The sequence below is a fragment of the Jaculus jaculus genome, chromosome 14 (genome assembly GCF_020740685.1).
Source record: "Jaculus jaculus isolate mJacJac1 chromosome 14, mJacJac1.mat.Y.cur, whole genome shotgun sequence".
Lineage (NCBI taxonomy): Eukaryota > Metazoa > Chordata > Mammalia > Rodentia > Dipodidae > Jaculus > Jaculus jaculus.
In genome coordinates, this window is record NC_059115.1 from 20,872,954 (window position 1) to 21,100,099 (window position 227,146).

The 227,146-nt window shown below is 48.8% G+C and overlaps 10 protein-coding genes and 2 pseudogenes across 26 annotated transcripts; 4 read left to right on the forward strand and 8 right to left on the reverse strand.

Annotated features, from left to right (window-relative positions):
• Positions 1-8,951: 8,951 nt before the first annotated feature.
• Positions 8,952-26,196, reverse strand: Cpt1c (carnitine palmitoyltransferase 1C). Of its 5 annotated transcripts, none has more exons than XM_004672229.2 (19): positions 25,947-26,196; positions 25,069-25,223; positions 24,439-24,578; positions 22,120-22,291; positions 21,807-21,908; positions 21,583-21,720; positions 17,709-17,786; positions 17,444-17,551; positions 17,272-17,356; positions 16,819-17,014; positions 16,541-16,723; positions 13,881-13,986; positions 12,087-12,203; positions 11,459-11,623; positions 11,073-11,207; positions 10,512-10,664; positions 9,780-9,893; positions 9,569-9,661; positions 8,952-9,211 (listed from the first exon to the last, which is right to left on the reverse strand). In XM_004672229.2, the coding sequence occupies exons 2-19, from the start codon at positions 25,207-25,209 to the stop codon at positions 9,026-9,028; spliced, it is 2,412 nt and encodes an 803-aa protein (XP_004672286.2). In that variant the 5' UTR covers positions 25,210-25,223; positions 25,947-26,196; the 3' UTR covers positions 8,952-9,025. The 5 variants fall into 5 exon arrangements, with proteins under 5 accessions (XP_004672286.2, XP_044990482.1, XP_044990484.1 ...); XM_045134547.1 differs by having other exon boundaries at positions 25,069-25,313; XM_045134549.1 differs by lacking the exon at positions 25,947-26,196 and adding an exon at positions 25,474-25,757.
• A 372-nt stretch (positions 26,197-26,568) lies between these two features.
• Prmt1 (protein arginine methyltransferase 1) lies at positions 26,569-41,367 on the reverse strand. 3 transcript variants are annotated; one of them, XM_004672231.2, is made up of 11 exons: positions 41,258-41,337; positions 37,833-37,886; positions 37,218-37,319; positions 33,951-34,106; positions 33,805-33,868; positions 31,637-31,779; positions 31,100-31,187; positions 30,909-31,024; positions 29,812-29,962; positions 28,645-28,766; positions 26,569-28,155 (listed from the first exon to the last, which is right to left on the reverse strand). In XM_004672231.2, exons 1-11 carry the CDS (start codon positions 41,291-41,293, stop codon positions 28,072-28,074), a joined length of 1,116 nt encoding a protein of 371 aa, XP_004672288.1. In that variant the 5' UTR covers positions 41,294-41,337; the 3' UTR covers positions 26,569-28,071. The 3 variants fall into 3 exon arrangements, with proteins under 3 accessions (XP_004672288.1, XP_004672289.1, XP_044990168.1); XM_004672232.3 differs by lacking the exon at positions 37,833-37,886 and having other exon boundaries at positions 41,258-41,367; XM_045134233.1 differs by lacking the exons at positions 37,833-37,886; positions 41,258-41,337 and adding an exon at positions 37,540-37,635.
• A 3,165-nt stretch (positions 41,368-44,532) lies between these two features.
• Bcl2l12 (BCL2 like 12) lies at positions 44,533-57,561 on the reverse strand. The gene is made up of 7 exons (XM_004672235.2): positions 57,465-57,561; positions 55,369-55,483; positions 55,048-55,190; positions 51,663-51,749; positions 51,484-51,575; positions 48,475-48,762; positions 44,533-44,732 (listed from the first exon to the last, which is right to left on the reverse strand). The coding sequence occupies exons 2-7, from the start codon at positions 55,473-55,475 to the stop codon at positions 44,682-44,684; spliced, it is 768 nt and encodes a 255-aa protein (XP_004672292.1). The 5' UTR covers positions 55,476-55,483; positions 57,465-57,561; the 3' UTR covers positions 44,533-44,681.
• Positions 57,562-57,637: 76 nt separating this feature from the next.
• On the forward strand, positions 57,638-64,150 carry Irf3 (interferon regulatory factor 3). The gene is made up of 8 exons (XM_045133217.1): positions 57,638-57,869; positions 59,108-59,280; positions 60,002-60,173; positions 60,267-60,337; positions 60,498-60,678; positions 60,774-61,154; positions 63,415-63,530; positions 63,925-64,150. Exons 1-8 carry the CDS (start codon positions 57,830-57,832, stop codon positions 64,108-64,110), a joined length of 1,320 nt encoding a protein of 439 aa, XP_044989152.1. The 5' UTR covers positions 57,638-57,829; the 3' UTR covers positions 64,111-64,150.
• A 597-nt stretch (positions 64,151-64,747) lies between these two features.
• Positions 64,748-82,680, reverse strand: Scaf1 (SR-related CTD associated factor 1). Of its 3 annotated transcripts, none has more exons than XM_004672236.2 (11): positions 82,437-82,680; positions 79,305-79,418; positions 79,026-79,083; positions 78,467-78,561; positions 78,096-78,196; positions 77,885-78,000; positions 67,389-70,115; positions 66,992-67,074; positions 66,562-66,780; positions 65,325-65,453; positions 64,748-65,166 (listed from the first exon to the last, which is right to left on the reverse strand). In XM_004672236.2, the coding sequence occupies exons 2-11, from the start codon at positions 79,410-79,412 to the stop codon at positions 64,975-64,977; spliced, it is 3,828 nt and encodes a 1,275-aa protein (XP_004672293.1). In that variant the 5' UTR covers positions 79,413-79,418; positions 82,437-82,680; the 3' UTR covers positions 64,748-64,974. The 3 variants fall into 3 exon arrangements, with proteins under 3 accessions (XP_004672293.1, XP_044989150.1, XP_044989151.1); XM_045133215.1 differs by lacking the exon at positions 82,437-82,680 and adding an exon at positions 81,919-82,130; XM_045133216.1 differs by lacking the exon at positions 82,437-82,680 and adding an exon at positions 79,757-79,967 and having other exon boundaries at positions 79,305-79,422.
• A 2,151-nt stretch (positions 82,681-84,831) lies between these two features.
• Positions 84,832-88,198, forward strand: Rras (RAS related). The gene is made up of 6 exons (XM_004672237.2): positions 84,832-84,984; positions 86,653-86,740; positions 86,848-86,950; positions 87,036-87,144; positions 87,655-87,773; positions 87,847-88,198. The coding sequence occupies exons 1-6, from the start codon at positions 84,832-84,834 to the stop codon at positions 87,929-87,931; spliced, it is 657 nt and encodes a 218-aa protein (XP_004672294.1). The 3' UTR covers positions 87,932-88,198.
• A 3,597-nt stretch (positions 88,199-91,795) lies between these two features.
• LOC101602284 lies at positions 91,796-93,946 on the reverse strand (annotated as a pseudogene).
• A 4,716-nt stretch (positions 93,947-98,662) lies between these two features.
• LOC101612935 (proline-rich protein 12) lies at positions 98,663-154,804 on the reverse strand. 4 transcript variants are annotated; one of them, XM_045134426.1, is made up of 19 exons: positions 154,575-154,774; positions 153,056-153,152; positions 152,351-152,532; positions 152,125-152,164; positions 148,109-148,250; positions 140,074-140,202; positions 136,859-136,971; positions 135,798-135,959; positions 132,411-135,715; positions 131,213-131,879; positions 127,400-127,830; positions 111,927-112,043; positions 111,588-111,721; positions 110,417-110,892; positions 104,818-104,943; positions 104,288-104,385; positions 100,471-100,617; positions 100,291-100,386; positions 98,663-100,071 (listed from the first exon to the last, which is right to left on the reverse strand). In XM_045134426.1, the coding sequence occupies exons 1-19, from the start codon at positions 154,740-154,742 to the stop codon at positions 99,925-99,927; spliced, it is 6,777 nt and encodes a 2,258-aa protein (XP_044990361.1). In that variant the 5' UTR covers positions 154,743-154,774; the 3' UTR covers positions 98,663-99,924. The 4 variants fall into 4 exon arrangements, with proteins under 4 accessions (XP_044990361.1, XP_044990362.1, XP_004672295.2 ...); XM_045134427.1 differs by lacking the exon at positions 154,575-154,774 and adding an exon at positions 153,773-153,927; XM_004672238.2 differs by lacking the exons at positions 140,074-140,202; positions 148,109-148,250; positions 152,125-152,164; ... (1 more) ...; positions 153,056-153,152; positions 154,575-154,774 and adding an exon at positions 138,397-138,516.
• LOC101602580 (nitric oxide synthase interacting protein) lies at positions 154,602-174,875 on the forward strand. Of its 2 annotated transcripts, none has more exons than XM_045134430.1 (9): positions 154,602-154,729; positions 167,535-167,605; positions 168,848-168,953; positions 169,499-169,580; positions 172,858-173,017; positions 173,115-173,230; positions 173,315-173,502; positions 173,576-173,684; positions 174,769-174,875. In XM_045134430.1, the coding sequence occupies exons 2-9, from the start codon at positions 167,536-167,538 to the stop codon at positions 174,838-174,840; spliced, it is 903 nt and encodes a 300-aa protein (XP_044990365.1). In that variant the 5' UTR covers positions 154,602-154,729; position 167,535; the 3' UTR covers positions 174,841-174,875. The 2 variants fall into 2 exon arrangements, with proteins under 2 accessions (XP_044990365.1, XP_044990364.1); XM_045134429.1 differs by having other exon boundaries at positions 154,605-154,729; positions 173,112-173,230.
• Positions 174,876-178,115: 3,240 nt separating this feature from the next.
• Positions 178,116-187,958, reverse strand: Rcn3 (reticulocalbin 3). Its single transcript, XM_004672240.2, has 7 exons — positions 187,904-187,958; positions 187,265-187,512; positions 184,788-184,990; positions 182,584-182,756; positions 180,816-180,876; positions 179,019-179,218; positions 178,116-178,583 (listed from the first exon to the last, which is right to left on the reverse strand). The coding sequence occupies exons 2-7, from the start codon at positions 187,504-187,506 to the stop codon at positions 178,476-178,478; spliced, it is 987 nt and encodes a 328-aa protein (XP_004672297.1). The 5' UTR covers positions 187,507-187,512; positions 187,904-187,958; the 3' UTR covers positions 178,116-178,475.
• A 4,118-nt stretch (positions 187,959-192,076) lies between these two features.
• Positions 192,077-193,354, forward strand: LOC105945035 (annotated as a pseudogene).
• Positions 193,355-197,366: 4,012 nt separating this feature from the next.
• Positions 197,367-212,133, reverse strand: Fcgrt (Fc fragment of IgG receptor and transporter). Of its 5 annotated transcripts, none has more exons than XM_004672241.2 (7): positions 211,985-212,095; positions 211,111-211,277; positions 209,913-210,161; positions 209,462-209,737; positions 199,125-199,397; positions 198,509-198,625; positions 197,367-197,668 (listed from the first exon to the last, which is right to left on the reverse strand). In XM_004672241.2, the coding sequence occupies exons 2-7, from the start codon at positions 211,181-211,183 to the stop codon at positions 197,559-197,561; spliced, it is 1,098 nt and encodes a 365-aa protein (XP_004672298.1). In that variant the 5' UTR covers positions 211,184-211,277; positions 211,985-212,095; the 3' UTR covers positions 197,367-197,558. The 5 variants fall into 5 exon arrangements, with proteins under 5 accessions (XP_004672298.1, XP_044990355.1, XP_044990354.1 ...); XM_045134420.1 differs by having other exon boundaries at positions 198,509-198,631; XM_045134419.1 differs by lacking the exon at positions 211,111-211,277 and having other exon boundaries at positions 211,985-212,133.
• Positions 212,134-227,146: the final 15,013 nt, after the last annotated feature.

The window sequence follows — 227,146 nt, forward strand, 5'->3', positions numbered from 1 at the left end:
TGTGTCAACTTTATGTAGGAAGGGCTTTGGCTCCTTTAAGAGAAAAATTTAAAGCTGCCAAAGAAGAACTTTATTTAAAAGAAGACTATAGTAATCTAGTAAATGAATTAAAAGGTTGGGGTCTTTATATAGCCCCCGAAAAGGTACAACATGAATCAATCGTTTCTTATTTAGGGGCAAAGGTTTCACCTAACATGGTTTGGCCACAGAAAGTTAGTTTACGGTTAGATAATTTACATACCCTCAATGATTTTCAGAAACTGTTGGGAGATATAAATTGGATTCGTCCATATTTAAAAATCCCTAATTATGTCTTAAAGCCATTATTCAAAATATTAGAGGGAGATACAGCTTTAAATTCACCTAGAATCCTGACAGAAGATGCCTGAAAAGCTATTAATGTTGTTAATGAAGAGATTTCTACTGCCCAATTACATAGAGTAATAGAAGGAACACCTGTAGATCTTTGCATCTTGCAAACAGTAGAACCGCCCACAGGTGTATTAATGGCAGCAAGGTCCTCTGTTGTGGATACATCCTAAAAGCTCTCCTGGAAAAACAGTGGAGCATTTCCCCACGGCTGTGGCTGTTCTTGCTATTGAAGGACTCCGCCAGTGTCTACAACATTTTGGGTTCATGCCACAGACTCTTACTGTGCCTTATGACAGTTATCAAGTCAGAGTCTTAACTGCAACTATAGATGCTTGGGCCATTTTAAGTTGTTGCTTTGATGGAAAAATAGATAATCATTATCCTAAACATCCTCTTATGACCTTTTTTAAATTGCATCCAGTTGTGTTCTATAAAGTGACAAACACCCAGCCTATAGTTGGGGCCAAAAATATTTTTACAGATGGATCTAAAACAGGCTGTGGTGCTTATATGGTTGATTCTCAAGACCCTGTTATCAGGCAGTTTCTCCCTAACACCCCACAATTAGTGGCACTTCAGATAGTGCTAGAAGTCTTTAAGGATTGCCCTTTTCCCTTTAACTTAATCTCTGACTCTAATTATGTAGTCAGTTTGGTTAAAGATGTAGAAATAGCTGGAAAGATTAAACCCTCCACTGTTATATTTAAATATATTAGTGAATTACAACTTTTAATCTGGAATAGAAAAAATCTCTTTTTTATACATCACATCCGAGCACATAGCCGCCTGCCTGGACCTCTGTGTGAAGGAAATGACGTGGTTGATAAATGTTCTAGAATGCAGTTTATATTTTTGGCCTCACCTTTAGAACTAGCCAGAGAATTCCATTCTCAGTTCCATGTAAATGCCCGAGTGTTACAATTAAAATTTAATATCACACATACAGAAGCCAGAGAAATTGTCTTAGCATGCCCACAATGTATAGTTTATCAAAATCTCCCCTCATTTGGTATCAATCCCAGAGGGTTACTTCCATTACAATTATAGCAGATGGATGTTACACATCAGCTAATCTGTCCAGGCTCTTATCCTCCCAATTGCAGGGAAGCTGGTCTCAAGGTTTTTCTACTCGAGTGGATCTTTCTCTGGCAACTGGGCTGACGACATGGATCTCCGCTGCAGTGAATCACCTAAAGGAGTGGGCGGGCATAGGAGCCCTGGGGGGAATGCTGATATTAGTTTGCGTGGTGTGCATGTGGTGTGTTTGTCGCCTCAAAAGGGCACAGGCCCGCACCTCTGCCATGATAGCTCAGGCCTTTGCTGCGATAGAAGGACAGTCTCCCCAGATTTGGCTTGCTGCCCTTAAATAGTGGCTTCCTAAGTATTCATCGCACTTGGGGTGCGAGGCAAAGCACTGCAAGGCGGTTGCCTACGAGCAGTTGGGCGACTCTCTGGGAGGCATGTTTGATTGCATGAAGGTTGTACTCATATTCCTTCCCCTGGGAAAAGGGTACTTGCACACCAGGGATCAGACCTCTACCTCCACCTGTTGTGTCCTGCTATTGCGCCTTTTAAAATAATAAACAAGGGGGAGCTGTGGAGAGCCCCTCGGGCCAAGCCCTAAAGATGGCGCCTGACAGAAAGTTCTATGCTTGGGACAAACAAGTCCATATTTGGGGGAGCTCGCCCTCACCGCTGCTCATTGGCTTCTGATGCTTGTTTACTGGAGAGGTTGCGTTGCCTGGGGTGATTGGGCGGAGTGAGAGCGCTTATAAGGAAGCCCCGCCCGAGGCTCGGGGAGATGAAGTTTGAAGTTGCCTGAATAAACTGCTGTAAGAAGAACTGGTGGTTGTGTCTTCCTTGCTGGTCGAGGGCGGACGCGACATAAGGGTTAATTTCATCGGTCAACTTGATGGGATGGCAACAAATCTCTGGGCATGCCTGTGAGGGAGTGTCTAGACTAGATTAACTGAGTTAGGAAGACGGAATGTACGTGCTGGGTGGCACTATCCTGTAAGCTGAGGTCCTGGACTGAATAAAAAGGAGAGAGCCAGCTGAGTGCTAGCAGTCATTTCTCTCTGCTTCCTGACTACAGATGCAATGTGATCAGCTTCTTCCTGCTCATCAACCCAGACATGATCACCTCAAACTACAAGTTGAAATAAGTGTTAGTTCTCTTAATTTGCTTCTTTTATTTGTATTTTTTAAAGAACTTTTTTATTTACTTACTAGTTTATTAGAGAGAGAAAGAGGCAGATATATAGAGAGAGCATGGGTGTGCCAGGGCCACCAGCCCCTCCAAACGAACTCCAGATGCATGCTCCACCTTGTGCATCTGGCTTATGTGGGTCCTGGGGAATCAAACCTGGGTCCTTTGGCTTTCCAGGCAACAGGCAAGCACCTTAAGAGCTAAGCCATCTCTCCAACCCTTGTTTTTTGTTTGTTTTTTCATGCAAGAGCCTTTAACCTTTGAGCCATCTCTCCAGCCTCATTTTATTTTCCCCCAAGGCAAGTTTTCACTCTAGCCCAGACTGACTTGAAGCTCACTCTGTAGGCCCAGGTAGGCCTTGAATTTAGAGCAATCCTCCTACCTCAGCTTCCCGAGTGCTGGACTAAAGGTGTGTGCCACCATGTCCAGTGTTTTTGTTTTAACTTGTTCCTTGTGAAGTATTTTGTTCAGCAACAGGAGGTAGCTAATACAGAGAACTGGTGCCAGGAGTGGAATCACTACTGGAATAAACCTGACCACGTGGCTTGTAGTCCTTCAGAAATGGTTTGCAGGATGAATGTGGAAGAGTGTGAAACATTGGGTCAGAAAAGGCCTTGAGTAGTGTAAGAAGAGCTTAATTTAGTGTAGAACGGGATCATACTTGTGAGCTTCCTTCCTCGGCCTCCCAAGTGCTGGAATTATTATGGCTTCTCCTCTTCTTACAAGGAAATCAGCCATCTTGACTTGAGAGCCTGCCTGCTTCTGTATGGACACATTCTAACTAATGACAGCTGCCGTCACCCTATTCCAAAAGTCTCATTCTGAGTTATTGGGGGTTAGGTTATCAACTCATCTTGGAAGGGACATAATCCCACCCAAAGCATTCCTCAGAAGTGTCCCTGTCCCCATCACTGGATCCTGTGACAGGGTTATGCCAATGTAGCCAAAAGGACTTTGCAGGTTAGGACCTTGAATCCTGAATGACCCCAGATAAGTAACATGAGCACACTCCAGCTCTGGATCCACACATTTGGAGAGGTGAGAAGGGCATAGCAACAGGGAAGTTCTCTTCTCTGGGACAGGATCAGGACGTGCCTTCCACTGAGTATTTGAGGAGAGCAGCAGAGGATGCCCAGAGGTTCTGGAAGCCAAGGACAGTCCTAGCCAGCAGCCTATGTGGAGCCAAGTCTTGCCAACTCCCGGCTGAGCCTGGGAACAGATTCTCCTCAGAGCTTTCAGAAAGGACATGTCCTTGTCACATGGCAAGGTTCAAAGCAAAGGAACTAGTTGAGTTGCACTGTTGCTGGATGCCTGTGAGGGGATCAATTTTTGTATTGTCAGCATTTCTAATGAAAGTAAGAGATTAGTGTGGATCTACTATGTTAAAGAATCAACTGGACTGGGGAGATTGGTCAGTGGTTAAAGACACTTGTTTGCAAAGACTGTCAGTCCAGGTTTGATTCCCCAGAACGCATGTAAAACCAGATGCACAAAGTGTTCTGGAGTTCATTTGCAGTGGCAGGTAGGCCCAGGTGTGCTGATATTCTCAACTTCTCTCTCCCCCAAATGATTAAATTTTTTTGGCTTGTTTTTTTGAGGTATGGTCTTGCTCTAGCCCAGGCTAACCTGAAATTCACTATGTAGTATCAGGGTGGCCTTGTACTCATGATGATCCTCCTACCTCTACCTCCCAAGTGCTGAGATTAAAGGTGTGCACCACCACACTGGCTATAAATTAAATTCTTTTAGTTGTTGTTTAAATTTATTTTTATTGACGACTTCCATAATTATAGACAATAACCCATGGTAATTCCCTCCCTCCCCCCACCTTCCCCTTTGCAACCCCTCTCTCCATAATATCCCTTATCCCTCTCAATCAGCCTTTTATTTTGATGTCATCTTCTCCTCCTCTTATGATGGTCTTGTGTAGGTAGTGTCAGGCACTGCAAGGTCATGGATATCCAGGCCATTTTGTGTCTGGAGGAGCACATTGTAAGGAGTCCTACCCTTCCTTTGGCTCTTACATTCTTTCCACCACCTCTTCTGCAATGGACCCTGAGCCTTGGAAGGTGTGATAGAGATATTGCAGTGCTGAACACTTGTCTGTCACTTCTCAGCACTATGGTGCCTTCTGAGTCATCCCAAGGTCACTGCCATCTGAAAAGAGAAACTTCTCCAACCAAAACTGAGAGTAGCATTAATATATGAGTATTAATATTAAGAGAAATGTTTACTGGGCAGCTAGGTGAGCATAATATATACATTTAGCAAAACTCCAGCAGATGTTACACTCCTTACAAATTAAATTCTTAGGACTGGAGCCTAAGTATCAAAAAGCCAACAGATCCCAGTTCGATTCTCCAGGACCCATGTAAGCCAGATGCACAAGGGGTGCGTGTATCTGGAGTTCGTTTGCAGTGGCTGGATGCCCTAGCATACCTGTGATAGTTAAGGTGTTGTCAACTTGATCTGTTTAGTAATCCACAGGCTGCTTCTAGGAAGGATCAACTAAAGGAGGAGGTCTTTCCCCCAGGTTGAGCCCTTCCCCCAGAGTGGGCGGCCCCGCTCAGAGAGGGACTTGATATAAGGAAGCTCTGGGTAGAAGAGTTCCCTTTTCCTTCCTTCCTTCCACTTGGCTGCGGGAGCTGCTCCCTACCTTCTAGCGTGGATTGAAGACCAGTGCGGACTAAAGACCAACATCAACTGAAGACCCACGTGGATCGAAACCCAGCGGCTCCTCAGGAAGCCTCCAGGCTTTCCGGCTCCTCAGGAGGCCTCCAGGTTTTCCAGCACCATCTGCAGTGCCGGTCGGGACTGCTGAGGCATCTGGCCACGTGGACTGAGCAGCTACCAGGTTCGGTGATTCTCAGGCCTGCAACTGCTATTGGACTACTGTAAGCTAATCCAATAAATTCCCTTTATAAAATAATTCATTCTAGTAATTCTGTTCCTCTAGAGAACCCTGACTAATACAATACCCATTCTCTCTCTCTCCCTGTTTATCTCTCTCAAATAAAAATAAAATAAATAAAAAACATAATAAATTATTTAAAAAGAACCAAGGGCTAGAGAGGTGACATAGCAGTTAAGGTACCTGCCTGCAAAGCCAAAGGACCCAGGTTTAATTCTCCAGGACCCACACAAGCCAGATGCACAAGGTGGCACATGAGTCTGGAGTTCATTTGCAGTGGCTAGAGGCCCTGGTGTGCCCATTCTCTCTCTCTTTCTCCCTCTTGAATAATTAAATAATTTTTAAAAAGAAAAAATAAGAGGGCTTGAAGGATGGCTTAGTTATTAAGGTGCTTGCTTGTGAAACCTTTAGGACCCAGGTTCAATTACCCAGTACCCACATAAGCCAGATACACAAGGTGATGTATGTGTCTGGAGTTTGTTTGCAGTGTCTGTCTCTCTATCTGATTCTTTCTCTCTGTCTCTCAAGTAAATAAATAAAATAAAAACTAAATAAAAGAGAAGGCTGGACATAGTGGCTCATGCCTTAATCCCAGCAGTTGGGAGGCTGAAGTAGGAGAATCACTGTGAGTTCGAGGCCACCCTGAGACTACATAGTGAATTCCAGGTCAGCCTGAGCAGAGTGAAACCCTACCTAAAAAAAAAAAAAAAAAAAAGTAGAAGGAGTGGGAAAAAAGATGAAAAGTAAAAATCAGAGGTAGAAGAAGAGAAATAGGAAAAAAAGGAGGAGAAAGGTGGCAAAAGGAGGAAGAAGAGGTAGAAAAGGAGGGGAAAGGAACAGGAAAAAAAAGAAGAGAAGGAGGAAAAGAAGGAGGCAGAAGAGGAGAAGGATGAGGACTAGGGCAGGAGAGATGGCTTAGTGGTCAAAGTGCTTGCCAACAAAGCTAAAGGACCCAAGTTCAATTCCCTAGGACCTGTGTAAAGCCAGATACACAAGGTGGCACATGCATATGGAGTTCATTTTCAGTGGCTAGAGGCCCTGGAGTGTCCAATCTCTGCTTCTCTCTCTCTCAAATAAATAAAATATTTTTAAGAGGAATAGAAGCTGGTTATGGCGGTGCACATCTTTAATCCCAGCACTTAGGTAGCAGAGGTAGAAGGATTGCCATGAGTTCGAAGCCACCCTGAGACTAGTAAATTTCAGGTCAGCCTGGGCTAGAGACCCTACCTTGAAAAACCAACCAAACAAACAAAAAAGTAAGAGCTCAGTCCAAGGTTTTGTTTTTTTTAAATATACATATTTTTTGAGACAAGCCCAACAGACTGGGCTTTTTTGTTTGTTTTAATGTGAAGGCATGAGAATGAAAAGAGAGAAATGGCATGCCAGGGCCTCCAGTACAGCAACCAAATTCTAGATGTGTGTGCCCCCTTGTGTGCATGTGTGATATTCCACACTTGCATCTCTGTGCATCTGGCTTACGTGGGACCTGGAGAGTTAACATGAGTCCATAAGTTTTGCAGGCCAGTGCTTTAGCCACTAAGTCATCTCTCCAGCCCTAAGGTAGGTTTTTGTTTTTTTTCTTTTGTTTTTACGAGGTAGGGTCTCACTCTAGCCCAGACTGACCTGGAATTCACTCTGTATTCCAGGGTGGACTTAAACTCATGGCAATCCTCTTATCTCTGCCTCCCAAGTGCTGGGCTTAAAGGTGTGCACCACCATGCCTGGCAGATACTCATTTTTTGGGGGGGAGGGACAGGGTCTCTCATTGACCTGGAGCTTGCCAAGTAGCCTAGACTGGGTGGCCAGAGAGCTTCAGGGACCCTCCTATCTCTGTCTCCCCAGGGCTGGGATTACAGGCACATGCCACCACACCTGGCACTTATGTGAGTGCCGAGGATCAACTTCAGACCCTTAGCTGTGGAGATGGCTCGGTGGTTAAAGGTATGGGCTTACAAAGCCTGGGGGCCCAGATTCAATTCCCCAGTGCCCATGTAAAGCCAGACACACAAAGTGGTCCATGTTTCTGGAGTCTGCTTACAGAGGCACAAGGCCTTAGTGTGCCCATTTTCTCCCCCTCCTAGGTCTTCCAAATAAATTAGTAAAAGTAAAAATAAATCTGTTCAACTGAAAGTCTTATATTTAGCCAGCCAGGCCAAATGAGCCAACAGGTGCAATAGTGGCATGTCTGTTATAGGGGAAACCAGCTGCCCTCTAATTTGACTGGAGGACTGCTCCATGGGAGGGAATACATCCCTGATACTGAAAATGTACAACAGGGGCAGTCATGAGCCCTAAGGGTGTAACATCTGCTGCTGTCTGGCTAAATGTATATACTATGCTCACCAAACTGCCCAATAAGTACTTCCTTTAATGTTCATACCCAAATATTAATGCTACTCTCACTTCTGGCTAGAGAACCTTCTCTTTCCAGACGGCAGTGACCTTGGGATGACTCAGAAGGCACCATGCTGCTGAGAAGAAGTGACAGAGGAGTGCTCAGCACTGAAATATCTCTACCACACCTTCCATTGTGAGTACATTGCAGAAGAGGGGGTAGAAAGAATATAAGAGCCAAAGGAAGGGTAGGACTCCTTACAACGTGCTCCTCCAGACACAAAATGGTCTGGATATCCATGACCTCACAGTGCCTGACACTACCTACACAAAACCATAATAATAGGAGGAAAAGATGATGACATCAAAATAAAAGAGAGACTGATTGAGAAGGGGAGTGAATATGATGGAGAATGAATGGAGTTTCCAAGGGGAAAGTAGGGCAAGGGAGGGAATTACCATGGGATATTGTTTACAATCATGGAAGATATCAATAAAAAAATTAAATAAATAAAAAATAAATCTGTTCAAATTCAGATCGTTATGCTTTCAAGACAGCCACTTTACCCACTGAACCATCTATTCAACCCTTCAGGCATTTGAGACAGGGCCTTGCTAAGTCACCCAGGCTGGCTTGGAACTTAGCATCCTCTTGCCTTCATCTTGCTGTTCAAGAGCTCTGTGTGGTGACACTTCTCTGTCAGCCCAGCCCCTGGGTAGCCATGGCAGGAGGACAAGGAGTTGAAGGCCAGCCATGGTTACAGAGCAAGTACAAGGTAGTTTGGACTACATGAGACCCTCTCTCAACCCCTCGTCATCCCCAAATGATTTGCTGTCCAAACATTAGGTTTTGAGGTGGGTTGGGATGGCTGATTGGGGTTGGAGTGGCAGGAATTGGATCAGGAGAATGTCAGGGATTAATTGATCTGGCTGGTCAAGTACAGTGTGATTTGGTGTGAGGAGAGTTCTAGGTGGAGCATGCTCACCAGGTGACATGGGTTGTGGTTAGATTGTGATGACACCTGGGAATCCATTCTGGGGCTAGGGTGGACAGAACTCTACCCCAGCCCTGACCTTTTCCCCTCTTCCCTCTGCTTTGCACAAGCACACAGTAGACACTACATGCCCCGCTCACACATCTTTATTGGCCCCGTGTGGGGATCAGCTTCCTGAAGGAGACCAGCTCCCTGTTGAAGGGATCAGAAGTCAGTGGAGGTTGTGGGGGCCTTGGAGCCCACAATTTTACTGGAGGGAAATCCATGTCTGTGTCCTGAGTCCTCCTCTGCAACTGCCCGGAACTGGCGCTTAAGATGCTGCCCGGCCTGGAACAAGGAGGCCACATCCAGGAGGGCATCAGCGATGTGCTGCCCCAGCCTGTGAGAGTCCTGAGGAGACACAGGTGGGAGCTGGAGAGGTCACGGGGGCAGAGCGTAGGGGCTGAGCCACAGTGTCTGAGGGATGAGATAGGGGTCTGGACACCTGGGTCTGAGGGAGGAGGGTGAGGTCTGAATTCCCCAGTGTGAGGGAGGAAGCTGAGGTCTGGAGCCCTGGGTATGAGAGATGAAGACTAGGGTCTGACCTTTTGGTCTGAGAGAGAAAGGCTGGGTCCTTGACTCTGGGTCTGAAGGAGGAGTGCTGGGATCTGAACTCTGGCTCTTAGGAAAGAGGGCGGAGGGAGGAAGGATGAGGTTGGTCCTGGCATTTAGGGAGGAGGGCATGGGAGGTTTTCAAGTCTGACTCACTGTTTTTGTGCTTGATTTCTTGCTAGAGATATGGAAAGTGATCATGTCGTCCCCCAAGAAGATGTAGGAAACGCCATACCCATGGTCGTCAGCCTGGAGTGGGAAGAGTGAGGCAAACACAGTCTCCACCCCACCTCCACATGCCAGGACAGGAGGTTCCCAGCCCTTCTCCCCTTGGCGCTCAGGACGTCAGGACACCAGCTCCACTCACAGGCCCAAATCCACCACCAGAGGAAACATAATCCGGGTAATTGTGGACATCAAACAGGTGCATTTGCTGAACAGGAATCTGGCTGGTGGACAGTTGCCACCGCTCCGAGTGAACCTGAGGACCAGAGACAGTCACATGTATAATAAAGATAGGCCCTTATGCAGTCTGCCGCCCTCCATTCCACTCCACACCAAGCATCCTTGGCCTTTTCTTACCTCTGGCCACCCCTGTCCATTAAGTCAGCTTCCTGTGCCTCTCCTCTTGACACACCCCCTCTGACTTCACCCTTTTCTGGCTCACCAAACCTTGCTCCTTTTTTTGTTTGTTTGTTTTTGTTTTGTTTTGTTTTTCCAGGTAGGGTCTCACTCTATGCCAGGCTGTCCTGGAATTCACTATGTAGTCTAGGCTGACCTTGAACTCACAATGATCCTCCTACCTCTGCCTCCTGAATGCTGGGATTAAAGGCGTGTGCCACCATGCCTAGCACCTTGCTCTCCTTTTATTCTCTGCTTTTTCTCTTCCCTTCATTTCTTCCTCAATCCCTCTTTTGTGCTGCTGGAGATGGAACCCACAGCCTCCGCTGCTGAGCCACAGCTCCAGCTCCCCGTGCTGTGCCTCTTGCCAAGGTTCCTTCAGCTCATACTTCTTCCTCCATTCCTCTCCTTGTCCTGAAGACCTTCCCCTCTCCCACTGTTTCCAGCTCCCTATCTAACCCTTCCCCTGAACCCCAACCTGGGTCAGGAAGGGCGACTGCATGTGGAGGAATCGGGACACGATGTAGAGCGCAAAGAGGTGGCGGTCGACGCCCTGTCCACTCATGGCGGCCTTCAGCAGACCCTGGTGCTTGTCCACAGCCTCCCGGAACAGGGCAAGGCACTGCAGGTCCTGAGCCCCCAGGGTCAGAGAAAGATAAGAAGCGGGTTTACTGGAGGGGCCTGGAATACACCTGGCTTCAAGGCTGCTTGAAGGTGCCTGTAAATCCAGTATATATCCATTCTACTTTTCAAAGGGAAAACAGGCAGAGAGAAGTCACTTGCCCAGAGTCACACAGTAAAGCAGAACTAGGTGTGTCTGGGTCCTGAACCCAAATGCCTTCCCTCAGTGTCTCACAGATAAGGGGGATGGGATTGGGAACAAGTGTGTGTTTGGAGCAGAGGTTATATGGAGGTTGGTGTACATGGTCGCAAGGTCTCGTTCATCCCTTGTCGCAGTTGCCCATCTCAAATCCTGGCCACAAACATTTGCAACCGTGTGAGTACAAAGGACAGAAGCCTCCATGAGGCCCACACCCACTGTCTTCTCTTTGTCCTCCATGGCTTTCACAAAGTTGCAGGCCTCTCTCGTGCAAGACCGAACAGTTTCCGTCCTGCCTTCCAGGAACAGTCGAGTCATGGACGACTCATAAGTCAGGCAGAATTTACCCCTGTCCTGAGGGAAAGGAGGAGAGGAGCTGTCACCTAGGCTCAGGATGTCTTCACAGTCCTGACCCCAACTTCCTCCTGCCCGGGAGTATATAGAGTAATCAACATGGCTGACCTGCAACAAATTGGGTGACACACAAGATGGCCAACCCACAAAGGCCACCACAAGGGGCATTAAAGAGGCAGCCGGAAAGGCAGGTATAGAAAACCTAAGGGACCGAAGTCCTGGGGGAGCTGGCATCGGGGGCCCCAACTGACCCGGAAGTGTGCCAGCTGCAGGACCATCTGGATGAAGCTGTCTGAAGAGACATGGCAGCGTTTGATTAAGCTCTTGCCAAAATGGGAGAAGGGGAAGACGTGGCAGTCGATGGTGCCAGCCAATGTCTTGGCTCCCCTCAGGGCCAGGGAGATGGATGAATGGATCTGCCAAAGGAGTAGGGAGAGATGGATGGTGTTATAGATGGGGCAGGCTGGAAGTGAGACCTTGATGAGTGATGAAGCACAGGACGGGATGGAAGGAGAGGGCTCAAGATGGGGCAGGGAGGGCAATGGAGATGGAAGGGGGTGAGGTTGCTGATGAGAACAGGGGAGGGAAGGATCAGGCATGGTGTTAGGTTTAGAGGATGAAGTTCGGGACAGGTCAGGAGAGAGATAGGATGGACTTTAGGTTTGGGGACGATGGTGTGCGGAGGGGAGATGAGTGGGAACTAGCACAGAGCTGGGGCTGGGTTTAAGGATAGGTTGAGCAATGGTGCCAGGGTTTGGAGTGGGGTTAGGACATGGTGGGGCTCAGCGGAAAGGAAAGGTTTGGTGTGATCTTGGGGTGGGAATGAGTTCAGGGTCAAGGCTAGAGACTTGCAAGGGAGGCCCTGAAACCCAGCCCCACCTTCTCCGGCAGGTCCCACTGCAGACGCTGTGGATGAGGCAGAGAGGGATCAGGGTGGCCCTTGCAGTGGCCATCCACCGTGTACCCCAGCTGGAAGCATTCTGTGGCCAGAGTGAACTGTGAACAAAGGAGCCATGAGAGTCTCTCGTCACCTTGGAGTGCGGCCACCCCATGACCCTTCCTCAGGTCTTGAGTCTTGAGTCAGGCAGCCTCAGAAAAGCAAGACTTCTGACGTTCACAGTGGGTTCTTAGGGTCAAGCTCACAGAGGACAGGACTAATCATGTAATCAGTAAAGAGCAGCCCCTGTGATGACACAGGCCTGTCATCTTAGGTATGTGGGAGGCTGAGGAAGGAGGATCAATCATAAGTTCAAGGCAATACACAACTACACAGTGAGTTCAATGTCAGCCTGGGCAACTTAGTAAGAGCCTGTCTTAAAATAAAAAGTGAAAAAGAATTGCTGGGCGTGGTGACGCACACCTTTAATCCCAGTACTCAGGAGGCAGTAGTAGAAGGATCACTGTGGGTTTGAGGCCACCCTGAGACTACATAGTGAATTCCAGGTCAGCCTGGGCTAGAGTAAACCCTACCTCAAAAAAAGAAAAAAAAGTGAAATAGGTGGGCTGGAGAGACAGCTTAGTGGTTAAGGCACTTGACTGTGAAGCCTAAGGACCCAGGTTTGATTCCCCAGTACCCACATAAGCCAGATGCACATGGTGGCGCATGCATCTGTAGTTTGTTTGCAGTGGCTGGAGGCCCTGGCACACCCATTCTCAATCTCTCCTCTCTCTGTCTCTCAAATAAATAAATAAAAATAAAATAAAATTTATTTTAAAAATATACTTATTTTAAAAATGTACTTAATATAAACAATATAATGAAGGCTGGAGAGATATAAACAATATAATGAAGGCTGGAGAGATAGCTCACTCTCCAGTTTAGGTGCTTGCCTGCAAAGCCTAACAACCCCTGTTCGATCCCCAGTACCCAAATAAAACCAGATGCACAAAGTGGCACTTGTGTCTGGAGTTCATCTGCAGTGGCTAGAGGCCCTGGCACACTCATTATTTCTCTGTCTCTTCTCTTTGTCTCTCTCTGCTTGTAAACAAATAAAATACTTTTGGTTTTTCGAGGTGGGGTCTCGCTTTAGCCCAGGCTTGACCTGGAATTCACTCTGTATTCTCAGGGTGGCTTTGAACTCATGGCGATCCTCCTGCCCCTCCCTCCCAGCTTCTGGGACTAAAGGCATGCTCAACTACACCTGGCTTTGGTCAGAAGTTTAGGATAAGAAAATTTGAGTTGGGCATGGTAGCACACACCTTTAGTCCCAGCACTTGGGAGGCACAGGTAGGAGGATCGCTATGAGTTCAAGGCCACCCTGAGACTACATAGTGAATTCCAGGTCAGCCAGGGTTAGAGCAAGACCCTACCTCCAAAAACAAAAACAACAACAACAAAAAAAAAAAAATGAGCTGTTTCATTGGGGAAGGGAAACTGATGCTCAGAAGAGGTGAGCAAGTTGTCAAAAGTCACATAGCAAATCAGAGCTGGAAGATAGTTCTTCAACCACTCACTCGGTGCTCTGGGTTCACAATGGAATGGCCTCCCTACTGTGTGACCCTGGGAAAGATACTTGCATTCTCGGAATCTCAATGACTCACTCATTACAGGAAATTATGACAGACCTGCTTCTGTGCTGGACCCTTCTTGACCAGTCCCTGAGCCTGTCTATCTGTAATCTAAGGCCATAGAGGAGATGCCTTAGGACTGAGTACATGGGCTGGGGGACATACCTCCCACATATGTCCTGAGACGGGACAGTCAGCCCACGAGTGCTCCACACTGAGGCCCAGCTTCCCATTGGAGAACACGATGAGGGTGAAGGATTTGTCAAACCAGCTACAAAAAGAGTTTGGCCAGATCACCAAAGAGCCAGGATGGGGAGGAAAACTCAAAGTATATTCTGTGAGACTTGTGGGGGCTTCAGGTTAGGGTTGGGAACCAGCCGAGGTCGCAGTGTGGGGACCAGTGGGAGAGCTGGCAGTCACTAACGGTGACTCTGGGTGGGGGGTTCTCTAGGAGAGTGTTAGATTTAGGGAATTGGGGGAGTTTGTGGGAGCAAACCAGCTGAGGAATGTTCCAGGTATTGGAGGTGCTGGGATATTGGTGGACATCTTGGGGCTAGGCAATTACACTGGTGCCAGTGAACATCAAGAAGTTGTCTAGGCCGGGCGTGGTGGCGCACGCCTTTAATCCCAGCACTCGGGAGGCAGAGGTAGGAGGATCGCCGTGAGTTCAAGGCCAGCCTGAGACTACAGAGTTAATTCCAGGTCAGCCTGGACCAGAGTGAGACACTACCTCGAAAAACCAAAAAAAAAAAAAAAAAAAAGAAGTTGTCTAGGAGCTAGATGCACAAGGTGATGCATGCATCTGGAGTTCATTTGCAGCTGCTGGAGGCCTTGGTGTACTCATTCTCTCTGTCTGACTCCCTTCTCTCTCTCTCTCTCTCTGCTTGCAAATAAATAAATATTAAAAAAAAAGTTGTCTAGGGGCTGGAAAGATAACCCAGCTATTATAGTGCTTGCCTTAAAGCCTAACTACCTAGGTTTGATTCCCCAGTACCCACATAAAGCCAGATGCACAAAGTGGTGCATGTATCTGGAATTCATTTGCAGTGCCTGGAGACCCTAGTGAACCCACTCTCTCTCTCTCTCTCTTCTTTCTTTCTCTCTCTGCTTATAAATAAATAAATAGAAAAAAATTAATTTTTAGAAAAAGAAGTTGTCTAGGTCAATGGGCGTAGTGACACACACCTTTAATCCCAGCATTTGGGAGGCAGAAGTAGGAGGATCACAGTGAATTCAAGGCCAGTCTGGGACTATAAAGTGAGACTCTACCTAGAAAAAAAAAAAGTTGTCTAGGAAGGAGGGGACTATGATCATGACATCTGTATGTACAGAATTTGTCAATAAAACGTTTAAAAAGGGCTGGAGGGATGGCTTGGCATTTAAGGCACTTGCCTGTGAAGCCTAAGAACCCAGGTTCAATTTCCCAGTACTCATGTAAGCCAGATGCACAAGGTGGTACATGTGTCTGGAGTTCATTTATAGTGGCTAAAGACCCTGGTGTGCCCATTCTCTATCTGCACCATTTTCTATCTCATATAAATAAATAAAATATTTTTTAAGTTAAAGAAACTGGGCATGGTGGTACATGCCTTTAATCCCAACACTCAGAAGACAGAAGTAGGAAGCTGGAATTACAGGTCTGAGCCACCATGCCTGGATAAGTTCTCTTTTTTATTATTTTGCATTTTTGACACATAGTCTTGCTATGTAGCTCAGGTTAGCCTTGAATTCTCTATCTCCCTGCCTTTGCCTCCTGAGTGTTGGGACTTCAGGTGCTTGCCATCACACCCAGCCACATGCTCCAAGTTTGAGCCTGAGATTCCAGATTTGGGATTGTGGTGTTCAGTGACCCTGATGTCTCAAGTCCCTCTTTTTTTTGTTTGTTTCCTTGTTTTTCAAGGTAGGGTCTTGCTCTAGCCTAGGCTGACCTGGAATTCACTATGTAGTCTCAAGATGGCTCAAACTCATGGCAATCCTCCTACCTCAGCCTCCCAAGTGCTGGGATTAAAGGCGTGCGCCACTACACCCGGCTTTCAGGTCCCTTTTCATGGCTGAATAGCAGTTCATTATATGACCACAACTCAGTGGAGAAGTTGATCATGACTGGTGACTGGAAGTCCAAGGATGGGGGATCAGTTAACTAAATTAAGTACACTCAGGCTATGGAATATTAAATAGCTAGTAGACAGAAAGTGAACATCAAAGCTGGGAAGATGGCTCAGTAGTTAAAGGTGCTTTCTTGCCAAGCCTAATGGACTGGGTTCAATTCCCCCATGACCACATAAAGCCAGATGCACAACATGACACATGCATCTGGAGTTCATTTTACAGTGGCAAGAGGTCCTGGTGTGCCCATTCTTGTTCTCTCTCTCCCTCAAATAAGTAAATATATATATATATATTTTTTTAAAATGGCCAGGTGTTGTGGTGCATGCCTTTAATTCCAGCATTCAGGAGGCTAAAGTAGGAGGATCGCTGTGAGTTCAAGGCCCAGCTCAAGACTACAGACTGAATTCCAGGTCAGCATGGGCTAGAGCAAGACCCTACCTTGAAAAAACAAAAAAAAAAAAAAAAAAGGAAAAGAAAGAGAGAAGAAAGGTCTATGACAAAAAAAAAGGAAAAGAAAGAGAGAAGAAAGATCTATGACTGCTCACGCTTGTTCTGGGGTCTCATGTTGGTGGTGCTAGGACAGCGAGTTTGGGGTTGTCTGATATAAGTGGACCTCGAATCTTGAAGCTGCCAAGGACCAGGGTCTAGGGTCTTGTCTGGTGGGGAGGGTCCCTAGGTCTCCATAAGGGGACTGGATGGGATCCAGACTGACTCACCGGTCGTGGCCACGGCCAGCCAGCAAGGCATGGGCATAAGCATCCAGTGAAGTGGCCGGATCCTCCCTGGTCATTCCCGCGGGCTCTGGGTCAAGGGACACAAAGAAGGCGGCCCCTTCCACGGCCTCCAGAGCATCTGCAGCCTGCGTCTTCACTGACTCTCGCACCTGGGCCCACAGACCCCTGTCCCGGGATGGGCCTGAGCCCAGCTGGCCCTCCACCCTGCCCAGCCCACGTCCTCCCTGGCCTGTCCTTCTGCAACCTGCCCTGGGCCTCACCTGGGAGCCGCGGTCAAGGCTGCCAGGTGCTCCTCATGGGGACAGGCTGGAGAGGGGTCATCCAAGATCCGCTGAAACTGCTGCTCCAGGGACCGTGGGGTCAGCAAGCCATTCAGGGCATGGGTCGCCACGCGGAAGAAGCGACCCTGGTGGAAGACAGCCACATGCCGGCTGTCTTGGAGGTGACGGAGGTAGTCTAGGGCAGTGTGGGCAGAAGAGACAACAACCTCTTAGTAAGCATGTCCGAGAATCCTTGAATTTCCACCAGCCCGCATACCAGAATTATCTATTTTCTAGATAAAGAAACTGAGGCTCAGAGAGGGCGCTAACTTCCCCAAGGCCACACAGGAAGCAATGGAATCAGGACCTGACTGCAAGCAAGCCAAGCGCCCCCGGCCCCGCTCAGCCTCTGTCAAGAGGACAGACAAGGACAGGAAGGGAGGGTGGTCTCACCTTTTTCCACCCCGGGCACCCGCGTCGTGTTGAATATCTTCTCATATTGAGCAGAACACAAAGGCCTCATCCCCATCAGTAAAGTCTGCAGGAGGCCGTGGGCTCATGAGCTGCATTCTAGGTCCCAAGTGACCCCCACACCTCTGTCCCCAGACCAGGGGAGATGGCTCACCGGAGGGATCTCCTGATGGTTCAGTCGCTGGCGGAACAGGAGGAGGGCATGGACCGCGTTCCCAGCACGAGCTGCCTGCAGCGGTGTGGGTGTGACATACAGGAAGTCCTGGGAGGTGGCAAAGGGGACAGCAAAACACCGTGGGGCCATGTTTGTCCCCGATGATAAATTCCACACTGTGGTCCTGGATTTAGGCCACATACCGTGTCACATTTTTACCCAGGCAGCACAAACCTAGACTTGGGGCGCCCCCTCCCCCTCTCACCATCATGTAGTAGTTGCTGTTCACCATCAGAGAGTTGCGGGAGCGCAGATAGACAAACTCTTCCCACCAGTCAGTGACCTGGGAGTAAAGCAGGAGACAATGGCAGGGACATTGAGGGATAGGGACAAAGGAGATGGGGGAGCCCCTGAACTTGCCTGTGTCCCTCAGATATATAGGGGCTTGGTGGAGAAGTTGGTTACGATCAGCAACTAACAAAATGGATCAGTTAATTAAACTCGGATACCTTCAGACCATTCTAAAAATCTGTTTATGAGCTGGAGAGATGGCTTAGTGGTTAAGACGCATCCCTGTGAAGCCTAAGGATCCAGGTTGAATTCTCCAGGTCCCACTAAGCCAGATGCACGTGGTGGCTCCTGAATCTGGTGTTTGTCTGCAGTGGCTGGAAGCCCATTCCCTCTCTCTCTGTGTCTCTGTTTCTAATAAATAAGTTTTTTTTTGTTTTGTTTTGTTTTTTTGGTTTTTTGAGGTAGGATCTCACTCTAGTCTAGGCTAACCTGGAACTCACTATGTAGTCTCAGGGTGGCTTCGAACTCATGGCGATCCTCCTACCTCTGCCTCCCAAGTGCTGGGATTAAAGGCGTGTGCCACCACACCTGGCTAATAAAAATAAATCTTTTTTAAAAATCTGTTTATGCCCATCTGACATCTTCAAGCATGCATCTGGAGTTTGACTGCAGTGGCTGGAGGCCCTGGCATGCTAATTTTCTCATATATATATATTTTTTAAAGGGCTGAGCTGGGCATGGTGGTCCATGCCTTTAATCTCAGCACTTGGAAGGCAGAGGTAGGTGGATCGCCATGAGTTCAAGGCCACCCTGAGACTACATAGTGAATTCCAGGTCAGTCTGGACTAGAGTGAGACCCTACCTCGAAATAAAAGCAAAAATAAAAGCAAACAAACAAACCAAAAAGGCTGGAGATATGGCTTAATGGTTAAGGCTCTTGCCTGCAAAGCCAAAGGATCCTGTTTCAATTCCCCAAGACCCACATAAGCCAGATGCACAAAGTGGTGCATGCACTAGTTCATTTGCAGTGGCTGGAGGCCCTGGTATATCCATTCATTCTCTCTCTCAAACTTTTTTTTAAAGCTTTAAGAAAAAAAAAAAACAAGCAATGGGCTGAAGAAGATGGCTTAGCAGTTAAGGCATTTGCCTGCAAAGCCAAAGGACACCAATTCAATTCCACAGGACCCACGTAAGCCCAATGAACAAGGAGGCACATGCATCTGGAGTTGGTTTGCAGTGGCTAGAAGCCCTGGTGCACCCATTCTCCCTCCCTCCCTCTCTTTCCCTCTTTCTCTCAAATAAATAAATAAAATATGTATATTAAAAAAAAAAAAACAAGCCGGGCGTGGTGGCTCACGCCTTTAATCCCAGCACTTGGGAGGCAGAGGTAGGAGGATTGCCATGAGTTCGAGGCCACCCTGAGACTCCATAGTGAATTCCAGGTCAGCCTGGGCTACAGTGAGACCCTACCTCAAAAAACCAAAAAAAAAAATAATAATAATAAAATTTAAAAATTTAAAAAAAAACAAGTAGTGCTGGGCATGTATGTGCACAGTTATAGTCCCAGCACTTGGGAGGCAGAGGTAGGAGGATCGCCGTGAGTTTGAGGCCACCCTGAGACTACCTAGTGAATTCCAGGTCTGCATGAGCTAGAGTGAGACCCTACCTCAAAAAACTTAAAAATAAAATAAAAATTAAAAAAAAAAAAAACCTTAAGCCAAGATGATGCTCTTTGACCTTGAGGGGAGTGATCTGAGCATCAAGATGGGGGGCTGGTAAGAGCCCTCTCAAAACAAAGGGAAGGGAATCACGTGTCTACTTGCAACCCTATTGCATGGAACGTGCAGCTAACAGCCCTATAGTACAGAACAACCAATCAGAACATGTGTTACCATGTAGGGGGGACAAAGGGGCTAACATGTAAAGACAAAAGCAAGAGAAGGTATATAAGACCACACCCCATTGTGTTTGGGGCTCAGTCTTTGGATATGAATCCACTGAGCCTGTGCCAGCACAAGTGAATAAAAGTTGCCTCCTCTTGCAAGCCTCGGTGTCCCATGTGCCTGTTCAAGAATCCTGATACCTGGGGGCTGGAAGGATGGCTCAGTGGTCAAGGTTTTTGCCTACAAAGCAAAAGACCCAGGTCTAATTCCCCAGGACCTACGTTAGCCAGATGCACAAAGGGGCACACACGTCTGGAGTTCATTTGCAGTGGCTGGAGGTCCTGGTGTGCCCATTCTGTCTCTCTCTCTCCCTCTTTCTCTGTCAAATAAATAAATATATAAAAAGTTTTTTTTTAAAAATCCTGCTACCTCCCCAGACATTTCTCAGAGTCCATCTACTGAAACCTTCCACATGACTAGGCATCAGGCCCTCTTGCTGCCTCCCTCATTCCTGTCTGGGGGAGTCTCATCCATGTCAATGGTTTTTTTTTTTGTTTTGTTTTGTTTTTCTTTTTCTCTTCTTTCTTTTTTTCTTTTTCGAGTAGGGTCTCACTCCAGCTCAGGCTGACCTGGAATTCACTATGTAGTTTCAGGGTGGCCTCGAACTCACAAGGATCCTCCAACCTCTTGCCCAAGTGTTGGGATTAAAGGAGTGCGCCACCACACCAGCTCATGTCCATATTTTTGTTTGTTTGTTTATTTTTATTTATTTATTTGAGAGCAACAGACAGGAGGCAGAGAGAGAGAGAATGGGTGCGCCAGGGCCACCAGCCACTACAAACAAACTCCAGATGCATGTGCCCCCTGTGCATCTGGCTAACGTGGGTCCTGGGGAATCGAGCCTCAAAACGGGGTCTTTAGGCTTCACAGGCAAGAGCTTAACCGCTAAGCCACCTCTCCAGCCCTCACGTCCATATTTTGACCACCTGTTCTAGTTTAAGCCATTCCTTTGCTTTTCCCAGCCTAGACCGCCAGTCTCTCCCTCACACCAGAACTGCCTCTGCCCCTCCCACCTCCTAATCCTTCCATGACACCCTAGAGAATGTCCTTAGGCTGGAGTTAGGCCTCTCTCCTCACTGACCCGCAACCTTCTACCCTCTGTTCCAGGTCTTACTATTCCCCTGGTATGGCTCAAATTCTTGCTAGCCAGCGAGGCTCTGCCCTGCTCCCAGCCTCCTCCGCAGGCAAGCATGCTGCCCGAGGGCCCTGAAGACTTCCTCCAGAATGCGAAGCTGGCACGTCTTGATTCAGGCGACTCATTCTGTACTCAGTTTCCTAAAATGCTTAATTCAGCATGTAATCAAGGACCTAGATATCTACCCCAGCTATAAACCCATCTGGGGAGCTGTCCATGAGCCGAAAGTGCTAGAAAAGTTGGACGTGGGAATTCTGCTTCCAATGTTGTTAAATCAGGGATGGCGCTCAGAATACAGAGGCTCCCACTATTTAGCTTGAAGGTGGGGCTATTTTTTTTGTTGTTGTTGTTGTTTTTGAGATAGGGTCTCACTGTAGCCCAGACTGACCTGGAATTCACTAAGGAGTCTCAGGGTGGCCTCGACTCAGGGCGATCCTCCTACCTCTGCCTCCCGAGTGCTGGGATTAAAGGCGCGCGCCACCACGCCCGGCTTAAAGTGGGGCTATAGAACGGGGGACAGGTTATGGGGGATATTTCCTGGAGCTCAAAGCTGGAATATTGAAGGAGGGAGGGACTGCTTCCTGGAGTACTGGGCGGGGCTACTGAAGGGGAGGGACCATTCCTGGAGCATGGACGGAGCTATGGGGTACAGAGTGGGGCTAATGGAGCCTCCCGCAGGTGTCAGGTTCTGGCCTAGGGCTGGACTCCACTGTCTGCTCTCTAGGTTGGCAGTCCTGGGCTGCGGGCGTGTGCGGGCCGGCTGGACTCACGTAGTTGGCGGCGCACCAGGACTTGAGCCGCAGGTAGCGCTGCAGCGGCGAGGCCTGCACCTTCAGGAACTGCAGCGCCAGCGCCGCCGTCCCGCGGAAGTCCTCGTCCGAGAGGACCGGGCGCACGGACTCCAAGTACTGCAGAGGGGATACGGTCAGACCCGGCCGCCGCCGACCCCTACCCACCCACCCACCCACCCACCCCCTGCCTCGGGCGTGCCCACCTTGCGCACGGTGTCCTGAATCGACGGCAGCGGCTGGCGTGGCAGCGAGCGCTGGAAGCTGAAAAGCATCGGGCGCCTGCCGGAGAAGATGCGTACCAGGGCCTGTGGGGAGGGGCAAGACATGGCACCGCACAGCCAAGGACAGGGGTCTGGAATAGCGCCGAGATCTAGAGAGGTACGCAGACCCAGAGGGGCAGGCAGGAGCCCCGAAAGAGAGGAGGGGAGGGGTACGGAGATCCAGAGAGAGAGGGAGAAGAGGCAGAAGGGGATAGGTAGCAACACGTGTCCTGGGAGGCAGTGACCTCTTACGTACCAGCCAGGTCTTGGTGGGTGAAGACATGGTGCCATGGGGCTCAAGAAGCCATCCGTGGTAGGACAGTAGCAGCCTCAGTGCCACGTGAAGCGTGAAGATCAGGGCTCCCCACAAGCACAAGGCAAATAACGCTGCTGCCAGGACTCCCCGGAGCCGGTGGTGCTGTCCGCCCCTGGGGGATAGAGAGGGGTTGGGATTGAGCCTGGGCCTATTGGAGCCCCTGACACCTTGCATTTGGCTATGGCTGCTAGACAGGTGCCTAAGATAATTGCACTCTGACAGACAAGTTCATCTTCCTCTTCTATAAAGTGGATGTGACCTGCTGCTGCCCCTGTCCACCTTTATGGAGACACCAAATTTCTAAAATCCTTTCCACAGGTGTTGAGGGGCATGGTGGCGCACTCCTTTAATCCCAGCACTCAGGAAACAGAGGTAGGAGGATTGCTGTGAGTTCAAGGCCAGCCTGAGACTACTTAGTGAATTCCAGGTCATCCTAGGCTAGAGGGAGATCCTACCTCCAAATAAATAAATAAATAGGCAGGTGCTAGCCAGGTATGGGATTACTTCAGGACACTGAAGCAGAAGGATTTCTAGGAGTGCCAGGCTAGCCTGAGCTATAGAATGAAATATTGTCTTGAAGGAAGGAAGAGGGAAGAACAAAAGAAAGAAAACTGACAGGCAGAATCTTTGGGTGAGGCCTAGAACTCAGCATTGTAACAAACCCCCTCCAGGTCACTTCATGACAAGGTTATGCTTAGGAAAATTGAGTCTACAGCCTCAGTAGGTGTGTTTGGGCGATTATAATAACATGTATGAGCAAATGTCTTGCTTAGAGGATTCAGGCCCAGTCACTCTGTAGACTGCATAAATAAATACATGCTTCCTACAAATTTTTGTGTCTAATCTGGCCTCTGCCTATAGAGGTTGTGTGCACAAAATATGTACTTTTTCCCTTAGTAAGGCTGATCTATGGATTAGAACTGGCCAGCCCGCCTGCATCTGGTCTCCAAAGCTTTCCAGAAAGGGTGGTGACAGTGAAAACTTATGTGTGTGTTTGTTTTGAGAAATTTTCTCAGTTTGTAGCCCAGGCAGGCCTCAAACTCAGTAATCTCTTGCCTCAGTCTCCCAAATGTTCAGATTACAAGTGTGCCTAGTTGATGAAGTTTCTCCACCAAGACTCTATGATGACATACTGGTAGAGGACATCCTTTTGTTAGTATAGGTAACCATTTCTGGACACTTTCCAGTTCCCACCATTACTTTTTTTGTTTGTTTGTTTGTTTTTTGTGTTTCGAGGTAGGGTCTCACTCTGGTCCAGACTGACCTGGAATTAACTATGTAGTTTCAGGGTGGCCTCGAACTCATGGAGCTCCTCCTACCTTTGCCTCCCAAGTGCTGGGATTAAAGGCATGCGACACCACGCCCGGCCCACCATTACTCTTAAGAAGTAGCCAGGGATTTAGGGAGATGGCTCAGTAGTTAAAGGTGCTTGCTTGCAAAGCCTGATGGCCCTGGATTAGATTCCCCAGTACCCATGTAAAGTCAGATGCAAAATAATTCAAATACCTGTTGTTTGTTTGCAGTGGCAAGAGACCCTGGTGTACAAGTGCATGCATACACACACACAAATGAATAAATGAATAATTAAAAAAGAAGTAGCTGGGGCTGGGTGTGATGGTGTGATAGCCTCCTTTTGGGAGGCTGACGTAGGAAGATCACCATGAGTTCGAGGCCACCCTGAGAATACAGAGTGAATTCCAGGTCAGGCTGGAATTAGAGTGAGTAGCCAGAATGGGGGGAGGTACTATAGAAAAAAAGAAGTTATCTGTTTTTTACTGTTATTGTACCTCTATTAGTGACCCAATTTTTCTTTTTTTTTAAATTTGTGCATTTATTTGAGAGAGATAATGGGTGCACCAGAACCTCTAGCCACTGCAAACAAACTTCAGATGCATGTGCCACCATGTGCATCTGGCTTATGTGGGTACTGGGGAATTGAACCTAGGTCCTGTGGCTTTGCAGGCAAGTGCCTTAGCCACTAAGCCCCATTTTTGTTTTTGTTTTGTTTTTCGAGGTAGGGCCTCACTCTAGCTCAGGCTGACCTGGAACTCACTATATAGTGTCAGGGTAGCCCCGAACTCATGGCAGTCCCCCTACCTCTGCCTCCCAAGTGCTAGGATTAAAGGCATGCACCACCGCACCTGGCTCTGACCCAATTTTTCAGAGGTTATGTTTCTTTGACAGGCAGAGCACACAGATAAAGTTTCTGGTGAAGTGAGGATTAGGGAGGGTTACTGGGGATGGAGAGGAGGACCTCACCAGTCTGGCAGCAACTCTTTAATCTTCTCCACCAGTCCTAGGGAAGGGTCCAGCTGCAGGAAACAGGCAAGCTGAATTGCACTGAAGAGGAAGAGCCAGCTGAGAGGGCTGGCAGGGAACATGCCAGCGAGAAAGTCGTTCTGTGAGAAAAGGGCATCTGCTCAGTCATATGTCCCCTCTTGGCACGTGTTTTGGGCCATTCACAGATATTTACAGTCTCTCAAACATGGACAGAGCTCTGGATCCCCTGGGGAGCGCCTGCCTAGAATCTACCAATGAAGGGCCAGGGGTGTGGCTCACCGGTAGAGTTATGGTTTAGTATGTTCAAGGCCCTCCATCAGAACCCAGCACCACAAAATTAATAAACAAAACAAAGAGAAGAGGATTTGGTTCTAGAAATTGGAGGAGTAGGAATTATGCTGGGAACGGCATGGCAATGATGGGACACGGGAAGAGAAAGAGATGGGCAGGGTTTCTCAGTAGATGGGCTGAGGATCCTAGAACGGAGCCATAAAGAAACAGCAAACGGGGTTCTGGAACTGTACATCCAGATGTCCGGAAGTGGACGTCATGCATCGGGGTGCAGATACTTGAATCTCTAGAAGGTAGCCAACCAACAGCCCTCCTCACCCAGAAACGCCAGAGATGCCTTTTCCAAGAACGCAGGCCGGAAAGGTAGATCTCCTGCAACACTGGAGAACTGAGCTCCACTTCTGCCCCATCGGAGCTCAGCGAGGACAGGAAATTTACCGCCTGGTGCGCCTCAGCCATGTCCCTCAGGAGCCCTGGGGGGTGGGGTGGGGCAGAGGACCATTCTCCAGATCCTCAACACCTACTCCTGCCTCAGACTCCGGGTTCCAGGACCCCGCTCTCCTCTGTAAGCCAAGGCCCCAGATTCCATTCGTCCTCCCTCAATCCCAGGGGTCCAGACCCCGGGCCTCCTCCCTCAGACACGGGGGTCCAAACACCAGCCCTCTTCCCTCAGACACTGGCTCCTCCCCCTCATACAAGCCCACGGAGCTGAGCGCACCTCGCCTAAGCACCCTAAGGGTCTTGCAGGGCCCCGTTGGAGACTCAAGAGGTGCTAGAGGAGGGACCTCAGTGAAAGCATTCTGGGAGGCTCGTTAGTGGTCACGCAGAACTCAGCTGTCCCCTTAGATGCTCAAAATTTAGGGACAGGAAGGGAAACTGGTCCAGGATATATTGCGGGGGTTCGGAGAAAACCCACTAGCGTTGAACGCATAGGCTAGGAACACCCTCGGGCACTGGCACGGTCCACCCCATTTCCGCTTGGCTCTGAAGGCAGAGCCTATCATCGTATAAATTGACCAGATCTGGGAGGCCCAGCGCCCGCTCCCTTCCCTCCCACCCTGGGTCTGGACCGGGATGAGGGAGGAAGCACCTCACAGCGCATGCCCGACAGCCCGGGATGCTGATGCTGAGCGGTGTGCAGGACTGGAGATGGCGAAACGCGCCCCCGGCCCCCAGCTTCTGTGGCCTGTACTTACCTGGACCTCGAGTCAGCCACGCAGATACTGGGAACCAGGCTCAAGCACACCACTGACCCTAATTCTGAGCTCAGGAGTTACGTTTTCCGCTGACGTACGTCCAGTCCCCGTGCGATGAGGCCACGACCTGGTCAACCGGCCTCCTAGTCCTGCCCACCCGTAGGGGTCGCTTGCTCCCTATAAGAGCCTCACCGCATATTCAAGTCCCTAGTTCTATGACCGCCCCCCTCCAATTCCAAGGCGTTCTATCCCCACCTCTCTGCCTGCTCTATCCCCGCCCCCTTTTCCCGCGTCCAATCCCCTTCCTCTACTGATCTCAATCCTGGTCTGCTTTGTTTGGCCTCCTCTGGCGCGGCTGACCGAACCCGGGTTGTCCAACTTGGGCTTGGAGCTCTCAGTTCACCCATCATGTCCTGTGTGTAAGCTGCTGCACTGAACCTCAGCCCTTCTACCCAGGAGAGAGATGGAATGTCTGGGGTCAGGAAGACCCATCAAAACCACCCACAGCCAAGTGCACGGATTGAGTGGCACCAAGGAGGTCCTTCGATCGGACTGGAGTCTACATAGACAGCCAGACAAGCCAAGAGCATAAATAAAAATGAGCATATTAAGAGACCCAGCAGACATGGAACTTGTGTTTTATTCAACTCTGGGCGTTGGGACTTTGCTCAGGCTGGGTCCGAAGACAGTGAGGATGTGGACCCAGTGTTAAAGGACGGTTGTAAAAGGGAGATATTTGGATAGCAGTCCCAGCAAGCAGATGAGCATACTGAGGCCAGGGTAGGGAGATCCCAGGGTCACTCAGCCAGCTGTGCATTGTCCATAGCCATGAGGTTGTTAGTCCTAAGGGACAGCACGGAGTAGAACAGGCACACAACCAGGGAGCGGAAATAGCCAGTGACTTGGCCCTTGGGCTGTCTGTGGTCTTAGACATCTAGCCCAGAAACTACACATCTCCACTCATCCCATCCCACACCTGCAGAACAGGGGCAGGTGTGGGATACAGCGTGCCCTCCTTCACTTGCCCTGGGAATCTGGAGCCCCCACAGCTGAGGCAGGGGGTAAGAGGTACATAGATAGCCATTCTGTTGGCCAGGTCTGTTCATAGTACTCTATGACTAGTGGAAATCAAACCAGGCCACACCTACTGAAATCCCTACTTTCTGCAGGTTACAAGGATACAGAGGCCTCATGAGAGGAAACCGCTTTAAAGTGGGAATGTGGGGCAAGGCCAGACACAGCAGATAGCTCCAGGAACACTGGATGGAGATTAGGCAGCGGCCTTTATCCCTCCAGGGCCCTGTAGAGAGTAAGTGGTGCTGGGAGCATGGGATCTATGGAGGGCCAGGACCTGGCAGAATGGCTCACTGGGGCTGGGAGGCAGAAACTAGAACCACACAAGGTAAGTAAACTGTGGACCAAGTACATACAGCAGGTACCAAAGAACTGGCTCTGGGGTACAGGCAGGATAGGAAATGAAAGGTCTGTAGAACAGGAGGAAGGGCACTATCTTATGCAGACCCCCTCCCGTTGTTACCCACAGAGGCTACCCCTCAAAACCCAGCTCCAAATCAGCTCATAGGTAGAACAGGGGTTCTACACTGCTGGCCAACCCTGGCCTGGCTTTGGAGGAACCAGGACAGGAAAAATCAGCCGGGCAGGAACTATTCAATGGTGGTGATGGGAAGGGAGTGTTTTGGGAAACCCGAGGCAGGGGTGCTGGGAGCCCCCTACCCTAAGGCAGTACACAGGCCCCAAGAGTCCCATAACGCAACAGTTGAGACAAAGTTCCTGAGATCCCTGGAAGGCAGACACTCAAGAGTCTAGGGAAGTCCTAGGGCACAGGGCACTGGCTACAGACACCAAGCCCTGCCCCCAGGGTAGCTGTGGATGGCAGTTCAGCACCTATAGAGGGAACCCCAGGAAGCCGACCAGTCCCAGCTGAGATTTATTGGCGTAAACAGAACCATATAAAAACATAAGTTATGAAAAACACAGTCACGACGTGCCCTCCCATCCCTCAAGCCCAGCCCCTGAGCCCCTACTATGGAAGGCCAGGAGAGGGGACCCCGAAATCGCCTAAGAACGCCCCAGCCATGGTAGGGCTGGGTGCCTGGGCGCCGGCTCAGCGCATCCGGTAGTCAGTGGAGCAGGACAGCTCACACAGCTGGCCCTTGAAATCCAGGTCAATGGTGAAGTCCAGGTCACGCTGCAGGGAGAAGTGTCAGAAGGGGGTTCAAACCATGCACCTACCCCATACCCTGAACCCACTCCCAAGTAACAGTTCCACAGGGACACCTTCACTGAGCCCCTCGCTACCACCGTGAGCTGACTCCTGTCTCTTGTATCATATTTCCCTATCTCCTTAAGGCAAGCAGCTCTAGGTTCACCCTCCACACTGACAGGGTCCCAAACAATGTTCCCACACCCTCCCTCCAAGACTGTCATTTGGGGCCAGGTGCACTCTTCAGCATCCTCAGGGAGGACAGTGAGGCCCTTGGCACTGAGCAGTTTTAAGTGACTACCCTGGGGGGCCTTCTGAGGACATCCTCCTCTCCTCTGCCCACTCCCCAGCTGATGAATGTTCAAGAACTAAGAGCCCTCTTGTGCACTCATCTGCTCCCAGCCTGCACTACCTACTGTGCTCTGAGCACCCGGGGACCCCACCCAACTGCCAGCCCAGCACCCCATGCCTCACATTGTTCTTGGCATTGGGCCGCATGCCAATGGTGCCAAAGATCTCCTCGCCTGTCTTCACTGTCAGGTAGTCTTCCATGTAGAACACAGTCTGCTTCCAGTGCGTGTACGGAGACTCAGGGCCTAGAGGGCCAAGTTGGTCAGCCCTGAGATGGAGCCTCTGCCTGGAAACTGACCCATGCTATACCCAGAACTCTCCACACTTCACTATCCTCAACAAGTCTGAGAGAATGGCTGCTGGGTATGTATGTAGGGTGTGAGATCCCAGCAGCTGGGTTGAAATGGGTTCTCAGTACTGGGTTCACAGGACCCAGTACAGTACTTGAGCAGGGGAGGCAAGCAGGAGGCCTTAGCATTGAGCCAAGACCCCAGGCTCCCCACTGAAGATTCTAGGCAGGTGCTCTACCACTAAGACATATCCCCAGCCCTTTATCCTCAGCTTTTTAAAAACATTTTTACTTATTTGCAAGCAGAGAGACACAGAGAAAGAGAGATTATGATTGTGCCAGGACCTCTAGCCACTGCAGACTCCAGATGCATACATCACCTTGTACATCTGGCTTTACATGTGCACTGGGTAACTGAATTCAGGTCATTAGGGGTTTTTTGTTGTTTGTTTTTGTTTTTCCAGGTAGGATCTCACTCTAGCCCCGGCTGACCTGGAATTCACTATGTAGTCTTAGGCTGACCTCAAACCCATGGCAATCCTCTCCTACCTCAGCCTCCCAAGTGCTGAGATTAAAGGTGTGCACCATCATGTCTAGCAGGGTTGTTAGGTTTTGCAGGCAATTGCCTTCCTTAACTGCTGAGCCATCACTCCAGCTTTTTAACTTTTTTTGTTGTTCATTTGTTTGTTTTTTTCAAGGTAGGGTCTCACTCTAGGCCAGGCTGACCTGGAATTCACTATGTAGTCTCAGGGTGGCCTTGATCTCACAGTGATCCTCCTACCTCTGCCTCCCAAATGCTGGGATTAAAGGTGTGTGCCACCACGCCCGGCTTTTTTACATTTTGAGACAGGGTCTTGATAGCTTGCATAGGTTGGCCTTGAATTTGCCATCTTCCTGTCTGAGCCTCCCAAGTAGCTGGGGTGATAGGCATGAGCCACCAGCTTGACGTGCTACAATATCATACATAACCCTCCACTGTGGCCTGGGACCCATCTACTCACTGGTGGAGAAGCCAGTCCTCTTGTGGCAACGGGTGAACTCAATGTTGAAGTAGGCCACCAGTGCATGCACATAGTCATTCCGCTTCACTTGCAGGCAGAAAGGCGAGGTGAAGGTCAGGTCTTCCACCTTGACAGTGTATATGTCTACCTCCTGTAGAACAGGAAGAGACCACTGCTCAGAGTCTGTTCTCCCTGTTCTGCTCAGGACACTGCTGCGACATCCCAGGCCACCCTGGGTCTTGGCATTTGTTTCTCTGCCTCCTAATTACACCCACTCTCCTAACACCCAGCTTGCTGACCCAACATCTTATGGTTGCTTGTTGGGCTATAGCACTCTTTGCTTGTTTACTTCTGTTAGACAAGGTCTAGTTCTGCTGCCAACATGGCTTTGAACAAATCTCCTCCTCCACGCTTCTGCTTCAGCCTCCCAAGAACATACAAGCTGTGAAATTAAAAGGAGGAAAAATGGGGGGGGGGGAGCTGAAGAATCTAGAATGCCTGCAAAGCCTAATAACCTGATTTCCCAGTACCAACATAGAGCCATATGCACGGGCGGGGGGGGGGGGGAGGAATGCATGTGGAGTTTATTTGCAGTGGCTACAGGTCCATTCTCTCTCTACTTGTCTCTTTCTCTCAATCTCTCTCAAATAAATAAAACAGAGTTAATAATAAAGGAGGGAAAATGGGAACATGCCACCACATTCAGTCACAGCCTGGTTTTAAGACAGTAATAATCAGACCAATCTGTTCAAGCCTCTGGTGGCCTTGTGTTCTCAGAGGACAGCCCACAGACTCCCTGCCTTTGTTGCTCCTTTCTCATACACCTCCTGTAGCTCTCCGGGGGCCAATAACAACTGCCTCACATCTGCTGGGATTTGCCTGGGGAAGAGGGACAGTGGCTTGGAGTCCTAGCTCTCTGCTGACAGAGCTTCCTAGTGTGGGGTTCTAGCTGCCCTGTACCCACAGGACTCAGATGTGTATGGGTCAAAACATCTTCCATGGGACTCTCACAGACAGGAGTCTTGTAGCCCCACCCTTACCCATTAACTAATTTTTTTGGTTTCATCCATAGAGACTCAACCACAGTCACACATTACCTTTATAAGACAGGCATTGGTGACCAGCTGCTTCGGATCCACCACATCCACCAAAGGTTCCTTGATGGCCACATCTTTGATGCAGGACATGTCAAAGCCATACACGTTCTCCCACCCTAGGCAGACAGGGTGAGTGAGCTGCAGCCCTAGCCCCACCTTCACCCTCACATCCCTGCAGGCCCCTTGCTCACAGTGGATCTTGTAGTCTTTGTACTGCCGGTCTTCAATTGCTGTAACATACAGGGTAGCCCGGTCTGGGAAGATGAGGCCATCAGGTGCCTATCAAAGAGTTGGGTGAGACCATGGAGGATGAGGACCTTGCAGCACCACCCCCAAAACCAGCCATTCTGACCCCTGTGTACTGCTGTGCTCACATGGCTCTGAGCCAGCATCACCTTCACCAATCACTCTTCAACCAATCCTCTCCTCTCTGGCCCCTCTGAAGAAGGTAATCCTCACAGGGACCCTTCCTGGTGCTCCTCCGAACAGCTCACTCCTGCCCTTGGACCTCTGCACTGGCTTTCCCAATAGCTCCTGTCCATCCTTCCCTCAATCCACTTTCACCCAGGCTTGATCCACCTGAGCACATAGCCTCAGCTCACCCCTCTGCCCCAGCCTATGTCCTGCTCAGTGCTCACTGCCTGCTGGCACTTCACCCATCACTGCCAGACTTGCAGTGCCTGTATCCCCATCCTATATGCAACCCCATAGGGATAACAGCGCCTCACCAGCCACTTGTCTCGGGCATGCAGCACAGTGTTGAGCATGGACTCGTAGAAGAGACAGTAGCCCATCCACTCGCTAATGATGATGTCCACCTTCTCCACTGGCAGCTCCACCTCCTCCACCTTGCCCTTGATGATGGTCACCACTGCAGCCACAGGGGTGACATATTAGCCCAGGAGCCTGCCACCCACCCGGAGACCCTCCACTCTGAGCTAGGACTGGCTTCAGACACCTTCACAGAACCCTATGATCAACCACGTTCCCTTAACAGCATTCCAATCCACATCCCACTGGACGTAACAGAGGCAGTGGCTACAGTCTGAGGGTGGGTGAGGAGACCCTGTTTTGGGGCTGAGTGTGGCTCAGCAGTCAGACCCCGAGTTAACATTCATGAAATCCTAGATTCTATCTCAGACTAAAAATAAGCCTGCCATTCACCAATTTGATGCCATAAAAGCACGGTCACATTTTCAAACTGGCCACATCAGCTGGACCTAGTGAAGGTGGTCATCCTAGCTACTCAGGAGGCTGAAGCAGAATGATCCTAAGTTCAAGGCCAGCCAAGACAAAACAGAAGACAAAGGAGCCGGGCGTGGTGGCACACGCCTTTAATCCCAGCACTCAGGAAGCAGAGGTAGGAGGATTGCCTTGAGTTCAAGACCACTCTGAGACTACATAGTGAATTCCAGGTTAGCCTGGGCTACAGAGAGACCCTACCTTGAAAACCACCCTCCAAAAAACAATAAAAAAATAGAAGGCAAAGGGATGAATGACCTCCCCTCTATCTACAGTGAGGAAGTGGGAGCATGGCTTGTTAGGAGAATACCTGCTAAGCATGAGCAAGGCCTTGGGGGTCTACCCCCAGTATTGGAGATTAAAAATAAAGCCATACAGTGTGCTTTTGTTTTGTTTGTTGGGAACCAACCTTATCTTTTAAAAGAATTTACAGAGATAGGATGTCCCTGGGGATTTTGTTTCAAATGCAGAGCCCTTGAAACTAAGTGTCAGGTGCCTGTAGGTTCAGTACAAAAGTTTCATTTACAATAACCACAACCACTCCAGATCCCAAAGGCTACACATGTGAAAAGCCTGTCTCCCATGTTCCCAGAATCTTTGACCTTGCTGGTGGGAACCTTGGCAATAACTACCCAATCTACTAACTGACATTTGGGGAATTTTTTGGGGGGTTGGGGAGGGGTGCTAGCAAGAAAGAGAACTGGCACACCAGGGCTTCAGCCACTGCAATCGAGCTCCAGACATGTGTGCCACCTAGTGTGCATGTGCAACCTTGTGCCATCTGGAGAGATGGAACATAGGTCCTTAGGCTTGGCAGGCAAGCACCTTAACCGCTAAGCCATATCTCCAGCCTTATTTTTCCTTCTGTTTTTAAAAAAAAAAAAACAAGGTACAGTCTCACTCTAGCCCAGGCTGACCTGGAACTCACTGTAGCCCTAGGCAGGCCTCAAAATGATGGTGGTCCTACTACCTTAGCCTCCAAGTGCTGGGATTAAAGGCAACACTCACATGCCCAGCAGCTGTTTTTTCTTTTAAAGCAGGATAAATAAAGCCCTAAGTAGACCAGGTTGGCATGATGTGCCCTCCCATCTCTGACCCAAACCTTTTTTTTTTGCAAGCTGAGCTCACAAAACACTGGTTCGGGTATGAAAGACAGACACACTGGAAAAGGGGCATCCCCAAGGCCTTAATGCTCACACAGGAGACTGGTTTATAGACCAGGTCTGCACATGAGGCAGCCATGGAAACAGCTAGATGCCTCCACACCTGGAACGTACTGATCTACTCAACGAGCAGCTGCACAGGGCCACAGGCTCGTGCTAACTGGAGGTGGCGGCAGCAGCTGTGAAGGAATGTGTTGCCACACCAGCTCAGGTGTCAGTTTCTCCAGTGTTAGTTAAAATCAAAAGCCTCTTAGAGGTATGGAGAGACCTCTCACAAGGCCCAGCCATGAGACCAGGCAGGGCCCTTCCTGTCTTGACTATAGAATGAAGGCCCCCAAGCCTAGAAGTCTGACACTCACACCCTCAACATTCATAAAACTGTAGGGGAAGAGATGCCAGCTGCACAGCACCAGGCTGTTCCTTCACTGAAGACCTAAGGGAAATGGGAACTGCCCATTCCACCCCAAAGACCCATCCTCCTCCCAGCTCACCGTGGTCTAACTTGTTGGCTTTGACGATCTTCACAGCATAATCAGAGATACTGGAACACTCGATCTGAGGGCCCAGGAAGAAGGCGGGTGAGACCCGTCCAGTCCCACCCGCACCCCCACCTAGCCCCCTTTGCCCAGAAACTCACCCCAATGACCTTCCGGGCCCCAGCCTTGGCAGCAAACATGCACAGGATGCCTGTGCCTGAGCCCACGTCCAGCACCACCTTGTCCTTGAAGAGATGCCGATTGTGAAACATGGAGTTGCGGTATGTGAGGGTGCGCACCTCATCCTTCAGCATCTCCTGGGGAAGGGGACCAGGATAGAATGAGGGAAACGGGGTGACTTGGCCTTCACCACTCTGATGGCCATCAGGGACAACACTGAGACCCCGCAGAAAGACTCCTTCCCCTCTGCAACCTATCTATATTACATCAGAATCAATTGAGCCAACACCCATGCTAGCCAGATTCCACCACTGCCACCTAAAACCAAGGAATTTCAAGAAGCTGAAGCAGGATTGTGAGTTCAAGGCCTGCTTGAGTATTAAACTTAATACCTCAACATCAAAATTAAAGAAAGCCAGGCTGCAGGGATGGCTTAGTGGTTAAAGCATTTGCCTACAAAGCCAAAGGACCCAGGTTCTATTCCCCAGGACCCATGTTAGCCAGATACACAAGAGGGTGCACATGTCTGGAATTCATTTGCAGTGGCTAAAAGCCTTGGCACGCCCATTCTCTCTCTCCCTCCCTCTTTCTGTCAAATAAATAAATAAAATATTTTTAAAAAGTAAAGCCAGGCATGGTGGAACACATGCCTTTAATCCCACACTCAAGAGGTAAAGGTAGGAGGATCACCATGAGTTCAAGGCCACCCTGAGACTACAGAGTTAATTCCTGGTCAGCCTGAGCTAGAATGAGATCCTACTTCAAAAAACTAAAATTAAAGGAAAGCCAGGCATAGTGGTGCCCTTAATTGCAGCACTGGGGCGTAGAAATAGGATTGCTGTGAGTTCTGAGGACAGCCTGGGCTAAAGTGAGCCCTACCTCAAAAAAAAAAAAAAATCAGAGCAAAAGGATTGGGGGCAGAGAGGCAGGCTGACAAGATGGTTCAGTAAAGGTGTTTGTCTGCAAAGGTTTAATTCTCAATCTATCCATATAAGCCAAAAGCCAAAATGGTGCATCTGGTGTTTGTCTGCAGCAGCAAGAGAACCTGGTGCACCAACAACCCCCACTCCACACAAATGTAGAAATAAATAAAGATCAAAACAAAACAAATACGGCTGGAGAAATGGCTCAGTGGTTAAGGAACTTGCTGGCAAAGCCTAGCAACCTGGGTTCAGTTCCCCAGTACTCACGTAAAGCCAGATGCACAAAGTGGCACTGCATTCTGGGGTTCTTTTGCAGTGGCTAGAGGCCCTGGCATGCTCATTCTTTCTTTCTCTGCTTGCAAATAAATAAATAAATATTTAAACAAATCAAAACAAACAAACCACACTAAGTAGACCTGGTGATATGGCTCAGTGATTCCTGGGTTCATTCTTACTAAAAAAAAAAGGGAGGGTGTACTGGGCAGATGGCTTAGTGGTTAAGCACTTGCCTGTCAAGCCTAAGGACTCCAATTTGAAGCTTGATTCCCCAGGAGCCAAATCAGCCAAATGCACAAGAGGGCGCATGCATCTGGAGTTTGTTTGCAGTGGCTAGAGGCCCGGCGCACCCAATCTCTCTCTCTCTCCCCCTCCCTCCCTCTTTATCTCTTTGTCGCTCTCAAATAAATAAATAAAAACAAATAAATATATTTTTAAAAAGCCAGGCATGGTGGTGCATGCCTCTAATCCCAGCACTCAGGAGGCAGAGATAGGAGGATCACTGTGAGTTCAAGACCACCCTGAGACTACACAGTGAATTCCAAATCAGCCTGAACTACAGTGATACCCTATCTTGGAAAAAAAAAAAAAAATCAGTGTATGTGTTGGGGGGGAGGAAGAACTGGAGAGATGGCTTAGTGGTTAAGGCACCTGTCTGCAAAGTCGAAGGACCCAGATTCGATTCCTCAGGATCCATGTAAGCCAGATGCACAAAGTGGCACATCCATGTCTGGAGTTCCTTTGCAGTGGCTAGAAGACCTGGAGCACCTATTCTCTCACTCTCAGAAAAATAAATAAAAATAAAATTTTTTTGAGCCGGTGTGGTGGTGCACAACTTTAATCCCAGCACTTGGGAGGCAGAGGTAAGAGGATCACCGTGAGTTCGAGGCCACCATGAGACCATATAGTGAATTCCAGGTCAGCCTAGGTTAGAGAGAGACCCTACTTCAAAAAAAAAAAGAAAGAAAGAAATTGAAAGTCCTGGGGCTGGATAGGTTGCTCAGTGGTTAAAGGCTCTGACTTGCAAACCCTGATAGTTCAGGTTCAATTCCTCAGTACCCATGTAAGCCAGATGCACAAAGTGGTACATGTGTTGTTTGTAGTGGTAAGAGGCCCTGATATACTCACACTTTCTCCATGTAAAGAGGAAAATTTAAAAAAAAATTCCTCAGTACATTGATGACACTCAGCTGTGCACTTACATAGTAGTATTTTAGCTTGGCATGTGATATATACCTGTAAATCCCAGCACTCTAAAGGTAGAAGCAAGAGGATCTCAAATTCAAAGCCAGCCTGGACTGCACAGTGAATTCCAGGGAGGCCATGGTTATACCAAGAGGCCCTGTCTCAAAAACCCAAAAAACCCAAAGGAGGGTCCCAGGACATGCTGGCCCAGGTCTGTCATCCCAGCTACTCAGGAGGCTAAGGTGGGAGGATCATATGTTCAAGGCCAGCCTGGGCAACTTAGCGATTGCCTCTCACAAAATAAAGAGAAATGTGGATATCACTAAGTGAGAGCATTTGCCTAGCATGTATAAGGTGCTGGTTTTCATCCCTACTATCCCTCCCCCAAAAGTTAATTTTGTTATGTATATTTTTTCCTGCTGTGTTTTTTCTTTGTTTCTACAATTGTAGTACTGAGAATGGAAACTGCATGGAAGGCACTCACCTAACCACATTCCTAGAGCCCTATGGAGGGGTGAAGATTCCTCAGAATGCCACCCTAGCCACATTAGAGAGACCTCAGACTCGAAAGGTTCAAGCCATAAAGGCACTGAGCAGTGGAGGCGTTCCTCATACCGGTCGCTAGAGGGCGCCCAAACTGGCTGTCCCTGACCTCAGGCTAAGGTCTCAGGCACATATGCGCATGCGGACACTCACACCAGCTAGAAGACTGGCCTGCAGAGCGCCAGACTAACCTCAGTCTCCAAGGCAACGGCTGTGAGAGCCTCAAGGCTCAGTAGAGGGGCAGAAGTGGCAGTGAGCATGCGTGTCAGTCACCTCTACTCCTGCCCAACATCAGGGCTCTTCTGGATTCACCCCACTTACCTCGTGGATACCGAAGTGGGCATAGGAATCAAAGTAGTAGTCTTTGGATGTCATGTCCTCAGCGTTGGGCTTCTCGCTGCTTTCTGCCTGGCCACAAGAAACCTGAGAGGAGGTAGAGGAGTGCAAGGTCAAAGGTGGGTTCCCTAGAGCTTCTTGAACCTCCAGAACATCCACCCCACCCACCCACCCCCCAACCCACACACAAATCACACCAGGACAACTCTACAGCCTCTTCCCTAGGAAGCCCCCAGACCTAACAGCCCCATCTTTCCACTTTCAAAACCCACCCAGATCACCATTCAGGGAGCACCCGCCTGCCTACCATCTCTCCAGTCTCTCTGCCCGTCTCTAGCTCAGCCCACAGCTGGGGAGGGAGTGGTGGGAGGGCAGAGCCAGGGCAGACACAGGGAAGGGCAAGGGGGGGCTGGAGATGGAGTTAAGGAAGCAGCCACAGTCCCGGGTGAGCCAGCTGAGGCTGGGAGGGGTCTGCACTATGTGTTTAGGGAACGTTGAGAAACGTTTGAAAGGAGAGGGAGGGTGGTTAGACCTCTGGAGGAGCCCCATGTGTGGATAACTTTATATGGAGGTGTGGGGGGCTCACAAAAGGATATTTACTTCTTCAAGAGGCGGCTGGAGGCTCATCCCATTAGCCAAGGTGGCTACAAAACTCTAGGAGAGAGTAACAGGGAGAAAGGATTAGCTACTGGGGTGGCTGGGGCTAGGTAGGGCCAGGACACCAGGTTCTGGGTGGGGGCAGCGGGTGTCCTGGAGGCTTGCTTTTCCTTGTCAGGGAGTAGTGGCAACAGGACAAGCAATGAGATGAGGCAGGGCTGTTCAAGGAAGGGATGGGAGAGTGGGATGGAAAGTAAGGGGTCTCCTGTCCCAGCTGTGGCTGGAGAGATGGTGGCCTGTCCCTGTTGACCCGCTGGTCAGTGAGCTGACCACATACACCTCCCCCATCCAGGCCAGGGGAACTGGCATCCACCAGACACATGGATACTGCCAGCTGTCGCTCCCCCTCACCACCTAATCCCCCCAGATTAGGTGACACTTCCTGACACCCACCCCCAGAGGCTGGGGTGCTGTGAATAGCTGGAGGGAGGAGGCTGGCAGGAACATGCACTGGGCACCTGACCCCACTGCAAGCCATTCTCCTGGCCTGAGAGGATTCCAGAAGAGAGATGTGGAGTGCCATCACACCATAGCAGGCACCCCTGAAAACATAAGTGCAAGCAGAACCAGCCTCCTCACTCATCTGCCGCTCCTAGGAAGGGGGCCACCAAGAGAGGCCAGCCTGGTGGGATGGAACACAAGCCTCCATCCCTCCAGAAACCAGGACCACTTCACCCATTCACACCCCACCATGAGGCCCCAGGTGTGGGGCCAAACTGAAGTAGGTTCTGGGGAAAGACATTTCCTCCAACACCAAGGTCAGCAAAACCAAGGGATCACAGCAGTGACCCCAGAGGCAGATGACCCCCCCCCATGGCAGGTTTCCAGCACTTCTCAGAGACTAGGACAAAGTAAGAGCAGAAAGGACAAAGTCCCATCAGATTACATTTCTTCAGTTGTGACCACCTTCCAGGGTCTCCAGAAAGACCAAGTCTTGGGCCGTGACCCAAGCATCCCCAGTTCCCCCAAGCCAGTGAGGTGGCCTAAAAGGATGGTGGCTGCCAAGGGAACTTCTCACTGGGCCTTTCTCAATACCAGATCCCAGCAAGACAACCCAGCCCAAGAATGCCTGAGCCAGAGACTGAGACCTGCCCCCATGGGCCCAAGCCCATCACCTCAATTACTCCAGAGGCAGCAAGATGGCAAATTCAAGGTTTAACTGAGCAATTTAGGGAAACATCTCAAAAAAGTACAGGGCTGGAGAGCTGACTTAGCAGTTAAGGTGCTTGCCTGGAAAGCCCAAGCACCCAGGTTCAATTCTTCAGTAACCATATAAAGCCACATGCACAAGGTGGCACATGTGTCTGGAGTTCGTTTGCAATTGCTGGAGGCCCTGGTGCACCCATTCTATCTGCCTTTCTCTCTCTCTCTCTCTCTCTCTCTCTCAAATAAATAAATAATAAAAATATTTAAAGTTTAAAAAACGTACAGAGCCGGGAGCACACACACCCACACATACACACACACACACCCACACCCACACACACACACAAAAAAAAAATAAGAGTGGTGATGCACACCTTTAAGCCCAGCACTCGAGGGGTAGAGGTAGGAGGATCAACGAGAGTTCAAGGCCACCCTGAGACTGCACAGTTTAATTCCAGGTCAGCCTGAGCCTAAGTGAGACCCTACCTCGGAAAAAAAAAAAGCACAAAGTGGACTGGGGGTATGACTTAATGGTAGAGCATAGGACTATAGCTAGCAAGCAACTGAGGCTGTTTCATCTCCGCTATTGAGAGTAGGATGAAGAGAAAGAACAGAACCAGGCCAGACATAATGCGACATGCTTTTCAATCTAGCGGTTGGGAGGCAGAGGTAGGAGGGTCACCATAAGTTCCAAGCCAGCCTGGGACTACAGAGTGAGTGCCAGGTCAGCCTGGGCTAGAGTGAGACCTTACCTCAAAAAAAGAAAAAGAAGGACTGGAGAGATGACTTAGTGGTTAAGGTGCTTGCCTGCAAAGCTCAAGGACCCAGATTAGATTCTCCACGTCCCATGTAAGTCAGATGCACAAGGTAGCACATGTGTCTGGAGGAAGTCTGCAGTGGCTAGAGGCCCTAGTGTGCCCATTCTCTCTCCCCTTCTCTATCTCTAATTTAAAAAAGGCTGGAGAGATGGTTTAGCAGTTAAGGCACTTGCCTGCGAAGCCAGAGGACTTTGGTTTGGTTCCCCTGGACCCACATAAGCCAGATGCACAAGGAGTTTGTTTGCAGTGGCTGGAAGCCCTGGCACGCCCATTCTCTCCCTGTCTCTTTCCCTCTCTCAAATAAATTTTAAAAATAATAATATTAATTATAATAAAAAAGAAATGAACAGAGCCAGGCCTGGCTGCAAACCTTCAGAAAGGGGAGATCTCTCACGCTCAAGATCAGTGTGTACCCGGGAGTGATTTCCCATGCCTTTAATCCCAGCACTTGGGAGGCTGAGGTAGTAAGATTGCTGTGATGGCTAGCCTGGGACTAATGAGTGAATTCCAGGTCAGCCTGGGCTAGAATGAGACCCTATGTCAAAAAACAAAACAGATGCAGGGTATGCAGAGCAAAGAGGTCCAGGGTTGGCTAAGACCCGCAGCCTGTGTGCTTACTTAACCATCAAAATGGCCCCACCGGAGATGGGCCTCTAATTAGGAGGTGGTGAGCTTTGGACCAGGCCCCATGATAAAAGATGTCCCTCCCACATGTGCAAAATGACCACGAGGGGGTGCACAGCGGCTGATCAGGTCTCCTCTATCGAGGTGCCCCACTATCCTCCAAAGGGAGGTCACAGGGCCATACTCATCCTCCCAGATCCTAAAGGTCTGCGTGGACAAATCCATGGCCAGGAAAGGTTACACCGTAGGGGATCGATTCTCATACTTTGCATACCAAACCTTGATCGCACAGACCCAACATGGACTGCAGAAGCATCATCTCTCCCGAGCCCCCCACGGGAAATTCCCTTCCCAACTGAGAGTGTCCATATCCCCAATGTGCACGTCCAGAGGCGCCCCGCAGGGTCCGAGGGAGCGGGCACAGCGCCTCCAGGGCGGGGGCGGAGCCTTTGTCCCGCACGTGGAGCCCGCCGGGCCGTGGCATCGGCACACCCCCTCCCCACCCACCGCGCCGCCGCCACGTGGGGCCCGGCCGGAAGCGCCCCCAGCCCGCGTCCACGTGGGAGAGAGTGCGAGGCCTCCAGCTCGGCTGGACGTCGCCGACCTCCGAAAGCCAGAGATCCCCCCACTCAAGTACACTTCAAGCACATCCCTGGATGCGGAGCTCATCCAGGCCTGCAGCCCCCGCGCGCGCTCCGAGCGCGCCTCACGACCGAGGGAGGCCACGCGACGCCGACCTCGAGCCTCCTCCTTATCCCCTGCGGCGCGCCGGGCACTCACCTCCATGATGCAGTTCGCGGCCTCAGCTGCCGCCATCTTCACCCGCACCTACTCCTCCTCCGGCCGCCAAGACCCCCCCTTTCTCCTCACTGCTTTCCCCCCCCCCCACCACTGCCTTATACCGGCGGGCCCACAGCCCGCCCACCGCGACCCCGCCACAAGTGTTTATTGGTCTTAAGGGCGGCCTGTCTGAAAGCTTCATCTCACCATTGGGCGAGATAGAGGCCCATCAAATATCAAGGGCCTGGCGTTCGGAGCCCCGCCCCATCAAGTCGACTAGGACGGGGACAACTGTCTGTCTGTCTCAACAAATCAGCATGGTGATTGGGTAAAATCTAACGGAGGGTCCCGCCCTACAGCTGGCACCGCCTCAGTGATTCCCGGCGGGCTCCGCGCTCAGCGGACGTCTTGAAACGGAACTGTCAATCACTGCAAGGACCAGCCCTTTCCCTAGCTACTATTGGTTAACCAAAAGGTGACGTTACGAACCCTTTGGCCCGCCCTCCCCAGACTGCAGGCCTCTAAGAAGAACGCCAGCAATTGGCCCACAAGGAGAGAAGATAGTACTTTAGGCAATAGAGATTGGTTCACAGGAACTGCCACTCACCTTGCAGTCGGTGGATTCTCCCAGAGCTAGGGGCGTCCAGGACAAAAAAAAAAAAAAAAAAAAAAGGCGCGTGTGCCTACAGACTCAATGATAAACAGGCCGCTTAGGGAGGAAGAGGGAGAGGGCGGACTTTTGGGGGGGGTCCCGAAACAAATCAGGAATAGACTCAAGCGTCAATGCATTGAGTGCCAGCCCTCCACTTAACGGTTCTGCGTACTGCATACCCATTGCCCTCTTCTTGGCCTCTTCCAAATCCTCGCGGGGAACACCCAGCTCTCTTTGTCTGGTCAACGCACACACGTCCATCATGGGCAATCTGGACATCACCTCCTCATGGAAGAGTCGAGAAAATATTTGGTTTCTTGAACCTTCTCTTCGTCTTTCCTATCCCACTGCTGTCCTCAATGCAAGTTCCCCAAACCCTGCGTCGATCTGGGCCTACATCCTTCCTGGGAGACTCCAAACACGATATGATGTCCAGTATGACTTCTTTATTCACTTCTGCCTCCAAATCAGAACAGCCCCACCTCCCACCCAGCCGCCAATCTGACCATCCGACCCCTCTTTCCACCGCTGTTCTATCCTCAGTCCTGCTCCGGTCCTCCAGAGCCACTCAGCCTTACCCTCCCACCTGCCTATCCCCCTCCGCTCTCCACCCCTCCTCCCGCTCGCCACTTCCTGCTGTCTACCAAAACTAGAACAAAGTCTCGGACCCTCGGCCACCCCAGTCATTGGTACTTTAAGGATCCCAGCCTAGGTGCCTGGGGCCACTTCACCGTGACGCTTCGGAGCCCTCGCTTTGGGGAGCTCCCTCCTTTCCTGAAGTCAATGATTATAGCTCATGCTGAGAGCCGGCCTCTCTTTACAAGTTAAATGAACACATTGAATGTCTCCCGCAGCTCACTGCGAAAGGTACCAGCAATTACCTCTATTTGACAGATGAGAAAACTGAGGCACTGAGAGGGAAAGGGATTTGGTCAGGGTTACACACTTTAAACGTGACTGAGCTGCTTGGTCCCAAGGAAGGTAAACAGAACATCGTTTTTATTTTGGTTGAGACAGGTTTCACGTAGGAGGCTGGACTTAACTCTTCACCTTGCCGAGGCTGGCCTTGAATTCAACTTCTTGAATCCACTTCCAGGGTGCTGAGATTACAAAGCCAGCCTCAGGCAGACCACTGATTTTATTTATTTTTGTTGGTATGTTTGAGGAAGGGTCTCACTAGACCCTCCTATCTCTGCCTCCTGAGTGCAGGAATTAAAGGTGTTTGCCACCATCCTGACTTAAAGGCATAAACGACATAGGATTCATCTAATGACACACACTTGGGTAGCTTCTATCCCATTCCACTTATGACTATACCTCCATGAACCTCAGAAAGTTTTTCCATTAGTCTCTTTCAGCCAAGTCAACAGGCATCACTTTATAGATAGGAGTGTGCATCAGCAGTACAGCACCTGCTTAGAGTCCCCAAATAGAGGCTGGGGAATGGCTCAGTGGTACATTTGCTAACATGCAGGAGGCTCTGGGTGCCATCCTGAGTACCATAGGGGGAAAAAAATTATATGAAAGAAAAAAAGAAAAATATGTATTGAAACCACACATACCTGTTGGGTAGGCATTTCCTCCAAATCAAAACATTCACTCCTGAAGGGAGAAGGGAGGCTCTTAAGACTCAGGAAGCTAATAAAACTTTAAAGGCTCAGAAAGTTGCAAGATTTTGTTTTGTTTTGCAGGCAGGGTCTAACCCTAACCCAGGCTAGCCTAGAACTCAAAATGATCCTTCTACCTCAACCTCCCAAGAGCTGGGATTAAAGGCCACCACGGCCTGCTTGAAAGCTACAAAATTAGCAAGGCCCTGCTCAAGGTCAGACAGCAGCCCAGGAGCGGAGACTGATAGGTGGGGCTGCGTGTAAACCGCACACAGAGCTCCAAGTCCTCAGGGATGCAGCTGTCCTGAGTCCTCACCCCTCACCCATGCTGGGTGAGCTTTTTGGCAATACAGCTGCCATAGTCACCCATGTTCCTGTAAGTAACCTCAATAAACTCACTGGTTCATCAAGATGGACTGGAGTGGCATCATTTCTTTAATCTGTCATTGGTACCCTATCTGGGGTAAACAGATATTTCTTCATGTCTTCTGTAGGAAAAGTCATGCAGCAATTCCTGTGATCCCAGGACAGAGAAAACAAGAGGCAGAAGTACCAGGCCAGTTTGGCTCTGTATTGAGACCACCAAAAATTTAAAAAAAAAGAAGGAGGAAAAAAAAGCAAAGAAAAACTACAGCTAAGTGTGATTACACACACACCTGTAATCCCAGCACCTGAGAGGTGGAGACAGGAGGATTAAAAGTTCAACAGGGAGTTCCAGACCAGCTTGGGCTACATAAGATCCTGTCATTAAAAAAAGGGGAGGGCTGGAGAGATGGCTCAGTGGTTAAAGGCATTTGTTTGCAAAGCCTAGTGGCCTAGGTTCAATTCCTTCAGCCACCCACATAAAGCCAGATGGGCAGTAAAGCAAGAGACTATGGTGCTCAAGCACGGGCACACACACACACATACACACCCACAAGCAAATGACTACAAAGAGCTTCGATTCTTCAGTGACAGATCAAACAAACCTTTAAAAATTTTTGTTTTGTTTTTTTGAGGTACAGTCTCACTCTAGCTCAGTTAAAAAGCTTTTAATATGAAACACTTTCAAAAGTTCTTTTTGGCAAAAACAGGTAGGGCAGCCACCACCCCACAGCCCTGAGGGGAATTCAGCACGATGGCTAGAGCCTGAAGTCCAGTCCTGTAGCAGCTTTGCAGGAAGAGCTCAGTCCAAGGGTAAATTCAAGTCCACAGGTGAAGTAGCCAGGATGCCGGCCTGCAGAGGGACATAGGAGCTCGTGACTATGAGAGGGTGCTTCACACACAGCAAACACAACAGATGGGGGAAGGGGCAAGGAACAGACAGGAGCAGACATCAAGAGACAGAAACCTAGAAAGAGAGGAGATGGAGACAGCAACAAAGACTCAGATACAAGGACACAGAGTCCTAGGATTTTAATGACTATGTGGTGGCTTTGTACTGACATCAATCCCTGCCCTAAGAACTTTTGCCCCTGTAAGTCACAGTTAAGATCAGAAGCACACAACTGGGGTTTGAGGGAGCCCTTCCATGATGTCCTTGCTCACTGCCCAGCCTCCCCTCAGGCTCACCCTTTGTTTTCAAATGAGAGAAATTTGCCAGGCATGGTGGTCCAGCACTTGGGAGGCAGAGGTAGGAGGATCACTGGGAGTTCAAGGCCACCTTTTATTTTTTTTGGTTTTTCAAGGTAGGGTCCCATGCTAGTCCAGGCTGACCTGGAACTCGCTATATAGTCTCGGGGTGGTCTTGAAGAGGGAGATTTTTTTTAAACTCTTTTATTTATTTATTTACTTGAGAGAGAGAAAGATACAGGGCATGCCAGGTCCTCCAGCTACTGCAAAAGAACTCCAGATGCATGTGCCACCTGTGCATCTGGCTTACATGGGTCCTGGGAGAATGTAACCTGAATGTAAGCACCTTAACTGCTAAGCCATCTCTCCAGCCCAAAGAGGGAAATTTTAAAAAGTATTTTTATTTTTATTTATTTGAGAGAGAGACAGAATAGGTGCACCAGGGTCTCCAGTCTCTGTACACAGACTCCAGATGCATGCACAACCTTGTGCATCTGGCTTACATGAGTCCTGGGGAGCTGAACCTGGGTCCTTTGAAACACCTTAACTGTTAAGCTATCTCTCCAGCACAGGCTCACCTTTTTTAAAAGGGAAAAAAAAAAAAAATAACAGGGATGGAGAGATAGCTAAGTGGTTAAGGTGCTTGCCAGCAAAGCCTAACAACCCAGGTTTGATTCCCCAGTACCTACATAAAGTCAGATACACAAAGTGGTACATGCATCTGGAGTTTGTTTGCAGTGGCAGGAGGCTCTGGTTCATTCATTTTTTTTTTTGTTGCTCGGTCTGTCTCGCCAATAAATCAAAAATATTTAAAAATAGGGCTGGAGAGATGGCTTAGCGGTTGAGTGCTTGCCTACAAAGCCTAAGGACCCCGGTTTGAGGCTCGATTCCCCAGTACCCACGTTAGCCAGATGCACAAGGGGGCACACGCGTCTGGAGTTCGTTTGCAGCGGCTAGAGGCCCTGGCATGCACATTCTCTCTCTCTCTCTGCCTCTTTCTCTCTGACTGTCACTCTCAAATAAATAAATGAAAATAAACAAAAAAAATTAAAAAAAAAATTTAAATTAAACAGGGCATCTGGAGTTTATTTGCAGTGGCTAGAGGCCCTGGCATGCCCATTGTCTGTCTGTCTTTCTCTCTCTCTCTCTCTGTCTCTATGCTTGCAAGTAAATAAATCAATAAAGTAAAAAAAAAAAATTAAAGAGCTGGAAAGATGGTTTGTTTTTGCTGGCCTCGAACTCATAGCGATCCTCCTACCTCTGCCTCAGGAGTGCTGGGATTAAAGACCTGTGCCATCATGGCTGGCTTGATTTTTTTTTCCCCCTGAGCTTCATTTCATTTTTAAAAATATTTTACTATTTATTTATTTGAGAGAGAAAAAGGCAGAGAGAGGGAAGGGATCGAGAGGGAGAGAATCTAAGCAATCTCTAAGCCGTCTAAGCCATCGCTCCAGCTCTCATTAGATTTTTTTTAAACATTTTATTTTTATTTATTTATTTGAGAGCCACAGAGAGAGAAAGGCAGAGAGAGACAGAGAGAGAATGGGTCCGCCAGGGCTTCCAGCCACTACAAACGAACTCCAGATGCTTGTGTCCCCTTGAGCATCTGGCTAACGTGGGTCCTGGGGAATTGAGCCTGGAACCAGTGTCCTTAGGCTTCACAGGCAAGCGCTTAACCACTAAGCCATCTCTCCAGCCCTCTCATTAGATTTTTATTTATTGATTTATTTATTTTTTTTTTGGTTTTCAAGGTAGGGTCTCATTCTAGCCCAGACTGACCTGGAATTCACTATAGAGTCTCAGGGTGGCCTTGAACTCATGGCAATCCTCCTACCTCTGCCTCCCGAGTGCTGGGATTAAAGGCATGTGCCACCACGCCCGGCTCTCTCATTAGATTTTTAAAAAATATTTTTTAAATATCTTATTTCTTTATTTAAGAGAGAGAGAGGAAGAGGCAGAGAAAAAGACAGAATGGGCATGCCAGGGCCTCCAGCCACTGCAAATGAACTCCAGATGCATGTGGGTCCCTGGGAATCGAACCGGGGTCCTTAGGCTTCACAAACAAATGCCTTAACCACTAAGCCATTTCCCCAGCCCCCAAAACATTTTTATTTTAGAGAGAGAAAGAGTCAGAGATGGGCTGGAGAGATGGGTTTAGCAGTTAAGTGCTTGCCTATGAAGCCTAAGGACCCCAGTTCAAGGCTCGATTCCCCAGAACCCACGTTAGCCAGATGCACAAGGGGGCACACGTGTCTGGAGTTCGTTTGCAGTGGCTGGAAGCCCTGGCGCACCCATTCTCTCTGTGTCTCTCCCTCTGCCTCTTCGTCTGTCTGTCACTCTCAAATAAATAAAGAAAAAAAAATTTTTAAGAGTCAGAGATATACAGACAGAATGGGCACACCCAAGCCTTTAACCACTGCAAATGAACTCCAAACACATGTCATCTACACCTGGCTATTTTATTATTTTTTTGGACTCATGCGACCCACAGTGGTCTCAAACTCCTGCCTCTACTTGCCATATGCTACAATTAAAAGCACGTGCTACCACACCTAGCTTACAGCTTTAGCTCCTGTATTTATTATTTGTAGTGTATGTATGTGTATGGAACTCAGAGCTTTACCTGTACCAGCCAAGCACTCTGTTAGGAAACCACACCTCTACCCAGATGGCTGACTTTAAGTGGGGACTATGGGCTGAGGCTAGCTCCCTGGGAGAGCGCTTGCCTGGTACGTGCAAGACCCTCAGTTATCTCCATGCAGCACTGGAAAATAAATAAATAAATAAATATGAGGATGCCTCCCTGGGTGATACAAAATACACCAGAACTAGAGCTGGAGAGATGGCTTAGCAGTTAAGGCACTTGCCTGCAAAGCCAAAGGACCCAGGTTTGATTCCCCAGGACCCACGTAAGCCAGATGTACAAGGTGACACATGTGATCTGGAGTTCATTTGCAGTGGCTGGAGGCCCTGATGCACCAATTTGTTCTCTCTCCCTCTCTCTCTCTCTCTCATAAATAAATAAAAATAAAATATTTGAAAAAAAATACACCAGAAGGAGCAGAGTTGACAAAGCAGGAGTCCCCATAAAAGGGAGCTGGGGCCTGGTACTACTGGAGTCACAGTACTAGATATGCAGTAGAACCAGGCCACAGACTTGAGTACCAGGATGATCCCATTTTCCTCCACACAACCACCCTATACAGGTGAAAAAACGGAGGCCCAGGGAGGGCCACCCACCATTTTGCCCTCACAGACCTTGTTAGAGTGCGGTTCAAGCCCCAGACACGCCTCATATACAGGTGGTGCTCATTAAACACAGAAAGAAGGAATGGATGCAAGACCAGGGAGGTACACACACTTTACACAGACACCTAAGCTGCCCCTTAAGTTGAGTGGGGTCTCACCCAGCCCCCCTGGGCCTGGATCCAGGGTGCGAAGCTGTGCACGTGCTCCACACTGAGTCCGGCCAGTGTTCCCCCAAACCGCAGCACCCGCCGGCTCAGCTCCATGGCTAGAGCCAGGCGGGCCAGAGGCTCCGGGGAGGGTGGCGGGGGCCCGGGACACTGCAGGGAGGGTCCAGGGCGGCTGGCAGGAACGCTGCCTTCCCGGCGGGAGAATAGCTCCACCAGGCGGTCAAAGGAGCTGATGGACATGCGGGCCAGCTGGCGGTGCAACATTGGGTCCGAGGCCAGCTGGGGGAGGAAAATAGGAGTCAGTCTCGCCCTTATGGCCAGCCAATAGGGGTCGGGGGCGTAGCTCCTAATTCACGCTAAGTCCCGCCCACCCTCATCTACCGCCTTTGCCAAAACAGGCTCCTGGGGAGAAGGCCTAGGATGCTCAGCCACACTTCTAATTCCTGACAGCCAGTTAAACCATGCAGCATTTCAGGTGCGGTGTCGGCTGGATTTCCTGGCCAAACTGCCTGTTGTCTTCTCTAGAAAGAGCCTGAGGCTGACCTGGGGTCGACAGAACCTTGCCCTCTAACATAGATGCAGACAGTTAGATCCCTCCAGCAGGCTGTTTTCCTCCCCATTTTAAGCCACGCCCCTACCATCATCATTCAGAGGGTATGATTTTGTTTTTGAGGTAGGGGTCTCTTTCTAGGTCAGGCTGACCTGAAATTCGCTATATATCTCCTACCTCCGCCTCCCGAGTGCTGGGATTAAAGGCATGCACCACTACTCCTGGCTCTTTATTTTGAGCCCAGCAGACTGGTTTTTGTTTCTTTTTTTCAAGGTAAAGTTTTGCTCTAGTCCAACCTGACCTGGAATTTACTATGCAGTCTCAGGTTGGCCTCAAACTCTGGTGATCCTCCTACCTCTGCCTGGAAAGTGCTGGGATTAAAGGTGTGTACCACCATGCCTGGTGCTTTTTTTTTTTTTTTCCTAATGCGAGAGAGAGAGAGAGAGAGAGAGAGAGAGAGAGAGAGAGAGAGAGAGAAAGAAGGGGGGGAGGGAGGGGGACAGAAAGAGGGACAGAGAGGGAGGAGGGGGAGGGAGGGAGGGAGGGAGAGAGAATTAGTACACCAGGGTCTCCAGCCACTGCAATTGAACTCCAGATGCCTGTGCCCCCTTGAATGAATATGCATCACTGTGTATCTGGCTTAAGGAGGACCTGGAGAGTGGAACATGAGTCCTTAGGCTTTGCAGGCAAGTGCCTTAATCCCTAAGTCTTTTTTATTTATTTATTTATTTATTTTGAAGCAAAGGGTCACTCCTGTCCAGGCTGACCTAGAACTCATTCTTTGTAATTCTGTAGCCCAGACTGAACTCAAACCCAGAGCAATCCTCCTACCTACCAGTGCTGAGATTAAAGAAGGGAGTCACCAGGCCCGGCCCAATTAGAAGTTTTTGAGACAAGGTCTTATTATGTAGCCTGGAACACTCTCCATATCCTGAATTTATAGCACTCCTCCTTCCTCTGCCTTCTGAGTGGGAGTACAGGCATGCACCACAATGCTGACTATCAGATTTTAGACATCACCCCACACTCACTGTTTTTCTTAGCCAATTAAGCCCAATCTCACATTGATCATGCTTCTGGTCTCCTTGTTTGAGTTGTCATTTTTGTATGTGTGTGTACATGTGTATGGTATGCATGCATGTGTGTATGAATGTTCTCTTATGCATGTACACATGTGTACATGGCTGTGAAGGCCAGAAGTCAACATAGGGGTCTTCCTTGATCACTTTCCACCTTACTCCTTGAGACATAGTCTCTCACTTGAACCCAGAGCTCACTGATTAGGCTAGTCTAGCTAGCCAGGTTGGCCCAAACATCCTGTCTCTGCTTCCCAAGTACTGTGTAGTGGCTTGGTTCAGGTGTCCCCCATACACTTATGGGTCCTGAGTGCTAGGTTCCCAGCTCGTGGCAATTTAGGAATTGGATTCTCCTGGAGGCAGTGTATTGTTGGGAGCAGGCTTATGGGTGTTGCAGCCAGCTTCCCTTTGCCAGTGTTTGGCACACTCTCCTATTGCTGTTATTCACCTGATGTTGGCCAGGAGGTGATGTCCACCCTCTGCTCATGCCATCATCATTTTCTCCTGCCATCATGGAGCTTCCCTCAAGTCTGTAAGCTAAAATAAACCTTTTTTTTTTTTATTCCCACAAGCTGCTCTTGGTCAGGTGCTTTGAATATTTTATTTATTTACGAGAGGGAGAGGGAGAGGGAGAGGGAGAGGGAGAGGGAGAGGGAGAGGGAGAGGGGACTGGCATAATGAACACAAGACACATGTACATCTGGCTTTACACGGGTCCTAGGAAATTGAACCTGGGTCCTTTGGCTTTGCCAGCAAACGCCTTAACCGCTACACCATCTCTCCAGCCCTGTTAGGTGCCTTATACCAGCAATGAGAAGCTGAATGCAACATACTGGGATTACAGGCATATGCCACTATCTCCCCAGTTCTTTTTTTCTTTTTCTTTTCCTTTTATTTTGGGGGGGGTAGGGTGGTAGGGTTTCACTCTAACCCAGGCTGACCTACCTGAAACTCGCTCTGTATCTATAGTCCCAGGCTAGCCTCCAGCTCACAGCAATCTTCCTACTTCTGCCACCCAAGTACTGGAAGTATGTGCCACCACACTTATCTAGCTCCCCAGTTCTCATTGGGAAACCTTTTACTGGACAGGGGAGACCAGAGGCCTTGAGTTTGCTAAATAAGGGCTTTGCCACTGAGCCAATCCCCAACCCCTCTTCTGCATGTTTCTAGTGAACCCAGTCCCTGAATATGCATTTAGGCAATATCCTTCTAACAACCATTCAAAGCCCATACTCTGATCAGTCATCTGAATTGTTCCTGGAACAAGGAGCCTTGCCTTTCTGGCCCCATCCAACCAGTCAGATCTAGCTTCTGACCTAAGTGCCCACCATCCTACAACTGTCCTCCCTAAAGCACGGTGTAGAGGCCTGTCACCTTCTGGTTGATGACTTCTGCCTCTTCCTCCAGCAGGGCCACCAGCCTCCTCAGCAGGGCTTCTTTCTCCGTGAGTGGGGGACCCTGGCACTCTGGGGGGCAGAAGAGAATTTGCCTTGGGACAGAGCCCTGCCTGCCCTTCAATCCTCATCTCTCCCCAGAGTTTGTCTGTAGCTCACCTGGGCTAGGTGGAGATTGCAATTGCTCTTGGACCAGTTGTTCCAGCCGCTGGGCCACCAGGGCGTAGAAGTCTGGAGTAGCTGGGCCTAGGGGAAAAGGAGCCAATGACTCTTGGTCTTCAGGACATTGTGGATTTATTTTATTTTATTTTTTATTGACAACTTCCATAATTGTAAACAATATCCCAAGGTAATTCCCTCCCTGCCCCCACTTTCCCCTTGAAACTCCACTGTCTATCATATCCCCTCCTCCTCTCCATCAGTTTTTTTGTTTTATTTTGTTTTTCAAGATAGTGTTTCACTCTAGCCCAGGCTGACCTGGAATTCACTATGTAGTCTCAGGGTGGCCTCGAACTCATGACAATCCTCCTATCTCTGCCTCCCGAGTGCTGGGATTAAAGGTGTGTGCCACCATGCCCAGCTTTTTAGGTCATTGTGAATTCTTTCCGCCCAACCACCTTGCCAGCTAGCGTTTGATTTCCACTTTACAATGGGATAAACTGAGGCCCCATAAGCAAACTTGGTAAAAGATGCTAAATCCCAGTCTTCCTACTTTACTGTGTCTCTAAACTGAACTTAATATAAGAGATGAACTAGACTCTGAAAATTATTCCATCCCATGTTGGCAATCAGATAATAGTCCTGCTATTACCATTCTATGCTTTGCCCAGTTCAGACATCACCAATTAATAACAGCACTCATCTCCACAGCTATAAGTTCCTTTACATGCAAGCCATTACTAGTCTATCCAAGCACACCTTCAAGAAGAAAACTGTTGATCTATGTAGTCTCAGGGTGGCCTTGAACTCATGGTGATTCTCCTACCTCTGTCTCTGAGTGCTGGGATTAAAGGCATGCACCACCACAACTAGCTTTGTTTTACTTTTCTGAGACAGGGTCTTGGCCTGTAGCCCAGGCTGGCTTATTTAAACTTATAGTGAGGGCTGGAGAGATGGCTTAGAGGTTAAGCGCTTGCCTGTGAAGCTTAAGGACCCCGGTTCGAGGTTCGGTTCCCCAGGACCCATGTTAGCCAGATGTGCAAGGGGGCGCATGCGTCTGGAGTTCGTTTGCAGTGGGTGGAGGCCCTGGTGCGCCCATTCTCTCTCTATATATATCTGCCTCTTTCTCTCTCTGTCTGTCGCTCTCAAATAAATAAGTAAAAATAAACAAAAAAAATTAAAAAGAAAAAACTTATAGTGGAAAAAAAAAAAAAAAGGAAAAGCCAGGTGTGGTGGTGTATGCCTTTAATCCCAGCACTCAGGAGGCAGAGGTAGGAGGATCACCGTGAGTTCAAGGCCACCCTGAGACTCCATAGTGAATTCCAGGTCAGTCTGGATTAAAGTGAGACCCTACCTCGGAAAAAAAAAAAAAAAACTTATAGTAATCCTCCTGCTTCAGCCTCCCAAGTGCTGCAATTATAGCTGAGTCACCATGCCCAGTTCTGTTGATCATTCTTTTTTTTTTTAATTTTTTTTGTTTATTTTTATTTATTTGAGAGTGACCGAGAGAAAGAGGGAAGGGGGGAGGGGGGGGATGGGCCCGCCAGGGCTTCCAGCCAGTGCAAACGAACTCTAGACGCATGCGCCCCCTTGTGCATCTGGCTAATGTGGATCATGGGGAATTCAGCCTTGAGCCAGAGTCCTTAGGCTTCACAGGCAAGGTTTAGCTTAATCGCTAAACCATCTCTCCAGCCCTCATTCTTTTTGTTTGTTTGTTTGTTTGCTTGCTTGCTTGTTTTTCAAGGTAAGGTCTCACTAGCTCAGGCTGACCTGGATTTCACTATGTAGTCTCAGGGTGGCTTCAAACTCATGGTGATCCTCCTACCTCTACCTCCTGAGTGCTGGGATTAAAGGTATGTGCACCACGCCCTGCTCATTCTTCTTAAAAATATTTATTTATTTATTTATTTGCAAGTACAGAGAGATAGAAGAGGTAAAAACAGAGATAATAGGTACGCCAGGGCCTCTAACCGCTGCAAACAAGCTCCAGATGTATGTTCCACTATGCATCTGGCTTTATGTGGGCACTGTGGAATCAAACCAAGGTCATTAGGCTTTGCAAGCAAGTGCCTTAACCACTGAGATATCTCTCCCAGCCCCCCCCCTTTTTTTTTTGTTTTTTTTTTGTTTTGTTTTTTCGAGGTAGGGTCTCACTGTAGCCAAAGCTGACCTGGAATTCACCATGGAGTCTCGGGGTGGCCTCGAACTCAAGGCAATCCTCCTACCTCTGCCTCCCCATTTTTTTTTAAAGAAAGAGTATGTGTGCCAGGGCCTCCAGCCACTGCAAACGAACCCCAGCTGCTTGTGCCACCTTGTGCATCTGGCTTACATGGGTACTAGGGAATTGAACCTGGGTCCCTAGGCTTCACAGGCAAGTGCTTTAACTGCTAAACCACCTCTCCAGCCCTCTGTTGACCATGTCCAGTGATCCTTTACTCCATTCCTACTCTGCTACTGAAAAAAGAGAAGAGCAAAGAAAATGAATGATATTTCACCAGGCATGGTGGCACATGGCTTTAATCTCAGCACTCAGGAGGCAGAGGTAGGAGGATCTCTGAGAGTTTGAGACTACCCTGAGACAGATCAGCCTAGACTAAAATGAGAATCTGCCTTTAAGACAAAAAAAAAAAAAAAAAAAAAAAAAAACAGGGCTGGAGAGATGGCTTAGTGATTAAGGTACTTGTCTGTGAAGCCTAAGGACCCAGGTTTCATTCTCCAGGTCCCATGTAAGCCAGATGCACATGGTGGTCTGGAGTTCATCTACAGTGGCTGGAGGCCCTGGTGCACCCATTCTCTGTCTCTCTCTCTCATAAATAAAAATAACTTTAAAAAAAAAAAGAAAGAAAGAAACAACAACCCAAGCTCCTTCTTTTCTATTTGGCCTACTGGGGCTCAAAGTGGTTTTCCCTAAGTACCAAGGATGTACAAAAGCAGAGAGATAACTTGCCCAAAACGGTCTAAAAGCCTCTGCAGGTCACCCCACAGAATCAACTACAGCCTCTGCAGGTCACCCCACAGAATCAACTACATCCTCTCCAGGTCACCCCACACAATCAACTACAGCCTCTCCAGGTCAACCCACTGGTAGAAATCTTGAATAGAAATTGTGCATGCTGGCACATGCCTATAATCCCAGTACTTGGGAGATTGAAGCAAGAGAATGCCAATGAATTCCAAGTTAGCTTGGGTTACATAGTAAAACCCTACCTCAACACTCAGCCCCCTCAAAACATAAAGCACTCTAACTGGGCAAGAGACGGTGAAGACTGGTGCTGGAGACCCCCCAGTTTAATAATCTTGACCTGGTACCTCTTCCTGCCTGGACTTTAGGAAGCAAGGCTTCAGTCCCGTCTGGTTTCACTGGTGATTTGGGTAAATTTCTTACCAGGCTCTGATCTATAGCAGGGGCGGAGGGGCAGGAAGGAAGGCCGAGAGGACTCTGGAGGAGCAGCTCCTCTCCCCAGGGGACAAGGGAGACATCTGCGAAGGCGGCTCAGGAAATTTCTTGGCTCCTCTTGAACAGGGCTCCTGGGGATGAGGACCTCAGAGTGACCCCAGAGAGCCCTGGGCAAGTAGTCCCTCTTTCGTCCATGCAATCCAAGACAGGGTACAGGGCCAGATTGAAGAGAAGAGACAGGCTGAGAAGAAGAGCAAGAGTCAGGAGGCTCTTGACTCAAATGCTGCCCCTGGAGATGGGGTCTCTTACCTGGGTGGAGTTGGAATGAGGGACCCAGCAGCTTCACCTTGCTTCAGGAAAGCAGCTAGGACCCTCAGAGTGTCCTCTCGAAGCTCCAGGTCTTCAGAGCCTGCCATGAAGGCACCTGGGGGAGAAGGCAGGGGATGCATCCAACCATAGGAGGATGCTCACCAAGAGTTCAAGGCCACCCTGAGACTACAGACTGAATTCCAGGTCAGCCTGGGCTAGAGTGAGACTCTACCTCAAAAAACAATCAAAAAAAAAAACATAGAAGGGGGCTGGAGAGATGGCTCAGCGGTTAAGGTACTTGCTTGCAAAGCCAAAGGACCCAGGTTCGACTCCCTAGGACCCACGTAAGCCAGATGCACAAGGGGGTGCACGCATCTTGAGTTCATTTGCAGTGGCTGGAGACCCTGGCACACCCATCCTCTCTCTCTCAAATAAATAAAAATAAAATATTTTTAAAAACATAGAAGTCTGCTCAAACTTCTAGTCCTTGAATGACAATGCCAAGGCTTATGATTCCCTCAGGAACCGTGTGCTAAGGGCTTGGACTCCTAGGCTATTTGGAACATTTGGAGTCTTGATGCTCAGATGCTTGATATCTGTGGGCCCAATAATCCTAGCATAGCTATGAATGCAGCCCAACACATTTATAAATGACAAGGCCATGTTGCAATGTCAAAAAGTTGTACAGCCAGGCATGGTGGTATACACCTTTAATCCCAGCATTTGGGAAGTAGGCAGATGTAGGAGGATCGCCATGAATATGAGGCCAGCCTGAAACTACATACTGAGTTCCAGGTCAGCCTAGGATAGAGTAAGAGCTTACCTCAAAAAAAAAAAAAAAAGTTGTACACAGGGTTGGAAAGATGGCAAGGTGAATCCCTGCAAAATCTGATAGCTTGATGGTCTGGGTTTGATTCCCAAGTACTCAACACAGGGCCAGAAGCATAAAGTGGTACATGTGTCTGGAGTTCATTCGCAGTGGCAGAAGGCCCTAAAGCACCATTCTCTCTCAAATAAATAATTTTTTTTAAGTTAGACAGGAGCTGGAATGATGAATCATTAATCAAAGGCACTTGCTTGCAAAGCCTGCTGTCCTAGATTCAATTCCCCAGTACCTACATGAAGCCAAATGCAAGAGTAGCTCATGTGTCTGGAGTTTGTTTGCAGAGGCAAAAGCACACACACGTGCCATATATATTTTTTAAAGAAGGGACACCACCTCTCGAAGAACAGGAATGATTCATCCTGGGAAAGGAAGAGGCTAAGGTCTACATTTTACTTAATTTATTGTTTTGTTTTTCAGATGGGTTCTCCCTAATAGCCCATGCTGGCCTTTAAATCCTGGTAAACTCTCTGCCTCAGCCTCGGAGTGCAGGGATTACACACCTGAACTACCACACCAGGCTTGGATTTTTGGATATAAGAAAGGAGGTAACTGGAGTTTCAGACTCCTGAAAGAATATCTCATCCCTTAAATGCAGACAACCCTTAGAAGATTGGGAACTACCAATCCCAATAGACCTCCTCACAAACAGTCCATTCAGTCTGCACTTTTTTTTTTTTTCAGGTAGGGTCTCACTTTGGCTCAGGTTGACATGAAATTCATTCTGTAGTCTCAGGGTGGCCTCGAACTACGGGTGATCCTCCCCCCCGAGTGCTGGGATTAAAGGCGTGTAGCACCATGCCCGGCTTGAGTCTGCATATTTTAAAAATACTTTCATTTATTTATTTGCAAGCAGACAGAGGAAGGAGATCTACAGAGGATGGGCGCGCCTGGACCTTCAGCCGCTGCAAACGGACTCCAGATGCACGCGTCACTTTGTGCATCAGACTTTACATGGGTACTGGGGAATCGAACTCATACCTTTAGGTTCTGCATACAAGTACCTTAACCGCTGAACCACCTCTCCAGCTCAATCTGCATATTTTCATTGCGCAGCCTGCTGGGAAATGTAGTTCCAACACTCTCACGCTGGCATCTCGGGGTCTCCAGCCACTTTGAATGTCGGAGAAGCGGGACTGGAGGTGGCCACCCTGCAGCTGGGACCCTATTTCTCCCCTCCTCATTCCAAACTCTCCCCCGACACCCTGCTCACCAGGTCGAGGGTCCAGTGGCCGGCGCCACGGCGTCCACTCAAACTTTCTTTTGGGAGTTTAACTTTCCCGCGCCTGCGCACTAGGACAGGCTGCAACTGCCCCCGGGAAGGGGCGGGGCGCCGAGTGCCTTTTGATTTGCATACGACGTTCCCAGCATGCCTGGGACAGGAAGCCCATAAAAGGGCATGAAGGGATAGACTGGGCCCCCTGCCAGGGTCCTTTGGCTTTTGGTTTGAGTTTCTTACCGAAATAATGAAAAAGTTGCTCGTGTTTCTAGAACTCGAAAAGGAAAAAAGCCTCTGCACTCGAAGGCTCAGCTGACAGCAGGAGGGGTTGAGCTGCGAGTTGGCGACGCTTCGGAGCCATGGCCACCAGCACCCCGCGCGCTGGCGCTCACACCGAAGGTAACGCGGAAGGCCGAGGAGAGCTGGCGTGTGGGGGGAATTCTGGAACGAGACCTAGGGCCCGGTGCTGGGCGTCGGCTGCGGAAAGGCTAAAAGAGTCGAGCGTGGAGGTGCAGGCCTATAAAAGGCCGAAAAGGGAAGGCACGAGGATTGCTGCAGGTTCGAAGCTAGCCTGGGCTGCATAGTGAGTCGAGGTCAGCCTAGGTTCCAGAGTGAGTTCGAGTTCAAAGCTAGTCTGGGCTACAGAGTGAGTTCTAGATCTGCTTGGACTACATAGTGAATTCAAGTTCACTAAGTTTAAGGCCAGACAGGGCTGCAGAATGAGTTCCAGGCCAATCTGGACTGGATAGTGACTTGGGAGGACTGCCTGGATTGCATAGTTGAAGGCAAGCTGAGGATATAGAGTGAGGTCCAGGTTAGTCTGGGCTACATAGCGAGTTTAATGCCAGCCAAAGCTACAGGCTGAGTTCGAAGCTAGCCTTAGCTGTCTAGTGAGTTTGAAGCCAGTCTGGGCTACTGAGTGAATTCCAGACCAGCCCGGACTTCACAGTGAGTTCAAGTCTAGCCTAGTCAATTTAATGAGACCTTAAAAACCAATAAAGAAAGAGAAAAGAAAAGAAGAGTGGGGCATAATGGCACACGCCTGTAATCCCAGCACTTGGGAAGCTGAGACAGCAGGATTGCAAGTTCAAGTCCAGCATAGGCTGCATAGCCAGTTTGAAGCTGACTTGTCTCAAAATACCAGAAATAAAACAAACCAATAGAAAAAAAAGAAGATGGGGAGTGAGGTGGCATTAGTATTACAACACCTAGGGAAGGAAAGAGTGGGTGCTGCACATCAGAGGCCATCATCTAGAATGTGGGGGTGTGCCCTGGAGGAGAGGCACAACTGTTATGAACAGTTGGGGATGAAGGATGTACTCTGAAAGTGAGTAGGAGTTTTCCGTGGGAGAGCTGTGATTGGAGGTCTACACTAGGGTTAGGAAGTAGTATTCCTTTGAAGTAGGGTTATCTGCTCTGGATGAGTGTTGGAGAGTTTACATTGTGGAAGGGGTTCCCTGTTGGATATGGGAGAGTGTCCTTGCTGCAGGATGGGAGTGCAGGAAGAGAGGGTTCTCCTGTTTGTACCCCAAGAACACATGGGTGAAGACTTGTACCATGGCCTGTGAGAGGGAGGTATGGTATTGGGTACAGATGCCCCTACCCAAGTGGGCTAACAAACTGCCCTTTGTGTGCAGGCCGAAACATGGGAAACCAAAAGCCACGGATCTTGCCCTGGCTGGTGTGGCAGCTGGACCAGGGACAGCTGGAAGGCGTGTCCTGGCTGGATCCAAGTCGCAAGCGCTTTCGCATCCCTTGGAAACATGGCCTGCGGCAGGACACTCAGATGGAAGACTTCGGCATCTTCCGGGTGGGTGCTCCATGGGCCTGGTAAACCTAATAGAGCTCCAGCCCTAGGGAAGGAATTGGAAGGGGTGGGGGTGGGGCAGGGCTAGCCCCACAGGGAAGGTTGATGGATGGAGGGGCAAGGTCTACAGGTTCAGGTCTGTAGACTGTTGGTGAGCAGCTGGTTGGGATCCATCTCCTAGTTCCCCAAGTAGGACCCAAGAGCAGTTGGGTGTCCCAGAAGAGCATTTGGAGATGGAGATCTTGGTCATGGAATCCTTAGACATGAAAGGCCAACTCCAAACTTTAAAGGTGGCGCTGCCAACCACCAAGTTAGCACACATTAATGATGGTAAGCCAGTAAGATGTGAGAAGCAGAGGTGAAGTTAGATACCACGTAGGACCTAGACAGATAGTTTAGGAAGCAAAGCTTGAAACCAAATATGGTTGGCATGCCTCTGTGATCTTCAGCACTTGGGAAGTGGAGCCAGGTCAGCCTCAGCTATACAGTGAGATTGAGACCAGCTAGGACTAGGTGAGACCCTGTCACTCATTCATTCCTACATACACGCACTCACGCACAGCAAAGACCTTTGGTGCAGAATGAGGGGAGGGGGTGAGGATGGCTAAGGCTCACTGAATGGGAAATATGGAGCTGCAATCCTGTGCATGGAATTTGGTGGGAAGTGTGAGGATCCATGATGGTTCAAGTCATCTTAACTATCTGGTAAACACTGGTGCCACAGGCCTGGGCCGAGGCCAGTGGTGCCTACATTCCAGGAAGGGATAAGCCTGATCTGTCAACCTGGAAGAGGAATTTCCGATCTGCCTTGAACCGGAAGGAAGGGTTACGTTTAGTCGATGACCGGAGCAAGGACCCTTATGACCCTCATAAGGTGTATGAGTTTGTGTCCTCAGGTGTGTCAAGGTGGGATTTTTGGATCTTGGAAGGCTTGGGTTTGGGAGGGTCTTTGTCCCCTCCCCACCGCTGCTCACTCTCTCTCTGGACAGGAGCAGGGGACTTTGTGCAGCTGGATTCCTCTCCTGAAACCAATGGTGGAAGTAGTATCTCTGATGCCCAGGTGAGAATGCACTCAGGCCCTTTTGCCCTCAGCCTTGCCCTGCCCCCACTGGCCTACAGGGACATCCTGTCCTATCCCCCTCGACCCCCCCCCCCCCCGGCCTTCTCTTCTAGTCTGCCACTCATTCACCTGTCCCAGACAAGACTCTGTTTTGCTCCAGGGAGACCTCTTGGAGTTACTGGATGACATGTCCTTAGCCCCCCTCCCTGGCAAAGGGCCCTCGGGCCTGGCTGTCACTCCTGAATGCTCTCAGCCCTTGTTGAGCCCCAACTTGGACAGCCTCCCAAACATGGTACCTCAAGACAACCCTCTGAGGCAGCTGCTGGTGGCTGAGGAACAGCGTGAGTACCAGCTGAGGGGTGGGAGTGCTATGGCAGGTACAGTGGTCCTCACACCGACCCTCTCTAACTATTCCTCCTTCACACTGCTACTCAAGAGTGGGAGTTCGAGGTGACAGCCTTCTACCGAGGACGCCATGTCTTCCAGCAGACCATCTTCTGCCCAGGGGGCCTGCGACTAGTGGGCTGTGAGGCTAGCGACAGGACACTGCGCTGGCAGCCAGTAATACTGCCGGACCCCGGACTATCCTTGACAGATGGCCCTGTGAGGAACTGCGTGAGGCGTGTGCTGGACTGCCTAGGCAAGGGTCTGGCCCTGTGGCGGGTAGGACAGCATCTCTGGGCCCGGAGGCTAGGGCACTCCCATTCCTATTGGGCCATAGGTGAGGAGCTCCTCCCAGACAGCGGCCGTGGACCTGATGGAGAGGTCCCCAAGGACAAGGATGGAGAAGTATTTGACCTGGGGCCCTTTGTAGCAGGTGAGTGCCCTGCCTGGCAATCAGCAAGATACCATGGGTGATTGAGCTCAGACATTGCTGCCTTGTGTACCATGGCAAAGGACCACCTCCCCTATCAAGAAGCAGGGACTGACTCCTCTACCTGCTGTTTGATGGGTGGGGCACAGGTCCCCTGCACATAAGGTAAAAGGAACTATGTTACAGGGCATACATAGATTGATGGTTGGGGCATGGCTCAGCAGTAGAGCTCCTGCCTACAATCCACAGTGGGGGGAGGGGGCGGGGGGTGTGGCTCACAGGTAGACCTCCTGCCTAGAATCCAGTGAGGGCTGGGGCCCTGGCTCAGCAGTAGGGCATTTAGCACATCTAGGCCTTGAGAAAGGAGATAATCCCTCAGGCTCCACTATCCAAAAGAAGTTTCTGCAGTGATAGGAGTGAGCAGCTTCCTCATGTACCATCCATTGTAGTCTACAAGCCATGACTGTTGAGAACCCAAATGAGCCAAGTGCAATTTAGCAGTTTGTTTGTTTTTGCTTTTTCAAGGTAGAGTTTCACTCTAGCTGAGGCTGACCTGAAATTCACTCTGTATTCTCAGGGTGGCCTCTAACTCAAGGTGATCCTCCTACCTCAGCCTGGGATTAAAGGCATACACGGCCACACATGGCTCAATTTAGCAGTTCTAGTTTCTTGTTTTCATTTTTGAGGGTGGAGGAGAAATAGAATGGGCATGCCAGGACCTTCAGCCAGCTGCAAATGAACTCCAGAGGCATGTGCCCCTTGTGTGCATATGTGACATCGTGTGCTTGCATCGCTGCTATGTGGAACCTGGAGATTTGAACATGAGTTCTTAGGCTTCACAGACAAGTGCTTTAACTGCTAAGCCTTCTTTCCAGTCCTTTTGTTAATTTTAATTTTTTTTATTTATTTACTTGGGGGAGAGAGAGAGGAAGAGAATGGGCATGCCAGGGCTTTCAGCCACTGCAAATTAATTCCAGATGCATGTGCCACTTTGTGCATCTGGTCTACATGGGTCCTGGGGAGTCGAACCTGGGTCCTTTGCAGGCAAGCACCTTGCTAAGCCTTAACCTCCAGCCCTTATTTATTTACTTATTAGCCCTTATTTTTTTTAATATTTTTTGTTAATTTTTTATTTATTTATTTGAGAGTGACAGACACAGAAAGACAGAGGGAGAGAGAGAATGGGCGCGCCAGGGCTTCCAGCCTCTGCAAACGAACTCCAGACACATGCGCCCCCTTGTGCATCTGGCTAACGTGGGACCTGGGGAACCGAGCCTCGAACTGGGGTCCTTAGGCTTCACAGGCAAGCGCTTAACCACTAAGCCATCTCTCCAGCCCTAGCCCTTATTTTTTGTTTTTTTTTTTCAAGGTAGGGTGTCACTCTAGCCCAGGCTGATCTGGAATTCACCATGCAGTCTCAGGGTGGCCTTGAACTCACAGTGATTCTCTTACCTCTGCCTCCTGAGTGCTGGGATTGAAAGTTCGCACCACCATGCCTGGCCCTTGTATTTTTTGAGACAGGGTCTCATTTTGTAGCCCAGGCTGGCCTTGAACTTGCATCAGTCCTCCTGCCTCTGCTCCTGAGTGCTGGAATAACAGGTCTATTGTACAGGACAATGCACTGTAAATTTTTTCTTTTTTTTTTTTTGAGGAAGGGTCTCATTCTGGTCCAGGCTGACCTGGAATTAACTTTTCAGTCTCAGGGTGGCCTCTAATTCAACAACTATCCTCCTACCTCTGCCTCCCAAATGCTAGGATTAAAGGCGTGGACCACGACACCCGGCTACACTGTAAATTTAAAGAGCTATGGCAGTGTGGTGGTTTACACCTATAATCCCAGCACCCTGGAGGACTGCCATGAGTTTAAGAGCTTGAAGCCTACCTGGGCTACAGAGGGACTTCCAGGCCAGCCTGTACTAGAGCAAGGTCTTGCCTCAAAATAAACAAACAAACAAAAACAGCCACAGGTGGGTACTGGCAGTATACTGGACAACAGTACCTTAAGGGCTAAGCAGCAGAGTCCACTGCACACCCTTGCAATATGGACTGTCCTCCTAGGGCTGCTTCCAGGATGGGTTGATCTCCCAGCCCTCCCCCATGGGAAGATGGAGGAGGAACACATGAGTTTGTGCTAGAACTGCTGGGCTTTGCCCAAACAGGCAGCATTTATGGTGGGAGAGGACCATCTGTAGTCAGCAGCATATTACAGGAGGTTAAGTAGGGGGTTATCTTCCCTCCCTTGACCTGGCTTCTGGGTCTGCAGATCTTATTGCCTTCATGGAAGGAAGTGGACGCTCCCCACGCTACACCCTGTGGTTCTGTGTAGGGGAGCCATGGCCCCAGGACCAGCCATGGGTCAAGAGGCTCGTGATGGTCAAGGTACCTGTAGTCTTGGGCTCCAGGGGTTGGGTGGGTAGGCTTATTGAGGGCAGCAGTGGCAACCAATAACTATAATTCCCAGAAGCTCCTCCAAGAAAAGAACACCTTCCCAGGGTCTCTGCAACCCATCGCCCTCTGGAGCTTTACATGGCCTTCATCCAGAGCCTGTTTCACACTGAATGCTATAGGCGCTATCAGACAGCAAGACCTGGTAGCCTTCTGAGATCTACAGCTCCCAGGAGTCCTTATAGCTGCTAGCCCTAGAGACTCTGGATGCTTATGTTTGTGACAGAAGAAACTAGTTTCCAGCAGTTTTGGGACTAAGCATGTATTCTGAGCTATGCTGGTAGCCATAGTTAAAGGTTTGCCCTGACTCCTTCCATGCCTCTTGCAGGTGGTTCCCACCTGCCTCAGGGCTCTGTTGGACATGGCCCGGGTTGGGGGAGCTTCCTCCCTGGAGAACACTGTGGACCTACATATTTCAAACAGCCAGCCCCTGTCCCTCACGTCTGACCAGTACAAGGCCTACCTCCTGGATCTGGTGGAGGATATGGACTTGCAGGTCACTGGGGAGGACTGAGGCCAGCTCCATTCACATCAATAAAGCAGTTCCCACCACAGTTATTGTGTGTGTGTGTGTGTGTCTGGTGTTGGATTTCTCCAGCCTCAGACCAATGGTTATCTGCTGGGGTCTCAGTTTACTTGTCTGCAGTGACGGTAACTCAGGTGTTCACTGTGTGAAGACCAGACAGAACACACAGGGATGCCTTACACTTGCCAACTTTCCCCCTGTGGTCAACCCACAAAGGGCCACAAAGGATGAAGTGGAGATCACAAGTCTCAGAGCTGACGCTGTTGGAGAGACTTGTAGGCATTGTGGGTAGTATACTTAACTTACAGCCCTTGCTGCTGTGTGCCTTAGTTTTCTTCTCAGGTGGATCAGAGTGCTCCAGCCCTCTCAGAGGTGCTGAACAAGAACCCTGCTCAATGAAGACAATCCAACCCTAAGGTACAGACAGCATTAGAAGTGCTCAGGGGGTAGACCCTGTCTCGACTGCTCTGTCAACAGGCATTGTTCTGGTCTCATACAACCCTCATTGTACCCTCTATGCTGATGAGAAAACTGAGGCCCAAAATGCATGCATATCTGCCAAGCCTTGTCTCCCGCTTCCCTTCAGGTGTCCCCAACTCTTCCTCAAATCAGTCTTTAAAAAGGGTTAACATCTCATGAAATCTTTAATGAAATCAGGAGGGGCATGAACAGGGGGGTGGGACAGAAGGGACAGATTTGGGGGCCAGAGAAATGGGTGGAGAGGGTCAGGGAGGCTCTCCTCTCCACAGCAACCTTCCCCTGTCATACCACTGAAGGAGAGGGGAAGTGGGGAGGTAGAGCCATAAATATGTCCAGAATCTCAGAAGCAAGGGACATGGGGAAGCAGGAGTCTCAGAGGGGAGGCAAAGGCAGACCCGGACCACCCTTGTCTGGGGGTCCTGGCTCCTTAGGTGGCCGAGGGGGTCCTGGGGGGTCCCCAGGCTTGCGGCCGTGCTTGCGGAAGTAGCGGTAGCGCTGGACGTAGGCCCGTACTAGGTTGCTCACCTTGACGGGGTTGATCTCCCCACTTTTGCTGTGGCAGATCTGGGGAGCACAGAGGAGCTAGAGTCGCCACCAGCCCCTGGACCCTCCTCCATCCTGGACTAATGAAGGCCACTCCCCCAATGACTGGGCCCATGCCCTCAGGCCCTACTCTGCCCAACCCCGCCCCTCCTGAGCTGCCTGTCTCCTGTGAGCCCCACCTTGTGGACTGCCTTCCTTAGGATGTCCTTGTACTCTTCCTTGGTGATGTCTTTCTTCTGATAGTACGGCTTGATGGCTAGCTTCACCTCCTCCACTGCCCGTTCCTGGGTGTGTAACTTTTTCAGGTACTGGTGGGTGGAGACAGTGGGGGAAGAAGGACAGAAGGACCAGATGAGGAACATAAGGAACTGCAGTACCTGCAGTGGAAGTCCTGCTTAGGGGCTGCCCTGTGCTCCCCTTACTGCAGCCATTTCAGGCCACTGAGTACTCTAGGTGGACCCTTGGTTGTCCTGGCTTAGCCATAACCAGGACAGTCTGCTGGGGAGATAAGTGTTAGTCAAGTACTTAAACTGGCCTATTTATTTACTAAAGTACTCTGCTTTTAGTTCTGAGGATGGAACCCAGGGATCACGAATGCTAACAGAGCTACAGCCCCAGCCTCAACATTTCAAGACTACCCTCCTAATAGAAAGACAGCTACTGAGGGAGAGATTAGTGAGAGATGTCAATAAATAGGTATAAACACACAATACAACTCAGATGTATGTGTGCAGTTTTTTTTCTGGGCTGAGGCAGAGCCTCATGCATGTTAGGCAGACACACTAGAGCAAAGTCCCATCCCCAGCCCTGATAGACCTTTTCAGTTAGCCAGGTGTGGTGGCACACACTTTTAATCCCAGCACTTGGGAGGCAGAGGTAGGAGGATTGTCGAGAGTTTGAGGCTACCTTGAAACTATATAGTAAATTCCAGGTCAGCCTGAGCTAGAGTGAGACCCTACCTCAAAAAAACAAATAAATAAAAATGTTTATTTAGCCATGCATGATGGCACATACCTTTAATCCTAGCATTGGGAGGCAGAGGTAGAAGGATCAATGTGAGTTCAAGGCCATCATGAGACTACATAGTGAATTGTAGGTCAGCCTGAGCTAGAGAGAGACCCTACCTCGAAAAAAAAAAAAAGTATCTGTGCACGTGTCTATGTATATAGGCACACGATCTCTTGCCACTGTAAATGAATGCCAGCTACTTGTGTCACTTTTTGTATCTGGTTTTATGTGAATGCTAGGGAATTTTGCAAGCATGAGCCTTTAACCACTGAGCCATCCCCCACCAGCCCATCTTTCAAGCCTGTCTAGTGGCTAGCACCAGCACCTTTGCTACCCACCCATCCTGGGAAGGTCTAGCTCTTTACAATTTAATGCTTTGGATTAGCCCAACTCCCGAGGCAAGATCACCTTGTCTGTGTCCCCACGTCCCTCGGAGCTGCTGCTGCCCTCTCTCTTGTCAGATGCAGTGGCCAGCCCAGTGGGGGTGGGAGGGGTAGAGCCACAGCCCCCCAAGGGGAGGTTTCCAGGAAGCAGGTAGCTAGAGGGACCTGGAGGCAGACCCAGGGAGGTGGGTACAGGAGCTGGGGTTACTCCAAGACTGGAGGGTGGCTTCCGGTGGCTGAGGATCTGTGGGAAGAGGGAGAAGGGTGAACCAGGGGGAGGTGGGGCTTGCACACCCACTGCTAGCTTTTCCCTTGGCTTTCTTAAGGTACGAGTGTAGCAGGTTCCTTTGTTGGCCACTGCCTGGCCCAGAGCCTGCTAGGAGTTGGACTTTCACTCCTATGCCAGACAAAGGACAAAATAAGAGGCTGTGGGGACTGGCCCCAGGGAAGTGCACCTGGTTGGTGGCCTGGATCAGCTCCTGGGCCTTCGCTCTGCTGGCCAAGTTGGCTTCTTCCATCTTGAAGAGGAGTGCAGTCACTGCAGGAGGCACAGAGTGACAATGCATAAATTAGAAGGAGCAATGAGACAGGAGATGGTGAACCTCACACCTAGTCTCCCTAAGGGAGGCAGCACCCTTGCCCAAGCCTCCGATTTGGCCCTCTGTTCTACCCAACCATAGGTGAACCCTGAACCTTTCCCCTCTCCCGGTGTGTGCTCCTAGGCCTTGTCTGTTCCCAGCATGTCCACAGCCTGGAAACCTCTACAAGACACTAACCAGCCCTCCCCATCATGTCCTACGTCAATTACAATCTCTTTCAGGGAATCTCCCTCATTCCACCACACACACTCACAGGCCAGGACACCGCTGGTAGTGCAATCCACACCGGCAGGCAGGTTCCATGGCATGGGTGGGGGCAGCGTGGGCAGCTGAGAGACCCGTGCTGCTGGGCCATCCTCTGCGCCAGAGTCTCCAGCGGTTGACCCTGCACTGGGGACAGTGCTCGGGGCTGCTGCAGCTGTGCTGGTGGCTGTGGTGGTGGCAGGCTGCTGCTCCTCTTCCTCTTCCTCTTCCTCCTCTTCCTCTTCTTCCTCCTCCTCTGCTCCGCCATGTACCCCAGCCTCCTCACTAGCTTCCTCAGGCAGAAAGGAAACTTCCGGGGTCTTGCAGCTGCTGTCCACAGTCTGAGAGTCTGGAGTGAGGGCTGGCGGTGGTGGGGCTGTCTTGGGTGGTGGGGTGCTGGGGGCCTTGGCAGCCCTTTCCTCCCCGGACCATGATGTCTCCTCTACTCCCTTAGCACTGGCAGCCTGGCTGCAGCTGTCAGCCTTGGACTTCTTTAAGGACCCAGAGCCGCTGGCCACACCGCTGCCTCCACTGCGGACTTTCTTCCTGGTCTTTGATGGCTTGGTCTTTCCCTTGGTCCCCTTAGCTTTCTTGGCCCCAGCCTTGGTCTTGACCTTGGTCTTTTTGGGCTTGGTGCTGCCTGGGGCCGCCTTAGCCACCTCCGCAGGAGCCCGCTCATCTGGCTTCAGGAAAGGGGAGCGGCTCTCTCGGTCACGGCTGAATTTGACCCCAATAGAGCCCAAGCTGGCAGAGGCAGCATCCTTGGCGGGTGTGGTGCTGCTGACACCCTCCCGTATGAGCACAGCCACCTTAGACTGCAGCTTCACCTTCCGGGAGGAGCAGGACGAAGATGATGAAGATGAGCCCGAGCCACTGCTGACCGGTGGCTTGGCTGAGGGCCCTGAGCAAGATGCTGAGTCCTTGGGTGGCCGCGCCTTCTTGGATGACCTGTCCCTGTCCCTATCTCTGTCCCTGTCCCGATCCCCCCCATCCATAGTTTTCCGACGAGATCCCTTCTCACGTGAGGACGAGGCGGCAGCCCCTGAGCGCCGCCGGTCCTTCTCGCTGCTCTTGCCACCCCGCTCGTCCGCACTTAGGCCCTCAGAGTCATAGAGGACCTCGCGCTTGGGGGATGCGGCTGGAGGTGAGGGCGCACGGGAATCAACCTTGTCCAGCCGGCCCACTGTGATGGTCCGCTTGATAGCAAACAAGTCATGGTCCGTGAGGTCCTGGATGGAGGGTGGGACAGCCCCACGGCGCCGGCTGTCACGGTCACCTGAGACGGAACTGGAGGGCGGCAGGACAGGTGCAGGTGGCTTCTCACCCCCATCTGCAGCCCGTTTCTCGCCCCGGGAGCGCGAGCGCTTCTTCTTTTTCTTGCCGCCATCACGATGCTTGCCGCGGTGCCGCTCCCTCCTGGAGGATGAGGATGAGGATGTGGCAGGAGGCGGTGAGGCAGAGCGCCGCCTCCGCCTCCGCTTCTCGCGGGATCGGGACCTGCGGCTGCCCCCACGGCGCCGCTCTGGGCTGCGCGAGCGGCGGCGGGTGGAGCGAGAGCGTGAGCGGCGGCGGGCAGCGGAGTGGGAGCCAGGCTTACGGTCCCGTGAGCGGTGCTTCTTAGAGTCCCAGGTGGCGGGCGCGGGGGCAGTGGGCGGCGGGTCCGGCGCAGCAGGCTCCCGGGCTTCCCCGCTGCGCTGGCGCTCACGCCGGGCCTTCTTGCGTGCTGGCGGCGGGGCCGCAGGTGACTGAGAGCGCTGGCGGTAGCGCTCACGCCGCTGGGTGAGGATTTTGCGGCGCAGGTCCAGGCCGCCCCAGCGTGCATCTGCGGTAGGGGGTGCGGGTGCCGGGTCCCCAAGGTCCACCTGCAGAGCACCCTCACCATCGGACTCTGCATGCAGCGACAGGAAGTCGTCCCCCTCAGGAGCTCGTGGAGCAGGTGCAGGAGGTGGTGGGGGCGCAGAGGGGGTCGTGGCAGTGGGAGGTGGAGGCCGGGGTGCGCGCCCACCAGCGGCGCGGAACAGCGATAGGGACGCCCGGGGCTCCTCTTCAGGTTGCACTATTTCACCCTCCTCAATCTCCGAGTCCGCTGGGGGCAGCAGTGGTGGCGGAAGTGCGGCCCCACCAGCTGTTACCACCTCCACCGACACCTTGCCTTCCCGACAGGCCTCCACCTCAGGCCCCACCACGAAGACCCGGCGGCGCGGGGCTCCATCAGCCCGGGTCGAGTCAGCCTGTGGCGGCGTCCCAGGAACCACTGGCGGCTGCTGGGGCTCTGGGCGGGGGCTATCATCACCTGGGAAGTCCTGGCTTAGGCTGTTGTCATCATAGATGCCAGCCAGGGTCTCCGAGATGCGGCTGATGCTCTGTGACAGGCCTTCCTCCTCTTCCTCTTCCTCCTCCTCTTCCTCCTCAGGTGAGGGGGTCCCGGCTGATGAACTGGGGTTGGAGCCCGTGGGCTCAAAGGGGTCATACTTTTGCTCTGGGGCAGGTGGTGGTGAGTAGGCCTCATCAGTGGGGTGGAAGGGGTCATAGATGTCAAATCGCGGGGCAGGAGGGGCTGGGGGGGCTGGGGGTGGAGGGGGTGGAGGAGGGGAAGGGGAAGATGAAGAAGGGGAAGGGGAAGGTGAGGAGGAAGCAGAGGAAGGGGCAGGTGGTGGGGCGGGACCCCCATCCCCTGTGCCCAAGGTGAGGAGATGGCGGGCACAGGTGGGCCGAGAGGAGTGGGACTGTGGCGAAACTGCACAGAAACAGGGCAGATAGAGGCTTGGTCAGAGGTACCTCACTCCTCTCCCATCATCCAAGCCAGCCCATGACTGATCCCCGTGTTCCTGCCCACTGCTGATACTGTACCACCAAGCACTGTTCCAATGCTTCCTGTGTGCCATTCAGGTTGCTGTAACCCATGCCACAAGGAAGGAAACCAAGGCGAAGTGCAATACCTTCTTCAAGGGCACACCACAGAAGACAGGCAACAATCAGGTGCCAGCCCAGTCAGTATGGCCCCAGCTGATGTATGGGGCTCCATGGATGTATGACCCAGAACTTTTAAGTTCAGAGCAATTCTGGTAACTTGGTAAGACCCTGACTCCAAAAGTAAAGAGGAGCTGGGAATGATGGCACACACCTTTAGTCCTCAAACTTGGGAGGCAGAGGTAGGAGGATCGTCATGAGTTTGACACCACCCTAAGACTACATAGTGAATTCCAGGGCAGACTGAGCTAGAGTGAGACCCTACGAGACCCTACCTCAAAAAAAAAAAAACCAAAGAATAACAAGAGCTGAGTGTGGTGGCGCATGCCTTTAACCCCAACACTCAGGAGACATACGAGGATCGCTATGAGTTTGAGGCCACCGTGAGTCTACATAGTGAATTCTAGGTCAGCCTGGGCTAGAGTGAGACCCTGCCTTGAAAAACCACACACACACACACACACACACACACACCCCGTAAAGAGGATTGGGGAATGTGACTCAGCAGCAGAGTGGCTGCCTGGTACCCACCAGTGAGGGAGTGAGGGCATATGCAAGGCCATGGGTTCAATCCCCAGCAGCAAAAGAAAAAGGACATGAATCCACACTCATGTCATGCTCAAGGGAGCACTGAAAGGACCTCACAGGTCACATACTAGCCTAAAGCCTAAGAAATGCACTGACCAAGGACAGGGATGTCTCCATATAATAGAAAGGGGCAGGAGAAGTAAGTTCACACCTAGAGTTCACATTCCAAGCCAAAGCAAGCCCTCACCTGCTGCACCAGCTACCTCCTACAGGAGTTTATCCTGCATTGTGGAGGAGAAGTTTATACTACAGATGGCAGAACTAAAGGTCTGGACAGTGACTCACCCCCAAGTTCTGCCCTAAACCTGCACACAAGGGGGTTTTACCTGGTAAGGACCAAGAAGACATCTGTTCCAAAGACAAGTGGCTGCCATAAGCCAAACTTTGTGCTTTGCACAGCCCCTCCTAATTTTTCTCAATTGATATTTCACTGCACGGCTCTCCATGCCAAAGTCACACCACACGGTGGCCACAGCTAGAAGGGAGTGCCACAGGAAAATGCTGTTCCTGGACCTAGATGGATACATCTGAACACAAAATTCAACCACACTACTACCAGCCCTACCCCCTCCCAGCAAGGGGAAAAAGAGGGCCTTCAGGGGCAGCTAGGAACACCTCCTAATGCAGATCCTACGTTCCAGTCCTCACCAATAATGTGACAGTCAGTGGTTCCACCCACCTGCCTCAGTTTCCCTTCTATGAAACAGGAATATGCTCACTCAACACACTTACTCAAAACCAATTTTGTGCCAAGAGGTTCCAGGTAAGCAGACAGCAAACCTGCAGCTCACACTAGGGAGGGAAGGAGAAACAAGACCCATCAGGCAAACCTACAGGCCGCTAGCAGAAGGCTCTGGATAAAAATGAAGGGAACAATGTTACCAGGTGTGGTGGCACACACCTTTAATCCCAGCAAGCAAAAGGCAGAGGTGAGGAGGATCACCATGCAGTCGAGGCCACCCTGAGACTACATAGTGAATTCCAGGTCAGCCTGGACTAGAAGGACAGCCTACCTCAGAAAAACCAAAAGATAAAATAAAAATAAATAAATAAAACAGGAAGCTGGCTCAGGCCTATTATCTCAACACTCAGAAGGATGAGATACAGAGAATTACAATAAGCTAGGAGGCCATCTAGTCTAGAGTCAGCCTGGAGTAGAGTGAGACCCTGCCTGAAAACAAAACAAAGCACAAAGGAGGGGGGCAGTAATGATAGTGCAGAGCTGCCATCCCATTATTTCAGAGATTGAAGCAAAACGATTATGAATTCAAGGCCAGCCTGGGCACTATAACAAGAACCTGTCTTCTTAGCTAGGAGTGCTGTCATACACCATTCCTAGCACTCTGGAGGGAGGCAGAGGTAGGAGGATAGCCATGAATTGGAGGCCAACCTGAGACTACAGAATGAATTTCAGGTCAGCTTGGGCTAGAGGGAGACCCTACCTTGAAAACCCAAAACAACAACAAAAAACAAACAAGGACTTATCTTCTAACAAACAAAATAGGGTTTGGAGAGATGGCTTAATGATTAAGGAGTTTGTGAAGTTGAAGGACCCAGGTTCAATTCCCCAGTACCCACATAAGACAGATGCACAGGGTGGGTGGTGCATACATCTGTAGTTTTCGGTGGCTAGAGGCCATGTGTGTGTGTGTGTATGTATGGATGTATGTATGTGTGTGTGTGTGTGTGTGTGTGTGTGTGTGTGTATATATTTCCTCTCTCTCAAGTGAATATATTAAATTAAAACTCAAAATAGGGCTGGGGAGATGTCTCAGTGGTTAAAGGCATTTGCTTTCAAAGCCTGCCAGCTCAGGCTCAATTCCCAAGTAACCACATAAAGCCAGATGAAAAGTGAAACATAAGGGCTGGAGAGATGGCTTAGTGGTTAAGCGCTTGCCTGAGGAGCCAGGTTCGAGGCTTGATTCCCCAGGACCCAAGTTAGCAGATGCACAAGGGGGCACACGCATCTGAAGTTCATTTGCAGTTGCTGGAGGCTCTGGCGGGCCCATTCTCTCTATCTGTCTCTCTTTTTCTCTCTCTCTCAAATAAATTAAAATTTTTTTAAAAAGAAGTGACACATGAAATCTGGCATTCTTTTATAGCAGCAAGAAACCATGCACACACATATCAGTAAAAAAAAAAAAAAAAAAAATGTTTGAGGGCTGGAGAGATGGCTTAGCAGTTAAGGGTTTGCCAGCAAAACCAAAGGACCCAGATTCGAATCCCCAGTACCCACTTAAAGCAAGATGCACAAGGTGGCGCATGCATCTGGAGTTCATTGCAGTGGTAAGAGGCCCTGGTGCACCCATTCATTCTATCTCTTCCCCCTTTCTCAATAAATAAATAAATACTTTTTTAAAAAATTGAAAATATGGGATGGAGACATGGCTTAATGGTTAAGGTGCTTGCCTACAAAGCCAAAGGACCTTGGTTAGATTCTCCAGGACCCACATAAGCCAGATGCACAAGATGGCGCATGCATCTGGAGTTCGTTTGCAGTGGCTGGAAGCCCTGGCATGCCCATTCTCTCTCTCTCTCTGCCTCTTTTCCTCTCTCAAAAATTTTTTAAAGGGCTAGAGAGATGGCTTAGTGGTTAAGTGCTTGCCTGTGAAGCCTAAGGACCCCGGTTCAAGGTCTGATTCCCCAGGACCCATGTTAGCCAGATGCACAAGGGGGCACACACATCTGGAGTTTGTTTGCAGTGGCTGGAGGCCCATTCTCTCTCTCTATCTGCCTCTTTCTCTGTCACTCTCAAATAAGTAAAATTAAACAACAAAAATATATATATATATATTTTTTTTTGGTTTTTTCAAGGCAGGGTCTCACTCTGGCTCAGGCTGACCTGGAATTCACTATGTAGTCTCAGGGTGGCCTCGAACTCACGGCGATCCTCCTACCTCTGCCTCCTGAGTGCTGGGATTAAAGGCGTGCGCCACCACGCCCGGCTTAAAAAAATATTTTTTTAAATAAATCAAAAACTGAAAAAGTCAAACTAGCAGTCTAAGGATTATAACTCAGTGGTTCAGAGTATGAGTCCCTGGGTTTGATCCCAGCACCACAAAAAAATTAAATAAATAAATAAATAGTAACAGCTATTTGTAGGGTTTGGAGATTTAACTCTGCTGTAGAGTACGTACCTAGCAAATGCAACAACTCTGGGTTTTTCCCAGCACCAGCAGGAAAAAAAAAAAAAAAGAATGAAAGAGCCAGGGAGCTGGCTCAGTGGTTCAAGGTGCTTACTTGCACAACCTGCTGGGGATCAACACTCCATCACCTGTTTCTAGTTTTTCAAGGTAGGGTCTCACTCTAGCCCAAACTAACCTGGAATTCACTATGTAGTTTCAGGGTGACCTCGAACTCACGGCTATCCCCCTATGTCTGCCTCCCGAGTGCTGGGATTAAACCCATCACCTTTTATATACAGCTAGAAAGGTGTGGAGCAACAGACTTTGATGTACACACACACATACAAATAAAAATTTTGTAAAAAAATGTTTTAACTGAAATGTGGCTCAGTTCTTTAGAGTTCTTGCTTAACATGCAGAGTCCTAGCACCACATAAAACCAAGCATGGTGGACATACCAATAATCCCAGCACTAGGGAGGTGGAAGCAGGAGTGTCAGAAGTTCAAGGTCATCCCTGGCCTCATATTATGTTCAGACCAGCCTAGGATATATGAGTCTATGTCAAATAAAAGAGCTACCTATGACCGTACACACCTTTAAAACCAGCACTAGGGAGACAGAAGTTGGAGGATCACCATGAGTTTCAGGCCAGCCTGGGCTATAAAAGATATGTTTCATGTCACCCTAGGCTTAAAGAGACTCTGCCTCAACAAACAAAACCAAGGGCTGGAGAGATTGCTTAGTGGTTAAGGTGCTTGCCAGCAAAGCCTAAAGACTCATGTTCAACTCCCCAGGTCCCACATAAGCCAGAGGCACAACATGACATAAGCACACAAGGTCACACGTGCACATAAGGGGGCACATGCATCTGGAATTTGATTGCCAGTCTGGAGTGGCTGCCAGTCTGTTGGGCTTGCCTCAAAAGAAAAAGGAAAAAAAAAAAAAAAAAAACTTGGGCTGGAGAGATGGCCCAGTGATTAAGGTATTGCCTGCAGGGCCTCCCAAACCCAAGTCCAATTCCCCAGTACCCCTGTAATGCCAGATACACAGGTTGGCGCATGCATCTGGAGTTCTTTTGCAGCAACTACCAGCCCTGGTATTACCATTCTCAGTCTGTGTCTGTCTGTGTCTGTCTATCTGTCTCTCTCTCTCTCTCTCTCCCCCCTTGCAAATAAATTAAATTGAATTAAATTAAAGCATGAACCGGACATGACGGTGCATGTCTTTAATCCCAGTACTTACTTGGGAGGCTGAGATAAAAAGGATTGCTATAAATTCCCTGAGACTATGTAAGTGAGTTCAAGGTCAGCCTGGACTAGAGCAAGACCCTACTTTAAAAAAACAAGAAAGAAAATCACCAACACATAACCTCTAGCCAGGTGTGGCAATAGTACATGCTTATAATCCTAACGCTTGGGAGGCAAATTCAAGACCAGCCTGAGCTACAGTATGAGACTTTGTCTCAAAAAATAAAATAATTAGAAGCCCGGCGTGGTGGCACATACCTTCCAGCACTTGGGAGGCAGATATAAGGGGATCACTGTCAGTTCAAGGCCAGCCTGGGCTACCCTGAAAAAAACAAACCAACAAAAAACAAGGGCTGGAGAGATGGCTCAGTGGTTAAGGGACTGGACTACAAAGCCTAATGACTTAGATTCAATTCCCCAATACCCATGTAAAGCCAGATGCATGAAGTGGCACATGCATCTGGAGTTCATTTGCAGTGGCTAGAGGCCCTGGTGTGCTCATCTTCTCTTTCTCTCCTTGCAAATAAATTTTTTTCAATATATTTTATTTATTTGAGAGAGAGAGAAAGAGGCAGAGTGAAACAGAGAGAGAATGGGCAAGCTAGGGCCTCTAGCCACTGCAAACGAAGTCCAGATGCATGTACCCCCTTGTTCTCCTTGCAAATACATTTTAAAAAATTATTAGGTTCCATGTATGTGTCACAGTCCAGCAGAAAAATTCGATCATTCAATCCAGCATGCCACTTTTTTTTTTTTTTTTCCCCCAAGGTAGGGTCTCACTCTGGCCCAGGCTGACCTAGAATTCACTATGTAGTTTCAGGGCGGCCTTGAACTCATGGGGATCCTTCTACCTCTGCCTCCCAAGTGTTGGGATTAAAGGCATGTGTCACTATGCCCAGCTTCCACCTATTTTTATAGTTTTATTTACTTATTCTCCCAGCCTCTTTTTTTTTTTTAATTTATTTTACTTGAGAGAGAGAAGTAGAGAGAGAGAGAGAGAGAGAGAGAGAGAGAATGGGTGTGCCATGGCTTTCAGCCACTGCAAACAAATGAACTCCAGATGCATGTGCCACCTTATGCAGCTGGCCTATGTGGGTCTTGGGGAATCAAACCTGAGTCCTTTTTGGCTTTGTAGGCAAGTGCCACTAAGCCATCCCTCCAGCCCTGCATTTAAAAAAAATTATTTACTTATTTGCAAGCAGAGAGAGAGAGGAGCAGACAGGGAATGGACATGCCACAGCCTCTAGCCATTGCAAATGAACTCCAGATGCATGCACCCCCTTGTACATCTAGCTTATGTGGATACTGGGGAATCGAACCTGGGTCCTCTGGCTTCACAGGCAAGCACCTTAACCATAAAGCCATCTCTCCAGCCCCATTTTTTTTTAAGTAGAGGCTCATAGACAGGCATGGTGATGCACATCTTTAATCCCAGCACTCAGGAGGCAGAGATAGGAGGATCGCTGAGTTCAAGGCCACCCTGAGACGACACTGTGAATTCCAAGTAAGCCTGGGCTAGAGTAAGACCCTACCTTGAAAAAAAAAAAAAAACACGAGGCTTCTCAATTTTCTGAGTTGGTCTTAAGCTCATGAAATCAAGTTACCCTCCCTCTTTAGCATTCCCAGTTGGTGGGACTACAGGGGCAGCAGCATCCTGGCTCTACAGTCTTCAGCTTTAGGAGAAATTTCAAGCCACTTCTGTGGCTTGCAGGAGGGTAATGAGCTTTAGGCACCATGTCTCCTGAGCCTAATGGAAAAGAAGACTCATAGCTGAGAAAAAAAAAGAGACAAAGTGAACACACCTGCTCTTCAAATGAACTTGGGCTTGTGACTACCACCACACTAGACAAGGCCTCAGCCCAAGCTCTTCCTCTCAGCTCCACTCCCTTCTGCTCCCAAACCCATGTCCATGCAGAAAGGAAGTTAACTTTCCAGAGACCTGCAGCATGTGTTGCCAAAATAAAAATTCCAGGGTCCTCATAGACCCATTGATTCAGAGCTCACACTGACAAGATTTTGATGAACACTGAAGCTCTCAGAACCTCCACCTGGCTCAGGGCTGAGGAGCAGATAATAACCTGTATAATCACCACACATGAACCAGATGTCTGGCTTTCCACTCAGAAGGTCCAACTGGGGCCAACCCACAAGTAGGCAACTGGCTTTAACCTTGAGCAAGAGATGACCTACAGCAAGAGACTACATTCAGAATATCCACTCTACAGGGGATGAGGATGCTGACAGTGGAGACAGTTCCCCCAGTGACACTACCCATCCAAGCCCTAACACCAAGTGTCTCGCACAAGCACTACACCTACATATGGGTCCTATGCATCACTTTTATTTTGCGTGCATCTGTGGGTCTATATAACTTGCATCCAATAACATGGCCAACTACCATCTTCTCTAACATAATGACATGGGACTGGAAGTATTGGCTAAACAGTAGAGCACTTGTCCAGCATGCACTAGCCCCTGAATTCTGGCCCCAGTGCCACAGATGAATAATACATACATACAGCTCACTCCCCCATGACTCCCAGGCAACTGGGCAATATGGTGCAGCCCCACATACCCGTTTTGCCTGTTCTCCAGGCCCTGAGGCGGGGCAGCAGGCTGGGCACAGGAAGAGGCATGGGGTCCCTGTCACCAATTCGGACCTCAGCCACCAGCTCCAGCATGTCCTCACTTCTGCAAGGTGGAAGATACAGTGAGCCATGGCGGCAGTATTGACTACAGAGCTGGAGAGCTGGAGGTGCCCCACCTCCAGCTGCCCAGGTACTCACTCTCCAGGCCGTAGGTCCAAGCGGCTGGGAACCCAGGTGTCTGGGGGGTCCAAAATGCTCACGAGCCCTGCAAGGAAGCTGTCTGCAGCTGTGTCCAACACCTAGGAGCAATTGTCACTGTGAGTACTCAGAGACAACTTTCCCAGGTCCCAGCCTCTCAGGAACCCACACAGCTGAAATTCCTTCAAGAAAATTCAGGGATCTACACAACTCATTTATCCTGACAGTCCATGGGAGCCAGCTCAGATACTGCAATCTAGTCCCCAGGATGCAAACACTGTTATCAGCACCTCCCCAGACCCAGGAGTCAGATTCTATGACAACCCATCCTCCAGACCCAAAGCTGCAAATACTGGGACCCCCTCACTCACAGTGGCGGTGTCGGCACCTCCTGACTCTTGGGGACGGGACTCTGACCGTGGGCTTCGACAGCGCCTCCATCGAATGCCATGACACCGAGTACCATCTGAAGAGTGGCACAGAGGAATGGAGGGTGCAGGAATTAGGAACCCAGCTAGCACTTGGTAAAGCTAAAGGAACAAGCGAACCCCTCTGAATTCAGTCCTGCTCCCTGCACCCCCTCTGGGCTCCAACTCATACCAATCTGGCTTACTGAAGGGCACACGCCTCAACTTGCCTCTGAGACCTGCTATGCTGTGTTGGTGAAGTCAGATCTCTCCTGCTTCCAAGCGCCCTACCACTTTGCTAATATCACCTTGAACAGCAGCCTTGGACAGCTGCACTCAGTTCTCTGGCTCCATGTCCCCATGCTGTAGCCCTGCTGTTCCCTTGACTGCCACGCCTTCTACCAGTGCAACCCAGTCTACCTGGTACCCCTGGCCCCAGCACAACAGTGGCACCCAGAAGGCCTTGGAAATTACACAGAAGGTAGAGGAGAGGCAGGAGGCTGGAATCCTCCATACTCCATACCTTTATCACTGGACAGGTCCCCCTGCAGGGAGCTTCCCATAGCCTGCTGAATGGCCCGCTAGGAAAGGAGAGAGAACCAAGAATCAGAGAACTAAGGTAATGAAAGATCTGCAGCCTCTGCTCCTATAGCTGTTCCACACATTACTACAGCCATACACAAGTGCTGATGTGACCCCAAAACCCACCTCTCCCAGAGGACCAAGAGGCAGAGCGCCTGAACCTGTACTCTTGCCTCTTACCCATTCCAGAGCCCTGGAACCCAGCCTTAAGTACTCTCACCAGGATAAAGGCAGAAGGAGAAAGGGTGGGGTCTCTGTCAGGGGGACTATCTCCCCGGTCCTCGCCCGACTCCTCTGTCTTCCCTCGAGACTCATCTTCTTCCTCCATGGTAACCTGGGGAAAGAGGCAACAGTTTAGAGTAGTGGCAGAGAGGGGACGGAAACAAAGAATGAATGTGAAGACCCCAAGAGCCTCCAGCACCCCTCACCTCATCCCAGATGACCCTGTCATTGGGCCCATGCTAACCTGCAGGCTAGACCCAGTATCTTCCTTCTGGATTCTGGCTGCCTCCCTTCTCCTAATCCACCTACTCCAATAGCTGGCTCTCCATTTCCCATCACTCCCTGACCACCTTTTTCAAACCTCAAGCAACCCCATGGGATGTAAACCCAACAAAGACTTCTTCAAGTCATGCCATGATTTCTTTCAGAGTATATGCATAGTCCCACAGACCCACAGTGAGGTATCGGCCAGTGTGCTTAGCAGTACTCAGTGCACAGGTAACACAGCTTTAGAGTATCCATCATCTCGACAATGGGGAACCAGTTTTTATTTACACATGTAAGATGGTCTGCAAAAACCACTAAGCCACGTTGAAAACAACAATGTCCAACTTCAGAGCAGGGTGTAGTGGTACACGCCTTTAACCCCAGCTCTCAGGAGGCAGACTGCCATGAGTTGGACACCACCTCTGAATTCCAGGTCAGCCTGGGCTAGAGTGAGACCCTACCTAAAAAAAAAATGTTGACTTCAGAAAGGCCTGCCACTCCCCTCCCGACCCCATCCAGCCCTGTGGAAGCACTTGCCTACCACCCAGGTGCCCATCCTGCACAAGCAAGGCTGAAGTCTCCGTGGTGTCATGGCAATTCAGAGCTTTGAACATGCAGTTGAAAGAGCAGCCTGCAGACTGATTGGATGCTGTGCCCCAGGCCTCAGAGAACATGAATGTCACAAACTTCCCCACAACTGTCAAGCTTGCTACTCTGTAACAACACCTAATCTCAGAATTCCTAGAAAGCCCCAGACTCCCTAACCTACACTACATGCTTATCTAAAAATGGCAAAGCAGTAGCTTCTTTCTGAGACAAGCTGTGCAAATGAAAAGCCACACTCTTACAGGGACATCCTGGTACACTACACATCAGCAAAAATGGTTGGCTCTCAATACCTGGGTTTCTTCTATTTGTCTACCCTGCTTCACCAGGTAGACACCTAAAAAGAGAGGACCTAGGGTCTCGTCTCCATCCTACCATGTATTTTCTAGCTATGCCCATGCTTCCACATTCACACATTTGGCCTCCTGCTCCCTAAATCTTTGGCCTCTCCCATGTATCCCCTCAACTATACCTTACTCCAAGGGTCATTTCCCTCCATCAGCCTCTCCAGCTAATGCTCAAAAACTTCTGACCCTGTAGTTCCCAGGTGGGAGGGGTTAGCTCTGCTCTTCACCACCTCCCACAATAGACACGCTATGCAGAGCAGTGACTGTCACACACCAGAAGCCGAATTAAGAGCGACTGACTGGAGACTGTATGATGATGTGCCTTTATTCTTAAGACAGTGCTATACCAGTGGTCCCCAAACTAGAGTCCTGAGAGCCATCCAGTGCTTCACAACTGGCTCATTACACAAAGTAAGTAGGACATAATGGAAAATGCTTCATAAGCAGTGATTGGAAGTATCAGTTCATAGGACTTCAGTATTAAATAGATATGTTGGGGTTCAGCACTTAAGGCACTTGCCTGCAAAGCCTAACAACCTGAGTTTGATTCCCCAGTACCACGTAAAAGTCAGATGCACAAAGTGACACATGCATCTGGAGTTTGGTTGCAGGTGGAGACCCTGACACATCCATTATCTCTCTCTCTTTGCCGGGCATTGTGACACATGCCTTTAATCCCAACACTAGGAAAGCTGAGGTATGAGATCCACTGAGAGTTTAAGGCCAGCCTGAGACTACATAGTGAATTCCAGGTCAGCCAGGGCTAGAGCAAGATCCTACCTTTAAAAAAAAAAAAAAAAATGAGCTGGGGGTGGTGGCACATGCCATTAGTCCCAGTACTTGGGGGGCACAGGTAGAAGGATCACCGTGCATTCAAGGCCACCCTTAGACTACATAGTGAATTCCAGAGAGCAACCCTACCTCGAAAAACCAAAAAAAAAAAAAAAAAAAATGCTGCCAAGTACTGGGTCTCAAAGAACAATACATTTCTTACTATCCATCAAGGTCCATAGTAACAAAGCACTGTCCTGGTGAGTCTAGAGGACCCAACAAACCCTCTTACACCTCCAGGGCCTAATTCTAATAGCCTGAGGTCAAGGTAGATTTTTCAATTACTTCCTAGAAGGTAAGTGCATTTGAGCCTGGGCAAAATTTCCAACAACTTCCTTTTGTATTATTCTCCACACCTTTATCTGGTCCCCCAAAGCACTTGAATTTGCTCCATTCATAGAATGCAATCTTGCAAAAAAACAAAAACAAAAACAAAAAAAAACCACCAAAGCTACTTGAATGGTTCCAGGTCCTTCTAACTGTCCTCGGCCTGTCAACCACAACAAACACTTCCCAGACCCTGGAGGCCCATCCCAGTATACCCCAATGTTTGCCTCCCACCCTGGGTGGACACATCTCCAGGTGACTCTTCAGATTTCCTGTTCCATGAAGGCAGCTTGCAGACTCCATCCCTGCATCCACAGGCCAGCCCTACCAGACATCCCCCAGCAATCTAGATGGTTCTGCAGAACCCCTTCACCCCTGGGGCACATACCACTATCTCAAGATGGCCTCAAAACCCTCTCAACAGACCCTATAGTCTACGGTTAGCCCAACACCACCACCCACATCACCCATACCCATAACCCGAGTCTGCAGTATGTTGGAGGGCAGGCCCCAGGCGCGGAGCGGGCCCTATGGACGCCCCCCTGGCACCCATAGACGCGCCCCGGGGCCCTCACAAGTCGCCCCGCTCAGCGTCAGGCTTCGCCACCGCTGCTGGGTCCGAGACTGCCCCGTTCAGCACTCCAGGCCCCGTGGCGTATGGGGGGCACCCGGGAACAACTAGCCACCCGACTCCGCCCCGCCCACCCCGATAGGCCCGAGCGCCGCGGCCCAGACCGCCGCCGCCATCTTACCCCGCCGCTCGGGCTGCGGCTCCGGCCCCGGCGCGGGGCGGGGCGGAATGGGGCGGAGCTCACAAGTAGAGGAGAGAAGGGGCGGAGCCAACCTGCCGCCGAGATTGCCGGGATCTGAAGGACCGACTAGGCGTCCTGAAGGCCGGCGGGAGGAAGAACGGACTCGGTTTCCCAGCAGTCACAGGGGTGCGTGGGGCCCGGGTGCGCGCCCTGCTCGCCGGGAGGCGTAGTCCGCGTGCAGACTCCGTCACGCGGGGACAGCAAGGGGTGAAAGGTGAACCGGGAGGAGCCGCTGCAGCCGCGGTGAGGCCCCACAGTGCCCTGCGTGCGCGGGTAAAGGGCGGCGGAATAGGAAGTTACGTAAAGAACACGTTCATGGGAGTTGTAGTTCATTGGAGAGATGGCGGTTTCTCTGCCTGCATTCCCGGGATGTCAGAATCCAGACACAAACACACACACCCGTACCCTCCAATTTTTTTTTTTTTTTTTCCAGCGGGGCTCAGTTGAGAAGCGGTTTTGCTATGTAGCCGTGAACGGCCTCAAACATAACACACTCCTCCTTCTGCCTTCCGAAGGCTGAGATTTACAGATGAGCGCCACTACTCTATATCTGTAGATAGAACCTAGGGGCTCGTGCAAGCTAGGCAAGTGCTCTATCACTGTCCTTAGCCTTTGTTTTTAGGCAGACCCCCTAAAGGCTGCTCCTAAATTTGAAACCCACTCCTCTAGATTTAAAACTAAGGAAGCTGGGTGTAGTGGCGCACGCCTTTAATCCCAGCACTCGGGAGGCAGAGGTAGGAGGATCGCCGTGAGTTCGAGGCCACCCTGAGACTATCTATAGTAAATTCCAGGTCAGCCTGGGCTAGAGTGAGACCCTACCTCGAAAAACAAAAGAAAAAAGTTAAAATTCAGAGTCCCCCACTCAGGCCTGCGAAGTCCAAATTCTGAATACTCTGACTCAGAACAGAGGCGTGAAGACTTATTTCCCTCCTTTCCCGTACTTGGAAATCTCAGCCGATTACCCATGGACCTGGGTAGGGCCCTCAGGCTCCTCATTCTTCAGAACCTTACATGAACGAAGAGATCAGGCTCCTCCTGCACAAACCCTCATATCAAGAATTCTGGGGGTGGGGGAGGGAGGGTATTACCATGGGATACTTTTTATAATCATGGAAAATGTTAACAAAAATTGAGAAAAAAAATTTAAAAAAAATTCTGGACTGGAGAGATGGCTTAGCGGTTAAGGCACTTGGCTGCGAAGCCTAAGGACCCAGGCTCGATTCCCCAGTACCCACTTAAGCCAGATGTACAAGGTGGCACACGCGTCTGAAGTTTATCTGCAGTGGCTGCAGGCCCTGATGTACCCATTCTCTCCCTCTTTATCTCTCAAATGAAAATAATTTCGGGGTCCTACTACCCCCTGATATTCCAGGTCAGCCTAGGCTAGAGTGAGATCCTACCTCGAAACAAACAAATAAAACAAAAAGGGGTTCCCAGTCTCCCCAACCCCTGTACACAGAACTCCAGTCCTCAGCTTCCTCCTGTAAGACAGCCTCCATAGGGCCCACGAACCCGAGTCTCGAATCCCATGCTGTCCTAGGTGTCTGGGCAATGGGCTTTCTCCAAATCCCAGAAATCCTGGCTCTAGGCACTCCATGACCCGGGTGTCCCGACTTGGGTGAACTGGCTCATGCATTAGGAATGCAGTGATCTCACAGCCCCTCCCAGTCCCGTTACCCGGCTGTCCCTCTCCAGGGCCCCATCTCTCCTCCCAGTCTATCTTCTGTTTGGCTGGGATAGCGGGGAACCGGAAGCCTGGGTCCCTTAGCGGGCAGAGACTCCACCTTCCAGGCCAGTCGCCCAGCTAGGGAGCTTGGAGGAGATACCAGGTCGGAGGTGGAGCTTCTCCTGTTCTTCTTGGAGCACCCTATATACGGCCGCGCGCGCAGGAGCCGGCAAACCCCGCCTACCAGAACCAACCCTCACTGATGGTCCTCGGAGAAATGGCATCAATTATCCTAATTAAATTATCCTATTTTGCATAGCCACGCCCCTAGAGAGTTCATTCTCTTCCATGAAGAGCTTAATTACTATAGTTCCGCCCACGAACAGACCGCCTACTGTGAACGCGAGGTGAAGCTTTGGGATAGCACTGGCCCCTCATTAGCATAGTCCCGCCCATATTGGAATTTCCCTTCGCCAACTCAATTCCCCTTCCCTCATTAGCATAGCCCCTCCCTATCCATAGCCCCGCCTCCTCCTAAGGGTCTTGAGCCGGTAGTCCTGGGCCCGAGCTCATGTTTATTCAGTATCCTTATTAGCATAGCCCAGCCCTTGAGTCCTGCTTGGTTTCCCCCCCCAAAGCGGTAGCAGCAGCTGCGGCAGCGGTGGCGACATGAGCACCGGGGCGGCGTCCGGGTCTGGGCGGGGGCGGCCCCGGGGCGGGGGGCCGGGACCCGGGGACCCCCCGCCCAGCGAGACCCACAAGCTGGTGGTCGTGGGCGGCGGCGGCGTGGGCAAGAGCGCGCTGACCATCCAGTTCATCCAGGTAGTGGGCCCTCTCTCCGGGAGGGTGTCCCCGAGATTGAGTCCTGGAGTCCTTAGGGGGATCCCTGAGATTCTTTCTTCTCCCTGACCCATCAACTGAGACCCTCCTAATTCTGAAAGGTTCTCGTGCATTGCCATTCTAAGCGCCCCGGGCCTCCGCTGGCTTCTTTCTCCTAAAGCTTCTTGAAACTTATCAACCTCCCCCAAGAACCTGAGAGCCTGCTTTCTAAAGGACCTGACCCTGAGCGCATCCCAGGAGCGTTTCAATTCCAGTCGCTCCGTTGAGATCCTAACTCCCAGAGGCCCCTAACCCTAAATTTTCAGCTTCATATCCTAACCACCCAACGCTCATCTCAAGACCAAAATGTGCCCAGCATCTTTGACACTCCCCAGTCAGGATCGTTATCCTCTTTTCAGGAACCGCCCCTACCTCAGAACAGAGAAATTTTGCTCAAACCTTGCACTTCTGGGACCACCCAGCCCAGAAAAAGGCAACCTGCAACCCTTACTTAGAAAGTATTTCCCCTCAGACACAAGACGATGCCAAAAGATCCTGCTACTTGACTATTCAGTAATACCCCCAAACTGGGACTATCCCATTCTGCCAGATTCACACCCCCACCCATCTATTCCTGTCGCACGGGAAACGAACGACTTTTTCCTTGTGTCATAGCCAACCCCAACTTCTTGGGCTCTCCTCTTAGAAATCCTGAGTATCCCCCAGATCAACTCCAGGAAGGGAAAAAAACAAAAAAACTTAGATTCTTCACGACCTACAAATACAGGCAACTTGGAAGGTTATATGCCCTATAAATATGTCCCCAGGATCACAGGTCTTTCAAGTGCCTAGCCACCTTGAGGCTGCAGGCCAATTCTCAGCTCTGACCATCTCACAATGTAATCTGAAAACATGGCACAAAGACTCCCCCCAGATCCCCATTCCCCCATGCCCCACACCTTCACCCCTGCAGGCCAGGCCTTCAAAAGCCCCCTTAGAAAGGAAGCAGCCTTCAGATCTTGCAGGCAGGTTGCTGCTCCCTGAAAATCCAACACCTTGCCAGGGGAACTACCCACTACAGGCATGGAACCCCCAAGAAGGTGTGTGCCCTCCACTTGCTGCTGAAGAGGCTCCTTGGTTAGCAGAACCTCCAGGGACTCCAGGAAACGTCTTTGAGAAAGGAAGGCCCCAGCTCCCTGGCACCCTGGGCCAGACCCAGAGCTGGCCAGAGGCCTGGCTGGAGGCAGCAGGACCCAGGCAGGAAGGGAAGGGCCGGCCGAGGGTGGGGCGGCCTCTCCGCAGCCGGATTGGAACTGAGACCTTCCCCTGGGAGGAGAAGCCAGAGGCAGCCCATACAGAAGGGAAAGAAAGAGGAAGGGAGGGAGAAGGAAAGGGAGGAGGGATAGGCAACCACTTAGGTCAACAAGGGCTCACAAAAAACTGACAGATCAGGTGGGATTCAGCGAGAGAAAAATGGGGAGAGGAGACAGACATCCAGAAAAAAGGGAACAGACACAGAGAGACAGCGATCCAAAGAGAGAAAGAGAGAGATGAGAAACAACCAAAACAGAGGACAGAGATCCAGAGAGAGAGCTATGTTGGAGCTGACCTGGGGCCAGGGGTTCCTCCCATGGGGCGCTTTGGTGACAGTGTTTCTCCCCACCATCCCAGTCCTACTTCGTGTCTGACTACGACCCCACCATCGAAGACTCCTACACCAAGATCTGCACTGTGGATGGCATCCCTGCGCGATTGGACAGTGAGAGCAGGGCCAGGCGTGACTCGGGGACATGTGACAGGGCTGAGGGGTCCCGGATGTGGCTATAGAGCCTTGTCCCCCATGGGCCCCTCTCCCTGTCTCCACAGTCTTGGACACCGCGGGTCAAGAGGAGTTCGGGGCTATGAGGGAGCAGTACATGCGCGCAGGCCACGGCTTCCTGCTGGTGTTTGCCATTAACGACAGGCAGAGGTGAAAGGGTGTACCGGTGGTGGCGGTGGCTGAGCACGGGAACTTCTCCAGCCCTGCAGCCACACGCCATTGGCTTCTGTTGTAGTTTCAACGAGGTGGGCAAGCTCTTCACTCAGATCCTCAGAGTCAAGGACCGCGACGATTTCCCCGTGGTGCTGGTGGGGAACAAGGCGGATCTGGAGACGCAGCGGCAGGTTTGGGATGCCCTCTTCCATGGGGACCCCATCTGGATCTGGGAAGCTTTCTTAGGTGCACCTCTCCTGTCCTGGAGCCACGTTCCCTCCAATGTCAACCCTCGCTGGGCAGTAAACACAAAAGGGATCTTCCCTACCTGTGAGCCACGCCCCCAGCCCTTCACTGTGTATTCTAGGCAGGAGCTCGAACTCACAGCCACACCCCCAGACCCTCACTGTGGATTCTAGGCAGGAGCTCTACCTCTGAGCCACGCCCCCAGCCCTCACTATGGATTCTGGGCAGGAGCTCTACCTCTGAGTCACGCCCCAGCCACTCACTGTGATAGCTAAGGAGGGGTTCTATCTCTGAGCCATGTCCCCAGCCCATCAGAGCTGTAACTCTGAGCCACACAAACAAACCCAAGAACTTTCTCTTGACCTCCCAGTGAGAACACTGCCCCAAACCACACTGTGTGCCTGTCTGGCACCCAGGCTGGGGTCACACTGGATGCAAAGCCTGCCCTCTCCTAGGTCCTGCGCTCTGAAGCATCCACTTTCAGTGCCTCCCACCATGTGGCTTATTTCGAGGCCTCAGCCAAATTGCGTTTGAATGTGGACGAGGCTTTTGAACAGCTCGTGCGGGCCGTCAGGTGAGCCAAGTCCCCTTTCAGTCCTCTTGGTCTCTAGCCCCTCCATCCTGTACTCAAGCAGCTCTTCCCACAGGAGATACCAGGAGCAAGAACTGCCGCCCAGTCCACCCAGTGCCCCCAGAAAGAAGAACGGAGGATGCCCTTGTGTCCTGCTGTAGCGAGGCAGGGCCAAGCCACCATCACAAGCTCTTGGGACCAGCTGTCTCACACCTTACTGTGTGGCCTGAGGCCCTGGCTGAGCCTCAGTTTCCTCTTTGAGTTTCCCAGGAAACACTGTACCCTTCACTTTCACTTTCCAGCCTCCTGGGCCATTGCCACTGTGTGCCTTCCGCCAAACTTAATCCCTTGGTGGGGTAAAGGGCTCCCAGGTCACTGCTGTATATAAGTCTACTTCCCCAGAAAACTAAATGTCACTGCCAACCACAGGAAGTGTTCTGTTGTTTTCATTGTGAGTGTGTGTGTGTGTGTGTGTGTGTGTGTGTGTAATGTGTATGTATGGGTGTGAGTATGCCATGTTGCATGTGTAGAGAGGTCTGAGGACCACCTTGGACCTCTGCTTGAAACAGGGTCTCCCATATTATTATTTATTTATTATTTTGGTTTTTTTGAGATAGGGTCTTGCTCTAGCCCAGGCTGACCTGGAATTCATTATGTAGTCTCAGGATGGTCTCAAACTCATAGCGATCCTCCTACCTCTGCCTCCTGAGTGCTGGGATTAAAGGCATGTGTCACCATGCCTAGCTTCCCATGTTATTTTGATTTTGCTGCTTTGTGTCCAGCAGTCCAGCTGGCCTGTGAGCTTCTGGATTCTCCTGGCTCCACCTCCCATTGCTGGAGGCCCTATGGGACTACAGACTCATATGCATCCAACTTTAGTAGGTGTTAGGGGATTATACTTCAGCCTACAAGCTTGGAAGAAAGAGCCTTTTACCACTGAGCCATCTTCCCAGCCCCAGGAAGCAAATGTAAGGCTGGCTTGGTCTTATTGGGGTTGGGGAACAGTGCTGGGAATGGATCAAGGGCCTTGTGCATGCTAAGCTAAAGTGCTACCACAGAGTTACATCCCCTCCCAGGTTTGTCTTTATTTTAAAAGGATGGTGGTTGAATTAGCCAGATGTGGCTAAAAAAAAAATAAGATATTATGAATAAGCCATATGGAAACCTACTTCTTTGGATAATGTCATATCCAGAAGCCATAAATTATAACAACAAAAATTTCCAAAGCTGGGTATGGTGGTGTACACCTTTAATCCCAGAACTTGGGAGGCAGAGGTAGGAGGATCACTGTAAATTCTGAGGCCACCTGAGAATACATAGTGAATTCCAGGTCAGCCTGGATTAGAGTGAAACTCTACATTGAAAGAAATTTTTTCAGTGCCAAGGATAGGACACTTTCCAGGTGTCCAAGACTGTAGAGACAGGGCACATGGGGGACAAGGCTCTATAGTCACATCCGGAACATCTCTATCACACCTTCCAAGGCTCAGAGTCCATTGAGGAAGAGGTGGTGGGAAAAATGTAAGAGCCAAAGGAAGGGTAGGTCTGCTTACGATGTAAGCTATCAGATACAAAATGGCCTGTATAGGACTGGAGAGATGGTTTAGCAATGAAGGCACTTGCCTGCAAAGCCAAAGGACCCAGGTTCAATTCCCCAGGACCTACATAAGCCAGATGCACAAGGTGGCTCACTGTCTGGAGTTCATTTGCAATGGCTAGATGTCCTGTCAAGCCCATTCTTTCTATCTGCCATCTCTCTCTCTCTCTCTCTCTCAAATAAATTAAAAAAAATTTTTTTAATCCAGAAGTGGTGGCACATGCCTTTAATCCCAGTGCACACACACACACACACACACCTACATGGATGCACATACAAATAATGCTTGGGGCTTTTTTTGTTTAATTCTGAATATTATTTTAATTGGGCTGAAATTTATTATTATTTTAATTTCAAGTGATATCACAATGTCAGTAAGTGGTTTCATTTCTTATACCTTCCTTGGCTACAATTCTGAATATTTTTATATTAAAAATAAAACATACTCTACAAGTTGGAAAAAACAATCTTACTACAGTATAATTGTCACAAAATAGTACTTTCAATAGGTAAGAGGTATGGGTCCATTTTGTTGTGTCTCACTCATATCTCAAAGTTTTGCTGACCTAATTCTGCTTCTGAGATGGACATCACCAGAACAGCCTTGAGTTGGGAGTGTGCTCTTTCCACAGTCTGGCCCTTGTCCATGGCTCCAAGAGTTCTCTCCCTGACTATGCAGCCACCTACCTTAAGGCCAGTTCTTTTCTGGGGATTGGGTCAATCAAAGGTACCCAAGACAGACAGGTTAGGTCTTGAAGGAATCTACAAAAGGCTTCAGGCCTCTGCTCAGCTGTATTGCCTCTGATGGAGGACGAGTCTCAACCTCCTCACCATGCAACACTGGGTAACAGAGACCCATGATGCCCTTAGGCAGCACTGACCCAGACTAAATGCCACAATCTCTGGCCTCAGAGAATCACCCTAAAGCTAGGTGACCACCTTGAATTAGCTTTAAATTCCTCCTGAGTTTACCAATGATTTTTTGTTATTGCTGATAACCTTAATTCCCTGCCCTGAATTCCTCCTACGGTACAACTCCAAGCAACTTTTGTTTGTTTGTAGGTAGGGTCTCACTCTAGCTTAGGCTGGTCTGGAATTCACTATGTAGTCTCAGGTTGGCCTTGAACTCATGGCAATTTTCCTACCTGTGCCTCCCAAGTGCTGGGATTAATGGTGTGAGCAACCATGCTTGTCTGAGGTTTTGCTTTTTAAGTTTTTAAGTTTTAGTGTTGAATTTATCTTGTTGCCTCACAGAAGCCTCCAAAGCAAAACTTTTAGAGAAGTCACAGCAATCCTACCTCTGCCTCCCAAGTGCTGGGATTAAAGGCGTGCAGCCACCACACCCGGCTTTTTATTTATTTATTTATTTATTTATTTATTTATTTATTTATTTATTTATTTGAGGGATAGAGGCAGAGAGGGAGAGAGGGAGAGAGAGAAACAGAGAGGGGGGGGAAGGGGGAGAGGAGAGGGAGAGAGAATGGGTGTGCCAGGGCCTCCAGTCATTGCAAACGAACTCCAGATGCATGCACTCCCTTGTGCATCTGCCTTACATGGGTCCTGGAGAATTGAACCTGGATGCTTTGGCTTAGGCAAATACCTTAACTGCTGAGCCATCTCTCCAGCTGACTGAAACAACTTTAAAAGGGGGTAAGAGTCTGGGACTTATTTATTAGTTTCAATTCACTTCCACTTTTTTCCCCTTCTTTTCTTCTCTCTCTCATTTTGAGACAGCATCTCACTATGTAGCCCTGGCTAGCCTTGAACTCACAGCAATCTTCCTGCCTTGACCTTGAACATTGGTAGTACAAACATTAAAATAAATAAAAAATTAAAATAAATAAATTAAAAAAAAAAGTTCTACTTTTAAAAATTTTTTGTTGTTCATTTTTTATTTATTTATTTGAGAGCGACAGACACAGGGAGAAAGAAAGAGGAAGAGAGAGAGAATGGGCGTGCCAGGGTCTCCAGCCACTGCAAACGAACTCCAGATGCGTGCGCCCCCTTGTGCATCGGCTAACGTGGGACCTGGGGAACCGAGCCTTGAACGGGGGTCCTTAGGTTTCACAGGCAAGCGCTTAACAGCTAAGCCATCTCTCCAGCCCTGTTTTGCTTTTTAAGATGATTCCACATGTTATTAATGGAATAGTGTTGAATTCCTCTTGTTGCCTCACAGAAGCCTCCAAAGCAAAAATTTTTAGATTTTTTATTTTTTAATTTTTTTTTTTTTTTTTTTGAGGTAGGATTTCACTCTAGCTCAGGAGCTCAGGCTGGCCTGGAATTCTCTATGCAGTCTCAGGGTGGCCTCAAACTCTCAGCAATCCTCCTATCTCTGCCTCCTGAGTGCTAGGATTAAAGGCATGTGTTACCATGGCCAGCTTTTTTTTTTTTTTTTATGTTGGGAAATAAACTCAGGGCCTCTGGTATGCTAAGCCACACTCTGCCACTGAGCTACACTGCCAGCTCTGTATAGACATTTTTCTATCCATGTTGTTAAAACTACTATGCCTTCCACTGTTTTGGAGCCTGAAGCCAATGCTTTGAGGGATAATTCTTTCATCACAGACTCCAACACTACAAACTTAATGGGTTTCCTTGGCTTCTTTAGTGTGCTGTATTTACTTGGAAGTGATGGAACTGTGACATCATCATAAAAACTTCAAGCTAAGGGATGGAGAGATGGCTTAGTGGTTAAGCACTTGCCTGTGAAGCATAAGGACCCTGGTTCGAGGCTCGACTCCCCAGGACCCACGTTAGCCAGATGCACAAGGGGCACACACGTCTGGAGTTCATTTGCAGTGGCTGGAAGCTCTGGCGCACCCATTCTCTCTTTCTATCTGCCTCTTTCTCTGTCTGTCACTTTTAAACTTTCAAAAACTCCAAGCTAAGGCCCATCTCATGGTCCGAACTTGATAGACCTCAGTTAGGGTGACTTTAGGTACCCCTTGGATGCGAAGCTCTTCTTTCAGTGGAGCGGAACTGCATTTCTTTCCCAGCATGCAGCTGTATCACCTTAGTCTTTTTTAAGCTGTAAACGATCATGGATGATCCCTTTCACAAACTCTAGTTCACCTCCTTCTGCCATTATCTCTGTGATTTCTCCTGTATTTAAAAAACTAGGTGGAGGTCTTGGAGGAGTCTGAAAATTTACCCCCTTTTTACACAGCCCAGTCTGTTGCTTTTCCTTTATGCTTTCTGTCTTGAGAACAGCACAGAACATCTTGGCTTCCAACTGGCTGGCAAAAAAGGGAGGGTTGCACATGCAAAAGTCATAGACTATCTCAGATTCTTCCTTAACAGCATCCATCAGGAGTGTCTTCTGTGGCACCTTAACTACTTTTATAAGATCAAATAAAATTATTCTGTTTCACATTTTTCTTGGCATAATTGAAACACATATCATCCACTTCTGTTGTAAGGAAATGCCAGCCATTTAGGGTAACGGAGAGATGCAGGATGCCCCAGTGCCTATGTCAGTTCCTCTTCAGAGAGTACTTTTGTCAGAATCATGGTGACCGATCAGATCTTCCACCCAGTGAATATAGTTAAGTCCCAAGAGGACTGTGGGAATTAGTCTTCCTAGTAGAGTTTCAATACAAAGTCCAAAGTCTTCCTTTAGGAGAATACAAGTCAGAGCTATGACTGCTTCGGGGGTCTTTGAAACTAAGACTTACTCTTCCATTTAGAGTGATCTGAACATGCTGTTAAAATCTGGATATTTCAGGCTGGAGGAATGGCTTAAGTGGTTAAGGTGGTTGCCTACAAAGCTAAAGGACCCAGGTTTGATTCCTCAGGACCCATATAAACTAGATGTACAAGGTGGCACATTCATCTGGAGTTCATTTGCAATGGCTGGAGGCCCTGGTGTGCCCATTTTTTCTCTCTCAAGAATAAATAAGAATTAAAAAAAAAAAAAAACCTGGGCTGGAGAGATGGCTTAGCAGTTAAGCGCTTGCCTGTGAATCCTAAGGACCCCGGTTCGAGGCTCGGTTCCCCAGGTCCCACGTTAGCCAGATGCACAAGGGGGCGCAGGCGTCTGGAGTTCTTTTGCAGTGGCTGGAAGCCCTGGCGCGCCCATTCTCTCTCTCTCCCTGTCTTTCTCTCTGTGTCTGTCGCTCTCAAATAAATAAATAAAAATTAAAAAAAAACAAAAACCTGGGTATTTCAATGCCAGGTATGTAAAATCAGGAGGTTTGTCCTTGCATCTATTTTTTTTCTTGTTTTTTTTGAGCTAGGATCTCACTCTAGCCCAGGCTGACCTGGAACTTACTATGTAGTCTCAGGTGGCCTCAAACTCACAGCTATCCTCCTACCTCTGCCTCCCAAGTGCTGGGATTAAAGGCGTGCGCCACCACACCCGGCATTGTATCTATTTCTTCTTCTTCTTTTTTTTTTTGTTATTCAAGGTAGGGTTTCACTCTAGTCTAGGCTGACCTGGAATTCACTATGGAGTCTCAGGGTGGCCTTGAACTCACAGCGATCCTCCTACCTCTGCCTCCCGCGTGCTGGGATTAAAGGCATGCCCCACCACGCCCGGCTTGTATCTATTTCTTGTGTGCACTGATTTACTCAGAGCCATCTCTAAGGCTCAAATTCCCACTAGGTAGCGTGTCTGGACCTTTAATCCAAGCACTGTGTGAAGATCCTAGAAAGGCAGGTGCTATGCTCCCAGTGCACTGTTTTGTTTTTGTTTTTGTTTTTTTTTGGTTTTGTGAGGTAGCACATGCCTTTAATCCCAGCGCACAAGAGGCAACGGTAGGAGGATTCAAACTACCCTGAGACTACATAGTGAATTCCAGGTTAGTCTGGGATAAAGTGAAACCCTACCTCGAAAAAAATAATTAAATAAAAACTTGAACCAGGCATGATGTTGCATGACCTTAATAACAGCATTTGGGAGGCTAAAGTAAGAATTCAAGGCCAGGCCATATATGGTGGCACATGTCTTTAATTCCAGCACTCAAGGGGCAGAGGTAGGAGAATCACTGTGAGTTCGAGGTCACCCTGAGACTACATAGTGAACTCTAGATCAGCCTGGGCTAGAGTGAGACCCTACCTCAAAAAATTAAAAAAAATAAAAAAGTTTTTAAAACCCTCAACAGTCACCTGTGGCTAATCCAAACAGCCAGGGTAGATCTGCAACATGCCTGTCATTGCAGAAGGCCTACTGGACAAGGGCTGTTCTAGAAAGTTTTAGGAACTTGAACACAGGCAACTGCTAAAAACCCTGCCCATCCTGATACCTCCAATTTATGTAGAGAAAGGGCTTTTAGATGGTGGAATGAGACACAGGTGGACTAAATGGTGTCCAAGCAACCATCTGCCAATTCTCAGTTCCACAAAAGGCCCAATGAGGCTGACATCTAAATTGTGAACCCAACAGCCCTATGGGAACACACCCCATCTGAGCTCTTGGGAGGGGCAGGCCTGAGGGACACCATCAGGCCATTCTGAGTGAAAGGACATTTCAGTTTAGAAATTCAAAGTTCATTTTATCCTGGGAACCTTTTTTTTTTTTTTTTAAATATTTTATTATTTGAGAACGAGAAGAGGCAGAAAAAGAGAGAGACAGAGTGAATGGGTGCACCAGGGCCTCTAGTCACTTCAAATAAACTCCAGACACATGTACCACCTTGTGCATTTGGATTTACATAGATACTGGGGAATTAAACTTGGTTTCTTTGGCTTTGCAAGACAATTCCTTAACCGCTAAAACATCTCTCCAGCCACCTGGAAACCTTTTGACATCCACTCCAGGACCTCCAATCCTGTTCCACTATGTGCTGTCCTGGAAGGCTGGAACCAGAGGGAGACATGATCCATCACCCAACTCTGTACAACTATTTTTACCCTTCTTCCTGATGTGTGTATGGCAGGGGTGGGGAATGAATGAATGTGTGTGGAGGCCAGAGGACAACCTTGGGGTCTTTCTTTCCCCTCCTTGTTTTTCTTTTTCCTCCAAGGTATGGTCTAACTCAAGCCCAGACTGACCTGAAATTCACTACGCAGTCTCAGGCTGGCCTCGAACTCACAGCAATCCCACCTCTCAAGTGCTGGGATTAAGGCATGAGTCACCATGCCAAGCCCCCAATCATTTCAAACCCCAGCACCCTGGAAAAACCTCAGCCACATGGCTCTACCAGCTCCCTGTAATGTCTATTTTATTTTTTTGTTTTTTTGAGGTAGGGTCTCACACTAGCCCAGGCTGACCTGGAATTCACTATGGAGTCTCGGGGTGGCCTCGAACTCACGGCTATCCTCCTACCTCTGCCTCCCAAGGGCTGGGATTAAAGGCGTGCGCCACCACGCCTGGCTCCCCTGTAATGTCTATAATATGATTCCTACAACTCTAGGCCCTGTTCTAGGGCACATCTCACATCCACTGCACGATCTGTCTCTTGGTCCCTGGGTAGACAATGGCCTTTACCTGGCCGCTTGTATCAGACTGCTGGATTCAATCCCATAGCAGTCATCCGAATTTCCTATAGAAAGGAGTCCATCACAGCACTGCTTTGCAGAGTGGGCAGGAGGCGTCAGGGGGACTGATATGGGGTGCAGGGCCTGGCCTCTACTAGCAGTCAGTATCAATGTCCATTGCCCTGTTTTCTAGCCTGCCCCAGGACCATAAATGTCCCTCTGTACTCCAGATCAGAACAGTGATTAGCAATATCCCTTTCCGGGCTTCATTATCACAGAATCCTTGGCCTGTCTTCAACCTTCCGCTCTGGGACTGAGCATGGCTCAGATGTATTGTGCTACATGTTCCTTCTCCCAGCTAAGAAGGGACCACCCCTGTTGGGGGCGGGATCTGCTGCCGATTGTAATATTCCTATCATTTTCCACCCAAGGTCTGACAGTACACCCAAGACCCAGCTGGGGGCTCTCTGCCTCTTTACCTGGCTGGCATCCCACTCCTGGCACTCCCTAACAAAAACCAGACTGGTGGTGGTGGGGATTTCCTGCACCATCTAGTGGGGTTAAGTACTTGGGCAGGACACTTTGCTCCTTGCAGAACGAATATGCACATTGAAAAGGCGACAAGTTACTGCTTGCCCTCAGAAAAGGCTCCAAACTCCACACAACTGGCAGGCCATTTTTAGAAAGATCTCAGTCACTACCATTCCAAAGATTGTGAGACCAGAGCGAAAGACTGGCTTCTCCCTAGACGTTTCTGCCTGTGGTAGGGCTTCCACCTCCCTCCAACCCTGGTCTTGGTAGGCCCTAGACATGTGTCTCCCATTTTTTTTTGGTGGTGGGGGGGGTCAGCGAGGTTTCTCGCTCTAGTCCAGGCTGACATGGAATTTGCTATGTAGTCTCAGGCTGGCCTCAAACTCGGTGATCCTCCAACTTCTGCATCCTCTGGGTTTAAGGCATGCACCATGTCAGGCCTTTTTTTTTTTTTTTTTTTTTTTGGTTTTTCAAGGTAAGGTTTCCCTCTAGCCCAGGCTGTCCTGGAATTCACTATGTAGTTCCAGGCTGGCCTTGAACTCACAGCAATCCTATCTGTGATTCCCAAGTGCTGGGATTAAAGGTGTGTGTCACCACTCCTTATTTTCTTTCTAAGTAGGGTCACACAATAGCCCAGGCTGACCTGGATTTCTAGTCTTAGGCTTGCCTCCAATTCACAGTGATCCTCTACCTCTGCCTGGGATTACTCTTTTCTCTTAAAAAACATGTTTGTGTGGGTACACCAGGGCCTCTTGTCATAGTAAATGAACTTGTTACATGTGCCACTTTTTGTATCTGGCTTAATATGGATACTTCTGAACTGGTAGGTTTTTGTAAGCAAGAGCCTTTATAGTCACTGAGTCTTCTCCTCAGGTCCTCTCTTGAGTGAAGGTCTCTCATTGTAACTTTACCCTAGGCAAGCAATGAACGCTCCATAATCCCCCCTCCCTCAGATTTTCAAGTCTCCCAGTGTTTTTTTTTTCGAGGTAGGGTCTCACTCTGGCTCAGGCTGACCTGGAATTCACTATGTAGTCTCAGGGTGGCCTCGAACTCACGGCGATCCTACTTCTGCCTCCCGAGTGCTGGGATTAAAGGCATGTGCCACCACACCCAGCCCAGTATAGTTTTGTATGTGTTTATGTATTTAAGTGTGTGGGGCAGAGGTGATATCCTCCATAATGTCCACATTCCCACCCCCCAAGACATGGTCTTGCTTTTTTTTTCCCCCCCAAGGTAGTCTCACTCTGGCCCAGGCTGATCTGGAATTCACTATGTAGTCTCAGGGTGACCTCCAACTCATGGTGATCCTCCTACCTCTGCCTCCTGAATGCTGGGATTAAAGGCGTGCGCCACCATGCCCGGCTTTTGTGGGTTTTTGAAGTAGGGTCTTCCTCTAGCCCAGACTGACCTGGAATTCACTATGTAGTCTCAGGATGACCTCAAACTCACGGCAGTCATTTACCTTTGCCTCCCAAGTGCTGGGATTAAAGATGTGTGCCACCATGCCTGGCTCAGAACAACACTTTGAATAACAAAGCCTTAGGTACACAGGACATGACCACACAGTGAGACTCTTCAGGTATGTCTTTGGAGTTTCAGCATTCTAGAAATTACCATCCTCAAGACATTACCATCTAGCTCCTATTAAAAAATACTCAATATAGTCATACAAGCCAGTCATGGTGGCACATACTGTTATTCCAACACTGGGAAGGTAGTGGCAGGAAAGCATCAATTTGAAGACAGCCTGCCTCAAAAACAAAAGTGCAGGTCTTGGGAAGGCAGCTCTGAGTGATTTTCATCAGAAACCAGGTAAAAATGCTGGTCTTAGGCTGCAGGGCTAGCTCACTGACAAAGGCAGTTGCTTGCCAAGCCTGGCAGGCTGGGTTTGATTCCCCAGTACTCACATAAAGCCAGGTGCGCAAGCATGCATCCATTGTTTGTTTGCAATGGCAAGAGGCCCTGACATGCCTATATTCTCTTTATATTTGATATACTTTAAAAAGCTGAGCATGGTGGCACACACCTTTAATCCCAACAATTGTGAGGCAGAGGTTGGAGAATTGCTGTGAGTTTGAGGCCAGCTTGGAACTTGCAGGGTGAGTTCCAGGTTAGTATGGGCTAGACCCTACCTTGGGAAAAAAAAAAATGCTGGACTTGCTGATGCATGCCTAGAATTCCTGTGCTGGGATAACAAGACAGGTGGACCCCTGTAGCTCACAGGAGAGCCATTCCAGACTAATTGGTAAGCTCCCAGCCAAGAGATCCTGTCTCAGAAATGTATGTTCTTAAAGGTATCACCCAAGATGGTCTTCCACTTGTAAACACACACATGCACACTCACACACAAAAGACAAAAAGTGGAGTTTAATTCCCCTTTCCATGAACTGAATGAATGCCTTCCTTATGATGAAAAGAGGCCTCCTCACTCACTGCCAGAACCCTGGCTCTAGGAAACATCACCCACCATATTTTAAGGATACTCAAATGAACTCCATGGTGAAGACACACAGCAGGAAACTGAGAATCACCTTGCATGGAGGCCATGAGGCCTCAAAACTTGGACAGCTACTGCCCAGCCCAATATTTTCCCTTGTGACAGACTCCAAGCTGGCACCACAACCCCAATCTCTTGACCCTCAGAAACCCACAAAATTGGTGTTTGCTGTTTGAGGTCATTAAATTTCAGGGTTGAACACACCCTCACCTCAGGGTGTCTACCTTCATGGGCTCTGTTCCTGCAGCCCCGGCCCAGGCCCACCCCTACGCCGCGGGACAGAGGACTGCAGCCTGCTGGTAAAGTGTTGCTGTTGGGTTTTGTTTGGCTGGTCGTGTGTACACAGTGTATACAAGGGGAGTTGTATGGAACCCAAGGAGGAGCCAGAGACAACTGGAAACGAGGGGACGGCACAGAAGGGAGGAGTGGGAAGGGGGGGACTGATTAAAAAATAGAACCACATCCAGAAGACGATGGGGAAGGAACCAGGGGCTGGGAGGACAAACACAGACGAATCGCTGTAGAAAAGGAGTGAAAGGGGCAGAAGGAGGGGAGCTTTCTCCCTCCCTCTCCCCCACTGCCCTGCCCCTGGTATGTACAATAAATAAGAGTAAAAATAATTAAGATGTGTTTGGCCCCTCCCACCCAACGCCGAATGCCCTGGGGAGTGGCCTTTATCAAAGATGTTGGCCTGGGGAGGAGAGCTTGGCAGGAGAGAGGGGAACCCCAGCTCCCTGAAGCTGCCCTGCATCCCTCAACCATACATAGAATTTTCCTATACATTATGTACACAGTGGAGGGGCAGGAGCGATGGCCGTGGAGAGGGGGGCTGGGGTAGGGGACAGGGCAAGTTTCTAAATTGACATTTATACATATATATAAATAATTTCTCTGTACACCGAACAGGGGCAGGGTGGGAGGGAATAGAGAGCTCGGAGAGGTGGTGGTTGAACCCTGCCCTGGGGACACAGTGTGGACACCCCCTGGTCAAGGACCATCCCTTTCCCTCCAGGAGCAACTGGAGGTGGAGAGGGGGCGTGAGCTCCTGAGGACACAGTTCTGTCCCAATTCTCGGTTCGCGGAGGAGGCATCCCCCAGTAGGCAGGGCACAGTCACCCGCAGCGGCTGTGGGCCTGTGCTTGGGCCAGCAGGTCGCTGAAGGAATCAAAGAGCTGCTCCAGCCATGGCTGGTTCCGCATGCACTGCTGGACCACTTCTTCCTGGCCCAGGTCCTCGGCGCCACCCTCGATGGCCAGGGTCTGCAGGAGAGAGGTGGAGCTGTGACAGGGCAGGAGGAAGGAAGGAGGGCTGGCTTGGACCCCTGGATCTGAGGGCTGGAGTCGAGAGAGAGAGAAGGGCTGGGCCCAGGCTTCCGGATCAAAGGAAGGAGCACTGGGATATGGAGAGAGGAAGTCTGAGACCTGAGCCTCTGGGTGTGAAGGAGGCGGTGAGGCTACGTCCCAGAACGCAGGGCTCACCTGGTCGCGGCAGCGCAGGAAGGTGTGGTACTTGTAGTGGTGCAGAGAGTGGTAGAGGGTGTAGTACCCTGACTTCTCCAGCTCCACCTTGAACTCCTGAAGATGGGAGGCAGATGCTCAGACCCTCATGTCAGCGACACACATCTCTCTTCCTGACTTGCCCCTCTTCCCAGATCCTACCTGGGCTCGTACCACGCTCCTCTTGAGCTTGCTGAGCGTCTTGCGGTTGTAGGGCTCCCCAGCTGGCCGAAGCCGCACTGCCCCCTCCTCAGGGGAGCCCTCTGCCGTCTGCTCCACTTGCAGCTGTGGGAACGTGTGCAGAGCATCCTGCAGGAGGGTGAAGGCTAGGTCACTTCCTTTGACCTAGTGCTCAGGTCACAAGATACCTCAGTGTCTGCCCCCCCCCCCCAAGTCACCAAAAGACATTTGGATGTCTTGGTCTCCTTTGAAGACAGGGAAACTTGGCTGTCTTCTAACAAGCTTCACTCTGTTTCCCTGACTAGCCTTACCTTTGTTTTCTTTTCTTTTGAGACAGGGTTTTATGTAGCCCAGACTGACCTCAACCTTGCTAGACCCCTGCCTCTACTTCCAGAGTGCTGGAACGACAGGTAGATGCCACCATTCATGGTTTATAAGGGACTGGGGATAGAACCCAGGGCTTTCCAAATGCTAAGCAAGCATACTACCAATTGAGCCACATCTCCAGCCAGCCCTGAGGCCTCGAATTTCCATCCTCCCTCAAGCCTGGCAAGTGTCTGGGATTACAACAGACCTGCACCACCAGGCTCAGGTTGCACTGAATGCATTTCAATTTGCAGTATTTTTTTTTCCATTTACAATAGGTGCACTGAGACATAGCTTTAGGAGCTGCTGAAGATTTTCAATCACAGTGTTGCAGCCTACCCACAGCCCACAGCCTCCCTGCCCACGTCACAGTCAGTAAGTTCATACACTAGATCAGTCTTTCCCATAAATTCCAAAACCTAATACTCCAACACCCAGTATTTCCCAAGCCAGCTGAGAATGGTGGCATATATCTGTTATCCCAACACTTAAGGATGATGAGTTTGAGGTCAAACTGGGCTACAGAGTGAGACACTGTCTCAAAACACAAACTAGCTAGGTGTGGTGGCGCACGCCTTTAAGACCAGCACTTAGGAGGCAAAGGTAGGAGGATTGCTGAGAGTTTGAGGCCTGCCAGAGACTACATAGATCAGCATGGGACAGAGTGAGACCCTACCTCGAAAAACCAAAAAAAAAAAAAAAAAAAAAAAACCAAAACAAAGACAAACAACCACTATTATCCCGTCCAAGAAAAAGAAAAAGAAAAAAAAAAAGCCTAACTGAAAACCTTCAAAATATCTTGTCAGGTTCAGGATCTGTTTTGGACTTTTCGGTCACTGGAGCTTGGGGGTATAGCTCAGCTGGCAGAGCGCAAGCTTCTCATGCCCGGGGCCCTGGGTTTCATCCTCGGCAATCAAAACAGCGAATGGAACCAAATTCTGTCATCTTTACATACCGCTCAGGGGTGCAGAGATGGCTTAGCAATTAAGGTACTTGCCTCTGAAGTCCAACGGCCCAGATTTGACTCCCCAGAACCCACGTAAGCCAGATGCACATGGTGGTGCATGCATATGGAGTTTGTTTGCAGTGGCTAAAGGCCCTGGCATGTCCATCCTCCCCCACACTCAAATAAATAAATAAAATTAAAAAAAACACAAACTACTCAGAACTCTGAGCAGAAATAACACAACTCTCAGAACTTCACCAATATTTTATCTGATATTTTCCAAGTGAGAGTATAATAGTCACCAGACATCTCCAAGCCACCCCTAATATTCTATTCCAGAATTTTCAGCTCCTGCCTGAAAGTGTGATTAGAATCCTCAGGTTATAAGCACCTGGTGATTATCCCAGAACCCTCAAAACCAGATTAACCATATCCCAGAAATCTGGATATATACACATCTCTATATATATGTACTGTTTTTTCAAAGTAGGGTCTCACTTTAGCCCAAGCTGACTTGGGGCTCACTCTGTAGGCCCAGGCTGGCCTTCAACTACTGGGTTATCCTCCTAGCCCAGCTTCCTTAGTGTTGGGATTAAAGGTGTGTGCCACCATTTCTGACTTTTCTTTTAAAAAATTTTTTTGAAGCTGGGCATGGTGACACACACCTTTAATCCAAGCACTCGGGAGGCAGAGGTAGGAGGATCGCCATGAGTTCAAGGCCACCCTGAGATGACATAGTGAATTCCAGGTCAGCCTGGACTAGAGTGAGACCCTACCTCGAAAAACAAAAACAAACAAAAAAAAATTTTTTTGAGGCAACCACACAACAGACTGCTTTTTTTATGAGAGAGGGGGGTGGGGGAGAGACAAAATTTGTGCACCAGGGCCTCTAGCCAGTGCGTTCGAACTCCACACACAGGTGCGCCCCCTTGTGTGCATGTGTAGCCTCGCACGCTTGCATCATAGTACATATGGCTTATGTGGGACCCGGAGAGTTGATCATAAGTCCTTTGGCTTTGCAGGCAAATGCCTTAACCACTACACCATCTTTCTAGCCCTATTTTTTTTTTTTATGAATTTTATTTATTTGAGAGAAAGGGAAGAGAGAAACAGACAGACAGACAGACAGAGAGAGGGCGAGCGAGCCTCTACCATTGCAAACAAACTCCAGATGCATGTGCAGTCTGGCTTATGTGGTTTCTAGGAAATCAAACCTGGGTTCTTTGGCTTTAACTGCTAAGCCATCTCTCCATTTTTATTTATTTACTTATTTATTTTGTTTTTCGAGGTAGGGTCTCACTCTAGCCCAGGTTGGCCTGGAATTCACTATGGAGTCTCAGGGTGGCCTTGAACTCACAGTGATCCACCTACCTTTGCCTCCAGAGGGCTGGGATTAAAGATGTGCGCCACCACACCTGGCTTTCTATTTTTTTTTTTTAATTTTTATTTATTTATTTGAGAGCGACAGACACAGAGAGAAAGACAGAGAGAGAGAGAGAGAGAGAGAGAGAGAATGGGCGCGCCAGGGCTTCCAGCCTCTACAAACGAACTCCAGACACGTGCGCCCCCTTGTGCATCTGGCTAATGTGGGACCTGGGGAACCGAGCCTCGAACCGGGGTCCTTAGGCTTCATAGGCAAGCGCTTAACCACTAAGCCATCTCTCCAGCCCCTATTTTTTTTTTTAACTTATTTATTTATTTGGTTTCCCGAGGTGGTCCAGGCTGACCTGGAACTCACTATGTAGTCTCAGGGTGGCCTTGAACTCATGGCGACTCTCCTACCTCTGCCTCCCAAGTGCTGGGATTAACAGTGTGCACCACCATGCCTGGCTTATTCTTTTTTTTTTTTTTTTTTTTAATTTTTGAGATAGGGTCTCACTGGCTATGTAGCCAAGGATGACTTTGAACCTCTGATCCTCCTATTTCCACACCCCAAGTGTTGGGACTGCAGGCAGGCATGAAGCACCATACCTGGTCTATGCAGTGGCAGGGATTGGACCAAGGGTTTTTTTTACATGATTGACATGCACTTTACTGACTGAACAACGTCCCCAGGGCACACCCTAACACCACAGGCCAGCCCAGAGGGAAATGACAGAAGACTGAGCCCTGGAACTGTGAGATCTGTCTCATGTGAACGCAGGCCAGGGTGGTGGACTGACCCAGTGTGGGCCTTAGCCACAGAATCTGCTCTCTTTTGTCACCACACTTGTATTCTATGCTGCATTCCACTAGTTTCAATAACCCCTTTGTTCACAACCCCTCACCTCTGCAAGACTTAAAGCTCCCTTCTCCGTAGCCTACCTCTGGGGCTGCTGGGAAGCCAGAGAAAACCCTCACAGCTCAGTCCTCATCTTCCACCAGCCAAGCTCAGGAGAGTCAGCCCTTGTAATGACCCCTCCTCTAAGGAAGGGGTTCCAGGGAACTTAACAATGACTGACCCTAGAGTCTCTGCCATGGCCTGCCCAGAGGCCCCGACCCCCGCACCTGTAGGGCTGGGCTCAGGGACAGCCGCTTCAAGACCTTCTTCTTGTGCTCGTTTAGGAGGCCGTCAATCTTCCGCATAGGAGGGAGGTACAGTTCGTCTGCAAGAGCAGAGGTGTCAGAGCTGCAGCCACCAGGCCCTGGGGCACAAAGCGATCACAATCCCCGCCTCCCCTAGACCCAGGAGTCTGGGCCTAGCTCTCTTCCTTGGGCCTCTAGCCCTTCACCAGTTTCCATCCCTCCTTCACGGGTCTCCATCCTCATCCCTGGGCCCATTCTTCCTCTCCATACCCTGCCCTCCCTCTTAGGATCTTACTCTTCCCCCAGGAACATTGTTCTCTCTCCACCTGGTCCACTCCTCTTCCTCAGGCCCAGCCCTCTATCCTAGGCCCATCCCTTTTATCCAGAACCCCCTTTCTCCTGAGCTCATCTATTCCCCTAAGGGCTCCCTCTTCCCTAAAAATCCATCCTTCTTCCTCCTCCCTCTGGCTCCCTTCCCCCCAAATCCCATCCCTCCTCTCAGCCAGGCTCACCGTGTGTGTCTTCCAGGGCCTGGATCATGTCAGGGTCCAGCGCTGTGCTCACCAACATCTCCACATAGCTCCGGTACATCTCTCTCATGGCCCGCGTCTTCAGCAGACGCCCAGGAATTGCCCGCTCTGGGGGAAAATGGAGTACAGACACATTGTTCCACCATTCTCTGAGGGCACCATGTGGCAGACACTATGTTCGACCCCTGCTGCCAGGGAGGCCAAGCCTGCTGCAAGGCCCTGTTAGAGGAGTAGCAAGACAGGTCACAGGCCTGCAGCGAGTTCTGAGGAGTGTTCAAAAGCTTGTCAAGATCTCTGGAGTGATCAGAAAGAACATTCAGGGCCCGTGAACTTTGCGGCCACTTCAAGTGTGCTCACTGAATCCAAGAAACAATCAAGATGGTTTCCAAAACAACAAGTCAAGAAAGAAATCAGGGCTGGAGAGAGATGGCTTAGTGGTTAAGGTGCTTGCCTGCAAAGCAAAGGGGCCCCGGTTCAAATCCCTAGGACCCACATAAGCCAGATGCGCAAGGTGGCACATGCATCTGGAGTTCAGTTGCAGTGGCTGGAGACTTTGGCACGCCCATTCACTTTCTCTCAAATAAATAAATAAAAACGTTAGAAAAAGAAAATCCCAGCACTTGAGAGGCAGACGTAGGAAGAGCGTCATGAGTTTGAGGCCACCCTGAGACTAATTCCAGGTCAGCTTGGGCTAGAGTGAGACCCTACCTCAAAAACAAAAACAACAAAAAGACAAGAGATCAACTGGGTCTAGGACTCAGTTGGCAGAGGGCCTATATGGCATACCAGGCCCTGGGTCCAATTCTTTAGCAAGCATAAACCAGGTATAGTGGCTCACACCTGTCATTCCAGCACTAGGGAGGCTCTCTGGCAGGAGGATTCCAAGCCAGCTTGGGCTACATGAAACCTTCCAGAAAAAAAAGAAAAGGGAGGGAGAGAAGGAAGCAGAGAGGGAAGGAAGGAAGGAAAGAAGAAAGCAAGAAAATAAAGGGGGGGAAAAAAAACGGCAGGAGAGCCGGGCATGGTGGTGCAGGCCCTTAATCCCAGCACTTAGGAGGCAGAGGTAGGAGGATCGACGTGAGTTTGAGGTCACCCTGAGACTACATAGTGAATTCCAGGTCAGCCTGGACCAGAGTGAGACCTTATCTAAAAAAAAGAAAAAACAAAGGCAGGAGAGAGGGCCTAGTTGTTAAGACACATGCCTAAGGACCTAGGTTTGACTTCCCAGAACCCACGTAAGTCATATGCACAAGGAGACACAGGTGCCCTGATGTGCCAATTTTTCCTCTCATAAAAAAAGAACAAATTAACGTTAAAAAGAAAAGGGGCCGGGCGTGGTGGCTCACGCCTTTAATCCCAGCACTCGGGAGGCAGAGGTAGGAGGATTTGCCCATGAGTTCAAGGCCACCCTGAGACTACAGAGTTAATTCCAGGTCAGCCTGGACCAGAGTGAGACACTACCTCGAAAAAACCAAAACAAACAAACAAAAACAAAAAAGAAAAGGGGGGCTGGAGAGATGGCTTAGCGGTTAAGCACTTGCCTGTGAAGCTTAAGGACCTCGGTTCGAGGCTCGATTCCCCAGGTCCCACGTTAACCAGATGCACAAGGGGGCGCACACGTCTGGAGTTCGTTTGCAGTGGCTGGAGACCCTGGTGCGCCCATTCTCTCTCTCTTTCTCTCTCTCCCCCCTCTTTCTGTCTGTTGCTCTCAAATAAATAAATTTAAAAAAAAAAAAAAAGGTAAGGAAGAAAGGAAAGAGAATAAGGGACCAAACCTGGGCCATCAAGGTTTATAAGCAAGTGTCTTTAACCAGTGAGCCATCACTCCAGCCCAAACAACAGAATAAGAGAGAAAGACCAAAAGGCATGATGACACACACCTTTTAATCCCAGCAGTTGGGAGGCAGAGGTAGGAGGATCACCGTGAGTTTGAGGCCACCCTGAGATTACATAGTAAATTCCATGTCAGCCTGAGCTAGAGAGATGGTTTAGCAGTTAAGGCGCTTGCCTGTGAAGCCCAAGGACCTAGGTTCAATTCCCCAGTACCCACATATGCCAGATGCACAAGGCACACATGTGTCAGGAGTTTGTTTGCAGAGGCTGGAAGTCCTGGCATGCACATTCTATCTGCCTCTTTCTCTTTCAAATAAAAAAATAATCATAATAAAAAAGATTTTAAAAAACACACACTGAAGTCAAAATGTGGTGGCACATGCCTTTAATCCCAGCAGAGGTAGGAGAACTGGCGTGAGTTCGAGGTTACCCTGAGGCTGCACAGTGAATTCCAGATCAGCTTGGTCTACAGTGAGACCCTATGTTGTAAAACAAACAAAATCACACACCAAAGGGCTGGAGCGATGGCTCAGTAGTTAAAGACACTTGCCTGCCAAGCCTAATGACCTGGATCCAATTTCCCAGTACCCACATAAAGCCAGTTGCATATGCATGTATCTAGAGTTCATTTGCAGTGGCTAGAGGCTCTGGTGTGCCCATCCTATTTGTCTGTCTGTCTTTTATCTGCTTGCAAATACGGATGGCGATCCCACTGCCTCGGCATCTCACAGGCTGCAATTACGGAAGAACATTAATGCATCCAGTATAAGCTAACTCTGGGGATAAGGTATTGTACTCAGAAGACACATAGCCCCCATGTAGTGGTAAGTCTAGGCAAGCATTATTTTAAGTGCTTAGCTCTAATTTGCCCATTTTACCAGAGAGGTCACCAAGAAACAAGAGGCCATACTTTTGCCTCAAGGTCACCCAGTCACTGAAAATACCACCATTTCGGGAATACCCATCAATGAACAGGGCAAGTTAGATGCTGATGGATGGGCTGAAGAGATAGCTTAGCAGGCAAAATGTTTGCCTGCAAAGCCTAATGACCTGGGTTCAATTCCCTACTACCCATGTAAAGCCAGATGCACAAAGCAGTGGTTAGAAGCCCTGGTGCACCCATTCTCTCTCTGCTTGCAAATTATTTTTTTTTTTTTTTTTTTGAGGCAAGTCATACAGACTGGTCCTTTTTAAATGCGCAAAAGTGAGAAAGAGGGGCTGGAGAGATGGCTTAGCGGTTAAGCGCTTGCCTGTGAAGCCTAAGGACCCCGGTTTGAGGCTCGGTTCCCCAGGTCCCACGTTAGCCAGATGCACAAGGGGGCACACGCGTCTGGAGTTCGTTTGCAGAGGCTGGAAGCCCTGGCGCGCCCATTCTCTCTCTCTCCCTCTACCTGTCTTTCTCTCTGTGTCTGCTCTCAAACAAATAAAAATTAAAAAAAAAAATTTAAAAAAAAAAAAAAAGTGAGAAAGAGAGAACTGATGCGCCAGGGCTTCCAGCCATTGCACTCAAATTGCAGATTGTGCGCCACCTTGTAAGCATGTATGACCATGTGCACTTGTGTCACTGTTTGTCTGGCTTATGTGGGGCCTGGAGAGTTGAACATGGGTCTTTTAGCTTTGCATACAAGTGCCTTAACCACTAAACCATCTCTCTAGCCCAAACACCTCATATATTTGAAAAAAAAAAAAAAATTACCAGGCTGGAGAAATGGCCTAGTGGTTAAGGCACTTGCCTACAAAGCCTAAGAACCCAGTTTTGATTCACCAGAACTCATGTAAACCAGATGCACAAGGTGGCACAAGTTTCGAGTTTGTTTACAGCGGATGGAGGCCCTAGCACACCGATTTTCTGACTTTAAAAAAAGTAGTTTTTCTATTTATTTATTGGATACAGAGGCAGATAGAATGTGCATATGGCAGAGCCTCTAGCCATTGCAAACAAACTCCAGATGTATGCACCACCTTGCCTATCTGGTTTACATGGGTATTGGGGAGTCAAACCTGGGTCCTTAAGCTTCCCAGGCAAACCATCTCAACCATCTCTCTAGTCCCTATCTGTCTCTTTCTCTCAAATAAGTAAATAAAATATTTGTTTTTTAAAAAAACTGAGGTTTTTTTTTCTGCACCAAAAAATCTGAATTATTAAAAGGCATGTGTCAGCAGTTCCAGTTATATATGAGTTTCTGTTTCCCTTCCTCCTCCCCAGTACTAGGGATTGAAATCTGGAGCTCTATTTCCAGCTCTCTGTTTGTTTTTCGAGGTAGGGTCTTGCTCTATCCCAGGCTGACCTGAAACTCACTATGTAGTCTCACTATGTCTCAGGGTGGCTTCAAACTCACAAGACTGTCCTTACTTAAGCCTCCTGAGTGCTGGGATTAAAGGCATGCACCATTACTGGCAACTTGGTTTCTTTTCCTTTAAAAAAAAAAAACTCTCTATCTGTCTCTCTGCCTCTTTATATATATATAGAGAGAGAGATGGGGGGAGAGAGAGAGAGGGAGAGAGAGAGGGAGGGAAGGGGGAGGGAGGGAGGGAAGGAGATAAAATAGGTGCACCAGGGCCTCTAGCCATTGCAAACAAACCCCCGATGCATGTGGGTACTGGGCAATTGGACCCAGGTCCTTTGGCTGTGTTGGCAAGTGCCTTAACTGCTAAGCCATCTCTCCAGCCCTCGGTTTCTTTTTGAGACAAGGTCCCACTAAGTTGCCCAGGTTGTCCTTGAACTCACTCTATAAACTGGTCTTGAATTCACTGTAGCCTAGGCTATCTTTGAACTCATTCTGTAGTCCAGGCTGGCTTTGAACTGTTTTTTAAACAATTTTTAATTTTTAAGTATTTTTCATTTCATTTATTTATTTCTTCATTTGATAAAGAGGGAGAGAGAGAAAAAAAAATGGGTGCACCAGGGCCTCTAGCCACTGCAAATGAATTCCAGACATGTGTGCCCCCTTGTGCATCTGGCTAACATGGGTCCTGGGGAACTGAACCTGGGTCCTTTGGCTTTGCAGGCAAACACTTTAACAGCTAAGTCATCCCTCCAGCCCTAGTATTTTATTTTTATTTATTTATTTGACAGAGAAAGAGGGCGAGGGAGAGTGGGGGAGGGGAGAAAAATGAATGAATGAGTGAATGAATGGGCACGCGAGGGATCCCAGCCACTGCAAATGAACTCTAGACGTGTGTGCCCCCTTGTGCATCTGGCTAACATGGGTTCTGGAGAACGGAACCTGGGTTCTTCAAGTTTGCATACAAACACCCTAACGCTAATCCATCCCTCCAGCCACTTTTTTTTTTTTTTTTTTTTTGAGGTAGGGTCTTGCTCTAGCCCAGGCTGACCTGGAATTCACTATGTCACCTCAGGGTGGCCTCAAACTCACAGTGATCATCCTACCTCTGCCTCTTAAGTGCTGGGATTAAAGGCGTGTGCAACCATGCCAGGCTTGGCCTTAAACTTTTGGTCTTCATGCCTCAGACTCCCAGTAGCTGGGATGACAGGCTTGAGCCACCAAGACCTGCTTGTACATGGTTGATTCCATTACCAATCCATTAGGAATGCAGTGAAACTGAGGGGATGTGTCAAACCGCAGGGCACAACCCATCACATAACGATATAAACTGCTGGCTTCCGTTATCTCATTGTCTGTCTTGCTGAGGCTGCCTGGAGTCCCCAGTACGATACCCTTCCCCTCCTGAAGGCACATGTCCCTTCCCCAAGTGACCTCACCAGCCTGCAAATGCAGAGCCTCACCGTCCTCACTGGGAGCTCCAGGGGAGGACTCAGAGTCTGAGGAGGTGCCAGCAGGGCCTCCACCTGTTGAAGCATTGCCCACAGCCTCCTTCAGCCACTTCTTCCTCTTCTTTGGAGGGGGCTCGGCCTTCACTTTTGTGGGCCTGGCTTTGGGCACTCGGGACGTGGCAGGCTGTCCCGTAGTCAGGTTCCTCTCAGGCCGCATCTGCCGCCCACTGGTGGCTCGGTCGCCCCGCAAGGGGCGCTCACTGGCTCGAGTCACCCTCTCCTTCTCCTTTTCCTTCTCCACTGGCCGGGATGGGGATGGCTTCTCGGGGGCAGGGGGTTCGGGCACAGCAGGCTCTGGGGTCTGCTCCGGGGGCTTCTCCAATGTTACTTTCTCAGGAGTCTCAGGCTTGGGAGGTGGAACAGGGGTCTTGGGAGGAGGCGCAGAGCTACTTCCTACAGAGGTAGGGCCTTTGGCCTGCCCAGAGCGCCTGGAATAGGACAGAAAGAGGCCATCAACAACAAACCATAGACCCACCTTCCTGTCCTCAGGAACTAGCTGAACATTCTTCCCAAAGAAATTGCCTCCCTCACAATTTTCTTTTTCTATTTTTGTTTTTGAGGTAGGGTCTTGCTCTAAGGCCAGATTGACCTGGAATTCACCATGTAGTCCCAGGCTGGCCTTGAACTCACAGAGCTCCTTCTACCTCTGCCTCCCAAGTGCTGGGATTATAGGTGTGTGCCACCACGCATAGCAGCCTCACCATTTCTGCATGGATCTGTGTTCTCACTGACCACTGGCCATTCTTTCTGGGTCTCTGTCCCTTTTTTGATCTCTCTCTGTCTTCCCCTCTGAGTCTCTAATCTCTCTCTATTCCCATCTCTCTGGATCTCTGACCTCTCTCTCTAGGTCCCTGTCCTCTCCTGGTCCCCTGGCTCTAGTTCCCTCTTAAAAGACCCATCTCTCCCTCTATCTCTTTTTGTTTTTTGAGGTAGGGTCTCACTATAGCTCCGACTGACCTGAAATTTACTATGTAATGTAAGGGTGGCCTCAAACTCACCATAATCCTCCTACCTCTGCCTCCCAAGTGCTGGGATTAGAGGCATGTGCCACCACACCTGGCTAAGACCCATCTCTTTTATGTAGGACCAGCCTCCCTGCCCTGTGTCCCATCACTGCAGATACCTGACTGGCACTGGGGGCCGGTGCCAAGGTTTCCGGGCGCACACCCTCACATAATCCTTCTTGTTGACATTCTCCAGGAACTTTACATACAGGCGCTGGTACCGGTTTTTTGCATCCCCAAAATACCCCAAATACTGTGGAGTAAAGAAGACTGTACTTGAAAAAAATCCACCCTCCAGCCGGGAAGGTTCCCACCCTACCCTGCCCTGGGCCACCTGGGCTGAGGACCCCTTCCAGAAGCACCTTACACTAGGGGGGGTCAGGGTCATGCAAGTAGGGGGTCCTGATACACAGTACTCTCCTCCAAAGCCCACAATCCTCCCCACTATGTGGGCTTACATTACTGGTGGCACAAAACTGCCTCTGGCCATCCTTGATCTCTGGAGTGAATTTCTGCAGAAGGGCCTTCTGGACTCGCCAGATGGGTGGGGGCTCACGACCAGTCTGCAACGCCAGCTGAGGAGGAAGAGAGCCAGAGATCAACTGGGTCAGTCCCATCCTGGCCCTGCTGGCCTCCCGTCGCCTTATATAGATAATGCAAAGCTACGCTGCCTGGGTGTGGTGCTACAAATCTCAGCACTCAGGAGTTGGGTCAGAAGGGTTGAGAATTCGAAGCCAACTTGGCCACCACAGCAAGACTGTCTTCATAAACCAAAAGCAAAACAAAATAGAAAATGCAGTTCCTACAAGCCAGCCAGCCAGCACTGTGCTGAATCTTTTGGCCTCAAGATACCTTCAATCCTGGAGTGCAGGTTGAATCTGGCCATGTCCTCCATTACCAAGCTGAAAGATTGTCAGACCTGGGGATGCAACCCAGGGCCTTATGCACACTAAGCAGATGTTCTATCAGAGCCATTAGGCAGCCCCTCACTGTGAATTCTAGACAGGCACTTTCCTGCTAAACCATGCCTTGCAGATCGTTTTTTACTTAAAAAAACAAGTATTATTTGAGCCAGGCATGGTGGCGCACACCTTTCATCCCAGCACTTGGGAAGAAGAGGTAGGAGGACTGGCCTGAGTTCGAGACCACCCTGAGACTACATACTGAATTCCAGGTCAGCCTGGGCTACAGTGAGGTCCTACCTCTAAAAACAAAAACAAAACAAAAATATATGTATATATATAATTTGCATTTAAATGTACATGTATGAGAAGGCCAGGCCTTCTTGCCTCTGTAATGAATATCAGATGCTTGCACCACTTTCTGCATCTGGTTTACATGAATTGCTTGAGTATTGAACCTAGACCGGCAGACTTTGCAAACAAGTGCCTTTTAAGGCCATCTTCCCAGGCCCCTCTTTTTTTTTTGGGGGGGGAGATTTATTTTTATTTATTTATTAGAGAGAGAGACAGATGAGAGAGAGAGAGAGGGGAAAAAAAAAAAGGGCATGTCAGGGCCTCTAGCCACCATACCAAACTCCAGACACATGCGCCATGTGCATCTGGTTTACATGGGACCTGTAGAATTGAACCTGGTACCTTTGGCTTTGCAAGCACGGGCCTTAACTGCTAAGTCATCTCTCCAGCCTGCAGGGGCCCTCTGAGTCAGGGTCTTGCTAATTTGCCCACAAGGAACTCAAACTCACTATATGGCTAAGGCTGACCTTGAAATCCTGATCCTTCTGCCTGTGCATGCCAAGTGCTGGGATAAAAGGTGTGTACCACCATGCCCAGGTTGGCCTTGAACTTTCAATCCTTCTGAGTCAGTCACCTGAAAAGCTGGGATGACAAGACTGTGCCATCAGGCCCAATCTCCAGCTGATACACTCCTGAGTAGCAGACTTGTTCTCAGACCACAGGGTTTCCTTTTTATTTGACTTAAGCAATAACAAGGCCTGGGCACATGCCCACCATTTGTGAGTTGCTAGAACTTGCTAGACACTGGTCACAGTGATGAACACTGACGAGCTGAATTCTACCCAGGTTCATATGCTGCCATCTCATAACTTGTTCTGAAAGGATGAGGCCGGTGAGTAGTCACTAGGTTAAGGGGTTTCAAATGACAGGCTTGTCCCCTTCTATATGGGGATACAGCCTACCAGGGAATAGCCATTACCACGTATAGAATTTGCTGGTATCTTAATCTTGGACTATGGGTCTCCAGAGCTGACAGAAACACATATCTGTTGTTCACAGGCTACCAATCTCTGGCATTTTGGTACAAATACTGAAGGGTTAAAAAACAAAAAACAAAAAACTGAAGGGTTGATGACCCCCACGAGGCCTGTTTCATGGGGGCCTTTATCACACAGGTAATAAGACAGACAAGTAAAGAAACAAAACGGCATGGAGAGGTGGTTCTGAAGTTAAGGTGCTTGCCTGCAAAGCTTAACAACCAAGATTCAATTTCCTAGTACCCACATAAAGCCAGATGCACAAAGTGGCACATGCGTCTCGAGTTGGTTTGCAGTGGCTGGAGACCTAGAGAGCCCATTCTCTGAGTTTATCTCTCTTCTTTCTATCTCTCTCTCTGCTTACAAATAAATAAATAAAAATAGCTAAAAATAAAATAAAAAGCAAGCAAGAAAAGAAAACAAAAAACTGGGCACAGTAGCACATGCCTTTAGTCCCAGCATGCAGGAGGCAGAGGTAGGAGGATCACCATGAATTCAAGGCCAGCCTGGGATTACAGAGTGAGTTCCAAGTCAGCCTGGGCTAGAATGAGACCCTTCCTTGAAAAAACAAAAGCATAGGCTGGAGAGATGACGGCTTAGCAGTTAAAGCACTTAGCTGTGAAACCTAAGGACCCAGGTTAGATTCTCCAGGTCCCACGTAAGCCAGATGCACACGCTGGCACATGCATCTGGAGTTCATTTGCAGTGGCTAGAGGCCCTGGTGTGCCCATTCTCTTTCTCTCCTAATAAATATGTAAAAAAAAATAATAATAAAAAGTAGAATGAAAAACCAAAAGCAAGGGGATATGATGGAAAGTGGAGTTTCAAAGGGGAAAGTGGGGGGGAGGGAGGGAATTACCATGGGATATTGTTTACAATCATGGGAGTTGTCAATAAAAAATAAATCAATTTAATAAAAAAAAGAAAAACCAAAAACAAACAACAACAACAAAATCAACATCATCAGGAATGGGTGGAAGAGCAATGGAACAGGAAAGGACACCTCACTTCTGCATTGGCCACACAAGTGAGCACTGTAGGACAGCACGTGGGAAACCTGAAGGACACACACACACCACACCTCACCACACACATGCGCGTCCAAAGACACATTCGGACATGAATATACACACACGCTGACATCCAGAAATTCCTGTATTTTTTCAGACATAACAAGTACCCTGTGAATGTTCTGAAGCAACCTCTCAGCTTCTGCACTTAACTACACTTTTACCACCCAAGTGTAAATTCCAAGACATTGTTGTTTTTTAGTTTTTTTTTTTAAGGTCTCACTCTAAGCCAAGGTTGACCTGGAATTCACAGTCTCAAGCTGGCCTCAAGTTCACAGCCATCCTCCTACCTCTGCCTCCAGAGTGCTGGGATTAAAGGCCTGCACCACCATGGCCGGCTGGATTTTTGAGATGGAGAGAGAGAGAAAGAGTGAGAATGGGCATGCCAAGGCCTCTAGCCACTGCAAATGAACCCCAGACACAAGTGCCACCATAGGCATCTGGCTTACATGGGACCTGGAGAATCAAACCTGAGATCTTAGGTTTACCAGGCAAGCGTCTTAACCACTAAGCTGCTAAGCCATCTCTCCAACCCTGCTTCCCCAAACAGAGCTGGAATGAATGGCATGCACTACCATACCCAATTTTTTTGAGATATTACTTTTATTGGACACGACTAAGATTCACTTTTACATTATTATAAACATTTTATAAGTAAAATTGTTTTCATTAAAAAAGAAAACATTTCCTGGATTTATCATTGTATAGAGGAAACAGGACATATAATACATATCCAGTACTAAGGATCAAACTCAGGGTCTTGTGCATGCTAGACAACAGCTCTACCACTGAGTTATTCTCCCAGCTTACAGTAACCAATTGTTTTTAAAGATTTTATTACTGAGCTGCAAAGATGGCTTAGCGGTTAAGCGCTTGCTTGTGAAGCCTAAGGACCCTGGTTCAAGGCTCGATTCCCCAGGACCCACGTTAGCCAGATGCACAAGGGGGCGCATGCGTCTGGAGTTTGTTTGCAGTGGCTGGAAGCCCTGGCGCGCCCATTCTCTCTCTCTCCCTCTCTGCCTCTTTCTCTCTCTGTCTGTTGCTCTCAAATAAATAAATAAAAATAAACAAAAAAAAAAGGAAAAAAAGATTTTATTTATTAAGATTTTGTTTGGTTGGTTATTTTTTTCTCAAGGTAGGCATTCACTCTGGCCCAGGCTGACCTGGAATTCACTATGTAGTCTCAGGGTGGCCTCAATCTCACGGCAATCCTCCTATCTCTGCCTCCTGAGTGCTGGGATTAAAATTTTGCACCTCCACACCCAGTTTATTTATTAAGATTTTTAAAACTTTTATTTTTATTTTATTAAGAAAGAGAGAGAGAGGCAGATGAAGATAGAAAGCATGGATACACCAGGGCCACTGCAAATAAACTCCATACACATGTGCCATATTGTGTATCTGGCTTACAAGGGTCCTGGGGAATCGAACCTGGGTCCTTTGGCTTCCCAGGCAAGCCCCGTAATGGCTAAGCCATCTCTTCAGCCCTGTTTTCAAAGTTTTAATAAAAAAGAAGCAAAATTGGAGAAAAAAAAATCCAGATTCAAGTGTTCAAAGGGATTTAGGTGGTAACTATAATTCACTAGCCACTGTGCCAGAAGCTTTACACTCAGCAGTAGCAAGTTCTGGAATCTATTAGTGATGTTTGCCATGGGTACCAGCTCCAACATGGTGGCCTATATGGTAAGTAATGGCTATGTCTTCTTGGCTGTGGAAAATCTGCTTCCTCATTCAGAGAAGGCCTTAGCTGAAGTCATACACAGGATGAGTCAGGCCCCCTGACCAGTCTTTTCTTCCAAGATACCACATCCTTCCCAGGGTTCAGGTCAGAGGCTCACAGATGGTGAATCCATTTCACACCACATCCTGCCCAGCTCCAAAACCCTTCCAGGGTTCCAAATGTGGACTTTTGTCACCATGCCTGGCAACTTACTTTTTATTTTTATAGAATATTTGTTTATGAGAGACAGACGGGGGGAGAGGAAGGAAGGAAGGGTGGGAAGAAAAGGTGCACCAGGGCACTGCAAACAAACTCCAGATGCATGCACCACCGTGTATCTGGCTTATGTGGGTACTGTGGAATCAAACCTAGGTCCTTAGACTTTGCAGGCAAGTGCCTTAACCACTAAGCCATCTCTCCAGTCCTTTTAATTTTATTTATTTTGGTTTTTCTAGGTAAGGTTTCACTTTAGCGCAGGCTGTCTTGGAATGTGCTATGTAGTCTCAGGGTGGCCTCAAATTCACAGCAATCCTTCTACCTCTGCCTCCCACGTGCTGGGATTAGAGGTGTGTGCCACAGGGCTGGAGAGATGGCTTAGTGTTAAGGCATTTGCCTGCTGAAGCCAAAGGACCCAGGTTCAATTTCCCAAGACCCACATCAGCCACATGCACAAAGTGGCACATGTGTGTGGAGTTCGTTTACAGTGGCTGAAGGCCCTGACATGCCCATTTTCTCCCTGTCTGCCTCTTTCTCTAATAAAATTAAAAAAAAAAAAAATTTAAAGGTGCTAAAGAGCAGGGCATGGTGGCACACATCTTTAATCAGGAGGCAGAGGTAGAAGGATGGCCATGAGTTCGAGGCCATCCTGCATCCTGAGAACAGAGTGTGAGTTCCAGGTCAGCCTGTGCTAGAGTGAGACCCTACCTCAAAAAAAAAAAAAAAAAAAAAAAAGAAGTATGTGCTACCACACCCAAATATTTTTAGATTTGTTTGTTTATTTAATTTTTCGAGGTAGGATCTCATTGTAGCCCTAATTGACCTGGAACTCACTCTATAGTTCCAGATTGGTCTTGAACTGAAGTCAATCCTTCCACTTCTGCTTCCCCAGTGCTGGTATTAAAGGGGTGTGTCACCATGTATAACAGTTTTTAGTTTTATGTTAATTTATTGATTGATTTATTAGAGAGAAAAGAGAATATGGGTGTGCAAGGGCCTCTAGCCAATGCAAATGAACTCCAGACACAAGCACCACCAAATGCATCTGGCTTACATGGGACCTGAACAATCAAACCTGAGTCCTTCAGCTTCACAGGCATGCACCTTAACTACTAAGCCCTCTCTCCTGGCCCAGTTTTTAGGTTTTTATTTTATTTTTATTTTTTTGACACAGAATCTCACTCTGTAACTCAGGTTGGCCTCAAGCAGTTGACAATCATCCTGCCTCAGACTCCCTTGTTGCTAGGATTACACCCATGACCCACCAAACTGGGCTAGGCAAGAGAATCAAGGAGTTCAAGGCCAGAGTGAGAAATATAGCAAAAAGAACATATATTGGGCTGAAGAAATGGCTTATTGGTTAATGTGCTTGTCTGCAAAGCCTAAGGACTCAGGTCTGACTCCCCAGAACCCACGTAACCTACAGGAACATGATGGCACATGTGTCTGGTGTTTTTATGTAGTGGCCAGAGACCCTGGCGTGCCCATTCTCTGTCTCTCTGTCTGTCTGTCTCTCTCTCATATGCCCATCCTCTAATAAATAATTAAAAAAAAAAGGCCATGTATCAAAACAAATGACAAAGAGAGCTTCAAGGTTCTACTTGCAGGAAGGTCAACCACAGAATGGAGGCTATGAGCTTATGAGCTGCGCATGGTGGCACACGCCTTTAATCCCAGCACTTGGAAGGTAGAGGTGGGAGGATTGCCATGAGTTTGAGGCCACCCTAAGACTACACAGTCAATTCTACATCAGCCTGGGCTAGAGCAAGACCCTACCTCAAAAAGACAAAAAAACAAAAAAAAAACAAAAAAAAAAACAAAAACAGAATGGAGGCTATGAACACAGGAATCTTTAATCCTCCCTAATGACTTCCATGTCCCTGCTAGCCTCCAGTCCTAGCAGCATGGAGCCTGTCTTCAAAGCATCCACCCATCCAGCTTCAGCACACCAAGTCCTCTACGACTTGGCTTCGTCCATTTTCCAAGCTTCAGTAACCTTGAAGGTCTAGCCACTCAGTCTAGCATTCCCACGTACTACAAACCTGCCTGCCACACCTTTCCTCATCACAGGGCCTTTGTTTGGCCTCTCCACCTCCCGTTTCATCTTCACATCCTCAAGAAATGGGAGTTATCACTCTTTTCATTTTTACTGAAGGGAGTGTTCAGAGGTAGGGTCTTCACTGTTGTCCTGGCTGACCTGGAAATCACTCTAGTCCCATGCTGGCCTTGAACTCACAGCAATCCTCCTACTTTTGACTCCAGAGTGCTGGGATTAGAAGCCTGAACCACTAGCGAGAGTTATCACCCTCTTACAGATGGGGACAATGAAGCAGACAGTGACGGGCCCAGTACTGTCCAAGTGGAAGCCGTTCCCTCTCATAGCTCTGGAAATGCATGAGGTCCAACCAACATCTCAAGAAGTGTAAAATGTAAAAGGCAGTTTGAAAGCTTAATACACAAAAAATGAATGTAAAACACCTAGTGATTTTTGCCTGAACAGTATTTCACACAAACAATCATTAATCATTTTTCTATATTGATTACATGTGGCAATATTTGACATTTGGGTTAAATAAAAACATTCCCAAACCTAATTTCTCCTGTCTTTACTTTTCACACATATAAGAGTAAGTTTGTTGTTGTTTTGAGGTAAGGTCTCACACTAGCCCAAGCTAACCTGGAATTCACTGTCTTACAGTGGCCTTGAACTCACGGTGATCCTCCTACCTCTACCTTCTGAGTGATGGGATTAAAGGCTTGCACCGCCATGCCCAGCTGGGAATAAGAAAGTTTTAAATCAACAGCTGGGCATGGTGTGGTACATGCCTTTTATCACAGCACTGGGGAAGCTGAGGTAGGAGAATTACAGTGGGTTCAAGGCCACCCTAAGCTACAGTGAGACCCTACCTTGAAAAGCCAGATGATCCCCCCAAAAAACAGCAAGTCTTAAATCAGTCACACAGGCTAGAGGCAAGGGTTATTAGTATTAGTTCCGCCTAAAATCACAGTGAGGGGCTTGTGGGCATGGCTCAGAGGTAGAGCTCCTGCCTAGAATCCACAGTGTAGGGAGGGTTAACGGTAGGACTCAGGCAGAATACTTGCCTAGGACGTTGGAGACCCTGTATTGGATCCCCAGCCTGACACACATACACAAATAATCATAGCCAGGCTCTTGGCGCACACCTTTGACCCCAGCAGTCAGGAAGTAGTGGTAGGAGGATTGCCATGAGTCTGAAGGCACCCTGAGAATACATTGTAAATTCCAGGTCAGCATGGGCTAGGGGGAGACTCTACCTTGAAAAATAAAACAAAAACAAATCACATAAATTATCCCTCCCTCCAATTTTTTTTTTTTTTTTTAAGGTTGGGTCTCACTCTGGTCCAGGCTGACCTGGAATTAACTATGTAGTCTCAGGGTGGCCTCGAACTCACGGCAATCCTCCTACCTCTGCCTCCCAAGTGCTGGAATTAAAGGCACGTGCCACTACGCCCAACTCCTCCAATGATTTTTTAAAAATATTTATTATTTTCTTCAAAAAGTTTTTTAATTTTTATTAACATTTTCCATGATTATAAAAAATATCCCATGGTAATTCCCTCCCTCCCCCCCAAATTTTTTATTAACATCTTCCATGATTATAAAAACTATCCCATGATAATGCCCTCCCTCCCCCTAAAAATATTTATTTATTTGAGAGAGAGAAAGGCAGATGACACAGAGAATGTACCTCTAGCCACTGCAAAGGAACTCCAGATGCACGTGCCACCTTGTGCATCTGGCTTTACATGGGTATTGTGGAATCAAACCTGAGTCTTTTGGCTTTGCTGGCAAGTGACTGAACTAAGCCGGCTATCTAGACCCGTTGATATTTTTGACACAGGTTCTTTTGAGCCTAGCCTGGCCTTGAACTTCTGATTCCCCATGCCTCCAACTCCTAAGTACTGGAATTACAGTAACCATGCCTGGCTTAGGTGACATTTTATTTGTTTTGTTTTCTCAAGGCAATGTCTCTCTCTAGGCCAGGCTGACCTGGAATTCACTATGTAGTCTTGGCATGGCTTTGAACTATGGTTAACTGTAGTACTACCAATACCAGTGCCACCACACCTGGTTTCTTCTGTTTATTTATTTTTATTTTTAATTTTTTTTGTTTGTTTCTTCTATTTAAAAAAAATCTTTTTTAGCCAGACATGGTGGCGCACACCTTTAATCCCAGCACTCGGGAGCCAGAGGTAGGAGGATCGCAGTGAGTTCGAGGCTACCCTGAGACTACATAGTGAATTCCAGGAGAGCCTGAGCTAAAGTGAAACCCTAGCTTGAAAAAAAAAAAAAGAAAAACAAAAACAACAAGAAAAAAATCTTTTTAGCCGGGCGTCGTGGCGCATACCTTTAATCCCAGCACTCGGGAGGCAGAGGTAGGAGGACTGCCATGAGTTCAAGGCCACCCTGAGATGACAGAGTTAATTCCAGGTCAGCCTGGACCAGAGTGAGACCCTACCTCAAAAAAACCTAAAAAAAAAAAAAAAAAAAACTTTTTATTTTTATTTATTTATTTGAGAGAGGAGACAGAATGAGCATATCAGGGCATCTAGCTGCTGCAAAAGAACTATAGACACATGCACCACCTTGTGCATCTGGCTTACAAAGGTCCTGGAGAACTGAACCTGGGTCCTTTGGCTTTGCAGGCAAGGGCCTTAACCTCTAAGCCAATCTCTCCAGCCCATCTTTCTCCTTTTTTTCTCTCTCTCTTTTTAAAATATTTTTATTGATTTATTCACAAGCAGAAAGAGAGAGAATGGGCATGACAGGGCCTCTAGCTGCTGCAAATGAATTCCAGATGAATGTGCTGCTTTGTACACCTGGCTTTACGTGAGTACTGGGGAGCTAACCTGGGTCCTTAGGTATTGCAGCCCCTGGCTTCTTTTTAAAAAATAGTTACTATAATTAAGTAAATAATTTATTTGAGACAGACGGACAAAATGAGTGCCCCAGAGCCTCCAACCACCGAGAAGGAACTCCAGGCACACCTGGCTCCTTAGTCTTCACAGAAAAGCAACTTAACTGTGAAACCATCTCTCCAGCCTATGGCTTCTTTAAAAAAAAAACTATTTTAGCCAGGCGTGGTGGGGCACACCTTTAATTCCAGCTCTTGGGAGACAGAGATAGGTGCATTGTTGTGAATTTGAGGCCACCCTGAGACTACATAGTGAATTCCAGGTTAGCCTGGGCTAGACAGCAAGAACCTGGCTCGAGCAACCAAAAAAAAAAAAGTTATTTGTGAGAGAAAGAGTGGCCATGTCAGGGGCTCTTGGCACTGCAAACAAACTCCAGACGCATGTGCCACTTTATGAGTCTGGCTTTACATCGGTAGATGGGAATTGAACGCAGGTGGTAAGGCTGTGCAGCAACGCCCTTAATAGCTGAGCCCCCTCTGCAGCCCCATGCACATGGCTTTACCTGGGTACTGAGGAAAATGAACCTGGGTGGCAGGCTTTGCAAAAAGTACTTTTAATGGCTCAGCCATCTCTCTGGCCTCTCTTTTCTTCCTTTCTCTTAGTACTTCTTTATTTGGGGGGGGGGGCGGTGTTTTGTTTTTGGAGGAGGTAGGGTTTCACTCTAGCCCAGGCTGACCTGGAACTCACTATGTAGTCTCAGGGTGGCCTCAAATTCACAGCAATGCACCTACCTCTGTCTCCCAAGAGCTGGAATTAAAGGTGTGCCCCATCACCTCCTCTGCTTCCTGAGTGCTAGGATTAAATGGCTTTCTTCTTTTCTTTCTGAGATAAGTCTTGTCATGTATTAAGCCCAGGCTGTCCACTGCCATTTTTGACCCCCCTGCCTCAACCTACTTAATGTTGAAATTAAAGGCCTGTGTCACAATACTAGTGAGCTGTTTTGTTCTGTTTTGACATAGCCTAGGTTGCTCTGGAACTCACTTTGTAACTGAAGAGGACCATGAACTAACTGATCCTTCTGCTTCCACCACCCAAGGCCTGGGTTTACAGGCACCCATGCTTTTGTTGAGACAGTCTTGCTATACTGCCCAGGCAGCTGTTTAACTCATAGGCTCAAGGATCCTCCCATGGCCTCGTGAGCAGCTATGACTACAAGCATGAACCAACAGTCCCAGCTCTACAATGTACAGGATTATAAAAGCAATAACCCCAGACCCAGCACAACAGTAAGGAAGGAATGGGTCGCAGACACTAATGGTGACATAGCTTGAATCATCTGGTGCTAGTAAAAACTAGCCCAGGCTGGAGAGAAGGTTTAACATTTAGGCACATGCCTGCAAAGCCACAGAACCCAGGTTCAATTCCCCAGGACCCATATAAGCCATATGCACAAGGTGGCGCGTGTGTCTAGAGGTCATTTGCAGCGGCTGAAGGTCCTGATGCACCTATCCTCTCTCTCTCTCTCTCTCTCTCTCCAATAAATAAATAAAAATAAAAATGTGAATTAAAAAAAATCTTAAAAAAAAAAAAAACTAGCTCAAGAGGGCTGAAGAGATTACTTAGCAGTTAAGGAATTTGCTTACAAAGCCTAAGGACAGGAGTTAATTTCCCCAGTGCCCACGTAAAGCCAGATACACAACATGATGCATGTGTCTGGAGTTCGTTTGCAGTGGCTAGAGGTCCTGGCACTCCTATTCTCTATCTACCTCTCTATTCTCTGTCTCTCTCAAGTAACTCAAACATATATATATATACATATATATATATAGTCCAAGAAAGTGGCTCCTGACATGTTCTGCATGGGATGTCAACCCCAGTCTGAGGCAGAAGAAATGTAGTCAAGCCCAGTAAACTCCAGGGCTGAGATGTGACTGCTCAGCCACCCTATCCTGCCTCCAGAGAAAGCACCTGACATCCACAAGTGACACTAGCTCAAGGCTCTGTACCGCTTCATCCTCAGCACCTGAGTTGCATCTTTTCTTTTTTTTAAACAATTTATTTATTTATAAGAGGAAAGAGAGAATGAGTCAGATAGATAGAGACTGGGCATGCCAGGGCTTCTAGCCACTACAAATGAAGTCTACAAATGTGCCACTTTGTGCATCTGGCTATATGTGGGTACCAGGAAATCGAGCCTGGGTCCTTTGGCTTTGCTGGCAAGTGCCTTAACTGCTAAGCCATCTCTCCAGCCCTGTACTTTACTTTCTATCATTTTATTTAATTTATTTACTTTGGATTTTTGATTTTTTTTCAAGGTAGGGTCTCACTCTAGCCCAGACTAACCTGGAATTCACTATTAGTCTCAGAGTGGTCTCAAATTCATGACAATTGTCCTACCTCTGCCCCCTAAGAGTTGGGATTAAAGGTGTGTACTGCCATGCCTGGCTTATTTTCTATTTTTATTTTAACTTTTTATTTTTTATTTATTTGAGAGAAAGAAAGAAGCTGAGATAATGAGCACGCCAGGGTCTCCAGCCACTGCAAACGAACTCCAGATGCATGCACCCCTTTGTGCATTTGGCTTATGTGGGTTCTGAAGAATCAAACTAATGTCCTTTGGCTTTGCAGGCAAATGCTTTTACAACTAAGCCATCTCTCTAGCCCCTTATTTTTTTTTAAATTTTTTTGTTCATTATTTATTTATTCATTTGAGAGTGACAGACACAAGGAGAAAGACAGACAGAGGGGGAGAGAGAGGATGGGCGCACCAGGGCTTCCAGCCACTGCAAACGAATTCCAGAGGCATGCGCCCCCTTGTGCATCTGCCTAACGTGGGACCTGGGGAACCAAGACTCAAACCGGGGTCCTTAGGCTTCACAGGCAAGCACTTAACCGCTAAGCCATCTCTCCAGCCCTCTAGCCCCTTATTTTTAAAATGAATGTTATTGCTGGGCATGGTGGTACACACCTTTAATCTCAGCACTTGGGAGTCAGGAGGAGGAGGATTGCTGTGTGTTCAAGGCTAGCTTGGAAGTACATAGTGATTTCCAGGTCTAGAGCAAAACTCTACCTCAAAAAAACAAACAAGCCGGGCGTGGTGGCGTACACCTTTAATCCCAGCACTCGGGAAGCAGAGGTAGGAGGATTGCCATGAGTTCGAGGCCACCCTGAGACTCCATAGTGAATTCTAGGTCAGCCTGGGCTAGAGTGAGACCCTACCTCGAAAAACAAACAAACAAAAATAAATAAATAAATAAATAATTTGTTTATTTGAGAGGAAGAGCAACAGCAACAGAAAGAACATGCCAGGACCTTTTTGCCACTTCAAATGAGCTCCGGATGCATGTGCAATATTGTGCATTTGGTTTTGTGTGAGTTCTAGGAATTCAAACCCAGGCTACCAGGCTTTGCAAGCAAGAGACTTTAATTGCTGAGCTATCTCACTCTACAGCTCCTTGAGTTGTATTTTTAAGTGTCTGAGTCCCTTCCCTGCCCCGTGCCAGCTGGGAAGAGGTGTCAGATGGCCCTGGCTCATGTCCCAGTACAGCACTGGCCAAAGGAAATATCATTTCCCTAAGTCCTTGGACTTTCCCATCTGTAAAATGGAAATGAAGGGGGCTGGAGAGATGGCTTAGCGGTTAAGCACTTGCCTGTGAAGCCTAAGGACCCTGGTTCGAGGCTTGATTCTCCAGGAGCCACATTAGCCAGATGCACAAGGGGGCACATGCGTCTGGAGTTCATTTGCAGTGGCTGGAAGCCCTAGCGTGCCCATTCTCTCCCCCCCTTCCCTCCCCCCCTCTCTCTCCCTCTCTCTCTCTCTGCCTCTCTCTCTCTCTCTCACTCTCAAATAAACATCAACTTTGACCAGAAAATACATGGAAGGAGAAATCTTATGAGTTTGAGTTTGGGCCACAGAGTGAGTTCCAGGATCACCTCGGCTACCTGAGACCCTGTATCAAACCCCATACCTAAAAAAGCGAAAGTACAGTAAGTTCAATGTATACAAGACATGTAGCCAGACATGGTGGTGCATGCCTTTAATCCCAGTACCTGGGGAGGCAGTGGTAGGAGGACTGCCATGAGTTCAAGGCCACCCTGAGACTACATAGTGAACTCCAGGTTAGCCTGGGCCAGACTGTCAAAAAAAGAAAAGAAAAGAAAGGAAAAGCCAGGCATGGTGGCACATGCTTTTAATCCCACACTTGAGAGGGAGAGACAGGAGGATTGCTGTGAGTTCAAGGCCACCCTGAGACTATTCCAAGTCAGCCTGTGCTACAGGGAGACCCTACCTTGAAAAACAAAAACAAGAACACTCCCCCCAAAAAATAGCACACCAAGCCACGTGTGGTGTATGCCTTTAATCCCAGCACTCCGTAGGCAGAGGAAGATTGCTGTGAGTTTGAGGTCACCCTGAGACTACATAGTGAATTCCAGGTCAGCTTGAGCCAGAGCAAGGCCCTATCTCAAAAAAAAAAAAAAAAAAAAAAGCAAACCAAAACATTTATAGTCTTTATCACTAACTCATCAAACAACCTCTCCATCTGGATTACAGAGGAAACAACACTCCAAATTTAAGGCATGATGAGTTCTCATGACCCTGTGATGGGCAGGCAGAATGGATTTAATCATGATGCCACAATCAGGATGACAGGGCCTGTTGATCTGTTGAGCCAGGACTTTGCTTCAGGCCCTGTGCTAAGCACAATGGGAACATCTAAAGTCCCCGGCCCTGTCCAGCTTCCAAAATTATAGTTAGGCGCTGTACCAGTGAGAATGTAGTAGATTGCCATTCCTTAACTCTGGATTCTAGACAGGAGCCCTACCACTGAGCCATGCCTCCAGTCCCTAAATATGAATCTAGGTAAGTATTGTACCAATCTATATACCCAGCCCTCTTTTTCTTTTTATTTGAAATAGGGTGTCAAAAGTAGTCCAGGGCTGGAGAGATGGCTTAGCGGTTAAGCGCTTGCCTGTGAAGCCTAAGGACCCTGGTTCGAGGCTCAGTTCCCCAGGTCCCACGTTAGCCAGATGCACAAGGGGGCGCACGCGTCTGGAGTTCGTTTGCAGAGGCTGGAGGCCCTGGCGCGCCCATTCTCTCTCTCTCCCTCCTCTATCTGTCTTTCTCTGTGTCTGTCGCTCTCAAATAAATAAATAAATAAAGTAATAAAATTAAAAAAAAATAGTAGTCCAGACAGGCATAGTACACACATTTAATCCCAGCACTCTAGAGGCAGCTATAGGAGGACTGATGAGAGTTCCAGGCCAGCCTGAGACTACAGAGTAAATTCCAGGTCAGCCTGGGAAAGTGTGAGACCCTTCCTCAAAAAAAAAAAAAAGAAGGTAGTTTAGGCTGGCCTCAATATCGAGTGTTTCCATACAGGGAACATCCTCAAAGGATTAGTTGCTTCATCTGCAGTTACATGCACGTCTTAGGTCAGAACCTGATGTTATAACATAAGCAACAGTGTATTCTCTTTTAGCATGTTCCACTGTTAGCAAGTGCCCAAGTTCACTACCATTCCCCTGGTCCTAACAGCACAGTATCTGTGAACAGAATCCTCTTATCATTTTCATAATACGTACACATAGGCAAGTACCATCCGGAGGCTCCGTCACGGCCATCTGGCCCAAATGGTCACCTCCACCATGGAAATGAGAAAGCCCCAGGAAGCCCATCAACACCACCACTCCCCTGCTCACTGACCCTAACACCAGCCTGTTACCTAGCAGGTAGTCAACGCGCACTGGTGTGGTCCGCTGAGTCAGGCCCCGTTTGAAGACAAAGCTGAAACTCACCTTGAGGGAGGGGATGTCCTCTGCGCGGATTACAAACTCGTCCCGCTCTCGGAAGATGCCCTCACCACCACTCTCGCCAGCCTCCTCATCAGTTTCACCGCACACTGCTGCCGTTTCCTGCTTCTTGGCCAGGTGTAGGGGCCGGGCATCTGGGGGCTCAGGATCCTCGGGGGATGGGGCAGCAGGCTCCTCGGGAGGGGCAGCTGGTGGGACTTCTGGCTGTGGGGGTGGTGGTGGTGAGGGCAGAGCTGGTGCCAGTGGTAGCTGAGGTGGTGGTGGCGAGCTGGCCACAGGAGTCACCAGTGGGGGAGGTGATGGCAAGGCTGGTGGAGGAGGAGGAGGCGGCGGCGGGGGTGGAGGGGGTGGTGGAGGCTGAGGTGTTGGGGCAGGAGGTGGGGTGGGTGGGGGCTTCTCCTCCAGCAACGGGGGCTCTGGGGATCAGAGAGAAAACAGTCAGGTTCGCATGCCACTCATGCAGGCTAGGTCTGAACTCCTGATTCTCTTGCTCCCATCTTCCAAGGGCTAGAATTGGTCATGTGCCATGCCTGGCTGTCTTGTCCTTAAATGTCCCTGTGCCAACAGCCTTTATGCTCCTCAACTTGTAGTCTGCCACATCAGTCTTCCTGAGGGATCCTTTTGCAGCTCCTGTAGCTATGTGCCGGCCCTAAACCCCTTCTCAGAACCTTCTGGAATGCCTCTCCGTGCCTGCAAAGCCATACTTGGCTTTTAACTCAAAGTCCTATCATCTGTGTCTCTGCAGCTGTGTTTCTTCCCAGGGTCTTGACCTCCAGCCAAACCCTTCCCTGGCCTCTCCACAGCCTTCTCCTAGTATCCGACTATTATTGCATTCCCTGTTGACCTACCTTGTTTTAATGTGGTTTGGGGGATAGAATCTAGGTGGCTGCATATGCTAGGCAGGTATTCTACTGCTGAGCCACACCCCATGGTCCTCACTGTGGACTCTAGGCAAACGCCCGACATCTGAGACACATTCCCAGGCCCCCCCCTTTTTACTTTTTAAAAAAATTTTTATTGATTTATTTACAAGGAGAAAGAGAGAAGAATGTGGGTGCCAGAGCCTCCAGCTGCTGCAAACAAGCTCCAGACACATGCACCACCCTGTGCATTCTGCTTACGTGGGTCCTGGAGAATCAAACCTGGGTCCTCAAACTTTGCAGGAAAGTGCTTTAACTACTAAGCCATCTCTCTAACCTGAGTTTTTTGTTTTGTTTTTGTTTTTACAAGGTAGGGTCTCACTCTAGCTCAGAACTGACCTGGAATCCACTCTATAGTCTCAGGGTGGCCTTGAACTCATGGCGATCTTCCTACCTCTGCCTCCCAAGTGCTGGGATTAAAGGCGTGTGCCACCACACCTGGCTACCATTTATTTATTTATTTTATTTTTAAGGAGAGAGAGAAAGACAGAGAATCCATCCACTGTGAACAACCTCCAGATGCACGTGCCACTTTGTGCATGTGGGTACTAGGGAATCCAACCTGTGTGTTTAGGTTTTGCAGGCAAGTACCTTAACCATTGAACCATCTCTCCTGCTCCCTTTTTAACTTTTATTTTAATTTTTTTTTTTATTTATTTGAGAGAGTGAGAGAGGGAAAGAGGCAGACAGAAAGAAAGAGACAGAATGGGCCTCCAGTCACTGTAAATGGACTCCAGATGTGTGCGGCGTGCGTCCCCTTGTGCATCTGACTTACACGGGTCCTGAAGAATCAAACCACAATCCTTTGGCTTTGCAGGCAAAGCCATCTCTCCAGCCCCCTTTTAAACTTTTTGAGACAGGGATTTCCTAATTTGCCAAAGCTGTGGATTGTTTGTTTTGTTTTTCCAGGTAGGATCTCCCTCTAGCCCAGGCTGACCTGGAATTCACTATGTAGTCTCAGAGTGCCCTTGATCTCACGGCTATCCTCCTACCTCTGCCTCCCGAGTGCTGGGATAAGGGTGTATGCCACCACGCCCAGCTAAAGCTGTCCTTGAACTCAGTTTATCCAGGCTATCCTTGGATCTTTGATCCTCCGGCCTCAGCATCCCAAGTAACTGGAATGTCAGACCTGCGGAACCTCACTTGGCTCCCATTAAATTCTGTAAATACCATTTTAAGACAGTAATAACTTGGGTTGGGAAGATGGCACAATGGTTTCAAGTGCTTGCCTACCAAGATTGCTGGCCCACTTTCAATTTCCCAGTACCCACAAAAAGACAAAATATGGTACATGTATCTGATGTTCATTTTCAATAGCAAGAGACCCTGGAATGACCATTCACACATGTCTGTGTAAATAAATATATTTAAAAATTACAAATAAAAAGTCAGAGAAGGGGCTAGGCAAGGTGGCACACAACTTTCACCCCAGCATTCTGGAAGCAGAGGTAGGAGAATCGCCATGTGTTCTAGGCCACCCTGGCACTACAGAGTAAAATCCAGGTCAGCCTGGGCTAGAGAGACCCTACCTCGAAACAAACACAAAAACAAAAAAAGACAGAAGCCAGGCTGGACAGATGGCTTAGCAATTAAGGCACTTGCCTGCAAAGCCAAAGGACCCAGGTTCAATTCCCCAAGACCCACATAAGCCAGTTTGTTGGCAACAGCTGGAGGCCCTGGGTGTACCCATTCTTTCTTTTTCTTTTTGTTCTTTTTTTTTTTTTTTTTGTTTTTCGAGGTAGGGTCTCACTCTGGTCCAGGCTGACCTGGAATTAACTCTGTCATCTCAGGCTGGCCTTGAACTCATGGCAATCCTCCTACCTCTGCCTCCCAAGTGCTGGGATTAAAGGCGTGCGCCACCACGCCCGGCTTCTTTTTCAAATAAATAAATAAAACAAAAGACAGAAGCCTTCTTCCAGAACCTGCCATACCACCAACCTACACCACACCACTAGAGGCCCTGTACCTTCCCTGAGTATCACTCTTTCCCAAACACCCTTGCCCCTCAGTGCCACATCCCATTCACCCATGTCATTTTGTACTAGGGAGTCAACCAAGGGCAGTGTGCACACTAGCCAAACGCTCTACTACTGAGCCATGCATCTAGCCCTCATTGGTGACTCCTAGACCCTTCTCAGGCCCACATCCCCTACAGCACTTTCAAACACCTTCTTCTGTCCTCTTGCTCTGTCCCCAGCATCCTCTAGGCCCAGCATTGGGTTTTGGTGAGTTCTTGAATCACCCTGGGTATTATTACAAAAATATCCAACAAAAGCTGGAGAGATGTTAAGACGTTTGCCCGTGAAGCCAAAGGACCCAGGTTTGATTCCCCAGTACCCAAGTAAGCCAGATGCACAAGGGTGCTCATGCATCTGGAGTTCATTTGCAGTGCCTGGAGGCCCTGGCGTGCCCATTCTCTCTCCACCTGTCTCCTCCCTACCCCCAACCCCGCTTGCAAATAAAATAAATCTTTTTAAAAAAATGCAACAAGCATGGTGGTGCACACCTTTAATCCCAGCACTTGGGAGGTAGAAGTAGGATTGCTGAGAGTTCAAGGCCACCCTGGGACTGCATAGTGAATTCCAGGTCAGCCTGAGCTAGAGGGAGGAGGCCCTACCTCAGGAAAACAAACAAAAAAACTCATTTCTCAAATGTACTTTTTGGTCATCAGAAAATTACCTTTGCAAGTGTGCTTGTGTACATAATCTACATGACAGAAAAGTGTTTTACTCTGCAACCTGTACAACTGTGGTCTGTGACCTTAACAGCTGCCCCATACCCAGATCACTGATCCAGACCTCCTGCAGGTCAACGGAGGGATTCCTGGCACCTCTAAGCCACGCCCCCAGCCCCTCACTGTAGATCCCTCCAATCTCACCTGGTGTGCCACTGCTGTTGGTACTGGGCAGGCTTGGGAGAGGGGGTGGACCTGGGACTGCGGATTCAGTGTCCAAAGGTGGACCTTCTGGGGTGGAAGTGTCCTTGGGCCCTGCGAGAGGCGGATCGTCCAGGGCAGAGATAGCCGAGGAGATGCTCTCTTGTAGATCCCGGTTCTTGGCTACAGAGTCTTCCTCATCGGAGGAGAAAGACGGCAGTGTCTCAAGGTTCCGCTTCAGCTCCTCATCCAGCCGTTTGCAGGGCGACGGGCAGCCCAGCCCCAGCCCCTCACTCTCTGCAGCCTCCAGTGCGCCTCCCAGGCCAAAAGGGCCAGCAGGCGGGGCATGTGGCACAGTGGGTGCTGTGGGTGGCGTGGGTTGCAGGCCTCTGGCAGGCATAGAGGTTGGCACACTCTTGGGTGGGCTGAGTGGGGGTGTCAGGCCTGCTGGGTAGAGTGGTGGGTGGCGTTTGCCTGACTTGAGGAAGTCCAGGAAGGAGGCCATGAAGCCCGACTTCATTTCTGGCTGCTTCTCCTCCACCTCCTTGATCTTGGCCTCAATTTTCTCCCGAGTTAGGCTGGAGTCTAGGTTGTTGTGGTCAGCGCCAGGAATGGCATCACCAGATGGGACTCCCAGACCCTCGCCAGCCTTGGGCACAGACAGCTTGATCTAGATTAAGGGGGCAGTAGGAGGTCAGAGCCCCAGCAGCTCAGAGCCCAGCCTTCCTCCCTCAGACTCAAAGGCCCACACATTAGCCTCCTCTAGGACCCGGGGGGAGGGGGGGGTCGAGTCCAGTCCCCAGATTTTTTTCCTCAGATCAGCCCAGCTTCACCTCACTTAAGACTCACCTGCAAATTTCCACTCAATTTGAGTCCTAGAACTCAATCCCACAAGACCATTCTTAGAAGGCAGGTAAGGCCTTCTAAGTTCTTCCCTCAAAAGATTCACTGATCTCTCTCCTGCCTTACACTCTTCCCATAAAACTCAGCCAACACAAGACTCCAATGTCTACCGTACAGTGTGTAACACCTGAGAACCTGGGTCTAAATGCCCTGACCCCTTTTGAACTCCGCATTACAATTCTCAGATTTTCTGAAGACCCTGAGTGTGCTCTCCTTGCAGTTTTAAAAATCCACACAGTCCCAATACCCTTTGCTTGGACATCCCAGCCCAACCCTTCCAAGATTCAGGCCACCTCACCTTCAGTGGCTTCAGGGGCTCCAACCGAGTGCCTCCCATTTCCTCTGCCTTCCTGCCTCTGCCTCTGCCCCGGCCCCGCGGCTTCTTGGCCCCTTCAGCAGTCATGGAGGCTGAAGCTGGCCCTGCCGTGGTAGGGCCCTCCAGTGGGCGGATCCGAGGCCTTCCTCGTGGCCGGGGAGGCCCATCTCGCTTTGCCTTAGTGGGCTTACGACCACGACGTCGAGGGCCATCAGGACCCGGGTTGGGTGGGCAGAAGTCTATGTCACCGAGTGGTGAGAGGGCTGGCCGGGAGCGACAGCTGGACACTAAGTCAGGCAGGCGCCGTGGGTTGAGGCGGATGTCTGCGGGCACATCAGCTTTATCCTCGTCTGCCTCAAACTCGTATTCCTGGGCATACAGCTTCTTGGGCGTCTGGAAGGGAGGATCTCGGCGCCGCAGCAGGTGGAAGGACGATGTTTTCAGCAGCTTCTTTGGCTTGGTTGAGCAGAAGATGGGTGAGGTCAGGCCACCTTTAGGCTCAGAGGCAGGTGGTGGTGGTGGCGGTGGTGGAGGGGGTGCCGCCTGGTGTGGCCCACTCTGAATCAGGCCCAATGGCTCGGCATTGACCGTGGAGGGGAGCTCAGGGGGTTTGTTGGGGTCCAGGCCCAAGCCTGGAGTCTCTGGTCCAGCTCCCGAAGCCCGAGCGGGACAATAGGGCCCGTAGGGGTCATAGGCAGGCGGACCTGGTGGTGGCCCGGCACCTGTCTTGGGGTCACCTTCATCCTCAGTTGGCCCAGCTTTGCCATAGTCATCTGCTGCCCCTCCACCAAACATCTCCTCCATGGTGGGGAAGAAGCTGCGCTCCTCATCCTGCAGCAAGGAGTCAGGGAAGCAGATGGATGTGAGCGGCACAAACCGTGGTGCCTTAGTGCCTTGTGGGCTGGGGCTTCGATAGGCACTCGCTGGATCTTTTCCCTCTGAGTTAGCAGGGCCCACGCCAGTGTCCCCAGGTCCTGGTGGCAGTGGCTCTAGAGCTCCAAGCAATTCCTGCATGGCCCCGGGAGGCTCTAGGCTCTCCTCAGGTCGTAGGCGGGGACTTGGGGCAGCAGGCTCCAGGCCGTGACTTCGAAGATGGGCCTCAAGCTGTAGTGGCATTGGTGGGGGTGGGGGTGGAGGCGGAGGTGGCTGGGGTGCCCCATCCCGGGTGGCTGTCTCGAGGAGGTGAACGCCAACTTTGGAGGCGCTGGGAGAGGGACTGGGGGCATGGCTGAGGACAGAGGGGAGCAGCTGGGGGGGAGGTGGAGGCAGCACCAGCGGGAGGTCAGGGCCTCCAGCCTCCATTAGGAGGCTGTGGGGTGTAGGTTGGGTAGACTGGGCTGTGGGAGGAGGTGGTGGTGGACTCTTCTGCAAGAAAGCGCCCAACTCCTTGGCGCCAGCTCCATAGTGAACAACTGAGGTGGCCAGCCCCTCAGGGGTCTCACCACCCCTCTCTGGCCCTTTCTTCTTCTCCTTCAGCCTCCCCAGGCCCAGCTCCAGAGCAGCCGTGGCACCCTCATCCAGGCTGGAGCTGGTTCGGATGACACTCTGTAGGTGGTACCTCTGGGGATCTTCCTTGGCCAACTCATAGGGTGTGCCGGGTGGGCCCCCAGCCCCACCACTCCCTCCGAGTCCCTTGGAGGCATCAGTTGCCCCATCCTCGCCCACCAAGCCATCTGCCCCTGAGGTCCGAGGTGGGCTAGGTGCCTGCAGCAGATGTTGTATCAGGAACTCCTCATCCTCGGTACGCTCGGCTGGTGTTCCACCGGGGCCAGCCAGCAGCTCAGAGCCATCTCCCTTCCCCTTGTAGCCACCTGCTCCAGCTGCATAGCTGCTGGCTCCAGGGGGTGCCAGGAATGGGGCGGACGCTAAAACTGAGCTTAAGTACTTGCCAGGGGCTCCTGGGGAGCCGACACCAGGTGGACGCCCAGTGGCTGGTGGAGACTGGAGTGGCCGGATGATATGGGATGGGCTGGCTTCCCCACCACCTCCCAGGGAGCTGGGTCCCCAGCCACCTCCATGGCCTGAGAGTGCTGGGGAATGGCCAGTACTATAACTGAGTGAGGGGCTGGCTGTGGGAAGCCCTTGTGAATGGGCAGATGGCCCTGGGTATGGCTCACCTTGTACCCCATATAACTGTCCCTGGAGCTGGTCTGGTGAGTAACTCTGACATGTAGCCAGGCCAGGTGGTGGGGGACCACTGGGGGGCTGAGGGGGACCCCCAGAGTAACTGGGGCCTTTGCTTAAGTCCTGTGCTTGACCCCCTCCAAATCCTTGGCCATAGGCTTGGGGTCCCAGAAGACCTTGGGGCTGACCAGGAGAATAGGCCTGGCTACCAGCTGCCCCAGCCCCAGAGGCTTTCCCGGGGGCATATGCTCCTGCTGGCCCACCCAGGCTCTGACACTTGGGAGTGGCTGTGGAGCGGGAGGGTGGGGGCCTGGTAGCACCCCCTGCAGCTGGTCCATAACCACCCTTGCCCGTCTTGTAACCAGGTGACTGGATGATGGGTCTATACCCACCACCACCAGCCCCAGCCCCAGCGCCACCAGTGGTCTCAGGACCTGCTGCCCGGCCAGTTGCACCAGCAGTGGCTCCACTGGGTCCAGCCTTGCTAGGTTCACCAGCGCCTGGAGAGGGCTCCCCACCACCCAAGGGGCTGCAGGCCAAGTTGGCCCGGTGGCCCATGGAGGGGTAGCTGCCTCCACAGCTCAGATAATGCTGAAGGGTATGGGCTGGTGGGGGTGGGGGTGGGGGCTGGGCACTGGCTGGCCGCTGGTAGTGTTTGATGACAGTATCCTGCCGGGGCAGAGCTCGCTCAGGAGGGGGACCAGGGGCAGCACCCGAGAAATTGTAGAGCTGAGGGGAAGATGGTTCAGCCGCAGCGGCTGCAGCAGCAGAAGAAGAAGCCAACAGATTGAACTGAGTTGGGAGGTGGCGGGGAGGTGGGGGTGGATCTGGGGGGCCAGGGCGATAAGGGGGGGTCTGAGCAGGGCCAAGGCCAGCAGGCCCCAGGACACCACCACCTGCCAGGCGCTCAAAACCCAAGGAGGAGGGCACTGTGGGTGCCTGGGAAGGCTTTAAATGGAGTACATCATGGGGGGATAGGAGCCCATTAGCAGGAGGACTGAATGGGGGATCCTGGAGGCTGAGAGAGGAGGGCACCGGAAAGGGGCGGCTGCCGAAGGAAGCCGGGTGCTGGTAGGCAGACAGGGCAGAGGAGGATGGGAAGGTGCTGGAAGCCGGAAGGGCGCCAGAGATGAAGAGCTCCGTGGGGCCTGGTGTATGCATAGCTGGAGATGACGGAGAAGACTGGGTCAGAGCAGACTACAAGCCAACCCCTCCCTAGTCCTCCGGGGTCTGTACACAGCTTACCTGTTTGCCAGGAGGGACTGCGAAACTGGGAAAGGAGAGAGGAAGCGGAGGGGCCGGGCTGGGGGCCCCGGGACTCCAGGGCCGAGATGAGGTTCATGACGGAGGCGTCGGGCCCTGCGGAGCCCGCGTGATGGAGGCCAGTATCGAAAAGTCCAGAAAGGCCTAGCAGGGATACGGAAGAGAGTCAACCATGTGGAGGATATGGGCAGGATTGGGAGAGTAGGGGAAGGCACTAAACCAGGTAGAGAGTGGGAAAGGGTTGGATGGAAAAGACAGGCTATCCCAGCATTCGGGAGTCTGCGGCAAGGAGATCAAAGGTTCAAGGACAGCCTGAAAAGGTTAGCACAATCTTATCTCAAATTTTAAAAAGGGCCGGAGAGATGGCTTGGCAGTTAAGGCATTTGCCTGCAAAGTCAAAGGATCCCAGTTGGATTCTCCCAGACCCACGTTAAGCCAGATGCACATGAGAGAGCATGCATCTGGAGTTCGTTCGCAGTGGCTGGAGTCCCTGGCGAGCCCATTCTCTCTCTCTCTGCCTCTTTCTCTCTCTCAAGTAAATAAAATATATATTAATAAAAAAGAAAGAAAGAAAGGGTTTAGAAGTTTACATTCAGTGGTAGAGTGCTTGCCTAGCATGTGTGAGGCTCTGCGTTCCATTCCCAGCACCACAGAAGGACCCAGAAAAAGTCAAAGGCAAAAGGACCATGGGAAAGACATCCAGATACTTTAAAAAAAAAGTTAAAAACGCAAAGGAGCCAGGTGGATCAGCCAAACACGAGGAAAGGACTGGGGTGGGCTACAGAAGGGCAGAAAAGACTGGAAGAGAAGGTGGGATTTGGGGACTGATGGGTCACAGCCAATCAGAGGGAAGGGGGCGGAGCCAAAGACGGCGGACAAATCCAATGTGAAATTAAGCAGGAACCAGCAGCCTCAGAGGCAACCAATCAGGGTAGAGGTAACAAGAGGAGGGCCACGACCAATTAGGAGGGGCGGAACTTTCAACAACCAATCAGCTGCCTTGGGGGCAGGCCAGGCCCAGCCAGGCGGGATGGGGGCCATACCTGCCGGGTGGTGGTTGGTGGCATAGCTTTGCAGTGGGTGGGGGGCCGCGTAGGCCTGGCGATGCAAGATGTCGGTTTCTGGGTGTGAGGTCCGGGAGCTGCCATAGACCAAGCTGTGGGCAAAGGAGAGATATCAGAATGGCCTCCCAAGCTACCATCTGAGAGAGAAGCCAAAATGTACCTAGGGGTCTTGGAAGAAACCTTCCACCTGACTGCAGGTATTCCCAAGGACTCTAGGGCTCAAAAGGGAGCACATGAAAGCTTCCCACTCTAGAGCCCCGGGGACTCTCACGTGCACAAACATAAGTATGCATAGCCAGAGAGAAGGCAGGAAGTCAAAGGACTCGTCTATAGATGAAAATGTGAAAGGCGTGGTCCTCTCCAATCCTAACCCCAAGATGCACTCGTGGGGCAAATGCCCCCCCCGGGGGGGGCACAAAACACCCCAAGCCAAAGCAGTACAGATCAGAGCTAAGGGAAGGTTCCAATGAGGCAGGAGGCAGTTCTAACCCCAAATGGCGAGGAGAGGAGGGAGGAAGGGGATAGAACCCGGGGAAAGTCCCAGATACAAGTGTGAACATGAGTACTGTCCATCCCCAGGGGCTGAGGTTCAAGTGCATGGGCCCGGGCAAAGCTAGGTGCGTGTACAAAAGGGGTTCAATTCAAGCATTGGGGAAAATAGGTGCAGATGGAGGTATCTCATTTGAAAATTTAGGATAAGCTGGTGTTTGGAGGGAGAGGGACTGGGGGGCGGGCAGAAGAGTAAGACCACGACCCTGACAACGCAGTAAGTGGCAGGTCCACGGGCGAACACGCGTGCATAAACACACACGACAGCGAAACATCTGATTCCCCCCATGCAAGGGCCCCAAATATGTGGTCCAGACTCTGGAGGTCAAGCAAACACTACAATCATCCACCAGAATTCTCTTCTTTTGGGTGGGGGAGCGAAAGGGGGCGTGTCCCAGATGCGTGCCCCCCCTTAGAACCCTAGTTTAAGAAGGGGGCGGGGCCCCTGCCCACTCTACGCGCGGAATTTCTTGAGTGGGGGAGGGCCCGAGTGGCCCAAGCCTCGCGCAGTCCCGAAACAATAGGACCTGGGAAGGGGTGCGCGCCCCCCACACACACAATCTGCGCTCTAATTCTCGAATCCTCCCCACCTTTGCAATAGCAAAGCCAGTGGCGCCAGAGGGGAGGGGTCAGCAAGCCGGGGAAAGGAAGGAATTATGGGGGGGAACACTCCAGGCCTTGCTTCATCAAAATCCTTCCTACCTTTCCAAAATAACCTTTCCATTCTCAAATGGGTTTTGCACCCTGTTTTCGTTTCTCTCTGCAAGCCAGAGCTGGCTTTGGCGGAATTTGCAATTTGCAAACTGGGGCGGCGTCGGCGTCGCTGCTACGAACCCTGGCAGGCCGCTCCCTTGCAAGCCGGAGGGGAGTTTGCACGGCATGCGTCGCCCGGCGGGCCGGGACCCGGGCCTGGTTGGGTTCCCCCACCTCTTAGCCCCTTTAGCTCTAGGCCACCCTCAGCTCCTTACCTAGCTTTCGCTGACCTCTCGTAACTCCATCCCGCCCCGGCGCCGAGCGGGTCCCCGAAGCCGGCGCTGGGGTAGTTCCTGTCCATGAATTGGCCGCGGTGGAAATTGGGGGGAGGGGGAGGGAGGGAGGGGGAAAGGAGGGGGCGCGCGCGCGCTCTCCTCTGCCGCCGCTCCCTCCGCGGCTTTTCCCCCCCCTTCCTTTTCTGTCTTTTTTTTTTTTTTTCTTTGCAGCCACCAAAGGCCCAGGAAGGCCCCGGGCGGGGGAGGGGGAAGGGAGGGGGTAGGGACAGTGGGGCCGGGCAGAGGAGGGGGTGCAGCCGCTGAGCCAAGAAGAGGGGGAAGGGGGGTTCCCCCTAGAGAAGGGAAAGGAGGGAGGAGGAGGGACCCCGCTGTCTCCGCCTTGGCCCCGGCTTGCAGGAGAGAAAGGGGGGCGCGCGCTCGGGAAGGGGCGTCCCGGGCGGCCCCGGGGTGGGTGCCGGCGCTGGGTGCTCGCTCTCGGGCCGCCGCCGCCGCCGCCTCCTCCTCCTCTGCGCTCACGGTGCAGCCATCTTTGCACAAGGCGGCTGGGGGAGGGGGAGGGAAGGGGGGCGGGCGGCGGGGTGTCTGGCTGCGCTCCGCTTCCTCCCACAATCCCGTGCAAATGCAAAAAAAAAAAAAAAAAAAAAAACAGAGAGGGAGAGGCTGAGCGTTAGCAGAGCCTGGGCGCAGCGTATGCACAGAAAACCAGCTCCGCCGCGCACAGATGCGCCTGGGAACGGGGTTCACTTGGTTATGTTTTTATTTTTTCTCGAATTATTTCACTTTTAATTTATTTGGTTGCCTCTTTTTCCAAAGGATTTTCAGGTAGAGCAACAAGCTCAACTCTGGTTCCTAGTGCAGCACAAGCCTGACCCCCCCCCCCCAGCACGCTTGCAATTATGACCATCTTCATCCCGAGTTTCGAGGCGCCTCTGTGCGGCCACGGGGAAAGCACGGACACGTGTGTGCACGGGCGCGTGTGTACCCCGCGGAGGGCGAGTGTCATCTGTCCACAAACGCAAGAGAACGCACGCTTTGGGCCCGAGTTTGCAAGCGCGTATGCCCAACGAGGCAGGTCACTCAGGAGAGCATGGGGGCCCGTAAGGAGCGAGGGACTTAGACTTCGCAACACGATGGCCGAGAACAAGCGTGTGTCCCTACGCGACGGAAACACGTGTGCCATGGCAGGCCTCGGGTCGGATGACCCTGACTCCCCACTCCATAGCTCAGCTCCCAGAGTTTAAAGAGGCCTAAGGGCTTCCGGTGCATCCAGTGTGAATCGGGGGCACGGCTCGGGGAAGCCTGGCTCCCTAGCAGCTCTTCAGTGAGGCCTCGGGAGGCTACGAGGGGAGGGGCACAGTGGGGAGTCAAAGATCCGGCTGTTTTTCCCCCTTCAAGACCACTCCGACCCGCCCTTGGCGCCCCAGCCAATCCCGAACCCTCTGGGCAGAAGCCCCACCCTCCTACAATGCTCCACTCAAGCAAGCACGGGCCACGCCCCTACTGATAATTGTATGGGCCCCGCCCCCAAGCCCCGCCTGAGGCCCCGCCCTCTCTGGATGTCCCGCCCCCTCTGCCACACACACACACACACACACACACACACACACACCACCCCACCCCCACTCCCGCCCGCCCCACGGGAGCCCCGCCTCTTACCTGGAGTAAGGGGGTGGAGGGGCATCGTGTACTCCAGAGGCTGCTAGTGCCTGCTCGTAGGTGGGGAGTCCTGGAGGTAGGGGTGGAGGCAGGGGCGTCGGGGGACTCAGTGGACTGAGGAGCCCGGTCCTTGGGACAGAAAAAGCTCAGTTAGCAGTGTAAACCTACGGGACAGGGGAGAGAGACAGGATGAGGGTGGCAGGCCACAGAAGAGGAAGGGAAATGACCTACAGGGCAGGAGGTCACCTTTAGGTTAGCCCTGGAAGGACAGGTAGAGGGACATGGACAGGTAGGCATAGAGGTGGACAGTTCAGCTTGAGGGTTGGCTCAACGGTTAAGTGAGGGGCTGAGACCTTCAGAATCTCCACATCCCAAGTAAATAGCGGGGCCTGTACGAGTGCCTGTAACCTCGGTCCCACAGGGGAGCAGAGATCGGGAAATCATGGCAACCCCACTAGCTTTGGAATCAGTAAAGAAACCCCAGCTCAAAACAAGGCCAGGCAGATGGAGCTGCATACCCCACCTTCTGCTCCAGCCACCTTAGGCAAGCACCCCCATGCCCGCAGGCAAGTGTATGGAGTGCCACATGGGCACATAACACATGCATACACCATACCACACACAGGCAAAAAATAAAAATAAATGGGGGCTGGAGAGATGACTGTACTTGCTTGCTTGCAAAGTTTTGCTGGTTCAATTTCCACATGAAACCAGATGCAAAAAGCAGCACATGCATCTGGCATTTGTGGCAGTACCAAGAGACCCTGCTGTACAAGACACACAAATAAATAAAACTAAAAAAGAAAGAAAGAAAGAAAGAAAGAAAGAAAAGAAAGAAAGAAAGAAAGAAAGAAAGAAAGAAAGAAAGGAAAATTGACAGCCCCAATGTGGGCTCTCTAACAAACACATGGGTGAAAAAGACACAAGTGGAGAAACATGAATTAGCAGACAGACAACTGGATAGGCAGACAAAACTCAGCAGGTCAATATAAACAGAAACATTAACACACACATTTGATTTAAAATTTGCCCAGACTCACTTTTTTAGAAAAGATTTTTATGGGCTGGAGAGATGGCTTAGTGGTTAAGGCACTTGCCTGCAAAGCCAAAGGACCCGGGCTCAAGTCCCCAGAACCCACGTAAGCCAGATGCACAAGGTAGGCCCATGCACCTGGAGTTCGTTTGCAGTGGCTGGAAGCCCTAACGTGCCCATTCACTCTTGCCTCTTTCTCTCTCTTTCCCTTCCTCTGTTTCTCAAATCTCAAATAAATAAATAAGGGCCAGAGAGATGGCTTAGTGGTTAAGCGCTTGCCTGTGAAGCCTAAGGACCCGGGTTCCAGGCTCAATTCCTCAGGACCCACATAATTCAGATGCACAAGGGGTTGCATGCATCTGGAGTTCGTTTGCAGTGGCTGGAGGCCATGGGGTGCCCATTCTTTTGCTCTATCTGCCTCTTTCTCTCTCACATGGTGGCGCACACCTTTAAACCCAGCACTCAGGAGGCAGAGGTAGGAGGATCACCATGAGTTCCAGGCCACCCTGAGACTACATAGTGAATTCCAGCTAAGATCAGCCTGGGCTAGAGTGAGACCCACCTGGAAAAACAAACAAACAAAACAACAAACAAAGATTTTTATTTATTATTTGCAAGCAGAGAGAGAGAGAGAAAGAGAGATAGAAAGAAGAGAAACACAGAGAGAGAGAATGGGGACACCAGAGCCTCCAGCCTGTGCAAACGAACTCCAGATGTATGCACCACTGTACATCTAGCTTTATGTAGGTACTGGGGAATCAAACCTGGGTCCTTAGGCTTTGCAGACAAGCACCTTAACCCCTGGGTAATCTCTCCAGTTCCCCCCACACCATACTTTTTGAGACAGAATCTAATGTATTGTAGGCTGGCCTTGAGCAGAGGATTTTCAGGTTTGGTGTTCACAATAGAGGATTAGGAGAGAAAATTTCTTGGGCCCAAGGTTCTACTTAATGCAGAGGGACCCAAGATATCCAAAGCAAATGGGAAGGAAGCTTCAGTATGCCAGGAAGGACTATCAGAATCTGAAACAAAAGAAAGTGTGAAGCCTTAGAACCCTGTGTAAGATGTAGAAGATTTTGAAGTCTTTTAGGCAGGGGAAAGGTAGAACTGCACTGCAGAGCAGAGGTTCAGCCCCTGTGACACAAGCCTATGTAATGGGGCGCATTCCTTTTCTGGGTCTGAATTTTATAACCACTTTTTAGGGTTCCCTGGTATGCCTACAGAAACCCCCTCAAGGAAGCGAGGTTTAGATGCCTACATATCCGCTCTGGGCTATAGGCAGGGGCTGGGAGGAGGTCTCATTCCTCACCCAGCCCCAGGGGCAGAGAGGCTTAGTCACTTTCCTGCTCAGTAAATGGGGATTATTCTGATCCTGGACATACATCTACTAGAAGAGGGTGGGGGGTAGGAGAGGCAGCTTTCTTGAAATCTAAGGATGACTTCAACTTTTGATTCTCCTGCCTCCAACTCCCAAGTGCTACAATGACAGGTGTTTGGTACCTTGCCTTGCTATGTGGAATGAACTCAGGGCTTTGTGCATGCTAGTCAAGCACGCTGCCAATTAAACTAAATTCCCAACCCTTCCCCCTCTTTTTTTAATTTTAATTTATTTATTTGCAAGCAGAGAGACATAGAAGAGAGACAGCAAGAGGGAAAATAGGTGCACCAGGGCCTCCAACCTCTGGAAACGAATTCCCTATGGTTGCACCACTTTGCATCTGGCTTTGCATGGGGACTGAGGAATTGAATTCATCTTACTGGGCTTTGTAGGCAAGCACTTTGGCCACTGAGCCATCTCTTTAGCTGTCTTCCCGCCACCACCTTGTTTAAGACAAGAGTCTCACTCTTACTCTGCAGCCTATTCTGGCCTCCACTCCCAACAACAATCCTCCTGCTTTATCCTCATCAGTGCTGTGATTACAAGCCAGAACCAACAAGCACAACTTCCAAATCCACTGTTAGCAGTATTTGGGCATTGGGGAATTGAACTGGGGGCCAGCTGGCCTTGTAAGAAAGAACCTTTAGCCTTTAATCCCAGCACTTCAGAGGCAGAGGTATGAGGTATGAGGTTTGAGGCCAGCCCGGGACTACAGAATAAGTTCCAGGTCATTCATCCTGGGATACAGTGAGACTCTACCTAGAAAAACAAAACAAAACAAGGTGGCTGGAGAGATGGCTTAGCATATAAACTGCTTGCCTGCAAAGCCTAAGGACCCTGGTTCTATTCCCTAGTACCCATGTAAGCCAAATGCAAAAGGTGGAGCATGCATCTGGAGTTTGTTTGCAGTGGCTTGAGGCCATGGTGTGCCCATTTCTTCTCTCTCTCTCAAATATATATATATATTTTTTTTTTCTTAAAGCACCTTTAACCACTTAGCCATCACCCCAGACCCCCTCCCTTTTTGAGGCAGTCTCCCATAGTCCAGGCTGGCTTGGAACTCCATATGAAGAGCCAACTGTGACCCTGAACCGCTGATCCTCCTTCCATCTCCGCAGTGCTGGAATTACAGATTTGTGCTATGCAGTGCTAGGGATTGGGTATAAACCCAGGGGCTAAATGTGTGCAACGTAAGTGTTAAACCAGCTGACTCATCCCCTGCACACCATATCCATGTTCTGTTTTTTTTTTTAGAAATTACTATTTTAAAAATATTTTCTTTCTTAGCCAGTCATGGTGGCGCATGCCTTTAATCCCAGCACTCAGGAGGCAGAGGTAGGAGGACTGCTGTGAGTTCGAGGCCACCCTGAGAATACAGAGTGAATTCCAGGTCAGCGTGGGCTAGAGTGAGACCCTACCTCAAAAACCCCCCCAAAATATATATTTTTTCTTTCTTTCAGAGAGAGAGGCAGATAGACAGAATGCCAGGGCCTCGACCACTGCAAATGAATGCCAGACACATGTGGCACCTTGTGCATCTGGCTTACGTGGGTACTGAGGAATCAAACCGGAGGTCATTAGGCTTTACAGGCAAGCACCTTAACAGCTGTGCAATCTCTCCAGCCCTTTAACTTTTTTTTGTTGTTGTTGTAGTTTTCTTTTTTTATTGTTGTTTTTCAAGGTAGAGTCTTTAGCCAAGGCTGACCTGGAATTCACTAATTCACTATGTAGTCTCAGGGTAGCCTTGAACTCAAGGCAGTCCTCCTTCCTCAGCCTCCCAAGTGCTGAGATTAAAGGCAGGTGCCACCATGCCCAGCTCACTTTTTTTTTTAGTAATCTTTTAAAATTTATTTTCAAGCAGACAGATATAGGAGATAGACAAACAGAATGGGTGTGCCAGAACTTCCAGCTGCTGCAAATGAACTCCAGGTGCATGCACCTTTTTGTGCCTCTGGCTTTACACAGTTACTAGAGAATCAAACTCCGGTCATTAGGCTTTACAGACAAGCACCTTAGCAACTAAGCCATCTCTCCAGCCCCTCCTTAGCCAGGCATGGTGGAACCCACTTTTAATTCCAGCACTTCGGAGGCTGAGGATTAGGATTGTCATGAGTTTGAGGCCACCCAGAGACTATACAGTGAATTCCAGGTCATCTTGGGCTAGAGTGAGACCCTACCTCAAAACAAACAAGCAAGCAAGTTTTTGTTTCCTTTTACTTATTTATTATAGATAGGGAGTGAGAGAGAGAGTATGGGCACACCAGGGCCTCTTGGTACTGCAAACAAACTCCAGGTGTATGCACCACTTTGTGCACCTAATTGTACATGGGCACTGGGGAATTGAACCACAACCAGCAGTCTTCGGAAGCAAGTGCCTTTACCTTCTGAGTCATCTCTCCAGCTCTCTTTTAACTTTTCTGTTTTGAGATAAGGATTCCTCTAACTTGTGCAGGCTGACCTTGAATTTGCTCCATAGTCCAGACAGGGCTTGAACTTGCCATCCTCCTGGCCTCAGTCTCCCAAAACACCACACCCAGATTTCAACCCCACTAATTCCAAGGCACTCTGTGAGACCCTGCTGGTGAGAAAGACATACCTAGACAAATTCACAGCTCCTATGAACACACACCCTGTCACCATGGAAACAGCTAGGCCATAGACAGCTGTGGACCCTGGGCTTCCCAGAACAGTCTCACTAGTGTAGGAATATCTCCAGTGACTGTCTCAGAAATCTGGTATCCCAAAGACAGGCAAGCATGAATTCCAGAGTACTACTTCTGTGTACTGAATAGACAAACAGCCATCACAACTAGACATAAGCTGAGATCACAGACTCGCTTTCCACACGCCTTTCTCTCTACATGTTCCTTCTTGGCCTTTTGTACCAAACTTTTTGTTTGTTTGTTTTTTCAAGATAGGGTCTCACTGTATCCCCGGCTGGCCTGGAACTCACAGAGATCCTCCTATCTCTATCTCCCAAGTGCTGAGATTAAAGATATGAGCCACAATGCCCAGCTTCCTGGCTTTTTTTTGTTGTTGTTGTTGTTTTGTTTTGTTTTTCCAGGTAGGGTCTCACTCTAGCCCAGGCTGACCTGTAATTCACTATGTAGTCTCAGGGTGGCCTTGACCTCATGGCGATCCTCTTACTCTGCCTCCTGAGTGCTGGGATTAAAGGCATGCACCACCACGCCCGGCTTGTCTTTTTAAATTTGTAGGCAAAGAGAGACAGAGACAGACAGAATGGGCTCTCCAGGGCCTCTAGCTGCTGCAAAGGAACTCCAGATGCATGTACCACTTTGTGCATCTGGCTTTATGTGGGTACCAGGGAACTGAATTCAGGTTTTTTTTTATTTTTTTTTAATTTTTATTTATTTATTTGAGAGCGACAGACACAGAGAGAAAGACAGATAGAGGGAGAGAGAGGGAATGGGCACGCCAGGGCTTCCAGCCTCTGCAAACAAACTCCAGATGCGTGCGCCCCCTTGTGCATCTGGCTAACGTAGGACCTGGGGAACCGAGCCTCGAACCGGGGTCCTTAGGCTTCATAGGCAAGCGTTTAACCGCTAAGCCATCTCTCCAGCCCTGAATTCAGGTTCTTAAGCTTTGCAGGTAAGCACATTTACCAATGAGCCATTTCCCCAGCCCCTTCCCAACTTTTTATTTATTTACTTATTTATTTATTTGAGACACAGAGAGAGAGTATGTGTGAGAATGGGCACACCAGAGATGCATATGCCACCATGTGCATCTGGCTTACGTGGGACCTGGAGAATCAAACTTGTGTCCTTAGGCTTTGCAGGCATGTGCCTTAATTGCTAAGCCATCCCTCCAGCCTTTTTTTTTTTCCCTTGGTTTTTTGAGGTAGGGTCTCACTCTAGCACAGGCTGACCTGGAATTCACTATGTAGTCTCAGGGTGGCCTTGAACTCACAGAGATCCTCCTACCTCTACCTCCAAAGTGCTGAAATTAAAGGCATGTGACACCACACCTGGCTTTTCTTTATTTATGAGAGAGAGAGAGAAAGAGAAGGGGGGGGGAGAAAGAGGTGGAGAGAGAGAGAATGGGCATACCAAAGCCTTTAGCCACTGCAAAGGAACTCCAGATGCTTGAGCTACCATGTGCATCTAGCTTACATGGGTTCTGGGGAATAGAACCTAAGTCCTTAGGCTTCACAGGCAATGCCTTAACCACTAAGCTATCTCTGCAGCCCTCCTTCCCAGGTTTTTAAATTTTTTATTTATTTATTTATTTTTGAGGTAGGGCCTTGCTCTAGCCCAAGCTGACCTTGAATTCACTATGTAGTCTCAGGGTAGCCTAGAACTCAGAGATCCCCCTACTTCTGTCTCCCAGGCGCTGGGTAAAGGCATGGGCCACCACACCTGGCTTCCTTCCCAGGTTTGTTTTTTAATATCTTATTTATTATTTATTTGAAAGAGAGAGAGAGAGACAGACACAGAGGCAGACAGAGAAAGAATGGGGGCACTAGAGCCTTCAGCCATTGCAAACTAACTCCAGATGCATGTGCCACCTTGTGCATCTGGCTTAAGTGGGTCCTGGGGAATCAAACCTAGGCCCTTTGGCTTTACAGGCAAGCACCATTAAGCCATCTCTCCAACTCCCCAGCTTTTTGTTGTTTTTCAAGGTAGGGTCTCACTCTAGCCTAGGCTGACCTGGAATTCACTCCGTATTCTCAGGGTGGCCTCAAACTCATGGCAATCCTCCCACCTCTGCCTCCTGAGTGCTGAGATTAAAGGTGTGAGTCACACGTCCCGACCCCCACCTCCAGCTGGGTTTTTTGTTGTTTTTTCAAGGTAGTGTCTCACTCTAGTCTAGGCTGACGTGGAATTCACTATGGAGTCTCAGGGTGGCCTTGAACTCACGGCAATCCTCCTACCTCTGCCTCCCGAGTGCTGGGATTAAAGGCGTGTGCCACCACACCTGGCTCCCAGCTGTTTTGTAAAAATAGTTATTTAGTTATTTATTTATTTGAGAGACAGAGGGTGAGTGTGTATCAGGGCCTCTTCCCACTGCAAATGAACTCCAGATGCATGTGTTCACCATTTTGTGGATCTTGCTTTACATGGGTACTGGAGAATCGAACCCAGGCTGACAGGCTTTGCAAGCAAACACCTTTAACTGCTGAGTCATTTCCTCAGCCGCCAATGCTGTTTTATTTTTTTAATTCATGATGAGAGACACAGAGAGAGAGAGAGAGAGAGAGAGAGAGAGGGCGAGCGCACCAGGTGTGGTAGTGCACGCCTTTAATCCTAGCAGTTGGGAGGCAGAGGTAGGAAGATTGCTAAGAGTTCAAGGTCACCCTGAGGCTCCATAGTGAATTCCAGGTCAACCTGAGCTAGAGTGAGACCCTATCTCAAAAGAGAGAGAGAGGGAGAGAGAGAGAGGCTGCATCATTGCAAAGGAACTACAGGCGTATATGCCACTTTGTGCATCTGGCTTTATGTGGTTGGCTGGGGAAATGAACTCAGACCATTAGAACCTTGCAAACAGGTGCCTTTAATTGCTGAGCCATCTCCCCAGCCCCTTGTCCCAATCCTTAATCCATCTCCACAGGTCAAAGCTTCCTTCTTCCCTTGCTACCCTCCTTCATCCCCTCCTCATCTTACTCTTGCAGACAGGGCTCCTGGCTTCGGACTTGGCGCCGTCTGTAGTGAAGATACCAAAAGGCTCCTAAGCCAGCCAACACAATGAGCAGGATACCAGAGGTCAGTCCTACCGCCAGACCGGCTACATCCACACGTCCACGCCCTGTGGATAGAGGGTGCCATAGATCTGGGAGCCTGCTGTCTCCTTCAACATCCAAATTACTTCCCCCTCCCCAAGGCAGGGGTATGAACAAGGCAAAGCTGGGGAAATTTCTGTTCCTGTGGCCTCAGGCAATGTACCCCACTCCTTTCCCTGGGACTCAGCTTACTACTCTGCAAAGTAGGAATATGATCCCTATCATCAAGTTGTGAAATCTGAACTGAGTGTGATGGTGTGTCTGCCATCTCAGCTACTCAAGAGGCTGAGGCTGGATGACTGCACATTGAAGATCTGTCTAAACAGAGTGAGTTCAAGGCCAGCCCAGGCAATTTGAGACCCTGTTACAATATAAAAGTTAACAAGCAGGATGGGGATGTTGCTCAGTAGTAGAATGTTGGCTAATATACCTGAGGCTTTAGGTTCAATCCCCAGTATAGAAAGAAAACAAAAAACGAACTTAATTCATTACAAAAATACTAAAATGCACACCTTTAATCTTAGCACTTGGGAGGATTGCTGTGAGTTCAAGACCAGCCTGAGACTACAGAGTGAATTCCAAGTCAGCTTAGGTTAGAAGGAGACCCTTCTTCAAAAAATAAAGGGCTGGAGAGATGGCTTAGTGGTTAAGTGCTTGCCTGTGAAGCCTAAGGACCCCGGTTCAAGGCTTGATTCCCCAGGACCCACGTTAGCCAGATGCACAAGGGGGGTGCATGCGTCTGGAGTTCGTTTGCAGTGGCTAAGCAGCCCTAGCATGCCCACTCTCTCCCTCTCTTTCTCCCTCCCCCCCTCTCTCTCTGCCTCTATCTCTTTCTGTCTGTCGCTCTCAAATTAAAAAAAAAAATACAACAAATTAAAAAAAAATTTTTAAATAAAAAATAAAGCCAGGCATGGTGGCACAGTTTAATCCCAGCACTTGGGAGGCAGAGGAAGAGGGACCAACATGAGTTCAAGGCCACCCTGAGACTACATAGTGAACTCCAGGTCAGCCTGGACTAGAGTGAGACTCTACCTCGAAAAACCAAAAAATAATAAATAAATAAGAATAAAATATACTGGGCTGGAGAGATGGCTTATTGGTTAAGGCAGGCACTTATTTGTAAAGCCAAAGGACCCAGGACCAATTCCCCAGGGTCCATATAAACCGGATTCAGAGGTGGTGGATGCATCTGGGGTTCCTTTTTAGTGGTTGGAGGCCCTAGTTTTTTAATGTTTATATATACTTTTTTTTTCAAGGTACGGTCTCATTTAGCCCAGGCTGACCAGGAACTCACTCTGTAGTCCCAAACTGTCCTTGAGCTTATAGCAATCCTCCTACTTCTGCCTTCTGAGTGCAAGGACTAAAGGCATATGCCACCACGCCCAGCTACTTTTTCCTTTTATTTTATTTTTTGGTTTTTCGAGGTAGGATTTCCCTCCAGTCCAGGCTAACTTGAAATTCACTATGTAGTCTCAGAGTGGCCTCGAACTCACACAGATCCTCCTATCTCTGGATTAAAGACATACACCACTACGCCTGGCTTCACGCCCAGTTGTGTGATTTTATTTTTATCACCCAGCTGATCCTCCTTCAGAGGCCACCCTGGCGCTGGGATTAAAGGCGCATGACACCATGGCCAACGTCCCTGGCGCTTTTTTTTTTTTTTTTTTTAATTTGGTGACAGGTTGCTTAGACTGGCCTTGAAACTCATGATCCTCTTGCCTCAGACTTTGACACCACCAGACCTGGTTTTCTCCTGCACTCGCCCTCTACCAAGCATTGCTGCCTTTTATTTTCCCTGTGGAAAGCCTGCACTGAGAAGGCCGGTCTCCAGAATCTGGCAGGTTTCAGGTAGATCCAAGAATATTGTAGGGCCTTGCAAGGCCTATAGTGAAGGAGTTATCTCCCCTAGCAACCAGTTCCAGTGTGAGGACTTCAGTCTAGACCTAGGGCCTGTTGCTAAGGTACATCCACCCCTAGCAACCAGGCCAGGAGGGGGTGGGGCAGCTGGTACCCAGAGGGGAGTCCTCCAGCTGGGCAGGAGGCCTTGGGTCCTCTAGCTAGGTGCGGTTGCTAGGGAGAAGGCCTGCTTAGCAACCAGGCTGCTGCTGGCATGGGGCTGTGGGGGAGGGGAAGTCAGCCAGGTAAAGCTTCTGCTTTCCTCTGTCTGGCCTGGCCAGGGCCCGTTGCTAAGGAGCAGCACTCCCCCACTCCCCCTTAACAACAAGGCTGAAGCTAAGATGGGGCCTCAGACCTTAGAGGAGGGGTTGGGGGTGGGCAAACTGGACAGGTGAGGATGGCCAGGTTTCCTGCCCTGGATCTGTTGCTAGGGAAGAAATTCTCCCTCCCCAGCAACCAAGATGCTTAGAAGGGGCTGGGCTTAGGTGGGCTTGCTCCATGGCTATAACCCTTCCATTCTTACACCCGTCCATCCATCTGCATGTTCCCCTCTTGGAGACTTGGGCACTCCTCTGAATGTAAATCTGTGGTAGATTTCTCAGGCAGGGGTCATAGCGTCAAGAAAGGTGTTTAGGGCTAGAGAGATGGCTTAGCAGTTAAGGTGTTTGCCTGCAAAGCCAAAGGACCCAGGTTCGATTCCCCAGGACCCATGTAAGCCAGATGCACAAGGTGGCACATGCATCTGGAGTTTGTTTGCAGTGGCTGGATGCTCTGGTGTGCCCATCTCTCTCCTCCTCCTCTATCTCCCTCTCTCTGCCTCTTTCTCTCAAATAAATAAAAATAAAAATATTTTTAAAAAATAAGAGTGCTGGAGGGATGGCTTAGCAGACAAGGCATTTGCCTGCAAGGACAAAGGACCCAGGTTTGATTCCTCAGGGCCCATGTTAGCCAGATGCACAAGGGAGCACATGCATCTGGCATTCGTTTGCAGTGGCTGGAGGCCCTGGCATGCCCGTTCTCTCTCCCTCTTTCTCTGTCAAATAAAAAAAAAAAAATTTCAAAAATAAAAAATAAAGGGAGGAAGGAGGGTATTACCGTGGGATTTTTTATAATCATGAAAGTGGTTAATAAAAATTTGACAAAACAGCTGGGCGTGGTGGCACATGCCTTTAATCCCAGCACTCAGGAGGCATAGGTGGGAGGATCACCGTGAGTTCCAGGCCACCCTGAGACTACATAGTGAATTCCAGGTCAGCCTGTGCTAGAGTGAGACCCTACCTCAAAAAAAGCCAAAAAAAAAAAAAAAAATTGAGGGCTGGAGAGATGGCTTAGCGGTTAGGCGCTTGCCTGTGAAGCCTAAGGACCCCGGTTCGAGGCTCGGTTCCCCAGGTCCCACGTTAGCCAGATGCACAAGGGGGCGCACGCATCTGGAGTTCGTTTGCAGAGGCTGGAAGCCCTGGCGCGCCCATTCTCTCTCTCTCCCTCTATCTGTCTTTCTCTCTGTGTCTGTCACTCTCAAATAAATAGAAAATTAAAAAAATAAAAAATAAAAAAAAAATTGAAAAAACAAAAACAAAACACCACCAGAGCTGGGCATAGTGGCTCACAACTATTCTACAGAGTTAGGCCCAGTGATGTCAGCTCAGGCTAAAGTGAGACCCTGCCATGCACATTCTTTCTCTCAAATAAATAAATAAAACATTAAAAAATTAAAAAAAATAAGGAAGGTGTTGAAAAGCAGGGTGTGGTGGCACACACCTTTAGCACTTGGGAGGCAGAGGTAGAAGGATCATTGTGAACTGGAGGCCATCCTGAGACCATATAATGATTTCCAGGTCAGCCTCAGCTAGAGTGAGACCCTTGAAAAATCAAAAAGAAGAAAGGTCTTTAAAGGTCATCAACCACAGGGAGAGCATAGGACTGGTAGGACATGTAGCACTTTGGCCTCCAGTGGAAGAGCTGCTTTCCCCGCAGAGAGCTTGAGGGATGAGCCCCACTTACCACCCTTGCCATTGTAGATGTAGCTTTCCCAGAACCGCTCCTGGAAGGGTTGGAAAGGAAGATAAATGGGGAGATAACAACTCAATCAGGAGAGTAGCAACCCCCCATAACCACTCCATGCTGATAACTGAGACCCCAGGGAAGGGAGAGGTTAAGGCCAGGACCCCCACCTACCCCAGGCCAGGAGGAGGCAGAGGCCCTAAGACCCATGTCCTGTGATTCTCACCGTCATTGTGTTATCCTCAAAGTACTCCCGGGCCTCCTCCCAGGAGCACCTCTCCTCCCGACACTCCCGTTCCAGGTTCCCGGGGGTCAGTAGCTCCAGGTCCCAGTGGTTGGCCCTAGGAGTCCGCCTTCGGCTTCCCAGGAAGCTCTGGGCCTCCGAGGGGCCCAAGAATACCTCAGGAACTAAGTACATCAGTATCAAAAACCCAAAGAACCTTAGGATCACAGACAAAGGGGGTTGGAAAACTATGAAACTATGAGATCTTGAGGAGGAGGGCTGGGTCCTGGACCTCTGGGTCTGAGGAAGGAGATCTAGGCTGGATTCCTGAGTCTAGGAAAGGAGACTAACAGAAGGGTCTGGTTCTGTGGATCTGAGGAAAGAGGCTGAGGCTTGGACCACTGGATCTGAGGGAGGTGGGTTGGAGAAGGAGGACTGGGTTCAGGCTCCTTTCTCTAAGGGTTGAGGAGACTAGAGGCAAGTGTACTGTGTCCGAAGACAGACATAAGGCTTCTGGATGGGTATTCTTTATTTTTTTGTTTTTTCCAAGGTAGGGTCTAGCTCTAGCACAGGCTGACCTGGAACTCATTATGTAGTCTCAGAATAGCCTCAAACTCATGACAATCCTACCTCTCCCTTCTGAGTTCTGGGATTAGAAGCATGTACCACCATGCCCAGCAGGATGGGTATCCATTCCCAAACACTCACCTTGGTCTTGCTCCCCATTGGGCGAGGTATCCATACAGGTGGTCAATCCCATACAGAGCAGCAGCACGGAAGGATGGCCCCTCATATTTTGTGTACTCTGAGATGATAAATGAAAAGTTACAAGGCAAAGTCTCCCTGCTGGACTCTGTGGTCAGGAGTGAAAGCAGCAGCCACTTGCCTTATGTTCTATGCCAGACAGTGTGGGTCTTTATCACTTCATTTTAATTTTCACAGCAGTCTGTTATTATTATTCATTCATTTTATAGATGAAAAAACTGAGTCACAGAGCAGTAAAATAAATTGCCCATTGTCACAGGTTTGAAAATATCGGAGTAGAATTTCAGAGAGGACAGTGCCTCTCTAACAATGAGGAGGGCAGCTTATTTCTTCCTCCCTTCCTGTTGTGTCTGCAGCACCCAGCACAGGTTACCACACAGTAGGTTTTCGCAAACAGGTCCTTCTTCAATCCTGATCTCTTCCTACCAGGCAAATTCCAAGAGCACCTCCCTCAGCCCATTGCCTCATCCACTCTCACAGATCAAAGATTACAGGCCAAACAAGGTCCTATTTCTGGGTTGGAGGGCATGAGGAGGGAGGAAACCTTGAATTCCTGGGCCTGTGGTGTTGGTGGGAAATGTCCCAAAGTTCTAGATGTCAAAAAGATAGAGGGAGTCAGGACACCAAAGTCCCTAAGTACCTCCGGGAACAATCACTTACCTGTCCCTGGGAGCACTCTCTCTCTCTTTCTTCTTTAATGAAGACCCTCCCCCTCCCCCTGTGCCAGCTGCAGCCAGCTGTGAGAGAAGGTAGGGGAAGAGGGGAGGGGAGGGGGAGGAGGGGTGTTCCACTCTGGGAAATCAGGCCCGATTCAGGCTTCAAGCAGAGGGGCGTGGCTTGTGATTACCTGATTTGGGCGGGACTCAGGTAAGGGACAAAGTATTTAAAGGGACCTTAGTTAGGATGGAAGGGCCTCAGGGCCAGAGTAGGCTTTCAAGAAGGTGCCAGGCAGCATTTGAACCTCCTCCTCCTCTTTCCTCCCTCCTTCCACAACCCAGGACTAACTCCCTGCTGGGAACTTGCTTGGCCAAGCCAAGAAAATAAATCGTAGGGCCTCTAGAGATCTATAAACTGGTGGGAATGTTACTTTTGGTCCCTAGAATAGCTAGGCAGTGTGGTAGTAAATCTTGTTTCTTAAGAGTGACTTCAACATATTAGACTAGCTATTTATTGTTCTATCTATAAGATAGGAAGGGTTCTCCTTGATTGTTTAAGATGCAACGCAAAAAATAGATAATATATTTGGAAAAGTGGGCATTCTAGTTTCTGGGGGACGTAGTCAATCTTTAAACTCAGATTTGGAAAACCTCAACGCCGGGGACTCCAACAGGAACTCTTCCGTCCTGAGAAGGGTCTAGTACAAACTATGTGTTCCACTATAGTTACACCAGTTTCACGAACCGGAACCTTCGAGTTGCCCCTCACGCTTCCGGAAGGAGGAAGAGAAGAAGAAAGGACTTACCAAGCGGGGCGAGGCACCTCCGAGACTAGGGGCAGCAGAATTTCCGGTTCTTACTGTTCTGCGGAAGTGGGCGGAGCTGAGAAAGAAAACAAGCGCTCTTTTCCGGTGTCTGTACTCAAGTTGAAGGAACGACGAGGGCAGGAGCGGTTTGTGAGGTGAGTTGCGCATGGTGGAGCAGTCGTATTGTTCACGTCCCTTCCCGCGGGCCGGAGCTCTCGAGTTCTGTGGAAGACGGGACAAAATTTCGGATTCCTGACTCCCGGTCAATCATTGATCGAGTACGGCCGGCGGGTTTGAAGCTGAACTACATCTCCCAGCATCCCTTGGAATAGGTACCCCATGGAGTAGTTCTTAGAGAATGTGGTTCCGCTGTGGGGCGTGATGGGCCAGAAGTGTAGGGGAAAGACGGGTCTATGGACTCCGGGGCTAGTGGGAGTAGACACAGGATTCCTTTCCTCCCCAAAGTGTCTCAGACTGTGATGAGGACGGCGGGTTGAGTGAGCTGTGCCTGCCTTCGCTTTCTCTGCAACCCTGTAGGGTTTTGATGTGACGATTCCGGAGCTTGGGGTCAGCCCTCGTCATCCTGGTGATGTTGCGTTCATTGTGAATTTAGATGCTGAAGGGTCCTAGAGCAGATTAATGCTTGGTTTTTCTTGCTTTCTATTCCAAGTAGGGTCTCACTCTAGCCCAGGCTGACCTCAAACTCATGGCAATCCTTCCCCCTACTTTTGCCTCCCAAGTGCTGGGATTAAAGGCATGCACCTCCACGCCTGGCTCAATGATTGATTTTTTTGTTTTGTTTTGTTTTTCGACGCAGGGTCTCACTCTAGCCCAGGTTGACCTTGAATTCACAATGTACCCTCAGGGTGACCTCGAACTCTCTGTGACCCTCTGCCTCCTGAGTGCTGGGATTAAAGGCGTGCGCCACGACGCCTGGCTTTAATGATTCATTTTTAAAATTTTTATTTTTATTTATTTATTTATTTATTTTTTGGTTTTTCTAGGTAGGGTCTCACTCTAGCCCAGGCTGACCTGGAATTCACTATGGTGTCTCAGGGTGGCCTCGAACTCACGGCAATCCTCTTACCTCTGCCTCCCAAGTGCTCGGATTAAAGGCGTGCGCCACCACGCCCGGCTAAAATTTTTATTTAATTAATTTATTTTTGGGTTTTTGAGGTAGGGTTTTACTCTAGCCCAGGCTGACCTGGAATTCACTATGTAGTCTTAGGTTGGCCTCGAACTCATGGCAATCCTCCTACCTCTGCCTGTCGAGTGCTGGGATTAAAGGCTTACGCCACCACACCTGGCCTTTATTTTATTTTTGGAGGTAGGGTTTCATTCTAGCCCAGGCTGACCTCGAATTCACTATGTAGCCTCAGGGTGGCCTCAAATGTACAGTGATCCTCCTACCTCTGCCTCCCCAGTGCTGGGATTAAAGACATGCACCATCACACCAGGCTTTTAAGGTTCTCATAGTTTTTAATCAATCCAATACTGTTCAAACATCCCCGTAGTCCAAAATCTCTTAATAGTTAGCTGTAGAACCAAAAGACACATAATGGCATAGAATAAGCATGCACACTGCAAAAGATGGCAGTGGGCATAGCAAAGAAATACTCAAACAGTACACGATTTAAAACAAACAGGGGGAGCAAAAAAGGAAAAGAGGACTGGAGAGAAGGCTTAGCCATTAAGGTGCTTGCCTGCAAAGCCAAAAGATCCAGTTTCAATTCCCCAGTACCCACATAAGCCAGATGCACAAGGTGGCATATGTGTCTGGAGTTCGTTTGCAGTGGCTAGAAGCCCTGGCACGCCAATTCTCTCTTTCTCTTTCCTGTGTCTCTGTCTCTATCTGGCTCTTCCTCTTTCTCAAGTAAATAAAAGGAAAGGAAAAAAATAAAAATAAAAACAGGGCAAACATCAAACTCTTGAGCTCCAAGTCCTGTAACTAGCCAGTGACAAGTCTCCAAATCTGATAGTTCTGAACAGTGACAAGTCTCTGGAGTTCTAGTTTGGCCCCTCCAGCTAAGCTACTTAACAGTCCTGGAAAACTTCATCTGGTACTGGCAGCCATCCCATCGTCCTGGCATTTCTATTTGGTTTTCATCGCAACCCACAGTTCAGCCTAACAACTCCATTGGGCTTCTATGCAGATAATCCAATGAGCTGGCTTCACATTGCTCATGGCCCTTGCTATCTTGCGTTTGTTATATTACGTAGTACTAGGTGGGCTACCAATTTGTTAGTCCTGGATGGAATAAAGCAGACTTTGAAGAACAGGACATGCTTTCAGGATTCAGGCCCCTTTAAAAGAGTCTGCATGCATCCTGTTGTCCCAATGCAGGTCAGCTGGCCCAATCTCAATAGTTGTAATCTCTCCAAACAATTGAAGCTGAATGGGCAGCAGTTTAACCCAGAGATTTCCTTTCTTTCTATGCCTTATCCCTCTGCTCACACCAGTTCATTTCTACACAATGCAGTCATGCACAAGTTCTCAGGATGTGGTTATAACAGCAAGCCTCTCCCACAACTGCTTTTAGCCCATTCCAGGCAAAACTCTTTCTTCCCCTTATAAGCCAAACCTCACAGTCCTTAGTTCTCACTGCATTCAGGCCTTTCAACTCTGACCAGAATTGTCCATCAAGCTGTACTTATAGCACTGCAGGGCATCTCTTAGGCCAAGATTTCAAATCCTTCCACATTCCTCCCTCATATCAATTCCATTTGACCAAAGCCACAAATCTAGGTCTCTGGCAGCAGTGACACCATTTCTCAGCACCAATTTCACTGTTGCAGTCAACTTCACATTGCTGGCAGAAAACACCCAACCCAGAGCAGCTTGTGGGAGGAAAAGGCTTATTTTGGTTTACAGACTCAAGGGGAAGCTCCATGACGGCAGGGGAAAATGACATTATGAACAGTGGACAGCAGGAGCATTAGAGTGTTCATTCATTTTTCTTGTTTTATTTTATGAGGTAGGGTCTCACTCTAGCCCAGCTGACCTGAAATTTACTATATAGTCTCAGGGTGGCCTTGAACTCTTAGCAGTCCTACCTGTGCTGGGATTAAAGGCATGTGCCACCACACCTGGCATGATTGATTTCTGTTGCTGTTTTCAAAGTAGGGTCTCACTGTAGCCTTGGCTGACCTTAACTCTGATCCTCCTACTTCAGCTTCTAGAATGCTGGGATTAAAGGCATATATGAGCCTGCTTCATGATGTTATTTTTTTCCGATGAGTTTTATTGGAATATAATTCATGCAGTATGTGCTTTGCCCTCTTAAAGCATACAATTCAGTGGTTTGGAGGATATCCGCAGGGTTGTTCAACCATTACTACTATCAGTTTTATTTTATTTTATTTTTATATTTTTGGGTTTTCGAGGTAGGGTCTCATTCTAGTTCAGACTGACCTGGAATTCACTATGTAGTCTCAGGGTAGCCTCAAACTCACGTCAATACTCCTATCTCTGCCTCCCGAGTGCTGGGATTAAAGCCGTGAGCCACCATGCCTGGCTTTATTTTATTTTTTGTTTATTTATTTGTTTGTGTTTTGTTTTTTCGAGGTAGGGTCTCACTCTAGCCCAGGCTGACCTGCAATTCACTATAGAGACAGGGTGGCCTGGAACTCATGGTGGTCCTCCTACTTCTGCTTCCCAAGTGCTGGGATTAAAGGCGTGTGCTACCACGCTCAGCTTCATTTTTTATTTATGGGAGAAAACGGGGTGTGGGGGGGAATGAGTATGCCAGAGCCGCTGCATACAAGCCAGACACAGGCGCCACCTTGTGTATCTGGCTTATGTGGGTCCTGGGGAATTGAACCTGGGTCCTTTGGCTTTGCAGGCAAGCACCTTAACCTCTAAGCCATGTCTCCAGCTCACCATTATCAATTTTAGAACATGTTCCCTGGTTGTGGTAGCTCAGACCTGTGATTGTAACAAATGGGGAGTAGACACAGGAGGATCAAAAATTCAGCATTAGGGCTGGAGAGATGGCTTAGTGGTTAAGTGCTTGCCTGTGAAGTCTAAGGACCCCCGTTCAAGGCTCGGTTCCCCAGGACCCACATTAGCCAGATGCACACAGGGGCGTACATGTCTGGAGTTCATTTGCAGTGGCTGGAGCCCTGGCGCACCCATTCTCTCTCTTTCTCTCTCTCACTCTCAAATAAATAAATAAGAATGAATCAAAAAAAAAAAAAACTAAAAAAAAAATTCAGCATTACCGTCATCTACATAGTGAGTCTGAGGACAGTCTGAGCTACATGAAACTCTGTCTGAAAACAAAAGTAATATTAGACCATGTTCATCACCCTGGAAAGAAGCCTAGTACTGTGACAGTCCTGCTTTCTCTGTCCTTCCCACCCCCAGCTCTAGGCAGCCACTAAGCTACTTTGTATGTATGAATTTGCCTAACCTGCAAGCCAACTCTTGAGTCACACAGTGACAGTTCTTTTGCAGCCTTCTGAGGAGTGGTGAGAGGGATCTTTCTACTGTCACTATATTACTTACACTCCCAACAGCACTTCTGAGGTTCCCGCTTTTCCACATCCTCACTATGCCTATTATATGCTGTTTGGTTTTATGTCGTTGTAATAGGGGGTTTGCATGGTGTCTCATAGTTTTTATTGTAATAGTTCCCCTACCCCTGTGGTACTGCGAATGGAACCCAGAGCCTTATACATGCTTCCTAAGCCATCTACCTCTGAGCTACATCTCCAGTGTTTTTTTTTTTTTTTTTTTTTAATTTTCTTTATTTGCAAGCAGAGAGAGTGCACATGAGTGTGAATGGGTGCACCAAGGCCTTTAGCCACTACAAACGAACTCCAGATAAATGTGCCACTTTGTGCATCTGGATTTACTGAGGAATTGAACCTGGGTCGTTATAGGCTTTTGCAGGCAAGTGTGTTAACCACTGAGCCATCTCTCCAGCCCCTTTTGTTTTTGAGAAAGGGTCTCTGTAACCCAGGATGGCCTGGAACTCCCTGTGTAGCCCAGGCTGTTGTCAAACTATTAACAGTCCTGCCTCAGCATCCCTAGTACAGATATGGCAAGCATGAGTTACCATGGCTGGTAAATAGCTGAATGTGAAGTCTTGATTAATTTCAGTTTAGCTGTTTGGAAGGATTACATTGGATGAGAAGGTAGTGTTGCATAGCATCTGCTTATCCACTCCCCTCAGGGACCGTAAAATTAATAATGGGCCTTTAAGTGGTCTTGTAGATTCATTGTAAGAATTACAACCAGGGGCTGGAGAGATGGCTCAGTGGTTAAGGTGCTTGCCTGTGAAGCCTAAGAACCTAGGTTCAGTTCCCCAGTACCACTGCAACAGCCAGATAGATGCATAAGGTGGCACATGCATCTGGATTTCATTTGCAATGGCTAGAGGCCCTAGAGCACCCATATCCTCTCTCCCTGCTTACAAATAAATAAATAAAATGTTCAAAATATAGCTGGGGAGAGTTGGGCGTGGTGGCACACGCCTTTAATCCCAGCACTTGGGAGGCAGATGTAGAAGGATCACTGTGAGCTCGAGGCCACCCTGAGACTACATAGTGAATCTCAGGCCAGCCTGGGCCAGAGTAAGACCCTACCTTGATAAACCAAAAAAAAAAAAAAAAAAAAAAGTGTTGGAGAGATGACTTAATGGTTAAGTCACTTGCTTGCAAAGCCTAAGATCACATGTTCGAATCTCCAGGTCCCCCATAGCCAAACGCAAAGTAGCACAAGCATGCAATGTCGCACATGCACACAAGGGGTCGCATGCATCTGGAGTGCTTTCACAGTGGCTGTAGAGGCCATGGCACACCCATTCTCTCTCTCGCAAAAATAATTTTTAAAAGTTAAAAAAAAAGGGGGGCTGGAGAGATGGATTAGCAGTTAAGCATTTGGCAGACAGATGTAACATGATCACTGTGAGTTCGAGGCCAACCTGAGACTGCATAGTGAATCCCAGGTCAGTCTGGGCCAGAGTAAGACGCTACCATGAACCCCCCCAAAAAAAAAAAAAAAAAGAGTTGGAGAGATGGCTTAGCGGTTAAGTTGCTTGCTTGTGAAGCCTGAGGACCCAGGTTTGATTCTCCAGGTCCCGTGTAAGCCTGATGCACATGGTGGTACATGCGTCTGGAGTTTGTTTGCAGTGGCTAGAGGCCCTGGTGCGCTCATTCTCACTCTCTTTCTGTCCTCTCTGTCTCTAATAAATAAATAAAAATAAATAAATTAGAAAAGTCTTAACAGATATCATTGAATTTAGGAAGGAAGGGAGGGAAGGAGGGTGGGCAGGTGAGCCAGACATGGTGGCACACGTCTTTAGTCTCAGGACTCAGGAGGCTGAGGTAGGAGGATCAGCATGAGTTCAAGTCCATCCTAAGACGATATAGTGAAATCCAGTTCAGCCAGAGCTAGAGTAAGATGCTACATCAAAAAACCAAAAACAGGGCTCTTGAAATGGCTTAGCGGTTAAGGCATTTTTCTGCAAAGCCTAAGGACCCTGGTTTGATTCCCCAGGACCCAGGTAAGCCAGATGCACAAGGGGCCAGATACATCTGGAGTTCGTTTGCAGTGGCTGGAGGCCCTAGCGTGCAGTTTCTCTCTCTCTCATAAATAAATAAAATATTTTTAAATAAAAAAATCTATAATTAAAAATAAAAAACACCCTATTTTGTTTTTATTGAGATAGTCTCTTGCTCTAGGCCAGGCAGGCTTCAAGCTCATACCTATCAGTCTCAAGTGCTGGGATTAAAATAAAACACTGGCTAGAAAGCTGTTCTAGTGCTTTCACCCTATGACTCTCCAAGCCCCAGCAGCCTTTTGGTAATGACAGCCACCAGCAGTTGTTGCCTGAGCCAGCTCTCCACCAAGGATTGCAAAACGGTGTTTTCCCCCTCTCTTGTTCATCCTACACTGCTGTCTGCAATTTGGGTTTTATCTTGAGCCAAAATTCCAACATGATTAGTTTCCCAGTGTCTCTGAGCTTGTGTTATTTTGGTGTGTGTGTGCTAAGCCTGTCCTCTACCACTAAGCTAGACTTCCAGCCCTGAGCCTCTTTTCCCATCTATGAAAACTGGAGAACATGGGGAGGTGGAGGCAGGAAGATTTTTGAGTTCAGGGTCAAAATAAGATACAGATGAGAACCTGTCTCAAAATTTAAAAAATAGCCTGGCGTGGTGGCGCACGCCTTTAATCCCAGCACTCGGGAGGCAGAGGTAGGAGGATTGCCATGAGTTCAAGGCCACCCTGAGATGACAGAGTTAATTCCAGGTCAGCCTGGACCAGAGTGATACCCTACCTCGAAAAACCAAAAAAAATAAAATAAAATAAAAATAAAAAATAGGCCGGGTATGGTGGTGCATGTCTCAATCCCAGCACTGAGAAGGCAGAGGTAGAAGGATTGCAGTCAGTTTGAGGCCATCCTGAGACTACATAGAGAATTCCAGATCAGCCTGGGCTAGAGTAAGACCCTACCTTGAAAAAACAGAAATAAATAAATAAATAAAATTTAAAAAATAAATAAAACAAGGGAGCCAGGCATGGTGGCGCATGCTTTAATCCCAGCACTTGGGGTGCAGAGGTAGGAGGATCAGTGAGTTCAAGGTCACCCTGAGATTAATTCCAGGTCAGCCTGAGCTAGAGTGAGACCCTACCTCAACAAACCAAAAAATAAAAAATAAAACAAGGGGTTGGAGAGATGGCTCAGTGGTTAAAGGCACTTGCTTGCAAAACCTTTCAGCCCAGGATCAATTCACCAGCTACTCTAGTAAAGCTGGATGAGCATTCGTTTGTAGGATAAGGAAACCCTTTTGAAGCCTGGCATGGTAGGATCACTGTGAGTTCCAGCCACCCTGACCTGAGACTACATAATGAATTCCAGGTCAGTCTGGGCTAGAGCGAGTCCTTACCTCAAAGAAAAAGAGAGAGAGAGAGACCCTGTTGTGCCTATGTATACATAATGCAAAATATAAAAATTATAGCCATGCATGGTGGTGGTGCACACAGAGGTAGGAGGATCACTGTGAGTTTGAGGCCAGCCTGGAACTACAGAGTGAATTCCAGGTCAACCTGGGCTAGTGTGAGACTACACGTCGGAAAAAAAAGAAAAAATAGAGTGGGGCGTGCTTGGTGTGAATGAGGGCAGGCAGCAGGTGCTGGAGGCTTATTCAGATCGGGAAGTCAGGAGGTGCCTGGCACATGGAGGGCCAAGGGGTCAAGTTGGAGATTCATTGTCGTCAATAATTTTTTTTTTTTGCACTGTGCATTATTACACCCAGGGCCTCATGCATGCTGGTCAGCACTCTACCACTGTGCTACATCCCCAGTCCATTTTTTTTTTTTTAATTTCAAGACAGAGAGCTGGAGAGAAGGCTCAGTGGTTAAGGTACTTGCCTCCAAAGCCTAAGGACCCAGGTTCGATTCCCCAGTGCCCATGTAAAGCCAGACCCACAAGGTGGCACATGCATCATGATTTCATTTGCAGTGGCTAGAGGTCCTGGCATGTCCATTTTGCACCCCCCCGCCTTTCTTTCTTTATTGGGAGCTCTTTATTGTCCTCGTTCTCTCCCTCTCTCACATAAATACAAATTTTAAAAATTAAATTTCATGCCGGGCGTGGTGGCGCATGCCTTTAATCCCAGCACTCGGGAGGCAGAGGTAGGAGGATCGCCGTGAGTTCGAGGCCACCCTGAGACTACATAGTGAATTCCAGGTCAGCCTGAGCCAGAGTGAGACCCTACCTCGAAAAACCAAAAAAAAAAAAAAAAAAAAAATTAAATTTCAAGATAGAATCTTGTTAAATTGCCTAGTCTGGCCTTGAACTTGCTTTGTAACCCAGTTAGTCTTGTACTTGGCAATCTCTTGCCTCAGCCTCTGCGGTAGCTGGGATGACAGCCTGGGTCACCAGCTCTGGTCATGGTCAGTTCTGTAGGTAACCAAACCCTGCACACAGGTGAGCTGAGATCTCTCTATAGTGACACTAGGAAGGGATGCAAGGGGCCTTTCTAGAGTGAGCGAACTTCTGAATCTCTAGGTGGGAGTACATGAGAACATATTGTCAAAAGGTGTCAAAGGGCTCCGTGTGGTGGCCCATGCCTTTAACCCTAGCACTCTGGAGATAGAGGTAGGAGGATTGTCATGAGTTGGAGGCCACTCTTAGACTGCATAGCGAATTGCAGGTCAGCCTGGGTTAGAGTGAGACCCTACCTCGAAAAACCAAAAGGTATGCAAGGGCTGGAGAGATGGCTCAGCAGATAAGGTGGCTATTTTATTAAGGATGCAGGTTCAGCCTGGCGTGGTGGCGCATGCCTTTAATCCCAGCACTCAGGAGGCAGAGGTAGAAGGATAGCCTTGAGTTCAAGGCCACCTTGAGACTCCATAGTGAATTCCAGGTCAGCTTGGACTAGAGTGAGACCCTATCTCGAAAAAAAAAAAGGATGCAGGTTCAACTCCCAGTACCCACATAAACCCATATGCACAAAATGGTACATGTGTCTGGAGTTGATTTGCAGTAGCTAGAGGTCTCTCCTTGCAAATAAATAAAAATAAATAAATTTTTAAAAATAGGGTATGGTGGTGTACGCCTTTGATCCCAGCATTCAGGAGTCAGAGGTAGGAGGATCACCATGAGTTGGAGGCCACCCTGAGACTGACTACATAGTGAATTTCAGGTCAGCCTGAGCTAGAGTGAGACCCTACCTTGAAAAAGCAAAGAAGAAAAATATATATAACTGTAAAGGTCTGTACATTCAGTTGGCTTGTAAGTACAGAAAAAAGCAGTCTTGAGCAGAAAAGACCAGTAGAGGGAGAAAGCATTGTAGAAAGGACTGTTTTTCCCAGTTTTGAATATAAAAGACAAGTTTTTAAAGCAGCCAGAAGGGGGCGATAGAGAAAATTGCTTTTTACTATCATGTGGCTTTCTGTATGTTCTCTGCAGCAAAAGATAGGGACCCTTTCCTGAATATCTGGAGGCCACTTCACAGTGGCCTCTCTTGTCTTCACAGCCCTCCAGTCCTCAGACTATCCCCTTCCAACTAATCCCTTATGAGAGAACGGTCTCACTGTAGTCCAGGCTGGCCTGTAACTCCCAAATCTCCTGCCTGAGCCTCTGAATACTGTGATGGCATGTGTGCTCCATCACATCCCACAAGGAGGTTTGTTTAAGATGTATCATTTTGAAGTACTGGGCGCTGGGGAATCAAACCCAGGCCTTCAGGCTTTGAAAGCAAGCACCTTTAACCACTGAGTATCTCTCCTGCCCCCTAAAATGTTTTTGAGCACTGATGTTAAGGGTGTCAGAACTGAGTGTGGTGGTACACGCAGCACTCGGGAGGCAGAGGTAGGAGAATGGCTGTGAGTTTGAGGCTACCCTGAGACTACATAGTGAATTCCAGATCAGCCTGAGCTAGAGTGAAACCCTACATTGAAAATCCAAAGAATGAGTCAGGGGCTGGAGAGGTGACTTAGTGGTTAGGTACTTTGCCTGTAAGGCCTAAGGTTTGATTACCCAGATCCATGTACACCAGATGCACAAGGTGGGGCATGTGTCTGGAGTTTGTTTGCAGTGGCTGGAGGCCCTGGCACACCCATGTTCTCTTCTCTCACTCTCTTCCCACTCTCTGCTTGCAAATAAATAAAATGAATTTTATTTTATTATGGAGTTTAGTAGCTAAAGGCCCTTGCATGCCCATTCTGTCTCTCTCTACCTGCAAATAAATAAATACAAATAAAAAAAATAAGAGAGGTAGGAAGATCACTTTGAGGTTTGAGGCCACCCTGAGACCACCTAGTGAATTCCAAGTCAGAGTAAGACCCTCCCTACCTTGAAAAAAACAACAACAAAAGCAAATAAATAAAAGAAGCCCCCCCCCCACCTTTAATCCCAGTACTTGGGAGGAGGTAGAGGTAGGAGGATTGACATGATTGCTTTCTAAGCCACCTAAGACTACATAGCGAATTTCAGTTACAATGAGAATCTACACTGAAAATAAATAAATAAAATACACTGTTATTTTAAAATCAAGGTTTAGATTACGCTGGAAATTCTAGCTTTTGCAGATAGGTATAGGAGATTTTTTAGATAGTGACTTTAAAAAAAATTTAGGGACTAGCCGGGCGTGGTGGCACACGCCTTTAATCCCAGCACTCGGGAGGCAGAGATAGGAGGATAACCATGAGTTCAAGGCCACCCTGAGACTCCATAGTGAATTCCAGGTCAGCCTGGGCTAGAGTGAGACCCTATCTTGAAAAACCACCAAAAAAAAAAAAAAAAAATTTAGGGACTGATTGAGAAAGGGAGGAGATATGATGGAGAGTGGAGTTTCAAAGGGGAAAGTGCAGAGGGAGGGAATTAACATTTGATATTGTTTACAATTATGGAAGTTGTTAATAAAAAAAATTTAGGGCTGAAGAGATGGCTTAGTGGTTAAGGCATTTTTGCCTATGAAGCCAAAGGTTTGATTCCCCAGGACCCACATGAGCCAGATACACAAGGTGGCACATGCATCTGGAGTTCATTTACAGTGGCCGAAGGCCCTGATGCAGCCATCCCACCACCAAAAAATTTATAAAATTTAAAAAAATATATTTATTTATTTGTTTATTAGAGAAAGAGGCAGATACAGAAAAGAGAGAATATGAACAGGCATGCCAGGTTCTCCAGCCACTGTAAAAAACCTTCAGCTGCATGCACCATGTTGTACATCTCATTTACATGGGTACTGGGGAATCAAACCTGGATTTTTTAAAAACATTTTTTATATTTATTTATTTATCAGAGAAAGGAGGAGGGAGAGAGAGAGAATGGGTGTGCCAGAGCTTCCAGCCACTATAAATGAACTCCAGATGCTTGCGCCCCCTTGTGCATGTGGCTAATGTGAGTCCTGGGGAATCGAACCTGGGTCCTTTGGCTTTACAGGTACATGCCTTAACCACTAAGCCATCCCTCCAGCCCCAAACCTGGATCTTAAGGCTTCACAGGCAAGTGCCTTAACTGCTAAGCCATCTGTCCAGCCCTAGATGGTAACTTTAAAAAAATTATTATTATTTTTATTAACAACTTCCATAATTATAAACAATATCCCATGGTAATGCCCTCCTTCCCCCCACTTTCCCCTTTGAAACTCCATTCTCCATCATATCCCTTCCCCCTCTGAATCAGTCTCTCTTTTATTTTGATGTCATCATATTTTCCTCCTATTATGATGGTCTTGTGTAGGTAGTGTCAGGCACTGTGAGGTCATGGATATCCAGGCCATTTTGTGTCTGGAGGAACACATTATAAGGAGTCATACCCTTCCTTTGGCTCTTACATTCTTTCCACCACCTCTTCCGCAATGGACCCTGAGCCTTGGAAGGTGTGATGGAGATATTTCCGTGCTGAGCACTCCTCTATCACTTCTTCCCAGCACCATAATGCCTTCTGAGTCATCCAAAGGTCACTACCATCTGAAAAGAAGTTTCTCTACCAAAAGTGAGAGAAGCATTAATATATAGGTATGAACATTAAGGGAAGTGCTTAGTGAGCAGTTTGATGAGCATCGTATAAACATTTAGTCAGACAGCAGCGGACGTTACACCCCTAGGGCTCATGACTACCCCTGTTTTACTTTTTCAGTATCAGGGATATATTCCCTCCCAGGTTAGCCTGGGCTAGAGGGAGACCCTAGCTTGAAAAACCAAACACACACACACACACACACACACACACACACACACACACAAACACACGTACACAATGAATAAATAACTAGTAAAGGTACCAGTCATTGCTCTCAACACATACTTTGTTGAAGGCTGTGCTTTAGGTGACTTCAGGAAGGTCTTGACTAGGTGCTTTCTGGGTAGACCTGCTGGTCACATGCCCTAGGTTTGTCTTCACCCCTACTTTCCCACATGAGGGGACTGCTCAGCTCTGTCCTGCCCTGTGTGAGTAGTGTGGGATCACCCGAGCTCTGCCACTGTCCCTACCTTCCCAGGATGACACGGCATGGTAAGAACTGCACGGCTGGAGCTGTCTACACCTACCACGAGAAGAAGAAAGACACAGGTACTGCCAGGCCTCACTAGGCTCTGCTTTTGCGCTGTGTAGCCTGTTGTCCCACCCCCTTGCTGCCCCTCCTCCTCCATACCTACAGTGGTGGTCATAGGAGTCACCCCACGTGTTCCTCTGCAGCCCTGCATCTCCCCTTACCTACAGTGGTGGTCATAGGAGTCACCCACGTGTTCCTCTGCAGCCCTGCATCTCCCCTTACCTACAGTGGTGGTCATAGGAGTCACCCCACATGTTCCTCTGCAGCCCTGCATCTCCCCTTACCTACAGTGGTGGTCATAGGAGTCACCCCACATGTTCCTCTGCAGCCCTGCATCTCCCCTTACCTACAGTGGTGGTCATAGGAGTCACCCCACGTGTTCCTCTGCAGCCCTGCATCTCCCCTTACCTACAGTGGTGGTCATAGGAGTCACCCCACATGTTCCTCTGCAGCCCTGCATCTCCCCTTACCTACAGTGGTGGTCATAGGAGTCACCCCACGTGTTCCTCTGCAGCCCTGCATCTCCCCTTACCTACAGTGGTGGTCATAGGAGTCACCCCACATGTTCCACTGCAGCCCTGCATCTCCCCTTACCTACAGTGGTGGTCATAGGAGTCACCCCACGTGTTCCTCTGCAGCCCTGCATCTCCCCTTACCTACAGTGGTGGTCATAGGAGTCACCCCACATGTTCCTCTGCAGCCCTGCATCTCCCCTTACCTACAGTGGTGGTCATAGGTGTCACCCCACATGTTCCGCTGCAGCCCTGCATCTCCCCTTGCCTACAGTGGTGGTCATAGGCGTCACCCCACGTGTTCCTCTGCAGCCCTGCATCTCCCCTTACCTACAGTGGTGGTCATAGGAGTCACCCCACGTGTTCCTCTGCAGCCCTGCATCTCCCCTTACCTACAGTGGTGGTCATAGGAGTCACCCCACATGTTCCGCTGCAGCCCTGCATTCTTTACCTTCCCCATATTAATTCTCATCCCCTCACCCATTCCTGGGTGCCACCTCTGTCCGCAGGGGAAACTAAGATCAAAGGTGGTCTGGCAGAAGAGCAGAAGGGAGTCATCCATCAGCGCCATACCAACTGCTTTGTGACAGGGCCTCTCTACCTGTCACTGACCCCTGGGGATTCACTGTCCCTGGGAGTTAGGCAGCCTCTCCCCACAACACACAGATTTGCTGTGCTGGTCAGGCCTGAGTGTCTTTCTCAGTATCTGCAGCCCCCCATGTTCTCACTGCCCGTCTCTGTCCCCAGCGGCCTCAGGCTATGGGACCCAGAACATTCGACTGAGTCGGGATGCTGTGAAGGACTTCGATTGCTGCTGCCTCTCTCTGCAACCCTGCCATGATCCTGTGGTCACGTGAGTTAGGGGCAGGGTTTAGGACCAGGGCAAGGCGGAAAGTACCTGTCATGATTCACCCTCATAGCCTTAGAGCCCCCAGATAGGGAATGGTCCAGGCTAGTCATTTACTGCAGATGGAAATGAGGGCATTGTGAAAGCCAGGAATGTGGCTCAGTGCTGGAGGTCCTGTGCTTCATCCCTAGCATCAAATGGACATGAGGGCTTACACCTGTCATCCCAGCACTCAGGAGGTAGAGGCTGGAAGTTCAGGGTCATCCGAGGGGCCGTGTGGGGCCCTTGGGACATTGTGTTCCATAGTAACAGCTCTGCAGTGCAGCTTGCCCCTGTCAGTGAGGCAGTGACTTCAGCCAGGTGATGGGTGTGCAGTGCTCAGTCCTGTGATGAGGTGTAGATGCATGTTTCATAGAGGTGGTGGTGACAGCTGACCCTGCTCAGGGTCCCTAGGCTACCTTGAGTTCAGCTGTTCACCTGGACTCACAAAATGCAGAACTGCTGTCTCCCTGTGGCTGGGCCAGGCCCCATTTTTCTCCTCCTCTCTGCAGCCCAGACGGTTACCTGTATGAGCGTGAGGCAATCCTGGAGTACATTCTGCACCAGAAGAAGGAGATCGCCCGGCAGATGAAGGTGACGGCAGAGGAAAGGGATAGGAGTCTTGACATGTATCCTATGAGCAGAGCTGTTCTCAGACTCCCATCTCAGTTCTTTTCTTTTCTTTTCTTTTCTTTTTTTGGTTTTTCCAGGTAGGGTTTCACTCTGGCCCAGGCTGACCTGGAATTTACTATGTCGTCTCAGGATGGCCTTGAACTCACAGCGATCCTCTTACCTTTGCCTCCCGAGCGCTGGGATTAAAGGCATGTGCCACCATTCTGGCTTAGAGTAATTTTAAAAAATATTTCATTTTTATTTATTTATTTGAGAAAGAGTCAGTGAGAGAGAATGGGCATGTCAGGGCCTCCAGCCATTGCAAACAAACTCCAGACACATGCGCCACCTTGTGCATCTGGCCTACACGGGTCCTAGGGAGTTGAACCTAAGTCCTTTGGCTTTGCAGGCAAGTGCCTTATGCACTAAACTATCTCTCCAGCCCTCCCTTCTTTTTATTCAAGACTTCTAGAATTCTTTTATTTTTTATTTTATTTATTTTAGAAAGAGAAAGAGGCAGATAGAGAGAGAGATTGAGAATGGATGTGCCAGGTCCTCCAGCCACTGCAAACAAATTCCAGATGCGTGTGCCACCTTGTGCATCTGGCTTATGTGGGTACTGGGGAATCAAACCTGCATCCTGAGGCTTTGCAGGCAAGTGCCTTAACCACTAAGCCATCCTTCCAACCTTTATTATTTTTTTCTTGAGGTAGGGTCTCATTCTAGCCCAGCAGCCCAGGCTGACCTGGAATTCACAATATAATCTCAGGGTGGCCTCAAACTCACAGCGATCCTCCTACCTCTGTCTCCAGAGTGCTGGGATTAAAGGCGTGTGCCACTAGGCCTGGCCCTTTTTTTTTTTTTTTTTTGGTCTAGGTGGCCTCACAGCAATCATCCTACCTCTGCCTTCTAAGTGCTGGCATTAAAGGTGTGTGCCACCATACCTAGCTTCTTTTTTGTTTTTTTTTGCGGTAAGGTTTCATTGTAGCTCAGGGTGACCTGGAATTCACTATGTAGTCTCAGGGTGGTGTTGAATTTATGGCAATCCTCCTACCTCTGCTTCCCAAGTGCTAGGGTTAAAGATGTCTGGCACTACACCTGGCTTCAGCTCTTAGTTCTGCTCAGACCTCTCTACCACACCAGTTAAGTCCTCCCATTCAGATCTCAGTCCAGTTAACCTCCTGCAGGTCTAGATCCTCTAGGGTCCAACCTGTGCCCTGCTTTAGGAACTTGTGACAGCTATAAGTTGACATGAGTATCTTCCACCAGACTTCACACCCCAGGGCCAAACCCCCACTACAGCCCTAGGCATGATTGAGCTTCTGTGTTATTATGTGCAAAATGAGCCACAAGGTGAAATCAGAAGGTGCTACATGGTGTTTGTGAGGTAGATGTTTGCATACAAGAATTTTCCAAAATGAGTTCCAGGTCAGCCTGGGCTAGAGTGGGACATTGCATCTTCCCCCCCCCCCAAAAAAAATAAGAATTTCAAGACTTACGGAGATGCTTAGTGGGTAAGGTACTTGCCTCACAAGTATGAGGGCCTGAGTTCAACCCCTAGAACACACATGAACGCAGGAATTGGGACTGGAGAGATGGCTCAGTGGTTAAGGCACTTAACTCCAGAAGCCTGATGACTAGAGTTTGGATCTCCAACACTCATGTAAAGCCAGATGTTAAAGCTTTAATCCCAACACACTTTCAGCAATGAGGGCTAAGTAAATAGAACCAAGAAGCTCGAGGGCCAGCTATTCTTGCCTTTCCAGTGGCAGACGACAAGAAAGACCCTGTTTATGGGCTGGAGAGATGGTTAAGGCACTTGCCTGCGAAGCCTAAGGACCCAGGATTTACTCCCCAGTACCCACATAAGCCAGATGCACATGGCGGTGCATGTGTCTAGAATTCATTAGATGCACATGGTGGCACATGTATCTGAATTCATTTTCAGTGGTTAGAAGCCCTGGCATACCATTTGCTCTCTCTCATATAAGTAAATATAAAATATTTTAAGCTGGGCATGTTGGCACACGCCTTTAATCCCAGCACTTGGGAGGCAGAGGTAGGATCACCATGAGTTCAAGGCCACCCTGAGACTACATAATGAATTCCAGGTCAGCCTGAAATAGAGTGAGACCCTACCTCATAAAACCAAAAAAAAAAAATTTTTTTTTAAATGAAAGACCTGGCTTCAAAGTGAAAGGCAAAGACTGGTTCACATGAAAGTTTATACTCTGACATCCATACATGTTCCATGACATGAGCGTGCACACACACACAAGATTTTAAAACTCAGGTAAGCTGGTTGTGGTGGCTCACAGCTTTAATCCTTGCACTCAGGAAGCCAAGATAGAAGTATCACTGTGAATTCGAGGTCAGCCTGAGACTACATAATGAGTTCCAGTTCAGCCTGAGCTAGAGGGAAACCCTACCTCAAAAAATACCAAACCAAACCAAAAAAAAAAAAAAAAAGATAAAATGACATGCTTGTAATCCTAGCACTGGGGGAGACAGGTGGTTTCCTGGGGCCTGATGCCCAGCCAATAACTTAATTGGCAAGCTTCAGGCCAGTGAGGAAACCCTTTACTGAGACTTACCACATGTCCATCTGGTGGTTCTGAATACTTTAAAGCCTCACCTGATGTGGTGGCATACACCTTGGAAGGCTGAGTTAGGAGGATTGCTGAGTTCGAGATTAGCCTGGTACTACAGAGTAAATTCCAGGACCCTACCTTGAATGCAATCCTGTAATCCCTGCAGTCAGGAGTTGGAGCCTGGAGGATCAGTTTAAGGTCATCCTTTACACAGCAAGTTCATGGCCAGCCTGGGCTACATTAGACACTGTCTCTAAAAGCTTACCTTGGAGCCAGGGAATGGTGGTGCTGGCCTTTAATCCCAGCCTTGGGAGGCAGAGGTAGGAGGATTGCCATGAGTCCACCCTAAGACTACATAGTGATTTCCAGGTCAGCCTGGGCTACAGTGAAACCTTACCTTGAAAAACCAAAAAAAAAAAAAACAAAAAAAACTTACCTTGGGTAGTCCCTCCCACAAGAGGACACTTGAGACCCACACTGGCTAGGTGGGAGGCTACCTAAGTATCCCACAGTTGGGGAAAGGACAGGGAAATAAGGTTCATCTGGGGGTGCCAGCTGTCATTGTGGGGGCCTTCAGGCAGCTTGGATCCACCCACTGGTGGAACTGGCGAGTGCACCCATCCCATGCTGCTCCAGGTGATCCCAAGCATTGGCCCTGCCTCCCCCAGGCCCATGAGAAGCAGCGGGGCGCCCAGCGTGAGGAGCAGAAACAGCTGGAGCGAGCAGCAGCGCAGGACCAAGTGCGAGGCTTCTTGGAGAAGGAAGCAGCCATCGTGAGCCGACCCCTCAACCCCTTCACACCCAAGGCCACCTCCGGGCCTGACCCAGGTGACAGGGATGGGCCCGTGGTGGTCAGGGGTGGACTTGCAGTGGTCATGGGTGCCTTAGTTTCCTTAGATGGACATCCAATCTTCTCCTACAGAAGATGGGCAGCCTGGGTCTAGCGCAGACCCCTCAAGCAAGGACAAGGCCAAAGTGCTGCCCAGTTTCTGGATTCCATCACTGACGCCTGAGGCCAAGGCCACCAAGCTTAAAAAGCCTGTAAGCTCCAGCATTTTGTCTCCACGTCCCCAGGATTTCCCTGCCCCAGCTGTACACTGACTGAGCCTCTGTCTCCATCCACAGTCACGCACTGTGACCTGCCCCATGTCCGGGAAGCCACTGCGCATGTCCGATCTGACATCCGTACGCTTCACGTTGCTGGATGACTCCGTGGACCGCGTCGGGCTCATCACGCGCAGCGAGCGCTACGTGTGCGCCGTGACCCGAGACAGCCTGAGCAACGCCACCCCGTGTGCTGTGCTGAGGCCCTCGTGAGTCCTGGGCGAATGGATGTGGGGCAGGACCCGTGCTTGGGGCTCACCTCTGACCCTGCCTCCTCTGCAGCGGGTCCGTGGTCACCCTGGAGTGCGTGGAGAAGCTGATCCGGAAGGACATGGTGGACCCGGTGAATGGAGAAAAGTTGACGGAGCGCGACATCATCGTGTTGCAGAGGGTGAGCTGCATGGTGCCCAGCCTCCCGTCCCGCGCTGCCCACAGCCCCGTGCTCCACAGGCACCCCCACCCCGCCCAACGCCGTGAGCCCACAGATTCCCACCACTCCTGCTTGTTTTTATTTCATTTATTTGAGGGAGAGAAAATGGGCACATCATGGCTTTTTGCAGCTACAGTCTCCAGACACATGTGCCACTTTGTGCACCTGGCTTTGTTTGGGTACTGGCCTGCCTCTTTTCTTTTTATAATATTTTATATTTATTTACTTGAGAGAGAGAGAGAGAGAGAGAGAGAGAGAGAGAGAGAGAGAGAGAGAGAGAGAGAGAGAGAAGGGTCACTCCAGGGCCTCTAGCCACTGTAAAAGAACTCCAGGTAGATGTGCCGACTTGTACATCTGGCTTACATGGGTACTGGAGAATGGAACCTGGGTCTTTAAGCTTCACAGGCAATCTTAACCACTAAGACGTCTCTCCAGCCCCCACCCTTTTTTGTTTGTTTGTTTTGAGGTAGGGTCCCTCTCTAGCCCAGGCAGACCTGAAATTCATTATGTAGTCTCAGGGTAGTCTTGGACTCATGGTGAATTTTTTTTTTTTTAAGATTTTTTTTTAATTTTTATTTATTTTTTTATTTGAGAGCAACAGACACAGAAAGACAGATAGAGAGAGAGAGAGAGAGAATGGGCGCCAGGGCTTCCAGCCTCTGCAAATGAACTCCAGATGCGTGCGCCCCCTTGTGCATCTGGCTAACATGGGACCTGGGAAACCGAGCCTTGAACCGGGGTCCTTAGGCTTCACAGGCAAGCGCTTAACAGCCTCCCAAGTGCTAGGATTAAAGACGTATGCCACCAGGCCTGGCCTCATCCAACTGTTTATGTGGGTCCTGGGTTCCTCTCTTCTCTCAGACCTCCTTGGGGTGCATTCCTGTTGGGTAAGAAGTGTTTCTAACCACTGAGCAATCTTTCCAGTACCATTCTTCTGCTTTCTGAGGCCGTGCTCCCTAGGGCTCAGACCCTTGTCACAAGTTGTGCCCCCTCTGTCCTGTCTCTCAGCCAGGGCCCCCCAACTTTCTCTCCTCATCCTCTGCAGGGTGGCACAGGCTTCGCAGGCTCTGGAGTTAAGCTGCAGGCGGAGATGTCACGGCCGGTGATGCAGGCCTGAGCTGGCTGGTGACCTAATAAACCACTGTGAGTGAATGGACGTGTGCCTCCTTCATTATCAGAATTCTGGAGCCTCAGAGAAGGCAGACAGCACAGGTCACTGACCCCACACATTGGAGGGACTTGTCTGGGAGCAGGCACTGGGTGTAGTGGGCACACTTGTAATCCTAGCCCTGGGAGACTGAAACAGGAGGATTGCAAGTTCGTGGTTAGCCTGGACTACATTGGGACACTGTCTCAGAGGAAACTGGAGCCCAAGAACATTGAATTTCATCTCCTGTTATTAGCAATGGAACTGAGCACAATGCACAATACACAATACACAAACAGTTTGAGAAGGTCAGAATGAAAGAGCCTGAGTAGAAGGAACGCCATGTTGGTGCACTGAAAAGAGGAGAACTTCCCGTTACACACACACCTGCTCCGGGAGAGAGCCTCTGTGGGGTGGGAGAGTCCTTTCATCTTTTGTTTTTGTTTTTGTTTTTCCGAGGTAGGATCTCGCTCTATCTCGCCCAGGCTGACCTGGAATTCACTATGCAGTCTCAGGGTGTCCTTGAACTCACAGTGATCCTCCCACCTCTGCCTCCCAAGTGCTGGGATTAAAGGTGTGCGCCACCATGCCTGGCTCTCCTTTAACCTTTTTTAAAAAAATATATTTTTATTTATTTATTTGAGAGTGACAGACAAAGAGTGAAAGAGGGAGACAGAGAGAGAGAATGGGTGGGCCTCCAGCCACTGCAAACAAACTCCAGACGCGTGTGTCCCCTTGTACATCTGGCTAACGTGGGTCCTGGGGAACCAAGCCTCGAACCTAGGTCCTCAGGTTTCACAGGCAAAGCGCTTAACCACTAAGCCATCCCAGCCCTCCTTTCACCTTTTGAGAGGCATTTATTTTGCTGTGATTCTGGCACCTTGCCCATTCTAAATAAGTGTTCTATTACTGAGTTCTGTCCTAGCTCAAAGCCTGGGCTAAAGCGAGACCCTACCTCAAAAAAAAAAAAAAAAAAAAAATCAAAGTAGGGTCTCACTTTGTAGTCCTAGGCTGACCTGGAACTCACTCTGTAGTCTGGAGTTCATTTATAGTGGCTAGAGGCCCTGGCATACCCATACTTATTCTCTTTCTCTCTACTTGCAAATGAATAAATAAAATTTAAAGTAATACTGAAAATAAAATGATCGGTGCTGGAGAGATGGCTTAGCAGTTAAGGCGCTTGCTTGCAAAGCCAAAGGACCCAGGTTTGATTCTGCAGGACCCACGTAAGCCAGATGCTTAAGGTGGCTCATATTTCTGGAGTTTGTGTGGCTGGAGGCCCTGGAGTGACCATTCATTCCTTCCCTCTCTTAATTTTTTTTTTTTTTTTTTTTTTTCCGAGGTAGGGTCTCACTCTAGCCCAGGCTGACCTGGAATTCTTGAACTCACAGCAATCCTCCTACCTCTGCCTCCCCGATGCTGGGATTAAAGGCGTGCACCACCACACCCGGCGCTCTCTTAAATTAAAAAAAAAAATCAAGACATAAAATTAAAATGACCAAAAGGTTTTGGGAAGAAGCAAATAGCTCCTACAGGGAGGAAATAAGTGGCTGGCACATTTTCATAAAGTACCTTAACCACTCCTACCTCTACCTCCAGAGGGCTGGGATTACCGGTACATACCACTATGTCAGGATCATAATAGCTTTTCCATTACAAGTAACCTGTTCTCTCTCTCTCTTTTTTTTTTAAATTTGTTTTTCAAGGTAGGGTCTCACTCTAGCTCAAACTGGCCTGGAATTCACTATTTAGTCCCAGGCTGGGCTCAAAATCACAGTGATCCTCCTCCCTCTGCCTCCCTAGTGCTGGGATTAAAGGCGTGAGTCACCACAGCCGGCGTCATGTATATTATTTTAATTTGATCTTGCCAGCCTTGCCCATAGATTTACAAATTTCATTTGCTTGTGTAGACCAGTTTTCCAGCCGTAGCCACGAGGGGGCAGAAAACCACAGTGATTTAAAGTTTGGTGTCAGACACATTAGGTTTGAAATTCCAGCACTGTTACTCCTACCAAAAGCCGATACGGACTTTGGGTTGGTTTGTTTGAGGTAGAGTCTCGCTGTAGCCGACCTGGAATTTACTAAGAGACTAAATATTTTAGAAAATAAAAATAAAAATACAATGATCAGTCTAAGAGATTGGCCTCGAACTCACAACAGTCTTACTACCTCTGCCTCCTGAGTGCTGGGATTAAAGACATGTACCAGCATGCCTTGCCCAGAGATAAACTTTGGATAAAATAGAGAAGGTACATAAAGTCACTGGAAAGTGGTTGGAAGAGTTTCTCCAGTGGAGCTGTTAGGATGGGACAAGGAGCTGCTGGAACCACCACCAGAACAGCTATTGGCTGAGATATCTCCTCAGCCTTATTGTTCTAAAAAAGTTTTTTGGCCAGGTGTGATGGCACACACCTTTAATCCCAGTACTTGGGAGGCAGAGGTAAGAGGATCACTGTAAATTTGAGGCTACCCTGAGATTACATAGTGAACTTCAGGTCAGCCTGGGCTACAAGACCTTACCCTGAAGAAATGTAATTTTTTTTGAAGCTGGGCATGGTGGCGCACGCCTTCAATCCCAGCATTTCGGTGGCAGAGATAGGAAGATCGCTGTGAGTTTGAGGACACCCTGAGACTACATAGTGAATTCCAGGTTGGCCTAGGCTAGAGTGAAACCCTGTCTTGAAAACCATAAACAAAATTATTTTAGGCCACGCGCGGTGGCACTCGCCTTTAATCCTAGCACTCGGGAGGCAAAGGTAGGAAGATTGCTGTGAGTTGGAGGCCATCCTGAGAATACATAGTTAATTCCAGGTCAGCCTGGACCAGAGTGAGACCCTACCTTGAAGAACCAAAAAAAAAGAAAATCAGAAAAATTATTTTAGACACGGTATCACATAGCTCAAGTGGTCTTACAACTCTTTATGTAGCTAAGGATGGTCTTGAACTCCTGATCTCAACTGCCTCCACCTCCCAAGTGCTGGGTTTCCGGGCATGTGCCAACACACCTGGCTTTTGTGGTGCTGAGGATGGAACCCGAGGCTTCATGCATGCTAGGAGAGCACTCTATCCACTGAGCCACATCCCGAGCCCATGATGGTTTTATCTTTGGTTTCTAGAAAGACCCTCAAAGTCACAAACACCCATCTCCAGTGCCCTGTTCCATCCTGCAGGCCTCAGCGCCTGGCCCCAGGCATGTTCCTCCTCACCTCAGTGGCCCTTGCCATCTCAGAGACATGCACACCATCTGGCCCAGCAATGGCTTTTATTGCCTCCCTGGCAGCTGGAGGTGCCAGGCAACATTGGGCCAGGAGGGCCAAGGGCTGGTCAATCCAGGAGGCTGAGGCTCAGATTGGGGGCTGGGTCTGTGTAGGGGAATGGTGCCAATAGGAATGGGTGTCTACAATCTTTCAGGTCTCTCAGAGTGCTGGGCCGATGTGTGTTGGGGGGCTCAAGAAGAGAAATTGAATTGACATGAGGGTTCCAGAGCGTCCAGGGGCCAGGAACTGGGGCTGAGTCTGCACTCTGCAGAGAGGAGGTGGCCAGGCAGGACAGTCTGTACGTAGCCCATGGGGTTACAGGGTTACAAGTTGGAGTGACCACAGGGATTAGAGCTCATCGTGGTGCCGTGTCAGGTCCTCCCCGTAGTTGGTAGCCTGGCTCCCCACGAACATGTTCCAGTTGTCCAGGATCTCAGCTTTGCTCAGACGGCCATCCTGGGGTCAAGAGGTCAGGGGGAATCTTAGTGTTTCACTCTCTTCCTGCTGGCCACAGTCTCCCTGTCTTTGGGACTCTGTCCTTTCCTTGGGTCTCTCTCTCCCCATCTGTCTCTCTTTCTGGGTCTCTGTGCCCGTTTTGAGTCACTGTTATCCCCTTTTTGGGTCTCTGTCCCTCCCTCTGCATCTCTGTCCTGCCTCTGTTTGGGTCAATTCCAGCTTCTCTGTCCTTCCTTCCTGTTTTTTTTTTTTTTTTTTTTTTGTGGCAGAGTCTCACTCTAGCCCGGCTGACCTGAAATTTATTCTGTAGTCTCAGGGTGGCCTTGAACTCACAGCAATCCTCCTACCTCTGTAAAGGCATGCACCACCACTCCCAGCTGTCCTGTTTTCACTCCATCCCAGAATCCTCCAGAGCACCCTTGTCACCCTGGGCACCTTGTTGGTATCGCTCTCATGCAGCAGGTGGTTGGCCTCCACCAGGGGCTGGTCCTGGGTCTGGGGCAGCACCCAGTGGCCAACTTCACTGCTGTCCAGCCGCCCATCCTTGTTCAGGTCCCGGAACTCTTGGAATTGCTGCCGCTCAGTCTGCACCCAGGCTGGCTCCTCCTCCCCAGGTTCCTCCGTGTAGAGATCCGCTGGATGGGGACAGAGGATGTCAGGGCAGTTCTGAGGACTTGGGACCTCCAGCCTGCTTACCCCTCTTCGTTCCCTGGTATAGTCCCCTTACGCTCTTAATGTCCTTTGGTGTTCCTCCCTTTGCATCTGCCTACAAATCCCATCAGTTTTGTTCGAGAGATAAAACACATTAAAAAAAAAAAAAAGGTAGGGGCTGGAGAGATGGCTTAGCAGTTAAGCGCTTGCCTGTGAAGCCTAAGGAATCTGATTCGAGGCTCGATTCCTCAGGACCCACGTTAGCCAGATGAACAAGGGGGGCACATGCGTCGGAGTTTGTTTGCAGTGTCTAGAGGCCCTGGCACGCCTATTCTGTCTCTCTCTCAAATAAAATTAAAAAAAATAAACAAAAGCTGGGCATGGTGGCATACACCTTTAATCTCAGCACTGGGGAGGCAGAGGCAGGGGGTTGCTATGAGTTCAAGGCTACCCTGAGACTACATAGTTAATTCCAGGTCAGCCTGGACCAGAGTGAGACCCTACCTTGAAAAACCAAAAGAGTAAATCCTCTCTTTTTTCCACTCTGCCTGTCTTTCATCACTTCTATGGTTTCAATTTTGCCATACTTTTCAAAGTAGTCTTTCAGATTATACTCTTCTGTATCTTTAATACCACCAACAAAAATTTTCTTCACTGTCAAATGGGCACCAGGTTTTACAGAATCCTCTCTAGAAACAGTTCTCTTTGGTTCCACTACACGCCCATCAACCTTGTGTGGCCGAGCACACATTGCCGCATCCACCTCTTCAACACATGGGTAAGTCACAAAGCCAAAGTCTCTGGAACGCTTTGTTTGGGGGTCTCTCATGACCACACAATCTGTGAGTGTGCCCCATTTCTCAAAATGCTCTCTCAAACTGTCATCTGTAGTTTCAAAACTCAGACCACCAATAAAAAGCTTCCTCAACTGCTCTGGTTCTTTTGGATCATGGCCCACCATTTTGAGACCGGACTCACCTCTTCCAACTCGAGTTCAAAATGGGACCGAGAGGAAGAGCACATGCAATCTTATACTTGTCTTACCTTTGTGTCTGGCTTATGTGGGATCTGGAGAATCAAACATGGGTTTGTAGGCAAGTACCTTAACTGCTAAGCCATCTCTCCAGCCCCCCCATTTTTTTTTTTTTTTTTGAGGTAAAGTTTCATTCTAGCCCAGGATGACCTGGAATTCAGGTTGACCTCAAACTTAATGGGACACTCCTGAGTGCTGGGATTAAAGGAAGACATTCACAACCATGCCTAGCAGAGAGAGAATGGGTGTGTCAGGGCCTGTAGCACCTGCAAGTGAACTTCAGAAGCATATGCCATTTTGTATATCTGACTTTACATTGGTACTGGGGAATACAACTTTGGCCAGTAGGCTTTACTGGCAAGCACCTTAACCATTGAACAGTCTCTCCAGCCTGCTAAGTGCTTTCTGTGTCTTGCATACAGTGAGTGCTTAATAAACAATGGGCTATGCATGAGCTTCAGCAGCGCCCCCTGCAGGTCAGAAGGCCACTGTTCTCTTAGAGGGGCAGAGAGAGAATAGCATTGCAGGTGGAGGTGGGGCCCACTCACCAATATACTCCTCCACTTGGACATAGCCGTCTTTGTTCTTGTCCAGGTCCTCCAGGGTCTCCTGGGGAAAGAAAGGCATTGAGGTGGATGGTTAGTGCATCTTGCTCTTGGGGACTGGGCACTGGGGTCAGGAGAGAAGGTTCCCTAGAGGAATTCAGCCCAGGGATGGCTGTGGGGGAGCAAAGAAGCAGGTAAGAAACAATACATATATAAGCCGGGTGTGGTGGCGCACACCTTTAATCCCAGCACTCAGGAGGCAGTGGTAGGAGGATTGCCATGAGTTTGAGGCAGCCTGAGACTACATAGTGAATTCTAGGTCAGCCTGGACTAGAGCAAGACCCTACCTCAAAAGAACAACAAAAATATATATATACACACACACACACAGAAAGTATGTATGTATGTATATATACATATATAGATGGTGAAAAAGTGCAGGCAAGGGCTGAGGGGCATGGATCAGTGGTTGAACCACTGCTGAGAATTCACAGTGAGGGGAGGGGCATGATTCACTAGTGCCAATCTAGTAGCACAAGGCCCTGGGGTTTCTTCCTCTGCACCACAAAACACCAATAAAAAACACTTCAGCCAGGGGCAGCTCACCCCTTGAATTCCAGCACTGAGGAGTGTCAACTTGAGCCACATTGTTCCTGACCAATCTGGGCTGTTGAAAGACCCTGCCTCAAGACACCAAAAGAGGGCTGGGGAGATAGGTCAGTGGTTAAAGGTACTTATTTGCAAAGCCTGCTGGCCTGGATTCAGTTCTCCAGTGCCCACGTAAAGCCAAATGCACAAAGTGGCACATGTGTCTGGAGTTTATTAAGCACAAGCAAGAGCCCCTGGCACCTCTCTCTGTTTCACTCTCATAAATAAATAAAAATACTTTTTGCAGGCTGGGTGTGGTGGCACACACCTTTAGTCCCAGCACTCGGGAGGCAGAAGTGGGAGGATTGCAGAGAGTTTGAGGCTACCCTGAGACTACATAGTGAATTCCAGGTCAGCCTGGGCTAGAGCGAGACCTGACCTTGCAAAACAAAACAAACAAACAAAAAACAATGGAAATGCCCAGCTTGGAACACACCTTTAATTTCAGCACTCACTCCGGAGGCTTAGGTAGGAGGATGGCTGTGAGTGTGAGATCAGTCTAGAACTACAAAATGAGTTCCAGATCAGCCTGGGCTGGAGTGAGAACCTGCCACAAAATAAAACAAAAAAGATGGCGCACACATCTGACACCACACAGTGACTTCAGGCAAAATCAAGCTCCAACATGGTGGACTGGAAAGATCAAATACAGTACACTAATTACATTGGAATTTCAACATGAGCAACAAGATAATTCTTTTACATTAGGTGTGTTCCATCCAGTGTTTCAGGAGGCATTAATCTGCATTTAAAAGTCAATTGTGCCAGGCATGGTGTTACACACTTTTCATCCCAACACTTGGTAGGCAGAAGTAGGGGGAATCACTGTGATTTCAAGGCCAGCCTGAGACTACATAGTAAATTCCAGTTCAGGCTGGCCTCAACCAAAGAAAGAAATAAAAAAAAATCAATTATTTCTTCTGGGGTTCACCCAGGATTGGAGTTTGTCTGAGGCTATTGTTGGGGTGTGCTTCTCTGGGGACAGGCTGCTAGACTGGATTCTAAATGTGCACATGGTGAAAAAGTACTGGGCATGTTGGGGTGGATATAGGACATGATAGTGACCTGCTTCTCTGTGGAAGATGCACAGGTGTGGGAAGAAGGGTTCCCCATCCTCACTCACTGCAATTACGATGTCCCGCATGTGAGGGAACTCCTCAGGATGCAGGAAGGCTGTCAGCTCCTCCCTAGTGGCCATTGAGTCCCCGTCCTGGTCAGCCACCTGGAATCGCCGCTCATCCCGAGCTAGCATCTTCTTGTATGTCTCAGCATCTTCCACATCATGGAATTCTTCCCCTGAGGAAGGGCGGGTGTGAATGACATGGGCATTTGTAGAGTTAACTCTGGGCAGCCTAGGAACCCATAAAAGGTCTCAGTCACATGGCAAGAAGCAGTCTTATAATGCACACATGCCAAACCAGGCATGGTGGCACATGTCTTTAATCCCAGCACATGGGAAGCAGAGGTAGGAGGATTGAAGTGAATTCAAGGCCACCCAGTCAATTGCAGGTCAGCCTAGGATAGAGTAAGAGCCTACCTGGGGGGAGGGGCGGGGAGAACAGACACACAGTAGGAAGATCACCATGAGTTTGAAGCCAGCCTGGGCTAGAGTGAGATCCTGAGTCTCAAAAAAGAAAAAAAAAAGAAAAAAATATCAAAGTACAAGTTGGGATTGTGCAGGGTGGCACGCACCATTTGTGCAGAGGTAGGAGAATCATCGAGAGTTTGATGCCACCTTGAGACTACAAAGGGAATTCCAGGTCAGCCTGGGCTACAGACCCTACCTTGCAAAACAGACAATAAAACAAGCTGGAACCATGCTAGGCATGCTGGAGCATTTCAGTTATTCTGGACACTGAGGCAGGAGGATTGTCTTGAGCTGGAGGCCAACCTGAACTAGTGAGGATTAGACCCTGCCTCAAAAGCAAAACAAAAACGAAAAACAGAGCTGAGGGGCTAGAGAAATGGTTTAGCAGTTAAGGCGTTTGCCTGCAAAGCCAAAGGACCCAAGTTCGATTCCCCAGGACCCACGTTAGCCAGATGCACAAGGGGACACACACCTCTGGAGTTTGTTTGCAATGGCTAGAGGTCCTGGTGAACCCATTCTCTCTCTACCTCTCTGTCTCCCTCTTTCTCTGTCAAATAGATTTTTAAAAATTTTTATTTATTTATTTATTTGAGAGCGATAGACACAGAGAGAAAGACAGATAGAGGGAGAGAGAGAGAATGGGCACGCCAGGGCTTCCAGCCTCTGCAAACGAACTCCAGACGCGTGTGCCCCCTTGTGCATCTGGCTAACGTGGGACCTGGGGAACCGAGCCTCGAACCGGGGTCCTTAGGCTTCACAGGCAAGCGCTTAACCACTAAGCCATCTCTCCAGCCCTCAAATAGATTTTAAAAATTAAAAATATAGCTGAAGAGATAGCTCAGCTGTTAAGGCATTTGCCCACAAAGTCTAACAACCTGGATTTGGTTTCCCAGTATCCAGGTAAAGCCAGATGCACATGATGCAGGCATCTGGAGGTTTTTTTTGTTTGTTTGTTTTTGTTTTGAGGTCGGGTCTCCCTCTAGCCCAGGCTGACCTGGAATTCATTATGTAGTCTCAGGGTGGCCTTGAACTCACGGCAATTCGCCTACCTCTGCTTCCCGAATGCTGATCTGGAGTTCTTTTGCAGCATTTTCTGTATATCTGCTTCCAAATAAATAAATTTTAATATTAAAAAATAAAATAGAGCAGGTTGTGGTGGTGCACGCCTTTAATCCCAGCACTTGGAACGCAGAGGTAGGAGGATTGCCGTGAGCTTGAGGCCACCCTCAGACTACATAGTTAATTCCAGTTTAGCCTGAGCCAGAGTGAGACCCTTCCTCGGAAAACCAAAGAATAAAATAAAATAGGGCTGAAGGGATGGCTTCGTGGTTAAGGCGCTTGCCTGTAAAGCCAAAGGACCCAGGTTCCATACCCCAGGACCCACGTTAGCCAAATGCACAAGGGGGCGCACGCGTCTTGAGTCTGTCTGTAGTGGCTGGAAGCCCTGGGTACCCATTGTCTCCCTTTCTCTCTCTCTCTGTCAAATAAATATCTTTTTTAAAAGGGGCTTGAGAGATGGCTTAGAGGTTAAGGTGCTTGCCTGCGAAGCCTAAAGACCCAGGTTTGGTTCTCCAGAACCCATGTAAGCCAGATGTACATGGTGGCCCATGCGTCTGGAGTTCCTTTGCAGAAGCTGGAGACCCTGCTGCACCCATTCTCCCTCTCTAATAAACAAAAAACAAAAGCTAAGGGTCCTGGTGTGGGGAGGGCAGTGGGGACAGGGAGTCAGTACCACGCACCAGGCGCGTAATGGCCATAGGTGGCATTGCGCAGCTCCTCCCAACCCACGCGCCCGTCCCGGTCCGTGTCATACGTGTCCCACGCCGCGCTCACAGAGTCGCGGATGTGCCGCTGCTGCGTGTGCGCGATCCATGAGCGGAGCTCAGCCAGCGACACCCAGCCGTCTCCATCTCCCGCGCGGTCCATGCGGTCCACGATCCGCCTGCGAACAGGGGCGGGGCACACGTCAGTTTCGGACCGGTCCACAGTGGCCTCGCCCAGAGACCACGCCCCCACCTGAGAACCCGCTTAGATGGAAAAAGTGTCACCAGAAATTTGCAGAACTGAGAGGTGTATGTCATTCTTGGAGTCCCGCCCACCCATGCCCGCACTGCCACGCCCCCATTGGTACACACACCCCATATATGGTTGGAAAAGAAGGTGCAAGATTTGCAGAGAGCCAGGTGGTGCACTCTGCCATCCCAGCACTTGGGAGGTTGGGGCTGAAAGATTAGGAGGTCGAGGCCAGCCTAGGCTACATGAGACTTTGTCTTATTAAGCAAACTGAGGGGTCCTCACCCTCAGTGCTTGACAAGGGTGCTAGACAATCTTTTGGTCCTGCTCACCTACCTCACCTACCATGCAAAGCCAAGTCCCCATTCAAAGGATTAGACAGGGCTGGGAAGATAGTCCAGTGGTTAAGGCGCTTGCCTGCAAAGCCTAACAAGCTGGGTTCAATTCCCCAGTACCCATGTAGAACCAGATTCACAAAGTGGCGCATGCATCTGGAGTTTGTTTGCAGAGGCTATACACCTGTGTATCTCTTCTCTCTGTCTCTCTGCTTGCAAGTAAATAAATAAATAAAACATTTGAAAACAATTTTTCTACTTTAAAAAATGAAGGACTAGACAGGCATATGGAGCCTATATATCAAGGATCCGCCCCACCGGTGCCGGAGCTCCATCCACTCCGGCTCCACCCCTTTATGAATCGACACGCCTCACTGCAACACACCCCCTATACAGAACTGAAAAATGCAATCCACAAACCTTAAAGACACACGCCCTGCCCACCTCAAGGTCCTGCCCCAAGAGGCGCGCCTAAAGGATTGACACTAGCCATAGCTGCACCCCCACTCTGGCTTCGCCCCTAACCCCCTCCCACAGGCCCCAGCTCTTGCTGGATGAAGTTGGGGTTGGTTGTAACTGCTTTCTAGCGAGACCACTGTCCCTAGTAACTCTGAAGCCCCACCCTTCTGCGTCTTAGGCCACACCCTCTCCCGGACACCGCCTCCTTTATACCCCGTCCCCCCTTGGCCCCTTTCCTAAATGGGCCGGTTAATTATAGGCCCCTCCTCTCCAGCTCTCTGCTGCCCTCCCTGTAACCTCTCTCAACATTGCCTGGCTCCCTTGCTATTTTTCTCTAATGCATTTATCTCTATTTGATGAGTTTTATTTGTATTTGAACTCATTGTTTCACTTACTACAGTGTTTGGGTTTTTTTTGGTTTTACGAGGTAGGGTCTCGTTCTAGCTCAGGCTGACCTGGAATTCACTATGTAGTCGCAGGGTGGCCTCGATCCTCCTACCTCTGCCTTTCTAGTGCTAGGATTAAAGGCGTGCGCCACAACTCCAGGCTTCACTTACTACAATGTAAACTTCACCGGTGCCGGGCAAGGCCACCCTGCGACTACATAGTGAATTCCAGGTCGGCCTGGGCTACAGCAAGACCCCCTCTGGAAAAACCAAAATGTTAAAAAAAAAAAAAAAAAAAAAAAAAAAAACTTCCCCGGAGCAGGGTCTGCAATGGTCTCACCCATAGTGGCCTGACGCATAGTGGGTGTTCCATAAAGAATGGGGGAGTGGGCTGGGCATGGTGGCGCACGTCTCTAGTCCCAGGATTTGGGAGGCAGAGGTAGGAGAATTGATGTGAGTTCGAGGCCAGCCTGAGACTGCATAGTGAATTCCACGTCAGTCTGGGCTACATCGCGACCATACCTCGAAAAAAGAAAACAAACAGAGAGAGAATGAATCGGAGCGTTGTGGCGCACGCCTTTAATCTCAGCATTTGGGAGACAAAGGGAAGAGGATACCCATGAGTTCGAGGCTAGCCTGGGACTACAGAGCGAGTGCCAGATCAGCCTGCACTAGGTCCTACCTCGAAAAAAATGTGGGAGTAAATGAACCCCATGCATGGCAGTTCATACTGAACTCAAGGTTCCCCTAAATTCCTTGCCCTGCCTTCTTTCTCACCAAATGTCAATGTCCCTATCAGCTCCTGCCATGAACTGGTGATCCCTTCCACAGCAGTACACTGCGGGTCAAAGAGGGGAGATGTCTGCCACAAAAATGCAAAGGGTGGCTTGGGGGTCCAGGGTCATTATATCTTAACTTCTGCTTTAACTTTCCCCCAAATCTTGTCTGGTCCACGCTGCCTCCGGGACTCTCAAAAGACTTCCTTTCTTTCCCACCCCTCCGCTTCCCCTCACTCCATCCTACCCCAGGCGGGCTTGGCTTTCCTCCGGGCTGAGCTGGTCGAATTCCTTGGCCACATCCTGTCCCAGAAACGCCTCGTGGTCGTACTGGAAGTTCCCGTGGGCGTCATCGTGGGGGGCCTCGCTCAGAGGGGTCCCCTTGTGCACCCTTCCCTGGCCATGAGGGCCAGCGTCAGGGGATGGCTTCCCCTGGGCCCCGCGCCTCAGCAGCAACAGAAGTATCGGAAGTGACACTCGCCACATCATCGGTCCCTGGGGGGCGGTGAGGACCATGGGGTCACAGGGAAGAAAGGAGAAACGGCACAGGGGCGGGGTGGGGGAGCTAACGTGGGAAGGATAGAAATGGGGACAGACTGCAAAAAGTTTTGGGCTGAAAAATGATTGGCAATGAGGACAAACAGAACAGGATGCTTGGAGGTAAAACCAGCTGTGGGGGTAATAATGAACCCCAGCAGGGGTCGCAGAGAAGAAAAGGGGGGTATTCTTGGAGACGTGGCACACGTTACACGCAAAGTGAAGGACGTAGTAGTGGCCAGGGACATCATGCAGGCTCCCGGGTGTAGATCCAAACCTTTATACTGACCCTCATCCCAAAGCCTCCATCTCTGCTTAGCCCCTCCACCTGTTTACCCCGTTATCTGACCTGAATTCGCTCCCCACGTTGCGCTCAGCGGTCTCCCAAAGATGCCCAACTTGGCCGCGCGCCAGCTAAGCTCCGCCTCCGGAGGCGCAAAGCCCCGCCTTATGACCAATGAACGTGCAGGAAGGTCCCGGAGGCGGGGCCAGCGGGTGCTGGGCGTGCCCCTGGCTTCCCCGCCACGTCCACAAAGGAGAGCCGGGCGGCCTGAGAAGGCGCGGCGGGAGACGCGATCTAGTAAAAACTACAACTCCCGGGGAGCAGTGGGGCACGGCCTCCTCTGGTAGCTCTAGCTCCAAAGGCTCATCAGAGAGGCGTTTTTCTGCCTTTCTGTAGGAGTAGTTTGGGTACGGTGGCGCACGCCGTTAATCTCAGCCCTGGGAAAACTGAGGTAGGTTCCCTGTGAGTTTGAGGCCAGCCTGAGCTATAAGAATGACTTCTAGATCAGCCTGGGCTGGAGGGAGACCCTCTCTCAAAAGAAAAAAGATCCAGGAGCTGAATTCCTTAAAACGCGCAGCACAGCACGGTGTATGTGTAAATGTATGTGAAAGGTATGAATGAAAATTACACAACAGTTAAGGGCCCTTGCTTACAAGTCTGACAGCCCAGATTCGATTCCCCAATACCCACATAAAGCCAGACCCACAAAATGGCACATGCATCTGGAGTTCATTTGCAGCCCTGGTGTGACCATACTTCTATTTCTTTCTCTCCTTCCCACTCTCTGTCTCATAAGTAAATAAATAAAATGCAGTGTTTGAATTTTTTTTTTAATTTTTTTTGTTCATTTTTTAAAATTTATTTATTTGAGAGCGACAGACATAGAGAGAAAGACAGATGGAGGGAGAGAGAGAGAATGGGCGCGCCAGGGCCTCCAGCCTCTGCAAACGAACTCCAGATGCGTGCGCCCCCTTGTGCATCTGGCTAACGTGGGACCTGGGGAATCGAGCCTCGAACCGGGGTCCTTAGGCTTCACAGGCAAGCGCTTAACCGCTAAGCCATCTTCCAGCCCTTGAATTTTTTTTAATTTATTTGAGAGTGAGAGAGAGAATGAGCACACCAGGGTCTCCTGCCACCGCAAACAAACTCCAGACCAGAGTTTATCTTGTGCATCTGGCTTACATGGGTACTGGGGAATCGGACCAGGGTCCTTACGCTTTGCAGGCAAATGCCATCTCTCCATTTCCTAAAATAAATTTATTATATTTATTTGTTTATTTATTTATTTTTGGTTTTTAAAGGCAGGATCTCACTCTAGCCCAGGTGACCTGGAATTCTCTATGTAGTCTCAAGGTGGTCTCAAACTCACAGCAATTCTCCTACCTCTGCCTCCCGAGTACTGGGATTAAAGGCATGTGTCACCATATAGCTTTATTTATTTATTTTTTTACAGTTTTATGTCCAATTTAATTTTCTAAAAACTTAATGAAAATATAGCAGAGTCAAAAATTTTAAAATAAGTACACTACCCACACGCCAGCAATTCATTTAAATCATACCAACTATAGAATATGAAAAATAGATTCACAAGGGCTGGAGAGATGGCTTAGCGGTTAAGCGCTTGCCTGTGAAGCCTAAGGACCCTGGTTCGAGGCTCGGTTCCCCAGGTCCCACGTTAGCCAGATGCACAAGGGGGCGCACGCGTCTGGAGTTTGTTTGCAGAGGCTGGAAGCCCTGGCGTGCCCATTCCCTCTCTCTCCCTCTATCTGTCTTTCTCTCTGTGTCTGTCGCTCTCAAATAAATAAATAAATTAATTAAAAAAAATAGATTCACAAGTGTAGTTACTTTAAAATACACTACTTCCACTTTTTAAAAAATATTATACATTTATGTATATATCCTATAGTGGAAGCAGAAATTCTTTCTTAAAACATTATCTCCTTAAAATCTTGAGGTGGCCGGGCCTGGTGATGCACGCTTTTAAATCCCAGCACTTGGGAGGCAGAGGTAGGAGGATCGGTGTGAGTTTGAGGCCACCCTGAGACTCCATAGTGAATTCCAGGTCAACCTGGGCCAGAGTGAGACCCTACCTCAAAAAACAAAAACAAACAAACAAAAAATCTTGAGGTGCATATTACAATCACAGGCAATATTCTGACATATAAAATTGCAATACAGGCTTTTCAAATTTGGCATTTCACTGGTATGATAACCAAGGTATGTAACTGTACAGTGCCTAGACATTCCACTAAGATCTATTATTTTCTTTAAAGTAGGATAATTAATACATATTCTACAAGGGGCAGTGAGGTTAGTAATTCTATAGGGTATGTCCTGACATAATTTTCAAATTGTACAATAACACAAACAACTTTGTTAAGGCCATCCTTTTTTTTTTTTTTTTTTTCTGATTCGAAGACAAAAGGCGGGTCTAATGCGGAAGAGGTGGCAGAAAGAATGTAAGAGCCAAAGGAAGGGTAGGACTGCTTACAACGTGCTCCCTCCAGACATAAAATGGCCTGGATATCCATGACCTCACAGTGCCTGACACTACCTACACAAGACCATCATAATAGAAGGAAAGATCATGACATCAAAATAAAGGAGAGACCGATTGAGATGGGGAGTGGATATGATGGAGAATGGAATATCAAAGGGGAAAGTGGGGGGGAGGGAGTGTATTACCATGGGATATTTTTTATAATCATGGAAAATGTTAATAAAAATTGAGAAAAAAAAAAGAAGACAAAAGGCAATGTAGTTTATTTTTCAAGTATTTTCTTGAAAGTCTGTGCTCATAAAAATCATGAAAAACTGAAGACTGTTAAGTCACTGAAACTTTATATCTTACACAATCTTGTTTGTACAAAAATACAAGTTAAATATAAACATAAAACAATTATGATAATTTTATGCAAATCTGTTTTATGTTATCTTTAGTTATATATAAAAGTTTTTTGGTTCTGTTATTTCTTTTTTTTTTTTCCGAGGTAGGGTCTCACTCTGGTCCAAGCTGACCTGGAATTAACTCTGTCATCTCAGGGTGGCCTTGAACTCATGGCAATCCTCCTACCTCTGCCTCCCGAGTGCTGGGATTAAAGGCGTGCACCACCACGCCCGGCTTTGGTTCTGTTATTTCTGAAAAGACCAATATCAGATTGAGTTACTATCTATTGGCAAAGGGCCCTAAAAAGCTTCTTTTAGCATTAATCTTTTACATGGTTATAAGTGTTTCCTAATTTGAGATCACCTAAACACTAGGGAAAAAAAAAAAATTAAGAGGGTAGTATGTCCACAAACCAACAAATAATTTGGCTGTAATGTATCATAAAACACAAAGAAATCTCACACATCTGTACAGTAAACATGTATTACATACGCACAGGTGTACACGTGCGTACGTGCATGCATGTACCCACACACTGCACGCACAGTGATCAGACCTGAATCAGAGCCTAACGAGGTGCTGCTTCCAGTTCAGTACTCAGATGTGCATTTTTTCTGACTTCATCAAATTAATAGCTTTTTAATTTTTTCATTTTAAAATATTTTATTTATTTATTTATTTATGAGAAAGAGATTAAATGGGCACACCAGGGCCTCTAGCCACTGCATATGAACTCCAGACACATGTGCCCCGTTGTGCATCTGGCTTATGTGGGTCCTGGGGAATCCAACCCCGGTCCTTAGGCTTCGCAGGCAAATATCATAACCACTAAGCCATTTCCCCAGTCCCCAAATAAATAGCTTTTTGTCACCTTCCCATTCTTTTCTTTTTTTTTAGCTTTTTTTTTTCTTCCAAATTTTTATTAACAACTTCCATAATTATAAAAAATACCCCATGGTAATACCCTCTCCCCCCCCCATTTCCCCTTTGAAACTCCATTCTCCATCACAACCCCTCCCCATCTCAATCAGTCTCTCTTTTAATTTTGATGTCATGATCTTTTCCTCCTCTTATGATGGTCTCAAGCAGGTAGTGTCAGGCACTGTGAGGTCATGGATATCCAGGCCACTTTGTGTCTGGAGGGAGCACGTTGTAAGGAGTCCTACCCTTCCTTTGTCTCTTACATTCTTTCCACCACCTCTTCTGCATTTGACCCTGAGCCTTGGAATCACCTTCCCATTCTTAAAAACAGTATGGAGAAGACCATGACCACATTCCTCAAGGTCTCCTTTTCCTTCCTCAAGTGTAACAAAATTTCCTGCTGGTGTCCTATGTAAAGATAACCAACCCATATAGAAGCCTGTGCCCAGGTCCCTAGGATGCAAGAAATTCTGCTCATTGGCTTCTACCAGCCTGATGAAGCCCTTACCCAGTTCCTAGAAGCTGCCCAGCAGGAATTTAACCTTCCAGTCAGGTACCTGCAGGAATTTGCGCCCCCTGGGCACAGGGGGTGGTCTCTACCATTTTCGGGACCAGATCCTGGCTGGTGCACCTGAGGAATTCTTCGTGCTCAATGCTGATGTCTGCTCTGACTTCCCCTTGAATGCTATGTTGGATGCCCACAGACGCCAGCGCCACCCATTCTTACTCCTTGGCACTACAGCAAACAGGACACAATCCCTCAACTATGGCTGCATCGTTGAGAATCCACAGACACATGAGGTCCTACACTATGTGGAGAAACCCAGCACGTTTATTAGTGACATCATCAACTGTGGCATGTATCTCTTCTCCCCAGAAGCCCTGAAGCCTCTTCGAGATGTCTTCCAGCGTCATCAGCAGGATGGGCAGCTGGAGGACTCTCCAGGCTCTTGGCCCGGGGCAGGGACCATCCGCTTGGAGCAGGATGTGTTCTCAGCCCTGGCTGGGCAAGGTCATATCTACGTGCATCTCACTGATGGCATCTGGAGCCAGATCAAGTCTGCAGGGTCAGCCCTCTATGCCTCCCGCATCTTGTTCATGGTCCTTCCCCCATGCTGTTATGGTACAGCGCTCTACCGCTGGGATACAATAGCCTGGAACAGGGTCTTTTGTTCCATAATATTTCTTAATTAAAGCAATACCTGCTACTGTATCTGTTCCTTTGAAGTTAACCAAATGAGCAGAAGCCCTTGTGCTAGCAATCTCTTGGGAAGAGACGCCTCTGTAGCCAAACTCATGTAACTTGTATTCCAGACCATCTAGGTTTCCGGAAGTTTCTGACAAGTATTTGGCCAATATTTTCTTCTGCTCTCTAGAATTTGTGGCCACTGAGATTGGATACCAGGACTGAACAAAATAGTCTCTATCCAATTCGTAAGCCAGTAGCACTCTGGATCGATCGGTGTTTTCCACTGTGAAGAGAACATTTCCCCTGAGAATAACAGAACCTTCAGGAACAACCTTTACTTCTATTGGAAGATGACCATCGTATTTCTCAAGAATGTACTTCCATCCCTTTCCATTGAAGGCATCATCCTGGAAATGTTCTTTGTACACCTCTTTGGCCTCTTGGATTTTCTGTTTGGTCACTGCTTTACTTTGGAGTTTTCTGTCTTCTTTTCACGGCAAGGTAGGAATAAACTCTGCTTGTGTTGGGTGGGTACTGTTTATAGAGAGTGACCTTGTAGGAGTCGGTGGCCAGGAGGATGTTGAATTCGGCTTCTGCCGCAGCATGCACGTCGGGTGGGAGCGGAGGGGCCGCGCGCAACCCCGCGCCCGCACGCGCGCCGCGGCGAGGAAGGAGGAAGATTGGGCTTCACCGCGCTCCGTTGCTGTAAATCACCGCTGGGTCGGAGGAGGCGGGAGTATGTGGGGGGTGGGGGTGGGGTGGGGGTGGGGGATAGGGAAGGGGGGAGGAGAGTGGGGGTGGGGAGGGGTGGGGAAGTGGGGGAAACCGAGCGCGGGGAGGGGCCGGGGAGGGCGGGGTTGGAGCGGGACTGGGTGAAGAGGCGGCGGTTCGCAATCCGGGCGTTTGGGCAGCTTCCCTTCCTCTGGGCCCCGCCCCGCCTATCCCTAGAGGGGACCCCGGCTTTATTTTTATTTATTTATTTGAGAGCGACAGACAGAAAGAGAAACAGGCAGAGAGAGAGAGAGAGAGAGAGAGAAAACGGGCGCATCTGCAAACGAGCTCCAGAAGCATGCCCCACCTTGTGCATCTGGCTTATGTGGGTCGTGGGGAATGGAGTCTCGAACTGGCGTCCTTAGGCTTCACAGGCATGCGCTTAGCCGCTAAGCCATCTCTCCAGTCCTGATTTATTTATTTTTTGAATTAATTAATTTATTCTTTTGGTTTTTCAAGGTGGGGTCTTGCTCTAGCTCAGGCTTACCTGGAATTCAGTGTGTTGTCTCAGATGGCTTGAAACTCACAGCCATACTCCTATCTCTGTCTTCCAAGAGCTGAGATTAAAGGCATGCTCCACCACCCTGAGCTACCTTAAAATTTAATTTTTAATAAAATTTTTGCTTTGATTTTTCGAGGTAGGTTCTCACTCTAGCCCAGGCTGACCTGGAATTTGTTATGTAGTCTCAGGATGGCGTCAAACACACAGTGATCCTCCTACCTCTGCTTCCTGAGTACTGGTATTAAAGGTGTGCATACCATGCCTGGCTTTTAATAATAATTTCTTCAACATTTTACTTATTTACTTATGTATTTATTTAAGAGCCACTTTAGCCACCGCAAATGAAATCAACATTCATGTGCCACTCTGTGCATTTGATTTACACGGCTACTGGGGAATCGAACTAGTAAAGTGCCTTAACCGCTGAGCCATCTTTCCATCCCGTATTTTTTTTTTTTTTTTTTGTCAAGGTAGGGTCTCACTCTAGCCCAGGCTGACCTGGAATTCACTGTGGAGTCTCAGGGTGGCCTTGAACTCATGGTGATCCTCCTACCTCTGCCTCCCGAGTGCTGGGATTAAAGGCATGCACCACCACACCTAGCTTATTTCCATAATTTTTAATTTTATTTTTATTATTATTTTCTTTTTTTTTTTTTTTTTTTTGAGTTAAAGTCTCACTCTAGCTCAGGCTGACTTGGAATTCACTATGTAGTCTCAGGGTGGCCTTGAACTCATGGTGATCCTTCTACCTCTGCATCCCGAATACTGGGATTAAAGGTGTGCGCCACCAAGCCAGGCCCATAAGTAATTTTTTTTTTTTTTTTGAGGTAGGGTCTCACTCTAGTCTAAACTGACCTAGAATTCACTATGTAGTCTCAAGTGGTCTTGAACGCCTAGTAACCCTCCTTCCTCTGCCTCCTGAGTGCTGGAATTAAGGGGTGGACTGGGAGATGACTTATCAGTTAAGGTGCTTGCCTGTGAAGCCTAAGGACCCAGGTTTGATTCTCCAGTACTCACGTAAGCCAGATGTACATGGTGGCACATGTGTGGAGTTTGAGTGGCTAAAGGCCCTGGCATGTCCATTCTCTCTCTCTCTCAAATAAATACATGCAAAAGAAAAGAAAAATCCAGGTATGGTGGCTCACACCTTAAAATCAATACATAAGTGGGGGCTGGAGAGAAGATTTAGCAGTTAAGGCATGTGACTGCAAAGCCAAAAGACCCAGGTTTGATCCCCCAGGACACACTTAAGCCAGATACACAAAGTAGCACATGCATCTGGAGTTCATTTGCAGTGGCTGGAGGCCCTGGTGTGCCCATCTATTCTTTCTCTCTCTCTCTTTTTTTTTTTTCAAGGTAGGGTTTCACTGTAACCCAGGCTGACCTGGAATTCACTATGTAGTCTCAGGGTGGCCTTGAACTCTTGGTGATCCTCCTACCTCTGCCTCCCAAGTGCTGGGATTAAAGGCGTGAAACACCACGCCTGGCTTGTTCTCATTCTCTCTCTCTCTGTCTCTCTCCCTCCCTCCCTCTATCTCTCTCTCTCTCTCCCCCTCCTCCATATATATATATATATGTGTGTGTGTGTGTGTGTGTGTGTGTGTGTGCGCGCGCGCCTCTCTTGCTCTTAAATAAACAAATAAATAAAAATAAAATGTAAAACAACTATTTAAAAAATACACATGAGGGCTGAAGAGATGGCTTAGCAGTTAAGCACTTCCTGTGAAGCCTAAGGACCCTGGTTTGAGGCTCGATTCCCCAGGACCCACGTTAGCCAGATGCACAAGGGGGCGCACGTGTCTGGAGTTCATTTGCAGTGGCTGGAGGCCCTGGCATGCCCATTCTCTCTCTGTCTCTCTCTGCCTCTTCCTCTCTCTGTCATTTTCTTTTTTCTTTCTTTTTCTTATGTTTTTGTCACATTCAAATAAATAAATAAAAATAATTTTTAAAAATACACATGAAGCCAGTCATGGTGGCGCACACCTTTAATCCCAGCACTTGGGAGGCAGAGGTAAGAGGATTGCCATGAGTTCGAGGCCACCCTGAGACTACATAGTGAATTCCAGGTCAGCCTGAGCTAGAGTGAGACTCTGCCTCAAAAAAAAAAAAAAAAAATACACATGAGTATTAGTATTAGTAAAGACTCCTCATGCTTGGGCTGCAAAATCACTGAGATATCAAGCTGGAGCTGAACTGAAAACCTCTTCCCTGTGAACCAGCTGAACCTATGGGAGAGAGGAGTCATCAGCAGTGATAAACAGCAGTGGGCACTGCAAGCCTTAAGATTGGCCAGCCAGGCCAAATAAGCTAATGGGTGCAATAGTGGCATATCTGTTATGGAGGAAACCAATTGCTCACTGATTGGGACTGGAGGCCCACTCCATGGAAGGGGATACATTCTGGTACTGAAGACCTATTCAAAAGCCTATGGCAGGGGAGGTCAAGATCCCTAGTGGAGTAGTGCCTAATTCTGTCTGACTAAATGCATATATTATGCTCACCAAACTACCCTGTAAGCACTTTTCTTAATGTTTATACCCATATGTTGATGTTACTCTTGCATTTGGTTACAGAATCTTCTCTTTTCAGATGGTGGTGACCATTGGGATGAACCAAAAGGTCCCATAGTGCTAAGAAGTGACAGAGAAGTTCTCAGCACTGAAACATCTCTATCACTCCTTCCAAGGCTCAGGGTCCATTGCAGAAGTGGTGGGAAGAATGTAAGAGCCAAAGGAAGGGTAGGACTCCTTACAACGTGCTCTTCCAGACACAAAATGGCCTGGATATCCATGACCTCATAGTGCCTAGTACTACCTTCACAAGACCCTCATAATAGGAGGAAAAGATGATGACATCAAAATAAAAGAATAATTGAGAGGGGTAGGGATATGATGGATGGTGGACTTGTGAAGGGGAAAGTAGGGGAGGGGAGGGAATGATCATAGCTTATTGTCTATAATTATGGAAGTTGTCAATAAAAAAAGTGAAAAAAATACACATGGGACTGGAAAGATGGCTTAGCAGCTAAGGTGCTTACCTGTAAAGCCTAAAGACCCCAAATCAATTCCTCAGTACCCACATAAAGCCAGGTGAACATGGTGGAATTACTTTGCAACGGCTAGAGGCTCTGGCATGCCCATATTCTCTCTTTCATTCATAAATTAAAAAATTTTAAAACCCACAAATATGGATAGGCATTCACCCACCCATTCCATTATCTCCTCTGCCTGAAACCAGAAAATGACAGAGAACACACAAATTTAGGCCCAAACTCATTATATGAATATGTGGAATTGGAAAAATAGTCATATACATTCGAAGGAGAAACTGAGACAGGCCACAAACAAAAGGGTTACGAAGGAGGACTTCAGGTCCAGTTTTGGGGAGGCTCAGAGACACCAGGAGTTCAGGAGGTCACACGACAGGGCTACGGCAGCCAGAGTGAGGGTCATCAAGTGGTAGAGGGCAAGGAGTTAACATCCTGAGAATCAGTCTCCGGGGGCAGGCCCGGGCCAGACAGCAGGTCACCAATGTCATCTCCTCTGAGAGAGAGCCATGGGGCTAGGAGAGGAGAGTAGGTGTCAGTATCACTGACCTGGGTTGTTCCCCATTGACTCCCAATATGTGAGGGCCATTATTGAGGTCTTTGTCTCTCTCAGTCTCAGTCTCTCTCTGGGTCTCTGTCTTTCTGGGTCTCTAAATCTCTCTCTCTCTAGATCTCTCTCCCCTTTCTCTATGGATCTCTCTCTCACTCTGGACATCTGTCCCCCACTCTACGTGTCTCTCTCACTCGCTCACTCTGAGCATCTGTCCCCCACTGTGCCTCTCCTTCCTCCTCTCTCACTCTGGGCATCTGTCCCCCACTCTACGTCTCTCTTTCTCTCTCCCTGTCTCTCTCTCTCTCTCAGCATCTGTCCCCCACTCTACATCTCTCCCTCCCTCTCTCTTTCTCACTCTGGGCATCTGTCCCCCACTCTATGTCTCTCTCTCTCTCTCTCTCTCTGTCTGTCCTTCTCTCAGTATCTACCTCTCAGTCTCTGTCTTCTCTATCTTTCCCTCTCTCATTTTCTCTCTGGGTCTCTGTCCCTTTCTCCCTCTTTCTAGATCTCTGGCCTACCCCAACCCCTATCTCTGTGTCAGTGTCTGTCTTCCTTGGTCTCTGTCTTTCTCTCTTTTGGTCTCTCTCTCTCTCTTTCATTTTCTTTCCGGATCTCTGTCCCTGTCTTCCTCTCTCTTGGTTTTTGTACCTTCCTCTTTTTGGGCCTCTGTTCCATTATCCCTTTCTGATGGTTATGTCTCCCCCTCTCTCTCTCAATGTCCCTCCCTCCTTCTCTCTAGGTCTCTGTCTCTCTCTTTCTGGATCTCTGTCCCACTGTCCCCAAGTCTGCCCTCTGCCCATACCTGGCAGTCCACTCCTCATTCTTGTCCATAACAGAACTCCTCCTGCAGCGGCCACCAGGAGAACCAAGAAGCCAAGGATTATTCCAACCACTGGCACCGAGGACCTGGCTTGTGACTCTGTAGCTAGAAAGGGTTGTGAGGATGGGGAAGGGGGGAGGCTGGGTCCCTTTTTCCCCTTGGGGTGTCCCAACACCCTGTGTCTGGAGATGGGTGTATTAGAGAGCAAAGGCCTATCAAGTGATGTCCCAGGCCTGGGCAGAATGTCCCAAGCTTACAAGGACCAGCCACAGGGAGGGAGTGCTCAGTCAGTGAGAAAGGGCCCCACTTGGAAGGGAGCAGCAGGCACAGTTTAAGCAGCAGGTCAGCCTCATGAAGGATGGGCTATTAGGAGCAGGATATGGTCAGCTTTCAAGAGGACTGACAGTGGGAGGAGCGAATGGTCAGGCTCCAGGAACACCAGCGGCAGCAAGAAGAAAGATGGCCAGACTCAGGCCAACTGGCTGCAGCGGCTAAGAGGCAGTCAGAGGCCAAGAGCAGCAGGATGGAAGGCAGGCAGACTTGTGAGAACTGGCGAGAGCAGACACAAGGCAGTCAGATGGGGGAGGAAGGGCCTCACCTAGCTGCACAGTAAGGGTCTGTGGCAGTCCGGCATGCTGCACAACACAGCTGTAATGATGCTCATCCCCACTTTTGACCGTGAGTGATGACCAGGCATGGAAGGAGCCGTCACCATTGGGACCGAAACCACCGTCGTCCCCCGAGCCAGCTGCCAGATCGTTGCGCTGGAATCGCAGCTGCAGCTCAGGTGGGTAGAAGGAGAAAGCAGTGCAGGTGAGCACCGAGAAGCTGGGACTGCCAGGGCGGGCCTTCAGACGCATGGAGGGCGGCTCTGTGGGACACAGGGAGCAGGTAGAAGACTGACTTGGGGCTGTGACCCCAGGCATGCCAGGGAGTCGGTTAGGGCAGCTGCCTCCCCTGAGTTCTGTACTGTGCTGACTCTGAAAGCCTTGGCAAAGAGCAGCGTGTTTCCCAGCCTGACACCCTCCTCCTGACCCCACCACGCCTCCACCCCTTCCTAAACGGAAATGTCCTAAACATCTCTTTGGTGCCAAGCACTGTTCTGGGCCCTGAGGTCACAGTGGTGTCAAGACAAAGTCACTGTCCTAGATGGGTGTGGGGGCTCATCTCTATAATCTTAGCACTCAGGAGGCAGAGGCAGGAGAATTACTGAGAATTCCAGTCTGAGCAACAGAGTGAGATCTTGGTTCAAACAACCAAAAGAGCTACATGTGGTGATTCGGGCCTTTAGTCCCTGCACTCAGAGGCCCAGGCAGGAGGATCACTGTGAGTTTGAAGCCAGCCTGAGACTACATAGTGAGTGTCAGGTCAGCCTGGGCTAAAGTGAGACCTTACCTTGAAAAATAACAACTGAAAGAAACAAGCCCTTTTTGACTGTTCATCTCTCCTGACTATTTAATTTTTTATTTTATTTTATTTATTTGAGAGAGAAAGAGGCAGATAGATAGATAGATAGATAGATGGATGATATAGAGAGAATGGACATGCCAGGGCCTTCAGCCACTGCAAATGAACTCCAGATGCATGCACCATCTTGGGTAACTGGCTTACATGAGTCCTGGGAAATTGAAACAGGATCCTTAGGTTCCTTACCTCCTTAACCGCTAAGCCATCTCTGCAGACCCTCTCCTGACTCTTGAACATCCAGGACCCTGTTCTGGTAGGCTTTCCCTGTCCCAGCCTAGCTGGGCTGGGATGGAAGGGAAGAAGGGGACCCTAACCCCAACATGGGCTGTATACCCACTCCTGCCTTGCACATGGCAGAAGCTCTCTGCACTTCCTGCTCATTCATTTGTTTAATCTAATAAATTCTATTTTTTAATACTTTATTAGGCAAGGCACAGATAGGGGAATCCCTGGAGCTTACCAGCCAGCTAGCCTAGCCTATCTGGTGAGCTCCAAGCCAATGAGAGACTCTGTGTTCAAAAAGATGTGTATACAGCCAGGTGTGGTGGCCCATGCCTTTAATCCCAGCATTTGGGAGAAAGAGGTAGGAGGATTGCCTTGAGTTCGAGGCCACCCTGAGACTACATAGTGAATTCCAGGTCAGCCTGAGCTCCAGTGAAACCCAACCTTGAAAAACCAAGAAAAGAAGAAAGAAAAAAGAAGAAAGGAAGGAAGGAAGAAAGAAAGAGAGAGAGAAAAAACCTAGGAGAGAGAAGGTGAGACTGAGACCCAAGGATAGAGAAAGAGGGATAGGGATAAGGGGGTGGACAGAGACTCAGAGATAGATAAATGATAGGGAAAGTGTGTGTCTGTAAAAGAAAGGAAAGAAACTTGCCAGGCATGGAGGGCTGGAGAGATGGTTTAGTGGTTAAGCATTTGCCTACAAAGCCTAAAGGACCCTCCTTTGATTCCCTAGGGCCCATGTAAGCCAGATGCATAAGGTGGTGTATGCATCTGGAGTTCATTTACAGTAGCATTCTGTTTGTCTCTCTCTGCCTCTTTCTCTCTCTCGTAAATACATAAATAAAAATAAAATAAAATAAATTTGTCTTGATCCAGGCATGGTGGTACATGCCTTTAATCCCAGCACTCTGGAGGCAGAGGTAGGAGAATCGCTGTGAGTTCAAGGCCACCCTGAGACTATGGAGTGAATTCCAGGTCAGCTTGGGCTAGAGCGAAACCTACCTCAAAAAAAAAAAAAAAAAAAAAGGTTAGGGCTGGAGAAATGGCTCAGCATTTAAGGTACTTGCTTGCAGTGCCCAAAGCCAGACAGTCTGGGTTCTATTCCTCAGCACCCATGTAAAGTCAGATGCCCAAAGTGGCACGTACATCTGGAGTTCCTTTGCAGTGGCTGGAGGCCCTGGTGTGTCTATTTCTCACACCCCCATCTCTCTTTCTCTTTGCAAAAAAAAAAAAAAAAAAAAAAAAGAACAACAAAGAAATAGCCTGGCATGGTGGCACACTCCTCTAATCCCAACACTTGGGAGGCAGAGGTAGAATGATGGCCAAGAATCTGAGTTCAGCCTAGAGCTACAGAATAAATTCCAGGTCAGCCTGGGCTAGAGTGAGACCCTACATTGAAAAACAAAAACAGAGCTGGAGAGATGGCTTAGTGGTTAAGTGCTTGCCTGTGAAGCCTAAGGACCCCAGTTTGAGGCTTGATTCCCCAGGACCCACATTAGCCAGATGCACAAGTGGACATACGCATCTGGAGTTCGTTTGCAGTGGCTGGAAGCCCTGGCACATCCATTCTCTCTCTGCCTCTTTCTCTGTCTGTTGCTCTCATATAAATAAATAAAAATAAACCAAAAAATTATATAAAAAAAAGAAAACAAAAAAGTTGGACAGCATTCCTAAGGATGACATATAAGATTGGCCTCTGGCCCCCACATCCATGCACACAGGTGAACAAGAGTGGACAAATACATGCATGTGCATCCAATGCACACTCACAAAAGAAAGCTTGAAGGGAAGTGGGGTATTCAGCAGGACTGGCTTTGGTACTGTCCCTCCAGCTAGGGTGGGTCTCACAATCTCAGCTCGGGTTGGGACGTTGGCTAGAGGTGCTCAGCAGAAAATTAGCTGATGCTTTCTTGCAAAGCGGAAGCCCTGCAGCTTTTCCAAGCAGAGTGGCCTCTCTGGAGAGTTGGCAAAATTTGCTGCAGAGTCAGGTCAACTAGAAAGGGCTGGGCTCTGCTTGTCAGCAGTTCTGTGTCCTGTCTTGGGGTTGCTATTGTTTCTTACTCCATATGCGCCTTCCACTTTCCAGTGGGGAGTCCTCAGTGACATGTCCCTTCTGCCTTCCAGGGATAGTGTTCACACTCTGGGTTAAATGCAAGAACAGGAAGTCTGTCTGGCCTTTGCTTCTGCTTAATGAAAAGGAACTGAGTTGGAAACAGAATGTTTGATTTCTGGAATCTCTGCACTCAGGAGGCTGAGGTAGGAAGACAACAAAGTCAAGGCCAGCCTTAACTCAATTTAGTGAGACTTTGTCTCAAAATAAAGTTGTTTTTAAAAAACAAAAAAAAAAAAAAAAAAAAAAACAAAGAAGAAGAAGAAGCCAGGCATGATGGTGCATGCCTTTAATCCTAGCACTTGGGAGGCAGAGGTAGGAGGATTGCTGTGAGTTTGAGGCCACCCTGAGACTACACAGTGAATTCCAGGTTAGCCTGGGCTAGAGGAGACCTCACCTCAAAAAACAAAAATAAGAGAGAGAGAGAGTAGTGGATGTGGTGGTACTTGCCTTTGGTACCAGCATTTGGGAGGCGGAGGTAGGAGGATCACTGTGAGCTCAGATGCATCTGTAGTTGGTCTACAGTGGCTAGAGGCCCTGATGTGTCCATTCTCTCTATATATATCTGCCTCTCTCTCTCTCTGTCTCAAATAAATTTTAAAAATACATACATATACATTTATATATATATATGTATATATATATGTATGTATAAAACGTGATGCAAGCCAAGTGTGGTGGCTCATGTCTTTAATCCCAGCACTGGGGAGTCAGAGAAAAGATACATAAAACTGTCCTCTATCCTCAACATGGGCACATACATGCACATGCATGCACACAGAGCCAAAATCCAATCAAGCCTCACAACCAGGCTACTACTTCAACAACAAAAAAGAGGATCATGTTCAGTAATGTCACAGAGGCAGGTGGAAAAAGCCAAATCTAGATGGAAAGACACATGGGGGGACAAATAGCTGACCACTGTTAGGAAAGGAAAGGAGAGACAAGAAGCCTACAAATTCAGACGTTCCCATCACAAAAATGAACTCAAGGTGGGGCACAGGCCTACACTGAGAACACAAACCTAGAAAATTCCAGAAATAACAAAAAAGATTAACTAGGCCATCATGGGCTTGGCAATGACCTCCAAGATACTCCAACAAAAGCAAAATCCGAAGAGGTGGCAGAAAGAATGTAAGAGCCAAAGGAAGGGTAGGACTCCTTACAACGTGCTCCCTCCAGACATAAAATGGCCTGGATATCCATGACCTCACAGTGCCTGACACTACCTACACAAGACCATCATAAGAGGAGGAAAAGATCATGACATCAAAATAAAAGAGAGACTGAGAGCCGGGCGTGGTGGCACACGCCTTTAATCCCAGCCCTTGGGAGGCAGAAGTAGGAGGATCACCGAGAGTTCGAGGCCACCCTGAGACTACATAGTGAATTCCGGGTCAGCCTGAGCCCGAGTGAGACCCTACCTCGAAAAACCAAGAAAGAAAAAGAAAAAAAAAAAAGAGAGAGAGAGACTGATTGAGATGGGGAGGGGATATGATGGAGAATGGAATTTCAAAGGGGAAAGTGGGGGGGAGGGTATTACCATGGGATATTTTTTATAATCATGGAAGATGTTAATAAAAGTTGAGAAAAAATAAAAATAAATAAATTTAGGGAAAAAAGCAAAATCCATGAGAATAAAAAGTGAGAAGTCTCTCTCTAAAATAACAAAAAAAGCTGAAAAATATATCTTAAGGGCTGGGGAGATGGCTTAGCAGTTAAGGTGCTTGCCTGTGAAGCCTAAGGACCCATGTTCTACTTTCCAGATGCCATGTAAGCCAGACGCACTAGGTGACACAGCATTTGATGTTTGATTGCAGTGGCTTGAAGCCCTGGCGTGCCAGTTTTCTCTGTCTCTCTTTCTCTCTCTCTGAAATAAAAATTTAAAAAATTTAAGCCATGCTTAGTGGTGCATGTCTTTAATCCCAGCACTTGGGAAGCTGAAGAAGGAGGATCGCCATAGTTCAAGGCCACCCTGAGACTACATAGTGAATTCTAGGTCAGCCTGGGCTAGAGTGAGACCCTACCTCAAAAACAACAACAAAAATTATTTTTTTTAAAGTAAGAAGCAGCCGGGTGCGGTGGTGCACATCTTTAATCCCAGCACTTGAGAGGCAGAGGTAGGTGGATCACCATGAGTTCAAGGCCACCCTGAGACTACATAGTGAATTCCAGGTCAGCCTGGATTAGAGTGAAACCCTACCTCGGGAAAAAAAAAAAAAAAAAGTAAGAAGCTGAAGCTAGGCGTGGTGGCACATGCCTTTAATCCCAGCACGTGGGAGGCAGTGGTAGGAGGATCACCGTGAGTTCAAGGCCACCCTGAGACTCCATAGTGAATTCCAGGTCAGCCTGGGCTAGAGTGAAACCTTACCTCGAAAGACTAAAAAGAAAAAAAAAGGCCTGGATATCCATGACCTCACAGTGCCTGACACTACCTACACAAGACCATCATAAGAGGAGGAAAAGATCATCACATCAGAATAAGAGACTGATTGAGATGGGGAAAGGATATGCTGGAGAATGGAGTTTCAAAGGGGAAAGTTGGGGGAGGTAGGGTATTACCATGGGATATTTTTTATAATCATGGAAGTTGTTAATAAAAATTTGAAAAACAAATAAAGTTAATTTTTAAAAAAAAATAAAAGAAAAAGAAATATAGTTAGGGGTTGGAAAGATGCTTATTTAGTAAAGTGCTTACCTCCAAAAAAAAAAAAAAGAGAAAGCCAGACATGGTGCACACTTTTAATCTCAGCACTCGGGAGGCAGAGGTAGGAGGATGTCCAAGAAATCGAGGCCACCCTGAGACTACATAGTGAATTCCAGACAGCCTGAGTTAGAGTGAGACATAACCTCACAAAACCAAAACAAACAAACAAACAAACAAAAAAGCTGGATAAAGCTATTGCTGCATGCAGCTCCATGGGAGAAACAGAAGTCATCAGTGGAAATAAACAATAGTGGACACTGCAAGCATTAAATTGGGCTAGCCAGGCAAAATGAGCCAAAATGTACAATAGTGGCATGTCTGTTATGGGGGAAACCACCTGCTTTCTAATTGGATTGGAGCCCTGCTCTACAGGAGGGAATACATGCCTGATACTGAAAACCTATAACAGGGGTAGTTATGGGCCCTAGGGGATCTAATGTCTGCTGGTATTTGGCTAAATATATATACTATGCTCATCAAACTGCCCAGTAAGCACTTCTCTTAATGTTCATACCCATATATTAATGCTACTCTCACTTTTGGTTAGAGAAGCTTCTCTTTTCAGATGGTGGTGACCTCTGAGATGATTCAAAAGTCACCATGGTGCTGAGAAGTGGCAGAGCCCTGAAATATCTCTATCTCTATCACACCTTCCAAGGCTCAGGGTCCATTGCAGAAGAGGTGGCAGAAAGAATGTAAGAGCCAAAGGAAGGGTAGGACTCCTTACAACGTGCTCCTCCAGATACAAAATGGCCTGGATGTCCATGACTTCACAGTGCCTGACACTACTTACACAAGACCATCATAAGAGGAGGAAAAGATGATGACATACAACAGAGACTGAGAGTGGGAGGGAATATGATGGAGAGTGGAGTTGTGAAGGGGAAAGTGAGGGTGGGGAAGGCATTATCATGGTTTATTGTTTATAATTATGAAAGTTGTCAATAAAACAAACACTGGAAGCTGGGCATGGTGGTGCACACCTTTAATCCCAGCATGTGGAAGGCAGAGGTAGGAGGATCGATGTGAGTTTGATGCCAGCCTGAGACTACAGAGTGAATTCCAGGTCAGCCTGGGCTAGAGTGAGATCCCTACCTTGGAATGGAAAACCAAAAAAAAAAAAAAAAAAAAAAAAAAAAAAACCCTGCAGGGCTGGAGAGATTGCTGAGTGGTTAAGATGCTTGCCTGCAAAGCCAAAGGACCCAGGTTCGATTCCCCAAGACCCACATAAGCCAGATGCACAAGGTGGCTCATGTGTCTGGAGTTTGTTTGCAGTGGCTAGAGGCCCTGGCACACCCATTCTCTATCTCCCTTTGCCTCTTTCTCTCAAATAAATAAATAAAACATTTCCTTTAAAAAAGAAAAAAGAGCAAGGCAGGAAATTTCACTTAAAAAAAAACCAAACACTGGAAATCTTAGCACTTGAAAGACTGAGGTAAAAGGATCATTAGTTCAAGACCAGCCTGGGCTACAGTGAGATCTTGTTTCAAACACAGAAACACACACACATACATAAAGAAACAGAGAGACAGAGAGGATAAAGAAAATACATGGACCAGGCGTGGTGGTGCACACCTTTTATCCCAGCACTTGGAAGCCAGAGGTAGGAGGATCACTGAGAGTTTGAGGCCACCCTGAGACTACGTAGTGAATTCTAGTCAGCCTGGACTACAGCGAGTCCCTGCATTGAAGAACAACACACACACACACAAAACATGAAAGACATGGAAAAACTCATTGAAATGTGTAGTTTTCAGGTGGGTCCTTTTTTAAAAAAAAACTGTTTTGTTTATTTATTATTAGCAAGAGAGAAAGAGGCAGAGAGAGAGAGAGAGAGAGAGAGAGAGAATGGGCATGTCAGGGTCTCTAACCACTGCAAATGAATTCTGGGTGCATGTGCTGCCTTGTGCATCTGGCTTATACGGGTCCTGGGAAATCAAACTTGTGTCCTTTGGCTTTGCAGGCAAGTGCCTTAACCAATAACCCATCTCTCCAGCCTTCTGGTGTGTTCTAATTCAAACTTTAAAAAATATTTTCATCAGGTGTGGTGGTGCACACCTTTAATCCCAGCACTTGGTAGGAGGATCACCATGAATTCAAGGCTACCCTGAGACTACAGAGTGAGTTCTAGGTCAGCCTTGGATGGAGCAAGACCCAACCTCAAAAAAAGGGGGTGAGGGTTGGAGAGATGGCTTAGTGGTTAAGCGCTTGCCTGTGAAGCCTAAGGACCCTGGTTTGAGTCTCGATTCCCCAGGACCCACGTTAGCAAGATGCACAAGGGGTCACATGCGTCTGGAGTTCGTTTGGAGTGGCTGGAAGCCCTGGCGTGCCCATTCTCTCTCTCACTCTCTCTATCTGCCTCTTTCTCTCTCAAATAAATAAATAAAAATGAACATTTTTTTTTTAAAAAAGGGGGTGAGGGCTGGAGAAATGGCTTAGCAGTTAGGGCACTTGCCTGCAAAGCCAAAGGACCCAGGTTTGATTCCCCAGGACCCACATAAGCCAGATGCACAAGGTGGCACATGTATCTGGAGTTGGTTTTGCAGCAGCTGGAGGCCCTGGCACACACATTTTCTTTCTATCTGCCTCTCTCACAAATAAATAAATTATACACACACACACACACACACACACACATATATATATTTATTTTATTTATTTATTTATTTTTTTAAGGTAGGGTCTTGCTCTACCCAGGATGACCTGGAACTCACTCTGTAGTCTCTCACACCACTCTTTTACTGTTATTTTGGTTTTTCAAGGTAGGGTCTTGCTGTAGCCCAGGCTGACCTAGAATTCACTATGTAGTCTCAGGGTCCCCTTGAATTCACAAAGATCCCCTGGCCTGTGCCTTCCAAGTGCTGGAATTAAAGGCATGTACCACCACACCCAGCTGCCTGCTTGCTTGCCTTCCTTCCTTCCTTCCTTCCTTCCTTCCTTCCTTCCTTCCTTCCTTCCTTCTCGAGTGCTGGGATTAAAGGTGTGCAACACCACTCCTGGTTAAATTAAAAAAAAAATTAGGGCTGGAGAGATGGCTTAGCGGTTAAGCGCTTGCCTGTGAAGCCTAAGGACCGCAGTTCGAGGCTCGGTTCCCCAGGTCCCACGTTAGCCAGATGCACAAGGGGGCGCACGCGTCTGGAGTTCGTTTGCAGAGGCTGGAAGCCCTGGCGCGCCCATTCTCTCTCTCTCCCTCTATCTGTCTTTCTCTCTGTGTCTGTCACTCTCAAATAAATAAATAAAAAATATTTAAAAAAAATTAATGTATTTTCAAACCTAGCGTGTTGATGCATGCCTGTAATGCCAGCACTTGGGAGGTAGAGTCAGGAGGATGGCTGCCAGCCTGAACTACGTAGTGAATTCCAGGTCAGCCAGGTTTATATAGTGAGACTATGTCTCAAACAAGCAAAAAATAAAAATAGGGGCTGGAGAGATGGCTTAGAGGTTAAAAAGCCAAAGGACCCAGGTTCAATTTTCCAGTACCCATGTAAAGCTAGATGCACAAAGTGGCACACGTGTCTGTAGTTCCTTTGTAGTGGCTAGGGGCCCTGTCATGCCCATTCTCTCTCTCTTTCCACCTGCTTCTTTCTCTCTGTAATGAGTAAATAAAATATTTTTAAAGAAATGAAAATAGGAGCTGGGTGTGATGGCATATGCCTTTAATCCCAGCACTCAGGAGGCAGAAGTAGGAGGATCAAAGTGAGTTTGAGGCCACTTTGAGACTACATAATTAATTATAGGTCAACCTGGACCAGAGTGAGACCCTACCTTGAAAAATCTAAATAAATAAAAAATAAAAACAGGAGCTGGGTGTGTTAGCACATGCCTTTAATCCCAGCACTTCAGAGGCAGAGGTAGGAGGATCACCAAGAGTTCCAGGCCAGGCTGAGGCTACATACTTAAAAAGTAAAAATAGGGCTGGAGAGATGACTTAGTGGTTAAGGCACTTGCCTGCAAAGCTCAAGGACCCAGGTTCAATTCCAGGACTCCTGTGACGCCAAATGCACAAGGTGGCGCATTTGTGTGGAGTTCATTTGCAGTGGCTAGAGGCCCTGGTGCACCCATTCTCCCCACTCTTCTCTCAAATAAATAAATAAAAAGAAAAATAAACAAGAAATAAAAATAGGCCTGGAGAGATGACTTAGTGATTAAGGCACTTGCCTGTGAAGCCTAGTGACCCAGGTTTAATTTCCCAGTACCCATGTAAGCCAGATGCACAAGGTGGCATATGAGTTTGGAGTTAGTTTGATGGCTGGAGACCTTGGCGCGCCATTCTCCCCCTCCCCCACCACTAAAAGTAAAATTTGAAAAAAATCAAAATAAAAAGTCCTACTGGGATGGGCAGGGTAGGGCTGCATGGGGGAAGAGCCTGACATTGAGTGTGGCCTGGGAGTGGAAAGGAAGGACAAGGGAGCTGGGGGCTGGGGCTCACCCTTCCATTCCAGGTTTGTATGGCCCCTCTCCAGGTGGCCCAGCAGCCGCTGTGGGCAAGAGTTGAGCAGGAAGGTCCTCTCCTTCTGGACTGCCTCAGGCTGCTGCGTCCACAGATTACTGACCACCTCTGTCTCGGGCCAGTCCCCACTCCAGCTGCCATTGGTAGGATGGAACTGCATGAACTCCTCTCCATTGAGGGCAAACAAAGCAGTGGGCACCGATGTGTTGCCAGGGCCCAGGGAACAGCCCAGCAGCCCCTGCAGTGTACCGGAACCTGGAGAGCAACACAAAGTAGGCAGGATGCGGGAGTGAGAGCCAGCTTCCTCTCTCAGCCCCAGGAGCTGGCACCCGCCTTCCTCAAACCTAGACATCCAGACCCCAGCCCTCCTCCCTTAGACCCAATTCAGACCCCGGCCCTCCTCCCTTAGACCTGGGCTTCAGCACCCCACCTCCCTTCAGGGCTTCTAGAGCCCCCAGGAAGAGCTTCTCCTTGTTCCGTAGGTCCACCGTCTCCTTCTCCCAGTACCAGGGCACCTGGTCTTCCCACACCCAGGCCCCACAGGGCTCAGCCTCTGTGCGCAGGCTGCTATAGCTCAGGTACTGCTGGGGACCCAGCCAGCCTGTGACCCAGAAGGCGGGAGACCCCTGGGCTGGGGAGGACACAGCCGTGAGGTGGTACAGCAGGGAAAGGTGGTTCTCTGTAGGGAGGAGTGGAGGGGAAGAGAGACACTGGGCATGAGAGCTGGATTCCACCAAGAGATACACTAACAAACATGGACTAAACCCAAGGGTGGTGAGAGATAAGAAAGAGAAGGGGAGGGACAGAGCCCCAGGGAGACACACAGAGAAGAGGGGTGCAGAGACCTGGAGGGAGAAGATGGGGGACAAAAACCTATACAGAGAGAGAAAGAGAGACCCAGAGAGAAAGAGACAGACAGCAACAGAAACCCACAGAAGGCAGGCATGGTGGCACACGCCTTTAATCCCAGCACTCAGGAGGCATCATTAGGAGGATCATTGTGAGTTCAAGGCCATCCTGAGACTAAATAGTGAATTCCAGGTCAGCCTGAGCTAGAGTGAAACCCTACCTTGAAAAACCAAGAAAAGAAAGAAAGAAGAACAAATCCAGGAGAGAAAGGGAGAGACTGAGACCCAGGGACAGAAGAAGAGGGATAAGGATCAAAGAGAAAGGATCAGCGACTCAGAGACAGATACAGGATAGGGAAAAGGAAAGTGCAAAAGTGTAAAAGTGTAAAATAAGGTATTTAAAAGAAAGAAACTCGCCCGGCATGGTGGCGCATGCCTGTAATCCCAGCACTCTGGAGGCAGAGGTAGGAGGATCTCTGTGAGTTTGAGGCCACCCTGAGACTACATAGTGAATTCCAGGTCAGCCTGGGCTAGAGTGAGACCCTACCTTAAAAACAAAAATAAAAAAGAAAGAAACTCAGAACGAGAGGAACGAGGATCTCAAGAAAAGTAGACATTGATGTTCTCATAAAGTTCAAAGAGGAGAAATGGCAAATTAACGAAATTTGGCAAGAGTTGGGGACTTGTTGAAAAGTCAGGTTTCTGCTTTTCTCTTCTCCTGTCTCTGACTTCCTTTGTCCCTGCCACCCTCTGCCTGGTCCAGTGTTGAATGTCCCTCACCTGCTCCCCAGGTCCAAGGCAGGAGGACGAGCAGGAGATTGAGGGCCCAGGGCTGGGGCCATGGCACCCTCATCCTGCAAGGGTAACCTGGGGTGGCAGGGGAGCTTGACTCCTCTTGACCTCACCCTGTCCCTTCCTCTCAAGGCTCCTGTGGACTCTGCGTAGACCTGGACCCCAGGATGGTAGGTTTGGGGACCAGCCCAAAATGACAAGAATGCCCAATTCCTCCATGAACTTTCACCCCCTCATTTCATCCAGTTTAGTTAATTAATTACAGAACCTGAATAGGTCAAAATTCATCTTGCAGACTTTTGCTGCTTCTTTCTTTCAGACCCAGAGTCCCCCAAACACTCCTCCTCCCTCAGATCCAGGATTTCAGATCTAGGTCTTCCTCTCTCAGAGCCAGAAGCAAGAGCCAGCCCTTCCTCCCTCAGAGGTCAAGGAGCTGGCTGGCCTTCCTCCCAAGATCCAGAGGTCTAGAGTACAGCCCTCCTCCCTCAGACCCAGGGGTCCAGACCCCAGCGTTCCACCCTCAGACCCAGGGGTCCAGACCCCAGCGTTCCACCCTCAGACCCAGGGGTCCAGACCCCAGCCCTCCTCCTTCAGACCCGGGGTCCAGACCCCAGCCCTCCTCCTTCAGACCCAGGGGTCCAGACCCCAACCCTCCTCCTTCAGACCCGGGGTCCAGACCCCAGCCCTCCTCCCTTAGAGGTTCAGACCCTGGCCTACTTCCCTCAGATCTCCAGATGCCAGGCCCTAGATCTCCTTCGTCAGACCCAAGAGATCAGGCCCTGGCCCTGGTCACACAGACCCAGAGTTTCAAGACCCGTTTTCCTCCTCTGTCCCTCAGGCTGCCCCCCACCCCAGTGCTCACGGCAGCCTGGTTCCCTTTCTGCAGGCAGCTGTGGGCAATCCTCTGCCTGGAGCCCTGCTGCTCTCTCACATCCTTCCTGAACACTGCTCCGGGATTCCGAGGACATACAACTCCACCCCTCAGCTGCAGAGCACGCCCCTGGGTGAGGCCCAGCCGCTCTTGAAACTTGTGGCTTTGGGTTGGAAGTTCCTTAGGGTCTTATGGTTAATTAGGACAAAGTTCCTGCTTCACCAGACAGCTTTACTGTTTGGCATATTCTGAGATTTTGTGACAATGGCCTCTTCCCAAGAACGGCATATATGTTGTCTGAACACACTCCAAGACTTGGAGGCAGGGTGTGGGGTTCAGCCAGGGAGCGCTGGCCTAGCAGACAGACACACGACCCTGGATTTCATGTCCAGCACTGATAAAGAGAGGGAAGGAGGAAGAGAGAAAGAGAGAGAGAGAGAGAGAGAGAGAGAGAGAGAGAGAGAGAGAGAGAAGGAAGGAAGGAAGGAAGGAAGGAAGGAAGGAAGGAAGGAAGGAAGGAAGGAAGGAAGGAAAGAAAGAAAGAAAGAAAGAAAGAAAGAAAGAAAGAAAGAAAGAAAGGGAGAAGGAAATAAAGGAAGAACTTTCCTGCAGTCTGCTGGACTGGATGGGCCCAAGTTTGATTCGCTGGTACTCATGTAAATCCAGATACACAAAGTGATGCTACCTTTATGGCAGGGCATATAAAGTAAACTATGTTTGTATCCAAGTCACAGGACAGCCCATTCCCAGAAACAATTCATCAGCATGTGTGTATAGATTGTTTCTGTTCTCAGTAGAAGGGCTAACGGAGACCTTTACCCAATCCAAAGAACAGCTTATTTTCACATTGATGTTCTCAGCACAAGACCAAATCAAGAAACAACTGTTTTGTTTTGTTTTGTTTTTTGTTTTTCAAGGTAAGGTCTCATTCTGGCCAAGGCTGACCTAGAATTCACTCTCAGGGTGACCTTGAACAATCCTTCTACCTCTGTCTCCCAAATGCTGGCATTAAAGGCATGCACCACCATGCCTGACGTTCTATTTTATTTTTAAAATATTTATCTGGGAGAGAGAGAGAATAAGCACAGAGACTAGGACCCCCCTACTGCTATGAACTCCAGACACATGTGCCACTTTGTGCATCTGGCTTTATGTGGGTACTGGGGGATTTAACCTGGGCCATCATACTTTGCAAGCAAGTGCCTTTAATCACTGAACCAGGAAAAAAAAATGTGTGTGTGTGTGTGTACTTCCATGGTCTTTCATTGGATAGATAGTCTTGGAATTACACATTCTAGGAAGGTCCTTTAGTCTAACATAATGAAGCTGATGTCCTTTCCCTAGTGAGGGAAACAATACACTGCCAGCCTGTGTGTAACCTGTACTTCCAGATCAGACCGTGGTAATTTGAGCAGATGCTGCAAGAGTGGTAATCCTGGCCTAATTGTCACTGGTGACTCCAGGAGAACTGCTAGTGACCCATCTTGCCTTCAGAAGTTCAATGAGGTAAAAGCCATAAAGATACATGTGTGTATATATATATGATATAATTTATTTATAAGGAGAAGGAATAGGTGTACCAGGGCCTCTGTCACTGCAAATGAACTCCAGATGCATGTGCCACTTTGTGTATCTGGCTTTCATGGGTACTGAGGAGTCGAACCTGAGTCACTGAGCTTTGCAGGCAAGTGCCTTAACAAGCTCCCAGAAATATATGTGTGTGTGTGTGTGTGTGTGTGTGTGTGTGTGGAAAAAGAGGTTTATTTTGGCTTATAGGCTCCAGAGGAAGCTCCATGCTGGCAGGGAAAACGATAGCATGAACAGAGGGCCGACATCACCCCCTGGCCAACATAAGGTGGACCATAGCAACAGGTGAATATGCCACACACTGGCAAGGGGAAACTGGCTATAACACCCATAAGACCGTCTCCAACAATACACTCCTCCAGGAGGCTTTAATTTCCAATTGCCATCAGCTGGGAAACCTAACCTCCAGAACAGCTAAGTTTATGGGGGACACCTGAATCAAAGCACCACACATGGGTCATATATATATGTATATATATATGTCATATATATATATATATATATACATATATATATATATATATATTTAAAACACTCTTACTGGGTGTGGTGGTGCACACCTTTATGCCTTTAATCCCAGCACTTGGGAGGCAGAGGTAGGAGGATCACTGTGAGTTCAAGGCCAGCCTGGGACTACATAGTGGGTTTTAGGTCAGCCTGGGCTAGAGTAAGACCCTACCTCAAAAGAAAGGAAGAAAGAACAGAAGAAAGAAAGAAAGAGGAAAAAAGGAGGAAGGGGCTGGGGAGATAGTTCGGTGGAGTATGAGGACCAGAGTTCAGATCCCCAGCACCCATGTAAATTACAAACGGCCTGGTGGCCCACCGTACTCCCAGCACTGGGGAGGTGGAGACAAGGACCCTTGCAGGCTGGTCAGCTAGACTAGCTGAATTGTAGACCCTGTCTCAGTAAATAAGGTGGACAGTAGGCTGGGCATGGTGGCACATGCCTTTAATTCCAGCACTCGGGAGGCAGAGGTAGGAGGATCCCCATCCCCATGAGTTCGAGGCCACCCTGAGACTACATAGTGAATGCCAGGTTAGCCTGGGCCAGAGTGAGAGCCTATCTCAAAAAATAAATAAATAAATAAATAAATAAATAAATAAATAAATAAATAAATAAATAAAAATAAAAACAAAAACGTAAGGTGGAGAATGATCAAGGAAGACCCTAATGTCAACCTCTGGTCTCCATATCACAAACACATGCATAGGTGCCCACTTGCACACACACACATCACAACACATACACATACAAAAAGAAAACTGAGCCAGATGTGGTGGCGCACGCCTTTAATCCCAGCACTGGGGAGGCAAAGGTAGGAGGATTGCCGTGAGTTCGAAGCCACCCTGAGAGACTACATAGTGAACTCCAGGTCAGCCTGGGCTACAGCGAGACCATACCTTGAAAAACCAATATATATATATTGTTTCTTTAGTTGAGAAAGAGAGAGAGGGAGAGAGAATGGGCATGCCAAGGCCTCTAGCCATTGCAAATGAACTCCAGACACATGTGCCACCTTGTACATCTGGCTTACATGGGTCCTTGGGCTTCTCAGGCAAGCACCTTAACCACAAGCCATCTCTCCAGCCCACTCCTGTGTTTTTGAAACAAGGTCTCCTGACTTTAAACTCATCATGTAGCTAAGGATGTCTTTGAACTCCTTATTCTCCTTCCTTGCCTTCAGAGTGCTGGGATGACAGGGAACACACCACACCTGACTGTAATCTATTTATTTTAGTGAGAAAGAAACTGTGCCCGGGTGTGGTGGCTAGGCACGCCTTTAGTGCCAGCATTTGACAAGGGGATGGGACTGATGTAGGAGCATCGATATGAGTTCAAGGCCAGTTTGGGACTATAGTGTGAGTTCCAGGTCAATCTGGGATAGAGTAGAAACCCTGCCTTAAAAAAAAAAAAGAACCCTGAGATTCCATAGTGAATTCCAAGTCAGCCTGGGCTAGGGTGAGACCCTACCTCAAAAAAAAAAAAAAAAAAAGAAGGAAAGAAGGGAGGGAGGGAGGGAGGGAGGGAAGGAGGGAGGGAGGAAAGGCAAGGGAACTGGGTCCCATGGCTATGCTGAACTCCTCTGGCCTCACAACAAGGCTGCATTGGCCTCAGAGCAGGCTGGGCTCAGAGCAAGTCCCCTGCTGCCTCAGAGTAGGACCAGCAAGAGTTGACCTTAACAAGCCCTCGCTGAAATCTATCTTAGGGCTGTGACATCACTGTAGAAAATTCCATCATTTAATGACCAACAGGTGTGTGACCTCTAGTGCCCATACTTGCCAGACGCAGATATAGCCAATCTTAAGAAGAGATAACCCACACTATGAAACATTCCTGTTATGTGACACAGTGCTCTGAGAAAAACACCATGATCAGTTGGTTGAGAAGGAGTGGTATGGAGAAGAAGGATCTATTTTTTGGTTTTTTTTGAGGTAGGGTTTCACTCTAGCCCAGGCTGACCTGGAATTCACTCTGCAGTGTAGGCTGGCCTCAAACTCATGCAGATCCTCCTATGCTGCCTCTCGAGTACTGGAATTAAAGGCACACACCACCACATCTGGCCAAGGTCTTTTTAAAATTTATTTATTAATTTATTTATTTATTTGCAAGGAGAGAGAGAGAGAATGGGCATGCCAGGATTTCTAGCTGCTACAAACTCCAGATGCATGCACCACTTTGTGCATCCGACTTTATATGAGTACTAGGGAATTGAACCCAAGTCATTAAGCTTTGTAGACAAGCGCCTTAATTGCTGAACCATCTCTCCAGCCCTGGCTATGCTCTTTTAAGTAACCCCTTGCCCATGATCTCTAAGGAAGCCTGGAAAACTCATTAACTTTGTGGCATTGGGTGAAATTTTACTGGAATTAGCCTCTAGTCTGCTGTGAATGCCCTGGCTGGAAAAACAAGGGGCTTACTAGTGGCACCCCAGCAAAAGTTTCTAGCAACAAACTTCTTAGCAAAAAAAAGAAAGAAAGAAAAGAAAGAAAGAAAGAAAGAAAGAAAGAAAGAAAGAAAGAAAGAAAGAAAGAAAGAAGGAAAGAAAGGCCCAGCATGGTGGCACACACCTTTAATCCCAGCACTTGGGAGGCAGAGGGAGGAGGATTGCCATGTGTTCAAGGCTAGCCTGAGACATAGTGAATTCCAGGTCAGCCTGGGCTACAGTGAAACCCTACCTTGAAAAAAACAAAAAAAGAAAGAAAAAGAAAAGAAAGAAAGAAATGGCCAGGCATGGTGGCACATGCCTTTAACCTCAGCACTGTGTAGGCAGAAGTAGGAGGATTGCCATGAGTTCAAGGCTACCCTGAGAATACATAGTGAATTCCAGGTCAGCCTGGGCTACAGTGAGACCCTACCTTGAAAACAAACAAACAAACAAACAAACAAAAAAGGCTACAGAGATGGCTCAGCAGTTAAGGTGCTTGCCTGTGAAGCCTAAACCCAGGTTCGATTCTCCAGGACCCATGTAAGCCAGATGCACAAGATGGCACATATGTCTGGAGTTTGTTTGCAGTGGCTAGAGGCCCTGCCATGCCCATTCTCTCCTCTCTCACTCCCTCTGTCTGTCTCTAATCAATAAATAAATGGGCATGGCAAGCCCTTAACCTCTAAGCAGTCTCTCCAGCCCTACTACCAGCTTTTTTTAAAAAATATATTTTTATTTATTTGCAAGCAGAGAGAAAGAGACACAGAGAGAATGGGCATACCAAAGCCTCTACCCACTGCAAACGAACCCCAGACGCACGCATCTGGCTTTATGTGGGTACTGGGAATCAAACTTAGGTCATTAGGCTTTGCAGGCAAGCACCTTAACCACTGAGCTATGGCTCCAGCCCCACTTCTATTTTTTTTTTTTTTTTAATGTGAGTGCCGGGGATCTGAACTCAGGTACTCACACTTGCATGGCAAATACTTTATCACTGAGCCATCTCCCCACTCTGGTGCTTATTTGACTGTCAAAGTAGTACAGAGCCAACCGAAGGCCTCTGACTAGGGCTCTTCCCCACCATGATCTGAGCGGTTTCCAGACTATGAGCCTGAGCTGGCGGGCGGCAGAGTTCCTCTTGGGCCCCTGTGGAAAGACACTTCAAATTCTCAAGTAACAGCCCTGGCTGAGGCCTCACTGAGGTAGGACCTGAAGGCAAGGAAGGGTAGCTGGGCTACAGCTAGCTGTGAGGGAAGGGCCACTTTTCTTCTCCTCACTCATCATGTGGCATTGTGCCTTGACTGCCAGTGGAAGACGACCCAGGCTGAATCCATGCACACGTGAGGACTCTTCATTCTCTCCTCTGGCTTCTCTTCTCCTGTTCCAGCATTTTCTACTACCCACTAGCTCAGGAGGGAGAAAAGCATGTGCCTGCTATTTTCCCCTCCTACCCACAGTCCTGATCCAAGAGGCATTGGGGTAACTAGGTTTCCATTTTCTCCAAGTCCCCTCTTGCCTCATTTTTGTTTGTTTGTTTGTTTCTTTTTTCGAGGTAGGGTCTCGCTCCAGCCCAGGCTGACCTGGAATTCACTATGTAGTCTCAAGGTGGCCTTGAACTCACAGCGATTCTCTTAACTCTGCCTCCCAAGTGCTGGGATTAAAGGCGTGCGCCACCACACCCAACTTAATTTCTTTATTTATTTGAGAGAGAGAGAATGAATACAGGCATGCCAGGGCCTCCTGCCACTGCAAATGAACTCAAGATGCATACAACTTTCTACATCTGGCTTTATGTGGGCACTGGGGAATTGAACCCAGGCTTTTAGGCTTTATAAGCACAAGCAAGCCCCTTTAACTAATGAGAGCCATCTCTCTAGTACCAATGCTTAGCTGTTTCTTTTTTTTTTTCCTCCTTTTTTTTATTATTTATTTATTTATTTATTTGAGAGCGACAGACACAGAGAGAAAGACAGATAGAGGGAGAGAGAGAGAATGGAGAATGGGCGCGCCAGGGCTTCCAGCCTCTGCAAACGAACTCCAGACGCGTGCGCCCCCTTGTGCATCTGGCTAACGTGGGACCTGAGGAACCGAGCCTCGAACCAGGGTCCTTAGGCTTCACAGGCAAGTGCTTAACCACTAAGCCATCTCTCCAGCCTTCCTTTGTTTTTTTTTGAGGTAGTGTCTCACTCTAGTCCAGGCTGACCTGGAATTCACTATGTGGTCTCAGGGTGGCCTCAAACTCACAGCGATCCTCTACCTCTGCCTCCCGAGTGCTGGGATTACAGGCATGTGCCACCACCCCTGGCTTATGCCCAGCTTTTTAAAAAATATATATATATATATTATTTTTACTTAATTGACAGAGAGGTGGAGGAGAGAGAGAGGGAGAGAGTGGGTGCACTAGGGCCTCCAGCTGCTGCAAACGAACTCCAGATACCTGTGCCACATTGTGCATCTGGTTTATGTGGGTCCTGGGGAATTGAGCCTAGGTCCTTTGGCTTTTCAGGCAAGCACCTTAACCACTAAGCCATCTCTCCATCCCTAATGCCCAGCTTCTTAAATGAGGATTCTGGGGATTGAATTCAGGTCCTCATGCTTGTGAGACAAGCACTTTACTCACTGAGCCATCTCTCCAGGCCCCAGATGACATCTTCTTTGTTTTGATTGTTTGATTGTTTTTTTGAGGTAAGATCTCCATCCCAGACTGACCTGGAAGTCACTATGTAGTTAGCCTCAGGCTGGCCTCGAACTCACAGCAATCCTCCTGGCTCAGCCTTTCTGGGATTAAAGGCACCATGCCCAGCCCCTGCTGAACATTTAGCTTCTCCACCACCAGCCATTCCTCCCCTGGCAACTCTGTTTTCTCTGATGTCTGCCTTCCTCTTCTATCCTCTCTTATTTTTTAAAATATTTTATTCTTATTTATTTACTTGACAGAATGAGGGTACCAGGATCTCTAACTACAAAGGAGGCAGAGGTAGGAGGATCTCTGTGAGTTCAAGGCTACCCTGAGACTACATAGTTAATTCCAGGTCTGCCTGGGCTAGAGTTGAGACCCTACCTCAAAAAAACAAAAATAAAAATCAACACTAGGGCTGGAGAGATGGCTTGGTGGTTAAGGTGCTTGCCGACAAAACCAAAGAACCCAGGTCTGGTTCCCTAGGACCCACGTAAAGCCAGGGGCACAGGTGACACATGCCTCTGGAGTTCATTTGCAATGACTAGGAGGCCCTGTCATGCCTATTCTCTCTGCCTGTCCCTCTCTCAAGTAAAATATAAAAACTAAAATATAGGGCTGGAATATGGCTTAGTGGTTAAGGGATTTGTCTATGAAGCTTAAGGATCCAGGTTTGATTCCCTAGTATGCACAAGGTGGCACATGCAACTGGAGCTCATTTGCAATGGCTAGAGGCCCCGGTGTACCCATTCTCTCGCTCTCCCTCTCTTTCTGAGACTATATAGTAAATTCAAGGTCAGCCTGAGCTAGAGTGAGACCCTACTTAGGAAAACCAAAATAAATAAATAAACAAATAAAACCACAATAAAAAAAAATTGGGATCTAGAAAGATTGCTTAGTGGTTAATGTGCTTGCCTGCGAAGCCTAAGGACCCATGTCTGACTCTGCAGATCCCACATAAGCCAGATGCATAAAGGTCGCACATGTGCACAAAGTGGTGCATGAGTCTGGAGTTCAATTGCAGTGTCCAGAAGTGCTGGCATGCTGATTCTCCCTCTCTCACTCTTGCTCTTTCATAAAAAAAAATTAATAAAAGAAATTAGGAGCTGGAGAGATGGTTTAGCAGTTAAGACACTTGCTTACAAAGTGAAAGGACCAAGGTTCAATTCCTCAGGATCCACGTAAGTCAGATGCACAAGGTGGTGCATGCATCTGGAGTTCCTTTGCAGTGACTGGAGGCCCTGGCACATCCATTCTCTCCCCCTCCCTCTTTCTCTCTCAATTAAATAATTTTTTTTTATATTTTATAATCATGGACATTGTTAATAAAAATTTGGAAGAAAAATAAATAATTAAAAAAAAACTTTGGTGTGTATATGTGTGTAATGTGTGCCATCGAATGCATGTAGAGGTAGAGTTGAGGATAAGTTCAAGGTGTCTGGGTTACAGCTTCTTTGAGATAGGGTCTCTTATTGCAGCACAGGAACTGCCAGACTGCAAAAGAATGTCATATTAAGTTGGGCGTGGTGGCGCATGCCTTTAATCCCAGCCCTCGGGAGGCAGAGGTAGGAGGATTGCCATGAGTTCGAGGCCACCCTGAGACTCCATAGTGAATTCCAGGTCAGCCTGGGCTAGAGTGAGACCCTACCTCGAAAAATAAAAAAAATAAAAAAAAAAAGAATGTCATATTAGCTGGCCTGTGAGCTTTGAGTTCTCCTGGATCCATCTCCCATTGTTGTAGGCTAGATGGGATCACAAATGGACCGGCCACTTGCCTCTGGCTTTACGTGGGTGCTGGAGAATTGAACTTGGTCCAGCAGGCTTTGCAAGCAAACCCTTTTAACCACTGAACCATCTCCTTGGCTCCCTCAGTTCTCTCCCCCCTTTTAAAAAAGTTTTATTTATTTATTTGCTTTTTAAATATTTTATTCATTTTTATTTATTTATTTATTTGAGAGCAACAGACACAGAAAGAAAGAGGCAGAGAGAGAGAGAGAGAGAGAGAATGGGCACACTAGGGCCTCCAGTCACTGCAAACGAACTCCAGATGCGTGCGCCCCCTTGTGCATCTGGCTAATGTGGGTCCTGTGGAATCGAGCCTCGAACTGGGGTCCTTAGGCTTCACAGGCAAGCACTTAACTGCTAAGCCATCTTATGTGTGAGGGGGGCACACCAGAGTCTTGCAGCTGTGTTCAGATGCCCTGTCTGCTTTATGTTTGTGGTTGGGGAATTAAAGCCTGGCCAGCAGGCTTTGCGAACAAACACCTCTAGCCACTGAGAATCCTCCTGCCCTTAAAAATATTTAATTATTTATTTGACAGAGAGATTTGACAGACACAGAGAGAGAGATTATGGGCATGCTGCTACAAATGAACTCAGATCCATGCACCATTTTGTGCATCTAGCTTTACATAGGTACTGCAAACCCAGGCTGTCAGACTTTGTAAGCATGTACTTTTAACTGCTGAGCCATCTCTCTAGCATGCTGCCCTGCCTTTTAAAAGGTGCTCCAGGGCTGAAGAGATGGCTTAGTGGTTAAGCGCTTGCCTGTGAAGCCTAAGGACTGTGGTTCAAGGCTCCATTCCCCAGGACCCACGTTAGCCAGATGCACAAGGGGGCGCACGCATCTGGAGTTCATCTGCAGTGGCTAGAGGCCCTGGCGTGCCCATTCTCTCTCTCTCTCTCTCTCTCTCTCTCTCTCTCTATCTGCCTCTTTCTCTCTCTGTCTGTCACTCTCAAATAAATAAATAAAAATAATAAACAAAAAAATTTTAAAAGGTGCTCCAGGACCGCCAGCCATTGCAAATGAACTCCAGATGCATGCGTCACCTTGTGCATCTGGCTTATGTGGGTACTGGTAAATGAAACCTGGGTCCTTAGGTTTCATAGGCAAGTGCCTTAACCACTAAGCAATTTCTCCAGCTTTTAAAAATACTTTTTATTATTTATTTGCATGTGGTGGTGGTGGGGTGCCAGGGCTTTTTGCCATTGCAAGTGAATGTCACATGCTTGTGCCACTTTTTTCATCCCGTATCACGAGTGGCTTGGGAATTAAACTTGTGCTGGGGAAATGGAGACAACCTTCCTGGGACTGTCTGAGATGGAGACAAGAGCTCTCTAGGTTCAGTGAGACCTTGTCTCAAAGAATAAAGTGGAGAGCCAGGTGGTATACTCCTATAATCCCAGACTCCGAAGGAAGAGGTAGGAGGATTGTTGTGAGTTCAAGGCCAGCCTGGATCTACACAGTGAATTCCAGGTCAGCCTGGGCTAGAGTGAAAGCCTACTTCAGAAAAACAAACACACAAAAAAATTCCTCCCTTTGGGACCCTCTGACATCTACAGTGAGCTTTCATTTCCAGTATCCCTCAGGGAGTGAGCAGCGCTCTCAGAACTAAGCATTATCTCAGCGCAGCCTGGAACCCTTGGCCTTCTGGGCAGGAAAAATTGTGAGAGAGCTGTCACTTAGCTCACATTGAGACTACAGTTTTGGCCTCTTCTCACAGCTGCATTTTTGTTGTCGTTGTTTAGTATCTTTTGTTTTTCGAGGTAGGGTCTCACTCTAGCCCAGGCTGGCCTGGAATTTACTGTGTATTTTTTTTTCCTTTTTAAATATTTTATTTATTTATTTGAGAAAGGGAGGGAGAGAGAAAGAGGCAGAGACAGAGGATGGGCACATCAGGGTCTCCAGCCACTGCAAAGGAACTTGACCCACTGAGCCATTTCCTCAACCTCTCCCCATTGCATTTTTTAAAATTCATTTTTTAATAACAGCCATACTTATAGACAAGAAGCCATGGTAATTACCCCCCTCAACAATGCCCTTCACAATCTCATTCTCCATTGTATCTCCTCCCCCTCTCAATCAGTCTCTCTTTAATTTAATTTAATTATTTATTTGAGAGCGACAGACACAGAGAGAAAGACAGATAGAGGGAGAGAGAGAGAATGGGCGTGCCAGGGCTTCCAGCCTCTGCAAATGAACTCCAGACATGTGCGCCCCCTTGTGCATCTGGCTAACGTGGGACCTGGGGAACCGAGCCTCGAACCGGGGTCCTTAGGCTTCACAGGCAAGTGCTTAACCGCTAAGCCATCTCTCCAGCCCTCTCTTTTATTTTGATGTCATCATCTTTTCCTCCTTTTATGATGGTCCTGTGTAGGTAGTGTCAGGCACTGTGAGGTCATGGATATCCAGGCCATTTTGTATCTGGAGGAGCATGTTGTAAGGAATCCTACCCTTCTTTGGGCCTTTACATTCTTTTTTTTTTTTTTTTTTTTTTTTTTTTGGTTTTTCAAGGCAGGGTCTCACTCTGGTCCAGGCTGATCTGGAATTAGCTGTGTAGTCTCAGGGTGGCCTTGAACTCTCAGTGATCCTCCTATCTCTGCCTCCCAAGTGCTGGGATTAAAGGCATGCGCCACCACACCTGGCTGGGTCCTTACATTCTTTCCACCACCTCTTCCTCAATGGACCCTGAGCCTTGGAAGGTGTGATAAAGATGTGCATTTTTTTTTTTTCTTTCTGTTTTTTCTAGGTAGGGTTTCACTCTAGTCCAGGCTGACCTGGAATTCAGTATGTAGTCTCAGGGTGGCCTTGAGCTCTTGGTGATCCTCCTTCCTCTGCCTCCCAAGTGCTGGGATTAAAGGTGTGCGCCACCACACCCTGCTCCCCATTGCATTTTTATGATCCCACATTACTCCCAAGTCCACAACCACCTCAACCCCTTCAAAGTCCTTTATGGTAGGCCTCTTTTCTGGACAGACACCTTGCTAGACCCAGAGGCACATTATCTGTCTCAGTTGTTATATCACTGGAACAGACAATTAAGGCTATCACTGGTTAAATACAGCACCAAACCTGACCTCAGCTTTTCAGGATCACCTCATATTAGCCAGGAGATTGGGTCTATCTTAAAACCCTTCTGAGAGATAAAATGCCACTCAAACTGTCTGGATCCAGCTTTATCCTTAAATTCTGCTCACATGTCTAACTGCAGCTGAGCTGTAAGATCTGTCACCTTGGGTTCATCTGTCCAGCATTTAAGGCTGATCCACCCCCTGGATCTCACCTTTCAGAGTCTTGTAATACATTTTTACAAACCCCTCATAGAATTCACTATGTAGTTTTAGGGTAGCCTTGAACTCTTGACAACCCTTCTACTTCTGCCTCCCAAGTGCTGGAATTAAAAGCATGTGCCACCACATCAGGCTTTTTTTTTAAATTTTTAAAAATATTTATTTACTTTTTTTTTGTTTTGTTTTTTCAAAATAGGGTCTCACTGTAGCTCAGGCTGACCTGGAATTCATGTGTAGTCTCTGGGAGGCCTCGAACTCAGGGCATTCCTCCTACCTCTGCCTCCCTAGTGCTAGGATTAAAGGTGTGAGCTACAATTACAACCAGCTGGGTTTTTGTTGTTGTTGTTGAGGTAGCATCTCACTCTAGCCCAGGCTAACCTGGAACTCACAGCAATTCTCCCACCTAGGCCCCCGGAGTGCTGGGATTAAAGATGTGTACCACCACATGTGGCTTCCATCTTACTTTGTGGGAAAAGGTCTGTCACTGTACAATTCAGCTAGATTGTCTAGCCAGCAAATCCTACCAGTCGTTCTGTCTCCAGCTCCCCAGCTCTGAAACCAGCACACGTTACCATGCCCAGTTTTTATGAGGGTACAGAAGATTGAACTCACTGGGCAAGCACTGAGCACTGAGCCATCTCTCCAACCCCCAGTGAAACGTCCTGGGCTGTTCCTGGACTCAAATGGTGACTTACCTTGACTTACAGCCCTGTCTATTCCTCTATCCAACAGCCCTTGCCTGTTCTAGGGTTTCTTCTCACCCTAGCCTTTAATTATTGCTGTACCCTGGTTTTCCTACAGTTATGCTGTGGTATCATCTACAATACAGGTTTCAAAATAAAAAATAAATAAAAACAAAAAAATGTAAGCCAGGTGTGGTGGAGCACTCCTTTAACTCCAGCACTCGGGAGGCAGAGGTAGGAGGATTAAGGCCAGCCTGAGATTGTATAGTGAATTCCAGATCAGCCTGGGCTAGAGTGGGACCCTACCACACACACACACACACACAAAAAATCAAAGTGCTGGGGTTGAAGAGATGGCTCAGCAGTTAAGGCACATGCCTGTAAAGCCTAAAGACCCATGTTTGATTCCCCAGTACCCACGTAAAGCCACATGCACAAAGAGGTGCATGCATCTGGAGTTCATTTGCAGTGGCTGGAGGCCCTGATGCACCCATTCTCTCTTTCTCTCCTTGCAAATAAAAATGTTAAAAAAAAGGGGGGGGTGGATAGGAATAGATGGTAAGACCCTATTGCTGACGAGTCCACATACTTGGGCTGCAAGGCCACTGAGAAATCCTGCTGGAACTGAGCTGATAACCTCCTCTATGTAGACCAGCTGACAGAAAGCTGGAAGAAGCCATTCTGCATGCAGTTTAATGGGAGAAAGAGAAATCACCAGTGAAGATACTCAACAGTGGACACTGCAAGCCTTATATTTGGCCAGCCAGGCCAAATGAGCCAACGGGCACAATAGTGGCATGTCTGTCATGGTGGAAACCCTTAAAACAGGGGTAGTTATGAGCCCTAGGGGTGTAACATCTGCTGCTGTCTGGCTAAATGTATATACTGTGCTTATCAAACTATCCAGTAAGCACTTCTCTTAATGTTCATACCCTTATATTAATGCTACTCTCAGTTTTGGTTGAGAATCTTCTCTTTTCAGATAGCAGTGACCTTGGGACGACTCAGAAGGTATCATGGAGCTGGAAAAAAGTGACCACAGTGCTCAGTAATCTCTCTATCACACCTTCCAAGACTCAGGGTCTAATGAAGAAGAGGTGGCAGAAAGAATGTAAGAGCCAAAGGAAGGGTAGGACTCCTTACAATATGCTCCCCCCAGACACAAAATGGCCTCACAGTTCCTGGCACTACCTACACAAGACCATCATAAGAGGAGGAAAATATCATGACATCAAAATAAAAGAGAGACTGATTGAGATGAGGAGAGGATATGATGGAGAATGGAGTTTCAAAGGGGAAAGTGGGGGCAGGAGAGTATTACCATGGGATATTTTTTATAATCATGGAAGTTGTTAATAAAAATTTGAAAAAAAAAGGGGGGTTGGAGAGATGGCTTAGTGGTTAAGCGCTTGCCTGTGAAGCCTAAGGACTCTGGTTGGTTTGAGGCTTGATTCCCTAGAACCCACGTTAGCCAGATGCACAAGGGGACGCCCACATCTGGATTCATTTGCAGTTGCTGGAAGCCCTGGCGCGCCCATTCTCTCTCTCTCTCTGCCTCTTTCTCTCTCTGTCTGTCACTTACAAATAAATAAAAATAAAGAAAAAAATGTTAAAAAAAGAAAAACAAAACTAACCAGGCATGGTGGCTCACAGCTTTAATCCCAGTACTAGAGAAGCAGAGGTAGGAAGGTCACTGACTGAGACAAGCCTGGAACTATAAGGCTCCACAAGCCTGGAACTATAAGGCTCCAGGTCAGTCTGGGTTAGAGTTCTTTAAAAAAGAAAAGAAAACCAGGTTGGAGAGATGGCTCAGATGTTAAAGGCACTTGATTGCAAAGCCTTACAGTCTGACTTCGATTCCCCAGTACCCATGCCAGACACACAAAGTGGTACATACATCTGGAGTTTGTTTACACAGGCAAGAGGACCTGGGATACCCATACTATTTCAGTCTCAATATTAAATAAATATATGAAAATATATATATTTATGAAGAAAGAAAAAAAAGCTAAGAGCTGAAGAGATGGTTCAGCAGTTAAGGCATGTGCCTGCAAAGCCTAACGACTTGGGTTCGATTCCCCAGTACCCACATAAAGTCAGATGCACAAAATGGTGCATGCGCCTGGAGTTTGATTGCTGTAGCTACAAGCCCAGCTACATCTAGTCTCTCTCTGCTGGGTGTGGTGGCATATGCTTATAATTCCATCAT

Bases quoted from the DNA above. Each gene is read 5' to 3' on its own strand.
- Cpt1c (XM_004672229.2), bottom strand. From the start codon at position 25,209: ATGGCTGAGGCGCACCAGGCGGTAAATTTCCTGTCCTCGCTGAGCTCC. The intron at 21,909-22,119 runs GTACGTAAGAGG...CCCTCCCCACAG, and splicing joins CACCCACCAAGACCTGGCTG to GCCCTGGTACGCATCTTCTC. The intron at 9,662-9,779 runs GTGAGTGGAGCT...TTCCCACTCCAG, and splicing joins CTGGTGGTGGATTTGGGCCT to GCTGACGACCATGGGTATGG.
- Prmt1 (XM_004672231.2), bottom strand. From the start codon at position 41,293: ATGGCGGCAGCTGAGGCCGCGAACTGCATCATGGAG. The intron at 34,107-37,217 runs GTAAGTGGGGTG...CCCCTTCCCCAG, and splicing joins CCCACTTCGGTATCCACGAG to GAGATGCTGAAGGATGAGGT. The intron at 31,025-31,099 runs GTGAGCAAGGGG...CTGTCTGCCTAG, and splicing joins CAAAGACTACAAGATCCACT to GGTGGGAGAACGTGTATGGC.
- Bcl2l12 (XM_004672235.2), bottom strand. From the start codon at position 55,475: ATGGCAGGCTCTGAAGACCTGGAGCTTCGAGAGGACACTCTGAGGGTC. The intron at 51,576-51,662 runs GTGAGCTACAGA...TCTGCCCCCCAG, and splicing joins GCAATCTCCACCTAGCCCAG to AGTGCCAGGGTCCCCCACTC. The intron at 48,763-51,483 runs GTGACAGGCCTC...TTCCTCCCCCAG, and splicing joins CAGAAGTCATCAACCAGAAG to CTGGCCTCGGACCCAATGTT.
- Irf3 (XM_045133217.1), top strand. From the start codon at position 57,830: ATGGCCACCAGCACCCCGCGCGCTGGCGCTCACACCGAAG. The intron at 57,870-59,107 runs GTAACGCGGAAG...CTTTGTGTGCAG, and splicing joins CGCTGGCGCTCACACCGAAG to GCCGAAACATGGGAAACCAA. The intron at 63,531-63,924 runs GTACCTGTAGTC...TGCCTCTTGCAG, and splicing joins AGAGGCTCGTGATGGTCAAG to GTGGTTCCCACCTGCCTCAG.
- Scaf1 (XM_045133215.1), bottom strand. From the start codon at position 81,987: ATGGAGTCTGCAAGCTGCCTTCATGGAACAGGAAATCTGAAGAGTCAC. The intron at 78,197-78,466 runs GTGAGTGAGGGG...AATTGCTCCTAG, and splicing joins GAGGTGCCGACACCGCCACT to GTGTTGGACACAGCTGCAGA. The intron at 67,075-67,388 runs GTGAGTGTGTGT...TGCCTCCTGCAG, and splicing joins TACCAGCGGTGTCCTGGCCT to TGACTGCACTCCTCTTCAAG.
- Rras (XM_004672237.2), top strand. From the start codon at position 84,832: ATGAGCACCGGGGCGGCGTCCGGGTCTGGGCGGGGGCGGCCCCGGGGC. The intron at 84,985-86,652 runs GTAGTGGGCCCT...CCACCATCCCAG, and splicing joins TGACCATCCAGTTCATCCAG to TCCTACTTCGTGTCTGACTA. The intron at 86,951-87,035 runs GTGAAAGGGTGT...CTTCTGTTGTAG, and splicing joins GCCATTAACGACAGGCAGAG to TTTCAACGAGGTGGGCAAGC.
- LOC101612935 (XM_045134426.1), bottom strand. From the start codon at position 154,742: ATGCGCAACTCACCTCACAAACCGCTCCTGCCCTCGTCGTTCCTTCAA. The intron at 135,716-135,797 runs GTAAGCTGTGTA...CGTCATCTCCAG, and splicing joins CAGTCCCTCCTGGCAAACAG to CTATGCATACACCAGGCCCC. The intron at 127,831-131,212 runs GTGAGATTGGAG...TCTGATCCCCAG, and splicing joins CAACAGCAGTGGCACACCAG to AGCCCCCGTTGCTGGAGGAG.
- LOC101602580 (XM_045134429.1), top strand. From the start codon at position 167,536: ATGACACGGCATGGTAAGAACTGCACGGCTGGAGCTGTCTACACCTAC. The intron at 167,606-168,847 runs GTACTGCCAGGC...CTCTGTCCCCAG, and splicing joins CGAGAAGAAGAAAGACACAG to CGGCCTCAGGCTATGGGACC. The intron at 173,231-173,314 runs GTAAGCTCCAGC...CTCCATCCACAG, and splicing joins CCACCAAGCTTAAAAAGCCT to TCACGCACTGTGACCTGCCC.
- Rcn3 (XM_004672240.2), bottom strand. From the start codon at position 187,506: ATGATGTGGCGAGTGTCACTTCCGATACTTCTGTTGCTGCTGAGGCGC. The intron at 180,877-182,583 runs GTGAGTGAGGAT...TTCTTTCCCCAG, and splicing joins TGCGGGACATCGTAATTGCA to GAGACCCTGGAGGACCTGGA. The intron at 178,584-179,018 runs GTGCCCAGGGTG...TCTTGACCCCAG, and splicing joins ATGAGAGCGATACCAACAAG to GATGGCCGTCTGAGCAAAGC.
- Fcgrt (XM_045134418.1), bottom strand. From the start codon at position 212,090: ATGTCCTCGGAATCCCGGAGCAGTGTTCAGGAAGGATGTGAGAGAGCA. The intron at 210,162-211,984 runs GTGAGCACTGGG...TCCTCCCTACAG, and splicing joins AGAAAGGGAACCAGGCTGCC to AGAACCACCTTTCCCTGCTG. The intron at 209,738-209,912 runs GTGGGGTGCTGA...GTTGCTCTCCAG, and splicing joins TCTAGAAGCCCTGAAGGGAG to GTTCCGGTACACTGCAGGGG.